The 288,358-nt window shown below is 41.0% G+C and overlaps 2 protein-coding genes and 2 pseudogenes across 2 annotated transcripts; 2 read left to right on the top strand and 2 right to left on the bottom strand.

Moving 5' to 3' along the window:
* The first annotated feature begins 71,968 nt into the window (after window positions 1–71,968).
* Window positions 71,969–73,087, top strand: LOC117197306 (OCIA domain-containing protein 1-like; annotated as a pseudogene).
* Window positions 73,088–129,370: 56,283 nt separating this feature from the next.
* Window positions 129,371–287,534, top strand: TRPC5 (transient receptor potential cation channel subfamily C member 5). Its single transcript, XM_004281548.3, has 11 exons — window positions 129,371–129,501; window positions 150,505–150,903; window positions 177,199–177,720; window positions 231,351–231,687; window positions 233,050–233,189; window positions 237,638–237,960; window positions 248,299–248,494; window positions 282,362–282,565; window positions 282,802–282,843; window positions 283,665–283,754; window positions 285,530–287,534. The coding sequence occupies exons 2-11, from the start codon at window positions 150,526–150,528 to the stop codon at window positions 286,220–286,222; spliced, it is 2,925 nt and encodes a 974-aa protein (XP_004281596.1). The 5' UTR covers window positions 129,371–129,501; window positions 150,505–150,525; the 3' UTR covers window positions 286,223–287,534.
* On the bottom strand, window positions 164,442–167,024 carry LOC125963096 (FAU ubiquitin-like and ribosomal protein S30; annotated as a pseudogene).
* Window positions 183,002–207,633, bottom strand: TRPC5OS (TRPC5 opposite strand). Its single transcript, XM_033408836.2, has 3 exons — window positions 203,032–207,633; window positions 193,714–193,812; window positions 183,002–188,595 (listed from the first exon to the last, which is right to left on the bottom strand). The coding sequence occupies exon 3, from the start codon at window positions 188,282–188,284 to the stop codon at window positions 187,958–187,960; it is 327 nt and encodes a 108-aa protein (XP_033264727.1). The 5' UTR covers window positions 188,285–188,595; window positions 193,714–193,812; window positions 203,032–207,633; the 3' UTR covers window positions 183,002–187,957.
* Window positions 287,535–288,358: the final 824 nt, after the last annotated feature.

The raw sequence follows: 288,358 nt of genomic DNA, 5'->3' as shown, positions 1-288,358 counted from the left end.
TGCTGCCTTTATCAGAGGAATAAAACCTACCATTAAGTGTGAACTCCATAGAATTTCTTGTCTTAATACTCTAATTAATTTCTAATAATGGCACCCATCTTTTCCTCCTCTCATGTTTCAGAGGTCAATGTTTCCCCACTCCAACTCAACTTTATTCTTAGCCAAAGCTAATATATTTTGTCCAAGGCTTACACATTCTCACGTCCAAGGCCAACTCTTTCACATATCTACACTTCCATTATCATTCACTGTGATTGTGACAATGACCTCCACCTCCACATTGCAGCTCACTTCCTTCCACATCCACTAGAGCTTCATCAATAGTCCCTTCTCTCTCCTGTGCCTCTGATCTTGACCTTTCCTCCAGATTCTTCCTCTCAGTCTACAAACATATTTTCCTATTAAAAAAAAAACCCCACATTCCTCAATTACGCCTATTCCTAAAACTAATCTCTCTACGTTACTTTGACTACCAAAATTGTCGAAGGAATATATACAGTTTATATATACAGTATAAACTGTCTATATACAGTTTCTCTATTTCCTCAACTCCCATTCATTCCTTTAATAAAATATATTGATTGGTTTCTGATTTTATCAAATATCAGTAACTGAGTTCCCTATAAAAATTGCAAAACAGATAAAAAAGAAAAATATATTTTAAAAATACCTGTAATCTTACCTCCAAGAGATAAACATTCTTGGTACTTTGATGTCTGTATTTTTCATCAGTATCTCCCTATACACAAATATATGCATATTTGTTGAGCGTATTTGTTCTTGGAGCCAGCCTCCAAGATGGTCCCCAATGATTCCTAACCCCTGGTATTCACACCCTTGTGTAGCTCCTTCCTACATTAACACAGTTGGTCTGTGTGACAAGTATCAGATGACAGAAGTGATGGTATGACATTTCTGAGATTAGGTTACAGAAGACTGTGGCTTCCTTGTCTTTGTCTCTACTCTCCTTTGAATCACTTTCTCTAGGAGAAGCCAGCTGTCATGTCATGAGGACACTCAGGTAGCCTATTGGTTTGCCCAAAGGATAAGAAAAAGAGGCCTCTGGCCAACTCCCAAGAAGAAACTGAGGCATGCCAAAAAACCATGTGAGTAAACCTGGAAGTGAATTCTTCAGTCCCCGTCAAGCCTTAAGAAGACCATAGCCCTGGCCAATGTCTTGTCAGAAAATGCATGAGGGACTCTGACTCAGAACCACCCAGGTAAGCCACCTCCAGATTCCTGAGTCTCAAAACCTGTATGACATAATAAATGTTTGCTGTTTGAAACTGCTAAATTTCGGTGTAGTTTGTTAGATAGCAACAGATAATTAATACAATAGTGTTCTAGAACCAGCTTCTATCAAGAATATACAGTTGACCATTGAACAACGTGTGTTTGAACTGTGCAGGTATACCTATACTTGGACATTTTTTCAGTAGTAAGTACTACAGTACTACACAGTCCATGGTTGATTGAATCCACAGATGCAGAGTAACCACAGATAATGAGGGCTGACTATAAATTATGCATGGATTAACCCGTGTTGTTCAAGGGTCAGCTGTATTTCTATATATGATAAGATCACAGCTAACATTATATTCAATGGTGAAAGGCTGAAAAGTTTTTCTCCAAGATCTAGAGAAGACAGGGATGCCCACTCTCACTGCTCTTATTCAACACAGTACTGGAAGTCCTAGCTAGAGAAAGTAGACAAGGAAAAGAAATAAAAGGCAACCAAATAAAGAAAGAAGTTAAATTGTCTCAATTTGCAGTGACATGATATTATATATAGAAAATCTAAAGACTCCATCAAAAACTGTTAGAACTTATAAATGAGTTTGGTAAAGTTGTAGGATATGATATCAATACACAAAATTAGTTGTGTTTCTATACACTAACAAGAGACTATCCAAAAAATACATGAAGAAAACAATTCCATTTACAATAGCATCAACAAGATTAAAATACTCAGGAATATATTTAATCAAGGAAGTGAAAGAGCTATACACTGAAAACTATGGTTTTCCATCTTCACTCTAATTTATCCTTTTGGAAAGTTTCACACTTTTGTTTTTCAGGATACTGTTTTCTTCTGGTTTTCTTCCTGAAGCCCAGAGCCATATTTCTATCTAGCTGAATGCCCTACAACCATCTCAGAACTGAATTAATCTTATTCCCCCTTAAGGCTGCATCCTTCGGTCTACCTCATGTTGGTTAATATCTAGACAGCCAACCTTAATATGATCCTTCATGCTTCTTTCTGCCTCACTCTGTATTTCCAATTAGTTACCAAATCCTGTCAATCTTACGTCAGAAATGCCTCTTCAGTTCTATCACAGACACAGCTTCAGTTCAGATGCTCACTGTCTCTTGCTTGGACTATTCCAACAGCTTCCTAGCTCTATGCCTCTCTAGTCTCTACCTCATCCTCCATAAAGCTACCAATCCCAGGCTCTGAAAAATAAAAACAAGCATATTTGATCACATATCCACTTTGCTTTTAAAAATCTCTATTGATTCTCTACTGCCAAACTCCTTAGTATGCTGTAAAACTTCCTTAGCAATCTGAGACACTCACTCTTCTACTTCATCTCCTGCCACACCTTCCCCACACACTTTCTATGCTGTAGCTATAGTAGAGTTCTCACACCACTAGAAAATACGCTTTTAGTAAATCCTTTTATGGATCCATGTTTTTGCACATGTTGTTCTCCCTGCATAGAATATCTTCCCTTCCCTATATTCTTCCTCCAGGACATTCATTCATCCTTCAAGTCCCATTTAAAATATCACCTCGTCCACGAAGTCTTCCCCAAGTCCCACAGAGAGGGTTAGGAATTAGTCAATCTTTTTCCTCTAGATTGCCATTTTGCCCACACCACTGATAACGGTACTAATCATGTTGTGATTGCGTTTTACAGTGTCTATTTCCCTCCTATAGATCTTGAGCTTCTTGAAGTCAGGAACTGTCTTATTCAGATCTAGGATCTAGCACAGTGTATGGCTCAAAAAATGGACCAATAGTCAGGGCCAGATTGACGAGCAGGTTCCTGGTCCTCAAAACATCTACCCCCTCTCAGCTCACTAATGCTTAAAATTCCACCTTTCCACCTTTGACGTAAGGCACTCACCATTGAACAATGTGTCTCTGGGAATGGGCCATAAGTACTCATAATCATTTTATCAGATCTTTTCCAGAGAACACATTGTGAAAGAGGGGTTATAAAAAGTGCATTTTCACTGCGAGGCACTTACTGTGGAAATGGAGGAAAAGAGAAAACATGCAGAAACCATCCACCCTCTTACCTCCCTACTCACATCCTTTCCTTGCTATGTAAGGCAAGGTTCTCACACTGTGGGACTGGCTGTGGTTTCCAAATAGGAAAACGGCTACTGGGAATGGTTATACCACATTCTTTAATGTGACTCTAAAGGTGCTCATGAAGCTCTTGCCAGGTCACTCTGCTTTTAGTAAGTCTTAATATCCCTCATTATTGTTACAGCCTTTCAGGACACTGCTGATATATTTCCCATTAGTCTTTTTCTCAACAAACTGGCTTCCCTGCTGATGACCCAGCTGAGTCCAAGAACCTAACTACTAATAGATCACAGATGATAGGAATAAAACCCCTCAAGCAGATAAATGGGATATCTATAGTTGGTTGAGATCTTACTTATGAATATAATCATAGATGGGCACCCAGCCTTCTGTAAAAAAGGACACTACAGGGCTTCCCTGGTGGCGCAGTGGTTGAGAGTCCGCCTGCCGATGCAGGGGACACGGGTTCGTGCCCCGGTCCGGGAGGATCCCACATGCCGCAGAGCGGCTGGGCCCGCGAGCCATGGCCACTAAGCCTGCGTGTCCGGAGCCTGTGCTCCGCAATGGGAGAGGCCACAACAGTGAGAGGCCTGCGTACCGCAAAAAAAAAAAAATTAAAAAAAAAGGACACTACATAAAAATTTACACTTAATAGCAATTACTATGGACCAGGTGCTGTTCTAAATATTCTTCAGCTATTAACTCATTTGATATTCTTAACAAGCCTATCAGGTATTATTATCGTACCCATTTTACAGATAAAAAATTGAGGCACAGAGGTCAAGTAACTTGACAGTCATCACTGGTGGAATCAGAATTCAAGTTCAGGCAATCTGGCTCCGGATTCCATATAACCCCTGCTACTTTAAAGCTCACACCATTTAGCTAAATAGCTTTCTAACCATTCTTATTTTCATGTACCAACTTTCCAGTCACTTTCTCACCACTGCTCTCCACCACCATCTCCATCCTCTGCCGTTCATTGAAAACTTTAGGTCCTCAACTTCCTCCACATACCAACTCCTGCCATCAACTTGGGTGACATCCATGGCTGTATGGATGATCCAAACAGCACCCTGACCTTTAGTTCTATTTCCAATTATCTTCTCCTACTCCACTGTAGCTCAGCCATCCACTCTCACAGCTACACCCCTGACTTTGTCAGTACCAGAAATTGCTCATTCTCTAAAATTACAACTTCTGACCCCACTCTCTTACCAAAATTTGCTATTTTTCTGTTGCATGCACGCTATCACCCTCAAGAAAATGAGGTCCTTCAACCTCACTGGGACCACCTGTCCATGGAACCCTCCATTTTACCCTATCCGTAGCTTCCACCTGCCTTCACTCCTCTCTGTGGCAAGCTTGGATTCAGTGACACATCATACCTCCAGCTCTCTGGATCCATTGACCTTCTATCACACCCACCTGGTAAAACCCTGGATAAATGAACCATCCCCTTTCTCCACATCTGCACTCAGTCTGCTGAGCAGTGTTAGAAAACCACTAACCTGCTCTCAACACAGCCTGGTAGTTCTAGTTTACTTACTTAGCTGGAGCTCCCATTCTCAAAATTATTTTCTCCACTCTCCTCAAACTTCCAAGCTCTCACACCTTGAGCCCTCCCTCTCAGCAAATGGTCTCATTTCCTAATACTCCAAAGAAAATATAAGTGTCAGAAGGAAACCATCACACCTTTATACCATGAAATCTACAAACTTATCTGAATCTACACTGATACTTTTGCTCCTTCATTTATGTTACTATGAAAAAGATGTTCCCCTCCTCTCTAAGGCTAATCCTGCCCCCTTTTAGGGCACCCCCACCATATTGATTACCTCTTTTCTCCTTCTTTCCTTTCCTATTGGTCCTTTCTTGTCAGTATTTAAACATCTCAAAGCCTCTCCCATCTTGAAAATAAAAAGAAACCCAAACTCACTTGATGCCACATGCCCTACCAACTAGTCACTCCTTTCATTTCCTCTTTTCTTCCAAATACCTTGAGTAAGTTTTCTGTACTGTTTCCATTTCCTCACTTCTCTCTTACTCATCAATCCAGTGCATTCTAACTAAAATCAAGGAAGCCATGACTATCATGTCATTAACCTCACTAGTCATTTTTTTTGCCTTTCACAGCAGCATCAGATAATGTTGATTATTCCCTCTTGAAATATTTATCCCTTGGCCACCATCTTCAGCTGTCTGGAATACCACACTACTCCTATTTTTTTCCCTCTCTCTCTAGTACTTTCAGTCTTCTTTGATGGCCTTTACTTCACTTTCTGATGTATTTATAAATTTTGGAGGACTCCACAGCTCAGCCCTCTGCCCTCTTCTATTTATACTCTCTCCCTGGGTGATATCATTCAATCACGTGTTTTTAAATACCATCTACATGCTGACAACTTCCAAATCCTGTCACCAACCTTGAGCTCTCTTTTGACCTCCAGATTTATATGACCTACTCTAACATCTCCCCTTGGATGTCTCACAGGCATCTTATACTCTTCCTATCCTACCTGAACTCATGTTCTTCCCATCAAATATGCAGTCTTCACTTTCCCCATTTCAGTAAAATGGTATCATTATTCACCTACTTGTTCAAGCCAGAAACTTAGAAGTTATCTTAGATACATCTCTCTTTCTCATCAACCACACTCAATCTATCACTGTCTCATTAACTATATTTCTTAACTATCTCATGGTTCTGTCCTCTTTTCTACATCCTGACTGTGACTACCTTATTCTAGGCCACCATTACTTCTTTCCTATATTATTTCAACACACTCTTAGCTCGTCTCCCTGCTTCTAGTCTTTTCCCCTCTAACCCATTTTCCATAGACAGAGTGATCCTTCTAACATGGATTGCTGGTCATGTAACTCTCCTTCTTCAATGGCTTTTCATTTTTCATAGGATGAAATTCAAAGTCCCTAGCATGACAAGTCCTCACATGATTTCACATAATTGCATAATCTAGTCCCTGACTGTTCTTGCCACTCTTTCTCCTTGGAATCTACATGACAGCTGTTTTTATTTTCTTTCACTTCCTAGAACATATCATGCTTTTGCCCAGGAGTCTTCACATGCTATCACTTTTGCCTGGAATTTTGCCCTCAAAATCTCCCACATTCAAGGGACAAGGAGAAATTGCATAAAAACCTTAGTGACTTTATGGAAGGGGGACTAAAGGAGAGTGGAGAAGCCAGGATAATCTTAAGTCCAGAAGACTGGGATAATAAAAGTCCTGATTATATTTTACTTATTAAAACAAAATGGATTTTATGGGGAGAGGTAGTCAACTTCAGAACCACTGAGTTTGAACTGATGGCTGAACATTTAAGTGGATAGGTATGGGAGTGAGTGGTAGGGACCAGAGAGGCTCATTTGTATGCCTATGAGAGAAGATGAAGAAGTTGGTATAGAGGGAGGTGAGGGTCTTCTATTTTAGTCATTGCACAAATGTATGAAGAATAGGTTTATAGCTTTCCCATACTGGTCCTTTACCAGGAAGAATCCCAAAGTTGAAGGGGAAATCCATCAAACACAAAAGAAGACAGAAATAGAGAAAGTGGGGGACAAAAAACATACGATGTATAGAAAAAGAATAGCAACATGGCAGAAGTAAGTTCTTCCTTAGCAGTAATTGCTTTAAATGTAAATTATTAAAATTTTTAATTCAAAGACAGAGATGGGCAGAATAGATTTAACAAAAAGCATGATCCAAGTATCTGCTGTATACAACAGACTCACTTTAGACTCAAATATACAAATAGGTTGAAAGTAAAAGGATGGAAAAGAGATTTGATGCAAATAGCAACAAAAAGAGAACTGGGATGAATATACTAATAACAGACAAAACAGACTTTAAGCCAAAAATTGTTATAAGGGACAAAGAAGAATAGTATATACTGATAAAAGGGCCAATTCAAGAAGGTATAACAATATAGACATATATACACCAAACAACAGGGACTCAAAACATATGATTCAAGAATTGAAGGGAGTTATAGATAGTTCTACAATAATACTTGGAGGCTTCAATACCCAACTTTCAATAATGAATAGAACAATGAGACAGAAAAGGTTAATGAAACAGAGGACTTGAAAAACACTATAAGCCAACTAGATGTAACAGGTATATGCAGAACACTCCACCCCAAAACAGCAGAATAAACATTATTCTCAAGTGCACAAGGAACCTTCTTCAGAACAGACCATAGTTTAGACCACAAAATAATTCTCATTAAATTTTATTTTATTTTGTTTATTTATTTATTTTTTGGCCATGCTGCACAGCATGTGGGGTCTTAGTTCCCTAACCAGAGACTGAACCTCTGCCCCCTGCAGTGAAAGCAGAGTCTTAACCACTGGACAGCCAGGGAAGTCCCTCAATACATTTTAAAATATTAAAACCGTACAAAGTATCTTCACCAACCAAAATGTAGAGGAGCTAAGAATAGAAATCAATAACAGAAGGAAGACAGGAAATTTCATAAACAGAAACTAAACAGCAAACCTTAAACAACAAAAGTCTTAAAGAAGAAATCACAAAAGAAAATTTCAAAATATTTTGAGAAGAATGAAAATGAAAATTCAACATACCAAAGCTTATGTGATACAGCAAAAGCAGGGCTCCAAGGTACATTTATACTGTAAACAACTATGTTAAAACATAAATCAGTAACCTAACTTTACACTTTGAAGAACTAGAAAAAGAACAAAGTAAACCCAAATCTAGTGGAAGGAAAGAATTAATAAAGATTAGAGAAGAGATAAATAAGTCAGAGAATAGAAAAACAAGAGAGGAAATCAATCAAATAAAAAGTTATTTTTTGGAAAAGATCAACCAACAAGATTAACAACATTTACCTAGATTGACTAGGAAAGAACAAAATGAAAGCTCAAATTACTAAAATCAAAAATGAAAGTGGGTACATTACAACCAACATTACAGAAATTTAAAAGATTATAAGAAAAATTAAGCATCTGGGGGCTTCCCTGGTGGCGCAGGGGTTGAGAGTCCACCTGCCGATGCAGGGGACACGGGTTCGTGCCCCGGTCCAGGAGGATCCCACATGCCGCGGAGCGGCTGGGCCCATGAGCCCTGGCCGCTGAGCCTGTGCGTCCAGAGCCTGTGCTCCGCAATGGGAGAGGCCACAACAGTGAGAGGCCCACGTACCGCAAAGAAAAAAAAAAAATTAAGCATCTGTATACCAAGACATTAGAAAACCAAGATGAAATGGAAAAATTCCTAGAGCACACAAACTATCAAAACTGACTCAAGAAGAAATAGAAATTTTGAACAGACGTATAACAGGCAAAGGGATTGAATCAGTAATCAAAAAGGTCTCAAGGACAAGCTCTGCACCAGATGACTTCACTGCTGAATTCTATGAATATTTAAAGAAGAATGAAAACCAATCCTTGGTAAACTCTTCCAAAATATTTTTGGAAGTCTTTCCTAACTCGTTCTATGAAGGCAGCATTACTCTGATACGAAAGCCAGACCAAGACATAAAAACAAAGCTACAGACCAGTATCCCTTTTGAATATAGATGCAAAAATCCTCAGCAATATATTAGTAAACTGAATTCAGCAGTATATTAAAGGAATATACACCATGACTAAGTAGGATTTATCCGAGGAACATTAAGACTGGTTCAAGAAAATTATCAGTGTAACACACCAATTAACAGAATGAAGGAAAAACTACACGATTATCTCTGTTAATGAAGAAAAAGAGCATTTGACAAATTTCAACACCTTTCATGATAAAACCACTCAACAAACTAGCAATAGAAAGGAATTTCGTCAACCTGAAAAAGGACATTTATGAAATACCCACAGATAACATTATACTCAATTATGAAAAACTGAATGCTATCCTCCTAAGATCAGAAAGAAGATAAGGATGCCACTTTTTTGTTTGTTTGTTTTACTTCTATTCAACATTGGAACAAAAGTTCTAGCCAGTGTAATTAGGCAGGAAAAAGAAATAAAAAGCATCCAAATTGGAAAGGAAGAAGTAAAACTATCTCTATTCACATATGACATGATCTTATATACAGATAAAATCCTAAAGAATACACAAAACAACTAGGGCCATTAGATGAATTTGACAAGTTGCAGGTTGTACAAGGTCAATGTGCAAAAATCATTCACACTTCTATACATTAGGAATGGGCAATCCAAAAATAAAATTAAGAAAACAATTTTATTTTCAACAGCATCAAAAAAATAAAATATTGATACTTTAACCAAGGAGATATAAGTCATATACACCAAAAACTACAAAACACTGCTGAAGGAAATTAAAGAAAACCTAAATGAAAAGAAAGACATCAAGTGTCATAGACTGGAAGACAATATTGTTAAGATTGAAGTACTCCCCAAAGTGATCTACAGATTCAATATAATCACTATCAAAATCCTAATGGCCTTTTTTGAAGAAATGGAAATGCTGGCCTTTTTTGAAAAAATGGAAATGGAAATTTATATGGAATTGGGGGAACCTGAATAGCCAAATCAATCTTGAGAAAGCAGAACAATGTTGGAGGCCTCATACTTTCCTGTTTCAAAACGTAATACAAAGCTACAGTAATCAAAAGAGTGTGGTACTGGCACATAGATAGACAAACTGTATCAGTGGAATAGAATTGAGGGTCCGGAAATAAACCCATACATCTAGGGCAAATTGATTTTTGACAGGGTGCCAAGACCATCCAATGGAGAAAGAACAGTGTCTTCAACAAACGGTGCTGGAACAACTAGATATCCACATGCAAAAGAATGAAGTTGGACCCCTATCTCACATAAAAAAATTAACTCATAATGAATCAAAGACCTAAGCATAAGAGCTAAAACCATAAGCTGTCTGGAAGAAAATATAGGGGCAATCTTCATGACCTTGAATTTATGTGATAGTTTCTTAAATATGACACTAAAAGCACAAGCAACAAGAACAAGAAAAAAATAGATAAATTAGACTTCATCAAAATTAAAACCTTTTGTGAATCAGAGGATACTTACCAAGGAAGCAAAAAGACAACCTACAGAATGAGATAAAATATTTGCAAATCATACATTGATAAGGGTCTAGTATCCAGAATATATAAAGAAATCTTACAACTCAACAAACAACAGAAAATTGACTCAATTTAAAAATGGGGGGGGGGCTTCCCTGGTGGCGCAGTGGTTGAGAGTCCGCCTGCCGATGCAGGGGACACGGGTTCATGCCCCAGTCCGGGAGGATCCCACATGCCGTGGAGCGGCTGGGCCTGTGAGCCATGGCCGCTGAGCCTGCACTCTGCAACGGGAGAGGCCACAACAGTGAGAGGCCCGCGTAAAGCAAAAAAAAAAAAAAAAAAAAAAAAAAAAAAAAAGGGCAAAGAACTTAAATAGACATTTCTCCAAAAAAGATATACATTGGCCAACAAGCACATGCAAAGATGTTCAACATCACTAATCATTAGAGAAATTCAAATCCAAATAAGATACCACTTCACACCACTAGGATGGTTGTAATGCAAAAAAAAAAAAAAAAAGGAAAATAACAAGTGTTGGCCAAGATGTAGGGAAATTGGAACCATTGTACCCTACTGGTGGGAATGTAAAATGGTGCAGCCACTGTGGAAAACAATTTGGTGGTTCCTCAAACAAACAAAGAATTACCTTATGACCCAGAAACTCCACTCCTAGGTACAAAGCCAAAATAACTGAAGACAGTTATTCAAACAAATATTTGTACACAAAAATTCAGAGCAGCATTATTCATAATAGCCAAAAGGTAGAAACAACTAAATGTCCATCACTTGATGAATGGATAAAACAAAATGTGGTTGCTATGGACTGAATTTTGTATCCCCCCAAGATTCATCCCCAATGTGATGGTATTTGCAGGTAGAGCCTTTGGGAGGTAATTAGGTTTAGATGAGGTCATGAGAGTGGAGCCCCCAGGGATGGATTAATGCCCTTATAAGAAGAAACCAGAGAGCTAGCACGCTTGTACGCTTGCGCGCGCTCTCTCGCTCTCGCTCTCGCTCTCGCTCTCGCTCGCTCTCTCTCGCTCTCGCTCTCTTTCCCTCCCTCCCCCACCCCTTGCCATGTGAGGACACAGCAAGAAGACAGCCATCTGCAAACCAGGAAGAGGGTCCTCACTAGACATAGAATCTGCTGGCATCTTGGTCTTGGAAATCCTGACGTTGACACTATGACAAATAAATATTTATTGCTTAAGTCACTCAATCTATGGTATTGTTATAACAGCCTAAACTAAGACAGTCCATATAATGATATCCACATAATGGAATATTAGTTGGTCATAAAATGGAGTGAAGTACCTATACATACTAGAATATGGATAAACCTTGAAAACATTATGCTAAGTGAACAAGCCAGACAGAAGAGTTTAGATATTGCATGATTCCATTTACACAAAATATCTAGAATAGCTGAATCCATAGAGACAGAAAGCAAATTAGCTGTTGTCAGTAGCTAGGGGAGGGAGGAATGGGGTGACTGATTAATGGGTACAGGGTCTCCTTTTGTGGTGATGACAGTGTTTTGGAACTAGATTGAGATGAAGGTTGCACAACATGTGCACGGACTAAATGGCACTGAATTATACAGTTTAAGATCGTTAATTTTATGCTATATGTGTCACCTCAATACAAAAAGGGCAGAGAGGGAAAAGAAAGGAAATTAGCAATTGCTGGGCTATGCCATATGTTAGGCTCTGTGCTAAGATTAGGTATTATCCAATTAAACGCACTAAACAACTCTGTGAGTCATTATCGCCATTTCACAGAACAGCAAACCAAGGTTCACGTAAGTTAATATCCATAACTAATAATACATGGAGCTGTAATTCAAACCCAGGTCTGTCTGACTCCAAAGCCTACACTCTCTAGCACAGCCCACTCTCCAAGAACCTTCCACAGCTAGCCCCTCAGTACTCTGTCCGTAAGGACCTGTGTTATTGACCAAGAATAAAGCACAGCTCACCGGATATTCCTTCACATCAACCAACCCTGAAGAGAAAAATATTCAAATTAAAATTTTATTTTTGTATCAAGCCCTCCCTGAAATTAAAAAAACCTGTCCATTCTTGAAAAGGCAGGAGAAACAAACAGCCTTCACAGATTTACAAGGCCTGACCTGTAACTGGGGTGATTTCGGGGGCTTGGGAAGTCTTTATCCCAAAGAAATACCTGCCCCCTCATGCTTTAATGCTCTTTACTAAGGAGATAGAGTCTGGGTTCACAATTAGAAAAAAGGCTGAAGACAAAACTACTCCTGGGAGAGGAAACACACTGGTATTTTGATTAGGGCAGATCACATCATTTCATGAGGGCAGATTTTAATAAGCTGAGGAGGGAGCAGACAGAATAAAGACGAAACCTTCCCTTCCTTAGGCCACATAAAGAGTCAGTCACAGAGCAGCAAGACTTGTCTCGGTCGCTTGTCTCTGTCACTAACCGTTATGCGGCCTCGGGCAAGGCCCTTCTCACTGGCCCAATGTTCTCTAATCTTCTGTGATTCTGAAATCCCACTTAATAAATTTGCCCAGGGCCAGCCCCATTTGTATTCTTATTAGTGGTAAGCACAGCCAAGTCCTTAGCTAATCCATGATGTGTGACTTTGTTTACACTTCTTTTATTAAGATTAATCACCATTTAAGGCCTTATGCCTTGATTACAGGGATTCTGTTGCTATGTAAGAACTTAAACTTACTTTTGAAATATGAAACATGTTTTCAGTTACAGCCACTCATGATCCCAATTCAGACAAACTTTTATTTAAATAAATCATTAGCCTTGACAAGAAAATCATAATTTATGAATACACAAAGTTTTAATGTACTGATTTGTTGGTCCCTGCATTGGCCTTTATAAGTGGCATGTTGCTATACATATGCATGGTGTTGGGTTAGGAGTTATTCAAAGTAAGTGACACTGATATAAGTCTGGCTCACTGGTAACTTATTTTCTAAGGCAGGAGTTTACTCTGCTGTTTTCAAACAGATATTCCACACTTCCTCCTGCATTTCCTTTGCTGAATTCCTGATCAGGATCCCACAACTCACATTAGTGTTGTTTGACTTCCTGGGGCAGAGATACTGCTGAGTGTTAAAACCCACAATCACACCAAGACATTTTTTCAACACTCTGCAGTATTTTAAGAATCATGTCTTGTTCCATTCCATTCCAGTTCATTCCATTTCCTTTGCCATCGTTGAGTATTTCTTTAACATGCAGGTAACTAGAAATCCCTTCCTTTGTACTGTGAATGAAAAATGTTGCCCGCCATATCAGCAAACAAAGGATGCTTCCGCCATCAAGCCATCAGCCACTACCACGGCCCCAACAGTTAGCCCTGAGGGAACTCAGGATGGAGACAAACGGGCTGCTACCACTGCCAAGCCCTCAGCCACCCCCCAGTGGTGCACCCTGAGGGGACTCAGGATGAGAAAGAACAGGATACTGGCCCTAGCTAGCTGAGGTGCATATCAAAGGAATGATTTCAATGAGCCCAGACTCTTGCATATTCCCATACGTAGAAAAGCACTAAATTCATCAAGTTGAGATATCTGGGTTTCTTTAATTAACAGTAATATTTTGCTGTTCCAACTACCTGGTGTTTGTTGCAAAAACCCCTATGTATCCTGGCCCCTCCCTTACCTCTTAGGAGCCAGTCCCTCAGAGCTATCTGAGAGGCTGCCTCCAGTCTGCCAAACAAAAAATAATTCTCAACTTTTAGGTTGTGCTTTTTTTTTTTTTAGTCAGCAGTAAATAAAAACCTGCCTTCAAACTGCTCAATTTGTTAAAGCCTTTATGATGTTGTGGTCATTTCGACACTGGACACATTGTTATGGCATGAGTGCCTCATATAGAGAAGTCACAAAAAATCTCAACATAGAGCTATGGTAATTAGCAATACAAAGGGCAATCTCCCTAAGGCAGAACCTTAAAGAATAAGTCACTGTTTGGGGACAAATGAGAAATAAGAGGTAGAAGGCTAGATTCAATCCAGAAACTGGTTTTCCATGAAAACCTGCAAACATTTCCCTTCGGGGATGAAAAAGTCAATAGTTTCTTAGTGTATTGAAAGCTGGTATTATGCCTTGTAGATCTTTGCTATAATCAACACCCTACTCACAGCGAGTGCTCACCACAAGTTAGATGGTGATAGGGAAGTAGCAATGATTATAAGAATGAATTCAATCACTTGTCAAAATTTATTAATTTGTGAGGACTCCTTTTCATGTTGTTTCCTCACAAAATACTTCATATTTTCTGAGATTCTGTTCCATATGACACCTGGACAATCCCAGGTGGGTAAAGTTAAGAGAACATCCCATCTTTGAAATGTGACACTACATTAAATGGCAGTGGTTCTCAATGGGGAGGGTGATTCTGCACCACAGGGGGCATTTAGCAATGTCTGCAGACCTGTTTGGTTGTCCCAAGATGGGGGTGAAACCAAGCAGCACCCTGTGGGGCCCTCCCAGGTACAAATCCTTTCTGTGCGCCCCACTAACCCCCACCCCCATTCTTGTTTGTAGGAAAAATAGGCTTCATTCAGCCTCCTAGAACTTCCGTGAGTTCCAAAGGGCAGATTCACAGTTGCTAATCAGGGAAGTAAGGGGGATGCAGAGACAAAGGAGGAGCAATCAAGAAACAATAGTACAGCCTCAGGGCAGCGTCCTGGTTCTCCCGAAAGGATATACATAACTATATCTTTGAGTTCTCCTGCAGGAAGAAGTGGAGGATGGTAATTTCAGGCTGAGCTCAAGATCCCTGGAGCACTGCCCTGTTACCTCAACACCAGGCAATCAAAAGAAAAGTCACACACCCTGCAACCCTCAGCCCAAATTTTGCCTATTAAAAACTTCTCCCTGAAAACCATCAGAGTTTGGGGGTTTTGAGCATGAGCCAACCACTCTCCTTGCTTGGCCCTGCAATAAAACTTTTTCTGCTCCAAACTCCGACGTTTCAGTTTTTTTGGCCTCATGTGAGTCGGGCCCGTGAACTTGAGTCCTGTAATAAGGGGTGTTGCTGGCATTTAAGTGAATAGAGGGCAGGGATGCTGTTAAACATCCTGCAATGCACAGGACAGCCCCCCACAATAAGGAATCATCTGGCCCAAAATGTCAATAGCACCCAGGTTGAGAAATCCTGCTTAATGGGGAAAAGAAAATGCCTTTGTTAGGGGAACCACTGACGGAAACCACCTGCTCTGGCCAGGCCCGACAGTAACCACTTGCATGAGATATTTTACGACGGAAGGTCCTGGTAAGGAACGCAGAACTAACAAGCTACCACCAGAAGAATTCGGGAAAGGTCAAAAGGAGAGAGGAGACGCCAGTCTGTATGTCCTACCAACCTCCCAGAATCCTTCTCGGTGAAATCCATCTTGGCTGAGCCATGTGCAGGCCACCAGGAAGGACCCTGAGTCAGAATGACTGGCCAGAGACAATCCGGAAATTAACCCCATTACCATAAAACCCAAGACTGCCAGCCACGTGGCAGAGCAGTTCTCCTGGGTTCCCTGACCCTGCTGCTCTCCTCCCAGGCGCCCCTTTCCAATGAAGTCTCTTTGCTTCGTCAATGTGTGTGTCTCCTCAGACAATTCATTTCTGAGTGTTAGACAAGAGCCCACTCTCGGGCCCTGGAAGGGGTCCCACTTCCTGCAACACCTTTCCTCTCTGGGTTCGTCATATCAGTCTCTCTTTGCCTATTACACTAAACTTCAGTCTACACATCCCACTTACTACTCTGGTCAAGGCTGTTAAGAACAGAGAAGAGACAGGGCCCCTGAATGCTTCTGTCTCAATTGCATTTTGACAGTCGTTACCTGGATGGTGTTTGGATAGGGCCAGGGCATGTGAATAAAGCTCGCCTAGAAGCCAAATAGATTTGGACTTAAATTATCCACAGTCACTTCCATTTTTGGCTTTGAACCACTTTTGCAGATGTGGCCTCTGGTTGCAATGTGCCCTGGGAGAGTTCAAGCAAACATACACTCTTAGCCACCAAGTAGAAAACCTGAATATTTCCATATACACAGAGAAGATGAGTTCCCCCAGCCCACAAGGCTGACAAGCAACCCAGGCAAGCTTAGGCTCCTACAGAAGTCAGCTTCTTAATTGCACTAGGAGATCCACTAATAGGTTTGTCCTGGAACTCGCATGGTAATGCCTCACATCTTCATGGTGCTTTTAGCCTTGGAAAGGGTTTTCCTTTATACAACCTCAAGCTCTTGAAGAGGCAGGAACACGCAGAAAAAGAAATGGGTCTTATCCACCATGCACTGGGAAAGCCCCCAAATTCAAAAACACCCAGAATACCCCTACGTTAGAGACAATTGCATTATACACATAGGGCCTTTGAAGGAGACAGCGCACAAGCATAGCGCTTTCTTTCCTTCTCCCTGGGCATCGCTCCTGACTGCATCCTAGGCTTGAAGTAGAAGCGTCAACTGAGCTGCAGTTTAGTCAGAGAAAGGGAGATGCCCCAGAGTCTTGTCCAGAGTCACATTTCCTCCTCACTCCTCATGCCAAAAGAGGGACCAGCTTAATCACAACACAGACCTCTTTTGTTTGGGAGGCTGTACATTCGAGCTGGCTGACCACAGCAGAACTGCATTTGAATGGGAGAAAGGCAGCAAGGTTCCAGAATCGAGTGATTTTTTTTTTTAATCTATATCATGGGCCAATCTTTAGAAACACTTCTTCAAGTTGTTTAAAGAGTATGGAAACGGAGACTCCACCCTCACCCCTGCCCCCCAAACCCCCTCAGCCAGAAACACAAACTCTTTGTTCCCCAAAGCAATACTTTTCTCCAGCGCCTTGCTCCCACACAAAAGCTTAATACTCTCCAGAATACTGGGCCACCCGGGGCTTAGGGAACCGAGGACAACAGATAAACTTGTCCTGCTTGGTGCCTCGAGGGACTTTCTCAGGGTAGCCTAGGAGAATTGCTAGGGCTCCCGCTGAACATAAGTAAGCCAGCTTCGCCGGCACAGCAATGGGAACACTCGGCCATTTAGGGCAGACGGTTCTTTCTGGAGCTCGACTCAAGCTCGCAGTTCGTGCTCAGAAGGTTAAGGCGACAGCGGCAAGCACAGCAGAGCTTTCTCCGAGCTCTAGGTTGTTCTGAGAACGGGCAGGGAAAAGGGTTTCAGGTACCAGCCCAGCGGCCAGAGAGGCAGAGCCCCCGCACCCGCCTTTCCGGAGAGAGGTAGTGAGGGAGATAAAAGACAAAGCCGAGCTTTGGGGCTGTGTGGCCGGGCCAGGAGATGCTGCCAGCTAGCGGACCTAAGCGCCTGCAGGTTGCAGGTATGAATCTAAGCCATTTCTTCCCAGGAAGTTTCAAGAGGGTTCAGGGCGCCCGAGTACAGCGTGAGTGGTGGCGGGTGGGGAGGTGCCTCACGTGACCCGAAGGTGCAAAGATCAAGGAGGGGTCCAAGTGGCCGGTGACATCCACCCCTCCGCACACACACAGACGCCACTGCCACCGCTAAGCAACTTACTCCCTCCTACAATACCGCTATCCATCCCCACTCCTCTTCTATCTAGGTTGGGTCTTGGATGACCGACCCTAACCCTACGGGTGAGAGGGGCAAGGATGTGAGAATTGGGCTGCGCCCCGAGGCTGCCTGCACTGGGTTACACTAGAAGGGTCAGGGATCCAAGACCCCCACGTCAGCTCCTGGCGACTCAGGGTCCCGCGCTCGGTGCCGAGGGCCTGCTGTCCACCGGCCGCTCGCCCGCGCTCTCGCTGACTCAACTCCCCTTCCCTCGGGATGACCCGTGGCTGCCCATGCAGCCCCGCCACCAGCGGCTCAGAGCCCGGTCTGACGAGGGGCGGGGGGGGGGGGGGGTCACAGTCCAAAGGAGGGGCAGTCAGTACAAGGGGCAAATAGAGTCTGCCGGCCAGGCGCTCCGAGCTTCTCCGGTCCCCTCTACCCGTAACCGCGCTCAGCCCCCCAGTCTCTGTCACCACCTAGGGGAGGGGGAGGCCCGGGGAGAGCAAACGAATGAAACAGAAAATTCCGTACCGAGGGGGGAGAGATGAGACGGTGGGACAGGGCAGCGCGGGGGCTGACTTGGGGTTTCATCTGCGGCTTCCTTCCACCCCTGGCTACGGAGCTGCAGAGAAGGCAGGAGCTGCTGCCCCATCCTCCCTCTCGCTCTTTCCCTCCCCCTCCCCGCCTCCCCCGCCCTGCCCCGCCCGCCCTGCCTTGAGCTCAGAGTGTGTGAGGCAGCCGGTCCAGGTTGGGGGAGGTGAGAGGTGCTTTCGCCAACAGCAGCGGTCTCCCCCAACGCCCCCCCCCCACACACATACACACACCTCACAACCGCAACGGGTTCTCCCAGCTCGCAGCCACCCAAAGGAGAGGAGGAAGAGAAAAGGAGCAGAGGGAAGCGGGGAGCAGATAGAAGGGAAAGGGAAGAGCTCAGGGTTGGACATTTTTGGAGCTGGGGTGCGGAGGAGAAAAGGAGCGCGCCTCCTCGATTTTCCCCTCCCCACCCCTCTTTGCTTTTCTCTCCCCTTCGTTGTACAGCATTTTCCAGAAGCGGCAGCGGAAGAGGACAGAAACCTCTAGTCTAGAAAGATTTGGAAGGGTGGCCAGGGCTCCCGCCAGCCACTACCTAGCAGCTGGAGCTGGAGTGTGTGTGTGTGCATGTGAGAGTGCGGATGCGGGTCTCTCTGTCTCTCCCCGTGTCTCCTCTCTCTCCTCCTCACACTCCCGCATCAGCTACCTCTGTCAGTTCCCCGTGTCAGCTTCTTCCCCTGCTCTTATTGTGTGTCAGGCTGCGGGAAGGAGTGTGTGCCTTTGAAGCGGCCCACGCTGGGTCAGAGAGCCGGGAGAAGCGAGCGAGGACAAGGCAGGGGCGCGGGTAGAGCAGAGAGTTTCGGGGTGCTGACGAAGGCGAAAGGTGAGCAGAGCCGGCCGGCCACAGGGAAGTTTGGGAATGACTGAGAAGCAAAGGGAGAAATCACGGTAGAAGCAGGCACTTGCGCTTCTTGCCACGCCCCGCCCCTTTCCCGGTGCCCATCCGCCCACCGGCCAGGCAGCCTTGAGGCCCCGGCTGGGCTGTCCCAGGCGGTTGCTGTTGGCGCGCCGCGGAAGAACCGGTAAGGCGGCAGCACCGAGCTCCTTGGCTCTCGGACGCCAGACGACGCACATCCGAACAAATCGCTTGGCCTGGGGTAAGTCGACAGGCGGCCCAGAGCCCTCTGCTTTGCTGCCGGAGCGCAGCCAAAAGGCGGCGAGGTGCGGGCTGAGTGAAGATGCCGGGATGCTGAGGGCTGGGAGGCGCTGGCTGGCTGTGGGCTAGGGTGGTGGGGAGCAGAGCGAAGCAAGCAACAGATTGTTTTTTGGACACAGGGAGAGAGATATGCTGGGGCTCTAGGGGTGTCAGGACAAGGTGGCTCTTGGCAATGTCCAAAAACATCCTTTTCGTTTGGGATGTTCTCCTAAACCAGAGCTTTGCCCTACCCCTGGACAGTGATCTGAGATCAATATTGACCTGGGAGATGGGCATGGAATAAGGACACTGGCCCTTTGGCCAAAAGCCACTTTAAGATGCCGAGAGCCGGAGGTGAGCTCACAAGGGCTCAGGGACCAGAGCCCCCATTGACCTTCTTTCTGTTTTGTATCCTTCAAACTTATGAAATGGCCAGATTCATTTCCCTGGATCCTTAAAGGAACCAGGAAATACAAATAGGGGGACATCAGTCAGATCTCTGCTCCAAAGTGGACACCCCCTCGCTCCCCAAACACACACACTGACTTGGACAAACAGTCATGATCATGATTGTTCCCCCACACACACAGGTACTGAGCTGTATTTCCAGATCCTGATCTTTCTCCATGGTCTCTAAGAGTGAAACTAGGAAAAGGGCTCTTTACCCCTTTGCCAGTTTGGGATCTTCTTGCCATAGTCAAGTATGTGGTGATGGCTACCGCAGGAAGCCAGGAAAGCGGTCTGGAAGACAGGATCTCTGAACTTTACCTGAGTTTATCATGTGAGTAGGAGAGACACAGGCTAATCAGTAATGCTCCCTTTAGAGATTGTGCATGTCAGCCTTGGCTTCAAAGGAAAAAATATTTACTACATTGACATGGCACCCAGATCCACTTGTCTATTGCTATATATTTATCTTCATGGCATTTAGCAAATAGGGCAAGTTTATATAGTAGCGTTTGTAATTGTCTATTGTCGGTCTCGGGCATTTTTTTGGTGTTCTACAGATGTTGGTGTTTGGTGTTATATGATGTTTCCTTTCCTACAGACTCTTAAAAAGCTGAGATAAATGATGTCAAATGGTACCTTTCACCCAGTCTTTAACATCTGCTTATTCTAAACCAGAAGCCTGGAAATACATTTGCATAGTACCAAGTTGGTCTCAAAGCAAATGTTTAGCCCAGGATAAAGAAAACCCAAAGGGTCAAGCTCTATCTGCCAGGTTGAAGGAAAAACTGAATGCCACTTGAAATCTGTTTTGGTCCCTGGAAGATGATGTTTTCATGAAGTTTTACCATAGATAGATAGATAAGTTTTACCACAGATAGATAGATAGACAGAGAGGCAGATAGATAGAGTGAGTGTGACACTGCTTTCATAAAGTTGTAATATATGTGGTGTGTATGTATTTTTTCTAGAACTCAGATCAACTCCATACAATCTGGGCTCTGTGCTGCTGTAGCCGAGTGGGGGGTATTTGAATTTGTGTTTCCAAAGCATCCAGGCTCCTCTGTTAAACTTCCTATTTATTATTATGTTACCAAAATACAATGAATTACCTCTTTCCAACTCAGCAAATGAGAGAAACAGATTTTGCATTAAGCGAACTGTTTATGTTGCATCAGGCAATTCGTTCTAATGCTCACTGCCGAGAGACAGGATAGAACAAGGATTACTCAATAGGAACTGAAAAGGTGCCTGTTCTGTTACTTTTTTAGGCAGTCATAAGCAAATATCTTCTTAGGTTAAAATTACACTTTCCCATAAATAGCAAAGACCAGGTTGCAGACAGGTAGGAAACAATCAGCAGCTTCATACTAGGGGAAGAACTGAAAGTGTCAACAGGCATGAAGCCTAAAGTATAGGTCTTTGCTCTGTTCTTGGTGATGTGAGTATCTGGCTGCTGCAGTGGGTCCTGGCCCACAGTTCCTCAGGGGACAAGGAGATGGGCAGTTCAGGGATACAGAGCCATGTAGTCCTCAGCTGTGTCGACACACATTCACCTGGCTTTAGTGTATGCTCTAACGCAGAGACCTGGACCAGATAACATCTGCCATTTCTACCAGCTATAAGAGCTATAGCACTATGAGTCCATTCTTTCTAGAATTAACAACTGAAACCAGAATGACAGAACCACAGTGCTTAGAGAAGGCCAGGCCAGAAAATTACAGATGCAGTAGGGATGAAGAGGAAAAGGATAGGACAGAACCCAAAGATGTTTTGAAGCACGGAAAGAAAACCATCCAGGTGTTTGCTTTCTTTTGCTTCGGCTGGGGATGGAATTAGTCCAGGAAATTGATTAAGAAGTGAAGCACCCTAAAATTGCCTACGATTTGCCTTGTAAACACTGCAAACAGTGAGAGAATTCCTTAGAACCTGAGAATGGGGAGCACTGAAGTACATTTTCACTTTTGCCATCGCATTTCACTCCTTGGCATATTCAATTCCAATCTATGAGCCATTCAGGTGCTTAATTATCGAATGGATAATTTCAAACATGTCATGCTATTGCCCTCCAGCCTGCTTCCAAATATTCTACTTTGTCTTTTGCCATGACTCCATCACTGAAAGAGAGGGACCAAAATATTTCTGCCTGCTTTACTTCTGCCAAAGTTTCTTGTTTTCAGCTAAGTACACAAAGTCGTTCAGAAGCCTCCTGTGAGCTGGTGGGGAATAAGAGGAGCAGGACCTTTCTCCCCAGAGTGCCCTGTGCCACCGGCCTGACCTGGCCTGGCTAGTTTCCAGATTTCTGGGGAGGGGTACGACAAAGTTTGCAGCCTGCAGACAGAAATGATGCCTCATTCTAGGCAGAAGTTGTAGCTAATCAACCCAGACCAGGGCTAAGCTGAGGCTCGCCACTGAGTCCAGAGCTTAGTAGCTGAGGTTTCCATAGTATCATCCCTTCTAAACTCACAGAGCTTCACTTCTGTTGGTGGATCTCTCAAGCCCTTTGTCCAGTGAGACCAACCAACCCATCCCAATAGCAAGGAAGGAGTCCTGAATGACCCAGCTGTGGTCTCATGAGCAAACATGTACACCATACTCAACTGAGCAAGAAGAGATCATTTAAAAAATAACAATAATAAAAGCTGGTGGGACAAAGCAAAACTTGCGGTTCGCTGGGTCAGGGAACTCTGCAAGTTCCCTAGGTTTGGTTGTCCATCACTCAGTGTGGAGTTGATGCTGGTAGCCCACACAATTGCCCCAGCTTTTTGCCTTAGCAAGGGCAAGGAAAGAGCTGATGGTAGGAAATAAGCAGGGATCTTGGCAGGGTCCAAGCCCCTCATTTCTCCTATAAAGAAATTGAGGCCCAGAGAGTAGAAATGACTTCCCCAAAACATAGAACCAGCTAGTGACAGAACCAACCCAGGGCTGCCTGCTGGTACTGAATATATTTCCTAAAGCTCTCTGAAGATCTTTCCAAAAAATTAAGAGGTAACAAAGGCCAAGTTTATCAAGATCACAGACCTCTACTTCCATCCCGTATTTATATATTCATACTTATATGTTTATTGCCATATCTTTGTGCCTTGCCCTCACCCACCATCTGCCCCCAGCGCGCCCCCCCCCCCACACCCCTATCTTGCTAGCTAAGAAAACATGGCATATGCCTATAGCCAGTATATTCAGGTGGAGGGCAGAATTAAACATGACAAAGATTTAAAGATCTGATTGATATGGCTCCCACCACCAACAGCAAGACATCTACAAAACCCAGTCTCTGCTGCTCGCTTTTAGCTTTGAGGAACGGAAGCTGGTAGAATCTAGTAACTATGGTTTAGGCTTTATATACTCAGAATCGGCACCCATAAATATGTATGCATACACACACACACACACACACACACACACACACACACTTCCTGAAAAATTAAAACAAAGGAAATAGAAAAGAGAAGGCAGATGATTTTCATAGTAAAGTATGAGAAGAAGAAGGTTTGCAGGGAGGCTGTTTCCTGCCTCCATTCTTTAGCCCTGATGCCTGGTTTCCATTAATCCCACCATAGTTTCTTTTAGGATCTGAGAAAAGACACCAATGAAGACATGTCTATGACAGCCCAGAAGAATGATATGAAAAACTTTCACATTATAGGGAGAATATCACAAGGATAGGAAAGAGGCTAGAATGAGTGGGCTAAGGCCTTGCTACTCCAAGTGTGGTCCCCACAGTGGTAGCACCACCATCCCCTGGTAGCTATTTATAAATACAGAATCTCAGACCCTTCCTCAGACCTACCGAATTAGAATCTGACATTTAAGAATATCCCCCAGTGATTTTTTTTGTATGCTAAAGTTTGAGAGGCACTGGCTAGAGCTTATCCCAAAAAGCATCAGAAAGTCATTTGAAAATAAACAACTACCTACTGGGCATGTAGGGACAATTCATGCAGCTTATCATTTAAAAAACTAAACATATGAACTTTCCCCATGTCCACTTCTCTCTGTATTCAGTGTAAAAGCCTTAAGTGTGGGCAAAAGAGTTGACTGAGAGGAAGCCACCAGGGCAGGTTGAGTCCCTATCACAATTTGAATCTCTCCTGCCTCTTCTTCCTTTGCATCTCTGTCTGTTTTCCTCTTCTGCTTTTAAGAGCCCACGTGATCATACTGGGCCTACCTGGATCATCCGGGATAATCTCCTTATTTTAAGGCATTCTAATTAGCAACCTTAACCTAACACATTGTCAGGTTCTGGGGATGTGCTGACATATTTACAGGGCCATTACGTTGCCTACCATAATCTTCTATGTGTTGAGTGCTACAAATACATTATCTTAAGTAATCTTCACTACAGTCTCTAAATGATAGGTATTATTACTCCCATTTAACAGATGGGGAAACAGGATCAGGCAAGTTAAGTGGTATGCCTGATATTGTACAGCTAGTAAACGGTGGAGGCACAATGGGAACATAGGTGTCTCTTCCTCCAAATCCTGCATTTTCCCCCTGGCCTGCTCATTATCAGAAAGCTCTTTCAATTGTTATTTTTGTTTTCCTTGTTGCTGTTTGTTGTTATTTTGTTTCGTGTTTTCTCTTTTTTATTTAAATTTTTGAATAGATAATTTATGCCCATTGTTTGAAAATCAAAATATATAAAAGGGTATTGAGTGACAAGCCTTGCTTCCACTGTTTCCCATCTACTTGGTTGCCATCACCCCTGCCTCATTTTATGCTTTCCCCTCTAGAACTTCTGAATGAAAATGTAAGAAACTATGAATTGATGTGCAGAAAGGTTTTTACATCATAACAAAACCTCTCAAGCTACAGCCCAAATCCATTTTGTCCTTTTGCTGCATTCTCAGTACAACACAACTTTGGAAGAACTAACACCTGTGTTAAGGGACAAATCTTTGGGCCAATCAGTTATGCAAGCAATTGGTGACCACGCCCACTTTCTATACCGCTTTATAATCCCACTGACCCCATGGTGCTCACCTGAATACTCTGTACATCATATAACCCTAATGCCTCAATATTTTTATATATCCCACCAATTTTATCTGAACATTCCAGAATCCTGGAATTCCAGGAAGCACAAACACAAGAGGGGAGGGGTGGGGGAGGGAGATAGAGAAAGGAGAGAAGTGTTCACAGTGCACACTGGGAGAAAAAACATTAAAAATTCATGAAATATAGTTATCATTACCCCACAGAGTAACAAGGGGATCATATTTTAGTATAAATAAGCCCAATGTCTTATTTATAAATAATCTTTTAAAAATTGACACAGCTTTCCATCTAACTTGCAAAAGAACGTGGAACTTTTGCATAGTTGTAAACACTGAAACAGACTACCATATAGTTGGGTGGAATGTAATATATCAACAGGCAGAGAAAAAGATGACAAGTTTGGTTTAAACAAAGAATTGAGTAAAACTGATAACAAAATCAATACGCCACAGTTAATTATTTCTGTTATCCCTGCTATGGACATTGTAACTTAAGAACTGCTTCTTCCCAACATATCAGTTGCATGCAGTATATACTTGCCTTCTCATAGCACAAAATGGAACATCTTATCATCCTTTTTTTGTTTAAACCAGTGTTTTTCAAAATGTGGGCAATGATTCATTAATATACTGTGAAATCAGTTTAGTAGTTCATCACCACTATTTTTAAATAAAATAGATTAAAAGAGAAAAATGTGAATCACATGTAGTAAGAGTAAACATTGTTTCATGAAACTTTTGTTCAGTACCGTATGTGTGTGAGTCTGTGCGTGTGAGTGTGTGGTGAATGTATGTGTGAGTATGTGCACGTTTGTGTGTATGTTGGATCCTATGTAAATTTTTTTTTGGCTGTGGGTTACTGTCAAAAAGTTTGATAAATAGTGCTTTGAATTATTGGAACCACTGGCCAGATATTATAAATAATCCTTATAAATAAATGAATCTCTGCCTAAACATAAAAACCTTGGTCTTCCTGAACTATTAGGGAACTCTATGCTACCCTTTGGCATTGTAGTACCAAATCTGTGGCAATGCCCGGAAAGCAACAGGGATCCAAAGAAAAACTTAAAAATCCAATAAAAATGGGAATGCTTTCTCTCTGTGATGCAAGAACATCTGGGGATTTATGACATCTGGATTTGGAACTGAGCTTCCCAGTTGTCACCTCCATTGCCATCTCTTAGATACAGTGGCTCAGGGGCCCTGGCCGGTACTGAACATCACCTGAAAGTCTGCAGCTTACATAAAACATTTTACCTCAAAAGCCACTTTACGCTATAGACTGTGCTGACATCTTCACAAAGTGGTCATCCCCAGAAACATTTCCTAGATTGGTACCATTTAGTCTAATAAATACCAAGCAATAAAGAAAGGTACGTTTGGGGATAAATCAAGGAAAGAGCTGATGAAGTGGTAATGGATAAGTAAAGGTTTTCCTAGGACCGCAGAAAAGAGGATTTTCACGTTTGTCATAGGATAATTATACCAGCGAAGAGAAAACTGAGAGAGCGAATGGGGAGGAAAGAAAGAGGAGAGTGTTAAGTAGTAATTAAACAGTCAAATCCTCCAAGGGTTAACTGAGCCCCTACTGTCAATCACTTGACAGATGTTCACTGAGTGTGGACTAGGTGGAAGGCACTGTGGGATACAAATGTGCATGCCCACCCTTTCCCTCTAGGAGCTTACAACATGATCAGGAGTGAGCTGGATGAAGTAAAATTGTGGTATGGCTGAGTAGGATGCTGTGGTTTAATCCATTCATGGAAATCTACGCAGGCACATCTAAGAGACAGAACTGGGAAATTAGGTTGTGGTAGGTCTGTGGAGAGCTTTATATGTTAGGATGTGGCTAGATTTAATTTAATGTATGAAACAGAGACAGCAATGGATTTTGAGATAAGAAATGAAATAATGATAGCAATGTTTGGGGATGATTATCCTGGAAATCGTATACAGGAAGGATTGATGGAGGAGCAAGCAACGGCAGGCATACTGGTTAGGAAGCAATTATAGAAATCCAGGCATGAGGAGTAAGTGACACTGTGGTTGAGTATTGAATCTGAGTCCAAACCCAGTGTGATGTGATTCTAGCTCTGCCACACTGAGCCTTAGTTTTCTCGTCTATGAAGAGGATACTAAGAAGACCTACCTCATAGGAATGATATGAGGATAAAATGAGTTAATACATATAAAGTACTTAGCCCAGTACCTGGCCACAGCAAGCACTTGATCCATGTTAACGGTTATAGATTTTATTACTGTTATTGTTACTGTAGTAGTGGGCCTGGAAAGGAGGGGCTGTGAAAGACACCATAAGGAACAGTAAATATATTATGGTGAACTGTTGTCTATGTGCGATGAAGGTAGTCAAAGATGACTGCAAGTTTTGTCCAGGTAACAGAGAATGATGATGCCATAAGGAAATGTGAAGGTGGGGTGAGATGGGAAGATGATGAATTGAGATTTTGATATAGTATTAAGTTTGAAGCCAGACAAGGCATCCTTGTAAAAATGTCCACCAAGAAATTTAGATGTGGGAATGGAGCTCAAGAGAGAGGTTAGGAAATGAGATGAAAATCTGGGAAGTCATAGATATACATATAAAAATTTTATCTCTAAAAAGTAGATTTACAATGTCTAAGGAAGAAAGTCAGAAGAGGGGGGAAAAGCAGATAAAGTAGAACCTGATGGTACACGTTAACTGGAAGGAGAGGCGCCAGAGAAAGAGTGATGGAAGGCAAAAGGATAACTGTGCCAAGCATCATGGAGAATTCAGAGGAAGAACATTCTATGCCTTGTGAACTTAAGATGCTTATAATCCCGATGAAACAATATGATTTTGAGACTTGTGACAGAGAGCATTATAAAGTATGGAATATGTAATAATGACATTCGATTTAAAAATATAAGCTCTTGGTTCCAAAATATACCTTATTTTATTGACTAGAGAGGTGAAGAAATTTTCTTGGGTGTTTTAGCCCTTGAACGATGGATGACATTTGGAGATATATGGGGGGATGCATTTCAGATGAGAGGAATCATGTGATCAAAGTGAGGAGTTAGAAATTGGCACATCAAGGTTAAGGGAGAGAGAGGAGATACATCTGACAGGAGTGAAGATAAGATTAGGAAAGGGAAGAGAGGAAAACTTTTTTCAAATCAACCACATAGTTAATCTCCAGTCCCAACTAAGGAGAGATTTAAAATGTTCAGTCTCATCTTCACTTTAAAGCTAGATGTTTCATGTCATTTTTTTCTAACATGAAACTGGACTTCCAGTTTTCTCAATTAAGCGACTGAGTGAACAGTGTTGCTGTTAAGAAGAACAAGGAATGATGGAGGGAAAAGAGCAGGTTAGGGTGAGGGGATACAGGGGTAGGAGAGAGATGATGAGTTAGGTGTGGGACATGTTGAGGTCAAGGTGCCAGTGGACATCCAAGTACAGATGTTAGATATGTGGGTCTAGGACTCAAAATAGAAGTCTGAGCTGGAGACAGATTAGGAAATCAACATCCCATCATAGTGATAACAATGATGATGACAACTATTTTATTAAATATACACTACATTAAAGGCATGGTTGCGAGAGTTTTCCTGATAATGAATCATTTAACCTTCACGACAAACCTATGAGGTACCACAAGCAGTATCTATTAGAGCCAGGATTTAAACCCAGGCAAGTAAAACTCCAAAGCCCATGCGCTGAGCTACTATGTTAACAGCAGGTGTTAGTCATGGAACTAGAATCAATTATTCTAGCAGAGTAGAGTAAACAAAGAAATAAGTTAACTGCTGATCCTTGGAAATGCCAACATTTGAGAGGTAGGTGGGAGAAAGGAAGCTTTCCAAAGAGGCTGAGAGATCATAAAGGTAGGAGAACTGGAAGTAAGTGTTGCCTTCAAAATCATGGGGGGAGAAAGAAAGGGGGTGTGTATTATCAGCACTGAGAGCTGTAACCATTGGATTTGACAGTTTGAGGAGCGCTGAATAACGTAATGGCTAGAGCTGAGGTCAGCGAACCACAACCATGGGACAAATCTGGCCTACCACGTTTGTGTATGGGCTGCAAACTAAAAATGATCTTCGCATTTTTAAATGCCTGGGGAAAAGTCAAAAGAAGAAGAAGATTTCATGACATGTAAAAATTATAGGAAACTCAACTTCAGTGTCCATAAATAAAGTTTTATTGGGAATGCAGTCACTCTCATTCTTTTATATATCCTCTATGGCTGCTTTCAGACCACAATGGCAGAGCTGAACAGTAGCACCGGAGACTATATGGCATGCAAACCCTAAAACCTTTATTATCTAAGCCTTTACAGAACAAGTTTGTGGGCCCCTGAGTTAAAGAATGGGCTCTAATGTCAAATCACCTCTATTTAAATCCCAGCTCTACCACTCACTAGGCTATGTGACCTTGAACAAGTCACTTAGAAGCTCTAACCAACACCGTCTGTAAAATGGAGATTATAATAGTACTGACCTCATAGGACTGTTGCGAGGATCGAATAAGACAATTTGTATAAAGTACCTAACAGTGCCTGGTTCATATTTAGAACTTAATGTGAGCTGCTGTTAATGTTGTGATGTGGCAGAAATCAGTCACGGAGACAGAAGCCAAACTGGAGATGAAGACTAAACAAATGGAAGCTATGATTTTGAGAATTTTCACAGCAGAGTTGAGAATGGGGAAGGAAGTAGCTGGGGTGGGGGGGGATTCTTATTTTTGATGGAGAGACGCAAACACATTCAAGGGCTGGGAAGGGGAGAATTGGGTGAAGAAGACTGAGCATATGGGAGAAAAGAAATGGAACAACACACTGTGGAGGTAGGAGGTGGAGGACCAAAAGCAGGGGTGGGGAGATTAGCCTTAGAAAGGCGTGGGAACAGCTGAAAAACGAAAATAAAGTTAGATACAAATATAAGATTTGCCGTGGAGTGGTGGAAGTTCATATCTCAAAGACCCTTTCTTCTGTGAGGCAGGAGACAAGCTCTCCTGCTGTGAGGCAGGGGGCAGTGGGACAGGATGGATCCCTGGATGTGGGACTTTCAAAAGGAAGTAGACTCAGGAGATGCAAAAGGGAGGTGTGTGTGGAATGGCACTGGAGGCTCGGCCTAGCTCGGAAAATCAGAACGTGGCGGCACCAATCTGCACAGTCATGTAACTTTCTCTAGAGGTATTTCAAAGTCTGGGAGAAGAGATCTAGGAAAGGAAGAGTTGAGTTGGGTCAGGATTTGCAGATGGGTTGAAAGACTTGGAAAATGCGGCACCACCACTGGCAACCACTTGATCCCGCACCAGCCTGTCCTCGGAACCACTATCTTATTAGCAGGCCCTGCAGCTTGCTCAACTTTATCCTGCCTGGTTTGGCATCGAATTTGCACAATGGCACAGCCTCCCCAGACATTTCTAGATTTTCTTCCCTGAAATCTCTTTGCAACGTGATAACAGACAGACGGTAGGCTGGAAACTCGGAGGAGGAACGTAAACTGTGACTTTTCGGTGAGGGAGTGGTACTGCCGAAGGGTGAGGGCTAGTGCCAGAGGTAGCTTGAGTACCGATCAGGACTCCAAGAGCCCAGCGATAGAATCCCTTTTAATTTGCAAGAGGCAGGATGCAAGCTTTATGGTGTCCTGACATGGATCCAAATAAAATACTACAGCAGTTAGGTTTCGTTCCCTTGAGACTCCAGAGGTAAAGTGACAGGGCTCACAGACCAACTCCTGTCTGAACAAACTAAAGACAGAGCAGGGGTCGGGGAAGGAGACGTGTGTCCCTACTTGCTGGAAGAGGCCGGAGATACAGGAAACAAATGCTTTGGCCAGGAGTCAAGGTGGCAAGGAAGAAATGGAACAACGCGTGCTCCCAAACAGGTGCCCACTAGGCCCCCTTGAGATGTGCAGTCAGCTGACACTACAACAGGGTAGTTCTCAAGATTCTGTGCCACACTACCTTCAGAGAGCTCGAGCCTGGAGAAAATGAGTCTCCTGAAGGCACGTCCCCTTCCTACCTTGACCTTCTGGCCTGGGGCCCAGACAAGTATGTGTTCCCCTTAGAGGCTGCCAGGCACATCGGTGGGTCTGATAACATGATGGGGGGGACCAGCTGGCCTTCAGATAGCACCGCATATTTCCAGAGCACTTTCTTATCTAGCCTTTTAAGTAGACTAGTATAGTGTGAAGAGCACTACCCTAGGAGTCAGGAATTTAAGCACTAGCTCTGCCACTTACCAGCACTGTGACCTTAAAGAGGACACTTAACCACTCCGGGCCTCAGCTTTTAGCATTTGTAAAATGAAGATAAGAGTAGTACTGTTCTTCCAGAGTTGTTGTAAGGATGAAATAACGGTGCTTAGCACAGAGCCTGGCTTATGATAAGCATTCGTTAGCTTCCTCCGCCTCCTCCCCCATCATCCTCATCCCCACGTAACATATAAAGATTTGAAGTGTGACTGCCAACAAAATTAAGCCTGAACCTCGGCTTTACCACTTACAGGTCATAAGACCTTGGGCAAGTCACATACCTCCCTGAGCCTGCTTCCTCATCCTCAGTTTAAAGCAAACTTGCCGATTAAACAAAATACAGTGTGTGGAAAGTATACAGTACCACCCAGATGCTCATTTTCTGTTTGAAAGAGCATCACCCCATTTTTACAGACAGGAAAAGGGACCTGAGAGGTAAAGGCGTTTTATCCAATGAAGCAATGGCAAACCAGGGATGAGAACCCAAGACCCCTCTACTCCCAAGCCAGGGCTCTTCCCACTCACGTCCTCTGGGAGCAGTAGGTCCTCTACCCAGAAGAGAGGGTCCCATCTGGTCCCAGCAGTGGAGACTGCTGATGTGTGTGCTTCCCTGCTGCTCACCAGCCAGAAAGGCAGCAGCACAGACTGAGCCCCTTTCAGGCAGATGTCAGAAGCGAGAACTTCACAGCCTTCTCCTAACTCCTGTAGCAACTGAACAGTATTTGGAAATAGCGGGCTCCAGCTGTCCTCATACTCGAAATACTTTCCTATCCCCACTACCAGCCGACCTTGGCATCTGAACCTCCAGCAGGTCAGCATTGTTCCTTTAAGCCTCCGTCCTTATTCAAAAGATGAACTCCCTAGGACCTGCCTACAAGGCCTGCTACCAAGGATCAGTCATCAGCTCAGTAGTAGGAATCAGATTCTCCAGCTCTTTCTCTCTCTGGGAGGGGGGAAGAGGGAGATTTAAACTACAGGACACTGCTCAGGCCTCCTGTACAGCTAGAGAGCACTGGGAACAGCAGAGAAGACATGATAAACAGAGAGAGGGACACAAAAAGGGTAGGCTGATAAAGCAACTCATCTGTACCCTGTCTGGGGATGGAGGGACAGGAAGGACTGAAGAGACATCCCTAGAAGGTTAAAAACAGCACGGATTTGAATGCAAAGGTCAGGGTTCCCATGCTATCAGCTAACTTCTTAACCTCTCTAAGCCTCAGTTTTTTCACCTGTAAAATGGGAGGATAATACCATCTACCTCACCAGATTATATTGTAAGAAGAAATAATGTGTATGAACATGCTTAGAAATCCCTACCCAGACATAAGGGATTATTAGGACTCCAGCACTAAAGGCACCCAGTGAACCTCCCAAGGGAGGCTTAAGGGTGCAGTGACCTTGACAGCTAATGACCAGATGAGATGCAACTGGCGTGCCTCTCAGCCCCTCTGCTGTTAAGTGGAGCATGTCATGCACCTGCCATGCTTCATCTCTCAGTCTTTCTCCAGCAAAAGGGGAGTTTACCAGCTCTCCCAGGGGCCAGCAGTAGGTCTTAAGATCTCTGATCCCAGAGCAGAGGAGGTGGGCAATGGGCAGAGGTTCTTGAGACTACATGTCTTTCTGGCCACAACCTCCAGACAGACATAACACCCCTGGCACAAGCTGGGGAGGCAGAAACAATTAGGTTGACCTCTCAGAGACATGGCTCTGGAGTCATTAAAGCAGTGACATAATTAGCCTGCCAAATCTGAGACCACAGACACACATTCCAGCAATATGGCAATACAGTTGTCTCAGGAAATAAAGCAATATATAAATAATTACTGAGACTATTAGCTATTTTTTCTCTCTCCCTTCCCCATCCCTGACACTACTGGGATCAAAGGCCCCACAAGGGTGACAGTCAGAGGAAGAGAGGTGACAGCGGAAGGAATAGCTGGGGCCAAGGACTCCATTTGGCCAGAGGCTGAGAACCCTGCAAAAACGTCTGCCTGCAAAGCCCCAAGGGGCGCCACAGTCTTCTCTGTGAGGACAGCAGGCAGGGATGAGCTACCTCCAGTAAGAGATGGAAAAGAGATGAGACTGGTGATAGGACAGAGAGGTACCTAAGGCCCTCTTGTCAGGACCCCATGACTCAGCCCCAGCCCCAGAGAGGTGACTGGCTCCAAGCAAGGCTGAGCTTCCCAGTGTGTGAGATAGGGAAGTAGAGAGAGTGGCAGGATGCTGGGCTGTGCATTCCACCCTGCACGGGCATTCCCACCATACCTTCCTCTTTTCTTTTCCCAAATAAGCCCTGCACCTAAAGTGACAGGAATGGGGACAGTCATTATACAGAGGTAAAAATCACACTTGGTAAAGAGGGAACAAGCCGGCCACATTGGCCCTCAAGCCAAGCAATTTAAAGTTCTTTGTACTCTCCACTAGAATTTGTTTAATTTATTTTATTAAACACTTGCTTTATGCCAGATACTATTATACAAATAGTAACTCATATAATCTTCATAACAGCCCTGTAATGTAAAGACTATGATACTTCCCATTTTACAGATGAGGAAAGCAGGATATTAGATAAATTGCCTAAAGCAACACAGCCAATATATGGTAAACTCAGGATTTGACAAAACTACAATGAGATATCATCTCACACCGGTCAGAATGGCCATCATCAAAAAATCTACAAACAACAAATGCTGGCGAGGGTGTGGAGAAAAGGGAATCCTCTTGCGCTGTTGGTGGGAATGTAAATTGATACAGCCACTATGGAAAACAGTATGGAGGTTCCTTAAAAAACTACAAATAGAACTACCATATGACCCAGCAATCCCACTACTGGGCATATACCCTGAGAAAACCATAATCCAAAAAGAGTCATGTACCACAATGTTCATTGCAGCTCTATTTACAATAGGCAGGACATGGAAGCAACCTAAGTGTCCATCGACAGATGAATGGATAAAGAAGATATGGCACATATATACAATGCAATATTACTCAGCCATAAAAAGAAACGAAATTGAGTTATTTGTAGTGAGGTGGATGGACCTAGAGTCTGTCATACAGAGTGAAGTAAGTCAGAAGGAGAAAAACAAATACCATATGCTAACACGTATATATGGAATCTTAAAAAAAATGGTTATGAAGAACCTAGGGGCAGGACAGGAATAAAGATGCAGATGTACAGAATGGACTTGAGGACACAGGGAGGGGGAAGGGTAAGCTGGGACGAAGGAGAGAGTGGCATGGACATATATACACTACCAAATGTAAAATAGATAGCTAGTGGGAAGCAGCCACATAGCACAGGGAGATCAACTCGGTGCTTTTTGACCACCTAGAGGGGTGGGATAGAGAGGGTGGGAGAGAGATGCAAGAGGGAGGAGATATGGGGATATATGTATATGCATAGCTGATTCACTTTGTTATAAAGCAGAAACTAACACACCATTGTAAAGCAATTATACTCCAGGAGGGAGGGAGACGAGACGCAAGAGGGAAGAGATATGGGGATATATGTATATGTCTAACTGATTCACTTTGTTATAAAGCAGAAACTAACACACCATTGTAAAGCAATTATACTCCAATAAAGATGTTTAAAAAAAAAATCAGGATTTGAACCCAGGCTAGCCCAATTCCAGAGAAGAGACCATGCTCTTAACCTCTGTGTTATGCTTCCTGACAGCTGAAATTCAAACTGTACACCTGCTATGTTTTGCTGGAATTCTATAGTTGTTTGTGGGCATCCTCTACCAGTCTAAGCATTGATGGTGGGTTCCATAAGGGCCAGGCCAGGCGTTGCTGGGTCACTGCCAAATTCCTAGGGCCTAACATAGGGGCTCAATGATTAAATGAAGTTATTCATGAATTACAGATTCAATAAGTATTCTCTGAAAACCAACTAAATGCCAAATACTATGCAAATGTTTAGGTTGGGGGAGAAGTAGATAAGACCCATCTCCTTACCCCCAAGCTTGTTTTATTTGTGGAAAAACAAATAACTGCAATACCTTGAGACAGCAGCTATTTTCAATGTATGGACAGAATTACAGACAACTCTGGGACCAGGAAAGCACAGAAGCAGGACTGTTTCGTTCTGCCTGGCGAAGTCAGGGAGAGCTACTGAGAGGGGAGGTAACATTTGAGCTGCAACTTGAAGGAGAAGTAGGTATTCACGAGCAGAGAACAGGTGTCAGGTGGCAGCATCCCAGGCAAAGAAAAAGCATGAGGGAAGTTAGCAATGTGCTGGGGACAAGTAGTCTGGTGTGGCTGGAGTCTAGGATATGTGAGTGGGAGTAGCAGAAAGATACCTCTGGATAGCTAGGTAGGGGCCTACTGATCAATTCAAACTTGATCCTATAGCCAGAGGAAAATCAGCAAACTCTTAAGTATGGGAAAGATATGATCAGATTTGTGTTCTGGAAACCTCATAATCACTGAGTGAATGACAGAGAAGAGCATGAAGTCAGGGAGATCACACAATAGGAGGTTTCAAGAGTCCAATAGAGTGATGGCAATGTCCCAAACTCAGACAACAGCTATAGGAATAGAGAGAAGGGAATGGAGGTGAGAAACGTTTTCGAGGCTGTATTGACAGCACTTGGTGATGGGATGTGGGAGAGTGATGGAAAAGGGGGATTCAAGGATGACTCCCACTTTCCTGGCCTGGGAAACTGCATAGATGGTGTTGCCAAAGACTAATATAAAATATGTGTGGTAGATTAAGATGGGAGTGGTGATGAATTTGGTATTAGATCTGTTACGTTTGAGGTATGTGTAAAGGGATTACATACCAGTGGTGATGCCCAGTAGGCAGCTGGACACCTAAGTTCAGGAGGAAGGTAGAAAGAGATTAGATTTGCTATTCATGGCTATACAATTCAGTCATAGAAACTATGTGTGTGAGTGTGACTGATCTTTTTAAAAATGACCCAGACCATAACTTGATCCATCCTATGTTGAAAGGGAACTCTCTAGGTCTTCAGATGAAAAGATATGGCTTGCTTTTCTAGGACCCCATTATCTAAACTTTTCAGTAGGGGGATTATTCCCATACAACATTTCTAGATGATTAAGGAAAATCAATCACTGATATGGACAAAGCAGAGGGTTGGCTCCCATTCTGAGGGCATTGAGCCAGAGACCCTGGGCACTTCCTTCCCATTTCCAAAGCTAGCTGTCTGAGATGTATGGGCTGCCATAGTGGAAGGCAGCTCCATGGACTCTCCATTACAGAAGGGGCTTCATCTTTCTTCCAGTTGTCCCCTGCCCCTGATGACTCATTGACTAGAGGCCCAGAGCAAAGCCTGGCAATAGCTTTTTCTCTTCTGAGGAAAAGAAAAAAGAAAAAGAAAAAGGGCGTTGATGGTAAATTGCTTGGTGACTTTGAGTAATTTATCCTCTCTGTTGCCTGGGAAATAATGGTATTTAGCTGATCTATTTCACCAGAAAGCTTTGAGAATGAAATGAGCTAAAGAGTATGAAAATGCCTTTTAAAATATATTGCATTGTAGGTGAAATAGATCATAATTTCAAGCACCCAGATCCTTGGACTGTACTTTACAATCTATCATTGTTCCAATCAAAAGTGATATTTTTACTCTGCCTCCATTTACTTTCCTATATATGAAAGAAGTGACCATGGAACTTTGTTATTTTGAAGTGTTCGTATATTTGGGGTAGGGTGGGGAGTATGTTGGCTTGTCAACAAACTAAATTTTTATAAATGGCTTTGGCATAAGTAAGCACTTAAAATGCTAAGTCTATTTTTTATACTACCTGACATTATTCTTTTAATCTTTCATATATCTTCCTCCAGTATCTCTTTTGCTACAAGGAATTCATTCAGGCATACACTACTGAACCCAAGCCCCTGTAAGGAAAAGGGAAAAAAAAAAAACCAATCTCCCTGTGCCTCTGTGCCTGCTCTACAGGCAGAAGGGCTCCTTTATTTAAATTAATAAAATAAAAATTAAGGCGTCATTAATTTTCTAGGGCTGCTGCCTTCAGGTGCATTTTAAAAAAGGAGCAAGCATCAATCCCTGAGATGTCTATAGTTCTCAAAAGCCAAAAATGAGCATGAAGACGTGCTAATATCAAGCAGAGACAGTACTGCACAGGTGAGGAAGGAGGAAGACATGCCAATGAATAAGAGTTCTTCAGCCCATAAAAGGTAAGCCTGGATGAAGCCAACAGACTTGCAATCTGAATGAAATAGCAAGAAAGGTGAATCAGGACACAGTGAAATTAATGTCATAATTTTGGTTGGCCCTGCCTACAGTCCAGAGTTCAAACATGCCAGTCTAGAATCTCTAGGTCTCCTCAAGCCCCAGATTCCCACAATGCAACAAAATGAAATGGACTTAAACAGCCTGAGACTTGTCCTTTTGCAAACTAGCCTAAGACATCAATAAACAACTTCTAAGCAGAGAAAACATTTCCGGTGATGCCACCACCGTTCTTCAGTCTCATGGACTAAAAGCCTGGGTCATCTTACCTTCCACCTTTCCTTTGCCCCACATGGTGAAATCGAGTCAATAAGCCCAGTTTATTTATCTTCTACGTGGTGTTGCTGCATATCTTACTGCATTTTCCCACTGCTATTAGCCTAGTTACAGCCCTTATCACTTCCTGTCCAGACCACACGGTAGACTCCTGGCTGGTCCAACTGCTTCCAGTCTCTCCATCCTGCACACTGTCACCAGATTCATCCTCCCTCGACATTATCCTTTGCTCAAAACCTCCAGTGCTTCCTCACTGTGTACAGGATAAAGCTCAAACTCCTCTCCCAGGCCTCCTAGGCCTTTCCTTAGTTGGCCCTAACCACATTTTCAGTGTTATCTCCTCCATAAACCCTTCACTCTAGAAAAACAGCTACTTGCAGTTTCCCCCGGCACAACCTATGCTTCCCCCACATTTGCCTGTACCATGTATTCAATCAAGAATATATTGGGAGATTGGTATTGACATGTATACACTAATATGTATAAAATGGATAACTAATAAGAACCTGCTGTATAAAAAAATAAAATTTAAAAAATATATAGTTCCTGCTCTAAACTACCTCTCTAAATATTACCCATCCTTCGAGATCTAGCTCAAAGTCTACCTCACCCAACAAATATATTGGGTTGGCCAACCCAATATATTGCATGTCTAGTATGTACCAGACATTTTAAAGCCTTTGCTAGCCTTTGTAGTCTTTGATGACTGCTCCCTTCCCTGAGTCTAAATAATTCCCTTACATTAGTATTAGCCATGGTTTTCTGTCTATACATTTTTTTCTCTTCCCAAGTAGATTAAGCTCCTTGAGAGCAGGGACTCAGTTCTGTATTTCTTTCTATCCAACCCTCACTCCACACCCTGCAAATAACACATTGCCTTGTATAGGATAGGAAGGCAATAAACATTTCTTTCAATTATTTTTATAACAGCGTATTTACAATCAGAAATCTTATTGCTCTGGGAGGGAAATTCTGTCAGGCAGCATCGAAGCAGTCTAAATGAAGCAGGGCAAAAGTAAAACAAGTTGGTTATCTCAGCCACAATACAATTGAATTCCAAGTCTAGAAGGCAAATATATCTTGCTGATTAAATGGAATGGCCTGGAGATATAAAGAACGCCTATAAAAAAACATTTAGGAGAAAGATATATAGGAGAAAGAGAAAGATGACTGTAACTTACAAAGGAAAATCAAACCATTATATCATTGGGATAAACTGTTCCTGGTTTTAGTCAGAAGAACTAATTCAAAACTCTCAGTAACTTCCAGTTAGGAGTTAGTTTTCGGCTTCCTTACAGACCGTGGATTAGTGTAGAGAAAAAACACGGAGATGGGCTGGCACAAGAAGAACCTGCTTCTGGACTTTTTCCTTTACTCTGTCTTTCCCTCCCTCTCCTGTTATTTCATCCCTGTTGGGGTCCTAACCACCACTAGAGCCCATATATGCACACACGTGCACACACACACACAGACACACACACTCAGGTTTTGAATATTAGAGTGTGGGTATGTGTGCGAGAGAGAGAGAGAGAGGGAAAGAGAGAGAGCCATTTATTAGCTGCCTTAGGAAATGTTGCTCCTCCCTGGCCTCCTTGGAAGACTCAGATTAAATTGGTGAGTGTGGGACTACAGTCCTAACCTGAAACCAAATGCCAGAGACTCTGGAGCCTGCTTCCTGAACCGCTCTGCCTTACTCAGTACAGTCCAAGAAACCCTGTGGGTGCTTAATTAATAAACAGTTGTAGAGCAGCTTTGATGGCTTACAAGCTGAATCAGACACAAATCAGGATGGAGTTAACCCAACAAATGTTTTCCTCACTAATGGAAGGAGGTTTCTAAAGAGGAAATAGAACATTAAGGTCTGGGAAATGGTCCATTGTTGGAGAGTCCAGGGAAAACCAAGATTAAGTCATCAAGCATCTTCATCTGAGTCCACAAAGTAAGAAAACCAAGAAAGACAGGTTTTCACCTTCTCCACTTCACAGGGGAACTACAGAGGCATGAACTTAGAGAGAAAGCAAATTGCAGCTAACAAACTAACTCTTTCTTGTGAAGCCTTTCAAAATAGGCTTTGTCACTGATTCACAAGCATTTTTTTTTACCCCTCTACCATTCATACAAACAACATCCTCCAATCAGCAACACATCTCATTGCACAGCATAATTTACTGTGGGAACTTCCCCTGGGAAGTTCTAATATGTTTATGGGCACCCCCAGTGGAGAAACACTGAGCTAAACTAGGGTGATCAATTCATCTAAACACAGGAATCAGAAAGCACCAATGTCTTTGACACAGGGCCTCAGATAAGGTTCTTTATTTCAAATATATTAATGTCCAAGTAATTGATTCTGCTAAATATATTACACTGATAGGAACACCCTCAGTGTATCAACATTGGAAAATGTTAGATCTTAAATCCTTCAAAAGACATATTACGAGTATTATTCACAATCTTGCCTGAATTTGTAAAAGTAATATCTTTTATTCCCTCTTGCTTCAAATTCTGAATGGTTGTATATGGCTCTGGGTGGATGCCCCTCCCTATACAGTATATAATTTCATCACTCTGAAGTAGTTTGGCAGGGGTTGTAAATTTAAATGTCTTCAGGGGCCAGAGGCAGATAACGTTAAGTGTGTAGAATGGTTGGATACAGGACAATTGGGAGTGGTGAGAATTGTGGTGATCGGGAAAGGATGTGCTCAACCAAAGGACTTAAATTCAAAACTTTGTAAAACTACACGCTGGCTAAACATAGGTTTCTAAGGTTGGGACTCAACTTTTGGGTACCTCATTTCCTGCCCCTAGTTAGGACTAGAAGGGAAGTGGGATGGGCTTGATGAGTCCTCAATGGCTTTCAAGTAGAGTATTTGGTCATGCTGTACTTAATGTTGCAAATCAACCAGAACTCTTTAAGGATCAGATACTTTTTTTTTTTTTAATTTTATGGTCACTTACTTTTTATTTATTTATTTTTTAGATTTATTATTTTTCTTTTCTTTTTTTTCCACTTTGCTTTAAGGTTTAATTAGATATCACCTACTTCTGTGATAGCAACATCTATATAAATAACATGAGGCCAGTAAAATTGCATAGGATTCTGAAAGTCAAACTAGTCTCTATCTCCCTGGTACTGTCACAACACTAAGAAACCAAAAGGAGAAGAAACATAGTATCAGGAGCAATTTGATTTGTACGTCTCACACGGTACAGTTTGTAATAGGTTCATGGAAAAGTCAGGTTGCCCTTTCTTTATTTGACATTTGTTTTCTTTTATCAACATAGATGTCAGGGTTTTTTTTATACAGCAGGTTCTTATTAGTCATCAATTGTATACACATCAGTGTATACATGTCAATCCCAATCAACCAATTCATCACACCACCATCCCCACCCCCCCACTGCTTTCCCCCCTTGGTGTCTATACGTTTGTTCTCTACATCTGTGTCTCAATTTCTGCCCTGCAAACCGATTCATCTGTACCATTTTTCTAGGTTCCACATATATGCGTTAATATATTTGTTTTTCTCTTTCTGGCTTACTTCACTCTGTATGACAGTCTCTAGATCCATCCACGTCTCAACAAATGACTCAGTTTCGTTCCTTTTTATGGCTGAGTAATATTCCATTGTATATATGTGCCACATCTTCTTTATCCATTCATCTGTCGATGGGCATTTAGGTTGCTTCCATGACCTGGCTATTGTAAATAGTGCTGCAATGAACATTGGGGTGCATGTGTCTTTTTGGATTATGGTTTTCTCTGGGTATATGCCCAGTAGTGGGATTGCTGGGTCATATGGTAATTCTATTTTTAGTTTTTTAAGGAACCTCCATACTGTTCTCCACAGTGGCTGTATCAACTTACATTCCCACCCTCTCCAGCATTTGTTGTTTGTAGATTTTCTGATGATGCCCATTCTAACTGGTGTGAGGTGATACCTCATTGTAGTTTTGATTTGCATTTCTCTAATAATTAGTGATGTCGAGCAGCATTTCATGTGCTTCTTGGCCATCTGTATGTCTTCTTTGGAGAAATGTCTATTTAGGTCTTCTGCCCATTTTTGGATTGGGTTGTTTTTTTAATATTGAGCTGCATGAGCTGTTTATATATTTTGGAGATGAATCCTTTGTCCGTTGATTCGTTTGCAAATATTTTCTCCCATTCTGAGGGTTGTCTTTTGGTCTTGTTTATGGTTTCATTTGCTGTGCAAAAGCTTTGAAGTTTCATTAGGTCCCATTTGTTTATTTTTGGTTTTATTTTCATTACTCTAGGAGGTGGATCAAAAAAGATCTTGCTGTGATTTATGTCAAACAGTGTCCTTCCTATGTTTTCCTCTAAGAGTTTTATAGTGTCCAGTGTTACATTTAGGTCTCGAATCCGTTTTGAGTTTATTTTTGTGTATGGTGTTAGGGAGTGTTCTAATTTGATTCTTTTACATGTAGCTGTCCAGTTTTCCCAGTATAGATTTATTATTTATTTATTTTATTTTTGGCTGTGTCGAGTCTTAGTTGCGGCGCACGGGATCTTCCTTGAGGCATGTGGGATCTTTCGTTGTGGCACAAGGGTTCTTCATTGTGGTGCATGGGCTTCTCTCCAGTTGTGGCGTGTGGGTTTTCTCTTCTCTAGTTGTGGCACTCGGGTTCCAGATTGTGTGGGCTCTGTAGTTTGTGGCACACGGGCTCTCTAGTTGAGGTGCGCAAGCTCAGTATTTGTGGCATGCGGCCCTGCAGCATGTGGGATCTTAGTTCCCTGACCAGAGACTGAACCCATGTCCCCTGCATTGTAAGGCGGATTCTTTACTACTGGACCACCAGGGAAGTCCCTAAGGATCAGATTCTTAATGAGGTTCAGTAAAAGTTAATTTTCACACCTTAATACCACTCTCCTTATTCTATCCTCCAGGACAAAAGTTTTGCATGGTTCTCCTTTAACTGAAACTTCTCCATAAAATTTCTTTCATTCACCATCAACATTGTCTCTAGCTATTTTCTGGAGAGCGATTCTGGCATTTTGGACAGTATGGAGCTACTGCCCTAGCTTGGCCCTGTTCTGAGATCAACACACGTGAAAACTCCAAGAAACAGTCACTTTAGGCTGAGCTTCTGACGGTAGGGATGGGCGTGGAGCTTTAGAGTTAGCAAAATAAATCACTGGCATGGTCGTGGGGCTCTCTTTTCTCACCTTCTTAGCCTTCCATCCTTTAAACTACAGCATGAGATAATTCAGGAAGTCCAGATAGGTACCTTGTCCACTGGGTGAATACCCTGAACCACAGTCTTTAAATGGGTTTTACATCACTAATTTGAACAGTCCTAGAAATGGAACTGCATCATGTGGCAGAGGCTGTAGCGACTAAAATAATAGTATGCAACGAGAAGCTGTGCTGCCCAGGGCAGCTGCAGAGATGCTTTAGATGTAACGTTTCTTAGAGGCCAGAGGTCATTCCAGGTGTTGTGCATAGAATAGTACCAAACACATTTTAGTAATGCTAAAAAAAACCAGCTGGGGAGGGGGGAGGGATGAATTGGAAGATTGGGATTGGCATATACACACTACTATATATAAAATGGATAACTAATAGGGACCTACTGTATAGCACAGGGAACTCTACTCAATACTCTGTAATAACCTATACGGGAAAAGAATCTGAAAAAGAGTGGATATATGTATTGATATATGTATGACTGATTCACTTTGCTGTACACCTGAAACTAACACAACGTTGTAAATCAACTCTACTCCAATAAAAATTAAAAAAAAAAACCACCCAGGAAAACAAAATGGGTTTGAGAGATGATGGAGTCCATGAGTAGTAATGCAAGCTGTGGTTGGTGAGTTGAGGTTCTCATTTCAACATGGTTGGAATTCCTCAGACAGCAGTGAAGCTAGTCAGGATTCAGTATTGTTGCAAGCAGAATCCAATGTGGGTTTTGAGCCGGGAATTGACAGGATGGGGAGAGTTTGATGAAGATTATTTTGGTAATCCTACCGCTTGTGTTTGAGAGGCAGGATGTGTACTGGTTAAGCTCATAGTTTCTGGAGTCAGACTCTCAGCATTCTAATCACAACTCTAAGGCTATCTGTGAGGCCTTGGGCAATGTGCTTAATTTCCCTGTGCCTAGTTCCTTCATCTATAAAATGAGGATGGTAATAACACTATCTACACCCTACAGTTTTGCTGTCGGGATTAAATATGAAGCACATAGAATATGCAGTGAATACTCAAATAGATTAGCTATTATTAATACACTTTCCTCTTAAAAGCTATTTTAAGAGTAACAATTGAAATCAATGCTGAATATTTAAAAGTTTGAAGAGATCTTAAACAAGTCATGTCTGCTCTCTAGATCTTAGTTGACTCATCTGTAAAATGAGGCGGTGGGATGATATCATAGATTTTTCAAGCATTTTTTGGTAGCACAACTTTTATTCAAGATCAGTTGATGCTTCTTTTTACCTACATCTTGGTATATGGGTATGGTATCCAACATATGCCTTAGGTTCTCTTAGTGCCCAAGACTAAGAGTCATCCTTTCCATGCTGCCTTAACTCCACGAGACCAAAACTGTGGAATCAAAGGCTCCTGCCCCCAGTTCATCTGCTCACGCCAGCTGCCAGAGGACAGTAGAGATCATCCTTCAGCAGTGAAAGCTGCAGCCAGCATCTGAGGGCAATGCGTTATTTATCAATGGTTCCATTTTGTTCCCCATCAAACCTAACTGGTCAATGGAATTACCCAGGCCAGCTAGTAGGTAAAAGGACTAACGTTATTGCATTGGCTTGCTTTCCATCCTGGCCTGTTCTTATGCTGAAGAACATAAGAAGCAATCTTAGGGTAAGATTGCTCTAAGAAGTCTGGCCTAGGAGATCAGCTCCAAGCTGGGAGAGGAAACTCCAGTACTGTTCCTTCTCCACTGGCTGCGGCCTCTGGAGAAGTCACAGCACCTCTTTGAACCTGAAGAAAACAGAATTTGCTATCACCGTCCCTGCTTCTCTCACAAAGACACTGCATGAGGGGCAGAAACAAGATAGTCCAGGGGCCAGAGAAATGGAAAGCAGGGACTACCATTAGGTGATAGCCTCTCTCCATTACCATCTTTCAAGTGAAGTGTTTCTCCAATTTTGGACCACTGATCACTTGTAGTGAAGTCATCTGGAGTGCATGTTAAAATATTAGATTCCTAAGTGCTACCCAAACCCACTGGAGCTGAATCTGTGGTAGTGGGGCCCGGGAATTTCAATTTTAATAAGCTCCCCAACTGATTCAGTTGTCCACTAAACTTGCTTTAAAGCCTCTGGTCTAACCAATTACTAGCTCCCTGAATACACCTTGAAAGACTGATTAGCTATTTGTGGGGGGCATCTCAATTATGGACAAGTTAGTTATTGACTGGAAATAGGTGTTAATTGTTGCTGAAGAGAATTGAATTTCTGGCAAAGTGGTTAGGCACATAGGAATATGAAACCAATATAAGCTATGTAAATCTTAGCATATATTTCTGTTTTTAAAATAAGGTGACTAGGTTTGGTAGTTCAGGGAAAAGCTTGAACCATATGAAGCCTGAATTACCTGAAGAGAGGGTCATGTTTCTGTCTCCAGGAATAATAATAAAATGATAAGTGAAAAAATTCTTCTGATTGTGCTCTGTACATTTCTTGAGCTCCTTGAACTCAAATGAACTTATTTTACAACTAAGGAAACTGGGGCTTAGAGAGTGGAAGTCATTTTTCCAAGATCACACAACTAGTTAATTGGTTATAAGTATTAGATGTCACTGTTGGGAAGACCAAACTTCCTTTGCTTGTTTGCCTATCTGCCCACATTTCCCTCCCCTCCCCCAGTTTTGAGAAGAAAGCACTATTTCTCCCACTATATTTTTGCCTTCCAATTAGGGTTTATTGCTTGTCAGCTGAAGCAGAAACTCTTCTGAGAGTTTGGGCAGAGCATCTAAAGGAGATCTGATGACACTTTGTGACTGAAAGCGAAAAAGCTCAAAAACCACTTTTCACAGATCTTTAGCTGCTCTGATCAAGCTTCCAAATTGTTGAAGCTAGACCTTCGGCTTCACAGCTTTCTACTGGAGCAGGCAGGAAAGAAAAGTTTTTGAATAATTTACAAGATATAGGAGTAAATATGGTATTCAATTAAGCGTATAGTTATATGAAGGATAATCAAACAATTGTACTTGCCGTTCTGGTTGGCTGTAAATGCTGCCTGTACTGCAACCCTACTTTAGAGATGCCTGCTAGACACTTGCAAGAGGAAGACAGTGCAGTTAATGGTAAAAATGGCCCCTCTCTAAAAACAGAGTTAAAGTGAACATATGCCTTCAACCCTCTCAGGAAAACGAGCCAAAGCCAGCCAGTAAAACGTAGCTACACAGGCTGCCTGTCAGAGAATTTTCATGCATCGATAAGCAGCAAAATGCATTGAACATACGGTGCTATGGCTGGAAAGGACCTTCTAGATCATCTAGTTCAACTCTTTCATTTTATAACTGAAGAAACTGAGGCTCAGAGAAGGAAAGTGATTAAACCAGGGTCACACAGCCAGATCATTGGTTATAAACATTCCCTAAATCAAACGCATTGGTGGCAAGGCAAGTTTAGTGAGATGTCAGAATTATAGACCAGTTTTTAAAATGCATTTCTCTTAAGAATTCTACAAAGTTTATACAATAAATAAGTAAACATAGTATTATGTAAGCTAGTAGTTCATAACTTCGGCTGGTCATCAGAATCATTTGGGAAGACTCCTGGGCATATAGCCAGAGAAAACCCTAATTTGAAAAGATATATGCACCACAATGTTCACAGCAGCACTATTTACAATCACCAAGACATGGAAGCAACCTAAATGCCCATCAACGGATGAATGGATAAAGACGATGTGGTACATATACACGATGGAATATTACTCAGCCATTAAAAAGAATAGTGCCATTTGCAGCAACATGGGTGGACCTAGAGATTATCAAACTAAGTAAGCCAGACAAAGACAAATATCATATGATATCGCTTATATATGGAATTTAAAAAATGATACAAATGAACTTATTTACAGAACAGAAACAGACTCACAGAAAACAAACTTTTGGTTACCAAAGAAGAAAGGTGGGGGCAGGATAAATTAGGAGTTTGGAATTAGCAGATACAAATTACAATGTAAAACAAATAAACAACAAGGTCCTACTGTATAGCACAAGGGACTATATTCAATATCCTGTAATAAACTATAATGAAAAAGAATATATATGTGTGTGTGTGTGTGTGTGTATATATATATATATATATATATATATATATATAAAACTGAATCACTTTGCTGTATACCAGAAAGTAAGACAACATTGTAAATCAGCTATATGTCAGTAAAAAATAAAATAAAAATAAAAGGATCACTTGGGGAGGCTTTTTAAGTGAATCTGCCACTTATTAAGTATTCTCATGCAGGGCCACTGTATACAGTTGTGCAGGTTATGCATTGCACGAGAGTGCCCACCAGTGGGGGCCATGAACCCTGGTATGGGCTGCGTCTGCTTGGAGGAAGGTGTACCTTTTTCTAAAATTTATACAAAGACACAATATGGATTAGCATCAGCCCCATCTCCATGGCTCCCACCTCTCTCAGGTATTACTACCACTCCCTGCTCTACCCCAATATTCTTGAACCCTCTCCCAATCCTAAAATAGGCTCAGTTTGGTAGTTGCCTCTTCTGTGTCTCTGGGCAGAAAAAGCCCTTTCAATGGGTAGTAACCTTTCCCCATGCTCCTCACTGAAACTATGTAGTTGCTTAATGCAATGGTTTTCAAGTTATATTTATAATTAAATGTGCTACTGTACTACTACATTGTGTATCTTATAAAACAACACAAAAAAGAAATCTGAAAGTGTACCAAAAAAAGATGAAATTGACCATGTTTTAAAATAATGTATAAATATACTCCAAAATCTTTTTGCTCTCTCCCCCAAAAAAAGTAGTAAAATCATGCCTTTACAGAGAGCAAGTGATTAATAAACTTTGTTAAATCTTAGTTTGATTCTTCATTCTCTAGCTATCTGAAGTTCCAATTCTAAGTTCAATTATTTCAATTCTTGGTATTAATGGCTGTCATAACCCAAAAAAAGATACTTCACAAAGACTTCTGGCAAATTTTTTTGGCCCACTTCTTATCAGTTTATTAATTAGATTGTTGCTGTTTCGATTTGGTGATATGACTGACAAGCTTATTCTAGGAATAGAACCTTCTAGGAGCAGAATGGCTTTAGTTCTGCCATTTTCTTATTGTTCTCTTGTGGGTACAGTATGTTTCTCCTTAATCCCTGGTTTATTTGCAGGAAAAATTTTAAACTATTTGCTCCTTTTGTTTTAGGTTGATTAAAACTAGAAAACATAATCTGTAATTCCACATAAGCAGACACACACAAGCTCCAATACATTTCAAGAATGTGAAGAATAAATGAAGGAATGAGGATGATATCATCAACCTCTTCTTGTTCTGTAACTTCCATTCTGCCCTTCAGATCCTTCCCTTATTATCGTGTCCTGTGATTGGCTGAGTTCCTCCAATTCCCTTCTGAAATCTAGTCCTATGGTCTCTTCATATCCTGTCTCATACTAATCACAGGAGAGGTCACAGCAGTTGGGAGGGAGACATGGACCAGGGAGGGCTTCTCAGGGAAAGGTACAGCTGAGTTGGGCCTTGAATAATGGGCAGAATTTTCAAGGAGATGGAGAGAAAAGGTATCCCAGGAAGAGGCAACAATATGAGAACTGTCAACACGAGTGGTGGTTATGTTCATAGACTTTGGACACAAGCAGGTTTCTGGACTTTGATCCCTAGTTCTGGCCATGAACCTCATCCGTCTCACATGTCACCATTGACTCCCTATGCCCACCTTTCTCAGACCTATCCCTTGAATCAGAATTTTTGGGGATGCCACCTGGGCATCTGTATTTCTCAAGCTAGGTTTGAGAATCACCAAAGTAAACCATGGCCATGACCATGGTTATATGGTATTTTTACCCACATCCTGTCACTCCCTATTGCAATATTGCATAGTGGTACCCTGTGGCCTTCTGAGTTAAATCCATGTGCCTTAGTCCAGCCTCTAGCACCCTCACCTCACCCATCTCATCTTGCTGTGCTCAGATATTTTATTGAGCCAACCCACACATCTCCCATTAGCATTTTTTAACACGACATTCCAATCCCTTGATGATTCATCCCCCATCACTCTCTTCAAGGCCCAGCTCAAAACACATAGCCTCCAGGAGGTATTCCCCATATTCTTCTACCCCACCCTGCTTACCTTATAGTCCCGCATCACCTCCAGCTGTAATCTCTTTGTACCACAGTCAAACCTCACCTATTTTAGATCAGCTCAGCATTCCAGTGAATGAAAACAAAAACCAAATTTGAAGAATGTGGAACTTGCAATGCTTTTTAAGTGCATGTATCCACCTAAAACTGTTTACTCATAGAGTACTACCAAATGGCAGCCAGGCCAGGTCTGCTTTATTAAGATTTGGGTAAAATTGTAACTAGTACAACAATTAGATACATTATAAGTTAGATACATGTGAGCTAATTCAGTACATGTGAGCTAATGGGTTACTTAAAAGCAGTTTTATTAAGTACATTAAGCACTCTCATATATGGAAAGACACATACCTGGTGCTATGTCCCCTCACCTGCCATATCCTTTCTCCAACCTCAGGGAAAGTGTGCACTTAAAGTACTCCCCATTTTCCTCCACGTAGTCTCACCAGGAAATTCTTTCATACACACATACACTATCTTCCACCCCCTTCCTATATCTCCTCTCTAGGCCAGCTCTTGATCTGTTATACCAGAAAAAAAACCTCTCCACCACTCAGCCATATAGCTCTAACTAGTCATTCCTCTAATAACTTTAAATAATGGGGTCAAGGGATGGCGCTATGGATACACCAGCATCAGAACTGGTGCCATTAACTTCTAAAGCCCTTTAAATGTAAGGGAACAGTGTTTATTAAGTGCCTACTATGGACCAAGTAGTATGATATGTGCTAAGCATACAGAATTTCATTTAATCTCCCAAAACACAGATACTACTATAACCATTTTATAGATAAGGAAGTAGAAGCTCAAAGAATCTAAGTCATACAAGCTAGAAAGAAGGACACTTACCTCACCTCAAAGTCCTTCCCTTATCACTCTGCTCCACAGTCTGGCAAGGTTCATTCAGACTCTCCAAGTCTTCACCAATCTCCTCTTTGATCCTCAAACTCAAGTTGTTTTTACTCCAGGACTAGCCTTCAAAATACACCAAACAAAGTATTATCTCCATTTACTGTCTTTCAAAGAGTAAAATGGTATTCCAGCCTATCATATTTTTTATTACTAATAGCCACTATTTCAAACATATCCTGGGTTAAATTGTCTTTTATGATCTGGCTTTAGAAGGAAGGCACCATACATGCCTTCTTTCTACAGGAAAATGCAAACCAAGTTTCCAAAGTTGATTTAAATGTCAGCTTCTGGAATTTGAACCATTAAAGGATTTGTACCCATGAGTGAGCTCCTTTGCAAAGTTGCCCATTTTATTTCTCCAGTTAGACTGCTTTCTGCTTGAGTACACTACTGTTAATGTTGCCATTAGCTAACAGGTTTTCTTCACATTCCCTGGTATTACCACCTGATTCCTCCCCTGACTCAGTTGCTGCTACCCCACCCCATAACTCAAAGGGTGAGGGGAGCCAGCACCATACTAAAAAAATAAAAATTATTTAGAGCTCTCCATAAAAGTTTCGCTGGCACATAAAGAAAGACATAAACCAATTGAATAGAATAGAAAGCCCAAAGATAAACCTTCATATATATGCTCAAATGATTTCTGACAAGGCTGTCAAGACCATTCAATGGGGAAAGGACAGTCTTTCAACAAGTGGCACTGAGAAAACTCAATATCAACATGCAAAAAATGAAATTGAAACTTTACCTTATGCTACATACAAAAATTAACTTAAAATGGATCAAAGACCTAAACATGTAAGAGTTAAAATTATAAAACTCTTAGAAGAAAACATAGAAAACTTCATGACATTGGATTTGGCAATGATTACTTGGATATGACACCAAGAGCACAAGCAACAAAAGTAGAGATAAACTGGATTACATCAAAATTTAAAACTTCTATGCATCTAAAAGATGCAATCAACAGTGAAAAGGCAACCTACAGAATGGGAGAGAATATCTGCAAGTAATATACCTGTTAAGGGATTAATATACAGAATACAGAGCTCCTACAACTCAATAATAAAAATAAACTAACAATCCTATTAAAAATTGGGCAGGGCTTCCCTGGTGGCGCAGTGGTTGAGAGTCCGCCTGCCGATGCAGGGGACAGGGGTTCGTGCCCCGGTCTGGGAGGATCCCGCATGCCGCAGAGTGGCTGGGCCCGTGAGCCATGGCTGCTGAGCCTGCGCGTCTGGAGCCTGTGCTCCGCAACGGGAGAGGCCACAACAGTGAGAGGCCCGCATACCACAAAAAAAAAAAAAAAAAAAAAAAAAAAAATTGGGCAAACGACTTGAATAGACATTTCTCTAAAGATAAACAAATGACCAACAAGCACATGCAAAGATGCACAACATCACTAATTATTAGAGAAATGTTAATCAAAACCACCATGAGTTACCACCTCACACCCAGTAGGATGGCTATTATCAAATAAATAAATACATACATAACAAGTATTGCAAAGGATGTGGAGAAACTGGAATCCTTGTGAAATGTTGGTGGGAATACAAAATGGTGCAGCCACTATGGAAAACAATATGCACGTTCCTCAAAAAATTAAAAATAGAATTACCATATGACCCAGCAAGTCCACTTCTGGGTATATTACCAAAAGAATTGAAAGCAAGGTATTGAAAAGATATTTTTTCATCCATGTTCACAGCAACATTACTCATAACAGCCAAAAGGTAGAAACAACCCAAGTGTCCATCAACAGATAAATGTGTAAACAAAATGTGATATATACATACAGTGGAATATTATTCAGCCTTAAAAAAAAAGGAAACTCTGACACATACTACAACATTGAAGAACCTTGAGGGCATTATGCTAAATGAAATGAGTCAGATACAAAAGGACAAATATGGTATGATTCCAGTTATAAGAGGTACCTAGAGCGGTCAAATTCATGGGGACACTAAAATGGTGGTGGTTGCCAGGGGCTGGGGGAGGGGAAAATGGGGAATTGTTTAATGGGTATAGAGTTTTGATTTTACAAGATGAAAAGAGTTCTGGAGATCGGTTGCATAACAAGGTTAATGTACTTAACACTACTGAACTGTACATCTATAAAGGTTAATATGGTAAATTTTATGTTACATGTATTTAGCCACAATTTTTTAAAAAATGCTTCCCTGGCAAAACTGGCTCCAAGATCAGGTGGGGCAATGCAAAAGCATACTTTCTCCTGAGTGTTCAGTTTCTGTGTCTATTTCTATCATCTTTGGAGCACATGAATATTGCTCTGGAAAATATCTCTAGTCCCTGCTCCCATGTTACTGAGGCAGAAGGTGGAGGGGAAAAACAGTGGATGTTGAGTTGACACGACACACTGTGTCAGACAGGGTCTCAGCAGGAAACAAAATTCACCCCAGATATTCAGAGAAATTCTAATAAAGAGAGTGGATAAAGGGATAATGAGGTACCCAGAGACTAGCAACACCAGAACTCCACTGTCACCCCTAAAGGTGAAGAAATAAGAGGAGGAAATAGTACTAGAAACTTGAAGGGGGAGCTGCCTGCCAGAAGCTGGGGTCATGGCACCAAATAGAGAAGAAGCAGAGAAGGAATATCCTGAGCTCTATCTCCTCCCACCTTTAAGTATTCTGCAGCAACCTCCCATTGGCTGATCCAACTGGAAACCAGCCAGCAAAGGACCTACGCTATATATTCTGCTGGAGTTAGTCTCTAAATGCACAGAGCAGGGCAGAGAATGGATATGGGGTATATGGGCTGAGGTGGCAAACAGAATAAGCAGCCCACTTGGGTCCTAGTCCTAGGCCTGTTACTAACCATGGGCTCTTAGGCAAGTCAGTTCACCTATTCAGATTTTTGACCCACTTAGGAATTTGTACAGAGTAACCCCTGTCTTGCTCCCTAATGGGGGCTCTATGAAACTCAAATAGCAAATGACAAACTCTTTTTTACCCTACAAAGTACTGTTAAACATGGAAAAATAATGTTTCTTCCACTCTTTTGTAACCCTTTTCTTCTCCACCTGGGAACATCAGAAAGCAACATGGCATAGTAGGAAAAACTAAAGTGGTAGGTGGTAGGTGGGATATATGTTGGTCTCAAGCGAGTGACTTTTCCTCTCTGGTCTCAGTTTTTGCATGTAGCAATATAAATATCTGAACTATATGTTCTTATCAATGCCCCTGCTAATTCCAGAGATTTTTCAGTAATATGTACAAACCCACACACGGTCCTTGTTCTCCCTCTGCCTCAATTCACACACATACATTTGCTCAGACCCAGTCATTTGTTTTTGCTTTCATAAAACCAATATTGCCACTCATGAGAGTCGGAGCCAGGGCATTAATTGTTACTTTGTTTCTTTTACATCGTATCATTAACGGGAGACCAGTTATTCCTGGGATAATCACCTAAGGCAATATTGCCCAGCATGTGTTCATCTAGAATGTTAACAAGTGTTACAAGGGGGAAAAAGTCAAATTTGTCTGGAAAATGCTGGAATAAACAAACATAAACAGGCACCTTTACTGCAGGACTTCTCATAGCCTTTAATGTTCGAATATATGTTGTGAATTTCTGAGTACTCTAGTAGTAAAATATATGGCATTTTCCTTTTTCTTTTGTTCAATTTATTTGACCGTTGTGCCCACAGCATCTCAAGTTCTTTTGGAATGATCTGAATCGCTAAACCAAGTCATATATCCAGACAACCTCTTTGTACACTTATACTTCGGTCCCCAATAATGCTATATTCACAATTAAAAATATTTTTTAGGCCATAACATATGCTCTCTCTCTCTCAGTTCCTGCTCTGGTGACCCCTTCAGTTGGCGGTGCTTCCAGATAGATTTTTGCAGGGATTAGGGGGCATCAAAAGGCATAATTTCTTTTTGTTTTGTTTTTTCAAGATTCCTTGTATGGCATTTATTCTTTTTCTATTTTTTATTTTTCTTTTTTAAATTTATTTATTCTCTTTTTCCTTTTTATGGTATTTATTCTTTTTTATAATATGAATAATATTATATTATTTGCTAGTATACAACATAGTGATTCGATATTTTTATAGATTACACACCATACAAAGAAAGGCATAATTTCTAACTCAAATCAGAAAAAGCACTCAAGAATGACATTAATACAAGGCAGTCCCTTGGTACCTGGCACTATTTAAGCAAGATGAAATGTGGCTGCTGAATGTGCACTAATAATAACAATTCACATTTGAAGAGCAGTTCACAGTTGCAAAGAACTTTCACATGCACCATGCCATTTCTGAACAATTGAGGTAGGTATGACCATCTCCATTTTACAAATGAAAAAGAGCAATATTATGTATATCTTCCAAGGTTACTCAGCAGAGCCAGGACTCAAAAGCAGGTCGAGACATTTCACACGCTAATGTTTCCAGACTTTGGCCCTATCTCCCAATGGATGTTCACAGTTGATGTGGTAGTGCCTCCCTCATGAACATGGTTAGGGTTATCATATAGATGATGTGTCTTACAGTCATGGCATCTTAGAGTCAAAGAGAAATCTTTCCTTTCCCCAAATTATGCCAGATTGCTGTTTTGAAACCTGCTTTTATCATCCCCCATATTTCTTGGCATCATTACATGTCAACAGATAAATTTCTATAATATATTTAGTGGATGCTAAACACTCCACTGACTGGATGTACCTTATGTTTTTAACCACCTACCTATTGCTGGCCATTTAAATTGTTTACAATGTTCCTCAACTACAAACAGCACTGAGCAACAGATATTAATTGAGGAAGTGAGGTCCTACTAGGTGCCAGACATAGTGCTAGGTGCTAGAGGTAGAGCAATGAACAAAATAGATATGGACCCAATCTTCCAGGGATTGATAGTATAGTAGGGACAGGAGGCATTAAACCAGTAAAAACATTAATAAATACTTATAGGGATTTATAACATCAAACACTATGAAGGAAAAGAAAAATCTTTCTTGGGATTAGGCAAGCATGGAAGGCTTCTCTAAGGAAGGGGCAATTAAGCTCAGATCTGAAGGATAAGAAAGAAAATAGCCAATGAGGAGAAGGCTGCGCCAAAGTAGATTCCCCCAAGTAAAGTATGAAGTACCCACTCTCTTGCTTATATTGAATAGTCTCCTTTTTCTTTACCAATCTGCTTGGGCCAGGGGGCTCATTATTTTTTAGTTAGCAATTAAAACATTATTTGTAAGGTTGAACATTTATTTTTACTTCATGCTGTTTCCTCTCCACCAAAAGAGCTAATCAATAGCATTGTGTTCTCAGCTGTGACCAGATCGGGTCGGCTACACATAACCATACCATAAACCTAGGGGCAGTGGTTCTCAAAGTATCCCCCCACCTCTGGAAACTAATTTAGAGTACACCGGCATCACCTGGGAACTTGTTAGAAATATAAATTCTCAAGCCAAGACCAAGTAAATCAGAAACTCTGGGGCTGGGGCCCAGCAATCTGTGTTTTAACAAGCCCGCCACAAGATTCTGATGTATGATTAAGTTTAAAACACACTTTCAAGGAGACACTCAACAGATATTTGTGAATGGATATAGGTCATCTGGCCAATCACTCCACCAAAGATGCAAATCAGAGAATATGGGCCTCAGTTGCAGAAGGAAAAAAAAAAAAAAACTTGAGCGTTCATTCATCCATTTATCCAACAAGTATTTTTTGTATTACCCACTATGCACCAGACACCATGCTAGGTACTGAAGATTCAATAAAGAAGTAAGACAAGGGTCCCTGCCCTCACAAAGCTAATCGTCTAGTGGAGCAATTCATTGTCAAAGTGGGTTGGATAGCCAAGGAAAGACCTAGCTTGCACTTTTTTCGAACTCTCGAAGATCAGGAAAAATGGAGCAATGATAATATAAGTACCTTCTGGTTAGTATAGGGGAACCAAAAGCAGAAAGAGAGAAGTGGACACAGTTGGTCCATCCAACTTGGTCCTGCCGCAATTCCTTTACAGATTGCTCCACAACAGAGGTAAACTCCAGATGGGAGAGATGCCAAGGCTCTACACAGTTCTCGTTATCTACGTTATTTCTCTAAATTGCATGCATCTTTTCCCTTTTCTAGGCAGATAGCCACGACTTCCTTGGATTCCTGAAGTGTGCCCCGAGGATTTACAGTTCTATGTTAATGTGATACATAAAATAGAGTCACCTTGACTTTGCCTTTATCTGGCTTATGTAAGCTCTAACCTTTTACTGCAGTGCAACAGGACTGCCAGATCCATTTTGTCTAGGAACATAAACAAACATGCTGATTGTAAATAATATATGGGGGCCCCGGTGACTGTGAGAGGATGATCACCTGCAGGCCGTCAGGAATTAAGCTACCGATCCAAGCCCTGGTATGGAGGGAAATACCAAGCTCTGGCTCAGCTCCTCTTCCCAGGAGAACTGCTCCTTGCACTAAGAGCTTTGCAAAGAGCTCCAAAACTTTTCCTTCTACTGACTGTAAACCGTCCAGAGAAGCAAAGCCATCCAGAGAAGGGGTCTGATGGGCTCACTACCTCACCAAATCCCACAGCCTTGAACAAACTGTATTTTTTAAATAAATTTATTTATTTATTTTTGGCTGCGTTGGGTCTTCATTGCTACACACGGTCCTCCTCTAGTTGTGGCAAGCGGGGGCCACTCTTCGTTGTGGTGTGCAGGCCTCTCCTTGCGGTGGCTTCTCTTGTTGCGGAGCACGGGCTCCAGGTGCATGGGCTTTAGCAGCTGTGGCACGTGGGCTCAGTAGTTGTGGCTCGCTGGCTCTAGAGTGCAGGCTCAGTAGTTGTGGCGCACGGGCTTAGTTGCTCCACGGCATGTGGGATCTTCCCGGACCAGGGCTTGAACCTGTGTCCCCTGCATTGGCAGGCAGACTCCCAACCACTACACCACCAGGGAAGTCCTGAACAAACTGTTTTAAAATTCCTCTTTTCTAACCCAGAAGAAATAAATCGAAAAACAGAGGGAATGAGTTAGGCTGCTACTAGTTTTCTCTCCCCCCAGAGCAGGATTTCTCAACCTCGGCACTCTTAATGTTTTAGGCCAGATAAGTATTTGTTGTAGAGGACTGTCCTGTACATTGTAAGATGTTTAGCCATCCTTGGCCCCCAGCCACTAGATGCCAGTAGCTTCCCCCACCAAAATTGTGACAACCAAAAATATATTGTGATATTACCAATGTTCTCTGAGCGAGGCCGGGGGGGTGGGGTGCAAAAAATCACCTCCAATTGAGAACCACTGCCCTAGAAATTAGAGCAGTTAGAGATCCTGGACATTAACTCTTGGGAGACCACACAGACTATATTTTCCAAACCTAATGGATCAGATGAGTCTAAATACACAGGACACCACTCCAGGGTTCACATCAATAATTTGGATAGTTAACAGCCTTCTACCTATATTTTCTCAACTGCCTCCATTGATTTTAAACAACCCAGCACCATTGGAGCAATGTCTTCTCTCACTAAATATGAATTCCTGAGGGCCAACATTTAGGGGACCCAAAATCAAATTATGATGACTACCCTTTACAGATGTATAGCACTTCGTGTTTTCCACATCTGTCACTTTATTTGAATTCAGTTCAACATTCATTGGTTGTTTTCTATGCACCAGGAGCTTTTAATCTTCATACTCCCTATTTTAGTTTACTGTGGCTGCTATAACAAATTACCACATACTTGGTGGTTTAAAACAACATAAATTTATGCTCTCTCAGCTCTGGAGACCAGAAGTCTGAAATCAAAATCACTGGGCTAAAATCGAGGTGTTGACAGGGTTACACTTCCTCTAGAGGGTCTAGGGGAGAATCTTCTATTCCTTGACTCTCCCAGCTTCTGGAAGCTGCCAGAATCCCTTGACTTTTAACCACATCACTTTAATCTCTGCCTCTGTGGTCACATTACCTCTTCCTTTTCTGTGTGTATTATTAAATCTCCCTCTTATAAGGATATGTATGATTATATTTAGGGCCAAATAATCCAGGATAATTTCTTCGAATCCTTAATTTGATCACATCTGACTCTTTTTTTTGTTGGTGGTGGTGTTTTGTTGGTTTTTTTTCCCCTGGTTCTTGGCCATATAAGGTAACATTCACAAGTTCCAGAGTTTAGGGTATGGATATTTTTTGGAGGGGGGAGGGCTATTATCAGCCTACCACCCTTGTGAAGCAGGTAAAAATTATTATTTCCATTTTATAGATGAGGAAATACTGGCATAAAGAAGTTAAATCAGTCACTTATAAGAGGTTGCATGGTGAGAGACTGGTAGAGGTGGGGCAAGAATCCAGGGCTTCTAACTCCTCTTTTTAATTAACTATGGCCTGGAAGGATAGAGACCTGTTTCCCCTTCCTCCAGAAAACATAGTGAAAGGCCCTGTGGACTCTGTATAATCATGAGGGATTAGGTGGAGTTTCTAGGTTAGGGAGGATTCTGGGAAAAATCTCATATCATGCTGAGAGGTTTAGGGGTAGGCAAACACATAGAGTCTCCCAAGATACTGGAACAGCACAAGGGAAACAAAAGGAGACAATCCAGCATGAGAAGGCAAACTGTAGCCTTTTAATATTCATTGAGCCCATGACAACATTCTGTTTCACCTGCTATTCACCATTACACATAGGCAGCACTGAGTAGGCATATGCTATATACAGCTTTATAAAACTTTCTCACACAATAGTCTCCAGTTGGATTCTCACAACACCTCTGTACGGAAGGGCATTATCGTCATTTCATTTTATAGATGAGGAAACTGAGGTTTGAGAAGTGATTTTCCCAAGCTGAATAAAATCTAAGCCTTCATCCTCTTACCACAATTGTCTCGTCTAAAATATTATCTCATTTGAGAATTACATATCCAGATCTCTTATAAAGTTAGGACCCATAGCTACTGAGATGTCAATATAGATGGCCAATGTCACTTTACATGTAGTTCAACCCTCAAGAGACTCAAATACCCTTCAGGCACTTTTCATGTAATTTACATTCATGAACAACAGGTGGCAGTAAGACCCTTGGGTAAGTGGTTTGAATGATCAAATTTAAACTGTTAGGTATGCTTACCTTAGACTACAACAAAAATTGTGGATTTCTAGGACTTTACATTTTAGAAAAAATATTACACTTTGCTGGTCTATTTTATTTTAAGTAGTATGTTCAGATATGCTTAAAGATCAGGCATAAAATCATTTAAAGAAAATGAAGTATATCTATATATATAATTTCTTGTCTTTTGAAATAATCCCTGTTATCAACTACAGTTTAACTAAATCTTGGTCTTATTCTCAGACATAATTAGAATTTTCCACTTTACTTCACTCTAAGTCTTTATTTTTAAATCAAATTTCCTTCCTGACTAGTACAGGGCTTCAGGATTTCTCTTTGCCTTACCAATAAAAGAGTTACGGGCTCTTTTTCTCAGGTGGAAACAGCTTTTATTCTTTTGCACTTTCTAAGATTTCAGGGAAAGAACTTCTCGAATGAGAAAAGAGTAGGCAAGACAGTTTCTCCTTTTGAGTTTCCTATCTCTATCTTTTCTGCTTCTCAGCAGAAAATCAAACAACAATGTGTTATTACTGAAAGCATAGAGCCCCATAGCTTTCCTTACTATAAGAATGAGGTAAATTTTCAATCTAGTCCTAAAAATATACTGTTTTAGTCTGTTGGGGCTGCTATAACAAAATACCATAGATGGGTAGCTTATAAACAGACATTTATTTTTCACAGTTCTGTAGGCCAGGAAGTCCAAGATCAAGGCATCAGCAGATCCTGAGTCTAGTGAAGATCTACTTCCTGGCTCATAGGCATCCAACAAAACATCCACAGACATTAGACTGTGTCCTCACATGGCAGAAGGGGCTAGAGAGCTCTATGGGGTCTCCTTTATAAGAACACTAATCCCATTCATGAGGGTTTCACTGTCATGACCTAATGATTTCCCAAACTCCCCACCTCCTAATATTGTCACATTGGGCATTAGGTTTCAATATTTGGAGGGACACAAATATTCAGTCTATGGAAGACAACAACATCCGTCCTCCTAGCAGATATTTCCAATGGTAACTAATCTCTGGCTTAGTGTAACTTAAAATTTACATGTGATGAGTTTCCTTAGCAAATCTCTAACTACCTGCAACAACCACATATTACCTTCTGCCACAGATGGGGTCTTTTTTTTTCCAAGTTAAGTGATACAAACTTAAGGTCACACCAAAACAACAAATCAAAACCCCCACACATTTAAGTGTTTTTTATAAAGAAATATTCAATGGCTGCATCACAGATATACTGGCACATCGTAGTAAACAACGTCCAGGTGGTCACCAACCTTAATGGTGAGGCTGTCTAGACTTGCCACTCTGCTAGGAATTGTGAGAACTCAGGAGAAATGTAAGCTACAGTTCCTGTTTCAGGAGGTTTACAATTCTCTTGAGATGAGATTCGTAAATGAAGCATATCTATAATATAAATATAATGTATACATAAGTACCTACTGAAAAGAGTGATTGCAGATAGTATGAAGCATAGTGGATTATGATAAACAGGCAGGTCTCATGGAGAAGAACTTAAAAGTTGGATAGGTTTTACATGAGCGTGTATTGATACAAGAGGCAAGAATAGTTCAGGTGGAATGAATAAGGCTCACAAAGGCGGAGAGGTGAGAACCTGGTAGGATTGCAGGGACTTGCCTGGATAAAGCAAAAATCAGGATGGAGAAATATAGCCAAGTTATATCATGTATGGTCTTAAAGGCAGAGAGTTTAGAAAAGATGTTTGGCTTATAATACTTTTCACTGTCTCAGTATGCAGACTGGGCTCTCGAAGTAAGAATGAAGGCTTACTTAGGTCAGAGAAGGTCTGCAATTAGGATTAGCTACAGAGAAGAAGCCAGGTGTGGGGAATTGAAGAGAGTCAATCCATGAGAAGAGGAGAAAAAGGAGGGACCATGACCTTGAGCCAAGGAGAAGAAAGCACTAACAGCAGCCCAAAGAGAGTTGGAGGATGGTGAGTTCTGTTTGGTATGGTTAGTCTCAGAGGATGATAGATACATGCACAGAAGAGACAACTGAAGATGCTGTTTCAGGTGGGGAAGAGAGTTAAAAGAACAGTATTCTTACCTCTTGGAGCAACTGAGCACAGCCCATCAATAACATCAGAGTACCCAGGCCCAATGCGGCACCTTCTGCTGTTCCTCCAAATGTTCAATGCCATTTACCTTCCCCTCCCATGGATCATGCATTAATGGCTGTCACATCGTTTGGGAAACTTGACTGCAACACTGTCATTTCATGGGCAGCAGTAAGAAGGCTTATACCAAAGTCCTTGCAGAAGACAATTTTAAGATAAGATATGCACTTGTCATACCTTCAGTGAGCATCTGTCAGCTTCATCATAGGCTGCACACAGAGAATTATTTTCTAATCCTTAACACTCTGGTTTCCCCATGCTGCTTCTCCTGAGTGGATTGAGACATGCAAATTAAGCTTAGTTTATTTGATTGTATTTATGTAATCACCCCACTGTCCATAAAGTGACAGGTGAAACAAAAAGTATTTTCCAAATTGGTCAGCTTGCCTAAGACCATTGAGAACTAGAGAAAGAGTCAAGCTATAAAATATCTTCTTGCAGTAAGGAGAGCCATGTTCATAAAACAAGTTGATTTCTTTCCCTTTACAGAGCTCTATGCAATGTAACCTGTAAAAAATAGATTAGAGGTTCCTGTCATATTCAAGGCACTGGTCCAGAAACCAGCAAACAAAACGTCAGCAAGATATCTTAAATCCTCTTTACCAGCTGAGGCAGTTGGTTATAAATGAAAAATTAAAGGAAACGGTATCTTAAATGTCACCAAAGAGGCTGCTCTGCCCCTTATCCCAAGGGTTGTAGGTAGGATATAGTCTTTTAAGAGTACGGACTTCAGGGGCTTCCCTTGGTGGCGCAGCAGTTAAGAATCCGCCTGCCAACCTAGAGTCATACAGAGTGAAGTAAGTCAGAAAGAGAAAGACAAATACCGTACGCTAACACATATATATGGAATTTAAGAAAAAAAATGTCATGAAGAACCTAGGCGTAAGGCAGGAATAAAGACACAGACCTACTAGAGAATGGACTTGAGGATATGGGGAGGGGGAAGGGTAAGCTGTGACAAAGCAAGAGAGTGGCATGGACATATATACACTACCAAACGTAAAATAGATAGCTAGTGGGAAGCAGCCGCAAAGCACAGGGAGATCAGCTCGGTGCTTTGTGACCACCTAGAGGGGTGGGATAGGGAGGGTGAGAGGGAGGGAGACGCAAGAGAGAAGAGATATGGGAACATATGTATATGTATAACTGATTCACTTTGTTATAAAGCAGAAACTAACACAGCATTGTAAAGCAATTATACTCCAATAAAGATGAAAAAAAAAAAGAATCCGCCTGCCAATGCAGGGGACACGGTTTCGAGCCCTGGTCGGGGAAGACCCCTCATGCCTCAGAGCAACTAAGCCCCTGCACCACAACTACTGAGCCTGCGCTCTAGCGCCTGCAAGCCACAACTACTGAGCTGGCGTGCCACAACTACTGAAGCCTGTGCGCCTAGAGCCCACGCTCCACAACAAGAGAAGCCACCGCAATGAGAAGCCCGCGCACTGCAGCGAAGAGTAGCCCCCGTTCGCCACAACTAGAGAAAGCCCATGCACAGCAACGAAGACACAACACAGCCAAAAGTGAAAGTAAATAAATTTGTTAAAAAGAAAAAAGAGTATGGACTTCATAGTTTGACTGCCAGGGTTCAAATCCCAGATCTGCAGTTTAATAGCTCTGTGACCTTGAGTGAGTTATGTCAGCTGTCTGAACTTCAGTCTTATAAGATAGAGATAATAACAATATTTAGCTCATAAAGAGGATTAAATGAATCAACATATTTAAAACATGTCATGATATCTGACATATAGTAAGTGTTCGATAGAAGTTATGATTACAATCATTTCCATTTTTTCCAGCCATATGGCTTTTTGTCATCACTTTCTTGGGTATTAGCAGGTACCTAGAATTCTAACACTTATAATTACTAAGAAATTTTATTTTATATAAAATTTTATAAATTTTTATAAAATTCATAAAATTTTATAAAATTTATATAAAATTTTAATACAAAATACATTCACTTAAAGACGCAGATGTAGAGAACGGACTTGAGGACACGGTGAGGGGGAAGGGTAAACTGGGACGAAGTGAGAGAGTGGCATGGACATATATACACTACTAAACGTAAAATAGATAGTTAGTGGGAAGCAGCTGCATAGCACAGGGATATCAGCTCCGTGCTTTGTGACCGCCTGGAGGGGTGGGATAGGGAGGGTGCGAGGGAGGGAGATGCAAGAGGGAAGAGATATGGGAATATATGTATATGTATAACTGATTCACTTTGTTATAAAGCAGAAACTAACACACCATTGTAAAGCAATTATACTCCAATAAAGATGTTAAAAAAAATACATTCACTTATACCCTTGTACCAAATGTAGCAGATGCTATCATGCCTACACTTCTTTACTCTTACCACTTCAGAGCATGCTACCCTACCCCAACTCCCTACTGCCAGCACCTGCATTTCTTTCACTGAGGATTTTCTCTCGATAGTGAAGCCCACTTTACCAACCTGTGTGTCAGGTAGGACGTACCGAGGTGTTAACAGCCCTCAACCAAAGACTGACAGGAGTTGGTGTCGCCTCACCCCTCAGGTGGGATCACTCTGAAGCAGTTGTCTTACACTGCCTTCCAGACTTTCCCCTCAAGGCTGAAGCCCTAGTCAGTCTCTGTGGTAGCTAGTTTGATCATGCTACCTTTAATCGCTGCTTTCTTCCCTTCCTTGTTTCACCGCCCCATTCTTCTATTCTCAAACAAACTACTTATACTTGAATCCTTGTTTAGCTTGGGAAGCCCAAACTAAGATCTTCTCATAAACCTGTGAGATATATAAGGGTAGACATCATAATTTTGCAGTAGGTAAACTGAGTTGTGGGTCATGTGGGTATTTAATGGAAGAGCTGGGCCTGGAACCAAGTCTCTTGTCACCATATATATTCTTTTTCTGTTACCAGAGTATATATCATAGCTTTTTCCAGCTGTGCACAGACTAATAATGTCAGTAATCCCCCATTATCCTTCTCCTCATTGCATATCAGTTGATCTCCCAAAAGTATGTCTGGACAAGGCAAGAAAGGGTCACATTCCAACCGACTGATATCATTGAACTTTTCCATGTGTGAAAGGAATATTTATCAGTTTGTTCTTTAAGTGTCTGATCTTAACTAGCCATCTACCTAATGAAAATCGAATTATCTGTCAGAGTCTGGAAATGGATTGTTCTAGTTCATCAAAGAGTCTAGCTAATAAAGAAGTTGTGAATTAGCTGAAACTGATTTTTTAAAGTAACATTTAGCACAGTTGTCACACTGAATGTAAATTAAGCTTCCTTTGATGATTTAGAAGGAAACTGGGGAACCAACTTTGCCTCAGGATCATGTGTGTACATATCAATACATACGAATTCTCATTACATCGGAAGACATACAAAAGAGCTGGGTGCTGACGGTTCCTCAGTGGATGCCCCACTGGGTAATAAGGATTTATTTATGTGATGTGCCCTCCTTTCTGGGCCATCTCTATGTTCTGTATCTCCTACCCAAAAGGGAAGTACCCTATAACCCTGGATTCTATAACTGAGGCTAGTTAGACTGAGCATCTGCTAGATGTAGAGCACAAGAAGGTTCTGTACGTTGGGGTCTCTTATTTGGAGAGCCTCTTTAATTAATGGCCATCTGGTCCCCCATAAAGGATTGTAATTAGGGAAGCAGTGTATGAGCAGATACATCAGTGAAAACCTTGCCTGTGCTTGCCTTCCCTCCAAGATACTCAGGACTCAGGTGAATGGCAAGGTCACATTGGGCTATTTTTATTTTTCATAAAAAATGATTTGGGTCTAGAGGTTGGGATAAAATAAATCACTGATCCAATTAAGTGGCAGACACAGGACTTACTAACATCTGAATGCTCCTTACCAAACGTGATTCAGCACAGATCTGCTGTTTTCACTGTCCCTGTTTTTTTCCAGTTGATTTTAAGCTCTGCGTGACAGTAACAGAGGCTCCCTGCAGCTTTGGGATAGATAAAAGAACTGAACAAGCCCCTTGGCTTTGTCAAAAGGATCTGCACATGTCTTTTTCACTACAAACATAAGTGAAAACTCCTATCACAGTTATTCTTCATCCAATCTCCCAAAGAGGAGTTGCCGAGTTAGAAATCATCTCTGTTGCAATGTTCAAATCTATGGATGTGATCAAACCAGAATTGTGTCTTTTCATGCAAAAGTAAACAATAAAAGGGGCTCTACCCTGACCCTTGCTGTCTACCTTAACTCCTGCATCTGCAGGACCCATGGGTTAAAGCCTTCAGAGTCCTGGGCATTAGGTATAACTTGTTCATGAGATCAGAAACTGAGGTTGTGGGAATGAGGTACAACCCAATGATATGCTTAAATTATGGACCTCAGCTATGACTTTAATATATTTCTCTGAAAGGTGCAATAATAGGGGTATCATTTTAGAACAGTGGAGTGCAACGGGAAGCACACTGTCAACTACCTCCTGGCTTTGTAGTAACTTGAATGTTACTGTAAAAAGTGACCCTTCACCTTTCCCAACCTCACCTTACAACCTCAGCAACATCACTTACCTATAACGCAGCTAAGAACCAGGAACAAAACAAAGAGGATATCTGAGCATCATATCCATGCATTTTAATGTGTGTGCTTCCCTTAAGGCGAACCTAGATAGGATTTGATTCAGAATCTATACACCTGTATTTTTCGTATAATTCTAACCAAGTTTGGATATCTCCGGTGCTACCAAAGATTAGGAACGTCATGTCAAATGCTAGACAGTGGATGTTCAAACAAAGACAAGAGAATACTTAGAGCAAGGGGACAGAGAGGAAAAAAAACTAGGAAAAAGCTGACAAAATAATTCTCTGCAGTCTGGGAACATTTAGTGTTGGAGCAAATATTCTTATAGCCTGTAATAGGCCCTGAGGGTATCACTGGATACAGCACAGTGAGAAGATGAAAATCATAGCATGCACCCTGAGTCATAGAGAAAAGATGAAATTATATTCAGTATATTCTGCTTAAGGAGGCAAGGAAGTGTGCAATACACGTTAGAAAACGTTTTATCCAAAATGATTAACTTAAAATCATTGCGATGCAAAGAGTAACTTTTGAACTCCAGAAAACTCTACCATCCAGAAAGATCCTTTTTTAAGAGTTCCATGTGTTGTGGTTTCACTCTACATCATTCTGACCTTATCTTTTACAGCCTTGGTCACCTCTTGGTGAAAGATGATGATTTTGCATCTTACGCTCCTTTTTGCAGTGGAAAAATACATGTTCCTATTTTTGCCAAGTTTTACAACTCTTGGAAAGAAAGGGGGATCTTTATTTTTAATTGCATATTTTGTATGCTTTTAAGGAGTCATAAAGTGCCCTCATTCTTATATTAGCAGTAAATTTCCAATAAAAATTCTGGTGCAAATATAGATACCCCCCCTCCAAAGTAAAAGCAAATTACCCACAATGCATCTTTGCAGTAGAATGTTCATCCAATTAGATTGCAAGGCAATTAGTATGATTACTCATCTGTATACTCAGTACTTAGTTTCCATTTTGCCTGCAGCAACTGCAGCTTTGACAATTTATCTGACAGGTCCACAACATACATTTCTGAAAATGCCAAAGAAATGGAAGCTACCTGTATTTGTAAGGTACAGTTCAGAGATTTTGGAAAAGGGTGAGAATAATGCGCCCAGAGCAGAGGGAGAGAGAATTGAGATGGAGAGGAAATTGTATGGCTGAATTCTAAGAGCTACTATCATGACTAAAAAAGTACCTCTAAGGGAGGGCAATACTGCAGGAAAGATTTAGGGGGAAAAATGATAAAGTCAAGATGGCAAAAGAAAGTTGGCATGAATTTCCTAGTAAGTAAAAAGGTCAGATTCCAGAGGAAGTAGCCAGGGCAAGCCAGATAAAGCAAATCTGATTCTTTTTTTTTCTTTATTTAGACTTTGGTGGCAGGGGTGGGGAGGGGAATTAGAGAAGCAACAGGAGTAGTAGCCTTTGAGGGATCTCAGCCTTCAATATTAAGGAGTCCAGACTAGGACAGGTAGGTGAACTGCAGAAAGTGGTAAGTATGGACTGAGAGAAAAGGACCACTAAGGTAAACCTAGATACCAGAGGTATTACATAGCATGGTGGGAATCTTTTCCTACCACCCATCAACATTCAAATGCCCATGGGTATCCACTAGGCCTAAGTCTAAGCAAGAAGTCCTATGTGGGGAAGACATACAGAGGTCAGGGTTCTTTTTAAGGCTCTCTGGAGAGAAGTGTCTTAAGCCAAGATTCCAGGACAAGCCCTGGATTCAGTGACCCAGTTAAAACTTTGTTGGTGAGAGTGACATCAGCAAATTGTCAGGGTAGGCAGCTCCAAACTCCTGTCCCTTCTCAGAAACATTGAAAACCAGCAGAAAGTCATAATCAACTTTGTCAGAAATCTGGAAAACAGTCAAAGATTTACAGAAACCAAGAATGCACTGAATCAAGGGAAAAAATCAACTTCCATATGGTAAGAAAGCTATGTGGCATTTTTACTGCCCTTGCTCCACCCCCTCCCTAGCTCAGCAGTGGTTTTGAAGACAGCAACTCCCATTTCTTGTGTGAGACCCTAATCCCTGCTTCTAGAGGGAGCAGAGCAGACCTTATCTGAGACTTATTATGTTTATCTGTTCTAAACTGTCTATGGGCTTCCTGAAAGGACTGATGCAAGGCACTCATCTCTGTTTCACCTAACTCAGAAATCACTCAGGACAGTAAAATGGTGGACTTTGCCCCAAAACACTGTAAGGCAAATGAAAACCCTGCACACACCTGGGGCAAAAGATTGTAGTCTGAAAAACAATAGACTGCCTAAAGCCTGAAAGGATATTTGGGGAGAGAGATTTTTTTGGCAAGTAGGACATTCAAAAGCACCCATGTACACTGGGGAATCTAGAAAGCCATACACATTCCCAGAGTGGGACACACATTCAGAAAAGACCTAAGAAGACCCTAAGTTTTCACCTCTGGCTGATCTCTGAGCTCAGTGTAAGCAGGAAGTGAAGGCTAAGCCAGAGTTATAAACAGTCTAGCTAAGTTTTGAAAGAGTGTCCCAGCATAGAACCAATCTTCATAGACTGGGAAAGGTGGGTTTTTGGCTTTTTTAACTATTGGGGTGTGTGCCCCATGTGTGTGTATTCTGGAGTTAAAGGAAATCTCTGTCAAAACATTAGTTGAACACTAACTGAAGGAACAGAGACTTCACTGAACCCACATGACAAGGAATACAGTCTTTGCAAAAATAGTTTGGAAAAGTAATTAAACAAATGGACAACTACAGCCTTCCACAGTCAAAAAGAGCAAATCCTAGAGAAGGGGAATAATTTGGTTTCTAGAGATGCATAACATTATAATATTCAATGTCTAATTTTCAACAAAAAGTTACAGCATACACAAAGAAAGAGGAAAGTATGGCCCATTCACAGGAGAAAAGAAGTAGACAGAAACCACCTCTGAGGGAATCTGTTGTTAAGAGAGAAAATCATAGTTCTAAGCTCCTACATTAAAAAAAAGAAAAACCTCAAATCAATAACATAAATTTATGCCTTAAAGAACTAGAGAAATAAGAGCAAAGTAAATGCCTATCTGGCAGAGAAAAGGAAATAATAATGATTAGAGTAGAGATAAACAAAATAGAGAACAGAAAAATAACAGAATCAAAGAGCCCAAAAGTTGGTTCTTTGAAAAGAACAATATTGACAAACCTTTAGGTAGACTGACAAAGAAAAAGTTGAAATAATACAAAGAACTAAAATCAGAAATGAAAATGGGAACATTACTACCAACCTTACGGAAATAACAAGGATTATTAGAGAATGCCATGAACAACTATATCACAGCAAATAAAATGACCTGGATGAAATGGACAAATTCCTAGGAACTTACAAATTACCAAAACTGACTGAAGAAGAAATAGAAATTCTGAACAGTAAATATATTGAATTTGTAATAAAGCAAAACATCTCAGCAAAGAAAAATTCAGGACCTGATGGCTTCACTGGTGAACTCTGCCAAACATTTAGAGCATAATTAACACTAATTCAAACTTCTCAAAAAAAACATAGGAGAAAGCTCCCTAACTCATTTTATGAGGCTAGCATTACTCTGATAAAGACATCACAAGAAAACTACAGAACAATATATCTTATGAATATACATTCAAATATCCTCACCAAAATACTAGCCAATTGAATACACAACATATTAAAAGGATTATATACCATGACCAGGTGGGATTTATCCCAGAAATGCAAGAATGGTTCAACACAAGAAAATCCATCAGTGTAAACATAACTTAAAAGAAAGCAGGAGAAAAACCACATCATCATCTCAATTGATGCAGAAAAGCTAATAAAGAAATTAAGCAAAATGTCAGGATGCAAAATCGACATACACCAACAATGAAGAATCCAAAAAGGAAATTATTTAAATAACTCCATTTACCATATTGGTCAAGAGAATAAAATATCCAGGAATAAATTTACCCAAGGAGGTGAAAGACATATACTGAAAACTTTTTTTAAAAATGCTGAAAGAAATTAAAAGAAACCTCAATAAATGGGAAGACATTCTATACATTCTGTGTTCATGGTTTACAAGATTTAATATTGTTAATATGTCAGTTCTGCCTTAACGGGATATACAGATTCAGTGCAATCTCTATCAAAACTCCAGCAGCCTTTTTTTTTTTTTTGCAGAAATGGAAAAGCCAATTCTCAAGTTCATGTGGATTTGCAAGGGGTCCTAAATAGCCAAAACAATCTTGAAAAGGAAGAACAAAGTTAGAGGACTCACACTTCTGATTTCAAAACTCCCTACAAATCTACAGTAATCAATACAGCATGTCACTGGCATAAGAGCTAACATACAAATCAATGGAATAGAATTAAGAGTCCAGAATAGACCATGTAGACTTCAAGATCAAGATGAAAGAATAGGAGGATGCTGGGCTCACCTCCCCTCACAAACACATGAAGATTACAATTATGTGTAGAGTGACTGTCACTGAAATAGACCTGGCTAGCAGGCTGTCTTTTCTAAGCCAAGGCTGTGAAGAAAGATCCACATGGAGTCTGGTAGGAAGGGAGAAGTGATCTGGTTGGGGCCCACACCCCTAGTGGGGGACCCAGAAGAGGAAGGGATATCACGGACTCAAGGCTCCTCCCTGCAGAGCAAGAGATTCAAGCTATATATTGGGCAGCCCAGATTAGCCAGATAAAGAGTTCAAAACAATAGTAATAAGAATGCTAAATAGGGACCTTCCCTGGTAGCACAGTGGTTAAGAATCTGCCTGCCAATGCAGGGGACATGGGTTCAAGCTCTGGTCCGGGAACATCCTACATGCCATGGAGCAACTAAGCCCATGTGCCACAACTACTGAGCCTGTGTGCCACAACTACTGAAGTCCATGCACCTACAGCCCGTGCTCCGCAACAAGAGAAGCCACCGCAATAAGAAGCCCACGCACCACAACGAAGAACAGCCCCTGTTCACGGCAACTAGAGAAAGCCTGCATGCAGCAACGAAGACCCAACGCAGCCAAAAATTTAAAAAAAAAGAAGAAGAATGCTAAATAGATGCTTACAGTGAGAATTTTAACAAAGAACTAGAAAATATAAAAATGAAACTGTCAGAGCTGAAGAATACAATAACTGAAAAGAAAAATACACAGGAGGGAATTAACAGATTAGATGATACAGAATAAAACGTGTGATATGAAGGATAGAATAGTGGAAATCACCCAATCAGAAGGGCAAAAAGAAAAACAAATTTTGAAAAAATGAGAATAGTTTAAGGGATCTCTGAGACAACATCAAGTGTACTAACATTTGCATTATAGGGGTCCCAGAAGGAGAAGAGTGAAAGGGGTAGAAAATGTATTTGATGAAATTATGGCTGAAAACTTCTTGAACCAGATATCTAGGTACAGGAGACACAGTGAGTCTCAAACAAGATGAACCAAAAGAGACCCACACCAAGATATATCATCATTAAAATGGCAAAAGTTAAAGAGAATTTTAAAGGCAGCAAGAGAAAAACAAAGACTCACATATAAGGGAACACCCCCTGATAAGGTTATCAGATGATTGTTCAGTAGAAATTTTGCAGGCCAGAATGTAGTGTCATATATATTTAAAGCACTGAAAAGAAAAAGCCTACAACCTAAGTTACTCTACACAGCAAGGTTATCATTCAGAATTGAAGGAAAGATAAATATACTAAACCTACCCTAAAAGTAATGTGATATATATAAAGCTATAAAGTCTCCACCAAAAAACTATTAGAATTAATAAATGAATTCAGTAAAGTTGCAAGGTACTCTATACACTAATAATAAACTATCAGAAAGAAAATGCAAGAAAACAATCCCATTTACAATCCCATCAAAAAGAATAAAATACCTAGCAATAAACTTAGCCAAGGAGGTAAAAGACCTATACTTCAAAAACTATAAGACATTGATGAAGGAAATGGAAGATGATACATATAAATGGAAGGATATCCCATGTTCATGGATTGGAAGAATTAATATTGTTAATACTATCCAAAGCGATTTCCTCCCATACATCACCAGTGCTTCTGGGTCATGGTCATTTTGAGCCTGTATCTGGGTGACTTCTAGGCGGTTGTGTCATTGACTGCTCCCCACCCCCCAACTCCGCTGTGGTCCTGCGTGTCTCCTGCCCTCCCATCCCCACTGAGCCCTCTCGGGTCCCCTCTGGGCCTTCTGCCCCTGGTCACTAAGGTTTGCTGTGCTCTCACCCACTGGTGTCATTTGGAGGAAAGATGAATGGGAGGGCTGATTTTCAAGAGACAAATGCAGAAGTTCCAAGACCAATTCCCCACATAAGGGCTGATTACATTCCAACAGAGGAAGAAAGAAGAGTCTTTGCAGAAGGCAATGATGAAAGCTTCTGGTCCAGATGAATCCTTTCAGGTCATCCCAAATATGGTTCCATCCCTAAACATATTTGCTTGCATCATGGGATACTTTGCTGGAAAGCTTTCCTATGTGAAAACTTGCCAAGAGAAGTTAAAGAATCTTGAGAATTCCCCTCTTGGAGAAGCTTTATGATCAGGACAGGCATGACGATCTCCACCAACTGGGCACTATTCTCAGAAGTCAAAATATGACTCAAACATGAGGGGTCATTTATCTTTTGTGACAACGCCAGCAGCAGACAACATAGAAAAAGAGATGCTTCCTCATTATGAGCCAACTCCATTCAGTGCTTCTATGAATGAATCTACTCCCACTGGTATTACTGATCATATTGCCCAAGTCAAAGTAAACAAATATGGAGATACCTGGGATGAGTGAAAAATTGCATCATTGGACCTACTGAAGAAGTTTCAATATCCAGCGTCATCTAGGTGGTCATGAACATCTGCATGCTTTGAGCTCAGCAGCAGTCTTCATAAACACATTTAAAACTAGAACCTGGGTTTTTGTGGTTTGGCTTATGAAGATGATGTTGTAAAAACTTAAATGTTAATGTAATATTGTGTGAATATATTCATTTGGGGGAACTCTCTGAATGATGGTAGTATACCATGATTGTACACAGTTTGTGAAATTGTTTTAAGTTACAGGGCAAGGATACTGTTATAAAACTATCAAGTGAGTGCAATGCTCTAGAATCACTGTATCTGGAAATAAATGATACCTGCATGTTGAATTGGGGTGGGCGGGTGTAGCAATCATAATTTTAAGTCTTAAACTTTATATCAAAAATTATTAAAAAGTCTTTCTCCAGTGTTTGCTGTATTCTCTTAATGTTTACGGTAAATAAAATATAAAGGAACATGCATTAAAAAATACTATCCAAAGCAATCTACAAAGTTAATGCAATCCCTAACAAAATACCCATGACATTTTTCACAGAACTAGAACAAATAATCCTAAAATTTGTATGAAACCACAGAAGACTGAAAATAGCCAAAGCAATCTTGAGAAAAAAAAGAACAAAGCTGGAGATATCATGCTCCCTGACTTCAAGCTATACTACAAAGCCACAGTAATCAAAACAGTGTGGAACTGACACAAAAACAGACATAGATCAAGGAAACAAAATAGAGAGCTCAGAAATAACCCCCCTCACATATTATCAATTAATCTATGACAAAGGATGCAAAAATATACAATTGGGGAAAAGACAGTCTCTTCAATATGTACTGTTGAGAAAACTGGACAGCTACATATAATAGAATGAAATTAGAACATTTTCTCATACCATATACAAAAATAAACTCAAAATGCATTAAAGACCTAAATGTAAGACTGGAAACCATAAAATTCCTTGAATAAAACACAGGCAGTACACTCTTTGACATGTCTTATCGATATTTTTTGGATCTATTGCTTCAGGCAAAGGAAACAAAAGCAAAAATAAACAAATGGGACCTAATTATATTTAAAAGCATTGCACAGTGAAGGAAACCATCAAAAAAATAAAATGACAACCTACTAAACAAGAGAAGTTATTTCCCAATGATTTATCTGATAAAGAGTTAATATCCAAAATATATAAAGAGCACATACAACTCAATATAAAAAAACCAAACAATGCGATTAAAAAATGGACAAAAGACCTGAATAGACATTTTTTCCAAAGAAGACATACAGATAGCTAACAGGCACATGAAAAGATGCTCAACATCACTAATCATCAGGGAAAGGCAAATCAAAACCTCAATGAAATATCACCTCACACCTTTCAGAATGGCTATTATCAAAAAGAAAATAAATATAATAAATATTAGTGAGAAAGTAGAGAAAGGGAAAATTTAGTTCACTGCTGGGGGAATGTAAATTGGTACAGCCACTGTGGAAAACAGTATAAAGTTTCCTCAAGAAATTAAAAATAAAACTACAATATGATCCAGCAATTCCACTCCTGGGTATGTATCTGAAGAAAATGAAAACACTAATACAAAAAGATACATGCAATGCAATGTTCATAGCAGAATTATTTATAATAGCTAAGATGTGGAAGCAACCTAAGTGTCTATCAATAGGTGTATGGATAAAGAAGATGTGATTGATATATGATAAATACATACACACAAACATACAATGGAATATTACTCAGCCATAAAAAAGAATGAAAATTTGCCATTTCCAACATGTATGTACCTGTATCATGCTTAGTGAAGTAAGTCAGACAGAGAAAGACAAATATTGTGTTTCACTTACATGTGGAATCTAAAAAATAAAACAAATGAATATAACAAAACAGAAACAGACTCATAGATACAGAGAACAAACTAGTGGTTACCAGTGGGAGGGTGGTGAGGGGAGGGTCATGATAGGGGAAGGGGATTATGAGGTACAAACTACTAGGTATAAAATAAATAAGATACAAGGATATAATATACAGCAAAGGGGATATAGCCAATATTCTATAATAACTTTAAATAGAATATAATCTATAAAAATAATGAACTACTGTGTTGTATACCTGAAACTAATATAACATTGTAAATCAACTATACTTCAATAAAAACTGCAAAAAATGCAAATTAAAAACATATTGTACTACTTCATGGATAAAGTAAGTATCTTGCAGCAATACAATTCCATTTATACCTTGGCCCTGTTTTGTGCTATTATTATCATATGTTACATAGTACTGTCATTACTGATACATGTTATAACCCTTCACAATAAATTGTTTGTTTTAATTATCAAAAATGAATAAATAAATAAACCATCTATGGCCAACTGATTTTTGACATGATGTCAAGACCATTCAATGGAAAAAGAATAGTCTCTTCGACAAATGGTGCTGGGACAGCTAGATATCCACATGCAAAAGAATGAAACTGGATCCTTATTTCACACCATATATAGAAATTAACTCAACATAGATCAACAATCTAAATATAAGAGCTAAAACCATAAAAATTCATAGAAGAAATAATATGGGTAGATCTTCATGACCTTGACTTTCACAAAGATTTTTAGATATTATACAAAAAATATAAGCAACAAAAGAAAAAATGGATAAACTGGATTTCATCAAAATTAAAGACTTATGTCATCAAAGGCCATTATCAAAAAGTGGACAAGATAACCTACAAAATTAGAGAAAGTGTTTGCAAATCATATACCAAATAAGGGTTTGTATCCAGAATATATAGAGAACTATTGCAAGTCAACAAGAAAAAGATAAAAACCCAATTTAAAATGAGCAAAGGACTTGAATATACATTTCTCCAAAGAAGATAAACAAACGGACAACAAGCACATGAAAAGATGCTTAACATCATTAGTCATTAGGGAAACGAAATTCAAAACCACAATAAGGAACTTCACAGCCATTAGGATACCTCATAATATAAAAAGGAGAATCAGAAGTGTTGGCAAATGTGGAGAAATTGGAACTCTTGTACACTGTTGATGAGAATGTAAAATGTTTCAGCCATTTTGGAAAATAGTTTGGTGTTTCCTCTAAAAGTTAAACAGAGAACAGAATGGCAATATAAACCTACATTCCATCCTTAGGTATATACCTAAAATAATCGAAAACAGGTCCCAAAGCAAGTATATGTACACACATGTTCATAACAGCACTAGTCACAACAGTCAAAAGGTGTTAACAGCCCAAATGTCCACCAACGGAATTTATGGATAAAGAAATTGTGGTATATACATACAATGGAATATCACTTGTCCATAGAAAAGCAATGAAGTACTAATAAATGCTACAGTGTGGATGAACCTTGAAAACATTATGCTATGTGAAAGAAGCCAGACAAAAATAAGGTCACATATTTTATGATTCCATTTGTATGGAATATCCAGAATACGTAAATCCATTGAGACAGAACGCAGACTGGTATTTGCCAGGGGCTGGGGTGGAGGTGGCAGCGTGCAAATGACGAGAAATTGCTTTACGGATTAGGGGTTTTACTCTGTAGTGATGGAAATGTTTCAGAACTAGGTAGAAGTGTTAGTTGCCCAACATTGAGAATGTGTTAAATGCCACTGAATTGTTCACATTAAAATGGTTAATTTTATGTTATGTGAATTGTACCTCAATAAATTATTTTTTTAAAACTTTGCTGGTGCCCAGTATGTGTTTTAAATGTTAATCTTCTAAATAGTTTAACCCTATTAACATAATTAAGAATATACAAGCTTCAGAAAACTGAAAACAAAATTAGTCAATTAGCAGATGCAGGAATTGGAAACAGGAGGTTAGAGGAAATGCTTGTAGTTAAAATGACAATAAAAACGCCATCGACTTTTTGTAGCCAAGATGACACACCCAGGTGCCTGTCCTTGACTTGACTAGAGGCAGGAGAGGTATATCCAGACCTTTCATTCAGGGCAGGGGCAGGAAGAAACAGGAAATAATCCTTCAAGTCCATGTCAGGAAGCTGTGCTTTCTGCATTTTTTTCTTTCTGAAAAAGGTGGTAGATTGTGTTCATTCGACTGCAGGGAAAACTTCAGAGATGGGGAGCCAGGACTGAGAGATAATTGAGCAAGACTGAGATTTCTCAGCTTGCCTAGATACTTGTAGAAGGCAATAACTGTGTTTTAAATGAAGGTTGAGTATTATAGTAGAATAGACCTTGGACTTTATTTATTTATTTAGCTGCACTGGGTCTTTGTTGCTGTACGTGGGCTTTCTCTAGTTGCAGCGAGTGGGGGCTACTCTTCGTTGCGGTGTGCGGGCTTCTTATTTGTGGTGGCTTCTCTTGTTGCAGAGCACAGGCTCTAGGCACACAAGCTTCAGTAGTTATGGCACATGGGCTCAGTAGTTGCGGTGCACAGGCTCTAGGGCTTGTGGGCTTCAGTAGTTGTGGCACACGGGCTTTGTTGCTCCGCAGCATGTGGGATCTTCCCGGACCAGGGCTTGAACCCGTGTCCCCTGCATGGGCAGGCGGATTCTTAACCACTGTGCCACCAGGGAAGTCCAAGACCTTGGATTTTAGAGTGAAATAGACCTGAGTTCAAATCCCAACTCTGCCCCTTAATAGCCATGTGACCTCATGTTATTTACTTAGCCATTTCAAACCACGGTTTTCCTTTCTCTTAAATGTGAATATATAACTCTGAAAGATTATTGTGAAGATTAAGTGAGGTAGATACAAAGTACCCAGCACATGCCAGCACACAGTAGATAGTTGATGCTAGTTATTTTTTTTCAATCAAATTACAGATGACTTCTCCCTCCCACTTCACTCCCCCTCCAGAAAAAGTAATTAGAGTTGGTTGATGAAGAAGGATAATAAACCAAACCTTCAATTACAAAAGATACCAAAACAACTATATCAGGTGATGAAGACGAGTATTCAAAGCAATGCTTTTTCACCTGGTAAAACATCCTGCATGAGGAGGGATAAAAGCTTATTCCTCGCAGAGAGATCAGCAGAATGACAGAAAGGATGCTGAACAATTTCATCCCAGAATCCTTGCCCTTTCTATTGGCCCCATAAGAAACCAAAGGTATCCACATCCCATGAGCAAAAGGAAGCTCAGCTGGGGAATGAATAACAATGAAATCATTTGAACAAGAAGAGTAATGGTTTTCTTATCCTCCTCAGGAGGTTCTAGGGTTCAGAATGCTATAGTGACTAATAAGAATGTGGGTATAGGGCTTCCCTGGTGGCGCAGTGGTTGAGAGTCCGCCTGCCAATGCAGGGGACACGGGTTCGTTCCCCGGTCCGGGAAGATCCCACATGCCGCGGAGCGGCTGGGCCCGTGAGCCATGGCCGCTGAGCCTGCGTGTCTGGAGCCTGTGCTCCGCAATGGGAGAGGCCACAACAGTGAGAGGCCCGCGTACCGCAAAAAAAAAAAAAACAGAATGTGGGTATAGATCCATACAGATGTTTGTTCAATGCCCAGATCTCACTAGCTATGGACCTTAGGCAAGTCACTTTCCTTCTGAGAATTGGAATTCTCACTTATAATATAATAAGTATAATAATACTTACCTTGTAGGGTTGTTATGTGTATTATGCAAGATAAATACATGTAAAGTGCTTAGCACAATGCCAAGCACATAGTCAACAACTCATAAATGTTCATTCCCTCCCTCTTCCTATTACATAAAATTCTACCCTATTTTACAGAAAGGGACTCCTTTTAAAGATGAGACTGTCATGAAAATGAATCATTATTCTACATTTCTTTTCATTCAAATTACCATTTAAGGGTCCCCTACATTACATTATGTAGGCTCCTATCAATATGGCTCAATTTAAAAGTTGAAAGATAAGAGGCTTTTGTCAGTGGAAAATACAACAAATTAAAAGTTAGAAACACTGAGTTTAGCCCTAGCTTTTCTGCTAACTGGCACACCATCTTTCTGGGCCTGTTCCCATATAGTGAATGGAGGAGTGTGGGCTCGACTATCCCTTCCAGTTTTAAACTTACATGAAACTAATCACTAAAGCTGAAGGACAAGTCACAGCCTTTGCTAGTAAGAAGAGTCATGGACATTAGGCTATTTGAGAGACTTCAAGAGGTCAACTAGTTTATTTAATGTTACAATGACTTAAGCCCAGCACCTAGGATGGAGATTCTATATAATTCCTTGTTGGCATTTTCTTAAATATTTATTTATTTATTTAGGCTGCGCTGGGTCTTAGTTGTGGCATGCAAGACCTTCGTTGCCGTGTGCAGGATCTTCCTTGCTGCATGCGGGCTCTTTAGTTGCAGCATGCAGGAACTTTAGTTACAGCATGCATGTGGGATATAGTTCCCTGACCAGGGATCGAACCTGGGCCCCCTGCATTGGGAGCACGGAGTCTTAGCCACTGGACCACCAGGGAAGTCCCCCTTGTTGGCATTTTCTAAGGTTTATTCTCTCTGAGAGTAAGCCTCTGATTTTATATGCATAGAATAATTAGACTATGCAAATAACATGAGTATATAGTAGTCACTATATTGATACAATGAATCAACCTATATTCAGAGATACGATGATGAATTCTTTGGTATGGAATATTTTTAAAGTAATCATAAAAGGGGACCTAGAAAATAGAATTTTGTTATTTGGTCTGAAATAGTCTACTTTCAGGGCTGAGGGCATTTTCTCCTATTTTCAAAGCAACTTAGTTAAGCTTTGATCCCTTTGCTTTGAAAGATGAAACATAACAAAAAACTTCACATATGTGTATACGTGTGGCACATACACATACATACACTCCTCTTCTCCTAAAGGAAATAAGATCTATCTATCTCTCAAATTACATCAGTTAGATGTGAGTCCAAGGAGCCTTGAATTGTCTTTACCTAGTAAATCAAGCAATCTATGAATACTACCACGGGTAGAGCTTCTAGGAGGCCAAAACTTAGGGAAGGTTATTTAAAGGGCAGATTCAAAGTCTCAAGGTTAAGGACAGAGTGTGGTAGCTTACTGAGTCCATCTCCCTAGTCCAAGAAATAGGCAAAAACTTCTTCAGACTACTGAACAAAAGACCAAATGCCTCCAGGGGAGTTCATGCTCCTCTTTGGCCTACATATCTTAATGTAGCACCTTCTCTCCACAGACAATGTGAAATCTAGAGACCCAATGACGTACATGATCACTGCCCTCAAGATGCTTGCAGTCCAGCCAAGACTCCACATGTGCACATAGAAACATACACTACAGAGGCTGGAAAGGTTCTTTAGCGATCATACAGTTCAGTGGTTTTCACACTCTTTCATAGAGCTTTCAAGGGTTCCACAGAAGGGCCTCAAACTGACATTAAGAAGGACCATAGGGGGATTTTTTGCACTCAGAAGGCTCTAGATCCACAGGCTTATTTTTTTGAAAGAAACTCCCTTTTTTGTCTCAATGTTGTATATTGGAGTTCTACAGATTTTATTAGTAGAAAGGGTTTCATAAGTAAAAGAAAGACTGAAACCCACAGCTCGGATCCAAATTTTTCATTTCAAAGATGAAGAAATGGAGGTCCAGATGCATCCAGCAATCCGTCCAAGGTTTTGCTGCAAGTGTTTAGCCAAGTCATGAAGTACTGAAGAGAGGAGAATACATTTTGCCTTGCGGTATTTCTGCTGTTGCTAAATGCCAAATAAGTGCTGGAGAAAAATTAGGTGGGTGGGCACAATCACAGGGGCCTGTGGTACATATGGGGCTGCTTCCTAGGGGAGGTTGGACTTAAACTGGGTTATGGCCTTTGGGGAGGGTTTCATGAGTTGGAAGGAGGAGGGCGTCCTGGCAGAGGTACAGTCGTGAGTAAAGGTGCAGGGACACGGATGCATAAGAATGTTTTTCCAGCCATTCCTTGTGGACCTATGTCTCCTACTCAGAAAACTTTTTTATTCCTATTCTGACAGAATCTTTTCCTATTGACCCTTTCATACTGGCATCAGTACTGGAGGATTCCGCTTTGATATGAGCCCTAATAAGCTGCCGTTTCGACAATTGGCACGATCAGCTAATTCTTGCTTTTATCTCCAACAGCAAGCTTGGAAATAAAATATCAAATCTTATCCCATATACTGATATACCATAATTTACAGGGCTTTTTGATTACGTGTGGCTAGACTTTTTTTCATAATATCTGGGTACCCATTTCCTGCACATAATTCTGTTGAATTGTCATGGTCACAAAAACCATTCTTCCTAGGAGACATTGTATCTCTATTTCTATTTAAAGGACACAAAACAAAGCAAGGGATTCACGTTGCCTTTGGTATAATTAGCATCAGAAAAGATTATAACAAATTGTTCTTGGTTAAAAGTAAAAAAATATATTGGGAGTTGATATTATTGCTCAGTAACAATGATTGAGTTGCTTGACTTTTTATAGCATAACCATGGCATCGGTATGCACTGAGCATTCATTAGAACAACCTATGGTATAGGTGTAGGGTGCGTGTTCATTACAACAGTTTATCTCACTATAAAATGGGAGTAATACAAGGGAGATGACGTATTGAAAGTCATGCCACAAATAAATTATTTGAATCAGGATTACAACTTTGGTCTCTTAATTCTTAATAAGGCTTCCTTTCTCCAAAATCACCCTGATTTGAAATATTTTCTCAAGTATGATAAGACTGCTTGAAATTTTCTTCCATCTTTTCTCTTGTTCTTCATGGAGCAGCCAATGTGGAAGGGCAGATATATTAGTCAGGGTTCTCCAGAGAAAGAAACACAGTAAGATAATTAAGGGGTGTGTGTGTGTGTGTGTGTGTGTGTGTGTGTGTGTGTGTGTGTGTGTGTGTGTGTGTGTGTGTGTGTGTGTGTGTGTGTGTGTGTGTGTGTAGAGGGGGAGAGGGAGAGAGGGGGAGAGGGAGAGAGGGGGAGAGGGGGAGAGGGGGAGGGGAGGGGGAGAGGAGAGGAGAGGGAGAGGGAGAGGGAGAGGGAGAGGGAGGAGTGGGGGGGGGGGGGAGAGAGAGAGAGAGAGAGAGAGAGAGAGAGAGAGAGAGAGAGAGAGAGAGAGAGAGAGACGGGAGAGAGACGGGAGAGAGACGGGAGAGAGACGGGAGAGAGACGGGAGAGAGACGGGAGAGAGACGGGAGAGAGACGGGAGAGAGACGGGAGAGAGAGGGAGGTTATGAGAAATTGGGTCACATAATTATAGAGCCTGAGAAGTTCCAACATCTGCAGGATGGGTCAGCAAGGTGGAAACCTAGGAAAGCCAGTGGTATAGTTCCAATCCAAGTCCAGAGGCCTGAGAACCAGAAGAGCCAATGTTTAAGTTCTGGTCCAAAAGCTGGGCAGTCTTGAGACACAAGAAGAGCCAACGTTTCAGTTTAAGTCTAAAGGCAGGTAAAGGCCTACGTCCTGCTCAAGTAGTTGGGCAGGAGGGGTTCTCTCCTCCTCAGGGGAGGGTCAGCCTTTTTATTCTGTTCAGGCCTTCAACGGATTGGATGAGGGCCACTCACATTAGGGAAGACAATCTGCTTTACTCAGTCTACCGATTCAAATGTTAATCTCATTCAAAAATACCCCTACGGATACACTCAGAATAATATTTGACCAAATACCTGGGCACCCGTGGTCCAGTCAAGTTGACACAAAATTAACCATCACAGCAGGGATGGGGGAAACTCTTACCTCATCTGGGGAAATAGGACTTGGGGATTCATCAGTTCCTTTCTGCTCAGAGATGGACCAGCATCTCCAATAAAGTAGGGTTCATTTTTTTAAGAACTTCTAGATTGAATGACGTTTCCGAGACCAGAATTCCTATGGAAGAGATTTCTAGAGATTGAGGAAACCATGTCCCTAGGTCTTTAAATAGGGGGAAGATGTCAAATCACTAGTTGAAACTGCCCTCACTCCCTTTGCAAATTATCTTTTATTCGGACTGGTCCTACCTTGCATTTTCCCCTCTGTTGGAGCTTAGGCAGGGTTTGGAGTATCAAGGGTTATCAGGCAAAGGAGCCATGATCTACAGAAAAACATGGAACTATAGCTGTAGATTAAGGTAGATTGTAGAACCAAAATATAGGGACACGTCAAGAAAATAGTCCACTTCCAGGGAGTTTACGGAAACTGAAGGTCAGAATAAAATAACAGATCGGAGCCAGGAAAGTAATCAACAGAAGATTCCAGAAGCTAGATGGCAAGGCAAGTCCAAGGAAGGGGTCAGAATAGGAGAGGCTGACACAAGGATCCAGAGACAAGAAGAAACCAGACAACTTCTGTCTCTGACAGGAAACCTTTTAGACTTTTTCACAGGAGCCTAGGACCTGCTCACCAGGATCTGGCCGTTCTAGTACCAATATGGCCATATGTCACAGAATCAGGATCCTTGTCAGAAGCGCCTGCCAAGGACTGTGAGAAACCCACCAGAGGCTGGAGGTTGGGAACAGATTTCAGGGACAGGTAGGAGAACTGCAAAGACAAGGCCAAGAAGAAAGAAGATAGTAAAGAATTTTTAAGTATCTAAGTCCTGTTTGTAACAAATCTTCCTCAGCCCCCAAGGATGGGTTTCATGGAGGGCTTCACTGTGTTGAAATCAGACTACACAAATGGTAGAAAATGCTAGTCTTGCTGTTGGTAAATTTCATCGTTAATGTTGCTCCAGTGAAATATTACTTCCAGTAAATCCCATGGCAATTAGCACTTTTTTCTCTTTTCCTGAAAACTTGAGCCAAGTTGGAAAGCCTTACCAACCTAATTTCTTTTTGTGGTTATAATTTTGGGACTACCATAAACTTCTCTTTCTCTCATCTCCATGCCTTTTCTAGATTCCACAGTCCCACTCCATGACAATTACAATACAAAGTAATATATAGGTATTGGTTACAATGTCCTATCTTGAATGATGAATGAGAGTACTTATTCATTCATTCAACACATGTATTGAGTTCCTACTACGTGCCAGGTATTTTTCTATGCACTAGATATACAGCAGTGAGAAAACCACACAAAAATCCCCTTTCTCATAAAGCTTGTTTTCTGTGAGATTCCTAACGTGCTTTTGGGAGAGCCTGGTAAGTAGGACTTTCGATCCTTCCTCATACACACATGAAGAATCAGCTTTTCACTGTAACCAGAAGTTCTTTCTTCTCTGCCTGCACTTTAATGGTTTAATGGAGCATCTGAGTCCTAGAAAATTATTTCTATTCTCCATCAAATATGACCGAGGATTGGGATAAATGGAAATCTGAGTGTGGCTTAGAACATCCAATTCTTACAGTATAAATACAGTATCTTCCCTCACTAATTCCTTGGACTTCTATCTACTCCAAAATGTACACCTAAGCTCTATTCATCAAGCTCCTGGGCCTCGTGAAGCCAGACCCCTGAGGGCCATCATTCAGAATCTACAAATATTTATTGAATAGCCATTAAGTTCCAGGCATGCTCACATAATTATTTCACTTATTCCTCACAACAACCCTATGGGAGATGCAGAATAGGTATTCCTAACCTTCGTAGACTTCAGTTTTCCCAGCAAGATGTGTCAATGACTTACGCAAGGTCAATAAGCTAGTAAGTAGTTCTTTAAACTATGAAAATCATTCTTTTGACTCCATGGCCCTTGTCCCCTAGTGTCCTTATGGGGGACTCTTTTTCTTTATTAATCATCCTATGTGCATGAAACATGGTCACAAGCACAGCATATGCAGTAGCCTTGGTCCTTGGAGCAGGTATATTCAATCACCTTGACTGTTCAGTAGCTCATATTCCCTTTAGATTCCACATCTGCATGGAGGCACCAAGAGGGGACAGGAGGATAGTGGTGGTAGTGAAAGATTCATTCAATAGCATATGACTGAGAGTCTGCACTTCTATCCCTACTCAGTTTGGAATTGGGAACCCTGAGGTCTGGGCAGTTTCACAGTAGAGATGAATGCAAAAACATTAATGCAAAAAAAGATGAATGCAAAAATTCATTCATATCTGTATGAGTGGTGACATTTATGAATATTCTACTTTACCATTGGTTGGTGGAGAACCTTCAGTTTTGACTTGGCTACAAGGAGTTAATTAGATAGAAGCACCTATACTGATCACCTGGAGGTTTTTCGGTATTGTTTTTTGTTTTCTTCTTATTGTTTTTTACCTGCCTATCACATTTACTGTGCGGTTGGCACAGCGGACACCCTTTAATACTGCAGATCCAAAGGGTTTCTTGGATTCACCAAGTCAGTTCTCATTTATATGTAAGGATGGGACAGACAGCAGAACAAGAGAAAGCGAGACGTGACATAATTCCCCACAGACCATTAGAATCAATACTTTGTTTCTAGCCCAGCTCCTACTAGTCCTTTCCTTAAAGCTTCAAACAAAAAGAAAGTAAACTGATTTTCTGCCAGTTCCTTCTATCCTCTTGTGACCCTGTGGTGGAGATGGTAATAGGGAGGATAAAGACTGCGAAGACCTGAAGCCAATGGAAGTCATCAAGCAAGTAGCCCAAAGCATCAGGCAACTAGATAAACATCCCCTGGAGAGTTGAGAATTGACTGCTGTTACGAGTGGGAAAAGTCAGCTGCAGTCAGGTTACTGATTATTTTGCAGTAGAAAAATTATCCTCAGTGCCTGAACCCCTGGAAACATGAACAATGAGAAGGAAACATTTTCAATAAATAACCTAAGCTGATTTGACAGGGATCTGAATCGGGCTCCAGCCCAAATCCAAAGGTAAGAAATAAAGGAGGCAGCTGTACCTTTAAATTCAGTCCTTGACAAAGTCCCAAGAGACTCCATTTTTATTTTTTTCTGCCTCTGCAAAAATAATACTTGCTCATCTCATCACATTGATAGTGTACTGTCAGCACTGGAGCAACAAATTGTATGTGTGAATTTTTAAAATTTGGGCCTAAGAATGTCACTCAGGTGATGTTCCTTTGAGATCCCAGGAGTTTTACATTCCCTTCTGTGTTCCTTATCAGATCCTTTGGCTGGGGGCAGGGGAAGGAGCTGAACAGAGGACTTTGAGGCTCAAAGGTTATTTCCATCCGAAGCTGTCAAGACTGTTTGCCCTCAATGGCCCAGAGCCTCTACATCCCTCCCCTTAAAAGTCTGCTCTCAAATAATTCCATCACTGTACTTTGTCCTGAATGAGAAAGTCACTTCTTTGCCCAAATTCCTCATCTCTTAAACAATTGGTTTAAAGAAAAATATACATCTGAAAATCAGGAAATTTAGCACAATTCATAACATTAACAACCAGTACATTCAGTGTTAGATATGAATGAGAGGAGGACTGCAATGAGAAAGTCACTTCTTTGCCCAAATTCCTCATCTCTTAAACAACTGGTTTAAAGAAAAATATACATCTGAAAATCAGGAAATTTAGCACAATTCATAACATTAACAACCAGTACATTCAGTGTTAGATATGAATGAGAGGAGGACTGCATTGTTAAATACAAAGTAAACTTATTTATCTAAAACCCAAAAAATACAAGTGTTTTTAGGCTGTCAGTTGTTTCAGAATACAGGTAATCACGGGAAAAGGGAGAAAGTTAGTTTGGAGGAGAGGTTTTAATCTTACCGGATTTCAAATGTTCCATCTGCCAGCCCTTCCGACAGTCAACAGATTTTACGGAGGGGACATGAGGTAGCTGCAGTGACCGCTCCCAAAAGGCTTCCACTCTCTGGGCCTCTGTATCCTCAACTGTAAAACAGGAGGGTTATTTTATATTATCTTCAACACGCCTTCCAGTGCCGACATTTCCTGATTTCAGAGTCCCTTCCACAGGTCCTGTGGCCACTTCCTAAATAGGCCTTCTCCAGCTCTAAAGGCATTGGCTTCTTCTGTAAACTCAAAGTTTCTGCTCACAATTTTATTCTCACTGAAGCAGCGGAGGATCTTGTCTGAGGTCTTGCGGTAGGCAGAATTCTAAGATGGGCTCCCAAGATTCCCCACTGGTGCATACACACCTTCCCCCAATTATTCAATAAAACACTAATCTATCAGTAGGTACTGCTGTGAAGGTATTGCAGATGTAATTAAGGTCCCAAATCAGCTGACCTTAAGATAGGATGATTATCTGGGTAGTGCTGACTTAATTGCATGAGCCCTTTAAAAGCAGCCTTTTCTCTGGCTGATGAGAAAGAAGAGAGATATGCTCCAGCTGGCTTGGAAGAAAGCAAACATTCATCTTGTGAACTGCCTTTGGGGGCTACATGGCAAAGAACTGTGGGCAGCCTCTAGGAACGGAGAGCAGCCCCCAACCAGCAACACCCAGAAGAAAACCAAATTCTTCCAACAACCTGAATGGAATTACAAGAGGCCCTTAGCCCAGATGAGAAATGGCAGCCCTGACTGGATACCTTGATTTCAGTGCAGTGAGACCCTGAGCAGAGGATCCAAGCATGCTATGCCCAGGCTTTTGGCCCACAAAAACTGTTGCCTAATAAGCTTATGTTGTTTTAAGCCATTAAGTTCGTAGTAAGTTTTAATACAGCAGTACAACACTAATACAAGTTCTTTTAGCCATATAGTCTTGGCTCCTGTTGACCTCTCCATTAATTTTTTTGCTTTAAATTTCCCTTAGCTTGTGAATTATTTCCTCTTCTTCACATCTCTTTCTCTGAACAGACGTGAGCAGGATTTACAGATAATAAATCTGTAAGTGGAACAACATTACATCACTTAGCCACAGCTACAACTTCCTGTCATCAGTGAAATTAAAGACATGAAATCCAGTAATGTGAATTAAATACCTGGTCATCCGGAGGAATGGAAAAATAAATCCAAGATGATTCCACGCATCTAGCTAAAGTTCCGGGGTTCAATGCAAATCCAGATACAAGATCAATTCCTTCATTTGGTTATTTAGAAATATCTAGGGAGCACTACTCTGTGGCAGGCAATGGGGATTCCATGATAAGCAAGACAGACAAGGCATCTGCCCTCATGGACCTGACAGTCCAGTGCAGGGTGGTCCAACAGAAGTATTATGTGAGCCACATTTGTCATCTTAAATTTTCTAGTATCCACCTTTAGAAAAGCAGATAAAAAACAGATGAAATTAATTTTAATATATTTTATTTGACCCAAGGTATCCAAAATATGATTTCCACATGTAATCAATATACAGAATTATTAATGTTTGTATTTTACACTTACAACATATCTCATTCCAGACTAGCCACATTTCAAGTGCTCAGTAAGCACATGTGGCTCATGGCTACTGGACTGGACAGCACATCTACTTGATACTATGATGCACAGTGATAACTTGTTAGGCTGTGGAAACGTGAAGGCAAGGCATTGAACTTAGATTGGGAAAGGGAGAAAACAAGGGAGACAGTCATGTTAACCGGGTGAATGGTGGGTACAAGGGTGTTCCAGGATGAGGGGCTAGCATAAGCAAAGAACAGGCAGTGTGAGAAGAATGAGTTTGCTCAAAGGCCAGAGAGAGGAAAGTGAACCATTCCCAGAGAACTGCAGGTATTTCAGACACTGCTGGAGTGTGGACAGGGAAGGAAGAAGAAAGGCCCATGGAATTAGGCTCACTGTCTACTGATCCACTCTGTCAGCTCTGCCTCTTCCTACTTAGGGTCACTCATAAGCAAATCCTGCCCAGTCCTTTCTCTGCTTGGAATTGTTACTCTCTAAACCCCTTTTCCCAAGAGTATCTTACACGTCAGACCCTGTTAAATAGTCAGCTTCATTTGGCCATAGTGTTAATAGCAATCACCCAAGGAAAAGTCTATCCTGGGGGGCCAAAATACTGGTTTTACAGTGCCCCAGACATTTAGGTCATGTTGCCAACCGCTGTGGGCTTCTCTGCTTGCCCCAGAAGTCTCTCTTTTCTTCCATAAATGTAATGATAATGATAACAACAGGTGACATGTATTAAGTCCTTATAATGTGCCAAGCTAAGTGCTTTACATGGATTGCTTCTTAACTCTCACAACAACTCTCTATATTAGGCTCTTTTTGTTATCCCTTGTTTAAAGGTAAGAACTGAGGCTTAGAGTGGTGAAGTGATTTGTTCAAGGTAATACAGCTAACAGAATGTACAGTTGGGATTTAAATCCAAGGAGTCTGAATTTAGAGGGTCGACAAGCTGTAGTACATCTTCACCTCCCTCTCCACACACACACAGATACACATGCACATGCACACACAGCAAAAGCTTAGCCCTGAGAAATACATGGTTAGGTTGGACCAAGCTCTCAAAATGGTGAGCTGGTGGTCATTCTGAGGGAAGGGACCTGCGAGGATGTGGAGCCAGGAAGAGAAAAGGTATCAGGATTGAGCCTCCAACCCTGAATTCTGAGTACCCCTAGCTAGGCCAGCAGTTATGCCCACTCATCCCTACTCTGGGCTGTGCAAGAGAATATTTAGTAAGAAAGACTGAATATCTAATAAAGTTGTTATTGTTGGGGGAGACACATGCGTGCACACACACACACTCCAACCTCCCAGAGGTGCTTCCCTGCAAGGTATAATCTAATTGGTGTCTCGAGGCTGTTGGACTAATTTGTCGCCTCTGTTCTTGTCTTTGATCCAGGAGAGAAGAGGGAATGGATGGCAAATGCGGGAGCTGTGTTGCCAGTCATTCTGAGCCAACAGAGTGACTAACCAATTCCCTCCCAACCTCATCATCCCTATCTAGCTATCCACCCCTCCCCCATCTTTGTGGCAAATAATTAAGCTTGTAAGCACTGGGCAGTGTTAGCTAAAGCTGACTGAGATATTCAAAAACAACCCAAAACATTCTTCTTTCTGGTCTGCTGCCCTGGATTAGGAATGGCTTATGATTTGTTTTGTTCTGCTTTCTTGCTGCCTGTGATCTCTAATTTACCCTCATGCTTTAACAATGAACCTGTTTCTCTTTAAATGGTAGAAGATGGTTCTAACCATGGCAGGTGGAGATGGGGGCAAATGCCCGAGTCCTACAGAGACTGAATCAAGATAAACAACCTAATGATTTAACTCTTTCCTCAGCTGCTAGCTGCCTCGCATTACCCAAGAGTACATGTGCTCCTTTGTCTTTCGCTTGTCTTTGCAAGTGGACACTTGGTAACTTTGGTGTCGCGCTCCCCAACACAGCTGTGTGGATGTGCACACGCTTACAGTGCAGGAAAATTATCATGGAGATTGAGGGTAAAGAAAAAAATCACACATCACAACTGTCTGGTAAGGGGTACTAGATGAAGAGAATTGTGTCACTTCCCTGAACACCAATGGTCTGCAGCATCCACACCACGGGGGATCTTAGAAATCCAGATTCCCAGGGGGCACCCCAGTGCTACACAATCAGAATCTCTGGGAGTGAGGTCAGAAGTCTGTGGGACTCAGTAACTCTGATGCCCACTCACTAATGTTTCAGAACCACTCCTTTACTGAATCCCTTCTGAAACTCTGCTTAAAAAGGCAAGAAGGCAGAGTGAAGGGAAAAGTGGCTTTGGTTTTAACAGAGGTTCTCAGCCTTAGATGCACGTTAGAATCATCTGGAGAGCTCTAAAATTACTGATGGCTGGGCCCTAGCTGCAGAGGTTTGAACTCAGATGGTCTGATGTAGGGCCCAGGCAACATAATGTTTTAAAAGTTATCCGGATGATTCTAATGTACAACCAGGGCTGAGAACCACCATTTACAGAAATATATGGTAGACTGTCACCTGGAGGACTTTCCCTTTTCGGTTATCTCCTGGTCAATGCCCTGGTTTGGAGCCAGGATGGCTCCTGTGTAATGGGGACGTATTACCAGTTTGTAGGCAAGGAAGCTAATGCACATTGAGTGCTGTTATGCGTCAAGCACTACAATAGGCATTAGGCCCACACAGCCCAGAGCAGGTAAATCCCCTGGGAACAACCACCGGCAAACATCCAAGGGGAAGAATTAAGATAAAGAGATGATTAGTTCACAGGACCAGACAGAGAGGTGCTGGTCATAGTCATTCAAGGAATAAATGAACAAAAGAAGTAGGAGGCTGCAGGCATGTATCTGGATTAGGTTAGGCACATTCCAGCTTAGATGCAGAAGGCTAGACTAAATGACCTCATATTTCTTCCCAACTTCTTCCACAACGCTCTGAAAAAGGATAAGGGCAGATATGATTTGGAAGTTGTTCCTGCACGTTCAAAATGATGGAGAAAACTGAGGTCTGATGTCCAAAACCATTCTCAACTAAAACTTTGAGATGACCCTTAGAGAGGAACCAAGTCAAGCATTATCATACCCATTTTATAGACTAGAACAGTGGTTCTCGACCTGTGGCCCCTAAAACTTATTAGAAATGTAATTCTAGTCCTAGTAAATGAGAAACTCTAGGGGCGGGGCCCTGCAATCTGTGTTGTAACAAGCTCTCCAGGTCACCCTGTTGCAGGCTCAAGTTTGAGAAGCACAGCTCTAGTGAGTTCGTTCAACTGATCCTCAAAGGAAGAGTCGACTTTTCCTTTTTTTCACATCAATAAGTATTCACCAAGGAGCTTGCCTATCTAGCCCTCAATCACCCCCTTCTCAGAACTGCCCTGGAAAATGCTGAGGTGCAGGGCTGCGATGAGAGCTGGCATTGTGGCTGGGAGGATACACTGGAGATTGGGCCTCTAAACCCTGACATGTGCTTGCAGTGTGACCCCACGGAAACCAACTAACATCTCTGACTCAAAATCTGGCACACTGGGCTTCCCTGGTGGCGCAGTGGTTGAGAGTCCGCCTGCCGATGCAGGGGACACAGGTTCGTGCCCCGGTCCGGGAAGATCCCACATGCCGCGGAGCGGCTGGGCCCAGGGTACTGTGAAGTCAGACATATCTGAGTTTGGGTCCTGGCTCTGCCTTTAAACTAGCCTCTTGACCTGGAGCAAAGCACTTCCCACTTTAGCCTCGGATTTCTCAGCTATGAAATGGAGGAGAGGGATTCTGATTACAAGCTCTCCAAGGGCTCTGTTGACATCTAAAATATTTTGTTTAAAGATCTGCACTTCGATATTGAGAGCGTTTAGTGACCCAGACAGTTTCTGTAAAGATACAGCCATACAAACACAAACTCTTCTGTAGCCTCTATATGCTGATCAATTTCCAGTACCCAGTAAATGACTACTTCTACTAACACTACCACTGCTACTATAGGAGGTGGTTTACTCATTAATATGGGGCAAGCAACCACCTGATTAAACATTACCCCAACCCACTTATCGCTTTCCATTGTCTGCGTAGTACACAGCGGTCTCTCATTGTGGCAGGAAGCTGCTTGGAGTAGCTGGGAGACATGCGCAAATGACTGGGGAAGCCACTGAGCTCAGTAGGCTTGCAGGGCTGGGTGAACCCCTCAATGGCCCTTAAACACTAGAAGGTGAAAAATATAACAAAGGGTCAAGGAAAACATCATAGGAAGGAAGGAAAATAGTGAAAAGAGCTAGGGCAGTGGGAAGAAGCTGGCCGGGGATGCGAATCCCTGCCCCACAGTAGCTGTGTGGACTTAGGCCACTTAACATCTCTGAGCCACAGACTCATGTGTGAAAGGGAGACCATAACACCGGCTTCATAAAGTTGTTCTCCTCACTAAATACGACAATGCAATATAAAATAAAAAGTTTTTAAAAGATAGGACAATGGACTATGTAAAGCACCCAGTTTCGAACCCAACACGATCTTAAGTGCTCAGTCAATGAGAGGGGATATTATTATCCTGATTTACCTTTGCATGTGAAATTCAAGGGAGTTGTGAGATCCTGGCAGCCTGCAACTTAATCAAACAAAATAACGGGTTTGACAAGTACCTGCTACATACAGAGCTCTGTACCAGGTACTGTGAGGCATAGCCCAGAAATGGCAGGCGGAATCATACAAAATTGCAACATTTGACCATTTAACCAATAAACCCACCAAAGTTATATGATTCAACCTAATATACGAGCCTGTGCCTCATTTCATGGAAGGTCTGATACTGTGGAGAAATGACTGATTTGCACAGGAAAACAATAGCAATCCCCCAATGTTTAAGCAAGCGCTAAATTGAATATAATGTAAAATGAGCTTTTCCTGGCTGAGTGACCTACTGAGATCCCCATACTTTCTGAGTTGCTTTTTCAAAATACTACCTTCCTTTTTTTTCAAAATACCACCCACCTGGCCCTGCTCCCTTCCTTCCAGCCAGCTCATGGATAGGAGGCCAGTGGCACACTCAACCCTCCCTGGAGGAGCCTGGCATGCTGAAGGAGCTCAGCACAGCCAAAGGGAGGCCGACGTGCGGAACAGAATGCTCCTTGAGATTCCACGAGCCTCCGACCAACAGCAACGGGCTGTTTCATAGAGCTGATCTCTGTCATCATGACACCTGCAACCCTTTCATTATAAAAATATATGCATATCCCACAGGGCCCTACCACTTCCACCTTCCTTGAGTGGCTGCTGGGTTTTACACCCACCAGCTTAGATACATTCTGACTTGTTCAGACACCAGTAGTTTAGGTCCCTTGCTCCCGGAAGCCAAGGGGATTAAGGGCCGCTGAATCAAAGGAGAAATTGGAGGCACCTTCCCAGGTGGAGGTTTCCCAAAGGCAGCCTCATCTCAGCTGATGTTAGAATCAGACTCATCGTTTTCCCCCCACTGCCTCCTTAGACGGAGCCTGTCTTTTACCCTCGTCAAACTGGGGACAGTGGCACATCCCTGCTGTAGAGGACTAAGGCCACTCTGTTTCCAGCCTGGACACTCTTCATGCTCTCCCCTGAGGGAAGTGGGTGGCTGGCTGGCCCTCTCCCAGGTAGGAAGTTTGGCTGCCAGGCTTCTCTGGTTCCACATTTATTTCACAAACATTTATGTAACACTCACCATGTGGCAGGCGCTGTTCTAGGCGCTATGCACATAGTAACACATCCATTATTCTCATAACAACCCTGTGCAATCTGTAGAGTTATTAAACCCATTTTACAGATGAGGAACCTGAGGCACAGAAAGATGATGTAACCCACCCAAGGTCACAGAGCTGGTAAGTGGGAGAGCTGAGATTCAACCAGGCAGTCTGGCTCCACAGCCTACTCGCTGAACTACTAGAATATCATGCCTCTGGAAGTAAGACCTTTCTAAGGGGTGAATTGGGGCAGAGGGAAGGTCAGAGGTCTTACTTAAAGGTACAGCCACTTGCAGTAAGGCTTGCGTTGGGGGGCACTAAAGACATCTGCTCTAAAATATCTCCCGCTTGCCCTGCTGAGTCAGAGTTCATACTCTGATCCCTCTTCTGAGGTATCCAAAGCCCTTCCTGAGTTGTGAATAAAACTTGGCAGGGGTTATATAGTCACCATTGGTCATGAACACCCAGGCCCAAAGCACGTTATCATAGTCAAAGCAGAGTCCCGAGAGTTTGGCTCCCTAAACAGGCAAGTTGTGAAGGTGAGGGAGGGAGTTTAGGAAATGTCTATGGCTGCCAGAGTTGCCCAGGAGAGACAGGCCTGAGAATGACCATGAGGAGGACCCCTAAGTAGCCAGGGATTTCATGTGAAAATACTGGCTACCTGGGGGCGGCAAGGCCCCACAAGAACAAACAAGCCTACATCGAAGATAGTCGTTACCTCCTCCCTGGTTTGGCCCCCAATCTGACTTCTTTAACCCCAAGTCAAAGCTGATGGGCAGCAGCAAGGCCCTCTTCCGCCAGAGCAGAGGCTCCCCCATTAACGAGCGAGGCCCCTGGTGAGTGGGTGTCCATACTCAAAGTTGCCCCCATCGTGGCTCTGACACCAGTCAATGAAGTCTGTGTTCAGCTCACCCACCTTGCGGCATCACTTGAGAGAACAAGGTGACAGCAAAGCATCCAGATCAGAAGGAACAAGAAAGCCCTTTAAAGGTCTGAATGAGCCAAGGTCATTGACTGTGGCAGTGACAGGCAGGTCCCCTGGGAAGGCTTACAGCCCAGACTCTCAGCTTGTGGTGGCTGTACTAAGCACACACCCTAACCACTCAGCTTCTATCATTAACATTAAGATGAATCTCCCCTTTATCAAACATCTGATTTGTACCGGACACCATTATAGGTGTTTTACATGTATTAACTCATTTAATCTTCATAGTGACTTTGTTATGTATTTATTATTATGAAGAAAACTGAGACTCCGAGAAGTTAAGTAACTGCTAAAAGGTCACATAACCACTAAGTGGCAAATGGGGGACTTTCTGTTTGTCCCCAAAGCTATCTTCTCTGTACCTAAAATACAGTGGGGTCCATGCAAAAGGAGGTGACTTTTGCATGTCCCCATCAATCTTTTATCTCTCATTTGGAAGTAGGTATAAAGGATTGTGAGTTACTTGGCAGGCCAAGGACCTAGCAGGTTGGGGATCACGGAGGAGGTGGGCCACTGCCACTCACATCGTCACCAAGACACCCATCTCCTCACTTATGTCCAACCCAGGCCCTCCTCACCAGGATAAACTCATACATGACCATGTGTTTGGTGGGTTTCACCTTGGATGGAGTGGAGGGCCTACTTTCTTTGTAGGGTACCATTTGCCAGACACTTCATGAACAGGAGACAGGCAGGGAATGAATAGTAGGACGTACAGTGGCTAATTGTTGAAATTCCTCTCCCCTTAGGTCTCCCTACCACCCAGATGATTAGGCCATGTTGAGTGGACTCCTCCATTCTGGTTCTTTAATGTGGAGCTGCCCGAGCACTAGTCAACAAGTAAACCTGCCAGGCTACACTGAGACTGAGACCTCTCTCATTTCTGTGGATCCAGACTGTCCCTTGGTCAGAGTGACTTGGTTGGAGAGCAAGGCTACCAGCTATGGAACCATTCAAAGGCTTTCATTTGGGACAAGGATCCCCTAGAGTGCCTCTGTGTCCTAAGGGGCAGAGTAAGGGGAACAGGGCCAAGTAAATGCTGAGAACATAGGGGATGCTGTGCGTCAAGGTCACAAATCTTACACTGCCTCATCCTCTTGTACTTGGAATGACCTTCAGGATCCACGCAGACTCTTAGGCATGGAAGGAGGGAGAAGTTCTGCTGTGTACCCTCTCACTCTAATCCATGTAGGAACTCCCTTTCTAGTCCCAAGAAAGCAGACTGGAGGAGAGTTTACTTTGCCCACCTCTAGCTCCCAGGAACAAACTTTAAATAAATCTCTCTCAGGAGGGAAGCAAAACATAGCTTCATGACTCAGCAAGAAACCAAGTCCCTTATGGGACAACATCTAGCGTGAATTAAGACATTCATACTCACCTAAACACCAAGCGTGCAGGTGGAACTGCGTAGGTTTCCAATTTCTGTCTCAAATCAGCTCCTCTATCCTGATCCTTCCATTCAGTCATCCAGACTTGATGTCAGAGTTGTCACTGAATATGGGGGGGTGAAAGAGAGAGGACCATTCATGAAATTGTGTTGCTTCTCCTTCCTAATGAGGCTTGCACTCGTTCTTTTCTTTCTATCCCCTCTACCACCACCCCAGTCCCTGACTTTATCCGTACCCCGCCCCCTCTGCTATGCACTACCTTCTTGACTATCTTCCCATCTCCAGGGCTGGCCTCATGAGCATGCTACCTGTACGCTTTCATTCTGCAGTGGGCCTGCCATTTAAGTAGCCAGTCCTGTCTGTCTCTCCCCATCTAGACGCATCTCACACAGAATATTTATTGCCAGAGATTTTTTGCTAATATCAATAATAATGCCTTAATATGTCTACTGGCTCTCCAGTGTCTCTAGAATCAGACTCAAACTCCTCAGCCTGGCCTACTGTTATCTGGCCTCTGTCTAAGCGTCCATACATCCCATACAAATTCCACCCATTCCAGAATTGGGGATGGCTTTACCATTAACTAACTGTAGCAGAATGGTTAACAGCTCACATTTTAGAGTCAGACAGACCTGGCTTAGGGTCCTGATTCTATACTTACTGGCTGTATGACTCTGGGCAAATGTCTTAACCTCTCTGATCCTCAGTATACTCATCTGTAAAGAGCGAATACCAACAGTGCCTGTCTCATAAGGCCGGCGTAAGAACTAAATGAGATAATAGAAACAAATCTCTAAGCACAGTGCCTGGCCTAAAGCTCTCAATCAATACTAGCTACTAATGTTGTTTGTTGTAATTATTACAGACAGAGCTGAGTGGTTCTAAAAGTCACCATGCCTTTGTTCCAGTCTACTCAGCCATATTGCTGACTGGGTTTCAGGTATCTCACAGTGACCTGCCGTGTTCTTCTTCCTCCTTCTGTGTACACTTCAATTACCCTCCTCTGGTTGTAGATCATCATAATCTGCATGCTGTCAGTCACTAAACTCTGACGCTGCATTTTCTCATCTGTAATATATGAATCTCATAACACTTCGCAGGGTTATCACAATGAAATAAAATAATGTATGTAAATCATAAACCTGGCATGTATTAAGTGCTCAATAAATAGTTGCTATTACAAATGCATTCAAACTTTACTATTAATATCTGGTGAGATCTTGCCCAATTATCCCCTCTACCACCCACCCCAGGCAGCCTTTGCATTCTAACAACAACCTTGTCAGAGAGGGTCTCTGGGAAAACCCTCCATTTTTTGCACTTCAGCCAGAATAATCTTCTGGTTTTTTTTTTTGTTTTTTTTTTGTTTTTTTTTTGCGGTATGCAGCCTCTCACCGTTGTGGTCTCTCCCGTTGCGGAGCACAGGCTCCAGACACTCAGGCTCAGCGGCCGTGGCTCATGGGGCCCAGCCGCTCCGCGGCATGTGGGATCCCCCCGGACCGGGGCACGAACCCGTGTCCCCTGCATCAGCAGGCAGCAGGTGGCAGGAGGACTCTCAACCACTGCACCACCAGGGAAGCCCCAATCTTCTGTTTTTAAAGGGACTGACTTTCTCCTTTTAAACCCCAAGTGTATATCTGAATCAAATCTTCATGTCCTACCTTCAGTATTATGACAGTGATCCTCTGGGCTTCCTTTGCTTTTTTTAAAAAAAAATAGACTTTATTTTTTAAAGCAGTTTTAGGTTCACGTCAAAATTGAGTGGAAGGTACGAAGATTTCCCATACGCCCCTGACTCACGTACAGCCTCCCCTATAACCAACATCCCCCAATTGATGACCCTACATTGACACATTATAACCACCCAAGTCCATAGTTTACATTAGGGTTCACTCTCAGTGTTGTACATGCTATAGATTTAGACAAATGTATAATAACGTGTACCTACCATTATATTATCATACGAAAAATCTTGTGTTCTGTTGAAACACTCCCCACTAACCTCTGGCAATCACTGATCTTTTTACTATCTCCAGAGTTCTGTCTTTTCGAGAATGCCATATAGCTGGAATTATACCGGAGGTAGCCTTTTCAGATTGGCTACTTTCACTTAGTAATATGCATTTACAGAATGATCTTTTCAGAATATAAATGGAATCACTTTCGTTTCTTCCTCTGCTTAAACTGTTTCCCATTGTTTTCCCCTTGCTTGTAGGACAAAACCCTAAATCCTTAAATGATCGAGAAGGCCCTTCATTCAGCAGTTCTTAACTAGGAGGTGTTTGGAAGTTTAGGGAATTTGGGGTTGTCATAAATACCAAGGGGACAGTTTGGCATTTAGTAGGCAGGGACCAGGGAGGCTAAACTTCCTGCAACCTTGCATATGCAAACTAGCACCTCCCACCCACATGTAGAATTGTCCTGCCCCAAAGCCAATGGCATCTCCATTGAGAAACACCCCCATCAAACTCTCCAGCTTCATCTCCCACCTCTCCCTTGCAGTCTGGACTGCAGCCACCCTGACCTCGTTTCTAGTCCGTCACAGCACCTTGAGCCTGGTATTCTTTCTATTGGAATACAATTTTTTTCTGTCTCATTCGTGCCGACGGACCCTTCAAATCTCAGTTTAAGCGCTATTTCTTCAAGGAGGCCTTCATTAACTCCCTGCTAGAGTGTACATTTCCTTAGAACTGTGTTTCTAGCCTTCAGAATATTTATCTCAGTTTAAAATTATATACTCATTTATGTAATTATGTAATTAATGTCTATCTCACCCGTGAGATCAGAAGCTCCAAGAAAGCAGGCCTCACATCTGGTTTTGCTCACCATTATATGCCAGCACCTTGCCCAGTGCTTGCTTGACTAGTAGCGGGCACCCATACACTCTCTCTGAAATGAACGTGCACATAATTAGTCCCTAGTCTTACTCATGTCCTAAGGGAGACGGAGCAGCTATCAACATCCTCTGTTTGTAGGGGTCTTAGAACAACTGGTTCCCACTGAGCTCTTTGCAGTAGAGGAATTATTATGCTTGCATTCAAGCTGATTAGAATGGAGTCACAATGGTTCTATTTCCAATTTCTTCCTGCTTCCAAAATGCTACACATAGACACTCTGATTGACTGCTGGCTCCCAAACCTAATTATATTAAAACAAATGAAGGAGTATTTAAAGCATGTTGTCTACTCACTTTTTGACGTTTTCAAGACATGCCGTGTACCTGTCTAATTGGGGGAAGATTTGAAAAACACGCTGACAAGAGTCTAAGAGTCTTGAAACATGGTACTACAAGTAGTGGAGCCACGTACACCTCAACTCTCTAGTGAGCTCTGTGTTGAAAATCAAAGCAACAGGCGGCTTCAAAGCTAAGTGGTTTGGGTTGGTTTGTTTGTCTTTTTAATTCCATGGTCTAGGCAATCAGAAAGAAAGAGCAGGAGGTATATTTGGGTGTACAATGGGAAAGGAGCTGCTGAGAAGAGCAGAAACACACTTTATAGGCACTGGGCCTAAAGAACAGTGGTGCCAATCAGTGGAGAAAATGGTGACACAAGGCACACTGACAGTCTTGCCGGATGCAGGGGAAGCTGTATCTGCGTTATGGGATGTCTACTACTCAAGGACATTTCCTGGACATCTAGGAAGTAGCATTCAGGTGAGGTCAGGTTTAGAAAACAGTTGGCCCTATTTGCTTTCCCCATCCTCACCCCCAAGCCTGAGTTCTGGGCAGCCGCCTTGCCTCTCCTCCTCAGTAGTTACAATTTGGGTCAAAAGCAAAGAAGCTGAAGGCTCTGCCCTGAATTGCTCAGTCTGGCAGCTTAGCGCTGCTCCCTGACTGTTAGCCACTGTGTGCAAAACCCCAAGAAGAGGCTCAGAGAGTTCTGGTGGACTTGTGCTTTGTAAAAGCAGAGAGCTTCCCCCTTCTCCCCACAGCTCATTGTGACTCATCTGATTCTATGGATTTAACATAGATGGGAAGACCAGAGACTTCCTAATTTTTAAGTCCCCTCCTCTCCAGAGCATAAATTCACAGCCCCAGGCAAAGATCTATGAATCAAACATTTTATTTGAAGCTGCAACAAACTTAAATAATCTGAAGCTTCAATAACCTCGCCAATAGCTTTTAGGTTTAAAATTTTCCTGCCACTTGCCCACCATAAAGATTTTTTTTAAGTTAGAATGCCATCAATTTTTTAAAATACAATAGAAAGAGTTGTCATCAATTGTTATTTTCCAAGGTTTTACCCCCAAGGGGAAAAAAGTCAGAATAGAAAAGCATTCTTGTTTAAAAAGCTAATTGTTGCTCTATGTAATTAGTAATACAGAGTTATATACACGCCTGCTTGTCCCTTCCCTTGCACCCATACTCCTCTGCCAAAAAAAAAAAAAAAATTTCCCAGAAGGCACCATTAACAGTTTGAGTCTTTTGAAAGATGTTATTTTATAAAAATAATGGAACAGACTCTTCAGAATGATTTTTAAATACAGCCAAAGGGAGCTGACCCTCAGTACTTCTGGCCTCATGCTGGCAAGGTTTTAACTAGGCTCATAGTTAGGAAGAGTGGTGCCACAGTAGGATCATTGCCCCTCCAAATTTTCATCCCCAAGGCCTTTTGTTAATATTTCCTCCCCCCCATGAACCCCATGTTTTCCTATATTTTGCCTACCAAACTGATCTTATCAAGAAAACATTTATTTTTCCCACTCTCCAGTAATCAAAGGCAAATATAGCTGGCCCTGGAATGCGGTTATACAGAATATAAACTGTTCCTTAGAGTAAGAAGACTCCAGCGAGGGGCATTACTTTTTAAAGACCATTTATCCATTCATTCAACAAATAATTATTGAAGAATCAAAATATTCCAAGCACTGTCCAGGCACTGGTGATGTAGCAGTGAACAAAACTGTCCAAGTACCTTCCATGTTAGAGATGACATTTTGATGAGGCGAGACAGACAATGACTAATCAACACATACTAAATATGTCAGGTGATCATAAATGCTATGGAGAAAACTAAATCAGAGTAAGGTGGTTAGGGCATGCTAGGGATTGGGATGCTGTTTTATATAGAATGATCAGAAATGGTCTCTCTAGTGGCAATATTTAAGCAGAGAGCTGAAGGAAGTGAGGAACTAAACTAAGGGCATATCTTGGAGAAGAGCATTCCTGGCAGGAGGAACAGCAAGTATGAGGATGCTGAGGCAGGAGCATGTGCCTGGTGTGTTACAGAAATTCTATTCTATTGCAATGTGCCTGGGATACAACAAGCAAGAGGGAAAGTAGTAGAAGATGAGATCAGAGAGGTAGGTAAGAGCAGATCAGGTAAAAATTTTGCCCTTTGCTGTGAATGAACTGGGAGTCATGGGAGGGTTTTGAGGAGAGGAGCAGCATGTTTAAAAGGGATCACATTGAGTGCTGTTTGAAGACAAGATGCTGGGCAGGGAGCAAGGAGGCAGGTTTTGGAGGGTAAAGAAAAAAAAAGTGAATTAGAATGCTGTTAGAATTCAAGTTAGAATGCTGTTGTGATCATTCAAGTGAAAGGAGGTGGAAGATATTAACCAGATGGTAGCAGAGAAGGCAGTGAAAACTGGTTAAATTGTAGCTATATTATGAAAGTAGAACTAATAGATTGAATATGAGGTGTGAAAGAAAGGAAGTAAAAATTTATTCATTTATTCAACAAATATTTACTGAGCACCTTCTATGTACCAGGTGCTGTTCGGTGTGCTTGAGACAGAGCAGTGAACAAAGCAAAAAAAAAATCCCTACCTTCATGGAGGTTGCCTTCTTATTATTTTTTTTGAATTTTATTTATTTTTTTATACAGCAGGTTCTTATTAGTCATCCATTTTATACACATCAGTGTATACATGTCAATCCCAATCGCCCAATTCATCACACCACCACCACCACCCCACCGCGGCTCTCCCTTGTTAGTGTCCATACGTTTGTTCACTACATCTGTGTCTCAATTTCTGCTCTGCAAACTGGTTCATCTGTACCATTTCGAGGTTCCACATATATGCGTTAATATACGATATTTGTTTTTCTCTTTCTGACTTACTTCACTCTATATGACAGTCTCTAGATCCATCCATGTCTCAACAAATGACCCAATTTCATTCCTTTTTATGGCTGAGTAATACTCCATTGTATATATGTACCACATCTTCTTTATCCATTCATCTGTCAGTGTGCATTTAGGTTGCTTCTATGACCTGGCTTTTGTAAATAGTGCTGCATTGAACATTGGGGCGCATGTATCTTTTTGAATTATAGTTTTCTCTGGGCATATGCCCAGCAGTGGGATTGCTGGGTCATATGGTAATTCTATTTTAAGTTTTTTAAGGTACCTCTGTACTGTTCTCCATAGTGGCTGTATCAATTTACATTCCCACCAACAGTGCAAGAGGGTTCCCTTTTCTCCACACCCTCTCCAGCATTTGTTGTTTGTAGATTTTTTGATGATGGCCATTCTGACTGGTGTGAGGTGATACCTCATTGTAGTTTCGATTTGCATTTCTCTAATAATTAGTGATGTTGAGCAGCTTTCCATGTGCTTCTTGGCCATCTGTATGTCTTCTTTGGAGAAATGTCTATTTAGGACTTCTGCCCATTTTTGGATTGGGTTATTTGTTTTTTTAAATATTGACCTGCATGAGCTGTTTATATATTTAGGAGACGAATCCTTTGTCCATTCATTCGTTGGCAAATATTTTCTCCCATTCTGAGGATTGTCTTTTCATCTTGTTTATGGTTTCCTTTGCTGTACAAAAGCTTTGAAGTTTCATTAGGTCCCATTTGTTCATTTTTGTTTTTATTTCCATTACTCTAGGAGGTGGATCAAAAAAGATCTTCCTGTGATTTATGTCAGAGAGTGTTCTTCCTATGTTTTCCTCTAAGAGTTTTATGGTGTCCAGTCTTACATTTAGGTCTTTAATGAATTTTGAGTTTATTTTTGTGTATGGTATTAGGGAGTGTTCTAATTTCATTCTTTTACATGTAGCTGTCCAGTTTCCCCAGCACCACTTATTAAAGAGACTGTCTTTTCTCCACTGTATATCCTTGCCTCCTTTTCATAGATTAGTTGACAATAGATGTGTGGGTTTAGCTCTGGGCTTTCTATCCTTTTCCATTGATCTATATTTCTGTTTTTGTGCCAGTACATTATTGTCTTGATTACTGTAGCTTTGTAGTATAGTCTAAAGTCAGGGAGTCTCATTCCTCCAGCTCTGCTTTTCTCCCTCAAGACTGCTTTGGCTATTGGGGGTCTTTTGTGTCTCCATATAAATTTTAAGATTTTTTGTTCTAGTTCTGTAAAAAATGCAATTGGTAATTTGATAGGGATTGCATTGAATCGGTAGATTGCTTTGGGTAGTATAGTCATTTTCACAATATTGATTCTTCCAATCCAAGAACATGGTATATCTCTCCATCTGTTGGTATCATCTTTAATTTCTTTCATCAGTGTCTTATAGTTTTCTGCATACAGGTCTTTTGTCTCCCTAGGTAGGTTTATTCCTAGGTATTTTATTATTTTTCTGGCAATGGTAAATGGAAGTGTTTCCTTAATTTCTCTTTCATATTTTTCATCATTAGTGTATAGGAATGCAAGAGATTTCTGTGCATTAATTTTGTATCCTGCAACTTTCCCAAATTCATTGATTAGCTCTAGGCATCTTTAGGATTCTCTGTGTATAGTATCATGTCATCTGCAAACAGTGACAGTTTTACTTCTTCTTTTCCGATTTGTATTCCTTTTATTTCTTTTTCTACTCTGATTGCCGTGGCTAGGACTTCCAAAACTATGTTGAATAATAGTGGTGAGAGTGGACATCCTTGTCTTGTTCCTGATCTCAGAGGAAATACTTTCAGTTTTTCACCATTGAGAATGATGTTTGCTGTGGGTTTGTCATATATGGCCTTTATTATGTTGAGGTAGGTTGCCTCTATGCCCACTATCTGGAGAGTTTTTATCATAAATGGGTGTTGAATTTTGTCAAAAGCTTTTTCTGCATGTATTGAGATGATCATGTGGTTTTGATTCTTCAATTTGTTAATATGGTGTATCACATTGATTGATTTGCATATATTGAAGAATCTTTGTATCCCTGGGATAAATCCCACTTGATCATGGTGTATGATCCTTTTAATGTGTTGTTGGATTCTATTTGCTAGTATTTTGTTGAGGATTTATGCATCTATATTCATCAGTGATATTGGTCTGTAATTTTCTTTTTTTGTAGTATCTTTTTCTGGTTTTGGTATCAGATCAGGGTGATGGTGGCCTCATAAAATGAGTTTGGGAGTGTTCCTCCCTCTGCTATATTTTAGAAGAGTTTGAGAAGGATGGGTGTTAGCGCTTCTCTAAATGTTTGATAGAATTCACCTGTGAAGCCATCTGGTGCTGGACTTTTGGTTGTTGGAAGATTTTTAATCACAGTTTCAATTTCATTACTTGTGATTTCTCTGTTCCTATTTTCTATTTCTTCCTGGTTCAGTCTTGGAAGGTTACACCTTTCTAAGAGTTTGTCCATTTCTTCCAGGTTGTCCATTTTATTGACATAGAGTTGCCTGTAGTAGTCTCTTAGGATGCTTTGTATTTCTGCAGTGTCTGTTGTAACTTTTCCTTTTTCATTTCTAATTTTATTGATTTGAGTCCTCTCCCTCTTTTTCTGATCAGTCTGGCTAATGGTTTATCAATTTTGTTTATCTTCTCAAAGAACTAGCTTTTAGTTTTATTGATCTTTGCTATTGTTCTCTTTGTTTCTATTTCATTTATTTCTGCTCTGATCTTCATCATTTCTTTCCTTCTGCTAACTTTGGGTTTTGTTTGTTCTTCTTTCTCTACTTCCTTTAGGTGTAAGGTTAGATTGTTTATTTGAGATTTTTCTTATTTCTTGAGGTAGGCTTGTATGGCTATAAACTTCCCTCTTAGAACTGCTTTTGCTGCATCCCATAGGTTTTGGATCATCGTGTTTTCATTGTCATTTGTCTCTAGGTATTTTTTGACTTCCTCTTCGATTTTCTCAGTGATCTCTTGGTTATTTAGTAACGTATTGTTTAGCCTCCATGTGTTTGTGTTATTTATGTTTTTTTCCATGTAATTCACTTCTAATCTCATAGTGCTGTGGTCAGAAAAGATGCTTGATATGATTTCAATTTTCGTAAATTTACCGAGGCTTGATTTGTGACCCATGATGTGATCTATCCTGGAGAATGTTCCGTGTGCACTTGAGAAGAAAGTGTAATCTGATGTTTTTGGATGGAATGCCCTATAAACATCAATTAAATCTATCTGGTCTATTGTGTCATTTAAAGTTTGTGTTTCCTTATTAATTTTCTCTTTGGATGATCTGTCCATTGGTGTAAATGAGGTGTCATAGTCTCCCACTATTATTTTGTTACTGTCGATTTCCTCTTTTAGACTGTTAGCAGTTGCCTTATGTATTGAGGTGCTCCTATGTTGTGTGTATATATATTTATAATTGTTATATCTTCTTCTTGGATTGATCCCTTGATCATTATGTAGTGTCCTTCCTTGTCTCTTTTAACATTCTTTATTTTAAAGTCTATTTTATCTGATATGAATATTTCTACTCCAGCTTTCTTTTGATTTCCATTTGCATGGAATATCTTTATCCATCACTTCACTTTTAGTTTGTAAGTGTCCCTAGGTCTGAAGTGGGTCTCTTGTAGACAGCATATATATGGGTCTTGTTTCTGTATCCATTCAGGAAACCTGTGTCTTTTGGTTGGAGCATTTAATCCATTCACGTTTAAGGTAATTATCGATATGTATGTTCCTATGACCATTTTCTTAATTGTTTTGGGGTTTTTTGTAGGTCCTTTTATTCTCTTGTGTTTCCCACTTAGAGAAGTTCCTTTAGCATTTGTTGTAGAGCTGGTTTGGTAGTGCTGAATTCTCTTAGCTTTTGCTTATCTGTAAAGCTTTTGATTTCTCCATCGAATCTGAATAAGATCCTTGCCAGGTATAGTAATCTTGGTTGTAGGTTCTTCCCTTTCATCACTTTAAGTATATCATGCCACTCCCTTCTGGCTTGTAGAGTTTCTGCTGAGAAATCAGCTGTTAACCTTATGGGAGTTCCCTTTTATGTTATTTGTTGTTTTTCCCTTGCTGCTTTCAATAATTTTTCTTCATCTTTAATTTTTACCAATTTGATTACTATGTGTTTCAGCATGTTTCTCCTTGGGTTTACCCTGACTGGGACTCTCTGTGCTTCCTGGACTTGGGTGGCTATTTCCTTTCCCATGTTAGGGTAGTTTTCGTCTATCTTCTCTTCAAATATTTTCTCAGGTCCTTTCTCTCACTTCTTCTTCTTCTGGGACCCCTATAATGCGAATGTTGTTGCATTTAATGTTGTCCCAGAGGTCTCTTAGGCTGTCTTCATTTCTTTTCATTCTTTCTTTATTCTGTTCCGCAGCAGTGAATTCCACCATCTGTCTTCCCAGTCACTTATCCATTCTTCTGCCTCAGTTATTCTGCTATTGAGTCCTTCTAGTGTAGTTTTCATTTCAGTTATTGTATTGTTCATCTTTGATTGTTTGTTCTTTAATTCTTCTAGGCCTTTGTTAAACATTTCTTGCATATTCTCCATCTTCGACTCCATTCTTTTTCCGAGATCCTGGATCACCTTCACTATCAGTATTCTGAATTCTTTTTCTGGAAGATTGCCTATCTCCACTTCATTTAGTTGTTTTTCTGGGGTTTTATCTTGTTCCTTCATCTGGTAATAGCCCTCTGCCTTCATCTTGTCTTATCTATCTCTCTGTGTATGTGGGTTTTTTTCCACAGGCTGTGGGATTTTAGTGCTTCTTGCTTCTGCTGTCTGCCCTCTCGTGGATGAGGCTATCTAAGAGGCTTGTGCAAGTTTCCTGATGGGGATGACTGGTGGTGGGTAGAGCTGGCTGTTGCTCTCAAGGTTGCCTTCTAATGGATAAGAATAGCTAACATTTATGAAGTACTTCCTATGTTCTAAGCTCTTCACTTTCTGAACTCATTGAATCCTCACCACAATCCAATAAGATATGTTTGTATGGTATTATCTCCATCCCACAGATGAGTAAACAGAGGGGATAATTAAGTTCTTTGAAGTCTCACAGCAGATAAGTAGCAAAGCTATATTTCAAACTCAGGAAGTTCTGCTCAAGAGTTTGAGTTCAAACCGCTCCACTCCACAGCCTCTCTACCAGGCCAGTATTCCAACACCAAGAGTCAAAGCTGGACCACATGCATGCAAAGCAGGAATCCTAACTGCTAGATGACTCAAAGATTTGGCCCAGAAAACCTGCAAGATTGCTCTTTCCATTTACTTGATACTGAACATAAATTGGTAGCCTGGTGCTATGGACAGAACTGTGCCCCCCCAAATTCATATATTGAAGCCCTAACCCCCACTGTGATATTTGGAGATGAGGCATTTAGGAGGTGATTAAGGTTAGATGAGATCATGAAGGGGTAACCCTCATGACAGGACTAGTGTCCTTATGAGAGGAGATACTGGAGAGCTTGCTTCCTTTCTCCATTATGTGAGGACCCAGTGAGAAGGTGGCTGCCTAGAAAATCAGGGAGAGGGTCCTCACCAGGAACTGAATCAGCCAGCATCTTGATCTTGGACTTCCAGTCTCCAGAAATTTGAGAGAATAAATGTCTATTGTTTAAGCCACCCAATCTGTGGTATTTTGTTATAGCAGCCCAAGCTAATACACCCAGGCACAGCAAGATTTGGGGCAGGGAGTACTCTCTAAAATGTCCTGTATTGTTTGACACAAAGTATTGTGTTATAAGCACCATGTAAGTGTTAGGTCTAATTACCCACTAGAATGGTTAAGCGGAATTCAAAAGGGCAGAAATCATCAGGACTGCTGAGAACCTGACACACTGCCAGGCAAATCAGGAGCATTTTGGTTAGTGAAATTGCCCTAGGATTCTTCTATGGAAATCTCCCATCAATATAGTGGAAAGAAATGTGTGGGAACAAAAGCAAAAAAGAACCCTGAGATTTACAGATCTAACGATAGAACTTGCTCACATTTTTGTTCAATGCTTACTATATTGTAAAAATGCATTACCTCATCTAATCTTTGGTACAATCTCATTCAAGCACGTATCCCATCTCTCCCATTCATTGTATCAGCTCACTGAGGTCAGGGGGCCTGATTTGATTACCTTTTCACTTCCCAGCAGTTTCATTTATGAGGATCTGCCCACAAGTGAGGATCTAATAAAAGTAGCTGATCGACTGCCATCAATAAACTGCTTTAGGAATCTGTTGGTGATTTTGTATGCTTTCACCCAAGACCAGATTAATATCACATTTGCAGGTAAACTAACTGTTGTCATTTCTTTAAGGCTTAATTAATGCTCAATACTGTACTAAATGTTTTCCGTGCATTATCTCATTTAATCCTTAAAGTATGAATTAAATGCTCTCATTACAATCTGTATTTTTCAGATGGGAAACTGAGACTCAGAGAGGTTTAGAAAAACTCCTCAAAGTCACTCAGCTAATAAATGACAAAGCCACAGGCCTCTCCAACTCCAAAGCCAACTTTTTTAACTATAGGGGTTAAAGTGGAAATTATGCCCTATAAGAATTTATCTCAATGAGTGTACAATTTTTAAAAATTTATTATCATCAAATTATCTTTAACAGCTTTGTTGAAGTATAATTTAAATACAGTAAATACCACATATTTAAAGTGTACAACTTGATTAGTTTTGATATATGCATGCACATGTGAAACCATCACCACAATGAAGATAATGCACATATCCATCACCCCCTAAAGTTTCCATGCCCTTTGTAAGCCTTCATCCCAACTCCTATCTGCCCTCTACCCCATCCCCAAGCACAAATTATTTTTTGAATGTTCAAGGCAGTAACTTAGGAAAGGCTCTCTTTGCCCAATGATCATACTATCTCTGTCCCTAATATACTAGGTTCATTTGGTTAGTGTCGCAATTTGCTGACCTGTGACTTGGGATTCTCAACGCTCAACTTCAACTTCAGGCTGACATCCAGGCTAACTAAACTAAGAAGAGTTATGATAAACTCTCTGAGTTAGACAGCTAATCTAAGAAATCAGCTGTATTGATTGATTTCTTCTTTTTTAGACCCAAAAGATGCAGATTATTCATCAGATAGACAGAAACCCTAGGTATCCTTTTGGGCTTCTGTGTATTAGGAAAAATAAGTTTAGCATTTATAAGCTTTTGAAAAATCTCTAATTTACCCAGTAGAGACATTCCTAGGCTATGACAAAGGTAGCAGAGCCAGTCAGCAGCTAAATTCACTTTTTAAATAAAACCTACCCTACCTATTTATTTGATGAATGAATCTAGAAGTGATAGATTGCCACCAAGTTCTTAGAAAATGATGCAAAGTAGCCCTAAAGGGCTTTTCTTTATCAACTCGACTTATCTATCAGCTTTGCTCATTTGCTCATGTGTGTCCTCCACCCATATGTTAACCTAACATTTCCACTCTAAATGGGAAGAAAATACTGGGAGTGATGGAGGATTATGTGAACGTCTGGGCCCTAATAGACCACTGCCCTTGTTCACTATCACCCATCCATCCAATTCTCAGCCCTATTGATGAAATGGGATAATGAGCAAAGAAGATTAATAAATATTGTTTAAGTGGTGAGATAATTCGAAACAGTGTAACATAAGGATTAATCTAAATAGTACAGCTGTTATGCCACAGGAGTACAGGAAAGAGAGGTCACTGTGCACTGAAGTGGTCAGAAAAGGCTTTTTGAAGGAGCAACTGGGCATGGGCCCAGAGAAGGAAGAAGTATTCCAAATGCATCTAGTCGCTGGGATGACTACTGGGTTAGAGGCAGGAATGAGTGTAGCAAATTCAGTGGGTATACAGGAAAAGAGAGTATCCCCAGTGTTCAGGGTTGAAGGTATCTAACGGCCCTGCATTTCTGACCTAGAAGAGATAGAGACACAAGAAAGAGGAAAGAGACAGACAACTGATGGGAGTGAGAGAGTAGTTGCCAATTAGTTCTTCTGTCTTTTTACCACAATAAGTGGCAATCAGATGTCTGGGTCTTTTAATTTCAAACAAGCCCTCGTCTACTCATCAAAGATAAAGAAATTCAGCTTAGAGCAGTTTCTATTAGCAGCAACAGTTAGTGTAAAAGAAAAAGTATGCAAAAGAAGGAAATTGTGCGGGGAAAACATTTTCCCTTGATTTTCCTTTCAAAAGATAGAAGTATTCCATGGTGGGGAAATATCCAAGACAATTTGACCTCTCTGTAACAGGACATCCGGTAGTCAAGCACTTCTGATCCTCAACTCCTACATTAAAGGCAGGACATAGTTTATGCAGGAGTCCAGAAAGCGATGAATCATTTAAGAGAGCTGAGTCCATCTTCACTTGTTTTCATAGATACTCAGTGTTGGAATAAATCTTAAAGGTGGGCTGCTCTGATCTCCCAGGGGAAATTTTAGCTAAAGTGAGGTCCGAGAGGTCATCTTGTTTATCTCCCTGTCTCAGGGCCATTTAAATATAAACCATTTATCCCAGAGAAAAGTGTGAAGCCCCATCCCATGAGAATTTTGAGTGTTGCGACCTTCCACTACTGAATTCCTCCTTTTATCTTACAGCCACAGAATTTAGAGCTTAAATGGACCTTAGGGACTACCTAGTCTAACCCTCTCCACTTAAAAAATATATATATATTTTTTATTTCAGAAAATTATTTAGCAAATATAAAAAATTAATAATTAAAAATTTTAAAAAATATATATATTTTTTATTTCAGAAAATTATTTAGCAAATATAAAAAATTAATAATTAAAAATTTTTTTAATTTAGAGGAGAACATTACAGATAAAACTGATGACCTCCTCCCAATCTGGGACACCTCCTTGTGCCCTCCCTTTCCCCTCAAAGGAATGAACTATTACTAGTTTACGGATTTTCCTTTCAGACCATTTTTGATACTTCTACATACATAAAAACATGTAGTATTATTTTTGTGTGTTTTAACTTGTTTAAAAAGTATCATAAAGTATGCATCTGACTTTCTTCATTCAGCATTGTTTTGAGATCTACATCATTCCTCTTAACTGCAGTTCAATATTCCATTGTGTGAAAGTACCTCATGTTCTTTATCTACTTCCCTCTTGATGGACATTTACAAGTCTTCTTTATACAGAGAGAACTGAGGGTCAGAGAAGTTACAGGATTGGCCCAATATATGTTTCTGCACAATTGGAACGAGAAGCCACGTCTTAGGTGAGGGGCAGATGAATTTCTCAACAGTTGTCTGTCCAGGCTCATTGATGACAGTCTTAGTTTGGATAGTTTTATTGCTGTGTATTCAATTTAACTAATGTTTTCTTCTTCATAATCTTATCACTTCTTCTTCACCATTTATCTCATACAGTGTAGTACTCACCTGAGACACTGTACTTCTCATTGCTAGAAGTTCAATTTGTTTCTTTTTTATATCTGCAATATCTATACTTAACTTATATCTTAAAATAGCTTTACTGAGATATAATTAATATATGGTATGCATACAAATCGCTCATTTAAAGTATTCAATTAACTGTTTTTTTAATATATTCACAAATATGTACAACCATCACTACAGTAAATTTTAGAATATTTTCTTCACTTCAAAAAGCAACCACATACACTTTAGCTACCATCTGCCAACTCCCCCATCTCTCTCAGCCCTAAGCAACCATTAATCTACTTTCTGGCTCTGTAGATTTGCCTCTTCAGAACATTTCATAAAAATGGGATCATATATTATGTGGTATTTTTTGACTGGGTTCTTTTGCTTGGCATAATGTTTCAAGGTTCATCCATGTTGTTGCATGTATCAGTACTTCATTCATTTTATGGCCGAATAATATTTTATAGTACAGCTATAACCATATTTTGTTTATCCACTCATTAGTTGATGGACATGTAGGTGGTTTCCACATTTCAGCTATGATGAGTAATGCGGCTATGAATGTTCGTGTACAAGTTTTTGTGTGAACATATGTTTTCATTTTTCTTGAGTATATACCTGGGAGTAAAATTGCTAGATCATATGGTAACTCTATTTTTAACCCTTTGAGGAACTGTCAGATTGTTTTCCAAAGTGGCTGCTCCATTTTACATTCCCAACAGCAGTGTATGAAGATTCTGAATTTTCCACATCCTCATCAACACTTCTTATTATATTACTTTTTGATTATAGCCATCATAGTGGATGGGAAGTGGTATCTCATTGTTCTTTTGATTTGCATTTCCTGATGACTAGTGATGTTGAGCATCTATTCATGTGCTTATTGGCCATTTGCATGTCCTCTTTGGAGAAATATCTATTTAAGTCTTTTGCCCATTTTTTAAAGGGGTTATTTGTCTTTTTATTAGTGAGTTTTGTGGTCTATATATTTTAGATACAAATCACTTATCAGATATATGATTTGCAAATATTTTCTCCCATTCTGTGGGTTATCTTTTCACTTTCTTGGTAGCAGCCTTTGAAGCATAGAAATTTTCAACTTTGACAAAGTCTAACTTATCTATTTTTCCTGCTGTTGCTTGTTCTGCAATCCTTTGCCAAATTCGAGGCTATGTAGATTTACCCCTATTTTATGTTCTGTGAATTTTATGCTTTTAGCCTTTACATTTAGGTCTTTGGTTCATTTTGAGCTTGTTTTTTTTTAATTTCCAGTTGTCCCAGAGTCATTTTAAAAAAGACTATTCTATCCATATAGAATGGTCTTGACATCTCTGTCAAAAATTAATTTATCAGAGACACATGGTTTATTTCTGGAGTTACAACTCTTTTCCATTGATTTATATGTCCATCCTTTTGCTGTTACCACAATTATGGTAACAATAATTCTAATTATCGTTGCCTGGTAGTAAGGCTTGAAATAAAGAAGAGTGAGTCCTCAAACTTTGTTCTTCTTTTTCAAGATGTTTTTGGGTATTCTAGGTCCCTTGCAATTCCACATAAACTTCAGAATGAGTTCATCATTTTCTACAAAGAGCCAACTGGGACTGGATAGGCATTGCATTGAATCTGTTGATCATTTTGGGAAGCATTGGCATCTTAATATAAGTTTCCTTGTCTATGAACTTGGTATATATTTCCTTTCATGTAGGTCTTTATTTCAGAGGTGTTTTTTAGTGTACACTTCTTGAGGTTTTGTTAAATTTATTCCTAAGTATTTTACTATTTTGATGTTATTATAAATGAAATTGTGTTCTTAATTTCATCTTTCAGAATGTTCATTGCTAATGTATAGAAATACAATTGATTTTGTGTATTGATCTTATATCCTGCAGACTTGCAGGTTTTGTTTATTAGTTCTAATAATTTTGTGTGTGTGAGGCTTCCTTATGAGTTTTTTTATATAAGATCATGTCATCTATGAATATAGACAGTTTTACATTTTCCTTTACAATCTATTTTTTCTTTTTCTTGCTTAATTAATTGCCCTGGCTGGAACCTCCAGTATGATGTGGAATAGAAGTGAAAAAAAATCTTGTCTTTTTTCTGACCTTAGGGAGAAAGCCATCAGCGTTTCATCATTAAATGTGGTGTTAGCCATGGTTGGTTGGTTTTTGTAGACACCCAATCCAAGCTGAGTACATTCTATTCTATTCCTAGTTTGTTGAGTGTTGTTATCATAAGAGTGTGTTGGATTTTGTCAAATGCTTTTTCTGCAACTAATGAGATGTTCATGTGCCTTTTGATCTTCATTTTATTAATATGGTATACTACATTTATTGATTTTTATATGTTAGACTAACCTTACATTCCTGGGATAAATCCCATTTGGTTATGGTATATAATCCTTTTTCTATGTTGCTGAATTCACTTTCTTAGTATTTCATATTCCTAAGGGATATTATTATGTAGTGTCCTTTCTTGTGATGTCTTTGTCTGGTGTTGGTATCAGGTTAATACTGACCTCATAAAATGAGTTGTAAAGTGTTCCCTCTTCTATTTTTGTGAAGAATTGCTGTTAATTATTCTCAAAATGTTTGGTTTGTCAATTTTGTTAAAGTTTTCACAGAATCAACTTTTGGTTTTGTTTGTTTTCTCAATGGATTTTCCATTGTCTATTTATATCCACTCTAATATTTATTATTCTCTTCCTTCTGCTTCCTTTGTGTTTATTTCCTCTTATTTTTCTAGTTCCTTATGGTAGAAGTTTAGGTTATTGATTTGAGATCTTTCTTCTTTTATAATATTGTCGCTTATAGCTATAAATTTCCTTTGAGTATTACATTTATCTCAGTATGTTATATTTTCATTTTCATTCATTTCAAGATATTTTATTTCCCTTATGATTTATTCTTTGACCCATAGGTTACTTAGGAATGTTTTGTTAAGTATCAACATATTTGTGAATTTCCCAAATTTCCTTTTCTATTGATGTCTAATTGAATTCCATTGTGCTTGGAGAACATAGTTTTTATGATTTCAATCCTTTTAAATCTATTGAGTCTTGTTTTATGGCCAAGTATATGGTCTGTCCTGGATAATGCTCCATACGCATTTGTGAAAATGTGCATTCTGCTGTTGTTGTTATTTTAGGTCTAGTTTGTTTTTAGGCTTATTCAAATGTTCTATTTCTCTGTTGATATTCTTCCTCCTTGACCTATTCATTATTGAACGTGGGGTATAGTATTAATAACTCTATGATTGTCGAATTTTATATTTCTCTCTTCATTTCTGACAGTTGTTATTTCACGTATTTTGGTGCTCTGTTATTAGGCATATATATGTTTATAATTGCTCTATCTTTATGACCCTTTCATTATAAAATGTCCCGCTTTCTCTCTAGTAACAAGTTTTGTTTTAAAGCCTATTTTATCTAATATAAGTAAAACCATTCCAGCTGGTTTTCATAATTATTTGCAATGGTATATCTTTTTTAACCCTTTATTTTTCATCTATTTGTGTCTTTGAATCTAAAATGTCTCTTATAGACAGCATATAGTTAGATTTTTTCCATTCTTCCAATCACTGCCTTTTATTTGAAATATTTAATGCATTTACATTTAATGTATTTACTGATAAAGTAGTTTATGTCCGTCATTTTTCTATTTGTTTTCCACATGTCATACCTTTTTTATTCCTCTATTCCTCCAGTATTGCCTTTTCTGTGTTAAATAAATACTTTCTAGTCTACCACTTAAATTCTCTTTTGTGTCTTTTATTATATTTTTGAGTTATTTTATTGGTGGCTGCTATAAGGGATTTAAATCTTAACTATAAAAAATTAACGTGGATTAGTAGCAACTTAATTTCAACAGTAATACAAACTTTCTTCCAACATACTTCTGTTCCCTCCACTCTCCTTTTCATTATTATTGTCAAACAAATTACATATGTATATGTTATTAGGCCATGGACACATTTGTGTGTGTGTGTGTGTGTGTGTGTGTGTGTATGTTAGTTTCTGCTTTATAACAAAGTGAATCAGTTATACATATACATATGTTCCCATATCTCTTCCCTCTTGCATCTCCCTCCCTCCCACCCTCCCTATCCCACCCCTCTAGGTGGTCACAAAGCACCGAGCTGATCTCCCTGTGCTATGCGGCTGCTTCCCACTAGCTATCTACCTTACGTTTGGTAGTGTATATATGTCCATGCCACTCTCTCATTTTGTCACAACTTACCCTTCCCCCTCCCCATATCATCAAGTCCCTTCTCTAGTAGGTCTGTGTCTTTATTGCCATCTTAAACCCAGGTTCTTCATGACCTTTATTTTTTTTCTTAAATTCTATATATATGTGTTAGCATACAGTATTTGTTTTTCTCTTTCTGACTTACTTCACTCTATATGACAGTCTCTAGGTCCATACACCTCACTACAAATAACTCAATTTCGTTTCTTTTTATGGCTGAGTAATATTCCATTGTATATATGTGTCACAACTTCTTTATCCATTCATCCGATGATGGGCACTTAGGTTGTTTCCATTTCCGGGCTATTGTAAATAGAGCTGCAATGAACATTTTGGTACATGACTCTTTTTGAATTATGGTTTTCTCAGGGTATATGCCCAGTAGTGGGATTGCTGGGTCGTATGGTAGTTCTATTTGTAGTTTTTTAAGGAACCTTCACACTGTTCTCCATAGTGGCTGTATCAATCTACATTCCCACCAACAGTGCAAGAGGGTTCCCTTTTCTCCATACCCGCTCCAGCATTTATTGTTTGTAGATTTTTTTATGATGGCCATTCTGACCGATGTGAGATGATATCTCATTGTACTTTTGATTTGCATTTCTCTAATGATTAATGATGTTGAGCATTTTTCATGTGTTTGTTGGTAATCTGTATATCTTCTTTGGAGAAATGTTTATTAAGTTCTTCTGCCCATTTTTGGATTGGGTTGTTTGATTTTTTGTTATTGAGCTGCTTGTATATTTTAGAGATAATCCTTTGTCAGTTGCTTCATTTGCAAATATTTTCTCCCATTCTGAGGGTTGTCTTTTGGTCTTGTTTATGGTTTCCTTTGCTGTGCAAAAGCTTTGACGTTTCATTAGGTCCCATTTGTTTATTTTTGTTTTTATTTCCATTTCTCTAGCAGGTGGGTCAAAAAGGATCTTGCTGTGACTTATATCATAGAGGGTTCTGCTTATGTTTTCCTCTAAGAGTTTGATAGTTTCTGGCCTTACATTTAGGTCTTTAATCCATTTTGAGCTTATTTTTGTGTATGGTGTTAGGAAGTGTTCTAATTTCATACTTTTACATGTACCTGTCCAGTTTTCCCAGCACCACTTATCGAAGAGGCTGTCTTTTCTCCACTGTATATTCTTGCCTCCTTTATCAAAGATAAAGTGACCATATGTGCATGGGTTTATCTCTGGGCTTTCTATCCTGTTCCATTGATCTATATTTCTGGTTTTGTGCCAGTACCATACTGTGTTGATTACTGAAACTTTGTAGTATAGTCTGAAGTCAGGAAGCCTGATACCTCCAGCTCCATTTTTCATTTTCAAGATTGCTTTGGCTATTCAGGGTCTTTTGTGTTTCCATACAAATTGTGAAGTTTTTTGTTCTAGTTCTGTGAAAAATGACAGTGGTAGTCTGATAGGGATTGCATTGAATTGGTAGATTGCTTTGGGTAGTAGAGTCATTTTCACAATGTTGATTCTTCCAATCCAAGAACATGGTATATCTCTCCATCTATTTGTATCATCTTTAATTTCTTTCATCAGTGTCTTATAATTTTCTGCATACAAGTCTTTTGTCTCCTTAGGTAGGTTTATTCCTAGATATTTTATTCTTTTTGTTGCAATGGTAAATGGGAGTGTTTTCTTGATTTTACTTTCAGATTTTTCATCATTAGTGTATAGGAATGCCAGAGATTTCTGTGCATTAATTTTGTATCCTGCTACTTTACCAAATTCATTGATTAGCTCTAGTAGTTTTCTGGTAGCATCTTTAGGATTCTCTATGTATAGTATCATGTCATCTGCAAACAGTGACAGCTTTACTTCTTCTTTCCGATTTGGATTCCTTTTATTTCTTTTTCTTCTCTGATTGCTGTGGCTAAAACTTCCAAAACTATCTTGAGTAAGATTGGTGAGAGTGGTCAACCTTGTCTTGTTCCTGATCTTAGTGGAAATGCTTTCAGTTTTTCACCATTGAGGACGATGTTGGCTGTGGGTTTGTCATATATGGCCTTTACTATGTTGAGGAAAATTTCCTCTATGACTACTTTCTGCAGGGTTTTTATCATAAATGAGTGTTGAATTTTGTCGAAAGCTTTCTCTGCATCTATTGAGATGATCATATGGTTTTTCTCCTTCAATTTGTTAATATGGTGTATCACGTTGATTGATTTGCGTATATTGAATAATCCTTGCATTCCTGGAATAAACCTCACTTGATCGTGGTGTATGATCCTTCTAATGTGCTGTTGGATTCTGTTTCCTAGTATTTTGTTGAGGATTTTTGCATCTATGTTCATCAGTGACATTGGCCTGTAGTTTTCTTCCTTTGTGACGTCTTCATCTGGTTTTGGTATTAGGGTGATGTTGGCCTTGTAGAATGAGTTTGGGAGTGTTCCTCGCTCTGCTATATTTTGGAAGAGTTTGAGAAGGATAGGTGTTAGCTCTTCTCTAAATGTTTGATAGAATTCGCCTGTGAAGCCATCTGGTCCTGGGCTTTTGTTTGTTGGAAGATTTTTAATCACAGTTTCAATTTCAGTGCTTGTGATTGGTCTGTTCATATTTTCTATTTCTTCCTGGTTCAGTCTTGGCAGGTTGTGCATTTCTAAGAATTTGTCCATTTTATTGGCATAGAGTTGCTTGTAGTAATCTCTAATGATCTCTTGTATTTCTGCAGTGTCAGTTGTTACTTCTCCTTTTTCATTTCTAATTCTATTGATTTGAGTCTTCTCTCTTTTTTTCTTGATGAGTCTGGCTAATGGTTTATAAATTTTGTTTATCTTCTCAAAGAACGAGCTTTTAGTTTTATTGATCTTTGCTATCATTTCCTTTATTTCTTTTTCATTTATTTCTGATCTTATCTTTATGATTTCTTTCCTTCTGCTAACTTTGGGGTTTTTTGTTCTTCTTTCTCTAATTGTTTTAGGTGCAAGGTTAGGTTGTTTATTTGAGATGTTTCCTGTTTCTTAAGGTAGGATTGTGTTGCTATAAACTTCCGTCTTAGAACTGCTTTTTCTGCATCCCATAGGTTTTGGGTCGTCGTGTCTCCATTGTCATTTGTTTCTCGGTAGTTTTTGATTTCCTCTTTGATATCTTCAGTGATCACTTCGTTATTAAGTAGTGTATTGTTTAGCCTTCATGTGTTTGTATTTTTTACAGATCTTTTCCTGTAATTGATATCTAGTCTCATAGCGTTGTGGTCGGAAAAGATACTTGATACAATTTCAATTTTCTTAAATTTACCAAGGCTTGATTTGTGACCCAAGATAGATGTATCCTGCAGAATGTTCATGGACACATTTTTAAATCATTGATTTATGAACTTATGTTATAAATCAAAAAGGAGAAGAAAAGAGTTACAACCAACCTACATTTGTAGTATCTTTTTAAGTTACCTATATAGTTCCTTTACTGGTGTTCTTTATTTTTTTCATAAGCATTCAAGTTATTGTGTAGTATCCTTTTATTTCAGCCTGAAGGAATCCCTTTATTACTTCTTCTAGAGCAAGTCTAGTCAGTCTTTGTTCATCTGGGAATGTCTTCATATCTCCTTCATTTTTGAAGGATAGTTTTGCCGTTATAGCATTCTTTGTTGACAGTCTTTTTCTTTCAGCACCTTGAGTATATCTCCCACTACCTTCTGACCTCAACTCTTTTTTTTTTTTTTTTTGGCTGTGTTGAGTCTTCATTGCTGTGTGCACGCTTTCTCTAGTTGCAGTGAGTGGGGGCTACTCTTCGTTGCGGTGCGTGGGCTTCTTATTGTGGTGGCTTCTCTTGTTGCAGCACATGGGCTCTAGGGCACATGGGCTTCAGTAGTTGTGGCATGCAGGCTCAGTAGTCGTGGCTTGCAGTCTCTAGAGTGCAGGCTCAGTAGTTGCGGCACACAGGCTTAGTTGCTCCGTGGCACGTGGGATCTTCCTGGACCAGAGATTGAACCCATGTCCCCTGCATTGGCAGGTGGATTCTTAACCACTGTGCCACCAGGGAAGTCCCTCAGTTCTCTCTGATGATACTTTAGTTGTTAATCCTATTGAGGGAACTTTATATAATGGATTGCTTCTCTCTTGTAGCTTTCAAGATTCTCTTTGTTTTTTGATCTCTGACTGTGGTGTGTCTAGGTTCTTTCAGTTTATTCTATGTGAATTTTGTTGAGGTTCTTGGATATGTGGGTGATGTTTTCCCATAAAATTTCTGAAATTTTTGGTCATTATTTTAAAATATTTCTTCTGCCCCTTTCTCTCTCTTCTCTTTCTGAGACTATCATTATGTGTAAGTTGGTGCACTGGATGGTGTCCCACAAGTCTCTGAGGCTCTGTTCACTTTTCCACATGTTTTATTTTCTTTCTGTTCTCCATACTGGATAATTTCAATTGACCTATCCTTCAAGTTCACTGATTCTTCTTTGGTCAGCTCAAAATCTGCTGTTAAGCCCCTCTAGTGGACTTTTCATTTCAGTTACTATACTTTTCAACTTCAAATTTTCTGTTTTTTTTTTTTTAAATTTCTATCTCATTATTGATATTCATTGTTTGGTAAGACAGTGTTATCATACTTTAATTTTTAGACATGGTTTCCTTTAGTGTATTTAACATGTTTATAATAGCCAACTTAAGTCTGTGTCTAGGAGTCCAATTGTGGGGCTTCCTTTGGGACATTTTCTATTGACTAGTTTTTTTTCCTATATATGGGCCATACTGTCCTGTTCCTGTGTGTGTCTAGAAATTTTTGTTGAAAACAGGACATTTCAAATAATATTTTTCGGCAGCTGTGAAAATTATATTACTCCCCTATCCAGTGTCTGATGCTGTTGTTTTTTGTTGTTTTTTTGTTGCTGTTGTTTGTTTATTTAGTGAATTTCCTGGACTAATTCTGTAAAGTTTGTATTCTATGTTGTATGTGTCCACTGAAGTCTATGCTCAGTTAGCTTAGTGGTCAGTTAATAATTAGAGGTTTCCTTAAACGCTTTGAACTACTAATTCTCCCAGCTTTTGCCATAGGGCTCTGTGTGTGCTGGGGCAAGCCTTCAATGCCATGGGAGGCAGTTAACAATTATGCCTTAACCTTTACTTCCTAGTTGTGCAGGGCCTCAAGGTCAGTCTTATGTGAGTGGGTAGGCTTTTCTCAGGTCTTTTCTGGGCATACACACATCACTGAATGTGTATCACCTTTTAGATTCTGAGAAAAATTTCAGAGATCTTCAAAGACCCCGATGGACATCTCATTCCCCGTATTTTACATTTGAGTTTTTGATCAGTCTTTTGTTTGCCCGAACTAACTCAGGGAAATATAGTGTTAAACAATCGCAGCTGATTTCTTTTTGACAGCCTGGGGATAGGGCTTTCCTCACTGAGAAAGCCCTGAAGTAAGGTCAGATAAAGGCAAATCCTGAGAATGGAGTTTTTTCAGAGATTTGCCAGGCAGATCAAATAGTGACAATTCTCTGGGGATGGGCATTTGGTGAGCTCCAAACCCCTTCTGTCATCTGTAATGACTACTATGCTGCTGACTTTTCCAGTTACTGCAGTTCTGAGGTTGCAGGTTTTCAAGGCTACTGTAAATGTGGAGAATGGGCAATGGGACTAGAACAAGTAAAATGCTCTCTGTTCCTATCAAGATTTAGCTGTTTTTCTGGAATAAATGCTCCTCAAATTGTTGCAAGCCTTTGATTAATTTCCAGAGCATGTCACTTTTAACATTTTTTTTTGCCAGTGTTCTCATTGATTTTATGGATGATCATATTTTCAGAGGTTCTTACACCATCATGCCAGAAGTGCTTCTCCCATGCTAGCTATTATCATACTCCTATAAATATTCTTCAGCTTTGTTAGGGACACAGGTAGTATACACTGAAACAGAATGATCCTTTCCAGTCCTGCTTTTAAAATTTGTTATATGGTATCGGAGACTTGTTTAGTCTAGGGCTAATTATTTCTCATTACCAAGGTAAGACCTTTCTCCTCAGTGCCCCATAATATATGAAGGTTTCCAGTCTGGATAGTAGCAATAGGATCTATTCCCCTCTCTGTGTGAACACCAGGTAATGTTCCATCAACCTTTCGGGTGGTTCTTTCTCCAGCCTTGAATTGTCTTCTTATATACATGTACTGATCAGTGTTCTCCTCAATACCTATGGAGAACCCTATGCGTATATTTGGAGTTCTCTTTCTCTGGAACTCTCTCTCTTGACCAGTACTCTATCCTGTGATCTCTAGCTGCCTTGCTTTCCCTGTACTCTTATCTCTATCTCATCACAGGGAGTCTACCAGGCTCTGCCTCAGTTTCCTCTCCCTATACGATGGACTGGAAACTCTCTGAAGGCAGTAATCTTGGACAATCATAGAATTCTCCTCACTTGTTTCTTATCTTCAGAGATAACTGTCCTTCACTGCTGATGTCCAGAGACCTGAAAACCATTGTGTCATATGTTTCATCTCATCTTTTGGTTGCTTCAAGTGCAAGGTCAAATTCAGCCCCTGTTATTACATTTTGGCCAGAAGTAGATGTCCCTGCATGACATATTTTTAAGTTTAATCTGCATTATTAACATTTTCTCCATCATTTCTTTTTCTTTCCAGTTTTTTGAAGTATAATTAGTTATCATTTAAGTTTAGACCATCAACAAAACAATAAATCTAGTCCTGATTTATAGCATTTTGCCAATTTGCGTGGTGGTGTAAATACTCTCACTATGGCCAATTTTAAGCTACTAACGTGTAATAGTTCCACCATTGAGATAAAATAGATATAAATATCCTCAAGAGTATAGATTACACTAAAATATAGTAAAGTAACTAAGAAGTGATGAGTTTTAAGTAATAATTTGTTTTTAAAATAACTTATTTAATTGTAAGTTGATATAATTTAACTTTTAATAATAGCTATATTTAAAAACCAGCTTTAAAAATTCCTGATAATTTAACAATCAGTTCTAGTGAGATAGTATGAGCCATCTGCAGTACACTACTGCCTCTATCACTATGAAAGAGACAGATTAGAATCACTGTGAAAGCATCACTATAAAGCGGTGTGCAAGGAGCAGAATTCATCTACCTAGGAACAGGTATGCAACCTCCCTGCTCACCAAGGGTGTTAGGCCACCCTAACAAATATTGTACATAAAGCAAACCTTTTACTCTCAAGAACAAAAATAGCTATCCTCAAAATTACATCATTAAAAGTTCATTAGTATGGGTCTTAAAGTCTTTTCAATTTCTAAGAATCCCCTTTTAAAATGGCAACGTATTTCCTGTTAGTGGTAATACATTAAGCCTTTTAATCAGCTAACACCTTTATGGATGTCAGGCAGCTAAGTGAGAAAAAGGCTCTGTGACATTGGCCCATAGGCTCTGTGCTTAGCACAGGTAGTGGGGTTAGATTTGAGAGAGAAATAAAAAAGGGAAAGTACAAATACCCTCCCAAACTGCCTTTTTCAGTCTTTCAGAAGGTCAGCTCAGCAAGTGGGACTGCATAAAAGACTAGCCAGTAGCTTCTCCTATCTTGGACTGACTACCTACAATACTAGCAGAGAACACTATATGAGCTGCTGACCAGTCTGTATTGCCCATCCCCTAAAGAACATTCTTATATTAGGGAAAACAAATGAAAGAAGAAAATGACAACAAAACCATCCATAAACTTCAAATGTTTAAAATACCTTTACAAAATAAAATAAAATACCTTTACAATAGTAACCATATATCAAAGCTAGGAATGTCCAGTGGTTCATGTAAGTGAAGAAAAGAAATACTGTAATGAGAAGCCAGAGAAAAATGAGGAAGAATTTGCTATCAGAAACCAGGTTTGTCATGAAATTATCATTTTTTATTTCAGTTCAAAATAATATTTTTTCTCAGGATTAAAAAATAAAATTATAAATTATTGATGTACAATAGCTCACTAATAAACATGTAGAATATATGCAACCTTTTTAACACCTTTGAGGAGGAAGAGTACTAAGAGCAGAGGTTCAATCAAGTTGGCAGAGTAAGAGGATATGGAGCTCACCTCCCACCCTTGAACATATCAAAACTATATCCACATGTGGAACAATTCTCAATGAAAGCTAACTGGAAACTGGCAAAAACACTCCTGTACAACCAAATGTGTATAAGGATGATCCCACATAGGACCACAATAGGTAACTGTTTTACCTAAATTCATAGAGGCAGAGAAACTTAAGCAAAATGAAAAGACAGAAGAACTGCTCTTAAATGAAGGAGCAAGAGAAAAACTCCCTGAAAATATAAATAATGAAACAGAAACAATTTACCTGATAAAGAATTCAAAGCATTGGTAATATGAATGTTAACTGAATTAGGAAAAAGAATAGATGAACACAGTGAGAATTTTAACAAGAAACTAGAAAATATAAAAAAGAGCCAATCAGAAATGAAGAATTCAATAACCGAAAAAAAACACATTAGAAGGAATGAATAGCACACTAAGTGATACAGCAGAATGCATAAGTGATCTGGAAGACAGAATGATGGAAATCACCCGATCAGAACAGCAAAAAGAAAAAAACAAATCTTAAAAATGAAAACAGTTTAAGAAATCTCTGGGAAAAATTGAGCCTACCAACATTCACCTTATAGGGGTCCCAAAGGAGAAGAGAGAGGGAAGGGGATTAAAATGTATTTGAGGAAATTATGTGTGAAAACTCCCCAAACCTGAAGAAGGAAACAGATATCCAGGTACAGGAATCACAGAGAGTCCCAAACAAGATGAACCCAAACAGACCCACACCAAGACATATCATAATTAAAATGGCAACGTTAAAGATATAGAAAGGATTCTAAAGGCAGCAAGAGAAACACAGTCATATACAAGGGAATTCCCATAAGGTTATCAGCTGATTTTTTCTGCAGAAGCTTTTCAGGATGGAAGGGAGTGGCATGATATATGTAAAGTGTTGAAAGGGAAAAACCTGCAACTTGGGAATCTCTACCCAGCATGATTATAATTTAGAATTGAAAGAGAGATAAAGAACTTCTCAGAGAAACAAAAACTAAGAGTTAATATTAACCTACTCTAAAAGAAATGTTAGAGTCTTCACTACATGGAAAAGAAAAGGCTATAATAAGAAGAGACTATAGGGCCTTCCCTGGTGGTGCAGTGGTTAAGAATCCGCCTGCCAATGCAGGGGACACAGGTTCGAGCCCTGGTCCGGGAAGATCCCACATGCCGCAGAGCAATGAAGCCCATGTGCCACAACTACTGAGCCTGCACTCTAGAGCCCAGAAGCCACAACTACTGAAGCCTACGTGCCACAACTACTGAGCCCGCACGCCTAGAGCCCATGCTCCTCAACAAGAGAAGCCACTGCAATGAGAAGCCTGCAAACCACAATGAAGAGTAGCCCATGCTCGCTGCAACTAGAGAAAGCCAGTGTGCAGCAATGAAGACCCAATACAGCCAAAAGTAAATAAATTAAATAAATTAATTTTTTAAAAAAAGTAAGAGACTATAGGAAAGGAAAAATCCCACTCATAAAGACAAATATAAAGGCTGAGGATCAACTGCTTAAATATGGTAGTATGAAGACTAAAGGAAAAATTGTAAAGCATCTATAACTACAATAAAGAGTGAAGGAATAGACATGAAGATGTAAAATATGATACCAAAACCAGACCTGAAACCCTGAAACTCCTAGAGGAGAACATAGGCAGAACACTCTTTGACATAAATCGTAGCAATATTTTTTGAATCTGTTTCCTAAGGCAAAAGAAATAAAAGCAAAAATAAACAAATGGGGCTGAATTAAACTTAAAAGCTTTTGCACAGGAAAGAAGACCATCGACAAAATGAAAAGATGACCTAGGGAATGGAAGAAAATATTTGCAAATGATATGACCAAAAAGGGGTTAATATCCAAAACACATAAACAAGGGAGATGCAAGAGGGAGGAAATATGGGGATATATGTATAGCTGATTCATTTTGTTATAAAGCAGAAACTAACACACCATTGTAAAGCAATTATACTCCAATAAAGATGTTAAAAAAATACATAAACAGCTCATACAATTCAACATCAAGGAAACAAAACAACCCAATTTAAAAATGGGCAGGAAACCTGAACAGACATTTTTCCAAAGAACACATACATATGGCCAACATGTACATGAAAAGATGTTCAACATTGCTATTAATCAGAGAAATGCAAATTAAAATCATAATGAGATACCACCCCACACCTGTCAGAATGGCTATCATCAAAAAGACCACAAATAACAAATGTCAGTGAGGATGTAGAAAAAGCAAAACCCTTGTACACTGTTGGTAGGAATGTAAAGTGCTGCAGCCAATGTGGAAAACAGTATGGAGTTCCTAAAAAAACTAAAGATAGAACTACCATATGATCCAGAAATTCCACTCCTGGGTATATATCCAAAGAAAACAAAAACATTAATTTGAAAAGATATATGTACCCCAATGTTCATAGCAGCACTATTTACAATAGCCAAGACATGGAAGCAACCCAAGTGCCCATCAACAGATGAATGGATAAAGAAGATGTGCTATATATATATATATATATATATATAAAATGGAATATTACTCAGCCATAAAAAATAATGACATTCTACCATTTGCAGCAACATGGATGGACTTAGAGAATATTATGCTCAGTTAAATAACTCAGACAGAGAAAGACAAATACTGTATGATATCACTTATATGTGGAATCTAAAAAATAAAACAAACAAATGTATATAGGAAACAGAAACAGACTCACAGGTATAGAAAACAAACTAGAGGTTACCATCAGGGAGAGGGAAAGGGAAATGGGCAAGATAGGGGTATGGGATTAAGAGATACACTATTATGTATAAGATAGATAAGCAACAAGGATATATTGTACAGCACAGGAAATTATAGCCATTATTTTGTTATAATAACTTTTAATGGAATATAATCTATAAAAATACTGAATCACTAAGTTATATACCTGAAACTAATATAATATTGTACCTCAACTATACTTTAATTTTTAAAAAAAGTGCTGAAAGCAAGATCAAGCCCCTCTCACTATAAATCAACAATTCCTGTACAAAGCTATTAGGCCCATCCACCAAGCATGCCTTGCAAATTCCCAGTCAACTACATGGAGTTTCAAGGGACAGACAGTACTGACTCCCTCCCACAATAAAAAAAATAAAGTATCACTCCCCCAAGTTGCCCAATAAAGCCTCCTCATTTCCTCCTAACCCTATACCCAGGGCAACTTGTCAATGCCTACCATGAGTGGAGTCTAGTATTAGATGTATGACTCCAGAAAGAAATACGTAGAATCTACCTATCCCCATCTGCACAGCTATTGGAATGTGAATGTCTTTTTGAGATTTTTAAATTTTTTCCGAGTTAAGAAGAAACCAAAGTGGATGTCTTAGTCAGCTCGGGCAGCCATAACAAAATACCACAGACTGGGTGACTTAAACAACAGAAATTTATTTCTCACAGCTTTGGAGGCTGAGAAGTCCAAGATCAAGGGGTTGGCCAGTTGGGTGTCTGGCAAAAGCTTTCTTTTTGGCTTGCAGGTGGTGCCTTCTCACTGCATCCTGACAGTGGAGACAGCCAGAGAACTCCCTGATGTCTCTTGTTATAAGGGCACCAATCCTATCAGGGTCCCACCCTCATGACCTCATTTAACCTGAACTACTTCCTTACTCCAAATACAGTCACCTTGGGGGTTAGGGCTTCAATATATGAATTTGGGGGAACATAATTCAGTCCACAGCAAAGAGGAAGGTTTCTGTCACTAAAAAGGTTTATAAACATGGTCCAACTTGATAAAGAGCCCAAGGGCAGAATCCTCTCTGAAGCTCAACTGAAACATGGTGGCTCTGTTCTCAAAAACAATGTGAAGTACAGCCCTGGGATGGAATGCAGAGGTAAAATTCACATGAAGGGTCTTGCTTTAATCAATGTATTTCATAGAGTATTCCTTCATTTCTCCATTTTACACTGAATGGACCAAGAAGTGGGAAAAGCACAGAACATGGTATCAGAGGACTTGGGTTATAATCCTGTCTCTGCCATTTACTAATCCTTGGGTTTTAGAGCAAATTATTAATTTCTGTGGTGTTGGAAAATATTCATCTAGTTAAAAAGGTAACAGCTCTGTGAAATAGGCAAGGGTAAGTGAAAGAATTGAATGAGATAATGTATGTAAAAGAACTTTGTAATCATAAAACCTTAGATAGATGTCAGGGACCATTAAACTAAAGGGAGAGCTTAAAAGCCTCCTGACTCAGAGACACATTTCATCTCAGAGAGATAATGCCAAGAGGGATCTTTTTAATCAGGATACTAGTATTAGAGGAAATTTGAGGATAAATAAAAGTCCCACACTGCACAGTAAGTTGAAAATATAACTTACAGAACTGCTTAGTATAAGAAGTAGTATAGGATGACTAGTTACACAAAGAACACTAAAAAAGTGTTCTGATCAACTGATGTTCATCACACTATGGTTCCACAAATCACTGATGTTCTTTAGGTGGCACCAAGGTGTTATGCTACAAAAATCAATCTGTGGCAGTCATTTATTGATTTGCAGAAACAATTTAATCCATGGGGAGAATTTTCTCCATTTCAGGTTTTTCAGTCACAAATTCCTCTTAATCCTTTAGTGACTGCTGGCAGATAGCATAACAAATTAACCTGTAGCAAAAGAACACCTAGGAAAGCATATCAGGTGTCATCAATGGCTTGCTTTTATCCATTTGTGCTCATATAATTAGGTCTGCACTTTAAACTGCTAGCAAAAATTCCCTGTAGTCATATGATGGTATGAAGCACACTGTCTCAATCCCACCTGTAAAAGCCACTTTCCCACTAGGGAAATAGGTGGGGGAAAGGGCAGGAGATACAAGACAGGGTAATTGCAACCTGAGGCAGTCTTGGAGGCAGAAAATTCTGAAAAGAAGTTGGCAGCCAAAAAGAACACAGTTCACATTAGCATTTAATCCAGAGAGCAAGGTGTGGATAGAATGGGTAGCTGGGAGAACAGACAGCACGAGAGAACAGGGCTTGAGCTGAGTAAGGAGATGAAGGATTTGCTGAGCAGAGCTTTTGTATGTGTTAGCATGTTCCTCTATTTACATGGTGCTCAGAGCATCTTGAGGTAATGGATGCAAATTCTTAAAGAAGTTAGATTAAAGTTATGGCAATATTTTATAGGGTTCACAGAGAGCATCCTGATTTCCAGGTGATCTGCTATCCAGATCTGAGGAGCACTAAGGTTAAATTGTAAATGACAAAGCCATAGGGGATCATTAACAGGCAATAGAGATACTCTGGCAATAGTCAGTTCTTGGAAGGGGCACAATGGAGGAAAACCCTCTTCTAACAACACAGTCTTTGGAATCTCTATTAGAAGAACGGTCTTGGGCTGGTTCCCTTATGATGGAAACAATGAGGACTCATTAAGATGGCTCTCAGCAGTATAACTGTTATTTCTGGGAATCAGCCCTCAAGAGGCTGTGGGCACAGACCTCAGAAAATCAGAGGAACCCCATCTTTGGGTCCTATTCTATTCTACCTTAGGCATACAGACATATAGTATTGGGCTGACCCGAATGTCAAAGGAAGAGGTGATTCAATCTGGATTATCTAGTTTATTTCATCTATAAAAACAGACCAAACCAGTAATTTTCTCAAACTTCCTTTCTTTTAGCCTGAATCATCCTCTTGTCCTATCTTTATGGAGTAAACACATGGTTAACTGATAAATGTGCCCCTCACTTGACGCTGTATCTAACCCAGTGGTCTCTAAGGTATCATAAATGTGGCTAATACTATGTAAACATTTATTGTTTTAATACATAGTTGATTTTAGGGCTGGCATTGATCCTAGAAATCACTTTTTTTGTCTTCCTCATTTCACAGAAAAGGAAACAGACACAAAGAAGAGGAAATGTGACTTGTTCAAGTTCATACTTCAAATTAGTGGAAGAGCTGAGATTAGAATCCAGGTCTCCTAATTCCCAGGACACTACTCTTTAAACGGCACCATTTTACACATATAGGTATGTACCATTATTTCCAGGTAAGTTCCCTGACAATTTTCATCTTTTGTTTTGAAATTGTACTCTTGTAACATTTCAAGTCCTAATCTTGTATGCTGGGACAAGCAGGGAGGTGGAGAACTAATCAACTTTTCAGGAAATAGATCCTTGTACAAAAGTAAAACCCTCTCAGTAACAACAAGGGTGACTTGGTCTTATAGATCCCAATATGCAAAAGGAGAAAGTTACAAAACAGTCACACTGAAGGAGATTGCATTATAAGGGGATACTCAGCAGAACTTCTTGAGTACATTTATGCACTTAAGATTACTTGGCAAAACCTTCTGGGACAGAGAAAGTTAAAATAAGAGCCAGTGCCAGATGAAGACCAAGAAGAAGGCAAAATAAGCATCTTTGAAGTAAAATGGAAGTCATGAAGAAATAGGATATGTTTGACAGAAACTCAGTTTACCATGAAAATATCATGGCCCTAGTAACCAGCCTAGTGAAAAGCCTTCCTCAATCACATGGATAGCAGCACTGCCACTTTTCTGGTCACTAAGGCTTAAACTTGGATATCATCTTGAGGTTTTTCTACACCTCACCTCCTGAAGTCTATCCATTACCAAGTCCTGTTTTTCCTTCCTTTGAAATAACTCTAAAATTCTTCTCTTCTTCTCCATTTGACTGCCAGCAATCTATTGATACATGGGACTCCATTATCTTATGGAAATACTCCCATTCTCTCCTACTCTAATTTACCATTTGTACAGCCATAGGAGTCACCTTATAACATACAGCTTTCTTGATCACATTCTGTTTAAGAACCTAGACTGACTCCCCAATGCCCATAAGATCAAGTCCTAGCTTCTCAACCATATATTCATATCCACCAACAAACGAGTCCAGTTTACCTACTCTTACATACTTCTTTCTCCTCCCAAATACTGCCATGCCCAAGACAGTGCCAATTCCCACCCTTGGCTTCTATCCCCACCCGATATATAACAGAGGTATTCTCCCGCCTCCCACATCTGCCTGTCTAAATCCCACCCAGCCTTTAAGATTCAGCTCAGGTTCTACCTCTTCTGCGTATCTTTCCTAACCACCTCACAATAATTCCAGTTAAACTTGATCTTTACAATTTTAATTAGTACCAGCTATACTCAAGGCACTGATCTCCTCGCTTCTTAAGAAATGAAAAAAAAACTAACAGGTAAAATTTGGACCCATTTAATAAAGTCCTGCTCTGAAACAGAGAGATGGACAAATGTTCATATAGCCTTTGATGTCTGTTACTATGGAGAATGCCAAACCATCAGTTGAAGGGTTCCCCAAACTTTCTTCCTTCCAAGATGAAAGTAACATCTAGTGGAACATCCAAACTGCACTTCATTCATGACACATTACCCATTTGTTACACTATGTGAGAATTTTAGAACATGTGAGAGGTAACTTTGGATCATCAATTATACATTATACATGAGAAATCTGAGGTCCATTTCTATTTCTTGTGCTTTCTGATGTTTTCTTTCCCTTTAGAAAACCACTGATGATAAATTACTAAAACAATTTTAGAAAGAAGTTCAGCAGTATGTATCTTTAAAAATGCTCCTGGCTTTTGACTCAGTAATTTGACTTCTGAGAAGTTGAGCAAATAACCTTGAATATATATATAAAAATCTTTATGTACAAAAGTATCTATCACCACTTTATTTATAACAGTAGAGATAAATGGAAGAAACCTAAGTATCCCCAACTGGAGACTATGGTATACCTGATCTGACCCAATGAAATATTATGTAGCCATTTAACATGATATTTTAACATATGATGGCATGAAACATACTGTGTCAGTGTCACCTAGCAGAGCCACTTCCCCATGAGGGAAATTGGTGGTGGGAAGGGCAGGAGTTTTAAAAAGTGTTATTACAGATAATGATGTGTGGGGAATTCTTACAAAATATTAACTGAAGAAAACTGGATAGAAAATGTACATAAAAGATGAACTCATTTAAAATGCATGAGGGGGAAGACTGGAAATTTTTCCTTATCTTAAGCCACATTGTTTGATTTTTTATGAGAATTCATGATTTGCTGGTTTAAGTAAATTTTTTGCAATTTTTATTTTAAAATAATTTCAGACACATAGAAAAGTTGTAAGAACAGTCCAATGAACTCCTGTGTACTCTTCACCTATATTCCCTAATTGTTAGGGAAAAAACTTGTAAAGAAGTCCCTCTGCCCCATTTTAAGAGGATTTGGTCAATAAGCTCCTATGTGAACATTGCCACTTTAGATTCCAAAGTGCAGGGGTAACAGAAAGGGGACACTCATTTCTCATAGCCTATGGGATCTGGGATGAAAGCCAACCCCAAGACTAATAATCAGATGCAAGACTTTTAACCAATTACGCTGCATATTATTTGCTGTAATCAGTGTCATCCCATTCTTCCTTTCCCTTGACTACTTCAAGGAACATCATGCAGACAATGTGATAGAGTGTTGAACAACAGATTTAAACTCTCCCATGTAGCTCAGTGACTTGAGGGAGACAAATATATATTTTTCGCTTGTGTCTTCACTCTAGAGAAAATGAAAAGCATTGATTTAATCCAGCTGCCAGCGGATCTACATAACTTGCCTGGACTTTGAAGAGAAGTGAAAAAGAGTTGAAGACCTTACAAAAATAAAAACACCATGTGCCCATAGCCATCAAAATGCATTATGCAAATGAAAGTACCCATATTTTAACATAGATATTGTATATTTCTACCCAGAATTTGGAAGAATTCTCTGTATTACAGATATTTTAGAGGTGGAAGAGATATTTGGGTCATCCAGCACTGTGCAATAGAACTTCCTGTAATGATGAAGATGTTCTATATCTGTGCTGTCCAATATGGTAGCCATGAGTCACCTCTGGTTATTAAGTGCTCGAAATGTACCTGATGCAACTATAGAACTGAATTTTAATTTTATTTCATTTTAATTCATCTAAATTTAAAGAGCCACATGTAGCTAGTGACTACTGTACCGGACAGTGGAGATCTAGACCCTTTATCACTCTAAGTAGTTCCCCTCATCTTAGTGCACTTTCCCTGATAATCACATCCACTCCTAACAGCTCCAGTCACCACTTATAATGATGGTACTCAATCTTGGCTGCATGTTGCATTCACCTGGGGATCTGTTTTAAATGTCAGTGTGTATGTGGGGAGAGGTGGGGGGTATTGTGACCAAAGCATGAGTGGTTTTTAAAAGCTCCTCAAGTGATTCTAATGTGCAGCCAGTGTGGAGAACCTTTGATCAATATGCTGATGACTCCCAATTCTATATCACCAGATCCCAATGCTGTGCTCCACATGCTGACTGGATCTCTCCTTCCTGATGTCCAGAAAAATAATAAACACCTCAAACACCAACATATCAAAATAGGACACCATTACGTCCATTGCCCTCCCCCAAATCCTTCAAACTATAATTACTGGACTTACTTCTGACATTTTGCTATTTGTTTTCCATATGTCTTATATATAGTTTTTGTTCCTCAATTCATTATGGCCTTTTTTTGTGTCTGATTTTTTGTAGTGTATCATTTTGATTCACTTCTCATTTCTTATTCTATATATGTTTTTAGTTATTTTCTTAGTGGTTACTTTGGGGATTACAATTAACATCTTCAGTTTATAGCAAGCTAGTTTGAATTAATAATAACTTAGCTTCAATAATATAAAAAATTATTTTCCTATGCAGCTCCATCCCTCCTCCTCTATGTTGTTATTGTCACAACTTACATCTCTATATATTGTGTGCCCATTAACATGGAATTATATTTTTGTTCTATGTATTTGTATTCTAAATCATAAAGAAAAAAAAAGAAAACTTCCAAACCAAAAGTACAATAATAGTGGCTTTTATACTTAGCTATGTAGTTACCTCTACCCGTGTTCTTTATTTCTTCATATGAGTTTGAATTACTATCTAGCCTGAAGGATTCCATTTAGGATTTCTTATAAGACAGGTTTACTGGCAACGAACTTCCTCAGCTTTTGTTTATCTGGCAATGTCTTAAGTTCACCTTAATTTTTAAAGGGTAGTTTTGCAGGATATCAAATTTTGGTTGAGAGGTTTTTCTTTTTTTCTTTCAACACTTTAAATATATCAACCCACTGCCTCCTGGCCTCCATGGTTTCTGAAGAGAAATTGGCTGTTAATTTTTATTAGGATCCCTTGTCTGTGACCAGTTGCTTCTCTCTCTGCTTTCCTGATTCTCTCTTTATCTTTGTCATTTGACAGTTTGATTATGTGTCTTGGTGTGGAATTTCTTTGAGTTTAACCTTCTTGGAATTTGTTCACCTTCTTTGAGATGTAGATTCATGTATTTCCTCAAATTTTGGAAGTATTTGGCCATTATTTCCTCAAATATACTTTCTGCCACTTTCTCTTTCTCCTCTCCTTCTAGGACTCCCATTATGCATCTGTTGGTATACTTGATAGTGTCTCACATACTTACGATGTCCTATTCATTTCTCTTCATTCTTTTTTATTTTCTGATCCTCAGACTAGAAAATTTCAATGTATATATCTTCAGTTTCATTAATTCTTTCTTCTACTTTCTCAAATCTGCTGTTCTGCATTTGGCTAACGCTGCTGGGGAGGCTACTCCAACTCTGAGAAAATTCCAAGAGGTGTAAAAAAAAAAAAGGCAATCCTCTGAGCTGATTCCTCTTTTTCCACAAAGAAATTCAATACCTATGTACTGACCAGTCAAAACATACAATCACAATTCTTTGAGAACAAAATCCATATTTTCCCCCTCCCAGCACCAGCAAGCCACACTAGGAATATATTGAGCCACTGTCCCCATGGCTATCCCCAAGGTAAGGAGTGGGGGATGGTAGGCAGTTCAGTAAAAATGCCACAAAACTCTCTTACCAAAATGTAGTAGCTTCTTTCTTCATTAAGCACTACTTATTATAAGTTTTTATTAGATTCCAGAGTTCAGAAAAGGTTGATTTGAACTGATGGGTTTTGCTAGGTTAATCGTTGCATTAGTGGAGAGATGGGTTTTTGAAGTTCCCTACTCTGCCAATTTTTATAATGTCCCTTTTTTCTTAATCAAAATTTTTATAGAATTTTTTATACATTTATCCTTTCATTTAATTTTTTCCCAAGTGCATATAAAACCCAAATGGGATAGTTTTTGTAATTTATCTCTTAATTTGGGAAGAAGTTATACTTTTATTAGGTTGAGCCTTTCTATTCAGCAACATAGTGTACTTCCCTATTCTCTCCTTCATTAACTTCTTTTACGTGAATCCTGTTCCTTTCTAGGTAAATTTATTCCTGGATGTCTTAAGATGTTGTCACTATTCTGCACTGAATTTTTCCTTTTTACTTTCTGAGTGATGATGATTATTACTGCTATAAAATTTTAAAGCTATTGATATTTGTATTTTTTTCTTGCATTATGTGACCTTACCAAAGTCTCTTCGTAGTTTTAACAGGTTTTTGTAAACTTTCTTGGGTGTTCTATTATACAATTATATTATCTGCATATAAAGGTAATTTTGTCTCTTGTATTAAATGTTTATAATATTTTCACATCCTTCTCTTATTACATTAGTCATAACCTTAAAACTGAATAATAGAGCTGATAACGGCATTCTTGATTTTAATGGTAGCGGGTCCAGTATTTCACAATTTATTATGATATTTATTATTGATTTGAGGTAAATAGTCTTTTGTGTATAGGTAGTTTACTTCTGTTCCAATTTTACTTAGTTTTTTAAATAAATAGGTGCTGAATTATATCAATTTTTTTCATCTGCTGATATAATCATGTTTTCTTTCCTTTAAGTGGTTGACTTATTTACTAAATGTATTGGAAATTTTCTCATATTGAACCCTGCTTGCACGCTTAGGATAAGTTCCACTTGGTCATAATGTATTATTCTTCAATTCACTTCTGCTTTTCATTTGCTAATATTTTATTTAGAATTTTTAGAATTATTTTCAGGGTTGAAATTGGTCTATAGTTTTCATTTTGGTGTATCATTATCAGGTTTTGGCATTAAGATTATGCTACGAGTAAAGTAAGTCATAAAGAGAAAGACAAATACCGTATGCTAACACATATATATGAAATCTAAGAAAAAAAAATGTCATGAAGAACCTAGGGGTAAGACGGGAATAAAGACACAGACCCTACTGGAGAATGGACATGAGGATATGGGGAGGGGGAAGGGTAAGCTGGGACAAAGTGAGAGAGTGGCGTGGACATATATACACTACCAAATGTAAAATAGATAGCTAGTGGGAAGCAGCTGCATAGAACAGGGAGATCAGCTTGGTGCTTTGTGACCGCCTGGAGGGGTGGGATAGGGAGGGTGGGAGGGAGGGAGACGCAAGAGGGAAGAGATATGGGAACATATGTATATATATAACTGATTCACTTTGTTATAAAGCAGAAACTAACACACCATTGTAAAACAATTATACTCCAATAAAGATGTAAAAAATAAAAGATTATGCTAGCTCTGTAGAATTAATTGAGGAGTGTTCTTCCTTATTCTATAATCTGAAAATAGTTTTAATATCAAGATAACCATTTACATTTTTTAAATTCTATATACAAATATGAAACCACTTGAGATGAATGACTTTTACGTAATTTTTTTAACTTATTTTTTTTATGGCAGGTTCTTATTAGTCATGCATTTTATACACATCAGTGTATACATGTCAATCCCAATCTCCCAATTCATCACACCACCACCACCCACAACTGCCGCTTTCCCCCCTTGGTGTCCATAAGTTTTTCTCTACTTCTGTGTCTCAATTTCTGCTCTGCAAACCAGTTCATCTGTACCATTTTCTAGGTTCCACATATATGCATTAATATACAACATTTGTTTTTCTCTTTCTGACTTAATTCACTCTGTATGACAGTCTCTAGATGCATCCACGTCTCTACAAATGACCCAATTTCGTTTCTTTTTATGGCTGAGTAATATTCCATTGTATATATGTACCACATCTTCTTTACCATTCATCTGTCGATGCACATTTAGATTGCTTCCATGAACTGGCTATTGTAAATAGTGCTGCAATGAATATTGGGGTGCCTGTATCTTTCTGAATTATGGTTTTCTCTGGGTATATGCCCAATAGTGGGATTGCTGGGTCATATGGTAATTCTATTTTAAGTTTCTTAAGGAACTTCAATACTGTTCTCCATAGTGGCTGTATCAATTTACATTCCCACCAACAGTGCAAGAGGATTCCCTTTTCTCCACACCCTCTCCAGATTTGTTGTTTGTAGATTTTCTGATGACACCCATTCTAACCCGTATAAGGTGATACCTCATTGTAGTTTTGATTTGCATATCTCTAATGATTAGTGATGTTTAGCAGCTTTTCATGTGCTTCTTGGCCATCTGTATGTCTTCTTGGAGAAATGTCTATTTAGGTCTTCTGCCCATTTTTGGATTGGGTTGTTTGTTTGTTTAATATTGACCTGCATGAGCTGTGTATATATTTTGCAGATTAATCCTTTGTCCATTGATTCATTTGCAAATATTTTCTCCCATTCTAAGGGTTGTCTTTTCGTCTTGTTTATGGTTTCCTTTGCTGTGCAAAAGCTTTGAAGTTTCATCAGGTCCCATTTGTTTATTTTTGTTTTTATTTCCATTATCCTAGGAGATGGATGAAAAAAGAACTTGCTGTGATTTATGTCAAAGAGTGTTCTTCCTATGTTTTCCTCTAAGAGTTTTACAGTGCCCGGTCTTATATTTAGGTCTCTAATCCATTTTGTCTTTATTTTTGTGTATGGTGTTAGGGAGTGTTCTAATTTCATTCTTCTACATGTAGCTGTCCAGTTTTCCCAGCACCACTTATTGAAGAGACTGTCTTTTCTCCATTTTATATCCTTGCCTCCTTTGTCATAGATTAGTTGACCATAGGTGCATGGGTTTATCTCTGGGCTTTCTATCCTTTTCCATTGAACTATATTTCTGTTTTTGTGCCAGTACCATATTGTCTTGATACTGTAGCTTTGTAGTATAGTCTGAAGTCAGGGAGTCTCATTCCTCCAGTTTCGTTTTTTTCCCTCAATACTGCTTTGGCTATTCAGGGTCTTTTGTGTCTCCATACAAATTTTAAGATTTTTTGTTCTAGTTCCATAAAAAATGCCATTGCTAATTTGATAGGGATTGCATTGAATTGGTAGATTGCTTTGGGTAGTATAGTCATTTTCACAATATTGATTCTTCCAATCCAAGAACATGGTATATCTCTCCATCTGTTGGTATCATCTTTAATTTCTTTCATCAGTGTCTTATAGTTTTCTGCATACAGGTCTTTTGTCTCCCTAGGTAGGTTTATTCCTAGGTATTTTATTATTTTTCTGGCAATGGTAAATGGAAGTGTTTCCTTAATTTCCCTTTCAGATTTTTCATCATTAGTGTACAGGAATGCAAGAAATTTCTGTGCATTAATTTTGTATCCTGCAACTTTCCCAAATTCATTGATTAGCTCTAGTAGTTTTCTGGTGGCATCTTTAGGATTCTCTATGTATAGTATCATGTCATCTGCAAACAGTGACAGTTTTACTTCTTCTTTTCTGATTTGTATTCCTTTTATTTCTTTTTCTTCTCTGATTGCCATGGCTAGGACTTCCAAAACTATGTTGAATAATAGTGCTGAGAGTGGACCTCCTTGTCTTGTTCCTGATCTTAGAGGAAATACTTTCAGTTTTTCACCATTGAGAAAGATGTTTGCTGTGGGTTTGTCATATATGGCCTTTATTATGTTGAGGTAGGTTGCCTCTATGCCCACTATCTGGAGAGTTTTTATCATAAATGGTGTTGAATTTTGTCAAAAGCTTTTTCTCCATGTATTGAGGTGATCATGTGGTTTTGATTCTTCAATTTGTTAATATGGTGTATCACATTGATTGACTTGCATATATTGAAGAATCCTTGCATCTCTGATATAAATCCCACTTGATCGTGGTGTATGATCCTTTTAATGTGTTGTTGGATTCTGTTTGCTAGTATTTTGTTGAGGATTTTGTTGCTAGTATTTTGTTGAGGATTTCAGTGATATTGGTCTGTAATTTTCTTTTTTTGTAGTATCTTTGGTTTTGGTATTCAGGGTGATGGTGGCCTCACAGAATGAGTTTGCGAGTTTTCCTTCCTCTGCAATTTTTTGGAAGAGTTTGAGAAGGATGGGTGTTAGCTCTTCTCTAAATGTTTGATAGAATTCACCTGTAAAGCCATCTGGTCCTGGACTTTTGTTTGTTGGAAGATTTTTAATCACAGTTTCAATTTCATTACCTGTGATTTGTCTGTTCATATTTTCTATTTCTTCCTGGTTCAGTCTTGGAAGGTTATACCTTTCTAAGAATTTGTTCATTTCTTCCAGGTTGTCCATTTTATTGGCATAGAGTTGCTTGTAGCAGTCTCTTAGGATACTTTGTATTTCTGCGGTGTCTGTTGTAACTTTTCCTTTTTCATTTCTAATTTTATTGATTTGAGTCTTCTCCCTCTTTTTCTTGATCCGTCTGGCTAATGGTTTATCAGTGTTGTTTATCTTCTCAAAGAATCAGCTTTTAGTTTTATTGTTCTTTGCTATTGTTTTCTTTGTTTCTATTTCATTTATTTCTGCTCTGATCTTGATGATTTCTTTCCTTCTGCTAACTTTGGGTTTTGTTTGTTCTTCTTTCTCTAGTTCCTTTAGGTGTAAGGTTAGATTGTTTACTTGAGATTTTTCTTGTTTCTTGAGGTAGGCTTGTATGGCTATAAACTTCCCTCTTAGAACTGCTTTCCTGCAACCCATCAGTTTTGGGTCATGGTGCTTTCATTGTCATTTGTCTCTAGGTATTTTTTGATTTTCTCAGTGATCTCTTGGTTATTCAGTAATGTACTGTTTAAACTCCATGTGTTTGTGTGTTTTTTATGTTTTTTTCCCTGTAATTCATTTCTAATCTCATAGCGTTGTGGTCAGAAAAGATGCTTGGTATAATTTCAATTTTCTTAAATTAACTGAGGCTTGATTTGTGACCCAAGATGTGATCTATCCTGGAGAATGTTCCATGCACACTTGAGAAGAAAGTGTAATCTGATGTTTTTGGATGGAATGCCCTATAAATATCAATTAAGTCTATCTGGTCTCTTGTGTCATTTAAAGCTTGTGTTTCCTTACTAGTTTTCTGTTTGGATGATCTGTCCATTGGTGTTAATGAGGTGTTAAGGTCCCCCACCATTATTGTGTTACTGTTGATTTCCTCTTTTAGAGCTGTTAGCAGTTGCCTTATGTATTGAGGTGCTCCTATGTTGGTTGCATATATATTTATAATTGTTATATCTTCTTCTTGGATTGATCCCTTGATCATTACATAATGTCCTTCCTTGTCTCTTGTAACATTCTTTATTTTAAAGTCTATTTTATCTGATATGAGTATTGCTACTCCAGCTTTCTTTTGATTTCCATTTGCATGGAATATCTTTTTCCATCCCCTCACTTTCAGTCTGTATGTGTCCCTAGGTCTGAAGTGGGTCTCTTGTAGTCAGCATATATATGGGCCTTGTTTTTGTATCCATTCAGCAAGCCTGTATCTTTTGCTTGGAGCATTTAATCCATTCACATTTAAGGTAATTATCAATATGTATGTTCCTATGACCATTTTCTTAATTGTTTTGTTTTTGTTTTTGTAGGGCCTTTTCTTCTCTTGTGTTTCCCACTTAGAGAAGTTCCTTTAGCATTTGTTGTAGAGCTGGTTTGGTGGTGCTGAATTCTCTTAGCTTTGGCTTGTCTGTAAAGCTTTTGGTTTCTCCATTGAATCTGAATGAGAACCTTGCCTGGTAGAGTAATCTTGGTTGTAGGTTCTTCCCTTTCATCACTTTAAGTATATCATGCCACTCCCTTCTGGCTTGTAGAGTTTCTGCTGAGAAATCAGCTGTTAACTTTATGGGAGTTCCCTTGTATGTTATTTGTTGTTTTTCCCTTGCTGCTTTCAATAATTTTCCTTTGTCTTTAATTTTTGCCAATTTGATTACTGTGTGTCTCAGTGTGTTTCTCCTTGGGTTTATCCTGTATGGGACTCTCTGTGCTTTCTGTACTTGGGTGCCTATTTCCTCTCCCATGTTAGGGAAGTTTTCGTCTATCATCTCTTCAAATATTTTCTCGGGTCCTTTCTCTCTCTCTTCTCCTTCTGGGACCCGTATAATGTGAACGTTGTTGAGTTTAATGTTGTCCCAGAGGTCTCTTAGGCTGTCTTCATTTCTTATGATTCTTTTTTCTTTATTCTGTTGCGCAGCAGTGAATTCCACCATTCTGTCTTCCAGGTCACTTATCCGTTCTTCTGCCTCAGTTATTCTGCTATTGATTCCTTCTAGTGTAGTTTTCATTTCAGTTATTGTATTGTTCATCTGTGTTTGTTTGTTCTTTAAGTCTTCTAGGTCTTTGTTAAACATTTCTTGCATCTTCTCGATCTTTGGTTCCGTTGTTTTTCCGAGGTCCTGGATCATATTCACTCTCATAATTCTCAATTCTCTTTCTGGAAGATTGCCTATCTCCATTTCATTTAGTTGTTTTTCTGGGGTTTTATCTTGTACCTTCATCTGGTACATAGCCCTCTGCCTTTACGTCTTGTCTATCTTTCTGTGAATGTGGTTTTTGTTCCACAGGCTGCAGGATTGTAGTTCTTCTTGCTTCTGCTGTCTGCCCTCTCGTGGATGAGGCTAAGAGGCTTGTGGAAGTTTCCTGATGGGAGGAACTGGTGGTGGGCAGAGCTCAGTAAAACTTTAATCTGCTTGTCTGCTGATGGGTGGGGCTGGGTTCCCTCCCTGTTGTTGTTTGACCTGAGGCAACCCAACACTGGAGCCTAGCTGGGCTCTTTGGTGGAGCTAATGGTGGACTCTGGGAGGGCTCATGCCAAGGAGTACTTCCCAGAACTTCTGCTGCCAGTGTCCTTGTCCTCATGGCGAGGCACAGCCACCCCCCACCTCTGCAGGAGACCCTCCAACAGTAGTAGGTAGATCTGGTTCAGTCTCCTATGGGGTCACTGCTCCTTCCCCTGGGTCCCAATGCATACACTACTTTGTGTGTACCCTCCAATAGTGGAGTCTCTGTTTCCCCCAGTCCTGTCGAAGTCCTGCAGTCAAATCCCGCTAGCCTTCAAAGTCTGAATCTCTAGGAATTCCTCCTCCCATTGCCAGACCCCCAGGCTCAGAAGCCTGACATGGGGCTCAGAACCTTCACTCCAGTGGGTGGACTTCTGTGGTATAAGTGTTCTCCAGTTTCTGAGTCACCCACCAAGCAGTTATGGGATTTGATATTATTGTGATTGCGCCCCTCCTACTGTCTCACTGAAGCCTCTCCTTTGTCTTTGCATGTGGGGTATCTTTTTTGGTGAGTTCCAGTGTCTTCCTGTTGATGATTGTTCAGCAGTTAGTTGTGATTCCGGTGTTCTCGAAAGAGGGAGTTCTACTTTGCCATCTTGAACCAATCTCCAGTCATTAGTCCACAGGTCCTACATTTGCTCACTCTTCTCAAGGCTTAAGGTCTCATCTCTTCAGTATCTTTTATTGCAATATTCGTTTTACTGTGGAATCCTGGAACCAAACCCACAATATCTCCAAAGTATGCGTGAATGAGAAGTCCACAGGCTGACTGGCTTCAGGTGAAGCTTGATCCTACAACACAATATGTCATCAAGGACCCGTTTATTTCCTTCCCTCTGCTGTGCTTTCCTTGGTGTCTCTTGAGGTGAATGACTTTTAATTGGTAGATATTTCAAACTATTTTAATATCCTCTATGATTATTAATATGCTCAGGTTTTCTATTTGTTTGTGGTTTAATTTTGGTAATTTTCCAGAAAATGCTATCACTTAGGTTGTGTTCACCTTCTTGTAACAGAAAAGCATGCCTAAAAGTGGGTTAACAAAAGGGGTTTTCATCTCACACAACTAGAAGTCTAGAGGTTGAGCACCTCCCAGATTGGTTAATTCAATAGCTCAAAGACATCACAAAGGACCCAATTTATGCCATTCTCAATGTGGAGGCTGCATCTTTTAGGTTGGCTCTCTTCATAGTCCCCAGATGGCTACCAAAGTCTTTGGTGTCACATGCAAATGACAACATTCAGAGGCAAAAAGAGGAAATATTTTTTTTTTTTTTACATCTCTTTTTAAGAACAAAGTAACTTTTCCCAGAAGCCCTCTAGTACATCTCATTGGGTAGAATTGTACCAACTGCTCAAATCTAGGTAAATCACTGCCCAAAGAAATGGAATTACCAATATTGATTTAGTCTTAGACTAATTAAGACTCTTTCCTTGAGGTGAAAGGGTGGCTTCTTGCCTAAGCACTTGGCTGCATGGAGGGGAGGAGGTTAAACATACAAGAAAAAGTAGAGCTTGGGACTTCTCTGGCGGTCCAGTGGTTAAGACTTCATGCTTCCAATGCAGCGGGTATGGGTTCAGTCCTTGGTCAGGGAACTAAGATCCCACATGCCGTGTGTTGTGGGGAAAAAAAAACAGAAAAGAAAAAGCAGAGCTCTACTGACAGAGCATTCCACCATCTCTATCCTTACCACTGTTTCATGTAGTAATTTAATACGTATCTATTGAGAGCCTACTACGTGCCAGGTTTTGTATATAGAGTAGTAAACATGACAGATAAGGTTCTTGCTAATGGAGTAAATGGAGTTTACATTTTGTAAATGGAGTTTACATTTTGTTTGGGGGAACTAGATGTTAAAACAATAAACAAAAATGTGAGTATTTCAAATAGTAATAAGTTCTTCAAGAAAATCAAGTCTGTATAATGAGAAGAGGGTGACATGAAGGGACTTGCTCCATTAGAAATGTGTTCTTGGGAGGCTTACTGAAAAGATGACATTTGATCTGAAGTCTACATAAGAAGGAAACTGAAGGTCTAGTAGAAGAGTATTATAGGCAGTGAACCAACCACATGCGCTAAGGTCCCAAGGTGATCACGTGCTTGAGAGTTTTGAAGAATAGAAAGACAGCCAATGTTCTATTAAAATGAGGTGAATGGACCTAGAGACTGTCATACAGAGTGAAGTAAGTCAGAAAGAGAAAAACAAATACTGTATGCCAACACATATATATAGAATCTAAAAAAAAAAAATGGTTCTGAAGAACCTAGCGGCAGGACAGGAATAAAGACGCAGATGTAGAGAACGGACTTGAGGACACAGGGAGGGGGAAGGGTAAGCTGGGACGATGTGAGTGGCATGGACTTATATACACTACCAAATGTAAAGCAGATAGCTAGTGGGAAGCAGCCACATAGCACAGTGCTTTGTGTCCACCTAGAGGGGTGGGATAGGGAGGGTGGGAGGGAGACGCAAGAGGGAGGAGATATGGGGATATATGTTTATGTATAGCTGATTCACTTTGTTATACAGCAGAAACTAACACACCATTGTAAAGCAATTATACTCTAATAAAAATAAAATACCATTGTGTTTTATATACCCACACCTGAGCACCTGCTGTGTCCGTCATCTAGAATGACCATCCTTACGTTGCTGTCTAGCAAACTCTTACCAACCCTTTAAGACATAGCTCAAATATTTCTCTTCAATTTTCTCCCCAGGTAGAGTTAAACACTTCCTCCTACTATATAGTGTGCCTATTATATATTAGACTCCGTATCAGACCATAGTACATTTAACTTATTTTCATTTTTATCCCTCCCTCTGGACTTGGAAATGTTTGAAGACAAGGGCTATGTCATTTATATATGTATATTTGTATTCCCTACCGCCAAGTGTTCTGGCCATGACAAATACTAGTTGCATAACAAGTATTAAACTGAAACATCGAATATCTACTATTCTTGGCACTATTATAAGCATCATGGAGCATACAAAAGAATCTACCTTCATTGAAGCAGTTCAGAATGTAGACTCCAGAGTCAGAAGCTTGGCTCTTAGCCCCTTCCCAACACTTCCTAGCTATGTGAACTTAAGCAAATTACTTAACCTCTCTGTGCCTCAGGTTCCTTATCTGTGAGGTGGGAGATAATAATGGTAACTGCCTGAAAGTGAGGAATAATTTAAATAATGTATGTGAAGCATTTAGCACACACAATATCTGGCACATGATAAGTGCTTCATGTTAATTTATTATTTATAAATTAATGAAATTATTGGATTGATAAGATTTATACAAATGAAAAGCATAATACTACAAACACACCACTACGCAGGATGGTCTAAAGTGCCTTTTGAAACAAGATATTATGGTGTCTTGATCTTGCTGAATGAGAAATGAAGAAAAAATCAGCGACAGTGTAATCTGTCTTGGCCTGACCATTCTAGAGAACTGTGTTCATTTCTGAGCAGCAAACTTTAAGAAAAACAAAGTACAGTATAACTAGAATCAGACCACTAGGATGCTTATAATTCTAGAGAAGGGGAGACTCCTGGGGGCAGAGAGAAACCTGAGAGCTGAAATCAAACACGTGAAGGATTGTTATATAGAAGAAAGGAGAGCTTTGCTCAATACTGCTCTAGAGAGCAGATCTAGGGCCATGGAATAGAAGCTGTAGGTGGGTGATTTCAGCGGGACATAAACCAGCGTTTGCTGAATGTCAGCACTCACCATGAAGGTGAGAAAGTGGTGAGTTTCTCATCAGTGGAGGTGCTCATTAAGTGAACAATCACTTAACAAGGATATTGTCAAGGGGGCTTTTTCACTGGACAGGGGATTATTCTAGATGACCTTTGAGGTCCCTTGCAGGAGGCTCAAGATCTGGACCTTTCTGGGAAAGATTAGTGTTACTACATTAAAATTAGGAAGTTCTAAAAGTGGTATTCTTAAAGGAGTCAAAATGCTCTCGAAATCAACACACACACACACACACACACACACACACACACGTACCTACACATAATCTTCCTCCGACCAGCCCACCCCTGTGGCTATGTGCATGAAGTTTCCACTTTAGTCACTCATTGGATTGGGCATTCAAGGTTCTTGTTCAAATGTAATTTTTTACTAGATGAGGTATGGCTTTAAGCAACCTAGCTGTTATCATCGTCTTCTATCACAGTGCCTGGTACATATTCATTGAATGTTTATTATCCACTTGAGATTGTACAAGTTTATCAAATTAAACTGACTTTCCTTAAAGGACTCTGAAGAGATGGACAAGTAGACAAATAAGCTTGGATAAGGGCAAGACGTCACAAGGATTTCACCATTCAAACTCAATCCTCATGGCACAGAGGGCAAGCCACACACAGATCCCATGTCCATTTTTTTAGTTACATGGGAAGCCAGGCTTTCCTTCTCACAGACAAAGTCCTGAGCTGGGCAACGATCTGGGCTGGGATTTGGTGAGAATACTTTGCATCCTGGCCTTCTGCCCGGCCCATTGATGTAGCTCTTTAAATCGCATCAGTTAAAACCACAAATGTCACAGATCCCATTAGACAAACTCCTCTGGCTAGCAGCACAGAAAGGAAGGAACACGATAAGCCCCCTGAGGCAGCCTGATTGACCATTCCTAATCTTTCATGCTTGGGGGACTACACTGGGAGTAGGGTTCACTCGTAGAATGGCACGAAGTGCTGGCTGGTTTCATTTCATTCAGTTAAGCATACACCTCAAGGCCAGTGCATAATGATGGGAAAGCCAGCCTCACCTCCTGGCTTAGGTTAATGGCAGATGAGTGCAGTCTGCCAAGTAGAAAGGTAAAGGGTGATGGAAGGGAAACTTCCCTATAATCCATCTTCAAGAGATGCCAGAAATTCCATCATTAGTTACTTATTCCCAGAATAATGACAGAGTAGGACTAATAGCAAGCATATGGAGAAAGAATTAGCCTCAGAGCTTGCAGCAAGGCTAAAGCCGTAAGTGAGGGTCAAATGGCGCCAGCTTTGGGGATTGGCAGAGGGCAGGAAACTAGGCAAAGTCATTAGACATTTAAAGAAGCCTGCATGTAGACAAACTATATAGGGAACCCATTTTTACATCACTCTCAGCGTGTAGTGTAGAGGTGGGCATGAAACCATAAAAGGCCTCTCCTTTCCCCTCCATCACATCTTTCATGTCCTACTAAACATACATCTCTTTACTCCCAAGGCCACAGCAACTTTCCTAATCAAGGAATCCACATTAAGGTGCTATTAGCTATTGGCCACATGATTTATTTTTCCTTCCAGGGGTAGTTTTAGAGATGTAGTGCCTTAAAGCGAAGGAGTGACTCTCTAATAGTACATCTCAGGCAAACTTCTGGAGGAAAGATTTTTCTTCTCTACAGAGGAATACCATGAGGCTTCTCATAACACAGCCCGCTGGACACGCAATAGACCAGATTAATTTCAAATGCAAGAGGTGAAAAGTAACACTAGACTCTGAATTGACTATATATCATCCAATCATACTCACTTCAAGTCACAAATTTACAGTGATTTTACTGTCCTCTCTCTTTGCTACTGTAACCCACACATCTGGCATAGAGTGAGAGTTCAGTGAATGGTACTTTTTGTTGCTTTCATTATTATTACTATTAGAAGCAGTAGTAGTATTAGTGCTGCCCCAGTACCTGGCACAGTGCCCAGGACATATTAATTATTCAGAACTGTAATAATTATTTTATTGCACTGGCTCCTGGCATAGTGCCTGGCACACAATAGGGCACCGATTGAGTTAGTTCCCTTTGTTCTCACCTTTCCCTGGGATACATTTGCCTTTGGTTTCCCCCCAAGCCGCACCTTGCTAAAGTGGGCACAGACCTTCCTGTAGCAATAATGCTTAGCCCAGCACCACAAGTGACACCATATGAGAAGACATCTAGCCTTCTCTTCCATGTTAGCCCCCTAAGTGGCAAATGGGCAACAGGTGCCTAAGGTCATTTTTTTTAATATGGGGAAAGTGAGGTTTTGAGCTATTGCCTTATAATTTTAGTTTACCTCTAGTCCCTGTATCCTATCATAGCCTTAAAAATATGCCCCCACCACTATCTCCCAACTAGGCTATGATCAATCTCACCACCTTTGTTCGTGTGGTACCTGAACTACCCTCATATTTTTACACTAAATTTGTCCTCCAAGGACTGGGTAACAGCTACCTTCTCCATGAAACCTTCTCTGAGACTTCCAGCCTCACAGAGCCCTTTCTGAAATTCCAAAGCATCAAATCAGTAGCACACAATTTAGCCCTTCATTCTGTAGCTGCACCAACCTCCTCAGCTAGATTGTATTTGCTCGTCAAACATCATCTGTTGAGCACCCGTCATGTTCCGGAGCCTGTGTAAGTGCTAGGAAGGCAGGAATCAAGGGACTCCTACCCGAATGGCAGGAAGACAAACACGCAGTTGAGTGACATTGGAGAAACGTGATCTGAGTGCCAGTGGGGAACTCAGAGGGAGATTGGCTAACTTTCTGAGGGTCTTGGGGGAAGGCTTCACGGAGAAGGGGACCTATGAGCAAGGTGCTGAAGTAGAGAGAAGTTAGTTAAGTGGAGAAGGTGGGATGAAGCCACATGCAAACGCATGGTCATGAAAGGGCAACTCAGAGAACATGACTCAGTACGGCTAGAACTTGGGGAGAGATGGAGAGAGATGAGAGAATATCATGGAAGGTTTACTCATTCATTCATCAAATATGTATCCAGGGTGTGAAAAACAGGACAGATGCAACTGCACTTGAGATTTAAAGCAAATTGGACTGAACAGACGATTACCCAGGAAGACAAAGAAATATGTCTATGTAACTAGAAATTCTGATTAGCATCAAGAAGGAAGAGAAAAGGCTCCAATGGAGAGAAGAATATGAAGGAACTACTTTATAATACAGGGTAGTTAATTAGGGCTTCTCTGAAGAGGTGGCATTTTGTTGAGGCTTGAAAGATGAAAAGAGCTGGAGAAGAGTATTCCAGGAGGTGATCCAAGGTCTTGAGGTGGGAGAAAGCTTGACATATTGGAAGAATCAAAAGAAGCTCCACAGGGCTAAAGAATAGTGGATAAGGGTGTAAGGGTGGCTTAAGATGACATTGGAGAGGTAAGCACAAGCCAAAACCTAGTAGAGCTCAGAAAGGAGTGTTGATTTCATCACAAGAGCAGCGGGATAGTAACCAAGGAGAGTGAAATGGGATCAGATTTGTGGTTCACAGGATAACTTGGGGGTGGTGTGGAAGACGATCTGGATGGGGAGAGAATGGAGTCAGGATAACTAATTATAAGGAGGTGGAATGGTCCAGGTGAGAGATAATGAAGGCAGGGACCTTTTCTTTCTTCTGTTCCAAAAGTGACTAGCTCAGTGCTAGGCACATGGAAGGCTTCCACTGTGTTCATATTGATTAATTAAATAAATATAAACTGAATTGGGTTGTTGAGTCTCTTTTCAGGAGGTCACACTGTCCCTTCTTTCTCCTCCCCTTTTTCTTTATAACGGAGACAAGGAGGCATTCTACAATTAGTATTATTAAAGTAATTTGCTGTTTAGTGACAAATGCTTCCTCTAAACGCCACTTTCCTTTAGTCATTCCTGAGTTACTTCAAAGTAGCACAAGAAAATATCAGTGCTTCTCAAGACAGCCAAGCAGCACTCTGCTCTCCTGAGAGTTGGATGTAGAGAGAAATTTGTCATTTGGGCCTGTTCAGGGCAAGAGGCAACACTAACCTTCAAATACCAACTTCCCAGAAGATCACAAGCACATGAATTGCAAATGCCACTTGGTATAATATATGCCTCTCACTCTGCCAAAGCAGAGATATAATTACCTGGAAGAGTAAGGCAAATGTTTGTGGAAGCTGCATGTCTTCATCTGCTCTTATATCCAGGAGATGAGACAAGAGGCCCTTTATCACATTTCCATTTCTTTTTGCTGGCAAAACAGTTCGGTAATGAAAGACACTTAAATGGGTTCATCCAAACTCAGCCTCCAGAGGGTTCTGGAGGCCCCAAGGATGGTAGGGAAAGGAGAGTCAATCACCTAATGGGTCTGAGCCACATCTTCTCCCATGGGGAGGGTAACCATTCCCATCTTATAGGGCTAGTACAAGGAGTCAATGAGGAATATGCATGAATTTAATCTGCAACCTACAAGGCAAGAGCTCTATACTGTGATTCATTCTATGCAATTAATGGCAAAGTCTGTCTTTTATTCTTGGTCTCCCAGAGAAAGTTAAACATATTGTAGGAACTCAATAATAGGTTTTGCTTTGAAATCACTTCTGTTAAAATCTGGCTTTAGATGTGGTACATGTAAAACAGGCCGTTCACTTCTCCTAATTGAATCAGACAGATTCTCATATCTGTCAGCTGCCTGGTTTAGAATCATGGAGGAGAAAAATCATGAGTGGGCAGAGGGGGTAGTGGCTTAATCTGTTGGAGTCAATACCCCTTCCCCAGTGAACAGCAATAAGAAGAATGTTTCAGTTAGCACTACAGCAGTGTTTCAGTCCAGGATCTGCATCTGGGGCAGCTGCAAATGTAATCCTACAAACTAGCACAGGCCCACAGGCCCGGGGTCCAAAGGAAACTGGCCAAAGATGAGGTCCAACTTTGCATCACCAGTCAGAAGTATTATCACGAGTATTTCCAGACAGCAGAAGGGAAGGAAGAAACTAACTTGTGCCATGTCTCAGGAGGCTTCCTCTGGGCCAGTTGCTTTAATCAGTCATTGTCTCATTTAACTCCCACAGTAGCCTTGAGGTGGGAATTAGTGTTTAGTGTGGAGCCTGGCACAATTAGTATTATTAATATCGATAAGCTTAATAATAATAAACTGAAACACCGTGAGCTTGAGTAACTTACCTAAGGTCGCAGACCTGGTAAAGCCAGGATTTGAACCCATGTCTTTCTGACCCAGAAGCCAGGGCTTTTTCTGCTATGCTCCTTTGCAAGAGGAGAAAGATTGTGGCTTTAAAACAGGTGAGGATTTTCCAAGTCATTAGCAAGGCTGCCTCCATAACTGGCCACTTGAGACCTGCAGGTATCTAAGAATATCTTTGGTCTCCCTCTCTCTCCTCATTCAGGTTTCTAAATTGCTATGAACCATGGCCCAGCTGTACTACAAAAGGGTCAACTACTCACCCTACAGAGACCGAATCCCCCTGCAAATTGTGAGGGCTGAGACGGAGCTCTCTGCAGAGGAGAAGGCCTTCCTCAGTGCCGTGGAGAAGGGGGACTACGCCACTGTGAAGCAGGCCCTCCAGGAGGCCGAGATCTACTACAATGTCAACATCAACTGCATGGACCCACTGGGCCGGAGTGCCCTGCTCATTGCCATTGAGAATGAGAACCTGGAGATCATGGAGCTACTGCTGAACCACAGCGTGTACGTCGGTGACGCATTGCTCTACGCCATCCGCAAGGAAGTGGTGGGCGCTGTGGAGCTTCTGCTCAGCTACAGGCGGCCCAGTGGAGAGAAGCAGGTAAGACGCCCCTACAGCCGGGGAGGTAGCCAGGGACAACAGAGCACCGCAGGGTCAGAAGCCTTGAAACTAAGGAAGGTTATAGGCGGGCTGCAGTTGAGAAGCCCTATCATGGCAGCCCTCTGCTCTCAAGAATAGCATCAGTGATCTCAGGTGGGATCTTAGAGCTACCCCACATGGCCCACACTGAGTTTTACTCATTTGCTTTTTCCTTATTAGTACTTGCCCATATACCTTCAACACTCGACCTAAAAGCATCTTCTCTGTTTCCAGAACAGTCAAGCTCCTTCTACCCTCCCTACCCCCTGCTCCACATCTTCATTTCCTTCCTCACTGAAAGGGGGGACAAGGAGAAACCAAACACAGACCTGAGCTTTCCCCTGCTCACCCACTCTCTCCTGAAGAAGGACGGGAGGCCTTTCAACTTGAGTGCCACGGCACAGATGCAAATGGATACAGGGGCCTACACACCTCTCCAGTTCCACTCATGTGAATGCATTCCACCCCTAGACGTTCAGGGGTTTGCCTCTGTGATTCTCCTGTCCTCTGAGGCACCTAGGTTTAACACTCTGGAGTCATCTTCGAGTCCTTCCTCTGCCCTGTCTCCATGCTCCATCCCCAAGCCCTGTGAGTTCTTCCTTCCCAATATCTTGTATTGATACATACGTTCTTTCCTCTCTAGCCCAGCTCCCGCCACTGCACCTCTGCTTCTCATCGTCTCTCCCCTACATGAGTGATTCTCAAAGTGTGGTTCTTGGACCAGCAGCATTTAGCATCACCAGGGGAACTTGTTAGAAAATGCAAACATCTCCGTCCCCACCACAGACTGACTGAATCAGACACTCTGGGGGTGGGGCGCGGCAAGCTGTGTCTCAGCAAGCCCTCCAGGGTACCGTGATGCCCACTCGGGTTTGAGAATCCCTGTCCTAAACTAACATGAGAACTTCTATCTGGACTCCCTGCCTCTAGCCTCTTTCTTTCTCTCAAGCCATCCTGAACAATGATACTGGCTTATTCTTTCCCAGATTGCATAACAATCCTGTCACTCCTGTCCATCCTTTCAGTGACTCCAATGTCTCTTCATTAGAAGAGAAACCAGCCCATGAAGCCTAGCACTCAATACCCTTCATTAATGGTCTTTTCTAGTCCTGTCTCCCCCTTAGTCCCTTCTAAACCCCTCAAGTTAGACAGGTCTCCACTGTCTCTCTTCCTTTGGAGCACAGTAGGCGCATGTAGTAGGAACAAAGAAAATACAGTCATCAAACATGGAATACCACAATACATTAAAAAGTAGAAATAGTACAAACCAAAACCAAAATTGCAAAGTGCTTAAAAAATACCGATAATGAAAACACTCAACATCAAATCGTATGGGACATGACCAAAGCTGGGTTTAAAGGGAATTAATAGCTTTAATACTTGCCTAGTTAAACAAGAAGGAATGAAAATAAGCTAGCTGATAACTCGCAGACTAGGAATTGGAATTGATAGAGCAGAAAGCAAGGTACTAGATTAAAAGTTCCTTGGGTAAAGGGCCTGAATCAACATTTAACACAGTGCCAAGAGAGAAGAGACCTTATCTCTCTTCTTCACTGCTGTATCCCAGCACTGGGAAAGTGCCTGCAATATCAAAGGCACTCAGTAAATATTTATTTTATGAATGAATAGTATGCATCCGCACTGTGCTAAGCATTTGACACGATTTAATCCTCTCAGCTACTCTGTTAGGCAGGCACTGTTATTACTGTCCCCATGATACTGATGAGACAAATTGAGCCACTGGATGGTTAAGTCAGTTGTTCAAGGTCACAATAAATGTCAGAGCCAGAATTCAAACCCAGGCAGCCTAGCTCCTAACCCCACCCGCTTAACCACTAGGCTATCCTGCTCTCCTGGAAGTCTGAGTTAAGTCTGAGAACTCCCAGCACAGGAGTTCCGAGACAGGATAGATGAGTGGAGGATGGATGACCTCTCTGGAAAGGACATGCCTATAGGATTTGGATACATAGCTAAGCAGAGAGGTGTAAGCATGTTCCCTACCCAGTCCACGTCTCCATCCCCATCACAACTGATTTGTTCTGGGCCCCTTTTCCCTAGAGCCCTGCTAAGTGTCTGAGTGATTTCATGTGCTAATCTGAACTAAGGCTTACCCAGCTACTCTGCTCCATGATCTTGTCCACCTCTGAGATTATGTAGCCATTGGCTCTACCCTTCACTTGACACCAGTCACACACTAATACATACTACTGGTCAGCCTTACTTGTATAAATGTTTAGTCTCTGTAACTAGATTGTTTCTTAAATGTGAAGCATACTCTAATGGCCAACTGTTTCCATGCATCCCCCATCAGCACCTGACCCAGTGCCTAGTATATAATGGGTGATAAATTCTTGCTGATGAACAAGAAGGAGTCAAGTGTATCTCCCAGAAAAGCACATAGCTAGCTGCTTGCACAAGACATCCTGGACTTTCATATTCAATCCCATTTAGCTTCATAACTGTTTTGAAAGAGGGGAGAGCAGAGAGGAAATTTGCAAAAATGGGACTAGCAACGGCAGCCCTATCTGAGTTTTGAAAGTAGGCCAAGTCCTTATTTGATGGCCAACCCTTTCTCCCATCTTTCCCCATTGCTCTGGCAAACCCTGAGGAAGAAAGGCGCCAGGTAAAGTCACTCGAAAGTACAATCTAAGGCATGACCCCCCCTGGATAGAAGCAGTGCTTACCTCACAGGAAGCACCACTGGTAGAATGTCAGGCAGATGAAACCTGGGTGAAGCTACTGGGGACAGGCTGTTTTTCACCAAGGGCCTTTCAGACTCACTGCCTCCTTTGTCCACCGTACATCATACTGAAGTCTCTTCAGCAGCCTTCTCCTCCCTTTCTCCTCTCTCCTCTCTCCTAAACTCCACCACCGGCTGCTACTAAATTGCATTTTCTTCCATTGCTCTGACAATTGCTGTGGTAAGTCATATATCAGTAACTATAACAACAGGCTGCCACAGTGCTGGAGCCCTGCCTCTCTGGGAGATAGAAACAAGATTTGTTTACCTGGGAGCAGTCAGGGATGTGAGCAAACACAGGACTCCTGAAGGACCTTGGGTCCAGCTGGGCAGGCTACCCCCAGGAAGGCACTCTTCACACACACAGAATCCAAACACCTGTCCCTTTTCATGGAGGCCCTCCCCCAGCTCGCCAAAGGATTGGGCACAGCTGACCTCCATCAATCTTGGGTGGATAAACTAGTCCCCTCTTTGGCTTTATTGAGCAAGGAGTTTGGCTTCAGGTTGGCAGTAAGACCCCCTCTGCCGTACCCTCACCCCAGCCCATCATGCTTTTCTTCCTCTTCTAGCCTATCAAAACTGCTCTCAGATAAAGACTGGAGGCTGGGTGTACATGGCTGACCCTGGCTTCAAGTATCATCACTCACATGGACACCTGCATTTTTAATAGGTACCAAATCCTAAAGTAAAAAGGGTGATGCTCTATCAGATAGAATTTCCTGCACCAGACAACAAGTAGAAGACTCCATGCGTGTGTGCACGTGTGTGTTATTCTGTGGTCTTCTTGCTACTCCAGAAAACCGACCCTCTTGGAAGCACCCACTCCCTAACCACTACAGCCTATTTCCTTAGGGTTAGATGTTGGCCACCTGTGGGATTTGTGATTCCTTGGGGAAAACACTCCAATAGTTCTCATTATTCTCTGTAGTCTCTCAAAAAATTTTGGACTACAGAAGGTTTAATACCAGCCTATTGCTTGTCCATGAAACCTACCGCCTTTGGCCCATTGACTCTTGGAAGCACTAGAGGAGCATCGTCAGCAGGGGGCGCAAATCCAGCTCCAATCCAGAGAGGAGTCTTGTGTCTGTCTATGGTCAAAACCAGCTCAAAGATGAAGCTTTGTGCATATGGAGAACTTGTCAAAATACAGATTCCTGAGCCCCAATCCATACCTACAAAATTAGAATCTTGGGGTTTGGGCCTGGAATCAGCATGTTAATAAGCCCACCCCCAACCCGTTTCTAGGTAAGAGGTCTATGTGACTCTCTATATTCATTTCCTAGGGCTGCCATAACAAAGTACGGTGAAGTGGGTGGCTTAAAAGAAATGTATTCTCACAGTTCAAGAGGCCAGAAGTCCGAAATGCAGGTGTTGACGGGCCTGGTTCCTTCTGGAGGCTCTAAGAATCTGTTCCATGCCGTGGCTTGTAGCTGCGTCACTTCATTCTCTGCCTCCGTCATTATATGGGGTTCTCCTCTGTGCCTTTCGTCTGTGTGGTTGTGTCCAAATCTCCCTCTCCTGTCTCTTATAAAGACACCAGCTGTTTGATTTAGGGCCCGCCCTAATCCAGGACTAACTCATTTCAACTTGATTACATCTGCAAAGACCCTTTTTCCATATAAGGTCACATTCACAGGTACCAGGTGTCAAGACTTGAACATATCTTTTGTGGGGATACAGTTCAACCCACTACACTCTCGATGAGAAATACTAGCCTAGACAAGTAGTTTTCAAACATTTTCAGTAGCGGAGTCTTTCATTCAATGAAATCCTACGGAGACGGAAGACAAACAGACCCAAGCAGAGCTGCCCTAGTTTAAATGCAGGTCAGGGCCAAAAGCCCCACGTCTTCACACACACACACACACACACACACACACACACACACACACATAACTCCTTGGCCCTGAGAAGAAAGCATAACTGGAAAACCACTGGTCTAGAAGACAGAATGACAGACTCTAATTTGGAGTTTGAGGTGCTAGCCAGTTTGTAGCTAACAGGGTGACCTTGGGCAAGTCATAAGGTCTTTTACAAGTGTCCAGTTATAGCATCACCCTACAACTCAATTTCCTCATCTATAAAACGAAGCTCACAATGCCCACCCCTACCTAACATAGAGGGCTGTTGTGAGGAAGAAGTAAGATAAAGATATAGTAAAGTCTTCTGCAACAGAAGTTAATGCTAGACAGAGTTCAATGACTATTATCTTCAGCTCCACTCCATCAGTTTGACTTAGCCTGTCATATTGTGTGGAGAGACCAGCTGGTAAGTGGTGCTCACCACAAGGCACCGCCAGTACGGTGACGGGGAGAGCCTCTTCTCCTGCCATGACCCCACATTCATCCCTCCTTGTTCACTGGAGTCTAAGGATTTGAGCAACAGGGAGGTAGAGCTGCTGGCCTCTGCATCAACAGCCCACCCAAGGAATTTTCTTTCTTGGTCACTTGCGTCAATGCAGGGAGGTGGCAAGAGGCTAAGCCAACCTTCTCCCCATGGCCCGCCCCTCTGGGCTCTGCCGTAATTACTCATTTGTCTGTGGCAGATGGCTCCAAATTAAAATTGGTCTAACAGATGAGCTAGCGAGATTAAGTCTCAACAACACCGATAAGTGTTTGTGTTGAGATTGCAGAAAATCAGCAACAAAGCACTCCACTTACCCCTTCCCCTATCTGATCCTTGGTCCCAGGGAGAGATGGCACAGTGTAGAGGGGACACTGAGGGCCTAGGAAAAGGTGACTGGTGCAAAAAATGGGGCCTACAGTGTCTAGCCTATAAATCTCAAGTACTCAGCAAGAGAGCAGAAAGTAAGGAACAGAACTGCACAAGTCACTCTATTTACAGGCAGCCTGGAGTAGTAGAAAGAACAGAGACTTTGGAGTCTTAGCAGTTTTAGTAGATGTGCTTCCTTGCACAAGCCACTTAATCTCTCCAAACCTCAGTTTCTTCATCTGTAAATGTCAACAATAATGGAGCCTACGTCATAGAGTTCTAGTGAAAATTAAATGAAATAATCCATGTATATTACTTAGAACGGGTGCCTGACATAGTGAATACTCAATACATGGGAGGCAATACTGTTCCTGTTCCTACTAGTTGAAGCCATGCTGAGAACTCCTGCTGGCTAATCTCATTTATTCATTTTTAAATATGTATTAAGCACCCACTAGCACATAGTGGCTAAGAGTTCAGACTGCATGACCTTAGGAAAGTTGTTTGCCCTGATTGAGCATCAGTTTCCTTATCTGTATAATGGGGTTAATATTACCCACATCATAAGTGGTTGCGAGGTTTAAATGAGAATTATTTTTTAACATTTGGCATAATTTGTGGCACATAGCATTCAATAATGATACTCATATCATTAGAATTAATACAAAATATTATTAAGTCTTTGTTACCTGAATTGCCCAATATAACAATAGGTATTTATCGCTATAGTAATCTGAGTCACAGCTTTGATTCTATGAGTTTCGTTCCAAAGTCAAAGTTCTAGGCCAAAAACATGGGTTGTGTCAATCAAGTCAAGAAAATAAATCAGCCACTTCATTGGAAGAAAATGTCAGAATGACCGCACAGCATCATATTGGCCAAACTGATAAAGTGAATTCTCTCCTCTCCTGTACCTGGGCTGACTTTTTGTAGACATGGGCTGCTTCACTCACAGAGCAGAATCATAGGGTCTAGAGATCATTTGGTCTGAAATGACATGTCCAGGGTCGCTCAGCTGAGCTCGAACTGGCACAAATGCTTCCTGTCTCCCGAGCCACTATTTCTACCACCCCACACTGCCTCTGAGGAATCATCAGAAGCAGTAACACTTACGACAAAGCTGAAAATCAACAAAGCAACTACAAGTAGTGTCTACCTAAAACAACTCATTCATAACAAAGTTCCAGCAAATGATTCGTTCTGTTCAGTTTTCCAAGTATGTGTGAGTACTAATCATATGCCTCGTGATAAAAATGAAAGATACAGTGAGTGCGCTCAAGACATTGATAGTCTCATGGGGAGAAAAGACATGCACAGGCTGTCCAACCAGTCCGCCCCCTCAGTGGGCCTGGCCTCCTGTGCTCCCAAGGGACACAAAAAACCTAAGCTAGTGATGCTTACCTTTCAGAAAGAAAAATATAATTATTTAAACTTGGTCCCAAGTAGACCAAGGGAGCTACCTGCATAATACTTCACAAGGAGGAGACTATGAAATAATCTCAAAAGCAGGTCACTAAATAAAAACACATGAGGTTTTTTAGCCATGACTGACCCTCCCCCTCCCCCTTCAGGGTTCCCACCAGCACAGGGCTTCCTTTCTGTAGCCTCATGCTTAGGGTTGTATACGGCCCTGACCCACATACACATGTCCAGTTAGGGAGTTTCCTGTTCTCCTCTCCTCTGGGTAGGTGGATCGCAGCTGTGTATAACAGACCCCCTCCTCCTTCACCTCACATGCGCAGTTATGTAGAGGACAGCCATCTTCTGTCTCCTTTTCACCCCAGGCTGCTCATCATATTGGTTTTTTTCAACTTATGGTTCTTGTTGCAAACTCCGTTCAAGTGTGAAATATCAGTGCAAAACTCAGCACTCTCCTCCCATCTCTCCTTCCAGCTGTCCTACCCCAGAGCACCAAATGTTGCCTTGTACTGATTCCTTTCCATATGCCAACAACAAACATGGGACAGAAATAGAACGGTGCAAGGAAATATGTGTTACATTATCCAAAACGTGTGATGTGGACAATATAGAAGGCCACTCTGGTTACAAGTAGACAAAGAGCTTTCAGGGGAGGAATATTTGAGAAAAGAAATAAACTTTGAGCTGGAAAGGAAGAAAGAAGGGGACGGGACATTTGTCAGATGGAAGTGAATGAGCAATGACATGGGTAGTGGGAATGGTGGTGGCCTGTTCACAGTAGGTGCTGGAGTGAAGGGCTGGTGATGAAAGCAATGCCTGGGACTCTTGTTACCCTCATGAGGTTAACCTCATGGAGGAAGGCCCCAGATACCTGACTCAGAGTCAGGACACTGGGTGAGGTGGGCCCTGAGTCTTATCAGAAACAGTAGTTCTTGGGCTCCTGTGCTCATCTGCCCTCCCTCTTTATCCTCTGATCCCAGTTGTAGTAAAGGAGAATGAGTGTATGGCCACTGGCTGAGCAGCTCCTTAGGTGGGACCTTGGTGAACACTCTCCACTATCCCAGCTGGTTGCTACTGGTCCTCTGATTGGCAGTTGGGACAGAGAGGAGTGATGTGGGATGAAAGAAAGAAGCTGGACCCACTGATCACCCAGGGGCCTTTTGGACAGGTCTGCCCCTCAAAAAATATTTGTGAGGAGCTGACCATATTGATCTTTGACTCTCTCTCCTTTTATCTATCTTCTTCCCCAAATGGTACTCTCTCTCTCCTCTCTTCCAACACCTCCCCATACTCACGGGTACAATGTCTGTGTCCCATTTTAATCTCATTGGTTGACAACTCTCTTGGATTCCAGGATATCAAGGCTACCTGATTCCTCCTCCCTCTCTGACCACTGCCTCTTAGTCTCTTTTGTAAAATCCTTATCTTTTCTCTTGCTTCAATATCCATGCTGTCCAGAGTTCTGTGACTTTTCCTTTTCTAGCCCAATATCTATCAGAAGATCCATAATTTATTTTCAAAATTTCAGAATACATTTTAAATGTACCTCAAACATTGAAATTCCCTGTGTCAAACACTAACAAACACTAATTTAGCACTTACTAGGTGCCAGGCACCAGTACATAAACCTACATTAATTTATTCAATATTCACAACCATCCTGTGATACAGGACATTACATTGGCCAAACAGTTCGTTCGGGTTTTTCTGTACCATCTTATGGACAAACTTGAATGAAAATTTTGGCCAACCCAATACTATTATCCATTCTTACAAATGGGGACATCAAGGCACAAAGAGGTTAAATGATTTCCCCAAGCTCATACAGCTAGTAAGTGGACAAACTGGGATTCAAACCTAGGCAGTCTGGCAGCAGAGTCTGTGTTGTTAATCCTCGTGCCAGCCTCGTTTTGCCCTCCAAATCCTCTTCCTCATCCGGTGTATCCTTTCTCAGGTGATAGCACCTTTACCCTTCCATTTATCCTTTCAATTATGTAGATTTGAAACCTTGCAGATGTGTTCATCTTCACTCTCTCCTTCAGCCACCCACACCCAGTTGGATACCAACTCCCTTTGAATAACTTAATTGAAGTGAAGAGGCAAACATACAATGAGTCCAAGTGTAATGCTGTGAGCGATAAGAAAGTGCTGTATATGTGGGAGCATAGGTATCTGATCACGTCACTCAAACGACCACAGTTGCTCCTTATTTCCTGTAGAATAGAGTTCAAAATACAGGCACAGGGTTGATAGTTTGAGGAAAGAGGGTTGGTTAATGACCCCTCAAACCATGCTGAATTGTCACTGATAAATCGAGCCTAGGATTGGAAGGATAGTGAAGCCACCAGACAAGACAGGATGAAAGAAGTGGCTTTTTGTATCTGCAGAAAGTCTATGGAGTCAGAAGGAAAGCCACCTTAGTGAGGGCCATCCCAGATTCAGGGACCTACCGATAAATGCACACTTTGTTACCTCTGGCAGGATTAAGTGACCCCACTCCAGCAGCCAGTCTATTCTAAGAAGTATGTCAGCCCTCTGAAGTCCTCGGTAGAGGGAAGGTAATCAGCACGTGATTACCAGGGGCTTGAATGAGGCAAATTTTCCTGGTTCACCTTGCTATCAAGTGGATTGCTATTGTCTGTCCATTAGTAAAGGAGGGCTGCGAGCCAGATATTAAAAAGGCATTGAAAGAACCTTCCAAAGAAATCCAAATCAGAGAAGGAAATGAAGCCGGTCCCATGACGAATCTCTCGTGAGTCTGCCACCTTTGCCTCCTCCCCAAGAGAAGGGGAGTGATGACCCATAAAAAATACCTCTAAAGCTGGAGAGTGTCATTTCCAAATACCCCTCTGCTCTTCAAGGGCAACCTGAAGTGATTTGATGTTTGGGACATCATCAGCTCCATTATCTGTATCAGAATAGTGGATAGAACTTTGGGGCTAAAAATGACCTCTAGAAATCCTCCAATCCATACTGTCGTCATCAAATAGGCAGATAGTTGTCTCCCCACGTTCTAGTGGGCCTGCAGCGGGAAGGCTTCTATCCCCACTGAGACACCTGGTGTCTAAGACAGTTTGGGCTTTGTCTACCCAACCAAAAAGAATATTTGCCATATTTACTTTCTCCCCTCCCTTATTTCTTAACTCTTAAACTGAGGTATGAAATTATTCAAGTATCAGGGTCCAAGGTCACCACCACCCTTCTCCACATCCATTTGTTTATTTTGGAGTTTTTTCTATAAAAGTAATACTATAAGAATTAAAAGAGTATAAAAGCATGTGAAGAAAAACATCCCATTTCCACTCTCACAAGTCATCACTATTAATGATATAGGTACGCCCTCCTAGGTATTTTCTATGCATATTCAAGCAGAAACAAATATACACAAACACACACACACAGACATCTCTTCACAGATGTTCTGCAACTTGTTTTATTTTCCTTAGCAATACACTGTGGACATCGTTCCCTGTGAGGATATTCATATGTATTGTATTATTTTTAATGACAATACTGTATTATATCATATAAATGTGCCTTATTTATTTAACCCGTCCTCTATTAATGAACATTTAAATTGTTTCAAGGATATTTAGGTTTTGGTTTTTGTTTTTCTAAACAATGCTGTGATGAATATCCTTGTATATATGTCTTTGAACACTTGTGTGATTATTATCTGTAAATTCCTAGTAATAAGATTATGGAATCACAGAGTATGTGCATTATTTAATTTTGATATATATTGTCAAGCTGTTCTCCTACCAACAGTATGTGAAAGTGCCTGTTTCTCACATCCTTGCAATCACAGACTGCAAAAAAAATCAATTTTAAAACATCTCTGTCAATCTGACAGGTAAAAAATACTATCTCATTATTGTTTTACATTTGAATTTCTTTTATTATAAGTGGTATTTCACATCTTTTCATATGATAAGTAATTTGTTTTATTTTTCTGTGAATCAACTATTAATTTTTAATTAATTTTTATTGGAGTATAGTTGCTTTACAATGTTCTGTTAGTTTCTGGTGTATAGCAAAGTGAATCAGCTATACGTATACATGTATCCCCTCTTTTTTGGATATCCTTCCTATTTAGGTCACCACAGAGCACTGAGTAGAGTTCCCTGTGCTATACAGTAGGTCTTCATTAGTCATCTATTGTATACATAGTGGTGTATATATGTCAATCCCAATCTCCCAATTCATCCCACCACTCACTTCCCCCCTTGGTATCCATACATTTTGTTCTCTACATCTGTGTCTCAACTTCTGCTTTGCAAATAAGTTCATCTGTATCATTTTTCTAGATTCCACATATAAGCAATATTATATGATATTTGTTTTCCTCTTTCTGGCTTACTTCACTATGTATGACAGCCTCTAGGTCCATCCACGCCTCTGCAAATGGCACAATTTTGTTCCTTTCTATGGCTGAGTAATATTCCATTGAACATATGTACCACATCTTCTTTATCCATTCCTCTGTTGATGGACATTTAGGTTGCTTCCATATCCTGGCTATTGTAAATAGTGCTGCAATGAACATTGGGGTGCATGTATCTTTTTGAATTATGGTTTTCTCAGGGTATATGCCCAGTAGTGGGATTGCTGGGTTGTATGGTAGTTCTATTTGTAGTTTTTTAAGGAAACCTCCATATTGTTCTCCATAGTGGTTGTATCAATTTACATTCCCACCAACAGGGCAAGAGGGTTCCCTTTTCTCCACACGCTCTCCAGCATTTACTGTTTGTAGAGTTTTTGATGATGGCCATTCTGACTGGTATGAGGTGATACCTCACTGCAGTTTGGATTTGCATTTCTCTAATGATTAGTGATGTTGAGCATCCTTTCATGTGTTTGTTGGCAATCTGTATATCTTCTTTGGAGAAATGTCTATTTAGGTCTTCTGCCCATTTTTGGATTGGGTTGTTTTTTTAATATTGAGCTGCATGAGCTGCTTGTAAATTTTGGAGATTAATCCTTTGTCAGTTGCCTCATTTGCAAATATTTTCTCCCATTCTGAGGGTTGTCTTTTGGTCTTATTTATGGTTTCCTTTGCTGTGCAAAAGCTTTGAAGTTTCATTAGGTCCCATTTGTTTATTTTTGGTTTTATTTCCATTTCTCTAGGAGGTGGGTCAAAAAGGATCTTGCTGTGATTTATGTCATAGAGTGTTCTGCCTATGTTTTCTGCTAAGAGTTTTATAGTGTCTGGACTCACATTTAGGTCTTTAATCCATTTTGAGTTTATTTTTGTGTATGGTGTTGGGGAGTGTTCTGATTTCATTCTTTTACGTGTAGCTGTCCAGTTTTCCCAGCACCACTTATTGAAGAGGCTGTCTTTTCTCCATTGTATCTACTGTTAATTTTTTAACCCGTTCTACTAGAATCTCCATCTTTTTCTTACAGTTTGTCTAAACTCTTTGTATATTAAGGTCATTAGCACTTTGTTCATTCTTTAAAAAGTTTCACCCTGATGTATTAAAAAAAACAATGATTTACCCTGGGTTTTACAGCAAGTCTGCAGCAAAGAGCAAAGTTCATTTGTATTCTAAATCTGCATAAAAGTACAGGTTGTTTTAAGTGATGCTTTAAATGTCTTAGTGTCTCTCTCTGATGTAAGAGAGCTTGGGTGAAAGAGTATTCATGCTTAAAAGTATAAAAGTACAGGGTTGTTTTAAGTGATGCTTTAAATGTTTTAGTGTCTCTCTCTGATGTAAGAGAGCTTGGGTGAAAGAGTATTCATGCTTCGTCATTCTTTTATCTTTAAGTTTCCAGTTTAGTGCTTAAGTATCTTCGTTAGAAGGAAAGAAAGTCTATATGGCTGTTTTAGCTAGAGTTTGCCAATGTGTAGACACATTTGTGTCTAAAAACCAAACCTATTTAGTTTGTAACCAACAGCCCCTGGCTGTTATTATGTGGTCATAATTCACAGCTTTTGCTAGCCAAATAGCCTTCCCTTGGCCTACGGAGGGGGTACACAGTGGTAGGCCCTGACTTGACCTTGCTGTCATTAGTTTTCTACCTTCCCTGTTGGGAACATGATTTCTTTCTTCCAGTGTTAAAGTCTCCATCATTTTAATAAGAGACTGCTGATTTCTAAATTAGCTGGTTCCCACTTGTAAACCAGGAAGCCCAACAAAGCGGGCTTGCATATTCTGCTGTCATTGCTAAGCTTTTCTGGGTAATAGCTTGTCTGATTAGAATGGAAAGTGTTCTCTGGATCCTGGAATTTACTTGGGAGAAAATGCCATAGGTCTTATTTGGGGGCAGCTACTCGAATGAGCTAAGCTATCTTTAACTGGAGATCGTTCTTTGGTCATTCCCACTACTTTTACATTTAAACTACCTAGGAGGAAGCCTGAATTAACAGATTCAACTAAACAGTTCAGGTGGTAGTATCATTTCCATGCCCCTTGGTCTTCAGGATTGGAGAATTCAATCTAGCAACCAGACCGAAGACTACGGTCTAACGAGAACACTGAGTTAGCACTCTCAATCCTGAGCTGCTTCTTTAGAACCAGATTTAAATATTTCCTGAAAGACCCTTGAGCATCCGTAAGCTGGTCAGAGGAGCAAGGACACATCTTGTACCTAGAGGGAATGAACTGTAAGATAGGAAAGTATTCTTTTAACTGCACCAAGTGGCTTTGTTAGAAAAAAACGGTGTCACAAAGGATTTAAGAGTTAGCATTGGCACACCCTTCTTCTTGCCAAAAGTGGGTACAACATTGATGAAGCGACAGTTGTACTACATCTGCCACTTGACCCAGCCCATCAGCATCTCCTTCTCCTCTCACCACCCCTCCTTTTCATACTTTTTGGCCACTTTGAGAGTCTTGCTTCTCACTTTCCCAGCACAGGCCAGGGTACCATGGACTTTACCTCCAAGCACATGGCTAGCTACTTCCAGGGTGGTCAAGGTCTCCACCCCATGCTGGCCAAGGGTAGCTTCCATAGGCATGCCTGCCAGGAGCACCATTTGATTTTCCAGGGTGATGCCCTTCAGTGAGCCTCCAAGAGCCTTGATCTGAGTAACTGTCTCCTGGCTAGTCGGCTATAGGGCGTGTAGCTCCTGGACACGAACAAAGAACTGTATGTTGGCTACTGAATCCACTGCAGCCTCCACTGCCGTTGCCGCAAAGACGGAGTCAAGAAATAGGAGGGAGTACATCCTCTTAGCCTGCTGTGTGCCACATCGCTACCTAGGAAAGCATTCTCGATAAAGAATTTCATACTAGAGAGAGCAGCCCAAAGGTGCTGAGGAGCGTTTGATGGGGAAGAAGGAAATGTGGCCACCCAATTTCAAAACCATGATTTCAGCAGTGGAGAGAAATGAAAACTGTTTTGAAATTGTTTTAAAACTACTTTATAAACCCACATTAAATAGGTACTGTGCCTGACACATAACTGGTTTAGTAGAGAGGCAAGAACACAGAGCCCCAGTATATACAGAAACCACAGGGGAGTTCACTAATAACTCCACAAGGAGTGATGCCATTGATGCATTTCTAGAATAAAACCTCTGGAGTTCTGGTGGATATCTGTTTGGCTGTGGTCCACATAATCATAGAATCATCAGGATTAATTGAATACAATAGTGGCAATCTAGTCATTCTTCTGTCACTGCAACCAATCCATGGTATAGTCATCTCTAGCCTCTGAAAGAGTTCAACACCCCCATGTTAATTTGATGGAACGGAAGCTTGGCAAGGTATGAAAGAAGTCCCAACACAATTCTGTGCAAGGGTCAGTTGCCCCAAATTCTCAAATGTGTGTCTGGGGCCTCCAGAGAGTCTCGAGTTTATGAACGAACAGTATCACGAGGCCACAGATGAAGGAGAGTTTGCTGGAATTAAGCCTCCTCCTTGCATACCTGATCTACTTTGCTGCTCTTTTCTGACAATAGACAACAATCCCCCGTGTCTGCGAAGCCCTCTAAGAGCTGAGTGCTGTTTCCTCCCCAAGTAGAAATCGGGGGTAGAATAACCAAGCATCTGGGAGCCTTGATCACTACCACTCTTGCAACTTTTCGTCACTCTTTGAGATTCTTAACCCCTATTGACTGAATATGAAGGAGAAAATTAAGCAGTAGTGAATTTAGTTTGGAACTGTGTCCCTTCCAAGGCCTCCTTCCCATTAGCCCTGGCCTGCATTCCTGAAAAGGTGCTACAGAGGAAAAGACTTCCTTGCAGCACTAAGGTATCTGGTTACATGTGTCTTTCAAAGAGAGGGAAATGTTTTGCAAGTGGTTGAAAGGTTTTTTGTGGGTTTTTTTGGTTTTTTTTTTTTGCGGTACGCGGGTCTCTCACTGTTGCGGCCTCTCCCTTTGCGGAGCACAGGCTCCGGACGCGCAGGCTCGGCGGCCATGGCTCACGGGCCCAGCCCCTCCGCGGCACGTGGGATCTTCCCTGACCGGGGCACGAACCCGTGTTCCCTGCATCGGCAGGCGGACTGTCAACCACTGCGCCACCAGGGAAGCCCTGAAAGGTCATATTTACGTTGAAAGTATCTTTGCCTTTCCAAGTTTCAGATTTGGGGCATGTTTGACTTCAGGGAAATAAGGACAAGATAGCTGATGTTTTCTTAATTCAGCAGAGAGCAGCACATAGCTTACTGTTCTCAAGGGAAGATAGCAGCCCACACTTAGCATGCAAGTATACTGGGAGAAAAAGAGGCAAGAGGCAGTAGCAGTAGGGTTAGAAACCCAGAGTCGCTCTCCCTTCTCCCATCTCCAGCCAGAGGCAACCAAGCTGCTTCTCCTTTCCTTTAACACTTGGTCTGTTCTGACAAGAACAAAAGGCAATCCGCTCCAGAAGGCACGATTGACAACACAGCTGCCAGTTCAAAGGAATACAATTAAAAGTAATGTGTGAAAGAGGGAGAAATTAGGGGGGGGGCATTTTTCTTAAGTTTTTCCTCTCGAAATGTAATAGAGGGAAAATATATGAGTAAATGCATTACATTACATGGATATTAGTAAACTTTGTCAAAGACTGTGTTTGGAAAAAAATCTTGCTTGCACTTGATGATGTCCACGTGATAGTCACGGTTTCAATCACAAAATGATTTAAGCTACTTTTCCTGTCAATCAAAAGTTACGTATTGTTTTTTAAATATGCCCCCATTTATTACTATGACCCAGGAATTTAATCCTGGCCGTTGAATACCAAAAAATCAACTTCTCATTATGATGTGTGCTGTCATGGTGCCTGCTTTTCCGCTAAAGAAGAAACAGTCCTGCTGAGATGTCTGTGCTAGTTCAGCTTAAGCTTCTTGGCATTATCTAGGCTCAAGCTTCTTTTCTCAAAGGCTTCCCAGCTCTAGCCAAGCCCTGCTGCAGAGCAAGGGGCTCCTTGTTGCATGGGTGTTTCTGAGAGAAGCCACTCAGAAATTCCGGGTAGAGAGTTCAAGAAGAAAGAACCTAAATACAAAACTCCCCCAAGGCGCCTCCAGCAGTACCAACCAATAAAACAAGTTTCCTGCCATGAGTGTTCATTGTCGGTTTGTCTCACGTTTTCCCAAAACATCCATAACTCATGGAGTTTCCATTCTGATGATAACCAAGGGAGCTATGTTACTTCCATGAGATGCATGTGCCTTGACCCCTTTTCAGTGGTGCTGAAGATAATAGAATCATAGCACCATGCCATGGAAAGGTCATCTCCATAATGACCTGCCCAGTTTCCTGCCACTGTAGCCCTTCAGTACCACCCCCCCCCCCAGATGAAGACCCTTCATTCCCATGGGTGACTCTTCTAGTACAGGCTCTGGGACTAATCCTGTTCCTAGTCACAGAGACTCTCAGAACTGGAGGCCAGCAGCTCAGCACTTCAGTACCCAGTCAGCTAAGCTGCTGGTCCCCTCTGAATCTTGTATTTTTGGTAGCTATGCCTGAGCCCTTGCCTTGCTGCCATGTAACCAAGCCTCTGCTTTACATTCTACTTTAATGGTTCTAAACTGTGGGCAATTTTGCACCCCAGGAGGACCGTTTGGCAATGTCTAGAGATGTTTCTGGCAACCAGCAAGGCCAGATATGCAAAATTCAACCCTGCAGATAGATGCTTTACCTCTATTTGGAGACTTGGAAAATGGAAGATAGTTGATGACCTTATAATGTTTCCTTTGCTGAAAAGATCAAGGATAGTCATGTAAACAAAAATTAACTTCCTCCCTCCTCAGGGACTATGCCCACATTTTAAATAGCTGTTGACAATCCCACTACTGGGCATATACCCAGAGAAAACCATAATTCAAAAAGACACGCACACCCCATTGTTCACTGCAGCACTATTTACAATAGCCAGGTCATGGAAGCAACCTAAATGCCCATCAACAGACGAATGGATAAAGAAGATGTGGTACAATATATACAATGGAATATTACTCAGCCATAAAAAGGAACGAAATTGGGTCATTTGTAGAGACGTGGATGGACCTAGAGACTGTCATACAGAGTGAAGTAAGTCAGAAAGAAAAAAAAATATTGTATACTAACACATATATGGGAAATCTAGAAAAATGGTACAGATGAACCTGTTTGCAAGGCAGAGATAGAGACACAGATGTAGAGAACAAACATATGGACACCAAGGGGGGAAAGGGGTGGGTGGGATGAATTGGGAGATTGGGATTGACATATATACACTAACTAATATGTATAAAATAGATAACTAGTGAGAAAAAAAGTCTAACAATTTTTAATTGTGTTTAAAGAATAAAATAAATAAATAAATAGCTGTTGAGCGGTAGGTAGTATTCTACTTCTGGAGGTTGGCGCCAGTTGCCTGGCTTGCCTCGGGTGTGGATAACTGAGAGAAGCAGGAAGGTGGGGCTCAATAATTACTTCATGAATGTGACACAGTCTCCTCTCTCAAGCTCGTCCTCCAATCATATAACGCTTCAGTCCGATGTCTGCATATAAACCGAGCAACTTTAAAACACAACATCATTTCGCATGTGTATGGAGCATGAAATGAAAATCATGATTGGCAAAGGGAATACTCTTGACATTATTTAACATGAATTCTAGATTTCTGGTCTGGTTTTCTTTATACCTTTCTAAAATGTCTCTTACCTACCACTAGCTGACTTTAGGTCATTTTCTTTATTCACGTTTATCCCACACAGCTTTTGAGAATAATGGTGAAAATTACCCTTTTATAATCCTTTACACTCTGAGAACCAACTGAGCTTAATTTGTATCACTCAAGCTCTTCTAGGCCTAAACCGGGTCTCCTGGTGATATCTACCAATTTTCAATTTACGGCAATGAACATACTTTTCAATTCTATGGCTATGAACTACTTAAAACAAAAGAGAGGTTCCCGACTCCTCTTTTTGCATGAAAGACCCTCTTTGTTCATTCTGATTTTGTGTTGCTGGCAAATGTGCTCCTATCAAGATTGTTACCCACTGGAAAAAGTATACAATAATAGACCTTTATTTGTATTGAATCCTGCGATATATCTGATGTCAATCTGGTTACCCTAGCCCTCACATGGTCCTGTGCCCTGGTTGGATCACCAAGGTTTCTGCACCTGGGTTCTCAGCGCTTTCCAGAAATCTTTATCAAACTCCCACTAGTCAGGTGATAAGCAATGACATGGAAAACTCTAAATCAGCTTGGCAGCATCCTCTTTCCAGTAAAGCAATCTACAAGAGAAATTTAATTTAAAAATTACATGATGAGCTATAAAAAAATGAATCAAGAACAATGGCTTTCCTAAACAGCTATATGTTTCAAGCTCCACCAGAGGGCTACCTGCAAAGCTAACTACACTCACATTGGCACACTGGGGCTCCATTCCTCTGTGCAGCCCTAGAGACACAACGACCAGACCTTTACTTCTGACATTTTTCCCATCTCCGTAATAACCTATATCCTCTGGTTTATTGTTTTTCAACTCGTTGCATCATTTTCACAATTTCCTGGGAAATGGCATATCTTAACAGTACAAAGGGATCCTTCAGAGAGGGTTGGCTCCCTAAAAGCTACCCATAACGTATCCCCTTCCTACCTTGGTTTCTTTTACCTCTTCCGTTATTTCTAATAACCATCCAAACACTCACCTTACTTTTGGAGTTGATGCCCTCACCATTCATTATAACCCGTATTTTGCAAAAGAAAATGTATGGAATGGTTCATTTAATTCTTTGTGACAATCTAGATTTGAGAAAGATGGCTTTCCAGGTTTCCTACAACTAGAACTCTGAAATTATAAACCCTCACAACCTATGGAGTTAGCTATGTATTATTTTTTCATAGATTTAGCTACTGTCTTTCGAAAAATTAAGAGCCCCCATCTGATGAGAAATCAAGAATAGTTTTGTGGGCTCCCAAACCTTGAGCTATACTATATAATATTTATCTGGGTTTAAGGTAGAACATTACCTGATGAGGTTAATTAATATCCAATATAACCTGTGATTTAATATGTCTGAATATTCAATGTTGGGACTGTAGATTTGTTTGCTGATGTAATAAATCAAATGGTTGGTCTTTTGTTGGTTGGGGGTGAAGTAGTATAGTGGTTAACAGGACAGGCTTTGGAGCCAAACTGCCTGGGTTCAAGTTCTGGTCACCCTACTTCCTAGCCATGTGACCTTGGACAAGGCACTAAGCTTCTCTATGGCTGAGTTTCCTCAGGTGTAAAGTGAGGATAATTATTATGCCTATAGCACGGAGCCATGGTGAGGACTAAATGAGATACTCCAGCATGATGCCTAGCATATGGAAAGTGCTCAATAACCAGTAGCCATTTGTATTATATTCACCCCTGCTAATCAGGCTAATGCTGGCCATTGTTACATACATTATTTATTTTTACATGTAAATATTGACTTTTTTAAAACATCAGGTGCGTTCTGTGACATTGCCCCCAAATAAGTTCTGTCCATGTTAGTCTTCCAATCTAAATTATATACACTTTGACCTTGAAATCAGCTGAGATGATCCAGGGAATCCTGATTATAATGGTTCTCTTTTTACCATAGTCTGGGAAACAAATTATTTCCCATCTGACACCAATGGCTGCTCCAAAGTATCTCATGCACCACTACTAGCTAACTGACCTTGTGGGTACAGCAGAGTGGGCAGCTGGTCATGTGACGTGATTAGATGCTAGTGTTCTTCATTTCTGAGTAATACAGAGAAATGAAATTCATTTCCAACAGTCCCTTGGACTGATGAAAAAGACTGAACATTGATTTTTATCTGGCATGTTAGGGTGGGGAAGAGGAGACCCAGTAGGTGGAAAAGAGGTATTGAAATTTCACTAAATCTTGGCACAAGATGGGAGATTCATTTCCAACATGATGCTATCAGGCTAGCTGTGTGAGGAAGTACCACTCGGAGAGGTTCAGCCTATGACCAGACAGCATTGTGGGTATGAATGAGGTGGCTCCTGATAAGGGTCTGCCCATTAATTACAAATGGGGGGCTTAATTTCAGAAGCCTGTGATAAACTCCAGCAAGTGCGTCTGCCTAAAGCTGGTAACAATAGGGTTCAGGAGAATTCCAATTAGCAGATTGTGTCCAGTGATGAGGTTAACGGAAATGAATGTATCATTCAGGCCCCTTGAGAACAGTAACCTTGCAAAAGCCCTAGCCAGTCCTGGGAGTGGAAGTAGAGCATCATCTGTTCCTCTGTTGTGTCCTCTGGCAATGGAATTTAGCTGAAAATATGAAGAAGCGGGCTTTCGCTCAGTGTTCACTGTACTGCAGGTGTTTTATGCAATGAGCTCTGAGCCGAGTGACTCTGTCTCATTTTCATTAATCCAAAAGGATCCTAGCATATAAGGCCAGCTTTTCAACAGGGAGACCTAGGGCAGATCCAGGAGCAAACTCATTAAGGCCTGAATGCAAAGCCCCAGGAAGAGGCAGGCAATGTAACTTCTTTAGTGGCCATGCACTAAGCCCACATCATTTCAAATTAAAAAATTAAATCAAGTCGGTTCATGTACCAGGTTTGTTTAGAAGTACAGTTGTAGATAATATGAACCAAATCTAATTTATTGGTGTGTTGATTTCATTCCCTTTTCTCCCCCTACCCTCACCCTTTTTTTTTTTTTTTTTTTTTTTTTTTTGCAGTACGCGGGACTCTCACTGTTGTGGCCGCTCCCGCTGCGGAGCACAGGCTCCGGACGCGCAGGCTCAGCGGCCATGGCTCACGGGCCCAGCTGCTCCACGGCATGCGGGATCCTCCCGGACCGGGACACGAACCCGCATCCCCTGCATCGGCAGGCAAACTCTCAACCACTGCGCCAAAAGGGAAGCCCACCCCCACCCTTTTTTACCTTTTAAAAAAACATGATTTTTAATGGGAAGCTCAGATCGTTCAGTATAATTTTGGAGTTCAAAGCGAAGGCAAAACTTGATAAGAAAAGAATAAAATTCAGTTTGCCACCTGTCCTCGATCTGAACACAAAATGGCTGTTGAAGGATAATTTAAAAATAAAAAAGTGGGCTTCCCTGGTGGCGCAGTGGTTGAGAGTCCGCCTGCCGATGCAGGGGACGCGGGTTCGTGCTCCGGTCCGGGAGGATCCCGCATGCCGCGGAGCGGCTGGGCCCGTGAGCCATGGCCACTGGGCCTGCGCGTCCAGAGCCTGTGCTCCGCAACGGGAGAGGCCACAGTGGTGAGAGGCCCGCGCACCGCAAAAAATAAAAAAAATACAAAAAATAAAAAAGTTAAATCCTGATCCTCATACACATTTAAAGTTAACACAAGTGGACACATGTCTAATATTTTATTTCACTCATTAATTAGTGAGGAAACCAGGAGGCCAGAAGTCTGCAAACTATGACCTGCAAACCAAATCCAGCCTGTCACCTGTTTTTGTGAATAAATTTTATGGAGTACAGCCACACCCATTCCTTTTCATATTGCCTTTGACTGCTTTCTTGCTACAGTGGCAGCATTGTAAGGTCCACAAAGCGTAACATATTTACCATCTAGCCTTTTACTGAAAAAGCTTGCTAACCGTTGATATAGGCCATCAGGAATGCTGAAAGAAATTTACAAATAGATGCAAAGAAATTTGCATATAGATGCACAAATCAATCGCATTTTGCCAGGCAAGAAATATTTTCATTACAATTTGCAGAGTTGTAAAACAACTCAAAGATAATCAAAGGCATGGACAATCCAGAAAATATACTAGACCTGGGCTGTTAGGCCAGTTGTGTGAACAGAAACTCAAGACTAGGGATCCAGGGAGAAATCTTGTTTTATGAACCAGGGCACAGGTAGGGAAGAAGCTGGAATTCAGAAAAAAATATTCAAAAGGGGAAAGTACCCTAATGCAGAGCCTTAAAGATCGGAATTTGGAATGGAGGAGGCTGAGGCTGGTCATTTGGGTACTTCCTACCTCAAGCCTTGACTGCTCTGGAAACTGGGGCAGGGCTGAGTCCTTGAGGCAGAGCGTGTGGGAGCCAAGGTGGGCAGAGGCTGACCTCGTACACTCTCTTGGTTTCAACCTACTGTTATAGGCTGAGGACGGTCACATCTGTTGATACATTTTCAGCCCTGACCTTTTTCCTTCAACATTCATGCTAGAGTTATACAATTTCCTGCTACTCTCCCAATAGGTACTTCAAACTCAACATGTCTAAAATTGAACTTCTTTGAAACCCTAAACCTGCTCTTCCTCCTGTATTCACTATCTCCAACGGCGACACCACCATTCAATCAGGCATGCAATGCAGAAACCTGACACCCTTGGTTTCTTCTCCCTGCAGTACTACCTGACACATCCAATGAATGTCTTAAATCTGTTCCTTTCTATCTCTAGAATCATTGTCTAGTTTAAGATCTTGCCATCTTTTCACCTGGACTATTGATATCTTTTAAGTAGTTTTATCTTTCTGAAACTCATCCAGTGGTGTGCTGGAGCTGGCTTTTACACCAGCTGGTGAGAACTGGTTGTGTGCATCTCTTCCCAACTCTGTGTTCCAGGATGTCATACTGGTAGCTTGAAATTGGCCACAGTGGGAGTATTTACACCACAGAAATTGGCAAACACTACAAATCAAGGTTGTTGTTTTTGTTTTGTTTAATGGAAAGCTGCTTGTTAAACATTTATCAGCACATATACCACTGCCAATTCTCCACACTTCGGCCAAACTGATCTTTGTAAAACACTTGTTCAGCCACACTACTCTCCTGATTAAAATTCTTCAGTGGCTCCCTATGGCCAACAGATCACATTAAGTTCCTTCTCATGGCATATGAGGCCTTTTATTACCTGGCCCCTGCCTAAATGTCCAGCTTCCTCTCCCATTCCTCCTAGCAACTTCTGTGCTAGTTCAAAGGTCACACAGTGGCCCACTCAAGCCTCAATTGCCTCATATATATACTTTGTTTGGCATGCACACTATCTTTAACTCTTTTGAGCCAACATTGAAGACTTTAGGAAATTCTACCTCCAAATCCATATTTCTGACTTTTCTTGAAAGATGACATCACTGGGTCCTCATTCATGCACATAACAGCAATTTGATCACAACAAGGGGCTGAGCAGCAGATGCCCCCTTTGAGACGGTATGTGCTCCACAGCTCACCAACGCCTACCATTTACTCATCCAAACTATGCATATGTCCCCACAGGTAGCTTTTATTTCTGTGACCTGTTATCTGTTTGGACCCTGTTGTAGACCATATTACAAAGTCCTGATTATTATCAGAAACCTATGACCCTAATGATAGACTCTTTCTTTGGCAGTGAAGTGGCAGTGAAGTGGGGATCCACACAGGATATGCCACAAGGATATACATACAGAGAGCAGTGAATGAGGCGGGTGTGGCAATCTGTGAATGATAAGGCTGACTGGAAGAGAAAAGGTGGTCTTGGTAGGAGGACATGGTTGGGCACTGCCACCAGTTTCTTTTGAAAAGATTTACTCTCTGGTGTCATGTATCCAGAAAGACAAATGGAGAATCAGAGGCTCCTTGTTGAGCACCAAGTCAAAGACAACAGAATCAGATGGCTCTGGAAAGCATGTCATACTCTAGGCATAGACAGCAACCTTTCAGCTCCATGACACAAATGGAGCTGAGCATTATTCACAAGTACCATTGTGTGTCTTGGACAGGTCTGTCAGCATTGACATAGAGGAGAAGAAAGAAAGAGCAGGAAAAGAAAGAGCAAGGAAGTGGGTAGAGAGAGTTGACAGGAAGAGCATCATGGTAGGGAGCAGACATGTACCTCCAGTCTAACCCAGGGAATCCTGTGCCATAAGCCATCTTCCCTCCACCCACCACCTCCGCCTCTAGATCATGACAGAGATTAAGAAATGGGGCTTCCCTGGTGGCGCAGTGGTTGAGAGTCCGCCTGCCGATGCAGGGGACACGGGTTCGTGCCCCGGTCTGGGAAGATCCCACATGCCGCGGAGCGGCTGGGCCCGTGAGCCATGGCCACTGAGCCTGCGCGTCCGGAGCCTGCGCTCCGCAACGGGAGAGGCCACAACAATGAGAGGCCCGCGTACAGCAAAAAAAAAAAAAAAAAAAGAAATGCTCCTGCCCACCAAGGAAGGGCAGATTCCGGATCTGAGCTCCTTTCTTCCCAGACTATGATACATTGTTCACTTGCCATCTCTCCCACCTCTAGGCTTTATGCCGGTTGTTGTGTTTATGTTCATTACCAGGCCCACTCAGACCTACTTCTTCCTTAGCCTGCAGGTTTATGTTAATTTCTGAGATGATTCTTTCCTGTGTCCGATTTACTTTATGAGTCACTTGCTCACTTCCTGCTGCTTGTTTGTAGCTGCTCCCTCTAAATGTTTAACAGTGTTTACTCCCTGCTCCATCCAAGCAATTGATGACCAGTGTGTAGTGAACTCTCAACTATTCAGAGGATGATGTAACCACCCCGAGAAGGAAACAGATTTCTTGCAAACTTCTCCACTTTCTTCTCCTCTGCCTTTTTCCCACTCCCTGTTTTCTGGCCACTTCCCTGCTTGGGAATCCCTCATCCGAGATGGGAAGGAGGCAAAGATGATGAAAACTGTAGCTCATCCCTCCGTCAATTCGCCAGCAACTGTGGGTTTCCAAAATAATTTTTTTAAGAGTAAAAAGAAACTAGCGATTAAAACAGTATTTGTCTATTCCATGAGAATCTCCATCATCCACGTTCTGCTCTCCCCAGTTAAACTGAGTATTTGGAGGTTTATTAAAAAATGTATTAAGATCAATATTTCACAGTTTCCTGGAATTTTATCCACGCTTTGAATCCTCAGCTCCACCCCTCCATGAAGACTCTTCAGACTATTCCAGTTCTCCTTGTTGTCTAGCTCCAGATTCCATCACACTGAGATTCCTCTGTTGGGTGTAGCGTGTCCCAAAGGACACATTTTAAAGTCAAAAGATTTGTTTTTAATTCATTGATCAGAGTCTGCTCACTCACCCAGAACTGTATGCTCCTGCACACCCAAAGAACCCCATACCTTTCACCTATAGCTGCTGTTTACACCAAGCATTACATCATGGACATACCCATTTTTTTTTGAGTGTCAAGAGTCAATTGTTTGTGTATTTGTTACAGAGTTCAAACTCCACAGCTGAAAGTGAGCCAGTCTTTATTTGCATAATATTTATCTTGGAACAAAGTTTAGAAATAGAAACTTGAACATACCAATTTTATCAGACGTCTTTTTGCTATTGGTAACCTCAAGCCTGGAGGTCCTCATTTACAGAGCAATTCTTCCTGACAATAACAGATTCTCTCTACCTTGCTGGGATCTACAGGAAGTTGGAGGAACACTGTCTGGCTTTGGTCTTTGGTCCCCTGAAGTTACAGTGTCACAATTTGGGAATGTGTTCTCTTCAGCCCCCAGGGCCTGGTTTAGTGGCATGGGCTTTAAGATTACCGGTTGTCTTTAGCCTTTCAAACAAATATTTCTGCAGTCTCTACTGCTCATTTGGAACTGAACACATACTCCTACTTACCAATTTATAGAAGTATGATATACCCAACCAGATTCCAGGAAAAATGCCCTTTACTTCTCTGTACAACCCCTCATTGTGCCTCAGACAGAACTGGCATAATTTAAGGGCCAAGCTCCAGAGTCATATTGTCTGAGTTTGAATCTTGGCTCTGCACCTAAAGCTGAGTAACCTTAGGTACGTTCTTTAAACTCTGTGTGCCTCAGCTTCTTCATTTGGGGAGAATATTTACCTCATGAGGTTGTTGTGGGGATTAAGTGAGTAACTATATGTAAAGTGCTGTATGCCTGGTGTACAGTAAGCATTTCACAACTAGCTATTCTGATAAGGAGAAGAATTGACAAAAAAACTGGTGACCCCAGTTCCTGAATCATTAACATTTGATGGGCTCTATGCTCCAAGCCTTAATCCTGCCCTTTTATGTGTTTTTCATTTTCTTGTACCTAGGTCCCCACTCTGATGATGGACACCCAGTTCTCTGAGTTCACACCAGACATTACTCCCATCATGCTTGCTGCCCACACCAACAACTACGAAATCATCAAATTGCTCGTCCAAAAACGGGTCACTATCCCCCGGCCCCACCAGATCCGCTGCAACTGTGTGGAGTGTGTGTCCAGTTCAGAGGTAGACAGCCTGCGCCACTCCCGCTCCCGGTTGAACATCTATAAAGCGCTGGCGAGCCCCTCACTCATCGCCTTATCAAGCGAGGACCCCATCCTAACTGCCTTCCGCCTGGGCTGGGAGCTCAAGGAGCTCAGCAAGATGGAGAATGAGTTCAAGGCTGAGTATGAGGAGCTCTCCCAGCAGTGCAAGCTCTTTGCCAAAGACCTGCTGGACCAGGCTCGGAGCTCCCGGGAACTGGAGATCATCCTCAACCATCGAGATGACCACAGTGAAGAGCTTGACCCTCAAAAGTACCATGACCTAGCCAAGCTGAAGGTGGCCATCAAATACCATCAGAAAGAGGTAAGCTGAGCTCTTCTCTGCTTTTGGGGAAGCTTAAGCCCTCCAGAGTCCAGAGCAGGAGACCAAGAGTCAGCATTTTCCTACCACTTAGCTCTCCACCAAACAAATGGTTAGACAGGCTTCAAAAACAGTGAGGCCCATATTTATCCAAGGCACATACAACCTCTGCGTATTTTCTTTATGGCCAGATAAGTAGGGAAAAATCTGATTCTATGATGGGAAAGCACTCATTCATTGAGCAAATGCTTATTTAGCACTGTTTTAGGGGTTTGGGATACAGAAAACAAGTATAACCCTGCCTTCACAGAGCTTACAAGCTAGTGGTGGACAGTAAGTAAATGATCACATTAGTGAATATATAATTACAAACTAACATCAGGCTCTGAGGAAGAACTTCTGAGAACACATAAAAAGGGTCCTACCCTATATACCGGGGCCATGGCAATAGTGATCACAAAGGGCTTGCTGTCTGGATGCTGGTAGCTGTTGACAGAACTAAGTCCTTGGTAGTCCCTCAGCAAGAAAGCTGAGACGTACATTTGAAAGATGGAGTCACACAGAGGGTGTGTGGTTCTGCAGAAGGCTGAGTCCCCTGCATTGGCAGGCAGATTCTCAACCACTGCGCCACCAGGGAAGCCCTGTTCTATGCCATCTTATCAAACAATTTGGGGGAGCCTTCTAGCAGGCCTCATTTAGCTCTTTAAGGAGGAAGCATGGTAGAAAGAGCAGGGACTTTGGAGCCAGAGCAACTGAGGATGGAACAGCCTTCAGCTGTACGACCTGAAGAAAGTCCCTCAAATTTCAGGACATTAGTCTTCTCATAAAATGGAGATGACAATAGTTCCTCCATTTCATAGGACTATTATGAAAATAAATGTACTTTAATGTCCATTTTCATCTCTCTTCCAATGCTACCTGGAGTCAGATTCAAATGGGTTGAACCGAGAAGTGCTTGCTGTCTGAAGGGCAATGAGCAGCGCCATCCCTTCATGGGTCCAGGCTCTGAGGCAAATCACATGTGTGCTCACCTGGTCCCTTTCTCTCAGACAAGAAAAAAAAAAACTACCCCTCTGAAATGAGGCAGAAATGAGTACTGGGGCAACGTCGAAGGGGATAAAATATGACAAAAGAGCAACATGGAGATTTAACGGCTCCACTTTACATAAATTGTTATAATACTGTAAGAAAAAAAATAACAAGTATGTTTAGAATATGAATTGCTTCCAGATGACAAAATGGTTAATGGGAATAGAAGTGTTAAAAACGGATATTGCAGAATACAACTAAAGTTTGCATTCCTTCCCTCACTAGACAGCAGATAAACTCCATAATTATAGGGCCTCATCCCCCTGAAAACTGACAAAGTATTTATTTTCAAACAGTTTCATTACAATATTTCATCAATTTTGCATTGGTAGATCATCTACCAGTTACTTTATCACTTGATCCCTTCTGCTCCTATAATCATCATTTGCCAGTTTCAGTTTCTGCTCCATTTGGAAACCACTGTGATGACTTCCTCACTCTCCTGGGGATCTGCTTAGCATACGACCATGGAGTCATCCTTGGGTTCTACATTCACTGCCCTCCAGCCCTCATTAAGCTTCTCATCATTTTTTCCCTCATGTTTTAGCCCTTTTATTTTCTAAAATTTTGTCCTCCATGTCCCTTATTTCATAATTTCTCTTATTAATGTTATTACAGAATATCTCCATGTTTCTATATGTTCATGTGATATATTTCTTATCTATCATTAGACCAACCTGAATGTTGCAAAGGTTTATATTTCCTTTTGCTCTCTCAATTAAACATCAGAGATTCCAAAGTTGGTCTCAGAGTCTATTTGCTGCGTACATTAAAGTGGAAAGGATCATTTGTTTTATTGTGGTAAACTATACATAACACAAAATTTACCATTTTAACCATTTTTAAAATATACAGTTCAGTGCCATTAAGTACATTCATGTTGTGCAATCATGACCACTATGAGTCATTTTTTTGAAGACGGGCAAGTTTTGGGGTGTCTACTTTTTCTTTCAGTAGTGAGACCATACAATTAGAGTTTCATATTTTGCAGACCACATTATTTTCAATCCATAACACTGGCAAAGTAGCATCTTTTAGCGATTACAATTATGGATATTCAGCAGTAATACAAAGGTAATCCAAAAAGCACTGTATTTATGCAGAGATCAACAATTTTAGGTCTGGTGGTACTCACTCATCATTGTGAATCAAATCAATGAGAACTTTGGAATTTGACAGACTGAACTGTTTCAGTCAGACCACATCAAACTTCAACTCCAGGTTTGCAGCAAATGCAGCAAGGATAATGAGTGACTGTCAACTTCAATGTCAATGATTTCATGAAAAATAGTATACCCTCATAGAGTCACATAAACTCAAATATGGCACAAAGTTTAGTCCCATGGCCAGAGACTTCAGAATTATTTTAGAATTTACATATTTAGCTCCACATTTCCTAAGACAAGTTATCTCTTTTTGTTGTTCTTGTTTTTTGTTTTTTTTGTTGTTGGTGATTATTAATATACTTTATTATTTGTTTAACATCTTTATTGGAGTATAATTGCTTTACAATGATGTGTTAGTTTCTGCTTTATAACAAAGTGAATCAGCTATACATATACCTATATCACCAAATCTCCTCCCTCTTGCGTCTCCCTCCCACCCTCCCTATCCCACCCCTTTAGGTGGTCACAAAGCACCTAGCTGATCTCCCTGTGCTATGCGGCTGCTTCCCACTAGCTATCTGTTTTACATTTGGTAGTATATATAAGTCCATGCCACTCTAACTTCGTCCCAGCTTACCCTTCCCCCTCCCCGTGTCCTCAAGTCCATTCTCTATGTCTGCATCTTTATTCCTGTCCTGCCCTTAGGTTCTTCAGAACCCTTTTTTTTTTTAATTCCATATATATGTGTTAGCATACGGTATTTATTTTTCTCTTTCTGACTTACTTCACTCTGTATGACAGTCTGTAGGAACAGTATGGAGGTTCCTTAAGAAACTAAAAATAGAACTACCGTACGACCCAGCAATCCCACTACTGGGCATATACCCTGAGAAAACCATAATTCAAAAAGAGTCATGTACCACAATGTTCATTAGCTCTACTTACAATAGCCAGGATATGGAAGCAACCTAAGTGTCCATCGACAGATGAATGGATAAAGAAGATGTGGTGCATATATACAATGGAATATTACCCAGCCATAAAAAGAAAAGAAATTGGGTTATTTGTAGTGAGGTGGATGGACCTAGACAAGTTATCTTAACAATGACCACAGATAAATTTTAGTTTAGTTTCTCTTCTGAATTGTAACTTCATTTCTGCTAAAGAACTCTGTAATCCTTCCCAACCTGTGAATTATAGATTTTTTAAATCTGTGGTTCCATTGAGTCTCAAATGAGTATAGTCTCTAATTTTCTCTATTCAAATCCACATGTCAAGTTTAAGACTGAATACTCTCACCTTGAACAAATCAGCAATGTCCTTATTTTAGGGGTGTTTTTGTTGTTTCAAGTTTAGTGTGTTTGGATAAGAAGCAGAGTCCTGTGAGTTACTGAGGTTCTAATAATTCAGGTATCTCTGAGCACTTCATTCTCAGAAGCTCTTGATCTAAGGAAGCAGACTGATAAGTTTTTCCAATAAATATCCATAATCTAGCCATTAAAAAAGTGAAACATACACACAGTGCTTAAGGCCACAAGCATAAAAAAGGTCACGAGCATTGATCATCAATTCTCATCATACAAACTCCTTTTGCAGAATGTGATGGACACAAATAAACAAATGAAAACTAACTTTATCCTTCTATTATATCTATAGCAAATGAACTCAGCTTTGCTACGTTAGATAAAATTCCTCAGATTCCTTGAAGGCATATACTTTATGTGTGCTTACTCATCAAGAAACATATATTCACATCTTAAGTGAGTCACACTCCAGGGTCTGGTGGAACACATTCAATTTGAGGGTTGCATGTTACGAGCCCCTAAAAAGTTGGAGACACTTTCTTAAAGGTGTCTAGACTTTTCTAGATGGCCTTCAGGCCCTTAAGAAGGCTAGACAAGAATTATCTCCCAGGACCAGAATTATTCAAAGGAGAAACAACCTGTAGATGGGGATGGGACAACTAAGCAAAAACAGAAATTTTGTCTTCTTTTTCATACTTGATTACATGCTTGATTCCAGTTGGACCATGGGGGTCTATCTTCAAGAATAGATAGGTTTCTTCTCAGTGTCTATACTCAGAGCAGGAAAAAGCAGATACACCACTTCTCCACTTTCTAGTGTCATGTCTGCTGACACCCTGTTCAGTCTTCTTTCAAAGCTTGCTGTGATTCCAACAGGGCAGAAATTCCCAGTACAAAGCGAAATTTTCTCAACAGGTGGAGATATTATAAGGGAGGAACATTAGAGACTCCTTCATCAGGTGAAAGTACCCAAAGATAAGCCTGCTCACATCAAAAGTTGCAAACAGACAATATGTCTCTACGTCTCTTAAACCTTGAGCTAAAAAGCTTTATTCAAAAAAACAAAATATTTTTCTCTATAAAATGAGCTGCAACACAACTGATTTTCCAAAACTGGAAGTTAGGAGTTGCCAATATTAAAAATTTAGAAGATAATGGTTTCAAGAAAAGCCAATGTTTCCCCAAGTTTAAGTAAGAATAAAACTATTTAAAAATGATTAGTATTGCCAGAATTTATCATCTAGAGGCATGTGTATTTATGTGTTTTCAACAACAGATTTTGTTAATGGCATCTTTGATTAAAGGAATCTGAAACACTGAAGTTGTGTTTCCTACCTGTGACTCCCTAGTCTACTTTACATGAATACTTGTGTTAAATTTAAAAATACCTCTTGAGATGCTTTCAGCATTTTACTAGGGTCTTTAAGACGAAATTGTGACAAGGGGTAAAGTTTTCCTTACCTTGCTAAAATGCAGTTTCATTCTTCAGAGGTATAAATGGAGATCACCTTCAAAGACTCTTTATTACCCTGAAGAGATGTGACACTTGAGACCCATGTATGTTGTATCTGTCAATACAAATAGCTCCCAAATAACTTCAGGAACTAAAGGTTATTTTTTCTTTTTTTTTTAGGGTTTTTTGGTTGGTTGGTTGGTTGGTTTGTGAGCTAAGGATTACATAGTCAGAAGAAAAACAAGTTTTAAATGAGGGGTAGGGTCCTTGAAAAAAATAAGACGTATACCCTAGGTGAAATGGCTAAATACCACTAGTCTATTAAGATATGGCTGTCAATACAAGAACACAATAGTCAGCTTTGCTGTAAAAAATAAATCTAGTTGGATAATAGTGGGTTAATAATGTGCAGAGTTACATAACTTCCTCAGGAACAAAATCTTAGCCTTAAATGGAATATAATTCACTATTTCTTGAAAGGTGGCTTTTTCATTGTTGTTTTTTCCTCATTATTATTCCTAGAAGAACTGAGTAGGCTCCCAAGAAGAAGTTAACTTGGTGGGGAAAAAAAAGCTCAAAAGAATGAAACAAAAACTGATTCCAACTATAAGTTCGACATCGAGTAAAATAAGGAAGCTCTAATCTCTTAGAAAACAGGTATAAAACTATTGGATAATCCTTACACGTCACATAGATTTTCAGGTATTTTCATATAGACATTTTTCAGCTATTCCTAAAAAGTTCTGATTTCATGTATTCTTTCCCATTGTCAGATACATCAACCAAAGTCTTTGAAAACTATATCATTTTGTGTGTTCCTTATTACCATTGAAGGTAGGCAAAAAAGTTATAACTATCATTTAACAAACAGGAAAGAACTATATTTCAGAGATGTGTTAAGACTATCTATCTGACAAAGCCAGAAGAACTTCAGATTCCTGGTATAATACTTTCTCTGAGTATATTCCACCTTCTGTTGAGAGGAGTTCTTTTATGCTGGTTTGGTAGCCTCCAAATTCACCACCAGGTAATTTAAGATGACCCCAAGTTCTTTGATTTGTGAATGAAAGTTTATTAGTTAAAATTTGTTAAAACACGTAACAATAAAATGGTATGGACCAATAGCTAATAAGGACTATATTCAGTTATAATCTAATAACTAGCAGTAATCATCATACATAAGAATACAACTAAAAAATAATAAAAAATAAAAAAAGAATGCAACTTATGTAGTTACAACTTCCCACACATTTAGCCAAAGCACACAGGGATGAAGAATTAGATGCTTCCTAATTCACTGCAATCTACCAGCCTATCTCCCTTAGTTTTCACACCTTAAATTTGTCTTAGAATGGTGAGCCTATCCCCCTCTCTATCCCTCCATGCCATACAAGAATTGACTTTGGTGTTGTTCTCAGGAAGATCCAGAAAAGTTTGGATAAAGGACTGGAGGGGAGACACAGGATTCCAATCAGAGGTATCCAATCAGTGGACTGCCAAGTTAGTTAATCCATCTTCCTCTAACTGGGCTTTTAAGTGCATGACCTGTGTCAATTGCCAACCAATTATTTCTATCAATATTAACAACTTAGGGTTGTCTAATTTGCGTATGACAAAAACAAGGCTTGGTTCATAAATGCGATTAGGAACTAACTCTATACCATGGTTTTCCACCATAAACTGCATAACTGTTGACGACTTGTTACTTTTCTTCTCTCTCCTAAAAATACCTTCCCTACTAGCTCTTATTCCTAAGTATGTTCTTACTTCCTGCACTTATTTCTTATCACTATTAACTTTACTTTTAATTCTGTTCTGTAAGAGCAAACATACTTAATACAACAATCCATTGCTTGGAGCAAGGTAACAATCTTAACAATTCAAAAACATATAATCACACAATCAAAGCAAACATTGCAATATATTTTATCTAATCCCAAGGTGCCATTATAGTATAATCTTTCCAGGTGAACCCATCTAGCCAAGAGGCTAGATAGTTCCACATATTACACTGTTGTAGCACCTTCCCGTTTGACACCTAAGGACCATGTTGACTATTATGTGTTTTATAGGCTGGTTCAAGCTTTATCTTGTTTCAATGTCTGGAGTAGTCTCACAGATTTCTTTTGATGTATTTTGATGACTTGCTTGAGTAAGTATGGTTGATTGTGTTCTCTCATTACTACTAACAATTTTAACAGGCTCACTAATCTGTTGTGGAATTGTTATGAAGTCCATATTCTAGAGTTCTACTTGGAAGAATAGCTACCCTTCAGTATCCATCTTATTTGAGGTGTACCAGATCTTTCCATTTACAGTTAAATTGCTCATCAAATAGAATTCACAGCAGATTGATGTTCTCTCCTTGGATATGTTTCCTGATCTTGCACAAGTATTTATGCCTTGAGTTTCATTTTGACACAAAGTTATAGCCCAATTTCCTGAAGTCCAAATTTCTAGTGGAGAGTGTATATCTTCCCTGACTGTTTCTAAACCTTTAATTAAAGCATAGATTCTATCTTTTAACTTTTATCCAGGTACTCTGTTATTCTTCTTCTTGGTTGCTACATATATAGATTTCCTTATTTAACTCTAATCACTATTTTTCCTTATAAAACTGCTCCTATTGGAATGGTGGGATAAATGGTTACTTCTTGTTTTCCCACTGCTCTATTTAGGTTAATCGGCATAGTTCCTTTGCACTGCATCTATTATTTACCACTTTGGACATAGTGTACAGAGTGGCCTACCCTGGGCAAGTAAGGCCCAGTTTGTCCAGTTATTGCAGCAGTAAAGTCCCTCAATCTGCTGTCTAGTATGGCTTGTAATTATCCACAGTAGTTGCTTGTAATATAACTTTTATTTCTACTCTTTGTGTCTTTGTTCACCCCTCTAAGTCTCCTGGATCCTCACCTACTCTATCAATCTTCCCACGTAGCAGTGTACTGTGAAACTTTCTCATACTAATATTTTTCAGTAGCTCCATAAGTTCTTCTGATTTTCAAAATGGTCTCTAAAAATACAACAAACTAGTGAATATAAAAAAACAGAAGCAGACTCACAGATATAGAGTGGTTACCAGTGGGGAGATGGGAGAGGGAAGGGGCAAGATAGTGGTAGAAGAGTAAGAGGTATAAACCATTAGGTGTAAAATAAGCTACAAGGATATATTGTACAGCACAGGGAATATAGCCAATATTTTATAATATCTATAAATGGAGTATAACCTTTAAAAATTGGGAATCACTATATTGTATACCTGTAACATATAATATTGTACAGCAACTATATTTCAATTAAAGAGTCTGTGTAAAAAAAAAGTAAAAAAAGGAGTCTGTAGCTTTTCTTGATACAGCAATCTTTTTTTAACTTTTATTGAAGTATAGTTGCTTTACAATGTTGTGTTAGTTTCTGGTGTACAGCAAACTGATTCAGTAATACATATATATTCTTTTTCATTACAGGTCATTACAAGATACTGAATACACTTCTCTGTTCCCTGTGCTATACAGTAGGACCTTGTTGTTTATCCATCCTATATGTAATAGTTTACATATACTAATCCCAAACTCCTAGTCCTTCCCTCCCTCATCCCCCTCCCACCACATCTTCTTTATTCATTCATCTGTCGATGGACATTTAGGTTGCTTCCATGCCTTGGCTATTAGCTATCTCTTTCTTAAATTTGTTAAATAAACTTATCCTGAAATTCAGTGGCAAAACTGACTTATGTTTCTCCTGCTACTGCTCATCCAAATAAGACCTGGTTATACAGTCTATAATTTTCCCCATTTACCTTTAAAGGTAGCTAATAATCTGTGTATGCAGAGCTCACTTAGTATTAGATGCAGCATCTGTCATGTTGGTTAGCTCTGAATCCATCTGTATTAAAAGTCTTTTTAATCCCTTTGACTATAATATACTTTAGGACTCTATGTAAATTGGTATAATCTGGTTTCCCACGAATGTGGATTGACTTCTACATGTCATTTCTTCACAATTTTCATATATCACTTTGTCTAATGGTATACTTCTATGTCTTTACCTAGTTGTTGCCCATATTGTAAGATGCAAAGGCCATTCTCTAGGAAGAAGGACCGTAATGTCCACAGGCTTGTATGAAAGGTAGCTATTCTTCCAAATGGAAGTAAGGGTACCCTATGGCATGCAATTAGTATGATCAGTGAATTTCCTGAATGTGTATTTAGTCCCTCTCTGTTTTGATATGGGGGTCTTCCAACTATTGCATTTCCCCCCTCTGGTAGCTGTAGAATTACTGTGGGTATAACCAGTCCACATTTTGTTTAAAATCATTATTGCTCCCGTTTCTCAGTAGTAAAGATTTCTGTCAAGGTTGAAGCAGTTTCCCTTATAATAAGCCTATCAGCTATTCTTTATAAATGTAGTTATACCCAAGAAGGTGTACTTTATCTGCTTCTACTTGTGGACCATCATCTCTAAGCCTATGCCATAAGTGTTTGACTTTTCCATAGGCAAATAGTCCTTGTTAGGGCTTTGTCTAGCCCTTCTAGTACTAGTACTTCTCTCCGGTTGTTATTTGGTGTAACTTGCCATTTCCATTTGAGCAACAATGTTGCAGAGTAGTTGTGATATGGGTCAGCATTTGAGGGAACAGTCCTGTATTGGAACTTCCTGGCCTCAGCTTTTTCAAAGGTTTCTCCCAGGCAAAAGTTATCTGTAAAGCTTTCTGCAGTTTTATTATCTGGTAGATGGCTGATTTTTAGAATTATTTCCCCCAGTCTACTACAGCATCCTTTGGCTGACACATTCTGTCCGAAAGGCCTAGTAAGTAGTTCTATCTTTTCAAGTAAAAGTGCCCCAATATTGTCCTATTAATGTGACTGTATTCACTATACTGCCATCCTGGAGGATATTCCCCTTTTAGTTTCCACTCATTGTAGAATGGTGAAATTGGGTCCCAAGATGTGATAGAGTTCATCAGGTCTTCACTCTATTGTTAGGTAAGGAGTTTCTTTTCTTTGCTAGTGTTTGCTCCTATTATCAGGAATCCTAACAGGAGAACAAGTACAGGTAAAGAAAGAACCCTACTGCTAAAGTCAGAGCTTTTCGTATAAATAAATACAAAGAAGAAAAGAGACCAGCCTCTGCCAGAAGCCAATCAAATAGTGCTTGTTCTATAATAGATTAGTAATGAACCTGGGCAAAACTTGGAGAAAAACTGTTATTGCTAACATCCCGAAAAATTAGAATATATTTGACACAGAGAAATGATCAGTTTTCACATGCTGGTGGAGGCAAATGAGGTTTTATCTACTTAAGTCATTGTTAATACTAGAGAGTGCTTCTTCATATAATTCTGTGTCTAACATAGGTTGATCTGTATCAAAGGTTAAGTCTTCGTCTTCTCTTTGTGTAAGTATCGATTCTAAGTCTGGGAGATCAGCAAGGTCTGGTAGTGAAGCTTCCTCGGAAAGAGGTGCATCTGTTTCTATCTGTTCTGCTCTGTCATCTTGCTCTTCACAAGGAACTGGTTCTTGTGAAATCAACCGTAGAAGCTCTTCAGCTATTCTAACTAACTGGGCTACACAATCAACAAGTCCACCAACTAGTACAGGGGTTGACACAGACTCCATTCCTCTGTGCTTTCCTCAGTAGATAAAATATTACTAAAAGTTGTAGTAAATGGGCTCTTGGTGACAATGGATCCTATGGAGCTGGCAATGGTTCTGTGGTTGGTTTGGTTGAGAAATGAGGCTGTTAATATGATGATGATGATGATGATCAAGTACAGAATGAGGCCAGTGGTCCTACAGTACCTTTTGATAAATTTGGTGAACCTTCCACAAAATTTACATGTGGTTCTCTTGTTTGTGTTGGTAGTGAACTGCTATTATAATGACCATCAGACAGATTGCCACAGCCAAGAGAAAAGAGAAAAGCAGATCTAATAATAGAAAAGAGAAATATAAAGTTAGTATCCTTGAGCCTTTCTCCATCATACAGTTTCTGGCTATAGGATAACGTTGAAAATGTACCCCTAGCTATTGCTCCTCGTGTTTTTCTTTTTTTTTTTCTTTCTTTTTTTTTCTTTTTTCAGTACGCGGGCCTCTCACTGTTGTGGCCTCTCCTGTTGCGGAGCACAGGCTCCAGACGCGCAGGCTCAGCGGCCATGGCTCACAGGCCCAGCTGCTCCGCGGCATGTGGGATCCTCCGGGACCGGGGCACGAACCCGCATCCCCTGCATCGGCAGGTGGACTCTCAACCACTGCGCCACCAGGGAAGCCCTACTCCTCGTTTTTTGATGGCCTTATGAGGCTCTACTACTCATAGTCCCCTTTACACTTCTCATGGTCTTTACCTCTTATGGGATTTGAGAACAAAGTGAGCATAGGTAGTTTGTCTATCTTTCTTGAACATCTCTATTAAGGAGGATACATACACTCAGAGTCTTTCAATTAATCCTGTTTTATTAGTACCTTTGCCTCATTTCCATTTATATCTGGTGCTGCTAAGTTCTTTCTGTGTTTTTAATAATTCATTCATTAAAGTTTCCGATTGCCCCTGCAGTCTGGGGAATTTATGGTAAATGAAAGTCCCACATTCTCTGTCTTTTCCCAAATTTTATATAACTTCTGTTATAAAATTAGTTCTTTGGTCATTTCCTATCACTGCCAATATTCCATATCTAGCAGCTATTTCTCCTAAATTTGTCTAAAGCCATGGTCATACTATTCTCATCTGTATGTCTGTGTGCTCTACAAGCCCTATTCCTAAGTTTATACCTCTTTAAGGTAATATTCCTTGTTTAAAAATCTAGAGAATGGCCCAATATAATCTGCCTATCACATTTGTCTGGTTTACCATCCCCCATTCCCCTTAAAAATGAGTTTGTTGAGGCTTTAAGATTTTAGTAATTCAACATAGCTCATATTGCTTACTCATTTCTTTGATTCATAGTTTTTTTTGTCCACTCTTTCTCCTCTGCTTACCTAGAATATTCATGTCCACATGCCCTGAGCTTTCACATGCCCAATCTGCAACCTTAAATTGAACTGAAAAGGGACCTGAGTTGAGACTTGGAGTTCCCAAGACTGCAGTCTGTATTAGTTTTGGCGGGGGTCAAGATTGTCTCCTCTCTTATTCTAAATAGATTATTCTGTCTTTCCATTCTGATGAGCTCGTACATGTCCTACATGAATTGCTAAATTTCTTTCATTGATTTCTTTTCATATCTCCCTTCACCAGATTGTTTTTTCCTGCAGTAAATTTCTGTAATTTTCTGTAATTCTGTAATCCTGTAATTTTCTGTTTATTAGAATATATATCTCAAGTCCACAGCTGATTAGTGTAGCTATGTTCTTTTGGCCAGTTGTTTTCTTGGGCATATATACACATTAAATTTCTAGCTAGCAGTCCTGCAAATTGAGCTGGTTTCCTCTCTCCAGCCTCAGTCAAGTTTTTCCCAGTGGAGAGTACTAGGAAGCAACCATCCACCTCCCTCTTTTAGGATACTGCCAAATCTATCTTTGCCCTGTTTCCAGCAGTTCTGACCAGAGTGGGGCCCAGCAAGCCACAAGCTTCACCACAGCGACTTGTACTCCTTAGGCCTTTACTGGAGTAGAGCAAATCATCCGCCAGATGGTCTGTGATTTTCACATGGAGCTTGCTAGTTTCCACAGGGTATGGTTTGACCCACTCAGTTATATACTATCTTCACCTAGCATAAGTCCTATCAGAACCTCACTTTTTTTTTCGCCCAAAATCCTGACAGTAGACATGGGGTTTGCCCTGATGATAAGGGTCCTAACCATAATAACCAGAAGGCATGATTTTGGCTGGAGGCAACTTCCATCTGAAATATGGGAGAATCGGTACTAGATGCATGGCAGTTTATTAACTCACAGGATCTCTGTTTTTGATTAGAGAAAAAGCAATCTAGTGGAAGGAAATAATGGTAAAAAATCATGAGAGGAATTTGGCATTAATGTAGAGCATGAATCAGCTCATCAGAAGAAAGACACAGAAGTAAGGTGTGTGTTGAATAGTAGTAGAGAGCACCATCAAACTTTTCAAAGGAAGCAATAAACTACTACAGTGCCCACAGCCCAAGGGCACAAGAGGGTAATAGGAACATACTCACACAAAACCTATTTAACTTCTGGCTTCCCTTTCACCCAGTTTCTTTTCTCAGCTTCTCTACCTCCCTCTAGGACTCTGTTATTAATCTTCTTTGTCAATACACCTCCATTTATTCACCTATGTGTTTCATTCTATTCCATTCTCTCTGTATCTTCATCTTACACTACCCCTTCGCATCATCTTTTCTTCCATCTCTCCCTAAGCTGGCCAAAATTTAGAAACAAATTATAGTCCATTAATCAAATAGATGTATTTACAGAGTTTTACAAGACACAATCTAAATGTAAAAAGCGGAGAGGTAGAACACTTCATATGTTGCTATCTTATAAAGACAAATGTAGTTATCTATTATTTATGCAACCCTTGGTTTATTTTTTCTATCTCTTGGTCACCTTTGATGGGAAAAAAACATTCCTGACCTAGCCTTAACCCTGTTGACCACTGTGTTAGCTAATCCACAATTCCTATCTTCAAAGCATCTTGGAACCTAGGAGCTGGGGATGGGGCGAGGGCAGGGAGGGTGTTGAGAAATTAGCGAGTACTGCAGTGCTAGGAAATAGTAAGAGTATAGCATCAGCTTATTCCAGTTACGATAATTTCCAAAGCAACCAAACCCTGAACCTAAGTTGTTTGCTTAAAGGTGTATTTTGGATAGTTTGCACCTAGCCCCAACTCACCTTAAGGACCCTTTTATTAGCTGTTCCTTCTGCCTAGAATCCCTTTCCCCCAGAAAAAAAAAATGGCTTCTTGTCATTCTGGTCTCAGCTTAAATATCATCTCCTCAGATTTCAGACCCTCCAACCTGAAAAAGCCTCTTAATCATCCCTTTCTCGTTTTGCATACAGTGCATTTTTACATTATAGCACCTATGATCACCTCATATTTTCTTGTTTATTCATTTGTTTTTCTGTCACCCCACCCCACATATATATAGACTAAAATGAAGTTCCATGAGATTAGGAAGCGTGTCTGTTTTGTTTTCTGCGGTATATCCAAGGCATAGAAGAAAGGCTGCTGCATAGTAGGTAACTGGTAAGTATTGTTAAAGAAAGAAAGGAAGGGAAGAAGGGAGGGAGGAACAACTTTTAACTCTTTCATTCAGTAAATATTATCGTGTCAAATATTCATGCATAGGGCTTTTCCAAATATTCATGCATAGGGCAGTGGTTGAGAGTCTGCCTGCCGATGCAGGGGACATGGGTTCGTGTCCCGGTCCGGGAAGATCCCACATGCCTCGGAGCAGCTAGGCCCGTGAGCCATGGCTGCTGAGCCTGCGCGTCCAGAGCCTGTGCTCCGCAATGGGAGAGGCCACAACAGTGAGAGGCCCGCGTACCACACACACACACACAAAAAAAACAAAAACAAAATATTCATGGATAGCAGGGGGTACAAAGATAAAACAATTCATCAAAACACATGGTTAATAAAATGAGCAGGCAATGCACAGACAGAGAAAATACTCACAAAAAATATATCTGACAAAGAATATATCTGACAAAGAACTTGTAACCAGAATATATAAAGAGCTCCTACAACTCAATAATAAAAAGACAAACAAACCAATTAAAAATGGGCAAAAGAGTTGAACAAACATTTCACAAAGGAAGAAAAATAAATAGCTAATAAACACATGAAAACATATTCAATATCATTAGTCATCAGGGAAATGCAAATTAACATCACAATGAGATACCACAATACACTCACTAGACTGGTTAAAATTAAAGAATGACAACATCAAAGGTTGACAAAGAGGTAGAGGAACCAGAATTCTCACACATGCTTATGGGAGTATAAAATGATACAACCTCTTTGAAAACGTCTGGCAGTTTCTTATAAAACCAGGCAAGCACCTATCCAGTCCCGGCAATTCTACTCTGAGGCATTTACCCAAGAGAAATGAAAGCTCACAGAAAGATTTTTATAAGAATGGTTATAGCAGCTTCATGCATAATAGCCAAAAAAAGTGGAAAGAGCCCAGATGTCAATCAAAAGGAGAATGGATAAACAAACTGTGATATATTCATACAATATGATACTAATCAGCAATAAAAAGAAAGCCACTACTGATAGGGATAACAACATGGATGGATATCAAAAACATTGTACTTAATGAAAGAAGCCAGACACAAAAGAATATATATTGTACGATTCTATTCATATGCAATTCTAGAAAATGCAAAATGATCTACGGTGGAAAAATCCAAATAGCAATTGCATCTAGGGGAGTGGAAACTGACTGGAAGAGGCTAAGAGAACTTTCTGAGGTGATGGTTTATACAAGATTACGCATTTTTCAAAACTCACTGAATGGTACTCTTAATATTTGTGCATCCCGCTGTATGTAAATTTTACTCACCCCCAAAAGGTGACCAAGCATGATCCCCAGCCTCAAAAACTATATATCAGATGAGATGACATGGCCTAAGTATTCTAATAAATGTTCACATTTATTGAAGATCTATTACACTTCGGGTACTTTCTTTTTTAATATTAGAACACTTAATCTACTTGATAACCCTGTGACATTACAGATGAAAAAACTGAGGAACAGAGAAATTAAATAAATTGCCCACCGCCACATGGTAAGTGAAGACACAGAATTGGAAGTCAGCCCAGGTATGATTCCTAAAGTCCTGTGCCAGAGGGCACAAATTCAGGTGCCTACAGGAGGAAAATTTGCCTTATTCAGCCCAGAGCTGACATCGCATTCTAAGCAGGAATAGAACTCAAAATGTTAATCTCATTTCCCATCCCTGGAAACTGGCTGAATTCCAAGTTGACTGTGAGTCCCAAAGCAGAGGGATGGAGAGAGCCAGCTCAGTCCCCTCAGCAATCTCCATCATCTGTGACAGGAATGTTGTGTCCATTTTACCTGCCCTTCCCCTGACCTACTGAATTGGCCCACTCATAAACTACTCACCTGTGACAGAGCCAAGATGGATGAGAGGGTCAAGGTTATGCCTATCAAATGTTTACTGGACTTTCGCTTTCAAATGGGATGTGAATGCTCCTGTCACAACTAAAAAACAACAACAAAATGATCAACTACAAAATTAAAAGGTTTTAAAGATATCTGCGATCTGTGGAAACAAGGACAAGATGAACTAAAATTTCAGAGAGTGAAGAGTCTTTCGTAAGAATGCTGATAATCACAGACTTTTTTTCTTCACTGAGACATTTGCTAATTCTGGGCACAAGTTGAAGATGAGGTTTGGCACCAAGGCAGAGGGAGTCTACTGAGGAAAATGAGAAATCTGCATAAAGGTTGAGGCTAGCATAATGGATTGGAAATTTGAGAAGCCTGAAATGCAGGGCTAATTTTCCTCACCTGAAGTTAGCTGAGTTCTAGCCTAGCACATGCGTGGAAAAGTCTGAGTGAAGTCTCCCAAGCCTCGCGGTACTTTGGAGACAAATTCTCACTAGAGGGAGGGAGACTGCCACAAATACACTACTGGTCTCTCCCTCAAACAATTTTGAAGTTGAGAAGACATGGGGAGGCTAATGAATTAATAAGCTCAAAACCATCCCCAAAGGGCATTTTAGGCAAAGTGATTCTAAAATGTATAAGGATATATAAAGGGCTTAGTATAGCCAAAACATCTTAAGGAAGAACAAAATTGGAGGACATATACTACCAGATATCAAGGCTAGCTATGCAGCTACAGTTATACGACAGCATGGTACTGACACAAGAACAAACAAATAAATCAGTGGAACCATGACGCTTACCTCACACTGGATATAATAATAATAATAATAATAATGATAATAATTTGAAATGGACCATAGACCTAAACATGAAAGGTAAAACAGTAAATCTTCTAAATCAAACCATTGGCAAATATCTTCGTGACCTTCAGTAGTTAAAGATTTCTTATTCAACACAAAAGCATTAACTATGAAAAAAGATTGATAAATTGGATTTCATTAAAATTAAGAGCTTCAATTTATCAAAAGACACCTTAAGAGGGTGAAAAGGCCAACTACAGATTGGGAGAAAATATTCACAATACATATATTTAACAAAGGACTTGTATCTAATATATACATATATTTTAAACTCCTTCAAATCATTAAGAAAAAAAACAGTCCAATTTTTAAAAATAGAACAAAGAATCGAATAGCACTTCACAGATGAGAACTTTCAAGTGGCCTACAAACATATGAATAGAGTTTCATCATTATTGCTCATGAGGAAAATGCAAATTACACACAAAACCCCACCAGAATAGCTAAAATTGAAAAAACAGAAAAAAAAACTGACAATACCAAGCACTGAGAAGAACATGGAGCAACTGGAACTCTCATACATTATTGGTGAAAGTGTTAACTGGTACAACTTCCTTGGAACTGTTAGGCAGTATCTACTAAAACTAAACATACCTCTATTGAATGGCCTTGTCATTCTACTCCTAAGTATATAAAATAAAAGATTACAAATGTCCACAAAAATACACGTACGAGAATGTTGAAAGAAACCAGATGCCTAAAAGTACATACCATATAATTCCATTTATATGAAATTTAAGATCAGGCAAATGTATCTGTAGAACAAAGGTGAATGTAGTAGTTACCTCTTGTGGGGGGCGGGTGGTTATTGACTGGGAAGAAATGTGAGGAAGCCTTCTGGGGTGCTGGAAATATTCTGTCAATATAATTACGTATGTTTTTTTTTAAAGCATTCAGCTGTACCCTCAAAATTGATGTATTTCACCTTATGTATGCTATAGCTCAAAAAATTGTTCTTTTTTTAATTTGGGGTTTCCTTCCTATAAAACCAGTAAGGACAGCAAGACAGTGATGAGAGTCTTGTCAGGGTTCAGCAAGCTGGTCATCACAGAATGGAAATGGAATGAAGTCTAAAGGTACAGAGAAGGGTCCTTGGCCTACTTCATGGCAGAGCTAAGTAAAGCAAGAGACCCTTGTAGCTGGATGCAGTTGTAAATTGACAGAAGATGAGATAAGCCACATCTTATAAGTAGCTCAGAAAGACGGCTGGGGCAGAGGCCATGCTGTCTATCTGATAACTAGAATCTTTAACCCCGTAGACTTTTATTAATCTCACTCTTATAACATTTTTGTCAGCACAACTAATCAAAAGCCACCAGTTTTCTTTTAGCAGACAGTCCTACCCTGCTATTTTGTGATGCTCGTAGCTGGCAAACTGGCAATAAGTGTCTAACAGTAGGGTGGAAAAGGAGCAAAGGAATCCAAATCCTCTGGGTCTATGTTTATAGTTGATAAGTTTCTCCACATCAGGCAAGGTAAATTAGTTCATATCCAACGGGAAGAGAGGCAGTTATATGGGAGAGATTAAAATGTGCCTTTGGTGAGTATAGGTGCCAGCTTCCTATTTACAAACAGTAAATTTTTTAACAATACCCCATTTCTAATGCTGCAGTACCATTTGGATACATGCATTCAACACAGGTTTTTTTTTAAAACACCCCCAACAATACTGTAAAGTAATTATACTACAATAAAGATATTAAATAAATAAATAAAAACACCCCCCAGACGCTACTTCTCATTGCCCTCCCCACCCCTGAGGAAACATCAAGAGGGCCTTGTTCCCAAAGGGCAAATTTTATAATTTTGACATAGCAGGAGCTCTCTGAGGGGCTACAATGAACAAAGCAACAGGATCCACCCTTTAAACTCTTTTTTTTTAAAGAAAAATAAAAGCTACCATCCTTTACGTTAAAAAAAAATTTTTTAAACTGTGTGCAATAAGGCATTTGCCTGTTATAGGATCTGACATTTAAAATCCCCATGAACCATATTTAATTTATCAAGAAAGAAAGGAAAGAATTGTGTGGCTGAAGAGCTAAACATGGCCCCTTCTTGAAAATATATGAAAAATTCAAAACAGAAACTGAAAAAATGGAGGGTAGGAAATGTCCTTATGGTCAATTTAGACCAGATTCTACTGAATTACTTTCTTTCTCCTCCAAAGTTGTTCACTGCTGCAGAGAGAATCACAGATTCTTGCTTACCCTTCAGAAAAACAACTTCGTCACTGGAGAAAAACAGCCACTTTTGAAAATATATCTCTTGGTTATTTTCCTAGACAGACAAATAGTTTCCTCAGTCTTCAAACATGAGGACAGCAACCCCATCTTGACTTGGTGGGACTCTGCACCGGCTTGTCCCTGAATCTCGGCTATTATGAGAAACCCACAGGCTCCCAGAGAGCCTGAAAAGAGCTGTAATGCTTCCAGAAAGATTCTTGGCTTTTAAATATTACCAGTGCAGAAGGTGAGGTCTAATATAAGGGAAATAAAAACAAAACTTCGAGGTAAAAGGAAAAGGGATTTTATTCCCGAGTCTTCCCTCAGCTTTCTGAGAGGGAAAAAGAAAATTGTTTTTGCTTGTTTGTATATTTTCTTTGGGAGACACGGTAAAATGATGCTAGTGGTTGTAATAGTAGGATCTGTGTCAAACAGATCTATATTTGAATTATAAATTTTTCACTTACTAACTAGACGTTTGCTAAACTACTCTGCCTCAGTTTCCTCATCTGTAAAATGAAGATAATAAAAGTTGTGAGAATTACGTGAGTTAACACATGCAACGAGTTTAGAATGGTGCCTGGTATATAATAAGTTCTTCATAAATGCTAGCTAATATAATTGTTCTGGAGAAAATTCTGGGATCTAGGAGACAGTGTGTGGTGCATCCTGGGTACTGACTAGTGATCCCTGGAAGGTGGAGGGGGCAGTCAGGGTGAGACAACTGCAGGCATTACAGAAACTGGAAGGAAGTACCAGAGATATGTCATCTCATGGTTAGAACCAACATGACTATACACTTGGATAAAGATGTGAGGGAGCAAGACTGTCTTGTGGCTCTAATTCACACATAACCCTTTCGGAAGACGTAAGACCAATCACGTAGGGACTCCTTGAGGATTAGTGGGTCTTCCTGGCCTACTTCACTCTCCCCTTTGAAGCCCTTGCTCACTCTGGCTCTGAGCTCTGGCAGGTGAAAACTGACTACACTTCAGGCTGCCCATTGGTTATTCCTCCCACACATTGCAAGCTGCATGGAGAAGGCCCTCCACTTGGTATTATGGCAATGAATCTTTCAAAGCATTAACTAGCTATTCCTTGGAAACATCCCCCGTTGACCCTTGAACAACACGGGGGTTAATCCACCTATAACTTACAGGGGGCCCTCCACATCCGTGGTTCCTCCACATATGGCGATTCAACCAACCACAGCCCATGTAGTTCTGTAGTGTTTATAATACTATTGAAAAAATCTGGGCTTCCCTGGTGGCGCAGTGGTTGAGAGTCCGCCTGCCGATGCAGGGGACACGGGTTTGTGACCCGGTCTGGGAAGATCCCACATGCTGCGGAGCGGCTGGGCCCGTGAGCCATGGCCGCTGAGCCTGCGCGTCAGGAGCCTGTGCTCCACAACGGGAGAGGCCACAGCAGTGAGAGGCCCGCGTACCGCAAAAAAAAAAAAAAAAAAAAAAAAAAATCCGCATATAAGTGAACTGTTCAAGGATCAACCGTACCTGGAAAGTAATTGGCAAGATAATGAAGGCCATGACCTCGTGTCTAGAAAGGCTTCACCTGAACCAGCCCAGATTCTCAGCTCTTCCTATGTGAATCATTTGGGTAAGAAAGGAAGCATCATACAAATACCATTGTATACTTTGTATCCCTTACCATCCTAGCCCAGATTTAGTACTGAGCTTCAAGAATACCTCTCAGAAATTTGACAAGAGCAAGACAAAGCACCAGTAGTGGCCTCCTCTCGGTTTCTGTGGCAAATGCCAGCTTGCCAGGAGAGACCCAGTTCATTTATTTTACCACCTGGAAAGAAGATCAGAAGTCATACATTTCTTCCTTCTGCCTGCAAATGCACTTACTGCTTATCCACCAAAAGAAAACTGCTTCTGTTTTTAATGGTCTCAAAATAAGATTCCATAACCTCCCTTGGTAGCTCATTCCAGTGTTTCATAGCTTCCTCCTTCTGCTAATTATATCCTCAAGTACCCTCACATACATTAACTTATTTAATCCCATAACAATCCCGCACAGCAAGGATTATCCCTATTTTACAGCTGAGGAAGTGAAGAACCAAAGAGGGTAAGAGATGTGCCAAGATTACATATCTGGTTAGTAGCAGAGCAAGAGTAAGAAGCTGATTCTTCAGCCTCTCAGCCCTCTGTGCTCTCCCTTACACTGTGGTCTGCCTAGTGATGCTCTGGGGAGTTCCAAATCACCAGCAGAATATGAAGCAGTGTTAAGATGTCAACAAGAACACAATACAGCTGTGGTGGGTGGCTTACCAAGTGGATTGTAGGCCACAGGCCCCCTTGAGGATAACCATTTCATTGTCCTCATCCCTCAATACTATTGTTCTCAGAGTGTACCTACAGTTAGAACGTTCTAGTAAAAAGAAAAGATACCAAAAACCTAAACGAACATTCAAATCACCTTAAGACCATATGCTGACCTATGAAAATTAAAAATAAGACAAGAGTACTTGGTCTCCTGTTTTCAAACTTCTCCATTTTTGACCTCTGAGATAAACATAATCAGAATAAATTGGAGGAAGTGAGGTAGAAAAAAATCTTTCCTAATATCCCAAAAAGAAAAATGCTTTGCCCTTGGGCATGAATTTATTGTTTCCTCTCCCTCTGAAGACTTCATTCTTTTACCTCTCAAGGTTCATAAAGAGGCCAACAGTTAGCATTTTAAGCATGGGTAAAGAGCGAACCCCATCCCCTATATGCTTAACACTCAGAAAAGCACACCAGGTTGAGGGCTTCCCTGGTGGCTCAGTGGTTGAGAGTCCGCCTGCTGATGTAGGGAACACGGGTTCGTGCCCCAGTCTGGGAAGATCCCACATGCCGCAGAGCGGCTGGGTCCGTGAGCCGTGGCTGCTGAGCCTGTGCGTCTGGAGCCTGTGCTCCGCAATGGGAGAGGCCACAGCAGTGAGAGGCCCGCCATACCGCCAAAAAAAAAAAAAAAAAAAATAGAAAAGCACACCAGGGCCACAGCCCTGTCCTCTGGCGAGAGCCCTCCCAATAGCAGACCAGCATGCTGCTCAAGCAAAGGACTGGATGGAGTTGTCCTGATAGGATTCCTTACAGGGTTTCCTTTTTAGTATTACCTGGAGGCAAGGGATTCTCAAGGCAGTTTTGCTCAACAAGAACAAAATCTCTAATCTCTTGTGACTGATATTACCAGGCTAAATATTTCTGCTCTAAAACATACGGTTTGTTTTTGTGGGTTTGTGGGGTTTTTTTTGGGTTTTTTTTGGCCGTACGCGGGCCTCTCACTGTTGTGGCCTCTCTCGTTGCAGAGCACAGGCTCTGGAGGCGCAGGCCCAGCGGCCATGGCTCACGGGCCCAGAAGCTCTGCGGCATGTGGGATCTTCCCGGAACCGGGCACGAACCCGTGTCCCCTGCATCGGCAGGCAGACTCTCAACCACTGTGCCACCAGGGAAGCCCAAACATACATTTAATTAAATATAATGGCCACTCCACCTAACTACCCTTGTCAAAGTTGCCAGTGACTTCCACACTACTAAATTCAGTGGTTAATTCCCAGTTCTCATCTTGCTTGTCCTATAGGCAGCATCTGACATGACCACTCTCCAAGTCCTCTTCTTTTTGGTCTATAGTCGCTTCCTTGATGATTTCATACAGGCTGTAAATAACACCTATCTACCAATGAATCCCAAATTTATTTAGCTAGCTCAGACCCTTCTCCAGAATCTCATACTTGTGTATCTAAGTGCCTTCACAATGATTTCTGTTATCTAAAACTCAATATTTCCAAAACTGGGTCCTTGGTCTTCCCTCCAAAACCTACTCCACCTATAGCCTTCTCCATCTGAAGTAGATAGCAACTCTGTCCTTCTAACTACTCAGGCTATACGAGCTTGAGTTTATCTTTTGACTCTTTTCTTTTTCCCACAATCCACACCCAATCCACCAGGATACCCTGTTGGCTTTGCCTTCAGAATATATCCAAAATCTAACAACCTGTCATTGTGAGCCACCATCATCCACCTGTCACTTTGATTATTTCAACAGCCTCCTAACAGGATTCTCTTTGCCTCACTCCAGTCTCTTCTCAATACAACAGCCAGAGTGATCCCTTTAGACTGTGAGTCAGATCATGTCACTCCTCCTGTACTGTCTCTGCATTTCCTTCAGAGTAAAACCTAGATCCTTATAACGGCCTACATGGTACCCCGTGATATAATCTGCAACTTCATCTTCTACTTCTCTTTCCCTCCGTCCATTCCAGCCACCCTGGCCTCTGTCATTCCCCAAACTCACCAGGCACATTTCCTCTTTAGGTGCTTTGCACTGGCAATTCCTTCTGCCCGGAATGTTCTTTACTCAGATATCTGGATGGCTAAATCCCTCACCTACTTCAAACCCTTTCTTACATCTCACCTTTTCAATGAGAGCTACACTTAGCACAGTTTCAAAAATTGAACCTCCCCCTCCCAACCTGGCACTCCTAGGCTTCCTTATTCTGCTCTACTTTTTCAATTTTCTTGGAACTTATCACCTTATGTACATATTATATGGTTTACTTGTTTTTTATGATTATTATTTATTTTATGTCTCCCCTCTCTAGAAGGTAAGCTCCATGAAAGCAGTGATCTTTATTTTGTTCAAGTGTAAGAAGAGTGTCTGGCATGTAGTAGGTACTCAATAAATATTTGTTGAACGAATAACAGGACTAATAACTCCTTACATTTTTTATAGTGTTTTATACTTTAGTGTTTTCACATTGTATCTCATCTGATCTTCACAATTACCACATAACATGGGTAGGGCAACCCAGAGTTTATCATCTCCATTCTACATTTAGGAAAATTAACATCTAGAAAGGCAAAAAGATCTACCCAAAATCACACAGCTGGAATGTGGTAGAACCTGGAACCTAGTTCTGTGCATTCTTCCCAGAGCTGCCAACATTCTACTGCAAAGCCCGCAGTCCTTGAGGAAAGGCCTTCCAGATTTTTTGTTAGGACAGAGACACGCCTTGCTTCTGCCATTAACCCAGTGCCTTGAAGCTGAATGTGTTGCACCTGCTCATGGGAATACAAACACGTGAAGTTATCTAAAGACCTGAGTTTATGTGGGGAATAGCCATGTGAATGTCAGAGAAAATGATTCCATTTCCAAATGGTGCTCTCTCCAAGAAAGAAAGCAACATTTGACTATACCAGCTGCTCAGTGGAATAAATCATTTGTTTCTTCCTAACCAGCTCTGCCTTCCTCTTGCATTCCACACTAAACCAAATAGTTCTCCAAAGCAACTTAACCGCACAAAGGGGGAAATTACAGTCTAAGATGGCATCTGCCACGGAAGGTGCATCCTGGTGGCCGCTTCCACTGCGCCACCATCTAAGCCGCTGACTGCCCATGGCGAAAGCTCTCCCCCGCTGCCGTTGCCGCGCAAGAAGAGTGCAGACTGTCCCTTTAAATGTACCACTGAAGAGGAAGCTGGTGTTTACTTGGCAGGAGAGAAACAGGATACTTCATGCTTGGCATACTGCTACCATTGGCATCCAATCCAGAAGCTGCTACATTCTGCAGGGGTGGCAACTATTTTGTCCTCAGGATAACATAGTGGAAGATACAGCTATATTTACATACAGGCTTTTTAACAGAGATGCCTGTCACCCCTGGTAAGCTCACAGGAGGCAACAGAAATGGCACAGCCAGGAAAAGGCAAGCCAAGTCCTCAGTGCCTTCTGGCAGGTGAATACACGGTACCAGCGAGGGAGGCCTGGTCTCTTTCCCTGGTCCCCAGAATGTCATTATGACAGGGATGTATGTATCCCATAACCCTTCCAAGAATTACTAAGTAGATCAAGTTTGTCTTCAGTGCCCTTTTCCTTTGATCACAGCAAATCAAGAGGTTGAGGCTTGACCCTACTACCAAGTCGGCTTTGCTTCCAGGCTCAACAAACAACCCCTAATGAAACAGCAACCATCAATATAGAAACCTCAGACGGAAAACAGAAGCATCCGCTCAAGCATAGTTTACCAAATGCTTGATGGACTTCAGATAATAAATGGACACAAGCATCACTGAAACATGAAAACATACAACCTCAGCCACACAGGCATGTGCTGAAGTATTTGACACTGGGGAAGTAGGAAGGATGAAGAAAAGAGGTTATTTTTAAGGGGAAAAATATGAGATTTGGAGGCAGAGTAACTGGGTTCAAGTTTTAAAGTTTTCTTACCTTGGGCAGGTCGCTTAAGCTCACTGTGACTCACTGTGACTCACTTTCCTGATCTGAAAATAGGATGATGATAATTTCTTAAGCAAGTATTACTTTTCTGATTTAGACAATGTTTAATTATGGGGAGATGCCTGTTTAGTTTAAAAAAATAGGAGCATGGCTTGTGAATTCAAACATAGATATAAACTCTATCCCTGATACTTATTCACTATATGCCATTGAGGAAGGCACTTATTCTCTCTAAACCTGAGTTTATTCGTCTATATAATGGGGATGATGATGACACCTATCTCAAATGGATGCTGCAATAATCAAATACTGTTGAAATAATGCTTTATAAACTATAAACTCCAAGGCAAAGAAAAGTTTTCTTTAAAAAGTCTTGACTAGAGTGACCAACCAATCTGGTTTGCCAGGGACCAAAGGATTTTCCAGGGCCTAGCACTTTCAGCACTAAATATGGAAAATCTTGGGCAAATTGGAAAGAGTTGGTTACCCTAAGTCTCGATTAGCCCTTAACAAAGTCAAGGGCCTGAATAGGCCTTAACTGGGAAGACTAGGCCTTAACTAGACTTAGGCCCTGGCTTAGCCTCAGCTATACTCTGACTAGGCATTAACTAGGCTTACCCCTGGTTAAGCTGTAATTACACTCTAACTAGGACATAACTAAGTTTAGCCCCTTATGGGACTTAACTGGGCTAAATAGGCTTTAAAAAGGCTCAGGCCCTTGCTACACCTTAAATGAGACTCTGATTATGCCTCCTCTAGACTTAGGTCCCAGCTAGGCCTTAAATAGTCTCTGAATAGATGTAAACTAGGCTTAGTCCCTGAGTAGGCTAAATAGGCTGTGACTAGGACTTAACTAAGCTTATGCCTGATTAGACCTTAACTGGACTGGCTAAACTTTAACTAGGATGAATAAGCCTTAAGTAAGCTTAGGCCTTGGCTATAGCTTGACAAGACTCTGGCTAAAACTTAACTCGGCTCTGACTAGGCTCTAACATGCTTAGGCCCTGGATTCTACCCCTGACTAGTTTCTGACGAAAATTTAAGTAGATTTAGGCCCTAACTGGGCTCTGACTACACGTAAACTAGGTTTGGGCCATGGCTAGTCCTTAACATACTCTGAGGCGATCTTCACCATGTTGGTTACCTTAACTGGGTTTAGGGCCTGGCTGTATTTTAAAAAGACTCTGGCTAAGCCTTAACTCAGCTCTGACTAGGCTTTAAAATGCTTAGGCTCTGGATTCTACCTCAGCTGTTTCTGACTAAAACTTAGGTGGATTTAGGCCCTAACGGCTCTGACTAAACATAAGCTAGGCTTAGGCCATGGCTAGTCCTAAACATATTCTGAACAGATTTTAACCATGCTGGCTAAGTTTTAAATGGGTTTAGGCCCTGGCTATAACTTGACAAAACTCTGGCTAAAACTTAACTTGGATCTGACTATGTTCTAATAAGCATAGGCCCTGATTTGTACCCCAGTAAGTTTCTAAAACTTAACTATATTTAGGCCCTACCTTGCTTCTAAAAAACTAGGCTTTAAAATACTTAGGCCCTAATTTGCACCTCAGTTAGTTTCTGACTAAAACTTTACATTTAGGCTCTACCTGGCTTCTGAATAACTAGGCTTTAAAATGCTTAGGCCCTGGATTCTACCTCAGCCAGTTTCTGACTAAAACTGAAGTGGATTTAGCCCCTACCTGGCTTCTGAATAACTAGGTTTTTTTTCCTTGCTTTTTATTTTTATAATTAATTACTTTTAATTGACATTTATTATGCATTTATTTCCCAATTATACTTTCTTGGAGTCTTTTATTTATTTTTTTACATCTTTATTGGAGTATAATTGCTTTACAATGGTGTATTAGTTTCTGTTTTATAACAAAGTGAATCAGTTATACATATACATGTTTAATGTATCATTTAAAGCTTGTGTTTCCTTATTTATTTTCATTTTGGATGATCTGTCCATTGGTGAAAGTACGGTGTTAAAGTCCCCTACTGTGAATGTGTTACTGTCGATTTCCCCTTTTATGGCTGTTAGTATTTGCCTTATGTATTGAGGTGCCCCTATGTGGGGTCCATAAATATTTACAATTGTTATATCTTCTTCTTGGATCGATCCCTTGATCATTATGTAGTTTCCTTCTTTGTCTCTTCTAATAGTCTTTAAAGCCTATTTTGTCTGATATGAGAGTTGCTACTCCAGCTTTCTTTTGGTTTCCATTTGCATGAAATATCTTTTTCCATCCCCTTACTTTCAGTCTGTATGTGTCTCTAGGTCTGAAGTGGGTCTCTTGTAGACAGCAAATATATGGGTCTTGTTTTTGTATCCATTCAGCCAATCTGTGTCTTTTGGTGGGAGCATTTAATCCATTTACATTTAAGGTAATTATCGATATGTATGTTCCTATTCCCATTTTCTTAATTGTTTTGGGTTTGTTATTGTAGGTCTTTTCCTTCTCCTTGTGTTTCTCGCCTAGAGAAGTTCCTTTAGCAGTTGTTGTAAAGCTGGTTTGGTGGTGCTGAACTCTCACAGCTTTTGCTTGTCTGTAAAGGTTTTAATTTCTCCATCAAATCTGAATGAGATCCTTGCTGGGTAGAGTAATCTTGGTTGCACATTGTTTTCCTTCATCACTTTCAATATGTCCTGCCAGTCCCTTCTGGCTTGCAGAGTTTCTGCTGAAAGATCAGCTGTTAACCTTATGGGGATTCCCTTGTGTGTTATTTGTTGTTTTTCCCTTGCTGCTTTTAATATGTTTTCTTTGTATTTAATTTTTGACAGTTTGATTAATATGTGTCTTGGCGTGTTTCTCCTTGGATTTATCCTGTATGGGACTCTCTGTGCTTCCTGGACTTGATTAACTATTTCCTTTCCCATATTAGGGAAGTTTTCAACTATAATCTCTTCAAATATTTTCTCAGTCCCTTTCTTTTTCTCTTCTTCTTCTGGAACCCCCATAATTCGAATGTTGGGGCATTTAATGTTGTCCCAGAGGTCTCTGAGACTGTCCTCAGTTCTTTTCATTCTTTTTTCTTTATTCTGCTCTGCAGTAGTTATTTCCACTATTTTATCTTCCAGGTCACTTATCCGTTCTTCTGCCTCAGTTATTCTGCTACTGATCCCATCTAGAGTATTTTTCATTTCATTTATTGTGTTGTTCTTCATTGTTTGTTTCATCTTTAGTTCTTCTAGGTCCTTGTTAAATGTTTCTTGCATTTTGTCCATTCTATTTCCAAGATTTTGGATCACCTTTACTATCATTATTCTGAATTCTTTTTCAGGTAGACTGCCTATTTCCTCTTCATTTGTTAGGTCTGATGGGTTTTTATCTTGCTCCTTCATCTGCTGTGTGTTTTTCTGTCTTCTCATTTTGCTTATCTTACTGCGTTTGGGGTCTCCTTTTTGCAGGCTGCAGGTTCGTAGTTCCTGTTGTTTTTGGTGTCTGTCCCCAGTGGCTAATGTTGGTTCAGTGGGTTGTGTAGGCTTTCTGGTGGAGGGGACTAGTGCCTGTGTCCTGGTGGCTGAGGCTGGATCTTGTCTTTCTGGTGGGCAGGTCCACGTCTGGTGGTGTGTTTTGGGGTGTCTGTGTACTTATGATTTTAGGCAGCCTCTCTGCTAATGGGTGGGGTTGTGTTCCTGTCTTGCTAGTTGTTTGGCATAGGATGTCCAGCACTGTAGCTTGCTGGTCGTTGAGTGAAGCTGGGTGCTGGTGTTGAGATGGAGATCTCTGGGAGATTTCTGCCATTTGATATTATGTGGAGCTGGGAGGTCTCTTGTGGACCAGTGTCCTGAAGTTATCTCTCCCACCTCAGAGGCACAGCACTGACTCCTGACTGCAGCACCAAGAGCCTTTCATCCACATGGCTCAGAATAAAAGGGAGATAAAGTAGAAAGAAAGCATTAGTAGAAGTAGAAAGAAAGAAAGAAAGAAAGAAAGAAAGAAAGAAAGAAGAAAGAAAGAAAGAAAGAAGAAAGAAAGAGAGAGAGAGAGAAAGAAAAAGAAAGAAAGAAAGAAAGAAAGAAAGGAGGGAGGGAGGGAGGGAGGGAGGAAGGAAGGAAGGAAGGAAGGAGGGAATGAAGAAAAAAGAAAGAAAGAAAGAAGATAAAGTAAAATAAACTAAGATAAAATATAATAAAGTTATTAAAATAAAAAATAATTATTAAGAAAAAAACAGACGGATAGAACCCTAGGACAAATGGTGGAAGCAAAGCTATACAGACAAAATCTCACACAGAAGCATACACATACACACTCACAAAAAGAGGAAAAGGGGAAAAAATCATAAATCTTGCTCTCAAAGTCCACCTCCTCAATTTGGGATGATTCGTTGTCTATTCATGTATTCCACAGATGCAGGGTACATCAAGTTGACTGTGGAGCTTTAATCCGCTGCTTCTGAGGCTGCTGGGAGAGATTTCCCTTTCTCTTCTTTGTTTTCACAGCTCCCAGGGGCTCAGCTTTGGATTTGGCCCCGCCTCTGCGTGTAGGTCGCCGGAGGGCATCTGTTGTTCGCTCGGACAGGACGGGGTTAAAGGAGCAGCTGCTTCTGGGACTCTGGCTCACTCAGGCGGGGGGGGGGGGGGCACGGAGTGCGGGGGGGGGGGTGGGAGGGGCACGGAGTGCGGGGGGGGGGGGTGGGAGGGGCACGGAGTGCGGGGTGGGCCTGCGGCGGCATTGGCCGGCGTGACGTTGCACCAGCCTGAGGCGCGCCGTGCGTTCTCCCGGGGAAGTTGTCCCTGGGTCCCGGGACCCTGGCAGTGGCGGGCTGTACAGGCTCCCCACAAGGGGGATGTGGATAGTGACCTGTGCTCGCACACAGGGTGGCAGCAGCAGCAGCCTTAGCGTCTCAAGCCCATCTCTGGGGTCCGCGCTTTTAGCCGCGGCTTGCGCCCGTCTCTGGAGCTCCTTTAAGCAGCGCTCTTAATCCCCTCTCCTCGCGCACCAGGAAACAAAGAGGGAAGAAAAAGTCTCTTACCTCTTCGGCAGGTCCAGACTTTTCCCTGGACTCCCTCCCGGCTAGCCGTGGCGCACTAATCTCCTGCAGGCTGCGTTCACGCCAACCCCAGGTGTCTCCCTGCGCTCCGACCAAAGCCCGAGCCTCAGCTCGCGCCTCAGCTCGCAGCCCCGCCCACCCCGGCGGGCGAGCAGACACGCCTCTCTCCTCCGCGGCGCCGAAGCTTCCCCCCCTCCGCCACCCGCAGTCTCCACCCGCGAAGGGGCTTCCTAGTGTGTGTAAACCTTTCCTCCCTCACAGCTCCCTCCCACTGGTGCTGGTTCCGTCCCTATTCTTTTGTCTCAGTTTTTTCTTTGCCCTACCCAGGTACCTGGGGGTTTTCTTGCCTTTTGGGAGGTCTGAGGTCTTCTGCCAGCGTCCAGTAGGTGTTCTGTAGGAGTTGTTCCACGTGTAGATGTATTTCTGGTGTATCTGTGGGGAGGAAGGTGATCTCCGCGTCTTACTCGTCCGCCATCTTCCTGGAAGTCCCCCTCAACTGAGTAACTAGGCTTTATATAGCTTAGGCACTGGATTCTACCTCACCCAGTTTCTGACTAAAACTGAAGTGGATTTAGCCCCTACCTGGCTTCTGAATAACTGGGCTTTAAAATGCTTAGGCCAGGGCTTCCCTGGTGGCGCAGTGGTTGGGAGTCCGCCTGCCGATGCAGGGGACACGGGTTCGTGCCCCGGTCCTGGAGGATCCCACGTGCCGCGGAGCGGCTGCGCCCGTGAGCCATGGCCGCTGAGCCTGCGCGTCCGGAGCCTGTGCTCCGCAACGGGAGAGGCCACAACAGTGAGAGCCCCGCGCACCGCAAAAAAAAAAAAAAAGAGAATACCCTGCATTTGTAATGCAGGAGCCTCAGTTTACAATTGATAAATCTCAGTGGCACAAAAGGTAGGCTAGGTCCATGGCTATTCCTTAACATGCTCTGAGGAGATTTTAACAATTTTAGTTAGTTAACTGGGTTTAGAGCCTGGCTGTACCCTAATAAGACTGTGGCTAAGCGTTAACTCTGCTTTGAATAGGTTTTAATAAGCTTACGCTCTGGATTCTACCTCAGCTGACTAGAACTTAATTAGGTTTAGGCCCTAACTGGGCTCTGACCAAACATAAGCTTAGGCTTAGGCCATGGCTAGGTGTAACGGAGTTGTAACACTTAACTAGGCTGAGGTTCTGACTTGACCTACTAGGCTTCAATTACATTTTAACTAGGCTGAGGTTCTGACTTGACCTACTAGGCTTCAATTACATTTTAACTAGGCTTAGGCCCTGCCTAAGTCTTAACTAAGCTCTGACTAGGACTAAATTTTATCCTCCTATTAGGACTTCACTAGACTATGACAGCGACTTATTTAGGCTTTGGCCCTATCTAGACCTTTACTGGGCTCTGACTTGACCTAAGGTAGGCTATGGCACTCTTTACGCTTTAACAATACCCTGATGAGGCCTTAACCAAGATAACCAGCTTTTAACTAGGCTTACGTCTTGGCTCCACCTTAATAAGGTTCTGACAAGTCTAGCTATGCTTAGGCTCTGGGCAGGCCTAACTATGTCCTTGCTAGTACTTAACTACACTTAGGCCCTGACTACACCTTAACTAGACTCTGACTAGACCTTAACTATGTTTAGGCTAGGCCTTATCTGGGTTATCTAGAGTTTAACTGAGCAACTAGGCCATAAGCAGCCTCTGGCCCTGGCTGCCTCTTAACTGGGCTTACTAGCCCTTAAATAGGCTTAGCCCTAGTTTAGCCTTAACTGGGCTTTGAACCTGGCTACACTCCTGTTAGGTGTAACTAGGACTAGGCCATGGCTATAAGTTAACTGAACTTAAGCCCCAGCTAGGCCTTATCTAGCCTGACGTCCTGGATAGACTCTGGCCTTGCCTTAATTACTGTTTAGGCCTTGGCTAAATCTCAGTGACTCTTTACTAAGAGCAACCTCAATCATATATTCCTTTCAGCCTTTAGCTCACTTAGTTTGCATCTGCCATTACCTCACTTTTCCTGTAGTTTCAGGCTGCCCTCTGAGTCATAAAAAGGAAACAGACATGACCCCACTGTATCCTCACTGCAACAGGAAATAGACTACTTCTAGCTTCGTTGCAGCCAGATGTATTTATAATGTAACACAGGAAGCAACCACTGAATTCACCTCCCCCCAAGAAACCGGGGGATACTTTTTTAGGTAACACACCACCTGGAAGTACATTTCCTTTTCACCCAGTCAAGATGGTTTATATAACTCTTTCCAGGACACCTACATTTTGTAACCAGTTTTTAATAGCTAGAGAAGAAAGTGTTCCCAAGTACAGGAGCTGTACCCACAGCTTTTGCCTATAATGTGCAATTGGCAGTTAAGAAAAGAGAGAGCTGACACACTACAATTGCAGTAAAGGGAGTGTAAGCTTCACAAGGCTGAACTCTGAGCATGTGTAGACCCTGTGAACTCTCCACAGTTAGCTTATCAGGCCTAATGTGAAGAAGTAGCCAGTTTGGTGTATACTGGCTTGGACTATTAAAGGATACTGAAGTCCTCAGTTGATGACTTAAGAACAGGATGATGAATGCAGCTCAGAGCATGAACCATGAATTCCTGTCTAATGGTTTCATCAATACCCTAGTGACAAGAGACTGGTTACTGGTTCCAAAACCCTGCTATATTATTTGGTTTGGGAGTATGTATTTGTATAATTCAATTTTTAGTAAAATACTTTTGATTCTTTCCTCATTGGGAGGTCACTTCGGCCAACTAATCATTTTTGTCATCCTTATCAGGTTCTAAGTTAAACTTAAATAGGCCTGTATAGTCCTATTAACCCCTTCAGTACAGGGTGACTCAGTATCAGCCCTGAATGAACCAAATGAAATTTGTAGGTACTATCCAGGGCAAAGCGAGTAAGTAGCCCTGCTCACTGGATAGTGCCCGAACAGGACCTGTTCCTGTAGGATGAAACCACTCCTTACATCAGGCTGTGTGCAGCCTTATGGCAATGGGGCTGATCTGGGCACCGGGACCGGGGAGTTTATGCATTCATTCACTCATCCCACAAATTTTATTTATCACGTGCTATGTGCTAGATATGGTCCTAGGTACTGGAAATATGATAGTAAGCACAAATAATCGCAGCCCTTGCCCTCGTGGAGTTTTCATTCCACAAACAAAACAAAGAGAGGGTCTGCACAGTCATGAATTGAAGCCTAGATTACAACAATCTATACCCTATGGATATCACAGGGGAAAGTCAAATATAATGGGCAAAGCTCAAAAATGACAGAATAGCTTAGCAAGTAGGAGGAAAGACCTAGGTGAATGGCCATGAGGTCAGAAAAATAGACAGCTGCAACAAATGAGTTGTTATCCTCACTTTATAAGTATGAAAACAGAGTTGCTGAAGATCACCTGGCTAGTGAGTGACAGAGATAGGATATCAACCTAGAACTAATTGACTCCAGAACCCCCGTGCTTTCCAGAGCCGTCACACTACAGGACTGATTTCTGGCCCTAAAAATCTCAGGAAATGAGCAAAGAGCTTTAAGCATCCTTAGATGCTGACTAAACCACTCCTCATCAGCTCAGTCCTTATTCCTCAGTTCTGCCTGCTTCTCAACACTGGGGTAGGCATAAATCAACTATATTCCAATAATTTTTTTTAAAAAGTCATCAAAAAAAACCCAATGGAGCAGGCATATGGTTTTTTTTTTTACATCTTTATTGGAGTATAATTGCTTTACAATGGTGTGCTAGTTTCTGCTTTATATCAAAGTGAATCAGTTATACATACACATATGTTCCCATATCTCTTCCCTCTTGCGTCTCCCTCCCTCCCACCCCTCTAGGTGGTCACAAGGCACCGAGCTGATCTCCCTGTGCTATGCGGCTGCTTCCCACTAGCTATCGATTTTACGTTCGGTAGTGTAGGCATATGGTTTTGATGGGGAGGGAGGCATGAAAATCTGGTGACAGGCCTCCAGGAGTGTGGTGTGGGCAATGGCTGAAAAGAAAGAGAGGGTTACAACTGTATAAAACCTCTGGGCTATGACCACTTTTGTGGGAAAACAAACAAACAAAAAAGACTACTTCATGAGGATTCTTTTACAGTAAATTATTGAGAGGGGGTGAAAATAACCAGGAGGTTTAGGACTTATCCAATGTAACAAAATTCTCTGAGGATTTATAGTAATCCCTGGGGTTGTAAGGAATGCTAATGCTTAATAGTCCGTAGTCTGCCAATAAAACAGCAAATTCTTGCATGTAAATAGACTGTCTATATCAGGCAAAAGTAAAATTTAGTTTCTTGGAAGCAAGAGACTAGCCCCATCCCTCTGATTAGTCACCTTGATCCAATGCCGGGAGGGAGTTCATTGCACAATGGTATCTAGGGGAAGTCCTGTTGAGAATAGGAAGCCAATCTGCTTCAAGGCCAAGGAACTCCCAAGGTTGTTCAGTACTGCTACCATCACTCAGTTAAATCTTGGAAAATACCAATTAGTTCTGCATCTCTTCTCATACCCCCCCTCAAAGTGTCTCAGAAGCAACTTAGTAATGCTATAGCAAGCTTCTTTTTTATGGCAGCTGGATTCTCTAGCCCAGTTCCCTGGTCAAAGTGTATATATTCTTTGGTCTCCTCCATCTCCCTGGAAGATCCCACAGGGATGCAATGTACTCCCCACTCAAAGCCTGCTGGCAGGCTAAGTATGACTAATGGTCTTCAATGTCCATTGGGAAAGAAAATGGCTCTATCGTTTGATTTGTCTGTACCACAGAATCCAGAAATTCAATATCACACAATTAATGACAGACTGCTTTTTCTAGTTCTTCAATTATTTCCCAGAATGAGAAGTATCTTATCTTCTGAATTAGAAAGAATGTGGTAGGTAGAAAAAACATGCAGTATAAGGAAGGAAGTGTGTTTTCTAGCTTCTCCCTCTGCTCTTTACGCCTACCATCGCCACTACCACCACCACGCCATCCTAAGCAAGTCATTTATACTTTCTGGTCCTCAGTTCTTCTTTCTATAAAATGCAGTAAATTACCCACTTGAAAAAGGGGGAAAGTGGACTAGATAAATGAATCATATCAGCATAGTGGATAAGAGCACAGGGTGTGGAGTTATACAGATCAGGGTCTGAATCACAGCTCTGTCACCTTGTCGCTATAAGCCCTTGGCATGGCATTTAACCTCGCTGAGCTTCACATTTCCTTCTCTGTAAAAAGGGGGTGGAGAGTAATAATACCTATTTCACGGGCTGTTATGGGGCCAAAATCCAAGACTACTTGGAAGATGCTTAGTTCAATAAATAAACATGACCCTTGTGCAACCTCACTCCTTTTATTTGCATCACTTTTGGGTGTCTTAAGAGTATTTAGCAGGCACTTGATTAAAATGCACTGACTGGTATATCGGACTTGCCCGTAGGGCACTAGGGAGGTTCGTAGGGCACTACCAAGGAACCTCAGAAGCCTGGAACAGGGTGAAAGAACAGGACGAGATATTAGTTTTTCTTTATCCTCACCCCCCCCCCCCCAGTTGAGCTCAACCCACATATAGTCATTGCTTTGAACTACAACAAAGAAGTGTCTTCCCGGAACCATAGGCCCCACTGGGATAACTAAAAGTGTCAGGGAGACACTTCAGGTTTAGCCTAAAGAATGAGAGCCAAGGATTCCTGGGTTCTTTGCTCTGCTGGGGCACTGAAACCTTCTGTACCTTTATTTTATACATTCCCTGTTTCTCTGATTTCTCCAACCTCTGGCCAATCTCTGAGGAGGCTACATACAATATACTTGAAACATACTTTGAAAAGAAGAATACTGAATATTATTAACTACTAGTTGGACTTTGCAAACAAATTAATAAATGCTTCCCTTACAGTTGCAGAAATGCTACAAACCCCTGCTGTAATTAAATCTCTCTCCAGCTTTGCTTTGATAGTCTGGATCCTAGGGGAAGTATGTTGACACCGTTTCAGCACTTTGTGTTTCAGTGCAAGTACTGAGCCATTCATTCACTCCAGGGAAGAGACAGAGAAAAGAATGAGTGTAAGGGTCTCAGAACTGAAAGCAAGTAACCAAGGAAGAAGATCCGTCCCTTTCTGGAGGCTGTGAACTGGACACCAATGTTTCTCAATGGGAGATGGCTTTGGATTGCCCCTGCTGAAGTACGAGGGAAATAAATAAGCTAGGCCCAACTCACCTAGAGCAATGGGTTTCAACTGAGTCAGTTTCCCCCCACCCCAGGGGACATTTGTCACTATCTGGAAATACTTTTGGTTGTCACAACTATTGGAGGCCGGAAGGGAGGTGCCACTGGCACTTAGTAGGTTAAGCCAGGGATACTGCTAAACATCCTACAGTGCACAGGATAGTCTCCCAGAACAAAGACCTACCCAACCCAAAATGTAAATAGTGTCGAGAGTGAGAAAATCTACACTAGAAAATCTTTCTATCCTTCCTAGCCTAATAACTAGCAAATATTCTTGAAAGCCTTTCTTGGCACTGTGGGAGATATAAGACATGGTCTCTGCCCTAAGGAAGCTTAGACTCAAATATGGAGACTAACCAAGCACAATGAAGCTACCAGAAAATAAAGAAGTATATCACATAGCTATTTTTTCCTACATAGTATGGTCTAGCCCCCAGGTACTAAAGGAACTTTCAGGAGGAGAAGAGCAGGAGGCATGGCAATCATTCAGGAAAATGCAAGAAGAGTTGAATCTTGAGTTGGTGTTCGATGGAGAAAATTACTCTTGTTGTTAGGAGAGAGATGAGTCTATGCTCACTACCCATACTTCCTTTCTTCCCGTTCTCCATTTAATTAGCATCTTGTAATCTGATTTCAGGACTCCACAGACTGGAGGACTCCACAGAAAATGTTCTCTTGTAGGTGACCAGTGACATGTTAATCACCAGACCCAATCACCTATCCTCAATGTTTATCTTCCTTGACTCCCACCTTTTTGAAATTCTCTTCCTCCTTGGCTTCTATGAAATCATCATCTCGTTCCTTTTAGATCTCTTGGGGCTCAGGCTCTTTCTTTCTATAGCTAACCTCAACAGGTAGGTGGGCCTCAAACTCCAGTCTGCTGTCTTCTTCTCATTCACTGTTTTCTCTTCATTAATTATTTTATTCATCCATTTATATCCACAAGGATATAGATATAATTCCACAAGGGATTTGAGGTAGTTATAATATCATGCTCTGTATTTTCCCTTAATTCTCATACCCATCCCTACGGTTTCACCCATCATCTCTATATCAGCAACTCTCCAAACTACACCTCTGACTCTGATGTCCTTTCTACACACCACTCCTCCATACCCAACCACCTCCGGGCCACTGTCCGCAGACGCTTCAAATCCAGCATATCCTAAATTTAGAGTAACCAAATAGTCCTGGTTTGCCCAGGACTTTCCCGGCGTTGGCACTGAAATTCCCCACATCCTGAGAATTCCCTCAACGGCAGACCAACCAGACGTATCTGAAATGAATTCATCACATTTATCCCAACTCCAGTTCTCGTCCTGATCTCCTGATTCCCATATACCGTTTAATAGCAGAGTATCCTCAACTCCTCATTACCTTCCACCCCAACACACAATTTATTACCAAATATTGTCAATTCTATCTCCAAAATATCTCTGTCACCATCGCCTCCTTTCAACTCCCACTGCTCTAATTCAGGCCGTTATTGCCTCTCACCTGGAAAGTTACAAAAGACTCCTACTCAGTCCCCTCCCTCCCATCCCCTTTGCCAATTCACCTTCCGTACAGCCAAGACGGATTATTCTGAAACACAAGTCTGATCGTGCATACGTAATCATCTCATCAACATGGAAGTCTTACAGACTGAACCCCCAAAACAGTATTAAACCTAGGCTCTGGGGTATTCAAGCATGACGACTACACGGTGTAATACCTTAGAAATGTTGCCATGACTGACTAAAATGCACCGAGTGATAATATGAGCTGTAAGTGAAAGGGAAAAGCAAAACAAAACAAAACCAACCACCATAGTCTTGAGAAGCCAAGAATTTTGAGTCTGTCCGTTACAGTTTTGCATCTTCTCACTTTTTCAGAGAAGTATATGACAACCACAGTTAAGGTAAGTTAAGTACTGCCAGGGAACTCCGGATAGTATAGACCAGTTATGGCCTTGATATTCATCTGACATAGAATCAACTGGAAGTTACGTTATGCAGAAACTAAGACAGTCTGTGAGAGAATACATTTGCTCCCTTAGGCTAAGTTTTTTTTTTTTTTTTTTTGCGGTACGCGGGCTTCTCACTGTTGTGGCCTCTCCCATTGTGGAGCACAGGCTCCGGACGCGCAGGCTCAGCGGCCATGGCTCACGGGCCCAGCCGCTCCGCGGCACGTGGGATCCTCCCGGACCCGGGGCACGAACCCGTGTCCCCTGCATCGGCAGGCGGACTCTCAACCACTGCGCCACCAGGGAAGCCCTAGGCTAAGTTTTAACTTGTCTGTGGCCCGACTTTCAAATCACCCCCTCCATACAAGAGCTATAGGCTTTCCATCCAGCCTGACGAGAAAAAGGACAATTTGCTTGAGTGACGTTTACAACAGTGTCAGGAAATATGTGTCCCATTTGAATAATGATGGGGGGCAACCAAATTTAGATTATGAGAGTGAAAACTGCCAGATAAAGAAAAAGCCAAATGTTCTCCCTAGAGGGGAAAGAGAGCTCATCCCTCCCTCCCTCAGCAAAACAAAACTGTCCTCTGTCTCCTCTCAGACACTTGCAGGTGGTAAATTGTTTACAAAGGAACTCACCTTGGGAGTGAAAAGCTGACCTTCACAAAGGCATTAGAAAAAGATGGCTGAGAGAAAAAGCAGTGTCATAACCCAACGGTTTACCTCCCTAATATAGGAATTTCCATCGCATTGTAGGTAACTTCCTCGTCCATCTAGGTAAGTAAGAGATGTAGCCGCCCATCAGAAGAAGGCTCCCCCCAGCTAGGGTCCCACCTTTCCTTTTTTGTTTTTTCTTTTTTGGGGGGCCCGTTTTTTTTTCCTAGTTTTTCCATCACTTAATGGGGCATTGAGACATTAACACATTTCATTCATCTCCCAAAGACCTTGCTTCTGAAATTCATTCTCCCTTCTCCATCAAGGACCTCCCTAGTCAGGAACACACACGCATACATCATGAACAAATATATATTCCTTCATCATTTAATAGCAGCAACACAACTTCTCAACCGGGGGATTATAAACCAAGGTCTCTGCCCTACAGGCGTTTAGAGTCTAGTCAGGGAGACCAATAAGCACGATTAACAGCAAGGAAGTAGATTGCATAGTCATTTTTTTCTATAGTTGCTATAGTAACTTGGACAAATAACACTGGAATCTTTAAGAAAACTTCAAAAAAATAAAGGAGCATGAGGGAATAATTTTAGGGTGATGAAGATGAACTCAAACTGCAGTCATTGATCTGTACACTTAAAATAGCTGCTTTTTTATTGTAAATTATATCTCAATAAAGTTGATTTTTAAAGTGCAAAAAAAGAGAAAACTTTTTCAAAGAATGGAATTAGAGTTCATTCAGGTGTAACACAGGGAGAGAGGTTTTGAAGGTACGAGAAAAAAAATTCACAGAGTTGGGACTTGCTTTCTGTCTCTCTCTCTCACACTCACATACACACCACACACACACACACACACACACACGCACACACGCACACACACACACACACACACCCCTTGCTTTTGTCATATAATATGGTTCAAGCTTATTTAGGCTTAAAGCATTAAACAGCTTGTTCCAGAGTAAATCCTCTGCTGTCAGCTCCCCTCTAGGCCAAAACCACTATGTTCACTGCCCTGCTGATTCCCACACCTCTACCTCCAGCTCTAAACTTCAGTCTTTTTTCAGCGTTCCAAAGCCCTAGCAAATCAGCAAGAATAAGACAAGTACGACTATTTGGTATTTAAGTGGACACTCACTCTGTGCCTAGCACAGAGCTAACTTTTGTCTATCTGTTGTCGTTAATACTCCAAATAATCCAGCTACCCGCTTTTTAAAGAATTGACTATGTGCAAGGCATCCAGACACTGTGTCAATGACTTTTCATGTGGAGTATCTCATTTAATCCTCACAACAGTCCTAGGAGACAGGCAATATTATTATTTCCATTTACAGATAAGGAAACTGTGAATTAAAAGGACTCGTCCAAGGGCACACTGTGAATACATGGCCAAGCCAGAGTCTGACCTCAGCTCTAACTCCAAAGTCTACATACTGGAGACTGTGTTGTATGATGGTTAGAGCCGCAGGTTAGCAAACTTTTTCTGTAAAGGCCGGATAGCAAATATTTTAGGCAGCATAGGTCATAGGTCTCTGTTGTAATTACTCAACTCTGCCAATGTAAAAAATAAGCGTGGCTATATTGCAACAAAACTTTATTTACGCAAACAGGAGACAGGCTCCATTTGGCCCCTGGTTTGATGGCCCCTGGGTTAGAGCATCAGTGGTGTACTCTGACCTGGGCTCAAGACTTGTTCTTTAGTCTCTCTGTGGCCCAGATTCTTCATCTGTAGAATAGTAATAATACCTCCTTCATACAGTCATCATGAGGAATAAGGATTAAAGGAATGAACAAAAATACAAAGTACCTGGCACACAGTAGAGTGCTCATTAAGTCATGATTCAAAGCCCACCATAAGGCTGGCCCCTAGAAGGAAGGAGGAAGGAAATGGGCTAGGATAGGTACCGCTCTCTTTAAAATTAAGCCACCAGGCTCCAATAGTCTTGATAGTCGGCAGCGATAATTACTCCCTCAGAATGCCAGCTAATTCTGTGCTCCCGCCAGCTACACAAACCTTGTTCTTTTTTGAGTTTACATTCCTATTTTCGTCATTAGTGAGAGTCTCGTGGTTTCAAGGGAGGGCAGGAATATGATTTTGTCATTATTTGCTAGGTGTTTCCTTCAGGAATGAGATTCTGGTCACTGGAGTCATGTCTGGCACAGAGTAGGTGCTCAGTAAATGTTGCTGGCTTGATTGAACTGGCTTTGGAGTGGTACTTCCTGGAAGCAGAAGGAAAGTGACTTCCTAAAAGCCCTCAAAGCACTGAGGACTCATGTTTTCTTTGCCCATGTGAGCACGCCTGCGTGTGTGTGTGTGTGTGTGTGAGAGAGAGAGAGAGAGAGAGAGAGAGAGAGAGAGAGAGAGGGAGAGAGAAGGGGGGGAAGGAGAGGTGTAGGAGTATGGGGGGGGTTACATTAAGCACACAGGAGCTAAGCTCCGTTGGTCTCTCTAAGCCTTGCTCCGGAATAATCACCCAGTGAAAGCCACTCGGAGCAAGTTTTTTTTGCTTTGAGCCAAAACCATACTCTTGGAATCTTCCATCGTGGCTTTAAAGAACCTCCTGAGATACTATAGCTTGTTAGCCAGCCCCGAAAAAGCCATCCTTCCTGCAATCCTGACTTGCCAGTCTTTCTCAATGAAAAATTCTCTCCTTTACCTACCAAGCTGTCTCTCATCCTCTAAGATGCCTTGCATAACAATCCAGTTTTCATTCTGGAGTTTGTTAGAGGTATTTATAGGATCTGACTGTACAATGAGGACGGTACTGACTCCAACTGGATGTACTTCTCCAATGCACTATTCCTCCCCACCTCCCCTCCCTAACCCTGCTACCGCCGCCATCAGTCTCCTTTCCAGAATTCCAAGTCAGTAACTGGCATGATAGAACACACCCTCAGAACATTCAGAGGAGCTGATCATGGAAGCAGTGCTGATGTGTGCCAACTGTCTAGGCAAAGACTGTGTCAGGTCACATATATAAGTCACTTCAAGACTATCCATCCAAGAAGCAACAGTTCTGCATCTCATGATAATAACAATAGCCATAATGTTGAAAATAGCTAACATTGTTGAATGCTTCCTCATCTAATTCTCACGATGGTTTAGTGCTCTATGCTTTGATATTTTTATTCCTTGAGGTATTTCCCCTTCCAGCCTCTCGATTTAAACCAGTAGGATCGCAACTCCCAGCTGACCCCCAACCACATCCTGTCTGATTTTTTTTTTTTTTTTGGAGTAGAGTTGATTTACAATGTTGTGTTAGTTTCAGGTGTACAGCAAAGTGAATCAGTTATACATATACACATATCTATTCTTTTTCAGATTCTTTTCCCATATAGATCATTACAGATTATTGAGTAGAGTTCCCTGCACTATACAGTACTGTCTGACTTCGTATTTGGTTTTTAGTGGGTTTCCAGGCTCTCTTCATCAACTGCCCTGACACACTAGGTCACTTGCTCCCTCCCAGGTGAGCCGTTTTCCCATGTAGGCTCCCTTTCTAGAACTTCCCTCTTTGGAGTAGGAAGTGAGCACCCATCACCCTCTGCTGCCATCTCATGGCTAGAACAAACCATTGCATTGGATTTAATTCCACAGCACTAGATGCTTTCAGAGCCCCTTACCTCCAACACAGGAGAACTATAACAGCTACCAGGAAATCCCATTTAGCTAATTCTGACTGCTGTGTATACTTGCAAGTGGAAAATTATATATTTTTAAAATGTGTTCTAAAACAGAGTTTTCAGCATCTAGCTCACTTTCCTCCATTTAGTTCAAATTAGTGAAGTTTAGCTGTAGTTTGAAATTAGAGGTGTGACTGCCAGTTGACTTATTTTGTGCATCTGCACCTGCGTTGCCATTGCTATTGGGAGCCCAGCTCGGGAACCAAGTTGACCAGCTAAGTGCAACGACAGCCAGCTGAGTCCCAAATGTCTCTGTAACCCCTGGGTAAGCACACAGCTCCTTTCTTTCAGAAAAAAAAAAATCACCATGGATTAGTGATCTTAACAGATAAATAGCAAATTGTGTTAGACAGAGACTACATGTAAAATATAGGGGCTACTTCGCCTCATAATCTGGAACTAAACTACTTGCCAAAACCTCTTTCTTCATCTCAAATTTCTGCTGCGGTGGTAAAAAAAAAGCAGAACCGCTTAACGAAAGTACAGCTCAGCAAGCTCCCGCACTGGTGAGGGAAGGAAGGTGTTTTGAACGTTTCTCCCTCTTTGGGAAATCTTGCATTGCTACCGATTTCCTTTGCGAGCATTTTTTCTCCTCAACGGAGCCCAGCTTGATTGGCAACTACAAAACAAACCAACAAAAGTCGTTCTATCTCGGGTCATTTCTGCTGGCTTTTTAAATACACTTTTATACACAACTAGGCTATTTTCTGAAGAACTGACATCTGAGGCAATGAAAGTTGGGCCTATTCCAACGTGCAGCCATTTGCTGAGGGAGCAGAAGAAGATTCTTGAAGATCAGTAGACTTTTTCAAACCACCGAGAAAGGCCCTTTATCTCAGATCCTGCCATAGCCAGGAACTTGATTTTTCTTCCCAAACCTGATCGTCTCCCCTGGCGCGGGGGGAGCCACTCATTCTCACCTTTTAGATTTTCTTTCCCTGCAAATGAACTAAAGGAAGAAGTGTTTGCAGCTGTGGATCCCCCAGCTTGAAGTCAGCTGATCCCTTTTAGGAAACACAAAGATAACTCACTGCCAATTACTTCAGAGAACAACAGGCCCAGACTGCCTTCCAAACCCCTGAATGTGAAACATATGTCAAGGTGACCTTCCTTCCAGCCTCACCTATTGCACTTTTGTACACACCCAACAATTTAAAATCATCTGACAATAACCAGTTAGGTGACACAAACGTGGGACTGACTTGTTTGATCCTGATCTAATTTTTCTCTTGCTGACAGCCTCCATGGCAGGCGACATGGTAGATGGCGGGAGTTAAGAAAGACTTTTCTCCACTAAAGGTTCACTGCTACTGGCTTTTTTTTCTCTGCCTCATAGCCTGGCTTACTTCTCAAGACCCCACCCCCCACCCCACATCCTCTGCTCCTACCAGGGGACTTTCCCTCATTTTCCATTATCTCCGCAAAGTGGGGACTCAATCAATAACCAGGGAAGTCTGTCCCTAGCTCACTACTCTTAAACGAGCTCTAACTACAGTGCCTGACACATAGTAGGCACTCAGATGTTAATTGTTGTTGTTGTTACTATTTAACCTCTCTGAGCCTCAATTTTCTCATCTGTAAAATGGGTGTAAATATAGTACCAACCTCCTGGGCTTAGTCAATATATAGAAAATGCTTTTAAAAGTATCCAAAACAGAAACTTACACAAGCCTCTTAGGTAGCCTCATCCACCAGAAGGCAGACAGCAGAAGCACGAAGAACTACAATCCTGCAGCCTGTGGAACAAAAACCACATTCACAGAAAGATAGACAAGATGAAAAGGCACAGAGCTGTGTACCAGATGAAGGAAAAAGATAAAACCCCAGAAAAACAACTAAATGAAGTGGAGATAGGCAACCTTCCAGAAAAAGAATTCAGAATAATGATAGTGAAGATGATCCAGGACCTCGGAAAAAGAATGGAGGCAAAGATCGAGAAGATGCAAGAAATGTTTAACAAAGACCTAGAAGAATTAAAGGACAAACAAACAGAGATGAACAATATAATAACTGAAATGAAAACTACACTAGAAGGAATCAATAGCAGAATAACTGAGGCAGAAGAACTGATAAGTGACCTGGAAGACAGAATGGTGGAATTTACTGCTGTGGAACAGAATAAAGAAAAAAGAATGAAAAGAAATGAATACAGCCTAAGAGACCTCTGGGACGACATTAAATGCAACAACATTCGCATTGTAGGGTTCCCAGAAGGAGAAGCGAGAGAGAAAGGACCTAAGAAAATATTTGAAGAGATTACAGTCAAAAATTTCCCTAACATGGGAAAGGAAACAGCCACCCAAGTCCAGGAAGCACAGCAAGTCCCATACAGGATAAACCCAAGGAGAAACACACCAAGACACATAGTAAACAAATTGGCAAAAATTAAAGACAGAAAAATTATTGAAAGCAGCAAGGGAAAAATGACAAATAACATACAAGGGAACTCCCATCAGGTTAACAGCTGATTTCTCAGCAGAAACTCTACAAGCCAGAAGGGAGTGGCATGATATACTTAAAGTGATGAAAGGGAAGAACCTACAACCAAGATTACTCTACCTTCAACAATCTCATTCAGATTCCATGGAGAAATCAAAACCTTTACAGACAAGCAAAAGCTAAGAGAATTCAGCACCACCAAACCAGCTCTACAACAAATGCTAAAGGAACTTCTCTAAGTGGGAAACACAAGAGAAGAAAAGGACCTACAAAAACAAACCCAAAACGATTAAGAATATGGTCATAGGAACATACATATCTATAATTACCTTAAACGTGAATGGATTAAATACTCCAACCAAAAGACACAGGCTTGCTGAATGGATACAAAAACAAGTCCCATATATATGCTGTCTACAAGAGACCCACTTCAGACCTAGAGACACATACAGACTGAAAGTGAGAGGATGGAAAAAGATATTCCATGCAAAGGGAAATCAAAAGAAAGCTGGAGTAGCAATACTCATATCAGATAAAATAGACTTGAAAATAAAGAATGTTACAAGAGACAAGGAAGGACACTACATAATGATTAAGGGATCAATCCAAGAAGAAGATACAGCAATTATAAATATATATGCACCCAACACAGGAGCACCTCAATACATAAGACAACTGCTAACAGCTATAAAAGAGGAAATCGACAGTAACACAATAATAGTGGGAGACTTCAACACCTCACTTACACCAACAGACAGATCATCCAAAATGAAAAAAATAAGGAAACAGAAGCTTTAAATGACACAATAGACCAGATAGATTTAATTGATGTTTATAGGACATTCCATCCAAAAACAGCAGATTACACTTTCTTCTCAAGTGTGCACAGAACATTCTCCAGGATAGATCACATCTTGGGTCACAAATCAAGCCTCAGTAAATTTAAGAAAATTGAAATCATATCAAGCATCTTTTCTGACCACAACACTATGAGATTAGAAATGAATTACAGGGAAAAAAACATAAAAAACACAAACACATGGAGGCTAAACAATACGTTACTAAATAACCAAGAGATCACTGAAGAAATCAAAGAGGAAATCAAAAAATACCTAGAGACAAATGACAATGAAAACACAACGATCCAAAACCTATGGGATGCAGCAAAAGCAGTTCTAAGAGGGAAGTTTATAGCTATACAAGGCTACCTCAAGAAACAAGAAAAATCTCAAATAAACAATCTAACCTTACACCTGAAGGACCTAGAGAAAGAAGAACAAAAAAACCCAAAGTTAGCAGAAGGAAAGAAATCATAAAGATCAGAGCAGAGATAAATGAAATAGAAACAAAGAAAACAGTAACAAAGGTCAATAAAACTAAAAGCTGGTTCTTTGAGAAGATAAATAAAATTGATAAACCATTAGCCAGACTCATCAAGAAAAAGAGGGAGAGGACTTAAATCAATAAAATTAGAAAAGAAAAAGGAGGAAAAAAAAAAAAAAAGTATCCAAAACAAAGGAAGTTCTGTATACATCTAATCTGTGACGGTTATGACTACTACTAATGCCTTGAGAGCACACAGAATGTGAGGTGAAAAGAGAAACGTGTGTGTGTGTTGGGGGTACTTTGGGGGAAAAGAGTTCTGTTTGGGTCATGCATTTGAAATGCCCACTGCACAGTTGAACATTTAGGTCTGAAGTTTAGCAGGGAGGCAGAGAGGAAATTTTCTCACTTTAACGAATATAGTAAATGCCTGTAAAGCCCCTGGGGATGTGAAATGTTACATAACATACACGATTGTTCCTCCCCTTCAGAAGCTTACCGTTGTAGGAAGGCCAAGTCAAGGGTTCTAGGTATAAATGTAACATGAGGTAATCTCTAAGTGATACCACAAGGAAGAAGCAAGGTGGTCTGGGCTCAAGACGGAGGGATTGCCTCTGGCTGGGGCAATCAGGGAAGGCTTCCAAAAGGAAGTGATGTTCTCTGATTTAATAATTCTCTGTAGCCTTTCCTTATGACTCTAAGTGCCTGCTGATTTGTCCTGTAAATGCCCTGAGTGCCTACGTTGTGGTGCCTCATAACAAAGTCATGAGCTTTTCCTAACGCTAAATGGATCTAATTTGAATGACTAGACTTTATTCTGACTTTTCTTTTTATAAAATGGTGGTAACAGAAGATCAAAGGGGCATAGGTTTTTTTTCTTTTTTTTTTCATGTCCTTACTTGGCAAAATAATCTCTGGATTTGGAGGGGAGTGGCCTTCACTGGTCTGTTGAGAGCCAGCCATCTGGGAACCTGACACCTTTACCATCTGTAGCGCTTGTGCAGGAGTCTGAACACAAACCTTATCGTCCCGTTACTTCTTTCACGTGAGTTTGGCTGGCCTCTCAGTGGGATCCTGCAGGCAGAATCACTGTCACTCTCTCTTGTTGGGACCCTCTCCCCTTGTGCGCCACACAGAACCGGGCACAGCACGTGTACAGAGCTACTTGTTAAAATGCCTGAACTGAATCACGTGGACCTTGCATCCCCTTGGCTATAAGCAAGTCAGATTCTGTTCTGCCTTGGGTTCAGCATGGGAATCAGGCACTAAAGTCAGGTGATTATTTAGACAGCTGGCAGGTCGGTCCCTTATAGCTAGATAACTGGCTGATGAGGTACTCACTTTATTTTATTTTATTTTTTTTGAGGTACTCACTTTAAACTGTTAAGGGTGGTTAATAGTTTTACATATTACCACTTCCTACAAACATGAATATAACTTCAAGGCCTAAACCCAAAGCAACAAATGATGTGGGCATTTCAGTCACTGTGGCAAGGCCAATGGGGAAGATACTGGAAAATTCAGCTTTCTGCAGGCCTCAGCTCATACCATCCAGAGATTGATAGAGTACAGTGTTTAAGAGCTTAGTCTATGGTCAGCCAAGCGAGGGCTCCCGTCCTGGCTCCACTACTTACCGAGAATGTGAGCTTGGGCTCAGTCTCATCGTCTATAAAATGGGTATGACACTGATATCTGCCTTTAGGGTTGCTGTGAGATGATCTGTGTGAAAATCTGGTACAGTGTCTGGCACACTATAAGAGCTCATTGTATGGTAGTTAATCTATGTTAAGAATAGCTCCTAGTTGCAACTCCTAAGGGACTTGACTTACCTATCAGACTTCACCCCCTACATACACTGAGGGCAAAACTTCCCAAATTGTTCTACAGGTTCAAGGCAATCGCTATTAAAAACCCAGGTTCCTTTTTTGCATAAATTGACAAGAAGATCATACAATTCACATGAAATGCAATGGAGGCAGAATAGCCAAAACAATTTTGAAAAAGAGCAAAGAATTTAGAAGATTCGTGCTTCTCAATTTCAAAAGTTACTACAGAGCTACTGTAATCAAGACAGTGGGGTACTGGCATAAGGATACACTTACTGATAAATGGAATAGAATTAAGAATCCAAAAATAAACCCTTATATTTATGGTTAGTTGATTTTCAACCAGGGTACCAAAATGATTTAATGGGGAAATAGTAGTCTTTTCAAAAAATGGTGCTGGGACTGATCTTGGGTGGCCTCGGCCTGTACTGGCTTGAAGCAGGATTTCGATTCCCCAGCCAGAGATTGAAGTCAGGCCTCAGCAGTGAGAACACTGAATCCAATCATTAGACCATCAGGGACAGTAGCCAGTGACAAGGCCCTGGCCTGTCGGCTTTGCAGAAATGAATTTCCACAAAGAGATGGAAAGTGGTGAAACAAGTGTTTATTAGGAGGAAAAAGAGTACGTGTGAATAGACACACGGGCAGGCTCAGAGACAGAGTTACACCACGTGGTAGTTTGAATCACTTAAATGGGGCATTTCTTCCGGGTTTCCTGTGGCCAATCACCTCGCTTTGCCTGGCTCTGAGTCTGTATTTGGTCTATCTCAGGGTTCTCCCCTGTGTGCGAGCACACCTCTTAACCAAGATGGATTCTAGCGAAGAGGTCTATGGGTAGGTTGACATCACTTACTATGGGGTGGCGCCTCCTCCCTTTTTGACCCCCCAAGGAGCCTTTCTGCGCTCGTGTAGTTGGGAAGGTCTCCTTGACCTCGAGAATGAGAAATATATGGTCTCTTTATCTGTTATCTGGGCAGGGCTTAGCTCCTCCTCGCTCCTGCTATTATCTTTGTCTTGGAGTGTCTGTCCACAGGGGACGGACTCTAGCTGCTCAGCCTGGGGTCCATCTATCTCCTGCCTCAGGACAAAGTGAATATCCACAGGCAAATAAATGAAGTCGGACCCCTTCCTCATACAATATGCAAAACTTAATTTAAAATGGATCAAAGACCTAAGTATAAGAGGTAAAGCTATCAAACTCAGAGACAGACACATAGGTGTAAATCTTTGTGACCTTGGATTGAGCGATGTTTCTTATATATGGCTGCAACAGCACAAGCAACAAAAGAAAACATAAAATGGACTTCATCAAAACTAAAAACTGTTGCTCTAGGCTCTGTACAGTTCGGCCTTTATAGTGCGGTCAAGCATACAACACACGGGCACTGCTGTTTTTCCTGCAGCCCCTCTTTGTGAGGCATTCTCGAAATCCACTAGAGATTGATTAAATAGACTCAAATTGGAACTTCAATATGCGAGCAGGAGTTAGGACTGTGCTTTCAAAGCTCACAGATGTGTCTGGATTAGATACTACATGGTGGCTTGAGACAAGTTTGTTTTGTAATATTCTAATTGCAGTTTGTTCTGCCAGAGTCCATACCACCCTATACTACTCTTGTCAGATATAAAAATAGAAAATAAAAACCTGTTCAACTTTAAAATTATTATGTTCAGCTCAGCCAAATCGAAAATCAGAGCAGAGGCATTGAACGTAAAGGTTGGGTGGTCATATCCACTATTAAAAGAAGTTTCACATCTGCATTTTTGCTTTAGGGGAGAGTGAGTTCTTGGGTCAGAGTTATTGGGGATACACAAGGAGAAGAAGTCCTAGGAGACCATAAAGACCGTGGCAAAGTGGTCCAAATATCTGGTTCTGGCAGCAGCTGGGGGACAATACTGTAGAACAGCAAACTACAAATTGCTGCCTGTTTTGTTAATAAAGTTTTATTGGCACACAACTACACCCATTCATTTACATATTATGTATCGCTGAGTTTGTGCTGAAACAGCTGAACTGAGTCTTTGCAAAAGGGACGATATGGTCTGCGAAGTCCCAAATACTTACTATCTGGCCCTTTACAGAAAAAGTTTGCTGACCCCTGCTGTGTAACACCAGTACTACAGTCTGGATATCTCCATTTAGATGTCCCACAGACAAATCTAACTCAGCAGGTATAAAAATGCATGCATCTCCGTAACTTGCTCCAGCTTCAGTGTTCCCACTCTCGATTAATGGCACTACTGTCCACCAATTCACCCAAAAGAGAAGCCTCCTCCCTTTTACCCTCTCACCCTATGTATTACTTCACTTCCCACCCATCACCACATCCTGCCAATTCTACCTCCTCACTATATTTTGAATCTGAGCACATCTCTTCATTTCCACTGCCATTACCTTAGTCTGAGTCACGATCATTTTGTACAACATTGACAACAGCTTTCTAACTGGTCTTCCTGCCCCTAGTTTTGCCCACCCTCTGCCCCCAATCCATTTTCTACTCAATAATCATAGGATCTTTCTAATGTCTAAATCTGATTCTGGCACACGCATAATGATATATGCAGCTAAGATTTAATGATCCCTTACTATTTGCGACACATAGTTCTAAGTGCTTCATGTATAGTAACTGATCTTAATCCTCACATGAATCCTATATGGCAGATGTTGTTATTAACTCCATTCTTTAGATGAAGACTTTGAAGAGCAGAGAGAACCAGTGCAATCTAGCTCAAGTGTCTATAGTCTTAACTACTCTACTATACTGCTCTACACACACACACACACACACACACACACACACACACACGAACCTATCATTTATGGCTTCTCATTGCTCTTAAAATGAGTCATACTATTTATAATGGCCAAAGACTATCATTTTTTTTTGAGTTGTGTAGCCCTTTATTAGCGACTAAAATATAAGGTATCTGTTGTACAACACGGGTAGTAATTGACTATAACTGGAGATTTTTATATTCTAATACAGATCATTTATAAATGCAATTTCTTTATTAAAAAGCTTCCACCCTTTTTGTTTTGTTTTGTTGGTAAATGCTTCACAAGTTACTTTCCAAAAACTGACTGCTACAACTGTGCCAAAGACTATCATTTTGATCTCCTGTAGCCCCTGCCTACCTCTCCAGCCTCATCTCTTGCCATCCGCAGCCTTGCAGTTCAAGCAGCAGTCTCCCCAGACGGCTCTACCTCCCCATACCAGTAACGCTCTTTTTCACCTCCATGCCTTTAGTCATGTTATCCCCGCTACTCTGGCTGTTTACTCTCTTCCCATCTCCTTCACTACACCTAGCCAGCTTCTACACATCCTTCAATGCTCCACTCAGGTCTTACCTGCTCCAGGAAGCCTTTGCAGAGCAGTCCGAATTTGCCCTTCCTTTGTGCTCCCATTACGCCTTGTTTTCCTATCCATTTCCATGCCCTCACTAGACTGTTTCATAACTGTCTTTTTATATATGTGTCTCCCTCACTAGACTGGGTGCTTCCAGTGCTTCTCCCATTGCATCCAAATAGTTTGCTTTACCCTCCTACTTTTCTATACTTTTTTTTCTAGGACCTTTTCGTCCCAGCCTTTGGCATAAGCTATAATGCCAAGAAGAGTAGAAAGGGACTGTATGGGATTTTGTCTTTTTGTGTGTAAATGTGTGAAAAGGAGATGTGAGGACATAAGGGGGATGGTGAACATCTTTGGAGAAAATGAGATCACATGATAAAAAGACTTCAGAGCTTTTTTTTTTTGTCATCTAGTAATAGTAAACTGCTTTAGGGTAGGCTAGTCCCTAAAACGGATAATGGCTCAAACACAATAGAATTATCTCAGTCATGTAACTGTCCAAGACAGATATTCTTGGTCAACAAGATAGTTCTCCTCCACATAGTCACTGAAGGACACGGGCTGACAGAAGCCCCTAGGCCACCCTGAGCTACCACACCCCACTCAGCAAGAAGGGGGAGAGAACATGGAGGAGCACACATGGGGGACATATATAGTCCAGGCCTAGAGGTGCCACTCATCATTTCTCCTCACATTCCATTATTGAGAACTTGGTCATGTGGCCACGCCTCACTGCAAGGGAGCCTGGGAGATGTAGTCCAGCCTGTGCTCAAGGAAGAAAGAATGGTTTTGGTGGGAAGCTAGTGACCTTCACAGATATACTGACAGTAAAATTGGGCTAGTTTACCTTGGGTGTTAGGTAAATGATGGAAGAATTTTATTTCCTTTGTACTAGTAAGCTGTATGGTGCAGTGCTGTTTAACCTTTCCCATGGGAAGCTGGAGTAATCAGATAGAGGCAATCTTTAAAATCATTGCTGACAGTTGAGCTCCCTTTTGAGTTGCTTACCAGGAAGTAACAGCCGGAGGGTGACTTGCAATGCTGATGATCTCTTAACTATTAATCACTGACACTCTGTAGATTGCCTTTAAGTAAAATCCCAGCTGAGTTAGACACTGTCGTATAATATTGGCCCCCAAATAGCTTTGCCTCCTTTGCATGTCTAGACTAGAGAGCGTGTTAAATAAATGGCAAAGTAGCAACCTGATTCTTTGCTAGCCAACCAAGAGGTGCTCAGAACCAAAAGGGAAAAAAGAAAACGTCAAAAAGGGAACTCATTTCCATTCCAAACCACAGCCACAGGCATGAGCTTATTTGCTGCCAGTTCGTGTTTGCCCAGAGTACACATTTGTTGATGACCTCATGTAAGCTAGGGGAATGAGTAAAAGTGAATCCATTTGAAATGAAACATCCCCATGATTCTCTGCTAAGAGGCATGTACATTCCCAGGAGAACTTTGTAAAACAGCTGCCCACGCTCTACTCCCCGGGGAGGCTCATTTAGTGGGCTGTGGTGTGACTTGGGAATTGGGATTTTTTTTCATGTTCCCTGGATGATTCTGATGCAGAGCCAGGTTCGGGGAAGCATCTCTCTAACACAATGGGAGGGGGAATAGGGGGCCACGCCAAAGCACAAACCAGAGTGATTGATTCTGTTTAATGTATGAAACAAATAATCAACCCTAAGGAAGATCCAGTCTCCTAGCTTGACATGTAGAGCTGTCTCTGAGGTTAGACCCATGCATGGGAGCCTGGAGATCAGGCCTCCTCTGGGGATTGGCCGTGCAGCTGGCTATAAACTAGGAGAGCTATTATGAATGTAGACTTCCACCTGGACATCCCAGATGCCTGACTCGTTCTCTTCTTTTCCCAGTTTGTGGCCCAGCCCAACTGCCAACAGTTGCTTGCCACTCTGTGGTACGATGGCTTCCCTGGATGGCGGCGGAAACACTGGGTAGTCAAGCTTCTGACGTGCATGACCATTGGGTTCCTGTTTCCCATGCTGTCTATTGCTTATCTGATCTCACCCAGGAGCAACCTTGGGCTGTTCATCAAGAAACCCTTTATCAAGTTTATCTGCCACACAGCCTCATATCTGACCTTCCTCTTCATGCTTCTCCTGGCTTCTCAGCACATCATCAGGACGGACCTCCATGTGCAGGGGCCTCCCCCGACTGTAGTGGAATGGATGATATTGCCTTGGGTTCTCGGTGAGTCAAAGAGACCAGGAGCTATGGCCAGACTGCCTGCTGGTCCTGTCTAAAGAAACTACTGGAATAGGCAGTTGGACTGGCCCTGAATTCGGGCACCTTCCCTCTGTGCAGTGGGGTTGTCCTTTGTTGAGAGTGTCAGAAATGTGGTTCCTTCTTCCCCGGGCCCTGGCCGCTCAGCACCACAGGGTTCACCGTGAGATTGACAGTGTACCCAAGGCTTGTTTCAGCTAACCTAACATCATCAAGGACAAGGAAGTTGTCTGTCAGTTGATTTAGAGGGAAAGCCAAGTGTTAAGTCAGGACAGGTTCAGGTAAGCTAGGCAGGGCAAGTGCTGGTCAGTCTATTCAATGCCTTCTTTCCCATAACTGGGGTTGGGGGGAGGGGTGGCACTTGGATCTGCTGCTTTCCTATGACTACTCCACACAATCCCACTACTTATTCAGGGTCCACATCCTATTTGGATACTGATTTCACAACCAGAGGGAAACCTTGGGAAATTCACACAAGTCATGGTTAAAGCAGCCTTACCAGAAGCCTCCAGGCATAATTCCATTGCATTGGACCCTCCAATGCATTTCCATCCTCCAAGTCCTTGCTGCTTGAACTGTGGTCCCCAAACCAGCAACGTCAGCATCATCTGGGAACCTGTGAGACATGCAGAATCTCAAGTCTCACCCTGGGTCTGTGGAATCAGAATCTGCATGATCTCCGGTAGATTCCCGCGTATTTCAAAGTCTGAGACTCACTGCTTTAGACCACAGCCACACCTTTTACTGCTTTCCACATTCCAAGGCTAAAGAAACATCTATGCCATCAGGCAGAATTCCATGAAACCCACACGCAATGAGAGGAGAGAGGAGAAAAGAGGATTCTAAATTATTCTGGGCCCCATAGCCTAGCTCCAGTCCCAACATCCAGTACTTTGGACCATGGCCAGCTTTTGCTCACCTCAAAGCTCATTGAGAAGTTTTCCCTCTAGCACATAGTGGAAACTAAGGACTATGGGATAATATTGACCTAATTAATTCATTGATGAAATTACCCCTACTCTAAAATGGGAAGAGGGTAGAATCAGATGCCCTGAATTGCAACAACATTCCAGTAACTGTGGTAACGATGTAAAAGTGAGTAGTATCCAGAAAATTATAACATATAGACATCTTTAGGTAAAGCCTATCTTGGCGAGTTCAAGACAGGGAGGTGAGGTAGTAAAGAAAGAAGAAAGTTATTACTATCTCTAGGGGCTCCACTGACCCCCAATTCATTCATTGATTTCCTCTTTCTTCATTTGGGAGAATCCTGCTATGATGTCTAGTCTGACGCTGTGAAGAAATAAACCTTTTGCCTCCATTCTTCAGGTTTCATTTGGGGGGAGATTAAGGAAATGTGGGATGGTGGATTTACTGAATACATCCATGATTGGTGGAACCTGATGGATTTTGCAATGAACTCACTCTACCTGGCAACTATTTCCTTGAAGATCGTGGCCTATGTCAAGGTAACTTGGAATGTTCGCCATTTTTCTTAAACAATGATTTTGGTTACATTAAGCTTTAGCTGTGGGAGCATAAAAAGTTTAGGAGGAAAGTGCTGATGACAGTTCAGTCCATGTGGAAAAGTACCATAAAACAGACATTCTTTCAGTGGTTTGTAAGCAGTGTCCACCTAACCAAAGAAAGTGGAGAATGGAGCAATTTGCAAATGAATTCTTAGCTTCTTCAACTCTGTCATCCATCTCAATTAGCGTTTACATCCTTTCTACAATGTCCTCGCCAAGAAGATGGCCCATTGATGCTTGCACAGGGCAGAGACTAGGAAATTCACTGAATTTCCAGAAGCCTCTCTCAATACTTGTCACTTCATTAAAAAGTGCTACTTTGTATTTTTCTAATATTATTCTCCCTGTGACACATCCATTAGTAATCCTTCCTCCCTGTAGGGTCAAACGGAACGGGGCTGTTCCTTCTCCATAAAGGGCTTCCAATATGAAGTCATCTCTCCCTAACCCGCTGAGCTGTCTCTTCCCAGAGCTAAATATTCACACTTCCCTCAAGTGTTCTTCATTGGATAGGGAGCAGAACCCTAGAATCACATCACTTCCACCACCAGGATGATCATTCAAGCTGTTATGAATCCCGCCTTTCGAGTATCACCCAATCTATGTCTCTCTACGAATCTAGATCACACACACACACACACACACACACACACACACACCAACTTGATGTTGTCCCTGCACAATGTACAGCCTGAATTATCCTGAAAAACAGCTTCATGTCCAACACCTCATGCTGGGTAGTCACAGGCTCTGAGTTCGAGTTTGGTGCTCATTAGATAATGGAATGGCTGTGCTCCCTATACCCTGAATTGAACTGCTCCAGCGTGAGAAAGGCTGACAATCCCATCTCCAAGATTGTCTAGTCAGTCATGCTTTTTGGCACTAAATCCCACATGAAGGAGTTTTAGAATGGGAATATGGCTGTCCCCCAAATCGCCAACTTAAGTTTATTTTTATATCCCTAATATGCATATTGCATAAATTTTAAGACCTTTGGAGTTAGTTACATGGAGCGTGAATATTGAATGCAGTCCTGAAACATTTTTGAAAGCCTAAGAGTATGCTTTCACTGGTGGTGATCGTTTAACACATACTTACAACTTCGTTACAAGAAAAAGCTGGTAAGGAAAATGTTTGAATCTCTGGTTAATGTGCCTGGATGAAATCCATGTCATTCTGGCACTCTGCTGACTAAGTAACACTGTTTGCCTAAAAAAAAAATTCTTCGTTTGGCAGTGGTATTTATATCCTGAAGGGACAATAAATTATCAATCTAGAAATTGGTGGGTTCTGCTTAAACAGGAAAGTTTAGAATAAATGATCAAAAGGATTAACCCTTGGGGATGTGAAAATGTGTCAACAGATGCCCAACGTTAGTTAATCACATAACCTGTCCAATTTCACTGGCAAGCCTTCCAAGGACCAGATACTTCCCCACCATAGACTGTAAGGATAAATCAGCTCCACTAAGCTGAGTAAATGCCCCTCAACTGACATTTAACCCAAAAAAAGACATTTGCCAAGAAGTTAGAGTCCTTCTCAAGAAAGGAGAATTTACCAAGCAAGACATTCCACATGCAGACTGGATTTGCACTGAGAAACTATCAATGGGCAGTCTGGTCCACGCTTGCACAGAGGCACACCAGTCTGAAATGAACTTCTCCAAGTAGGCTGAGCCAACCTCTACGAGGTAAAGACACAGGGCTGGTCCCCAGGCCCTTTGAAAAATTTCAGATCTCTATTGTACTGAGGCAGTACAGAAGCACCATGGCATAAACTGGCCTTAAGAAAATCCTTCATTAGCGTGAAAAACTAGTCAACAGTATATATACTCCACCTCACATTATTTTGCTTTTGAGCACACCCCCCTTTGAAAAGCGTAGAGGCCAATTTTCAAGCTGCATTCCATCCCAAAGAATATAAGAAAACTCACCTGCCTCCCAATATCACTAACTCAAGAGTCAGGAAACGTAAATGTAATCCCTGCTCTGATATTTAGGAGCTAGATTAGCTGGATTACCACAGGCCATCCTTCTACCTCTCTGAGCCTCAGACACTGCCTCTGAAAAATAAAACTGGACTAGATCAATGGATTTCAGGCTTTGAATTGTTTTCCATGGAACCACATCTTGAAATTAAAACTTATGCAGAACTTGAATATATTAAGGAGCTCAAAGGAATGAATTTGAATCGAGGAATGAATCTTCCAGGCCTCCTCTTTGGTTTCCACAGTAGCCACCAGGTGCTTCCACTGAACCCTCAGGCTTGAAGGAACGCAATTTGAAAACCATTTGCGTTTGATCAGGGGTCAGCAAACTATGATCTGCAGGCCAAACTGGGGCCACTGCCACATCTGTTTGTTTATGTATTGCCTGTTAGTTCTAGAAGGAAAGAGTTGAGTAGTTGCCACAGGGACCATATAGTCCACAAAGCCAAAAATATGTACTATCTGGCCCTTGTCAGAAAAAGTCTGCTGACCTCTACGCAGGCTAAACGAGCTCCAAGTTTATTCCCTGCTATCATATTCTATAATATCTTTCTCCAAAAATATACATGCAAAGCATAGATTTGCCACGAGAATCACCTTTCACACTTTTGACTGTCCTGCAAATCCAAACTCACCAGCCCATAGGCAGAAGACTTCCCTGTGGTTACAGGTGTGCCTGTGGAGAGAGAAAACCCTAAATTATGAGTTATGCATGTTCCAGTTGAGAGTACCTAGTTTTAAAATATAGGTCTGTTTTGTTATCAGCAAAGAATCTGCATCTTTCACATAGACCACCAAACCTGTAAAGGCCTATCTAACATATGTGCTGTGATATCAACTATCATATATGTAATATTTAACGGAAATAGTGCTAGACTGAGTGTGCAGAGACCTGAGTTTTGGTCCTGGCTCTGCCACCAACTTGCTGTGTGACCTTAAGCAACTCACTCTGCCTCTCTGGATTTCAGCTCCTCCACTTGTAAAACAGGCATAACAATGTCCACCCCTCACAACGATGCAGCAAATGTTTTCTTTAGAAAGAAAAACAGAGAGATACAAGATTTGGCCAAGAGTGTGTAAGACCAATTGGCCACCCCAAGTCTATTTGAAACAGAAGCAAGTTTTCTCCAAACTCCTCTGACAGTGAAGAATATTGGATACACACAATGATTTTAACAACACCAGTTTCCTCAGTTGTTGGAAGCGAAGCACATTTTAGAAATGCTAACAATATAATTTGGCCCTCGATGCAACATTTTCTCAGGAAAGTTGTTTACATTTAGTCCTGAGAAATTGTGATATTTAGATGAGTGCTCAAGGCAATATGCTTCGGATTGAATTCCAGGCAAAATCTACTTCTGTCTTGGGGAAGGTAAAAAGCAATTTCTTATATTTCCATAACACCTCCCCTTATGGAGTACACAGACGTTCACATATGGATACATAATCACAGACATGTGCAGTGGGTAGGAGTAGATATTATCCTCATTCTCTGGTGAAATTGAGAGAGAGAGAGGCAGTTTTAAGCGACAAAGCCCAAATTGGAGCTCAGACCTCACGTCGAAGCCATCTTTCCACGAGGCGACCTCTAATATTCCAGGAGCTGAAAGCTCAGGCAAGACTGAAAAATGGGCAGCCAACCCCAGAAATCCTGGCTCTTCCCCTTCTTCAACCCCTGGTTCTTCATTTGTGCTAGAGGGACATTGCAATTTGTCAGACTGTCAAAGGAACAATAAAATACATCCATACACCACTGTGCGGACAGTACTAAATTTACTACCTGGAAGGTTGACGTGCCATTTGTAATAGTATGGGAGAAAAGCGTATTGGCAGAAAACTCTGAGTAATGACCCTCTAAGGATGCTCTATCAGCCCCAAACTGCAGTCAGCAGGGAAGTCAACATGAACACTGCACACTGAGGAGACTGAACCTGTCGCTTGTCCTTCAGTAACTACAAGTCGTCTGCAGTGCTCAGAACAAAATGGGGGATTGGGTAGGAAAGTTGATTTGAAATCTCATTAGGAAGCAGAGCGATTTGGGCATACCTGTGGCTCTGTTCCAGGGACACTTCTCAACAATCTGGTCAACTCACACTTCAAAAATGTCTGTTGATAAACTACAGGTGGTTACTCCAGATAATTGCTCTGAAATTCATTTTTCTACATCTATGTGCTGGGTATATATTTCGATGAGGGTGGGAGGACGAGTGTTATTCGCATCATGTATTGATTGGGTGGGAAAAAAAGACAAATAGTGCCAATCACGGGGGGAGCTGTTGTATAAATGAATGCTTGATGCTTACTTTCGTGGCTTTATTTGGGTGCAGAAGGGAGAAAAGAGGGGAAAGTTTTCTAAATGCTCGCTGTACCTCTCATCTTGTGCACTTGTTGTTTCTTCCAGTATAATGGTTCTCGTCCAAGGGAAGAATGGGAAATGTGGCACCCAACTCTGATTGCAGAAGCTCTCTTTGCGATATCCAACATTTTAAGTTCGTTGCGTCTCATATCCCTCTTCACAGCCAACTCCCACTTAGGGCCTCTGCAGATCTCTTTGGGGCGCATGTTGCTTGATATCCTCAAATTCCTCTTTATCTACTGCCTGGTACTGCTGGCTTTTGCCAATGGATTGAACCAGCTTTACTTTTATTATGAGACCAGAGCAATCGATGAGCCCAACAACTGCAAGGGGATCCGATGCGAGAAACAGAACAATGCCTTCTCCACGTAAGACTCCCCGCTTTCCTCTTCTGCCTTTTGTCTGCTTTCTCCTTCTTTGCCCTATTTTCCGTCCACAGCTTCATCACTGCCCCTTGACAGTGCATGCAGAGCTCACTTATGGATCAACCCGAAGGGTCTGAAGTGAAGGAAGGTTCTTCCCTCCCTGCAGGGGACCAGGACGGGAAGTAGAGTTAGGTGAGGGAGGAAAGAGACAAACACACAGGGGCTCCCAGGAACTCATCAAAAGGGTTAGTTCTGAACTATTTTGGTCACATCCCATATTTTTAAAGGAATTCATGGGAAGGGGTAAATAATTCCTCTCTCTAAAAAGCATCACTAACCAAGGAAATGAAGCGGCAAGGCTATACCTCTCAACAAGTGATTGCCAAAGCTAATGTAACTGTTCTGAATCAAGAACAAAGAAAAAGGGAGAGTGCAAAATTATCTGAATGCACCTTGTGATATTGTGATTAATAATAAGAAATATGTATTTGCTCTTTGTCTCCATTTCTGGCACAGAGCTCCGAAAAGCCTTGGAATTTCCTAAGTGATGAGAACAACAAAGGTGTCTTTGGCTGTGTTAACAAAGTGACTTTTGGACCTCACCTAAGGATGGGGGCCGGTTACCCCCATGTGATTAGAGGGTTGGAACATTCAGTCTCACCCCTGCACCTTCAAGGGAGGGGAGAGGGACTGGAAATTGAGTTCAATTACCAATGGCCAATGATTTAATCAACCGTGACTATGTAATGAACCCTCCATAAAAACCCAAAAGGACAGGGTTCAGAGAGCTTCCAAGTTGGTGAGCACGTGGAGATTTGGGGAGAGTGGGTGATCAGAGAGGGCAGGGAAGCTCTGCAACCCCGCACATACCTTGCCGTATGCATGTTCTATCCGGCTGTTTCTGAGTTGTATCCTTTTATAATAAACCAGTAATCTAGTCATTTCAATGTTTCTCTGAGTTTTGTGAGGTACTCAAAGCCAAGGAGAGGGCTGTGAAAAGCTCTGATCTATAGCCAGCTGGTCAGAAGCACAGGGGACAACCTGGATTTGTAATTAGCATCTGGGAATGGGGGAAAGGGGAGCAGTCTTGTGGGACTGAGCTCTGAATCCATGGAATCTGACGTTATCTCCCAGGGGTGTCAGAATTGAGTTGACTTGTAGGACACCCAACTGGTGTCAGAGAATTGGTGATATGGGGGGAAAATATCTCCCCATACGCAAAGGCTGGAATTGAGTTAAGACCGCTTAGATGGTGTCAGAGCAATGGGATTTGCTAGAACAGCCCTGGCTCACGGAAACATGTGGTTTGGGGAGAGAAAAATAAATAAGAGGTCAGGGGGATGACGAATCTTTGATTCCTAGATGCAGAAGAGACAGGCTAAAAGTAAGATGAGAGTCAGCTCAACTTCTGGGGTTAAATTAAGGTTTCAGGTGGGCCAAAAGGCACCAAGCAGTGACTGGAAATGTCTCCTTTTCCCACTTGGGACACAGGAGACAGCTCATGACTCTCTGGCCATGAGTCCACTGCCTCTGGACCTATGGAACCCCTGTGCCTTTTCTTTGTAAACCCAACACCTACTTCTCTAGGACCTTTAAGCTTCCAGAATGGCTTTTATTTTCTCACAAGTCACTGTTAGGGGAAGCAGACAAGAGAAAGAAAATAAGCACATGTCAGGAAAAGTGTTGGGTTCCGGGAGCAGTCCTGAGCTTACCCCGGACTCAGTGTCCTACACCTTGTCCATCTCTAGCCCCTGTTCTGGAGAGAGCCAGTCATCTGGTAATCACAGCAATTACCCCAAGGTCGTGAGAGATTCTTAGTCATTAAATTGAGATACAATTTTCCCCCTTAACTCTATAAACTAGGGCAGATCAATGGACTCAGACATTCTCGAAATGTGTTAAATAACAAAGGCCAGGGGGGAAAAAAAGGGTTTCTGCCTGACCCCAAGTTGCACCAACAGCTAGCAGCATTTCCTAAAATAGATGACAGATAACCACAGTTCACAGGGATATGAATAGACATGAAAACAAGATCTCTGATCAAGTGAGTTTTGGAAATGCTGGGACAAATTTAAGAAGGTTTCTCTACTGCAGGGCTTCTCAGAGATTTTCCATTGTGAATCTACAGTAAAGGGAGAGGTTCTCCCAAATGTATTGACCAAGATGCTATTCCCGTGAATAAAGTTTGGAAAATGTTGCCTCGCCGCGTTGCCCATTTTATAGCACCCACCCCCTCCACTAGGCCACACTCCCGCCCTCTCCTCCCAGAACTCAGGGCAAAATCTTGGATGGGGAAACCAGACTTATGTGAAAGGGGAAAAGAGGCCAAAATGGGACGACAAAGAGACAGTGCCGTTTTGGTGAAGCCAACCTGGAGTGGACAAAGGCAACTGGTCACCTCGCTAATGCCTCTTGACTAGGAACTGCTTCCTCTCCTGCATTAGTCTAGAGACAGAACTCACATCAACCTGTTTTCAATACAAAGAGCAATTTTGTAGTGGCTTGAGCACCAGGAGACCGTATCTGTTCCCATCAAAGCATTCGACAGAATTGCACACCTGAATGCAAGGCGCCTTCCGGGAGGCCAGGTCCCTGCCAATTACCCTCTCACATGAACTCTGCTGAGGAAGTTTATGAAATGCCTCCTTGTAAGTCTGTAGTGATTATTAACACCCCTGTTGCCAACTGACATTGGTTCTCATCACTTGCCCAGCAGGGACAATTGACAAGAATGGGCACCTGTAGTACATGAAGTTATCTCTTGGGGTGTCAGGTATAAAGAAGCATTGTCATGCTGGGGGCAGATCAGCAGTAACGTTACCTTAACTTCCCTTCTAGGTGTTGATTTCTTTTTTCCTCCACAGAAGTCTGACTCAGATTTATGTTTTCCTTTAAATGCCTCAACTCAGGCATTTATAATACCTGCTAAAATACATGCTACTTAGAGCGTCAGAAAGACTCTGTTTTTAGAGAAGGGGAAAAGGGAGCTTGTTAACAGATCTGACGTAAACTATGGCATCTGCTTGCTGTCACCCTTTTCCTTCTGATTCTCCAGAGATGTCATTGCTATTCTCCTGCTTAAAAAAGAAAAATTTTTCTGGGCACACAATTCAGGGGGACCTTGTTATCCTTGCTGACAAGCACATGACAGTACTGTGGGTGGTTTGAGTTCAGTATTCAATACTGGCCTTCATCCACTGTTGAGAGCAATTGGGAAGGCATCCTTCGGAGGGCACGGGGCTTGGGAAGAAACAGGGTGGAAGTGGCAAAAAGCTAACTTGGTGGTGCTGTTTCTCCTTCTGAGGTCCTGACCCTCAACTCCAGATGCCTCCTGAACACACCTGGCTGTGCCGCAGGCCTCTCAAACACAACATCCACAACTAAATTCCTTATCTCTATAGCCCCACCCCAAACCCACTTCCGTCTTAATTCCTCATCTCATTCAATGACACCAGGCAGACTCCTAGGAGTCATCTGGGACGCTCCCCCTCTCCCCCAAGCAACACATCCTGTCTCACACTCACTTCCTAAATATCTCTTAAACCCTCCTCTGTCCACACACACACACACACCCCACTGTCTTGATTCAGGCCTAAACCGTCTCTCCCCAAAACTGCTGGGTCTTAAGTGGTCTTAAGTGGTCTCCCTGCCTCCAGTCTTGTTGCCCCCGCAAACGATTTCCCACCCACCACACAGAAGTTTCTAAATACTGGTCTTATCTTGTCGCCCCCTGGTCTCATGCCTGCCTGGTATCTGTATATTCTCCAGCAGAAAATTCTCCTCTTTCCTATAGCTCACAGGGCCTGGGAATCTGGAGCCCGCCTCTCACGCCTGTCACTCCTCTCCTCCATAGTCAACGTCTTGCTCTTCCCAACTTCAGGAGAGCATCTCGGCCCTACAGGCCCTTGTACGTGACACGCCACTCCCTCTTCCTGGAATGCCCAACCCCACCTGGCCAGCCTGGACCACTCTCATGCATCCTTCAAGCATCTGCCAAAGCCTCACCTGCTGTTTTAAGGCTTTTCTTACCCACTCCGACCCCACTCTCAGATATAGTCTCCTTCTGTGTCTCCCATGGCATTCTAAGTCCATCTCCGTTATAATAGATAACCTATAATAATAAAGGTACTAGTCATAATAATAATGTAATAGATAACATATTTTAGTCATTTGTTGTCTCTGACCCACCAGACTGAGACCCCCATTTTAGAGGCCTTGCTCCTACCATAGACATAAAGGGGTTCAACATGCCCATTGAACAACTGAATGAAAGGATGAATTCTAGTAGCAATCCTATCTTTAGTTCTAGAAGATTCACTTCTGCTTCTGCCCCCCTCACATGGCTAAAGTATCTAGCCAGCTCTGTCACTCTACAGATCCACTTGCTGTCAGAGAAAACCCTTGGCCTTTCTCCTACCTCCCTCATCCTGTACGTGGGCACTTGGCCAGAGAACAAAGTTCTACATTGATCCCTACTAAACTTCATCTTGTTAGTTCCAGCCCCTTGCTCCAAGCTGTTGAAATCTTGCTGAATCTTGATTCTGTCGTCCACTCTATTAGCTGTCTCTCCCAGTCTTGTATCGTCTGAAGATCTAAAAAGCTTGCCACCTATTCTCATCCAAAGCATTGATAAAACTGTCATTCAGGCTTGGTATTCGCTGGGTGGAATATTGGGTGGCTATTAAAATTACATTTATGAAATGTGTGATTTTTAACACATTTTTGACCGGAGATGTATTACGGCCCCAGGTGTTAGTTTCTGCAAAAATGCCCCGGTCAATAATGGGTTCAAAACACAAAAATTGTACACACTATGATTGCAACTAACATAACTGCAACTAGATACGCAAATGAGTGACCATCTACAAAGGCAATAAAGAAACGTGAAACAACAAGGTTGGATTTAGGTGGGAGGTTAATAAAAGTCATAAAAATAGCATATTTGCTGAGTGCTAGGTCCAGGCACTATTAAAAAGATGAGCCTGACATGAATTAACTCATTTAATCCTCACAACCATGCTCTGAGGTAGGCACTATTATTATTGCCCCTTTTACAGATTGAGAAATTAGGGTACAAAACAGTTAAGCAGACAGCTCCCAGTCACAAAGGTGATAGTGACAGAGTCAGGATTTCAATCCAGGCATACAAGTTCCAGTCTGTGCTTGTATCCAGGGGTGCAAGTGTGAGACTGATTTTGTAAAGGTATGCAAAATTAGTTGTGTGAAGTTGCAATAATCGTGAATATACGTAAAGCTGAAGAGGACAGAGCCATGACCTAGCAGATCACTTGGGACCTCCTTGTAAACCATCACCATTCATTTGTGGCTATTCCTACTTAACCAATGGTGATTTCTCTACCCAACATTCAGCCCATATTTTCCCATCTTATTTATATGGATACAAACTCAGTCCCCATCAAAGGCTCTTCTTTTTGTTCTGACCAGGTTTTAAAGGTCCTTATTGAGTATCTCAGCTTTTTCTCCTAATTTCAGCTCATAGCCTTCCTGCTGTTGTTATCACGGGAAGGGTGCCACTCATTCATACTTTCCTTACTTATGTGCTTCTATAATCTTTTATAGATTTATTCAACATTTACACAGCAACTCCTATGTGCCAGGCAATGAGGATACTGCGTAAATGGCATCCTTATCCTCAAGAAGTTCACAGTCTAATGGAGAACACAAGTGAACAATTAGAATAGCCACAATTTTAATGCTTATTATATGCCGAGCACTGTGCCGAGTGTGTTACATGCAGTACTTTATGTGATTAAAAAAAAAAAAAAAAGGTGGTTAAGTGTTTGGACTCCAGAGTCAGAAGAGCTGGGTATAAATCCTACCTCTGCCATTTTCTGCCTGTGTGACCACTCTGTGCCTCAGTTTCTCATCTGAAAAAAAAAAAGAATAGTAGCTACTTCATAGGGTTATTTTGAGAATCAAATATTACAATGTGTGCCTGGCACATAGTAAGAGCACAATAAATGATAACAGTTAGTATTTATCCTACAAATGACCATTTTAGAGATGAGGAAACTTGAAGTTTAAAGAGGCTGTGCCACTTTCCCAAAGTCATATGGTTAATAAGTAAAGGTGTCTAAAGTTTGCTCTTAGCCACTCGCCTCTCTTGCCTCTACAGCATGACATGTGCCTTTATGGACTAAGGCTGGGCTGCCATGGGAGAATAAAAGAGGATCGTCTAACCCCACCTTGTAGGAAAGGAGTCAGGGGAAACTTCTAGAGGAGGTGGGGCTTCAGCTGAGCCTGGCAGGTCAAACAAGAGTTGGGCAGAGAAGGAGACAGGACAGAAGTAGAGACTAGAGGTTGGGAGTAGGGTGGGAGCACTCCAACCAGAGTTAGAAGCTTGTCAAAGGCAGGATGAAATGAGAAATTGCAGGTCTGGGGAACTGCAAAATGGGTGGGGATAACCAAAGAGATGACCATGCCTTTGCTCCATGTGTGTTATCAGCACAACTTGTGAAAGGATGATAGCACTGCTTTCTCCCAAGGAGCCTTTCTCTTCTGGTACATCCTCCAGTTCTTCACTGGTCAGAATGAAGTCCAGAGGGGTAAATCTTCTCCATACTCCTGCTATCTTTTTTTCTTTTTTTTTTAATATTTATTTGTTTATTTTAGTTTTGGCTGCATTGGGTCTTCATTGCTGCGTGCTGGCTTTCTCTAGTTGCAGTGAGCAGGTCTACTCTTCGTTGTGGTGCGCGGGCTTCTCATTGCAGTGGCTTCTCTTGTTGCAGAGCACGGGCTCTAGGCGCGCGGGCTTCAGTAGTTGTGGCTCGCGGGCTCTAGAGCGCAGGCTCAGTAGTTGTGGCACACGGGCTTAGTTGCTTTGCGGCTTGTGGGATCTTCCCGGACCAGGGCTCGAACCCGTGTCCCCTGCATTGGCAGGCGGATTCTTAACCACTGCACCACCAGGGAAGTCCCTCCTGCTACCTTTTGAAAGATTAAGTCCTCATCTCAAAGACAAGAATTTCAGCAAGGGACATGAGAACTACAGTTCCCATCTCTATTCTACTGAGCAGCTCTTAGCTTTGTGATCTATTTATGGATGGCTCCCAACATGCACAAATCCCCCTTAACCAGATGGTATGGATTTGTCTTCCCAACAGTTAATATCAAGTCTTCTTGAATCTTTGTATCTTCACTTTGTACCCCTTGTTGAGCTAGCAAGTTCCATATGTTTGCTGACTCTCTGCTAAATAAAAATGTACTGATTGTTTTCTCTCAGGTCATCTCCTTTAAAATCAAAATAATATTCCTTTGGCATTAGGGTCTGCATTTAGGTCAACAAGTCTTTCTATCCCTGTGATAATTGTATTATGGACCCGACCACCAAGTACCCCTAGGTAATGGCCCTTTCCCTGTGAATTCAACTGAGTCTAGAAGCCTAGAAGACAGAGCTTCCTATAGATGTTTCATTAGATGTGCTTATCTACCCCAAATGTCAGTCACTCATTTTATCCAGTCATGCCTTTCAATAAACCAGATTCTCCTAATGGCCAGACTATGTTGTGACATTTTGTGCCTCATGTCAAGGGCATTCTCACTATCAACCGCCAAAACTGAGGAACAATCTTTACCCCTTTTCTTATCTCTTGTACAGTTATACCTGTAGGGTGTCCCTAACTAGAATATCACCACAGTTTAGGGCAGATTTTAAATGCCCGGACTTTCACTTTTAGGAATCTTTGTATCAGCCATTGGAATGGCTAGTATTAAACTCTACACTCAAGCGTTAACCACTGCAATTTTCATTGTTACGGGGCTGGGGGTGAAGGAGTGTAACATCATCCGTTCTGGAGAAGCAACTGATGAAGTAAGACCCTGCCAACATATTGATGACATACTTGCCCTGGCTTGTGGCCTTGTTGTCTGTCATGCAGTCAAGAAACACCTAATGAATGCTTTCTATATTCAGGGACACTCAACTTCCAGCGACTCTGGTTCTTCAGTGTCATTCCTACTTGCTGCATCTTCTTTCTGTTTTTCTGAACGATATATTCCCTGGCTTTTGTTTATCCAGCTGCTGGGCTAGCTTCTTGTGCCGTTGCTGGCCTCCTGCCTGCCCTGACATCAAACGGACACGGCCAGGTCCTAGATAGGCCTTCCTAACAGAACCAGACTCTTGAAACCTATATCTGCCCCATTTTTGAAACTCTGCCTGTATCTGTGATGCATTGTATTGCCTGGCCCTGACTTGTAGAATCTCCTGGAAATTCAGATCCTGTGATAGGTCTGACTTGCCATATTCTGGTTCTTGTTCCCTGGCCCTTGAAGTCCAGACTCTCATCTTACTGTTGATTCTCAAATGTTTCACCATCTGGCGCTTACTTTCATCAAACAAAAAACAGATTTCTTCCTTCTTGGCTAGCTCTCAAGTAATGTGATACTGAAAAGACAGTGGAAGCTATCCACAATGATTAGAGAGGAGCCATTTAACAGGTTGAAAAGGGCTATGTACACGTTGCCCAGGGAGCCCCGAAGCAGGCCCCCTGAGAATTAGGCCACTGCAGAGCACAACCTTCATCAAAATGAACTAACACTCACTGTGCAGCCTACTGAATGTGCAATTGTCAATGGGTTTGGAATCTTCTAGACCTTAATCCAGTGATAACTGTAATAGTAATATGTCTTCATTCATTTATTCAACGAATATTATTGAGTGCCTATTACGTGCCAGGTACATAGTAGCTGTATGTCTGTCTCTTTCCTCATAGAGCTTACATTCTAGTGGGGATGAACAGAAAATCAACATTTAAACAAAAATTTACTAAATAATATAATTTTAGAGTTTTAAGTGCTACCAAAAAACTGAAACAAGACAACAGGATAGAGAATAACCAGTGAAGCCACTTTAGGTAGAGTGACCCTGGGGACTCTGTCTGAGGGGGTGACATTTGAACTGAGACCTTAATGATGATAAGGAGACAGCCATGCAGAGATCAGGGGTAAGACCACTCCCAGACAGAGGAAATCTTTAAAACACTGTCCATACATACCCCTGAAATGAACCCAAGAACCAACCCCTCAGCCTCTCAAAATATATTGGGCTATAAAAACAACACATTTTGAGCAATTGAAAAGTTACATCTATTCTTTTTTTTTTTTTTTTTTTTTGGTACACGGGCCTCTCAATGTTGTGGCCTCTCCCGTTGCGCAGCACAGGCTCCGGACGCACAGGCCCAGCAGCCATGGCTCACGGGCCCAGCCGCTCCGCGGCATGCGGGATCCTCCCGGACTGGGGCACGAACCTGCGTCCCCTGCATCCGCAGGCGGACTCTCAACCACTGCACCACCAGGGAAGCCCCCTACATCTATTCTTAAAGTAGTATTTCTTAACTTCTATGCCTCTTCCGTGTGCTTGGGAAAAGGTTGGTTTGTGCCACCCAGGAGCTGGCTGCACTGTATTGCTGTATGCACAGATTTCTGAATATGATGCAAAAGAAACCCTGGACCCCCAAAACATATCATTGCAAAAGTTACATATTTGGATGTGGAGACTCTGAGAGGAAACCATAATTTGTGAAGCCACCTAATGTAGAACAATGCAGTGGTTTGGGGAGGTCAGAAGAACCTGGATTTGAATTCCGGCTCAGCACATATAAATCATATAAATGGGTGACCTTGGGCAAGTTATTCAATCTCTGAACCTCTGTTTCCACAGCAGTAACAATAAAGTTTTTATAAGGATCATAATGTTAATGTATGTAAAGTGCCTAGTATGCTTATATAGTAAGTCCTCAATAATTGTTAGTTAATATATCATTAAAAATAATTCATATAAATGTTCATTCAAGAATCCTTAAGCTCCTCCACTGAGCTTAGCTTCATTCTGGGCCCTGTGGGAACCACAAAAGAAGTATCAGAAATGGTTTAAGTTGCTCATGTTCACTCAGCTGGCAAGTGTCAGAGCTGAGTTTTTAACCTAGGGCAATCTAATCCAAGCACCATATTCTTAGCCACTGCACTTACTGCCTCTATGTAATTAGAAAGGTGGTAAAACACATGGTCTGAAGATGAAGGAGAAAGTTTGGTGTAGGAAGTAGCCCTTGAAATAAATCTTGGAAAATTATAGGCTCTGCATAGATTGAGAAGAGGAAGATGGTATTCCAGGTGGAAAGGCAAAGCATAAGACATAGAAGTGGGAACAAACAAACTGACCTGGCTGGTTCGTGTTGGGGAAGAGACCAAAATACGTGAGATCATGAGTCTACCTGTTGGGATGCAAATCAGGCAGCCTCCTTATTAATTAAGCAAATCACCTCACGTTTTTGCTCTTTTCTTGCTCCTCCTAGAGAATTAACTAACCTATTCTTTGATCTCTTTTAGGCTCTTTGAAACCCTTCAGTCACTCTTCTGGTCTGTATTCGGCCTTTTGAATCTCTATGTTACCAATGTAAAAGCCAGACACGAGTTCACAGAGTTTGTGGGAGCGACCATGTTTGGGACGTACAATGTCATCTCCCTGGTAGTGCTGCTGAACATGCTGATCGCCATGATGAACAACTCCTACCAGCTTATTGCCGTGAGTAGCTTTGCTCTATAAGGGAGGTTACCTTGGTTTCAGGAGTGGTCACAGTGGCCTGGAGCCCATTGGAAACTCAACGATACAGTCTGTCTGCCTTAGTTATTTTACATTAACTTTTCCAGCTATTAGATTGAATTATTTCTTTCCAAGGTAACTCAGTTTGGACTCAGTCCATTGGATCGCAGTAGTCTAGAAGATGTTCTAGTTAATAAGACTTTTTGGTTACCTGTTAAAATTATGTTTAAATCTCTGAATCCATTTTCTTGCCTTAGTAAGAAGAGCTCAGGAGGTATGAGCAGTTTGGCTACAACATATCCCCTCACTAATCTCCAGGGTTGATTGAGCTGATCCAGTTCTCTAGGTGGGAGGGCTTTATCTCCATCTTCACTGCAGACATCTCCCTCCCAAAACTGAGCAGTCCATTGCCAAGGACAACCTTCTCAGAGAGTGGCTATTTTTTTTTTATCAACAATGTATGAGTAACTGCAGTCCACGGTGGCATGCTCTTAAGTAGAGTCTATCGCTGAATCTTTGACCATCATGTTATCGTTTAGATCAGTAGCGTTTATTACTCTAAACTAGAAATGGCGAAGGTATAGGATATGGGATCAGTCCAAGCTCTGTCCTGGTTTTTGATGTCAAAATAAACATCTAAACTTAGCTTATTTTCTTATGATCTAACTATCATTTCTAGAAATGGAGTATTAGCAAAGAAGTTCTGGCTATCTGAGGTCCTGCTTACTTGCGAATCAGTGAATTTGTATCTTTAGTTGTGTACGTGTATATATATACCATATTTTCTTTACCCATACTTTCTTTATCCATCCATCAATGGATACTTAGGTTGTTTGCATGTCTTGTCTATTGTGAATAATACTGCACTGAATATGGTGGTGCAGATATCTGTTCAAGACAGTGATTTCATTTCCTTCAGATAAATACCCAGAAGTGCAATTTCTGGGCCATATGGCAGCTCTACTTTTAATTTTTTAAGGAATCTCCATGCTGTTTTCCATAGTGGCTGCACCAGTTTTCATTCCCACCAACAGTGCACCAGGGTTCCCTTTTCTCCATACCCTCACCACAACTTATCTTTTATCGTTTTTATAATAGGCATTCTAACAGGTATGAGGCGATATCTCATTGTAATTTTGATTTACATGTACCTGTTGGTCATTTGTGTGTCTGACTCGATGGTCTTTAATATCCTTGCCAGCTCTGATATCCTATGAGTCTGAGTGTCTACAGATGAATAGGATAGGCTCTCAAGGTCCCTTCTAGGTTGAAATTCTATCTATCTGTTGCTTTTGAAATGGAATATAGTTCAATTTCTTTCTCTCTCTCTCTCCTTCAAACCCAACTAGGCCAACAACTCTGAAACACTCTATGCTCACTCCTAGCCTGTCTTTATAAGGGGGAAAGGCATAGAATTTCAGGGGCTTATATTTCCACCACTATGCCTACCAGCCAAACGCCCTACTCCTACCGAAGATGGCAATATTCATGCTGAGGCATTTGTCATTTTCTCCCTGGTTGTCTTGCAGCTGACTGTTCCTAATGGCAGAGGAAAAGGGAGATAGGGCTGTAGCGTCTCCTACTGAGCTCAGTGACATTTTGCTAGGAAGGGTAGAAATCTTCAACTCCAGCTCTCTCACTTGCTGGTAGTAAGTTGTGTTTGCATGCTACCTACTGTGGCACCTGAAGAAAACACCTCAGCTTGAGAGAGAGTAGGGGGTGGGGTTTGCAGAGAGATGGCCTTAATAGGGTCTATATCACATCACACATCTAGAGTCATGACCAACCATCCTGAATACTACCCGCTGCTTTGGGATCCTCTGTTAATGTGTCTTTACCATTTGGAATCGGATCCAGTGGGATCCTGATATTGGGCAACCTGATTCCAAAAATATCTGGTTCTGCTTACATGGCAAAGACCAGCAAGTAGATTTGATTCCACTTGCAACATCTCCACTTCAGTATTAATGCAGTTTTTAGAAAGGCCCAGGTATGAGGGAAAGGTTACAGGAAGGGAAGCCACTGAAGACAAAAATCTCTCCTACTTCAAAAGGTACCACAGGCTGACTCAGTCTAAGTAGAGACTCAGTTACTGACAGGCTTCACTGTGAATCTGTTCACCTGTGCTCTGTGGTCCCCGCCAACATCAGCAGGTGAAGCTGGCCATATTGTATATTATTATTAGTGTTGTTTGCAATTAGCAGTGATTTACTTTCCTCCCTTTATCCTTTACATCTCCCTCAAGCTGCTTATTTCCCTCTGTGACACTTCTTTCAACACATCCACCTTGTCTCTGTCGTTCCTGATGTGTATGCTCCCAGTTCCATCACGTGAAGCTGCCCTTGATACCATTTTAATCAAATTCACCCATATATAAATATTAGGTGGGAGAAACAGACCAGTCCCAGAAAAGTCATTTAACTCAGGCCCTCTTCCTACCCCAACTCACCCACAAAGGGCATCTCTGCTGCCTGAGATCGGTCCTCAGAAAACATGAGGATCATGATGATGTGTGGTCAAGCTTCACTAAGCAAGTTAATAAGAACCCTCGGTTTCTTTGGCTGCTGTGAAGTGTTCACGCTAATGCTGAGAGCAAGTAAACAGCGCTTGCCTCACTAAGCCGCATCTGCTGGATGGCTTGGGGAGAGGCCATATATGTAGGACTGGTTGTCTCCCTTGAGGTGGCGGCATTTGGAGGCTCAGATGATGGATGGACTCTCCCACTGCGTAAGACAACCATGCAAATGAAGACATTCTTCAGAAAAATACCTGGCGCCGCAAAAACAGCAGGCAAGGCTGGAAGGGGCCACTGCACACCATGGAAGTGCCAAGGAGGGCAGGTGGTCTCCCCGCCTTCCCCTAGTCATCCAGGACCAACCTCAGACTCTCAAAGCTCAGAGAAGAAGGCAGCACTTCACACGCTACGCCATGATTTGTAACTAGATAAACAACTGCTATGCACTATTACAGTCCCTGGTGGTTAAAATATTTTCATACTTGGGGCTTCCCTGGTGTCGCAGTGGTTGAGAGTCCGCCTGCCGACGCAGGGGACGCGGGTTCGCGCCCCGGTCCGGGAAGATCCCCCGTGCCGCGGAGCGGCTGGGCCCGTGAGCCATGGCCGCCGAGCCTGCGCGTCCGGAGCCTGTGCTCCGCAACGGGAGAGGCCACGACAGTGAGAGGCCTGCGTACTGCAAAAAAATAAAAAATATATTCATACCAGTTGGTAAATAGCTGCCACTCCAGCTGTTGCCTCTGGGACACCTCCAGGTCACCTCACAATCCAGCAAGTAAAGTGTAACACCTGGAGCAGCAGGTATTATCCACGCCCCTGCTCCAGTGCTATTGTTGGCGTACATTCTGATTGGTCAGTTTCTCAGTCAGACTATTATTGTGGCGGGTACAGTGCTAAAATGCTCCCCCAAGATTTCCCGCCCTAATCATTAGGACTGTGAATATGATGAGATAGCACACTTGTGATTACGTTGCATTACATGGCAAAAGGGGTTTTGCGGATATAATTAAGGTTACTACTCAGGGAAATTATCCAGGTGGGCCTAAGCTAATCACACGAGTCTTTTAAAAGCGGAGTTTTCTCCAGCTGGTAGCAGAAGAGAATGTCAGAGATTTGAAGCACATGGAGGATTTGATGTGTCATTGCTGGCTTGAAGATGGAGTCATGTGGTAAAAAAAATATGGGCAGCCTCTAGGAGTTGAGAATGGCCCCCAGCTGACAGCCTGCACGGAAGTGGGGACCTCAGTCCTACTAACACAAGGAAATGAATTCTGCCAACAACATAAATGAACTTGAAACAGATTCTTCTCCGGAGTCTCTAGATAACAGCTGAGTTATGCTGACACCTTGATTTCAGTCTTGGGAAGGCCAGTGGGACTGAAGTGGAATACACAAAGGGGAGAGAAGTAAGAGATGAGGTCAGAGAGGTAATGGGGGTGAGGGACAGATCATGTAGGGCCGGATAGACCTTTGTGAAGACTTTGGCTTCTTCTCTGAGTGAAATGGGGAGCTGTGGGTTTTAAACAGAGGAGGTACATGATCTAACTGGCATTTTAATAAGATTGTTGTGGCTGATTGAAAAAAGATGGAATGGTACTGGGACAGAGACAAATTATGAGACCATTACATTGACCCAGACAAGAGCTGTTGGTGGCTTAGACAAGGGTGGTTATGAAGGACACGATGAGAAATGGTCAGGTTCTAGATATATTTCAAAAATAGATCCAGTTTGCTGATGGAGATGTGGGGTGTGAACAAAAGAGAGGAGTCAAGGATGGCACCATGATTTGGGGCCTTGAGTAACTGCAAGGGTGGATTCATCCCTTACTGAGTTGGGGAAGAGTGGGAAAGGAACAGGCTTGGGAGGGGGCAGAGATCCAGAGTTGGGTTTTAGACATGTAGAGTGAGAAATGCCTATTAGACATCTGAGTGGAGATGTTGGGTAGGCAGTGGTTTACAGGTCCAGCAGAGAGGCTGGAGACGGAGATTTGGGAGTCGCAGTATGTCCACAGTATTTAAAACCATGGGACTTGGAGAGATCACAACAGGAGTGACTGTGCATAGAAAAGACATCCAAAAATGAGGCCCAGGGTACTCCAATGTTTAGAGGTTGGAAAGACAGAATTGATCATGCAAAGAAACTGAGAAGGAACAACCAGAGAGGTAGGAGAAAAACCAGAGTAGTGGACTGTATTACAATATGTATGGTTCCCCAGTATACTGGCAAAGCCATATGCTGGAGAGTGGTAGAGCCTAGATTTGAACTGAGGTAGTCTAACACCAAGGCCCATGCACAGACCACTATCCTATCACATTGACACTTACCTTGAGGCCAAGAAGCACTGGAAATGCACTTTCACTACAAGGTCTCTAACACATCTTCTTTCCTGCCCCAGTTATACCACCATTCTGAACTGTCCGATCACCTTGTCCTACCAGTTCCTGTGCCTGCAGATTTCATTTAGATAGGAATCACTGACACTTCTTCCAACACAACTGAGTACTCTTAGTACCCAAGACCTGTTGCTTAATAAAACAGAATAAAACATAAACACTGCCAGCCAAGTCATCTAAGGGATAGTATATCCTCTTCCCAAGTGAAGGAGCTGCTCAATTCAAGTTGTAGAAATTTTATGACATTAGAGCCAAGCCATTTCAAATTTTAATAACTGTCTCTTCCCTTTGGGATGCCCTCAAGCAATCTAGATACTAATTTTTCTCATTGCCGCTTAGACTTTTCCCTGTTGCCAAACCATTGTCTGGAATCTGATCAGAAATTGCTACATTTCACTAACAAGAAAACAAACATTCAGAATGGCAGAGGACATTTTCATAGTCCCCTCCACTCACCCCAGGTTATGGGGAACCTATGAAAACCTGCTGATAATCCCATTTCAGTCAAAAATCTACATTTTCTGGTTAGGTTCGGAAAAAATCCACAAAACCTAGGTGCTATAAATGATATAAAGGTAAAGACACAGTAGATGCCTTCAGGGAGCTTTAAATCTAGAGGGAAAAGTCTGCCTTGAGTAAAATAACAATAGTGCTCTTACCGTGAGTATATAATAGTAGTGATTACAGACAGCATGGGCTCAGGACTAGTCAGACTGCCTGGATTTGAAACCTGGACTGCCACTTAGTGTAGTTTGGGGCAACTTAACCTCTTTCTGCCTCATTTGACTCCTCTGTAAAATGGGGATGGATAATTAGGCTTTTCATCTGCTGCTTACTCTCAGATCCATTCCCTGTTCATTTCCTGCTCTGTTCTGTATCAGGGAACTACATTCCCCGCAGTCCCTTGCCATTTGTTTCTGTGTGGGTTTGACCAACCAGAAGGTATGAAGAAGAGAGAAGCTAGGATATTTCTTCCCCATCGCCAACCTCACTTTTTGTGGCAACTCCAGCAGCAGCTGTGTTTCCTACGTGGCTCACCTCCAGCTACCACCAGGCATCCCACCCCTCCTTGGACCCAGCTTCTGCAGGGCAGCCCCATCTTGGCTCGAGCTCCCACCAGATAGCCCCAGTCTACAAGCTCTGGAAACACCACTCACCACGTCTTCCAGTCGTCCCTCCAACTCCAGGGATAAAAGGGGCTTCCTGTTGCTGCTAATCTCTGAGTTGCCTCACTGCCCTCTTCTTGGTTTCTCAGCTCTTCCATCACCTGTGACTACCCTCTGTATTAAATCTCCATGTTTGAAAGGCTTAAAGTGATTTCTGTTTTTCTGGCTACCCCCCAAGCAGTACCTATCTGATTGCGTTGTTGTGAGGTTGATTTAGAAATTACACATTGAGCTGAGCCTTGAGGTCAAATCTGGAAAGACAGAAAAGTGAGGCTGGCTTTCAGATCTCATTTCTGGCAGGGAAATAGCTTGCACACCAGCAAGGATTGGTCTGGTGTTTGCGGGGGGGGGGGGGCAGTAAGAGTGTAGGAGCTGGCCTCGCTCCTTTCTACCTCCCATTCTTTGATTCCGCATGAAAATATCTTCAGATGGGAAGGAAGTCTTTCCTGTGCCAACAGGAAACATGTCCCAGCAAGGAGGAGAAGCATGAAGCAGAGTTACATCTCTAGGAGCTGGATGATGAAGTTTAGAGCCTGCCTTTAGAAAAATAATTTTTAAAGATGGGCTCTGCTTTTGTGGCTTCCCACATCCCCATGCTGAGCCCTCATGCTGCTGTCTACCTGGCTTGGCACAGCACCCCGGGTTGACTGCCTTACCTTACCCAGACCTTACCTGGACAAGCCCCTTGCCTCTACCTCTAGTCCCAAGCTGAGGTCTTTCTCAGTTTCCTAAGGCTTAGAAAAATCAGTAACAAGAATACAGTGAATATCTGGCATAGATACAAGCCTCTATTAAATCCCAGGCACCTTCTATCTCATATCATTATAACTACTATAAAAAAATGGTTCTGAAGAACCTAGAAGCAGGACAGGAATAAAGATGCAGACATAGAGAATGGACTTGAGGGCATGGGGAAGGGGAAGGGTAAGCTGGGCTGAAGTGAGAGAGTGGCATGGACATATATACACTACCAAATGTAAAATCTATAGCTAGTGGGAAACAGCCGCATAGCACAGGGAGATCAGCTTGGTGCTTTGTGACCACCTAGAGGCGTGGGATAGGGAGGGTGGGAGGGAGGGAGATGCAAGAGGGAAGGGATATGGGGATATATGTATACGTATAGCTGATTCACTTTGTTATACAGCAGAAACTAACACACCATTGTAAAGCAATTATACTCCAATAAAGATGTTAAAAAAATAATAATAACTACCATTTATTGAGCACTTATAATGTGCCAGACACTATACAAAGCACTTTTCATGACTATTTTCTCATTAAATCCTTACAACTACCTGAGGTAGGTACTATTAACAATTCAATTTTATAGGTGAGGAAACTGAGGCACAGAGGTCAAAGTGACTGGCCCAAGGGCACACTCTTCATAAGGGCCCCAGCAGGTCTGTCTGATCCAAAGTAATAATGAAACCATACCTCCTCCTTTCCTGCCTGCATCCCAACCCCTCAGGCCCTGGTGCAAGCCTTCCACACAACCTCAGACTCCCCCCAGCTTCACCCTTCTACTTGGTTCACTGACTCACGAACTCTCCCCTGTCTTCTAACCAGAGGGATCCTCTAAGGAGACTTCTCCTTGTTTCTGGAGACTAAGTGACTTATTCTGTTTTCCTCAGCTGAGATTTCCTGCCCCCCAGCCCCCAACACAGACACACAGACACACAGACACACACACACACACACACACACTAGGTCTCCTTTTCTTTCCCTTTTTTTTTTTTTGCCCACCAGACTTCAAACTTCTGGTTTCTTCTTAGTTCTGTCCCTAATACCCCCAGCCTCCCCAAATGAACGATCAGACAACCCACCTGAAATCATCACAGCCACAGAGGGTAAAAAGTTCAGAGCTACGAAGCTTATTGGCATGACAAGAACTCCTCGTTCAACTTACACATCCTGCCTTGGGCCCTCTCAGCCCTGTTCCTTCCCAGACAGCTCTTGGATGCTTGAAAGCCTCACTTGAAATTATATCCACACCAGCAAATGGACTGGCTATCCACCCCCCAGCTTCAGGGGAGGAGAGAGGAGCATTCTCTCCGCAAACGCTGCAGGGGGCGCCAAAGGCTGACTTTTCAGACTTCCAGCCCTGCCTGGGCCTGGCCCTCCCCCTGGTGGTCTAACACAGAAATGGATTCCTGTTGATTCTCATCAACACCCACTCGTGGTTTTGTCAGCAAGCTGAGAGCCCGCATCTGCTGGGGATGAGAGCACTCTGCCTCAGAATAGTGAGGGTTATACTTTGGCAGGTCTCTGCTGAGCCCTTGATGCCTGCCTGCTGCTGCCTGGTAATGATTTTGGTGACCGACAAAGATGCAAGTGGAAACGGGAAGAGGACAAGTGAAGGGAAGTGGGTTTTCTTTCCCTGTGCTAAAGGACAACCAAACAAGGCAGATGCCTGGGCTGCTTCTCTGCATCCCAGACTCACCTGTCCTGGATCTTCATCAGGAACATCAGTAGTTGTCATGGAGACTCTATCTTGGGTAACTCAAACAGAAACAGGACCAACTATGTAAGTGATGGGTAGGGTCTAATGTCCAAAGAATACCTCTGCTCTTCTGCCAGCTGATTCCTTTACTCCTTCATCCATTCACTTAACAGTAACTATCTCTTGGATGGATAAATGAACGAATTTAACAAATCATTATTGAGAGACTACCATGTACTCTACTACGTTCTTGGCACTGGGGATACAGTAGGTAACAGGGGAGCAAGAAAGATGTGGTCCCTGTTCTCATGGGGTTGACAGTCATGGAACTGCAGTTTCAAGTTTCACTATTTGCATTTCAGTTCTTTACTTTAAGACTGCACTTTACCTTTTTCAGGTCATGGATTGCTTTGATAATCTGATGAAGCAAAACATGCATACAATTTAGCATAAACCTCAGAGGACTCATAGACATCCTCCCACTGTCCTGCTGCAATCCCTCACCTTAGGACCTTGTCCCCAGTTATAATGCAAATATGTTTTAAGTTGTTAGTAGGTGACTTATGACTCAGTGTGAGTTCAATCCCTTACTGAGATCAGGTTTTCATGGGGAGCCAAGCGAGTGAGGAAAATGTACCTGAAGAAGACTGGAGATAGGACACCAATAAGAGAAAGAGATTGGAGGCACTGGAGGAAAATGTCACCATCATCACAATTTTGCAAAGGATCAGGTCTGTGCAACAGTCCCCAAGCCAAAGGTGCCTTCAACCACTACATAAAATAACAACTATGGATGGACAACATGGAAACAAGCTGAGAAGACCTGGCCTTCCTATGGATTGGCTTCTGAATGTTCTCTTCATAGGCTACAAATAATATTGGTGGAAAAGTCAAATGTCCGTGGCCCAAAGGCCATGGTTGAGGAATGTGTTCTTCTTTGCTTCTGCCTTGATCCTTGTTCTGGGCACCAAGAATCAATTGACTGGAAAGCTATCTGATACAAATGTTCTTTAATTTCTGAGCAGCTTGAGGTTTAGAAACTAAACCTGAGATCTGAGTGATTAATATTAATTAGGTCTCTCTCTTGCTGTGGTCACCAGAGCCCTGTGTTGTAGCCCGGTTCAGCGTGAGAGACAGCCTGGGCCAGGAGGTGGCCTTTAGCTACAACACAGAAGCCAAAATACCCCAGAGGAGCCTCGGAGGTTACGACCTACTGCAATACTCTGCTTTTTACTTGAGATCTGACAGCAAAATTACATTATGTCAGCTGTCAAGGTAAATCTGCCTTTGTTTAAAAGAGGAACATAGAAGCGATCTAAGAGTAGAAATGGGGTGAGGGGAGGTAATTATATTTCTCTTTCTTATTCTCCTTTCTTCCATCATAGGATTATCTTGCTTTTTCCTCTGTTCTCTTTCCCAATTTCCCGTTTGAACTTTTAGAAGTACCTGGGCCTATAAAACTGTGAACTAATCACAAAGTCTCGATGAGAAATATATTTATCTCAAAGCTGCTCTTAATAAATGTGGCATATTGGGAATCACCCAGTGAAAGAAAAGTACGATAGGCCTTCTCATTCATTAGAAAATCAGCGCCAATTATTAAAGAAGTCTTGAATGACTGGAATTAGAATCCTCTCACTGACTCCATCAGAGTTCCCATTGGCCTAGCCCTCAAGACTTCCGGAAGCACAGAGAAGTTTCCATCACCCGATGAATCTTCTAGGAGGTTATGCCACAGTGTTTTTCTCTTGATACTAATGCAGAGATACTTTATACTGGAGTCCCTCCAGTCTTAACCAGGATACATGGTCTGACACATAGTAGGCTCTCACTTAATATCTATTGAATAAATGAACAAAGTAATGATTTTTTCCTAATTCTTTTCTTTATTTTTGGCCATGCCACACGGCTTGTGGGATCTTAGTTCCCCGACCAGAGATCAAACCCGGGACCCCGGCAGTGGAAATGCAGAGTCCTAACCACTGGACCACCAGGGAATTCCCAAAATTAATGAATCTTTAATGCATATGACTTCCCAGAACATTTTAAAGTGTGGAAACAGAGCAACTGACAAGCTGACCAAACCTAAGCTTATTGTCCTCTAGCTTAGGGGTTGACGTTTTTTTCTCTAAAGGGGCAGATAGTGAATATTTTAGACTTTGTGAACTGTAAGACCACTGTCACCACTATCCAATGCTGTTCTTAAAATGCAGACGAAGCCATAGAAAATACATTAAAAAGTGGGCATGGCTCTGTGCCAATAAAACTTTATTTATGGGCCCTGAAATTGGAAATTCATATAATTTTTGTCTCAAAGAATTTTTTTTAAAGATTTAATTTTAGTTTTGGCTGCGTTGGGTCTTCGTTGCTGCACGCGCGGGCTTTCTCTAGTTGCGGCAAGTGGGCTCAGTAGTTGTGGTGCGGGCTCTAGAGCGCAGGCTCAGTAGTTGTGGCGCACGGGCTTCATTGCTCCACAGCATGTGGGATCTTTCTGGACCAGGGATGAAACCCATGTCCCCTGCATTGGCAGGCGGATTCTTATCCACTGCGCCACCAGGGAAGTCCCTGTCTCAAAGAATATTATTCTAACTTTTGATTTTTATTCAACCATTTAAAAATGTAACAACCATTCCTAGCACGCAGGCTATCCAAAACCAAGTGGCAGGCCGACCATGGTTTGCCAACTTCTACTCTAGTTATTTCAAAATATGTCTCTTTTCTACCTTTGTAGACCGAAGCTCTGTGAAGACAGGGGCTCTGCTTTAGGTTTTCTTTACACTCGCCTGATGCCTAGTAAAATGTGGGACACATAGTAGGTACCCAACACATACTTCTTCACTAATTGATAGGGAGAAGCTTGGGAAAATCTCTGATCTATAGTTTGTCAACCATGTTTTAAAAAATACATAATGTGAGTTTATATCCTTTGCAAGTGTTTAGTGTTTGGAGTTGAATAAATTGTATGGCAATGGGGAGGGGCATTATCTAACTGAAAGGAAATCTGCCTAGATGATGGATTTCATAATTATAGTTAATACCTTGCTTTATACTTTACTAAGCACACTTGCGTATAGTGTCTTGTTTGATCCTCACAAGAACTCTGTGAATGTACGCACGACTATCTGCATGTTACAGGTGAGGAAACGGGTTTCCAAAGGTTGAGACTTGCCCAGGGTTCCACGGCAAGTTTGTTCATTCGTTAATTCATTCTTTCTACAAGGACTTGAGCATCTGCTATGCGTAAGGAGTTAGGTCAGGGTGAACTCAGGCCCAGTGACTCCTCAGGAGGTGATATTTACAAGAAATCTAAAAGCTAGAAGTATGGCCTGGGAGGTTAAAAGGAAGCTCCCGATCAGTGAGGCGGGAAGTTAGACGGCACATGCTATGACAATCTGAGTACGTGAGACCAGTAATAATCCCACATGGGGACAGACCTGTAGATTTTTCCACAACCAGGTGATAAGACACACCTCTCACTTCTTCCCAGGCTCAGAAATGGAAGCCCTGATGGGCTTAGTCTCCGTTATTTCTGAAAACTGCTGGGTGAGCTCAGCAAATCCCCATGCTCACCACCATCTGACTGCCTCTGTCCTCCCAAAGGAAAAGCTTCCTCACTCCCCAACTGCAAGATGCAGGCAGGCAGAACAATCTGTGCCTGCTTGACTGAAAGGTTCTATTTACCTTTCTGGAGACGCCCAGAAAAGGTGACAAGCAGTTCAGTGGGTTTCAGGACTGCCACATCTGCTATGAATGGCGCTACCAGAATTGTGCAGTGTCTGACCTGCAGTGCTGAAAGCAAGAACCCTGCAAATGTCACTTCTGTAGCAGAGAAACTGAAGGAAACAAGCAGGAGAGAAACCGGGGCAGACAGAGGCCTGGCCAAGTGTATATAGAGGGATCTGTTTGTCAAAATCTCGGAACCGTGTTCAGGCTCCGTTTCTGTTTCTGTCATGTAGGAGAAAACATGCTGCTCGTTGTGAAATCCCACTCAGTGCACTTCCCCAAGCGACAGTGTACCTGAGCACTTAAGAGCTATGGTTCTAGAGTCAACTCAATCCAGATTTGAATTGCGGACCTCCAGTTTCTAGCTGTGTGTCCTTAGACAAATGTCTTCACTGTGGTGAGCCTTATTGATCAAATGGAAATAGTAACAGAACCTACCTCAGCAGGCTGTTGTGAAGATGAAATAAGATGATATACTTGAAAACCGATACATAATATTACTGATGCTCCCTTCACTTCATATCTGCCTTTGGCTCTCCAATTCATTCCTTCTACAAAAATCTATTGTACACCTGCTCCACGCCAGGCTTTAGGACTGCAGAACTGAAAAGGACAAAGTGCCTAATTTCAGTGGAATTTTCTTCTAGTGGGGAGCCTAAGAATAAGCAAACATAGGCGAAACAATTCAGGTGATTTGTGGCAATTGGTATGAGAGAAGAGAACAGGGCGCTGTGAGATAGAGTAACGAAGGCACCCGCCCTAAATTGGTGGCTCAGGGAAGGTCTCTTTGAGGAGACGATACTTGAGCTGAGGACTAAGTGATAAGAACAAGCCAGCGCTCTTCTCCTATCTAGGAAAAACACAGCAATTAAAATATAAAAGGGAAAAAATTTCCCCCAATCCCTCATGCCTTCCTTCACTCTAGGGAGGCTCTTGGAGGAGGAAAGCGTTGAGTTGCAATTTAATTGGGGACGTGAGAGAGGGCACGAGGAGCGTTTGTTTCGGGGTATTGGTGAGCCCAGACCAAGGCAGGAGAGTGAGGAACAGACACAGGGATTTGAATGAGGATGCGGAGAAGGTCAGGCTCCCTAGAGTTCCTGATGGGGGAGGGAGTGTAGCAGGATGTCAAAGAGAGCTTGAGCTTTCCAGGCGTTAGCCCACTGAATCCTGTGAGGGAAGCTCCTGTTTGAGCACTATACCCATAGATAGTAAGTGAACCAAGTGAGTGGCAGATCTGAGTGGAAGCTAGGGTCAGAAGACTTGGATTCTAGAGCTGCTTTACCACGAACTAGATGTGTGACCCTCAAGAAGCAATTTCTCTCTCCAGACCTCAGTTGCCACATCTGCACTGGATAATCGATGTCCTGACAACTTCGCAGGTGGGTGTGAGAATCAAATGAGAGAAAGTATGTTAAAGTGCTTGGGAAAGCGTAAAGCTCTAGATAAATGTAAAGAACGAGCTGTCTGATGTCCCATTCCCAGAGGCAAGCTAAGATGTTGAACATTTGGCATTTCATTTTCTGGTCCATTATGTTTGAAACTGGCCAGAAAGGCACTCATGTAGAGAAGACAGTAGCTCCAGAAAGCACTTAGAGAGTCCCCATCCCATGACGGCCAGCACCCCTGGTCAGGAGGGAGGGAGGACAATTCTTTCACCACGTGAGCTCACTGTGGCCTGGGAGTCCAATTAGAGCTTATTTCCTTTGAGAACCACTGAGATATCACAGGAATATTTGTTTGCAGTGACAGAGTGGAGGCCTACAGAAAGCAACATGGTTTATTTCCAAGTCTGAACTAGGATATACTTCTTTTATGTTACCCAGAAGCTTCTACAGTGCTGTTCCTTCTGACCTTGCATAGGCTACGGCATCCTGCTCCCAACTTCGCTCTTCATCCTATTCCTCAATCAAAACTTACCCATACTGTGCTCTACTGAGGCGCCATCTTCCTCAACAATGGAGAGTGGCGGTGTCTACTGGGAGAGAACCACATTTTAAAATTTGTATCATCCAATCTCCCTGAGGCCTTTTTTTCTTCCCCTCACACTCCCAGCCCACCTTGTAGTAAGACAGGGAAGACAAGAAGAGGAGAAAAGCTGAAACTCTTCTGCATGACTACAGATGACGTAGTGAGGGACTGAAGAAGCACTGTGATCCTATTGGTTGATTTCATGAGAAATTATGAATTAAAAACTGCCCAAATTTCATTCTGACTCTCAGAAAGTCGATGATTTATTTGAAGGCAACAGAGTGGGTCAGAGGTGGAGTGCGGAGGAGGGAATTCCGGGGATCCAGTGCCCTCACTGATTTGTTTCCTACTTTTCCTGCCACGTCCCTTGGAATCAGAGTGGGAAAGATAATTAAGCTCTATTGTTTATAGCCTGTGTTGTTTTCATGAGCACACTTGTGTTCCACACCCTAAATGGTCTCTAAAGAAAACCCAGACTACTTGTGAGGACTTTGCAGGACCATTTTAGAAGATGGAAAGCAGATCCTTCTGCGTCTCAGGGACCTAAGGCACTGGATCGATTTGCAGTTGTCTTTTGTTCTGCCACTTTCATTGTCCTCAGTACGAGACAGCCTGCTAAAGACAACATGGATGGGCCTGGAGGACATTATACTGAGGGAAATAAGTCAGAGAAAGACAAATACTGCGTGATCTCACTTATATGTGGAATCTTAAAAAAGAAAAAAAAGAAACTCATAGAAAAAGAGATAGGATTTGTGGTGACCAGAGGCAAGGGGTGGGGGGGAGGGGGAATTGGATGAAGGTGGTCAAAAGATACAAACTTCCAGTTGTAAGATAAGTCCTGGGGATGTAATGTACAAATGACAACTGTAGTTAACACCACCGTATATGGTATATTTGACAACTGCTGAGAGAGTAGATCCAAAAAGTTGGCACCGCAAGGGATCTATATGAGGTGACAGATGTTCACCAGACTTATTGTGGTAATCATGATGTATATAAGTCATTATGCTGTATACCTTAAATTTCTACAGTGCTGTATGTCAATTACATCTGACTAAAACAGAAAGAAAAAAATAAATTCTGCAGAGAATGTTAAATAAACATGATCACAGCATCCCTCCCAAAGAAAGACCAGAGAGTGCCAAGCCTGAGTAACCACCAGGCACCCCTCCCTTCCCATTCACTAGTTGAAAGGTCATCTCTTTGGCTGTACAGTGCACACGTTAAGAATGCCTAGGGAGACTATCAGTTACTAATTCTGCCTTTGTTCCTCCTTCCTTCCCCTGTCATCTCTCCATAGTAGCCCAGTAAGCCAGTTTTTTTCATATTGCTGGGCGGCCTAATAACATTATCTTCGGGGGTGCACAAATTATACCTTCTACCTACTGTCCCAATGACAGAGGGATGTTAGGGGTTGGCCGTGGGAAGACAGGGACAGGTAGGAATGAGGAAGACCTGCTGTTTCATTGCTTTGGCCTGCTGAATACATCTGGACCAGCAGGCGGAATCCCAGAATTAGTGTTTCTGAAAGGATGGTTAACAATCACCTGTGTCAAAATCACCCAAAGAAGCTTGTGAAACAGTGTAGATTCTCGAGCCCCCCCCATCCCCACAGCATCAGTTTCTGCAGGTCTGAGGTGAGACCCAGGCATCTGCATTTTCGCAAGCACCCCAGGCGAGTCTAATAGCCCCTGAAATTTGAGAACTGCTAATGTAAATAAATCTTGAGTAGTTCATTCGACTTCAATGACTACGCTCAACCTCTCTACTCTTTCTGACTTTTCTTACTATTGCCTCTCGGGGGAAAGTTTTTCTCCCTCCATCTCTGCCTGGAGAAATCCTGCCACTCTCTCCAGGCCCAGCTCAAATACAACCTCTTTTGTCGCTCCTTCCCTGCTCTCTGGTCTCTGTCTGCAAACAGCTGGGATTGCTCATGAAGCAAGGAGACGGGGGACTGGTTGGTATCAGTAATGAAATGTGAGGGGAGTTGGGACCCTGAGGATGGGAGGGCTGGGTGGAGCTAGTGTGTGGGTTCTGAGCTTTGCCCTGAGGTTTAGCACCCGAATTTGTGCACTGGAGCTGAGGTTGTTACAGGGTCTGGAAACTTTGTAACCAGTAAAAAAGTAACACCAAGTCCTTGAGAGATCAGAGCGGCAGTTTCAACCACCTAGCAACATAATTGGGGGAGGGATTAGTGGCCGTTTTATTCCTCGCGGTGGGGCAGGAGGCAGACATAATGGCGGCTCAAAGGACAACTGCAAGTCGTCAGGAGGAAGGAGGACCTGTTTGTAACACCCACTGAGGGGTCTCTTGCAGTCTGGGGCTATTGGGGGCCATCAGTACTAGGGTACAGGAAGTGTTGGGGGCAATGGATGGGCAGGGAGCTGAAGCTGGAGGGAGGGCTCTCTTTTTGACCTTTATGTTTTGCAGCTGAGTTTGTGTGCTTGGATTGAAGTTACCACAGGGCTCTAAACGAGATAAACCAATATCAAAGTAATTCCCAGGAGGCCCCAGAATGATTAAAACAGGAAATTCTAACCACCTAGCAGCCTTGGGGAAGAGAGGCAGGTTGCTGACTACTTAGCAACTGGCTCGGCGCTAGACCACTGCACATGCGCACTAAGTTGGAGGCGAGAGCATGGCGGGGGATGGTAATTCTCGCTGAGGGCACTTTCTCTACTGCAGGGCCTCCAAGAGGTTGTGGGAGGTCTGGACCACTTCAATATTTTGAAGATCCCTTTCTAATGTTTAAGTGAATGAAAACAAAAATGGAGTTACAAAAACGATGATATATTTTAAATGCTTACATCTTTTTAAAATTGCCCTGAGGCAAAACCACAGTACAGTATATGTCTAGGGAGGTCCAGAAATCTGCATTTTTAACAAATGCCCCATATGATTCTGATGCACACCAACATTTGAGAAGCATGCCCTGAATTCCAACAGAAGAAAGCAATCCAAAGTGAGGCAGACTTCTGTTGAGATGCCAGGGAAATGTATTGTCTCACCTCAACATAGAGTGTGTGTGTCATGGCAATTCGTATTGCTTTCCCATCATAGGGAAACAGAGTTAGTCTTATGCCCAGATGAACTAAGCAGCTACTAGTTAATGGGAAGGATGCCAAAATATCCCCCTCCTCAATATACACCTCCAACCAGCCTGCCAGTGGGCCCAAGCCTCCTGGAAGTAGCTTTCCTCCTTAAAGGCTCTGCTCTGCTGTGTCTCTGCCTGTCACTCTTCCTTTGCATTATGTTTTAAAGCTTTCCAATTTGCTAGGACAAGATGGTTGCTGGCAGGAGATCTGAGAGAGTGCATAAGAATTTATCAAAAGCTGGTAGGAAATTGGCCTTGTAGTTTGATTGCAAGAAAAATAACCGTGAGCTCGGATTTGCTGAGGAATGTGAAATTGAACAGACATGTTCACTTGACCTAGCTGTGGCCATGTGTTCAGGATCTGAGCGAGTCAACATTTGAGGGTATGATCTACAGTCACAGTGCATTACACTGGCACTGCAAAAGGAGCTAAATAGAAGCTCTCGCCTGCTCTATAGGAGCTGACATTATCAAAGGCAATGCAGGACACACACATGATTAGAACATATATGTAAGGCTATGTGTCATTAAGGTCACATCATGGTAGCACGAAAGTCCTGAAAATTTTGGAAACTTGGAAGAGGAAGAACCACAGGCTATGATTGTGTAGGTTATATCTTATACAAAAGCACCCAGGCAGGCGCTGATGATCTCGGAGAATGTTCAAAAGTCATAGCTGGGTATAGAGGGTAGGGCAGAGTGTGGGAAAGGGCATCATCACCAAACAGTGAACATTTTAAAAAGTCAATGTCGGATTTGTCTAACATATAAGGTGAAAGGCTAGCTCCATATGGATGAATGAAAATCTCTTGGGCATCATACATTTAGTGAAGTTTTAGACAACTATGACTACAAAAACCACATCTGTAATCTTACGATTCAAAGTAGATCAAGGGTTGAAAAGAAAACAGATTTCCACATTCCAAATTATAATGTTGTCCATATTATGCACTGCTAAAATCCCAACACCTCTCGCCTAGCAGGCAGTCAATATATACTGTTTGAATGAAAGAACGTCTGAATGAATAAGTATCTTATTCATCACTTTACAGCTCACACTGTTTAACCAGTCCTGCCAGGTGGTCTGTTATTTCCCAGTCTTCAGGATTCAGGTGCTACCTCTGTATTCGAATTGTGTTCTGTGTGGTATTCCCACCACCATTAGAGGACAGTCATTTTGCTATACCCAGCATCTAGCAGAGTACCTGCAACATAGTAGTTGTTCAACACAAGAATCAAAAAGTGAATGGTGAGGGCTTCCCTGGTGGTGCAGTGGTTAAGAATCTGCCTGCCAATGCAGGGGACACGGGTTCGAGCCCTGGTCCAGGAAGATCCCACATGCCACAGAGCAACTAAGCCCGTGCGCCACAACTACTGAGCCTGCGCTCTAGAGCCCGTGAGCCACAACTACTGAGCCCATGCACCACATCTACTGAAGCCCGCACACCTAGAGCCCGTGCTCCACAACAAGAGAAGCCACTGCAATGAGAAGCCCGCGCACCGCAACGAAGAGTAGCCCCTGCTCGCCGCAACTAGAGAAAGCCCGCGTGCAGCAACGAAGACACAACACAGCCAAAAATAAATTAATTTAAAAAAATGAATGGTGGGAATGTAAATTGGTGCAGCTACTATGGAGAACAGTATGGAAGCTCCTTAAAAAACTAAAAATAGAGTTACTATATGATCCAGCAATCCCACTCCTGGGTATATATACAGAAAAGACAAAAGCTCTAATTTGAAAAGATACATGCACCCTAATGTTCATAGCAGCACTCTTTACAATAGCCAAGACATGGAAGCAACCTAAATGTCCATCAACGGATGAGTGGTAAAAGAAGACGTAGTGTATATAAACAATGGAATATTACTCAGCCATAAAAAAGAATGAAATAATGCCATTGGCAGCAACATGGATGGACCTAGAGATAATCACACTAAGTGAAGTAATTCAGACAGAGAAAGACAAATATTATATATCACTTATATGTGGAATCTAAAAATAGTACAAATTAACTTATTCACAAAACAGAAACAGACTCATGGACATAGAAAACAAACTTACAGTTACCAAAGGGGAAGGGAGAACAGGGGTATATGGGGAGTGTGGGATTAACAGAGGCACACTACTATATATAAAATAGAGGAACAAGTAATAAACTATAATGGAAAAGAATCAATAAAAGAATATAGACATATACATATATATATATGTATAACCAAATCACTTTGCTGTACACCTGAAATGAGCACAATATTGTAAATCAATTATACTTCAATAAAAGTAAAAATTTTTTAAATTTTAAAAATGAATGGATAGGTAGACAATGAATTGATACATGATAAATGAGTGGGAAAAGACTGTTGAGAGGATAATTTGCAATAACTTCTCTGCTAATTATTTACATAGTAAATCCCAATCTGAGGTCACCTGAGCACAAGGGGAATAGAATGGTATCACCTGGGGTTCTTGAGCTGTTTTTTTTTTTAAAATGTTTAGCCAAAATCATATCCTTACCTGATTTGAGTAAGTGCAATGAGTGGGCACCAGAAAGCCTCTTAAGCTAAAAAAGAAAACAAAAAAAAAACCAACTATGGTTTACAACTTGGCCCATTGCATGTTTCTATTCTTTGTCAAAATCAGTTAGAAAACTATTTTTTAAAGGACCTAACTGCTTATTGTTTAAAACACATACAAACAAACAAAAAGCTAACTCACACAGGGATTTTAAAAAATTAAAAGCAGTGAGACCATTTCCAGATACCAGGACATCCAGCCCAATTTATTAGAAAATAGCTGAATACGCATAGGAGCTATATCATCATTCTCCCTTTTGAACTTGTCTAGAGATGACAAGAATCTAAAGACCCTGTGTTTAAAAATGTGACTCACTTCATTTTAAGAAATACTTATCAAATACCAACTTTATTTCAAGAGCTAGAGAAACATTCCACAGATGAAAGACTGGCTAGTCTGGGCCATCAACGGGTAAAATGAAAATTCAAAGTTCGTTTCTGGTATTATAGGCTCAGAAGTGTAGAAGGGATCAACAGCTATATAGCTCTTACTATGTACCAGGCAGTAGCCCAGGCATTTTACATTGACTTCTACAACAAATCAGTGTGATAGAGATTTTCCTTTATTTTAACAGCTGAGAAAACCATGACTCAGATTTTGATTGACTGCTCTGAGGACACACAGCTGATAAGTAGCAGAGCGGTACTTCAAACCCTGTTTTGTTTGACTCCAAAACCCCTGCTCTTTCCACCATGGCAGGCGGCATCTCACTATTTCATATTGCCCTTGCCTCCTATCTTCCTCTGCATTACAAGTTGCCTACAACAACATTGTCTCCCAAGGCAGGATTTTAGGGCAGTGATATTTACTAGAGCCATAAGTGTGTCTTAGTTCAAGGTCTTATCAAGGGCATTCAGACCTTTTGCAGGCACACCCTCTAATCAATTTGTAGAGAAAAAAAATCTATGTATCTTATATATTCTTAGGTTGACATCTAGATTATTCATCATAAGTTTAAACAGTTGCAAAGGATGTAATTTCTGGAATATGGTAAATATTGACATTTAAAATAAAACTATCCAATTACTCATTTAAACGTATCCAATGGAATCTGAATACCATAGTGATTTGTTACTCATAACCATGTATTTAAAAAATAAATGGCTAAACTCTTCTTTCTTTAAGGCCAGAGAGTTTACACCATTCCTTGCTCTCCTTGAATTCTTATTTGCATTCCACATCCCCACAGGATTCTACCCTAATGTTATAAATTTTTTGTGTTTTAAAGTCTTTATAAGTTATTGATTACCTTATATTTCTTCATAACAAAAGTATAAATTGAATTTTAATTTTTTATTTTCTGTGGCCAGAAGGTAATAAATGTTGAAACATTTCTTCTGAATATCGTTATTATTCAATTATTAGCCGTACAAAACTGCTCAAAAGAACACAAATATAATACAAATTTTGATAAATAACAATTAGGCATAAAAATACATTTTTACTGGAAATGAATGCATTTCTTAAAGATGTTAGTGGGGCTTTTCTTCCAGCTAGTTATTATAGCCACAATACTGAGTAATATTCAGGAACAAGATTCAGCATCAATTATATATTTAGTTTCCATTTTTATAAAAGCACTAAGAAAACTTTTTCATATCAATAAGCATATGTGAATGAATAGAGTTTTATTATGTCATTGTCACTCAATTTCCTTGAACTCTGAGTTAATGTCAAAAAGTTATACAATGATTTTTCATAATATTTTTAGGGAATTCCCTGGAGGTCCAGTGGTTAGGACTCTGCACTTTCACTACTGAGGGCTCAGGTTCAATCCCTGGTAAGGGAATTAAGATCCCACAAGCCACATGGGGCAGCCAAAAAAGCTTAAAATTAAAAAATAATATTTTTAGGGACTTCCCTGGTGGTCCAGTATTTAAGACCCTGCACTCCCAATGCAGGGGGCCCGGGTTCCATCCGTGGTCAGGGAACTAGATCCCGCATGCCGCAACTAAGAGTTTGCCTACTGCAACTAAAGATCCCGCATGCCACAAGGAAGATCCCACACGTGGCAATGAAGATCCCGTGCCACAACTAAGACCCAGCAGAGCCAAATTAATTAATTAATTAAAAATAAAAAGATTGGTTCAACCTCATTAAAAATAATAATATTTTTAACAATCTGAAAACTTGCTTCGGTTCTCTTTAAACTTTATTGAAGGCAAGTAATTAGAAACCACATGACTTAGAAAAGGATTTTTACCCAAGATGACAGTCATTCAGTTTCTCAATTCCTGGAAAGTAATACTGTGGTAGGAAGCTTCTGAGATGGCCCCCAATGATACCCACTTCCTGATATTTGAATCCTATGCAGTATTCTCCCCTTGAGTGTGGGCTAGACCTATGGACGCCTAACAAATAGATTATGGCAAAAGTGATGTCACTTGAGAGATTAGGTTATAACAATGGCTTTTCTCTCTCACATCCTCGGAGGGAAGCATGCTGCCATTTTATGAGCTGGCTGATGGAGAGGCCCACTCCAGAAAGAACTGAGAGAGGTCTCTGGCCAATATGCCAGCAATGGACTATGGTCCTCAGTCCAACAGCCCACAAGGAACTGAATCCTGTCAACAACCATAGAACCATGCAAGCGAGCTTGGAACAGAATACTCTCTCAGTTCACGCTTCTGATGAGACCCCACCTCTGGCCAACAACTGGATTATACCATTGTAAGAGATCTTGAGCCAGAGGCGCACAACTTGCCACACCCAGATTCCTGACCCACAAAAACTGTAAGATAATAAATATTTGTTGTTTTAAGGTGTTAAATTTGGGGACAAAACCAAAAAGTCTTTACTAAGACTTGCCAAATAATTATTAAATGTACCAGTTACTGTTTTACCTAGAGGCACTTTGTTTAACCAGACATACTAAACAAAGTTCATGGAATGAAAAATAGAAATTTTATTAATTTTAATACAGCTTAACCAATAGAGCATTCTTTATGAAATGCTTTTTTCTTATCACATTTTAAATATAATTTTACCAAAATTTTGGAGCTTCAGATTTAGCAATTGATAAAAAATATCTGTCATATAGCCTAACTAGCAAAGCCAGTCATCATTTCCAAATCAACTGGCTAAATCATATTTCTTTTGTCTCAAAAAGGATGACTTGGGCTTCCCTGGTGGCTCAGTGGTTAAGAATCCACCTGCCAATGCAGGGGACACGGGTTCGAGCCCTGGTCCAGGAAGATCCCACATGCCACGGAGCAACTAAGCCCGTGCGCCACAACTACTGAGCCTGCGCTCTAGAGCCCGTGAGCCACAACTACTGAAGCCCACGTGCCTACAGCCTGTGCTCCGCAACAAGAGAAGCCACCGCAATGAGAAGCCCCCGCACCACAACGAAGAGTAGCCCCCGCTCGCCGCAACTAGAGAAAACCCATGTGCAGCAATGAAGACCCAACGCAGCCAAAAATAAATAAATAAATTTTTAAGAAAAGGATGACTTCATTTTTCAATTCAATAAGTATATCAATACTTATTCCTATGATGATCATTTCTCTTGTAAATTCTAACACTAGGATGGACAAATTAAAAGATAGAAGATAGGTAGATGGATAGATAGATAGATAGATAGATGGTAGCTAGAGCATGCAGGCTTCTTATGAGTTTGTCATCTGGATGAAATAAAGTGAGTTCAGTATTTCTTTTAGCCCTATCTTTTTGCTTTACTTTCACAGAATTCTCTCTGAGTGATTTCTTTTTTTTTTTTTTATCTTTGACAATAGCTGGAGAATGGAGAGGTGAGGTTGTTAAAACTGTCATCACTCCTGCCATCCCAGTATGTTATCTCAAAACTCCAACATCAGCCTGTTTCTAATGCCAAGCCTCACCCTTAGTTTTTTTTTTTAATAAATTTATTTACTTGTTTGTTTTTATATTTGGCTGTGTTGGGTCTTCATTGCTGCGTGCGGGCTTTCTCTAGTTGCGGTGAGCAGGGGCTACTCTTCGTTGCGGTGCACAGGCTTCTCATTGTCGTGGCTTCTCTTGTTGTGGAGCGCGGGCTCTAGGCGCCCGGGCTTCAGTAGTTGTGGCTCGCAGGCTCTAGAGCGCAGGCTCAGTAGTTGTGGCACATGGGCTTAGTTGCTCCATGGCATGTGGAGTCTTCCTGGGCCAGGGATCGAACCCGTGGCCCCTACATTGGCAGGAGGATTTTTAACCACTGCATCACCAGGGAGGCCCCCCACCCTTAATTCTTAAATGGGCAAAATATATGAATCAACATTTCTCCAAATAAGATACACAAATGGCTGATGAGCACATGATAACATGCTCAATGTCATTCAGCATTAAGGAAATGTAAATCAAAACCAGAATGAGATACAACATCATACCCACTTGCATGACTACAAAAAAAAACATGAACTGTGACGAGTTTTGGTGAGGATGTGGAAAAATCGGAACTCTTATACATTGCTGGTGGGAATGTAAAATGGTGCAGCCACTTTAAAAAATAGTGTGACAATTCCTCATAAAGTTAAAAGTAGGGTTAGTATATAACTGAGCAATTCCACTCCTAGGTATGTCCCCAAGAGAATTAAAAATATATATCCACACAAAAACTTGCACACAAATATTCATAGCAGCATTATTCATAATAGCAAAGTGGAAACAACCCAAATGACCATCAACTGATGAATAGATTAAAAAGATGTAGTATATCCATACAATGAGATATAATATTATTCAACCATAGGAAAGAATGAAGTATTGACAGATGCTACAACATGGATGAACCTTGAAAACATGCTAAGAGAAAGAATCCACACACAAAGGACAAATATTATATAATTCATTTATATGAAATGTTCAAAATAGACAAATCCATAGAAACAAAAGTAGATTAGTGGTTGATAGGGGCTCTGGAGAGGGGAGGGAGTGCTGGGAATTGACTGCTAATGGATACAGGGTCTTTTAGGAGTGATGCAAATGTTCTAGAATAGACATAGGTGATGGTTTCTCAACTCTGTAAATGTATTCAAAACTACTGAATTGTATGCTTTAAAAGATGAGGACAGCAACATTGTTATCTGTGATATCTAAGAAACCACTGCCTAACATAAGGTCATGAAAATTATTCCTATGTATTCTTCTGAGAGTTTATTTTATGGTAACAGCTTTATTGAGATATAATCCAGATACCATAAAATTCATTTTTAAAAGTATACAATTCATGTTGTTTAAGGGTACAAACTTGCAACTAGTAGTAAGTCCTAGAGATCTAATGCACAAATATTTTTGATAACTGTATTGTAATAAATATTACCATGTTTTAACTGTATTGTAATAAATATTACCATGTTTTAAAAATATTTTTGATAACTGTATTGTAATATAATTTCTTTCTATGGTAATTCCATATATTGTGTTTTCACGTAGCCCAATTTATCTTTGAACTACTTGAAATTATTTAACTAACAGGAACGCAAAAGAGAGGATGAGTGTTAGTGCTCTTTGTTATATATTCATTTTATATATTTAAAGTAGAGTTATGTGTGCATATAAAATTTATTACTCTAATCATTGCAGCAACTCTTCCAATTCTTAAGTAACTTTGGGAGGAATTTATAATTTTACAGTGCCTTAATAAAAGATGTTTCAACATCTCAAAAAAATGGTAATATATGTGCTTCTTTATTAACTCATGAAATAACAAAATCTAGCATTGAGTCTAATAAGTACCTTAAATTCAACCTAGAGCTTCGTTTTCCTTTTGAACTTGTTACTCACTTAACCCAAAGCCATTTAGTCCCTCCTAGAGAACATAGAGGTATCCCTGATTTATCCATTAAGAGCTGGCTAACGGCTGTTCAGATACAGGCAATGGGCATCTCAGAAATCAACAGAATCCTCTACTTCAGTGGTTCTTTACCATTTGGGGGAGGGCAGATTCCTTTGAGAATATGATGAAAGCCCAGAAAAATGCAAAACACCCAATATTTCACATACAATTTTAATACATTTATTGACTTCGTTAACTTCATCCATAGAACCAGGTTTAAAAATCCCTATTCTCTGTGGTGCTGTTTTTGAACATGATCTGCTAATCCTTTAATATCATAGCTAAGCACTGCTACATTGGAGAGCAAAGTGAAAGCCTTCGTAGAATATCTGAAAGGCCAAGGAGCAAATTCTAGGTTTCACTGACTGAATGTTCACTCAAAAACCACCCCAAGACAAATATTGTAAGGCATAGCTCTCCTTTTTAAGATCTCATGTGCTAGTAAAGAAATATTTTTTTCTCCCTTACACTGTGCACTTTTGACAGTGGAGACTATATTGTCTAACCCTCTTATTTGGCATTGTTTTAAGTTAAAAGTTTGTGGATATAAGTCACAAGTTAATGTGGCCTCTGAAACAAAGCTCTTACTGCTGTATACATATGATGGGGCCCAAGAACTTATTTTTAGAACATTTGAAAGTAAATTACCAATATCACACATTTCACACAAATATTGTCGTATATATTCAACTACATTATCACAGTACCATATCTCACTCAAGAAATTTAACGTTGATACACTGTAATTATAATTTGGAGTCCATATTTAAATTTCCCTTGTCTTTTCAAATGTGTCATTTACAGATGATAAACTGCAAGAACATTGAAGATGTGTCACTATGCACACACAGAGCCACTAGCAAAGAGTGAGAGACTTACTGATTCAAGGCATTTAATGAAATCCCTGTGCAATCATTATCTGACTACGAGGCTAACAGAGACTTCAATGGCTGCACATAACAAAGAATACAGATTTTACAAAATCAGTCAAGGATAGTCACTAAACAAACACTAAAAACCGAACTCTAGAAGAAGGGGATCAGATTTCCAGAGTAATCATATTAAATTGTTTAAAATGTCTAGTTTCAGCAAAAAACTACAAAACATACACACACACACAGAACGTATGGTCTGTACACAGGAAAAAAGATGTCATAGAAACAGTCCTTGAGGAAGCCCAGATGTTGGCTTTGGTAAAGACTGAACCAGCTATTTTAAATATCTTCAAATAACTAAAGGAAAACATCTAAAGAATTAAAGGAAAGTATGAGAATGATGTCTCACCAAATAGAGAATATTAATAAAGTGACAGAAATTATTTAAAAAAAGAATCAAATTGAATTTCTGGATTTGAAAAGTGCTATAACAGAATGAAAAATTCACTAGAAGGGCCTAACAGCAGATTTGAGCTGGCAGAAAGGATTAGCAAACTTGAAGATAATTCAATTACCATTGTCTAGACTGAGGATCAGAAAGAAAAACAGGATGAATAAAAATGAACAGAGCTTAAGAGACCTGTGAGACACCATTAAATGGCCAACATACACATAATGGGAGTCTCAGAAGTAGAAAAGAGAAAAAAAGAACAGAAAGGATATTTGAAGAAATAATGAGTAAAAACTTCTCAAAAATAGTCTACACATCCAAGAGCTCAAATATTTCCTAGTAGGATAAACACAAAAAAATTCACTTCTTAGTCAACCTCTCAAAGACAAAGAAAAAGTCTTGAAAGCAGGAAAATTAAAAGATAACTGATTTCCCATCAGAAACAATGGGCACTAGAAGTCAGTGTGATGACATATACAAAATGTTTAAAGCAAAAGACTGACAACCAAGAATTCTATATCCAGCAAAAATATCCTTAAATGAGGGAAAAATAGACATTGTCAAGTACACAAAGACTGAGAGAATTAATGGCCAGAAGACCAGTCCTACAAGAAATGCTAAAAAGAGTTCTTCAGGCTGAAATGAAAGAACACTAGAGAGTAGGAAGAAAGAAAGAAAGAAAGAAAGAAAGAAAGAAAGAAAGAGCACCAGAAAAGGTAATTGCATAGATAAATATAAAAGACAACACAAATCTTATTTGGGGGGAACTTTTTTTTCTCTCTAACTTGAAAGATAACTGCATAATTCAATAATTATATGAGTGTTTTGATGGGGTTATAATGTATAATATATAAAGGAACAGTTTGTATAACAGTAATAGCACAAAGGATGAGGGAAGGAATGGAGCTATATGGTTGCAAAGTTTTTACATATGATTGGAATCAGGTTGGTATTAATCCAAAGCAGATTGTATTTTAAGATGTCAATTGTAATCCCTGAGCCAAGCACTAAGAAAATAATTTTTTAATATAGTAAATTAAACAAGAGAATTAAAAGGTATATTAGAAAATATCTATTTAACACAAAAGAAATCAATAATGGAGTAATAGAGGAACAAAAAAGACATGCAACATATAGAAAATGGCAAAATGGCAGATGTAAATCCTACTTTATCAGTAATTACTTTAAATGTAACTAGATTAAGCAAACCAGTTAAAAGGCAGAGATTGCCAGACTCTGTATAAGAGACACACATGTTCTAACTGTATGCTGTCTACAAGAGACACATTTTAGATTCAAAGATACAAATAGAATGTAAGTAAGAGTGGGAAAAGATATATGATGCAAACAGTAACCAAAAGAGAGCTAAGTGGCTATAATAATTATCAGACAAAATAGAATTTAAGACAAAATTTGTTACTAGAGAAAACAAAGGACATTTTATAACTATAAAAAGGTGAATCTATCATGAATATTTAACAATTATTAACACATTTCCACCTATCTACAGAGCTGAAAAATACATGAAGCAAAAACTGACAGAACTGAACGGAGAAATAGAAATTTAACAATAACAGTTGAAGAATTTATTACCCCACTTTCAGTAACGGACAGAACTAGATAAATGACCAAAAAGGAAATAGAATACTTGGACAACACTATAAGCCAACTAGACCTAATGGACATCTATTTATAGAACATGTCATACAACAACAGCAGAATATATGTTCTTCTGAACTGCACATGGAATATTCTCCAGGATAGATTATATGTTAGCTCATAAAATAAACCTCCCTAATTTTTTTAAAGGATTGAAATAATAAAAAGTATGTTCTGCAAACATACTTGGGAATATAATGAAATTAAATTAGATATCAAAAACAAAATAAAATTTCAGAAATTCACACATAAATGGATAGTAGAGAAGACACTGTAAAATAACCACTAGTTCAAAGAAGAAATCACAAAGGAAGTTAGAAAATACTTTGAGATGAATGAAAGGGAGAGTACAGTATATGCCAAGCTTCCTCAGAAACATTTATAATTGTAAATCTTATGTTAAAAAGGAAATAAGATTTCAAATCAATAACTTAAATTTCCACCTTTATGAAACTAGAAAAAGAACAGCAAACTAAGTTCAAAGCAAGCAGAAAGAAAAACATAGTAAATTGTTTATTAGTAAAATATTTATAGATTTAGCTCTCCATATTTAAGTCATGACTCATTTTGAGTTAACTTTTGTATTTGTGTGAAGTAAGGATCAAGGTTCTTTTTCTTTTCTTCTTGTGGAAGTCCAACTATTCCAAGACAATTTGTCGAAAAGAAAAGATTATCCTTTCCAAGTTGAATTGCCTTGACACCCTTCTTGAAAGTCAATTGCATATATGCATATGCATGCATTTATTTCTGGACTGTCTTGTTTTGTTCCATTGATCTTCAATGCCAATTTGTTCTTTTTCAAAATTAACTACTTTATATCTTTTGTATTTATATATAAATTTGAGAAGCAGCTTGTCAATTTCTTCAAAAATGCCAACTGAGATTTGACTGAAATTGTATTGAATCTCTAAATCAATTTGGAAAGAATTGCCATCCTAACTATATTTAGTCTTCCAATTCATGAATATGCCGTATCTCTATATTTATTTAAGTCTTCTTTAATTTATCTCAGTAATCTTTCACAGTTTTCAGTGTTAAAAAACATGTATATTTTTGTCATACTTATTCCTAAGGATTTTATATTTTAAATGAAACTTTTTAAATTAATATTTCCTCATTGTTTATTGCTGCTATATAGAATATGACTGATTTGTATCTGGTTCTGTTTGATGGATTTTTTTCTTCTCATTATGTGTCATATTTTCCTGCTTCTTGGCATTTGTGATAAATTTTTATTGGATACCAGACATTGTGAATTTTACCTTATTAGGTGCTGGCTATTTTTGTATTGTTTTAAATATTCTTGAGCTTTATTCTGGAAATAGTTTGATCCCACTGAGGCTTGCTTTTAAGCTTTGTTTGGCAGGACTAAATACACCTTTAGTCTAGGGCAGTTCTGTACAATAAAAATTTTATGCAAGTCACAAATATGTGCCACATATGTTACATTTTCTAGTAGCCACATTAAAATATAGTGAAGAGAAACTGGTAAAATTAATTTTAATTATATATAAATACATTACATATATATTATATTGATACCCAAACCAGAAAAAACAGTACAGAAAATTAAAAGTTATAGACCAATATCTTTTATGAACATAGACATGGAAATCCTCAACAAAGCATTAGCATATTGAATCCAGCAATGTATAAAAAGAACACACCATAACCAAATGGGATTTATCCCAGGAATGCAAAGTAATCCATTATATTAATAGTCGAAAGAAGAAAAACCCTATGATCATATCAATTGATGCAGAAAAAGTGTCTGACAAACTTCAACATACATTTATGATTTTTTTAAAAAAATGTCTTGGCAAACTTGGAATAGAATGTAACTTGCACAACCTGAATCACAGAACCTACAGCTGACTAAATGGTGAAAGACTGAAGGCTTTCTAAGATCAATTAAAAATGTATATCTGCTTTCAGTACTTCTATCCCACATTGTACTGGAGATCCTAGACAATGCAATAAGGGAAGGAAAAACATTAAAGCCATACAGATTGGAAAGGAAGAATAAAACTAGGAAGAAAACCCTAAAGAATCTATTAAAAACTTGATAGAATAAAAAAATGAATTTAGCAAGGCCACAGACTACAAGGTCAATACACAAAAATCAACCATATACTAACAATAAACAATTGGAAAGAAAATTTAAAAGACACTACCATTGTAAATTGTTGCAAAGGAAATGTAATACTTAGGTATAAGCTTAACAAATCATTATAGGACTTACACAGTAAAAACTACAAAACATGGATGAAAGAAATGACATACTCTGTTCATGGATTGGAAGATTCAGCAGAATAAATATGCTTTCACTCAGCATAAGGTTTTCAAGGTTCATCCATGTTGTGGTATGTATCAATACTTCATTCCTTTTTAAGGCTGGATAATAATAATAATGTACCACATTTTGTTTACCCTTTTATCAGTTGATGAATATTTGGGTTGTTTCTACTCTTTGGCTATTATGAATAATGCTGCTGAACATTTGTGTACAACTCTTTGTGTAGAATGTGTTTTCATTTCTCTTGGGTATGTAGCAAGGAGTGAAATTGCTGGGTCGTATGGTAACTCTATGTTTAACCATTTGAGGAATTGCCATATTGTTTTCCAAAGTAGCTGCACCATTTCACATTCCCACAAGCAGTATGTGGATCTACAGATCCTCACCTACACTGGTTATTATTTGTCTTTTTAAAATTATTATATCTATCCTAGCAAGTATAAAATGGTATCTCATTGTGGTTTTGATTTGAGTATACCTAATGACCAATGATGTTGGGCATCTTTTCATGTGCTTGTTGGCCATTTGTATGTCTTCTTTCTGGAAATGTCTATTCAAGTGCTTTGCCCATTTTTAAATTGGTTTATTTGTATTTTTATTGTTGAATTATAATTGTTTTTTATAAAGGCACAAGTCCCTTACCGGACATATGATATTTAATTACTTTCTCTTATTCTGTGGGTTTTCTCTTCATTTTCTTCATGGTGTCCTTTGAAGTACAAAGTTTTTAACTTTGATTAAGTCCAATTTGACAATTTTTTTCCTTTTGTTCCTTGGCTTTTGGTGTCATCTCTAAGAAACCATTGTTTTACCCAAGGTCATGAGGATTTACTCCTAAATTTTCTTCTTAAAGTTTTATAGTCTTTATCTATTAAATTTAGTTCTATGATTCATTCTGAGTTGAATTTTGTATGTGGTATGAGGAAGGAGTCCAACTTCATTCTTTTGAATGTGGATGGACAGTAGTCCCAGCAAGCCCAACTGATTGCCAAAGGTGCAAAAGCAACTCAGTGGAAGAACAATAGCCTTTTCAGCAAATGGATACCCACAGGCAAAACAAACAAACAAACAAACAAAAAGTCCTCCATGTAAACTTCACTCCTTAAGCAAAAATGAGCTCAAAGTTGATCATAGAGCTAAATGCAAATCTTACAACTATAAAACTTGAAGAGGAAAACATAAGAGAAATCTTCATGACCTCGGGTTAGGTAAAGAGTTCTTAGACATAACACCAAAAGCATAATCCATTAAAAATTTGATAAATTTGACGTCATTGAAATTAAGACACTTTACTCTATGAAAGACACCATTAAGTAAATGAAAAGATAACACGCATACTGAGAGAACACATTTGCAGTTTACATTCCTGACAAAGAGCTAGTATCCAGAATATATTTTAAAACTATCTAAGTCCACCTGTAAGCAAGCAAAGTACCCAATAAAAATGGGCAAAGGATCTGAACAGACACCTCACCACAGAGGATATCTATATAGCACATAAGCATATGAAAAGATGCTCAACTTCATTCTAATTTGGGAAATGCAAATTAAAATCATAATGAGATACCACTACTTAATCTGTTAGAATAGTTAAACTTTAAAAAACTTGACAAATGCTAAGAAGGATACAGAGCAAGTGGTGAGAATGAAAGATGGTATAGCCACTCTGGAAAAGAGTTTGGCAGTTTATTATAAAGTTAAATGTACACTTACTTCATGATCCAGCAATATCACTCCTAGATATTTAAGCCAGGGGAATTAAACTTATGTTCACAGAAAGACCTGTACATGAATGTTCACAGCAGCTTTATTCACAATTATTAAAAACTGGAAACAACCCAAATGTTCTTTAATGGGTGAATGAATAAGCAAACTGTGGTACATCCACACAACAAAAAACTACTCAGCGATAAAAGGGAATAGATTATCGCTACATACAAAACCAGATGAATCTCGAAGATATTAATGCTGAGTGAAATCAGCCAGTCCCAGAAGGTTACCTACTGTACGATTCCATTTATATGACATTTTGGAAAAAGTAAACTAAAGGAATGGAGAATGGAGCAGTGGTTGCCAGGGGGGGTTCGAGAGAGTTTGATTACAAAGGGACAACATTATGGAATTTGGGGTGTTGATGGAACTGTTGTGTATCCTGATTGCGGTGGTGATTACATTAGTCCTTCCAGGTCTTAAAACTCCTAGAAATGTATGCCTGTGTGTGTGTGTGTGTGTGTGTGTGTGTATCTTAATTATGACAGTGCTTACACAGGTATATACACTCATCAAAACTCATTGAACACTTAAAATAGATGAATTTTACTCTGTGTAAATCATACCTCAATAATGTTGATTTTTTAAAAAAACAAAGTCTCTCCACACCAATCCTACTCCTTAAAAATAACTACTAATGACAATTTAGCGTGTACCTCTCTAAAACATGTCAGCAGGTAATATAAAGGGGTTTTCAGTTGGATAAAGGGTATCATTTTACACTTAGAGGTCTTATAAATATATGGACAAATGCATATATATGATATGTGTTTCTACGTATAAAATGTTGATAGAGCTACTATATTTTTTAATAGTTTGATTATAAGCCATTTTGTGGATGTGACATCATTTATTTAAGCAGTCTCCCACTTTTGGATATTTAGGTTGTTGCCAGTTGTCTTGCTCTTACAAGCTGCAGTGCTAGCGAACAGCCCTGCACATATATCTTTTTGCAAGTATATGGATAAGATAAATTTCTAATTGTAGGATTACTGCATCGTAAGGTAAGTGTAATTTGAATTTTTATAGCTACTGACAGATTGCCCTCTGTAGAAGCAAGTAGAACTTTGAGAATGAGTCAGGGGTGCATTTTGCATTTTCCCATCCCAAATCACTGAACTTCTCTCTTTCATAGGATCATGCCGATATTGAGTGGAAGTTTGCAAGGACGAAGCTCTGGATGAGTTACTTCGATGAAGGCGGCACCTTGCCACCTCCTTTCAACATCATCCCCAGCCCCAAGTCATTTCTATACCTTGGTAACTGGTTCAACAACACCTTCTGCCCCCAAAGAGACCCTGATGGTAGACGGAGAAGGCACAACTTGAGAAGCTTCACAGTAAGGCTTTTAAAAATTATGTTTCTTTGCAAACACAACTGTTTTCTCCTTTTCCTCCTTTGTAACATTCCCTATCTTGAACATCTTAAAACTACTCCAACCTACAGATGCTTTGGGGGTTTGTCAGGCAGTAGCTCCTGTGTCATGTTCCAGTCCTAACGTTTAGAAATATATTCGAGTGGATGGGCTGCTGGGAGACTGCTGATGTAACCTCTCTTGTCCGTTTTCAATGACAGGAACGCCATGCTGACAGCCTGATACAGAATCAACATTACCAGGTAAAGCTTCTTCATAGGGACTAAGCACAATAGTTCTTGGTCAGTTGTGTGAACTTGGACAAATCACTTACCCTCACTGATCCTCAGTTTCCTCGTCTGTAAAATAAGGATGATAAAACTTAAACTGTAGTTGTGAGAACTGAGTGGCGAGTATGTATATACGGTTGTGTGTTTGTGTGTGTGTGTGTGTGTGTGTGTCCTGGCACAGTGCCTGACACATTGCATTAAGTGGTAGCTATCATCATCACCATTACTAACACAAAGCAGGGTGACTATGTGCATACCATTCCCAGAGGATGTTAAAAGAGGCCACCCCTGTAAAGGAGAAGTATAGATTGCCTCTAAGAAAAAGTATCTTGATTATGTAATTAGTGGACATTGAAATCATCAGACTCTGTGACACTGAAGAATGACTTTCTCAACTTTATAAAAGGAAGAAAAACTCTCATCTTACTAGGAAGGTTCAAGTTTAATCTAGCCTGGAGGGAAAGGATATTGACTGTGACCATTCAAGGATTATTCTGCTCTCATTATTCCATGAATGTGTATCCGTGTTTACCTTATGCTTGGGTGGAAAATTTTCCTTTCGGGTAAATTTGATCTCACTGGCCCACTCTGCCACCAAATTTGGACACATAATAAATTCTTCATTTATCCAATGGACTTAACTGGGGGGTTTTGTAGAAAATGCCTGGATCCTGTGAGGATTTTCCAATGCAAAGGCAGTCTAAGCGTATTTTATTTCCTGTGTATGTTTCTTATTTTACTGAGAGTCCAAGAAGGAAACTGAATGCTTCTTCATGTTTTTGTTTAAATTCCAGGAAGTTATCAGGAATTTAGTCAAAAGATATGTGGCAGCTATGATAAGAAATTCCAAAACAAATGAGGGACTAACAGAAGAAAATTTTAAGGTAATTTGATCATAAAGTGGTTTAATTCTTCATTCACATTTCTTAAGCATCATTTAATCTTCACAGTGTTTGAGGTTTCTGGTGATGGAATTTCAACAGCCTGTAATACAGCAAAACCAGCTACAATTCTTATTCTCTCTCTTAGAATAGTCTGTCATCCAGTAGATGGATAGATTTTTACCAATGTCTGTCACACCACAATCAGCTTTATGAATAATAAAAATATACATTCTTTTAATATTCTGGGTTTTTCTCAGTATGGGAATTGAGTGCTTTAAATGATATGGCATGGGTGTGTGATGAGAAGAAAGATAGCGAAGGGAAGATGCCTAGAGATTTAAAGGCCTTCTTTAAATAAGATAAAGACAAAAATTCTATTATTAAATCTAACATTTATGAAACCCTACCATTACACATTTTTGGCTGTCACATTGGGATGCTATTGGCATCTAGTAAGTAGAGACCAGGGTTGTTGCTAAAAATCCTACAATGCACAGGACAGCTCCCTACAGCAAAGAATTACCACACTCAACATGTCAATTGGTTGAGAAACCCTATCCTAGAACACATATATGTTTTCTAAGGAACATAAGAAGGCTGTTATCCTAATCCATAGACATAACTCATCAATTGAGGGCCTGCTATATGCCAAACACTCTGCTAGGTGCCGGGGCACAGTCACGAGCAAGATATAACCAGCCCCTACTCTCTCGTGGAGTCACACACAATAATAATAGAGGCGAATGACTGAGTATTCTAACAGGATCAACACAGGGTGCTGTAGAGACATAGAAATGGGGGGACACCCAACTGGGACTTGGGGATTCGAGGCAGGCTTTCCAGAGGAAGCCATGTTTAAGCTGAGGTTTGAAGCAGGAGCCAGATAAAAGAGTTGGGGAGAAGAGTGTTCCAGACAGAGAAAACAGCACGTGCAAAGGCCCAGAGGCAAGAGAGAATATGTCCATACAGGTGGACAGTAAAAAGCCTGGGGAAAGAGCAGGAAGGAATGAAATGGGAGAGACAGACATGTACCAGACCTTGAAAAACCTTGTAGTCTGTGGTATGGCATTTTTCCTTTTTCCTGAGGTCAGCAACAAGTTACTAAAAAGTGTTAAGCAAGAGGACGACATGATCAGATATAAACTTTTCAAAGATGGTTTTTAAAAGCGTGATCTAGTATCTAGGCAGCCAGTTAGAGATAGAAGACATTTCACAGGCACTTGAATAAACAAGGTCCCCTGGCCCAAAACAGCAGTCTCATCTCCTGACATTCCACTTCCCTAGTTTTATTCCTGAGAGTCCTAAAAGCTTTTTCCTCTTCAGTAGTACTTTTTTTTTTACATCTTTATTGGAGTATAATTGCTTTACAATGGCGTGTTAGTTTCTGCTTTATAACAAAGTGAATCAGTTATACATAGACATATGTTCCCATATCTCTTCCCTCTTGCGTCTCCCTCCCTCCCATTGAGATTCCAATGAGAGCCCTACTCGAATACCCTCATTGTTGGTTACCACTTCAGTCTGTTGGCGTGCTCCTGATAGGTTCTGAAATCAACTTTACCAACTGCACATTTTTTTCCCAATGGCCCGCTCTGCCCACAGCATTGTTAATATGTTCTTCTTGTGCTTGAATAATGTGAGATTTTTCTGGTAGCTCATGTACCTTGTGATTTGCAGTGAGGCAAAACCTGGAACATTCCGAAGGATGCCCAATGTGCCTATTTTGAACTAAAGACCAAGCTTCTTAACATAACGTGTCTTCTCTCTTGCCCTAGGAATTAAAGCAGGACATTTCCAGCTTTCGATATGAAGTGCTTGACCTCTTAGGAAATAGGAAGCACCAAAGGAGAAGTTTTTCCACTAGCAGCACTGAACTCTCTCAGAGAGATGATACCAATGATGGCAGTGGCGGGGCTCGGGCCAAATCCAAGAGCGTCTCTTTCAATTTAGGCTGCAAGAAAAAAGCCTGCCATGGGCCACCTCTCATCAGGACCATGCCAAGAGTTGGTGGTGCCCAAGGGAAGTCAAAAGCTGAGTCATCAAGCAAACGCTCCTTCATGGGTCCCTCTCTCAAGAAACTGGGTCTCCTATTCTCCAAGTTTAATGGTCATATGTCTGAACCCAGTTCAGAGCCGATGTACACAATTTCTGATGGAATCGTTCAGCCGCACTATATGTGGCAGGACATCAAATATTCTCAGATGGAGAAAGGGAAAGCAGAGTCCTGTTCTCAAAGTGAAATTAACCTCAGTGAGGTAGAATTAGGTGAAGCCCGGGGCGCTGCTCAGAGCAGTGAATGCCCTCTAGCCTGTTCCAGCTCTCTTCACTGCGCATCCAGCATCTGCTCCTCAAATTCTAAACTTTTAGACTCCTCAGAGGATGTATTTGAAACTTGGGGAGAGGCTTGTGACCTGCTCATGCACAAATGGGGTGATGGACAGGAAGAACAAGTTACAACTCGGCTCTAAGTCAAGCCGGTATCGCCTGTTCTGGAACTCAGAAAATTTCTAATTTCTTTGCTCTCAGAGGTGACATAGAATATGATTCCCTCACTGCCCCCCACTAGACAGGAGAGTGAAACTCCTCTTGTTTTCACCATCTTTTATAGCCACATTCTTCATTTTTTGTTCTTGTTATTATTATTACTATTATTTGCTTTTTTATACCTACAAACACTAAGTCCATTTCAAAACCAACTGAAGGGGTGTTTGCCCCTAATCAGCAGAGGTGCAGTCGGGTGCTTAACCCTTTGGCTTTGCTTTTCTTACCCTTGCTTCCTTGAAGCTCCAGGTGCCACTTTGCTACTGTCGCTGCCGCACAGATTCCTGACCTTCCTCGGGATCTCACACCATTTCCCCACAGGGCTGAGGGCTGTGCTCAGCAGTCCCCACCAGCTATCAGATAAGGCAAACTAACTTGCCTATCTTTGTTGCCCTTCAGTGCTCCATGCTGCCCATTCTGGTTCAATGAACAGCATCAAAGGGAAACTGAATAGACTCCAAAGAACTGTCAGCTTGTGGTTTCTAGGTATAACTGGACTTCGTGTTGTTTTTGCTTTTAAATACTACAACTTCTCCTTATCATGGGGGCTGTTGAATTTGTTTCTTAAAGATTTGTGAGTTTCCTAATGTATGCCAATGAATATTTACCCCATAGTATATGTCATATCTAATAAGTTAGTGAATTCCTTTCCTGTGTTTGTGTATTTCAGTTAGCTTACTACATTTTAAAATTTGATAGTATCGAGATTAGTATTTAGGATGTGTACTGTTTTTTAAAAACTTCTACTGTACTCTAATCAACAGTCACTACATCTCATACATTGGCAAGAAAAAATAATTAGCTGGTATATTTATAGGGTCCTATCTACTGTTGATAGTTTTAATCATCACTGCTATCAAAAGCATTTCTAAGATAAAAGCCTGGATTTGAAAATATTTTTTAACAGAAAAATGACATCTTGTTGAGGTGTCAGAATCTGAAAACAGCACCTTCATTTTAATTAATTGCTTTCTGATAAAACAACAACAACAAAAAAACAATTTTAGGTCTAGATAACTTGATTCAAGTTGCAGTTTTAATGTTCAGTGGGGGCAGTGGAAGTGCGTGTGTAAACTCATGTTAGATATACAACATAACAACCCTAGTGAATTCATGGAACTATAGACATGATCCAAATTCTACTGTCTTCAAAGAAAATTGCATTATACATCAAAACAAATTATTTTCCACAGCTTAGGAGTACCTCATCAGAACACATAGGTAAATGTTAAAAAATGAAGCCCAGGGCTTCCCTGGTGGCACAATGGTTGAGAATCTGCCTGCTAATGCAGGGGACACGGGTTTGAGCCCTGGTCTGGGAAGATCCCACATGCCACGGAGCAACTGGGCCCGTGAGCCACAACTACTGAGCCTGCGCATCTGGAGCCTGTGCTCCACAACAAGAGAGGCTGCGATAGTGAGAGTCCCGCGCACCGCGATGAAGAGTGGCCCCTGCTTGCCACAACTAGAGAAAGCCCTCGCACAGAAACGAAGACCCAACACAGCAAAAATAAATTAATTAATTAATAGACTCCTACCCCCAACATCTTCTTAAAAAAAAAAAAAAATGAAGCCCATAATGCATATGGTCACCATGTTAGATCCAGTAACCATCAACTGATTACCTGCTAAACAAGGGCGGTTCTTCCCAATGTTAGCACAAAGGTATCCCCAACTTACACAGTAACACATGACCTGAAATAGCCCAAGGTCTGGGTCCTGGTGATTAAATTAATGGGTAGCTCAAAAAAGTAAGAAACTTAATTAGTTGTCACCCTGTTCTTGTATTCAATAAATGTCAACAGTAATAGGAAACCATCTAAATTCATGTGTATACTTTCTGGCAAAATTAAGTGAAATGAAGCTTTCTCAAACAATGCAAATATGCTTCCAAAATAGTTTTTGACAGTGTAGTTTCTGTTATTTGAATTGATTCCCATTCTAGCCCTAACTTTGGTGACTAACAAAATATTCTACATGAAAAAGACACAAACTAGGGATGATGGGGAAACAAGAGGAGGTGTTGAAGAACAAAGCTCAGATCCAAGAAAAAGTGATCAAGA

This window comes from Orcinus orca, chromosome X (assembly GCF_937001465.1).
Source record: "Orcinus orca chromosome X, mOrcOrc1.1, whole genome shotgun sequence".
Taxonomy (NCBI): Eukaryota; Metazoa; Chordata; class Mammalia; order Artiodactyla; family Delphinidae; genus Orcinus; species Orcinus orca.
The sequence above is the reverse complement of the archived record's forward strand: the minus strand, read 5'-3'. Positions and strand labels throughout refer to the sequence as shown.

Excerpts from the sequence above, each read along its gene's own strand:
- TRPC5OS (XM_033408836.2), bottom strand. The coding sequence starts at position 188,284 with ATGGAGTCTGTGTCAACCCCTGTACTAGTTGGTGGACTTGTTGATTGT.
- TRPC5 (XM_004281548.3), top strand. The coding sequence starts at position 150,526 with ATGGCCCAGCTGTACTACAAAAGGGTCAACTACTCACCCTACAGAGAC. Across the intron at positions 233,190-237,637 it reads AGATCGTGGCCTATGTCAAG|TATAATGGTTCTCGTCCAAG; the intron begins GTAACTTGGAAT and ends TGTTTCTTCCAG. Across the intron at positions 237,961-248,298 it reads CAGAACAATGCCTTCTCCAC|GCTCTTTGAAACCCTTCAGT; the intron begins GTAAGACTCCCC and ends GATCTCTTTTAG.